This window comes from Onychomys torridus, chromosome X (genome assembly GCF_903995425.1).
Source record: "Onychomys torridus chromosome X, mOncTor1.1, whole genome shotgun sequence".
Taxonomy (NCBI): Eukaryota; Metazoa; Chordata; class Mammalia; order Rodentia; family Cricetidae; genus Onychomys; species Onychomys torridus.
In genome coordinates, this window is record NC_050466.1 from 94,234,940 (window position 1) to 94,523,297 (window position 288,358).

Genomic DNA, 288,358 nt, shown 5'->3' on the forward strand with positions numbered 1-288,358 from the left:
CATTTTAGTCGTTTCTGCATCCCTTCCTCATGGTTAGGACATTCCTGGGGCAAAACAAGCACTTGTGAAATCTTGAATAAACACTATTTAGTTGAAAGAATGAATAAGCAATTGAGTAAATGGGCAGAGCCATAGATGCCTCCTATAGCATATATCCATGTCTCTGTATATATGCATACATATGCTACAAATCCTAGGTGAGAAAGAACTTAATAATCTGGAAAGAACAGAATAATCTAGAGTGCTATGTCAAGTTCTAAGTGTACCTAAATAGGACTGTGACAAACGAGTGTGTCAAGGGAAAGATAAAGGATTCCCTCTCACTGTAAGTGTTTAAGCAGAGACTAGACAACCACTTGACAAGAATATTGTGTCTAGTGTACACAGGGTAAATACTAGATAAATGGTAGGATGTAGTATTAACTTACCACCTACTTATTCTGCAAGGCTCCCAGAAGTCTCCTGAACACCAATTTTGGTCCTAGAAAGAATACATAAGACTTAGAAGTGCTGCTCAATTGCTTTGCCAAGGAAAGCAGTGATGATCAGAGATCTCCAGCTTGGAGTTCATGAGATTTTTAATGGTTCAAAGAAGACCTCCTGGGCCTGAACTCCCCAAAATAATATGTCTGCATGTCTATAGTACAATGTGACTTAAAGAGCCTCATCTGAGCTCCAGATAAGTGGAGTTTACAGTGCCTGCTTCTCGTTTCTCTTCTTGGGTTGCCAACACGGCTAGACACAGCTCTGCCAATGTGCTCATCAGGCACTGTCACTGCCACACAACCTCCAGGGGACCAGCTATTTTCTGCCCAACAATCCTGGCTCCTGTGGTCTTCATTCCATCTGGCAGTCTGAAACACTCCTAGCTCTCCAACACCTTTACATTGGTTCAACATGCACCAAGCATCCTCAGTAAACACCTAGTACAGTTGTCTAAAGACAGAGTCCAGGGCCCTACGAAAGACTTCCTAAGTCAAAATGTCCACACTTTGCTCCTAGCCAAAAGGTGGAGAAAATATGTAAAGCACAATTTGCAAGTAAAATGATTTTTCTCCGTCAATAGTTGTCAGGATTTTGTCCTCAAAAACAAGCCCTTATACCCTCAAAAATTACTTGGAAAACTGGGAGCAGTGGTACATGCTCCTATTTGTATAAAATGATAAACCTACACATTAACATAAGTAATATTTAATAAAATGACTACATTTTCAACAATTCAATTAAGAGTGATAGTATTTTACATTTTCCACTCTTTGGTGTTTCTTTTATCAGGAGGTGTGTGTGTGTGTGTGTGTGTGTGTGTGTGTGTGTGTGTGTGTGTGTGTCAGAGGGCTACTTTGCAGGGGTGGGTCCATTTGCTCCTTTCATCTTGTTTAAGGCAGTGTCTCTCTTGTTTCTATTGCATCTTGTGCTCCCAGCTAGCTAGCTTCCAGTTAACTCTGTCTCTGCTTCCCATCTCACCACAGGAATACTGGAATTACAATGCACACCACCAAGATCAGGGGGTTTCTTACAATAATTCTTTGTATGGAACTTTGCTCATTAGGCCTGCTTAGCAATCGCTTTAACCTGCTGAGCCAGCTACCTCCTTGGGCTCACAACATACACACACACACACACACACACACACACACACACACACACACACACACAGAGGCATTTCAAGACACGGTTTCTCTGTGTAGCCCTGGCTGTCCTAGAACTCACTCTGTAGACCAGGCTTGACTCAAACTCACAGAGATCCACCTCCCTCTGCCTCCCAAGTGCTGGGATGAAAGGCATGCGCCACCACCACTTGATCACAACAGATATTTTAATGATTAATTTTTTAACATTGTGGTGATTGCTTTAGATGGCCCAGGTTAAACTCAGTGGGCCACTAAACAAAAAGGCATGACCATTGGAAAAGAAAGGAGTTTGACAGGGGAGGGGGGAAGATAAGAGAGGGTATGAGGTGAGAGGAACCAAAATGCATTATGTCTGGATGAAATTGTCAAAGAACAAATTAATTTTTAAAAAAGTAAGAAATAAGAGATGATTTGAGAGAAGCATCTTTTCTCCTTGGACATTTGATGGAATGTTCCATGTGTGACATAATCTGTAGAGAGAACTGAGTTGTGTGAGCTGTGTAAACCGAGGGACCCACAATTGTGTTCCCTTTCCCCCTGTCAAGGCTCAATTCTGCAGTGGTTTCAGCAGCAAATAACCAGTTCCCACTTTGACAAGAACTCACAGCATTACAAAAGTTTACAGAGCCCCTCTCTTCCATCATTTTTTCCAACTGAAAATTACAATGGCAGAATTGAACAGATGCTCGCTCGCATCTGCCCCTGCATTCAATGTGTTGCTATATGTTCTTTTGGCTGAAATATAGAGGAAACTCCAGCTAGTTTCAAAGATATGTAACTGGAAAAGAGAGGGCCTCACTGACCCCCAGGACTCCTTGGACAGTACTTTGAGAATCAGTGTTCTGTATGGTTAACACGTCCCCCAAGTGATTCTTATCATGAGAATGGGGCGTGAACATAGCATTGGTTCAGCTCCATTTGCCTCCAGCTCAGCTCCAGCCTGTTCTGCATCAAGTGCTCTTTGGTCTCTGTGGATGAGCCTCCCTCACGTTTCACAGAAGATGTGAGCCATCCAATGATAGCTTCCTATCACTGTGTGTGTGTGTGTGTGTGTGTGTGTGTGTGTGTGTGTGTGTGTGTTAATTTTGGTTTTATTTTTTTCTTTATTGAAAATTTCATTTTATTGTGATAAAATATACATAGCAAAACCTGCCATTTTAACCACATACACACAATGGCATTAATTACACTTTCAGTATTGTGCAACTGACACCACAATACTTCCAAACCTTTTCATCACTCCAAGCAAAAACTCTGAAACCATTGAGCAATATCTCCTCATTACCCCTTTTCCAAGCCAGCCCCTGGTAACCCCTAATCTACTTTCTGTCTCTATGGATTTTTTTCACTCTGGACATTTCATATAAATTGAATTTTACAATGTGCAATCTTTCATCACTGACTACTTCTCTGTAGTTCAATGTTTTGAAGTTACATTCATTTTGTAACATACATCTTTTTGTGTGTGTTTGTTTGTCTTTCGAGTTTCTCTGTGTAGTTTTGGTGCCTGTCCTGGATCTCATTCTGTAGACCAGGCTGGCCTCGAACTCACAGAGATCCACCTACCTCTCTCTGCCTCTTGAGTGCTAGGATTAAAGGTGTGTGCCACCACCGCCCGGCTGCATTCCTTTTTATGTTTGAATAGTATTCCTTTCTAAGAATATTCCATATTTTATCAGTTGCTAGGCATTTAGGTTGTTTCTACTTTTTGCATATGCTGAATAATGCTGCTATAAATATCCATATACAAATGTGTGGGGATGGTTTCATCCTCTTGGGCATATACCTCATAATGGTCTACTCCAAGAGGAACAGCTTTGCTTTGAAAGGCTGCTCCATTTTGTATTTATACCAATAATGCATGAGACTTCCAGTTCTTTCTTTTATTTTCTTTCACTGCTTAGATTTTTTTTTTTGAAACAAGGTCTCAATATATAGCCCAGGCTGGCCTTGAACTCACAGTCCTCCTGCCTCAACCTCCTAAATTCTGGGATTACGGGTTTATGCCAGCACACCCAGCTGGCCTCTAACATCTCTACATCCTAACCGCCACTTGATTCTCATCATTTTTTTTTTTTTTTTGGTTTTTCGAGACAGGGTTTCTCTGTGTAGCCTTGGCTGTCCTGGAACTCACTCTGCAGACCAAGCTGGCCTCAAACTCACAGAGATCTGCCTGGCTCTGCCTCCCCGGTGCTGGCATTAAAGGCGTGCGCCGCCACCACTGCCTGGTGCTTCTCATCATTCTTATAGTGATACTAATTAAGTATGAACTGGCATCTCATTATGATGTTTTGAATTAGTACTAGTTTTAACTGACAAATTGTAATTGCATATATTTATAGGATATAATCTAATAATTTGATACATATGTACCATGCTGAATGATTGACTAAGGCTAATCATCAACATATTAATTACCACACTTATTTTGCAGTGAGACTTGAACATATAATGTTTTGATTGTTTCTAGATGTATTAGTTTATTTTATGTGTACAAGTATTTTGTCTGCATATATGTATGTGCATCACATGTGTGCTTGGTGCCTAAGGAGATCAAAGGGGGTATAGAATCCCCTGGAGCTGGAGTCGTGGAGGGTTGTGAGCCACCCTGTGGGTGCTGGGCAGCACACTCAGCTTCTCAGCAAGCACAGTGAGTGTTCTTAACTGCTGTGCCATCTCTCCAACCCCAGGCATTGTTTTGAAATATTTATTATTGTTCATTATTATCATCGTACTGCACAACAAATTTTAAAAAGTCTACTTTAATGTTTGCATCCTTACATCAATTCCCATTCCCCTCCACCCCCCAATGACCATCATCCTAATGCTGTACCTTGAAGCTTGACTTTTTTCTGAGATGGTCTATATAAGCAAAACCAGGTGATATTTGCCTCTCTGTGTCTGCCTTATTGCACTTAGCATAAAGACTTACAAGTTCGTCATGTTGTCACAAACATCAAGATTTCTTTTTAAAGCCAGCTGTAGGGGCACATACCTTTAATCCTAACATTTAAGAGGCAGAGGCAGGCCGACATCTGTAAGAGTTTGAGACCAGCTTGATGAACATAGCTAGCTAGTTCTAGGCCAGTCAAGCTACACAGTGAGACCCTGTCTCAAAAACAACCAAACACCCCTACCCCCCCCCAAAAAAAAGGAGGGTTGGGGATTTAGCTCAGTGGTAGAGCACTTGCCTAGTAAGTGCAAAGCCCTGGGTTCGATCCCCAGCTCCAGAAAAAGAAAAAGAAAAGAAAAGAAAGAAAAAAAAGAGTGAGAGAATTTCTTTTTACAAACTAATATTCTTGGGGCTGGGAGTGTGGGTCAAGAAGTAGAATGTTTGCCTTCACATAAAAGCAGGCAAGGTGGTATAAGCATGGAATCACAGCACTTGGGAGATGGAGGCACGAAGACCACACTTTCAAGGGGATGCTTAGTGAGTAGACACAGTGTCTCGATAAACAAACAAACACTAGTATTCCAATGTGTTTATACCATGCTGTTTTTATTCGTTCAGCCTTTTCTGAGGGCGAATGTGGATCTTGGCTATTGTTACTAATGTTACAGTGTACTCACAGCTATGAGTCTTAATTTCCCTTCCTTTGGTTTCTTGATAGTAAGACTGTTGGCTCATAGGATATGGTTTTTGTCTATCTGTTTGTGAAAGGGCCTTGACAGATAGCCTAGGCTGGTCTCAAACTCACATTCTTCCTGCCTCAATTTTCTATATGCTGGGATTACAGATGTGCCACACACACAGCCAGTAATTCTATTTTAACTGTTGCTGTTGTTTTGAGACAGGGTCTTACTTTGTAGTCCTGGCTGGCCTGGCACTCAATGTGTAGACCAAGCTGGCCTCAGCCTCACAGAGATCTATGCCTGACTCTGCTTCCCAAGTGCTAGAATTAAAGGCTCTGTGTGGTGATATATTGGGTACCCTAATAAAATTGCTTGAAGACCAGAGGACAGAACAAGCGACTAGATTAAACATAGAGGCCAGGCAGTGGTGGCGCACACCTTTAATCCTAGCACTCGGGAAGCAGAGATCTGTCTGGATCTCTGTGAGTTCAAAGCCACCCTGGACTACATGAGATTGATTCAGTCTAGGAGAGAAACAGAGCCAGGCAGGGGTGGCACATGCCTTTAATGCCAGTACTTGTGAGTCACACGCCTTTAATCTGAGCACTTATTAGGACACAATATATCACCACAGCTCTGTTTTGAGGGTTCACCATACTGCTTTCTCTAGTGGCTATACTAACGTCCATTCCCACCAATAGTGTACCATGTGCAGTGATTCCCTTTCCTTTGCATCCTCACCAGCACTTAGTCTGGTGTATGTACATGTTTGTATGGGTGTGTGCCTGTGTATGCACATACATCAGGAGGCCGGGGATTGACTTTGGATGTCTTCCTCAGACACTCTCCATCTTACACCCACAGTGTGTCTCACCAAACCTCAATTCACCAATTAGGCTAGGCTGACTGGCCAATGAGCCCCTGGGAATCCTCCTGTCTCTGTCTCCCCAGTGTTGAGATTACTGGATGTGCTTACCCAATTTTTTATGTGGGTGCTCGAGAGCCATACTCAGTTTTTATGCTTGCACAAATAGCTGGGTCATCCCAGCCCACATCACTTGTGTTGGTATAGTTGCCTGGAAACATTGAGTCCAGGGGCCTAAGGGAGACTTCTTTTCAGAGCCATTGTGCTGTGGCCAGGTACAGTGTGGTTTTCAGGTTTGGGTTTGAATTCCCTGACAATTGGTGATGCTTAGCTCAGTGTTTTCCTCTACCTTCTGGCCATTGGCATGTGGTCTTCGGAGAAGCACCTGTCCATCTGCTCAACTCCGTTCCCCTTTGTTTTGCCTCATTTTGTTTGGAAATGCCAGAAATGGACCCCAAAGTGCTGTAATAGCCAAGCATTCTGTCCCTGGGCTACTCCCCAGCTCCCTTCGCTCATTTTTTAATTGAATTGTTTATTTTATTCCTATTGAGTTGTTTGAGTTCCTTACATGTTTTGGATATTAACCTTTTAGCAGAAAAATTGTTTGCAAATGTTTTCTCTTACTCCATATGGTTGTATTCATTCTTTCTTCCTTTCTCCTGTCCTTCCTTCCTTTGTTTACCTCTCCCCTTCCTTCACTACTCCCCACTTTCTTTTCTGGCCTTGAACTAGCTTTGTAGTTGAGGATGATCTTAAACTCCAATTGAATTTTAGTTTTGGAGGGAACAAACCTTTTCACCATGACATACCTGATCCAACTACTGGGATTACAGTTCGTTCTCTGTCTCTCTGTCTCTCTCTCTCCCTCCCTCCCTCTCCTTTTCTCTCCTTTTTTTAATCCTGTGCTTTGTGGATCATGTCCAAAGAACGCTTGCCCAGTTCAATATGGAACATTTCTCATATGTTATCTTCTAGTAATTTTACAGTTTCAAGTCATACATTTAATTTCTTAATCCGTTTTGAGTTGATTTTCACAGATGGTGTGAAATAAAGATCAAATTTCATTCTTTTGTATGTGGATATCCAGTTTCCCCAACACCATTTATGGAAGGGATTATCCTTTCTGCAATATGTATTCTTGGCAACTTTTCTGAAAACAAATTGACCATCAATCCATGAATTTATTCCTGGCCTTTCAAATCCTGTTCCAGTGGTCGATATGTCTATTTTTATGCCAGTACAATGCTGTTTCAATTACAATTTCCTTATAATATATTGAAATCATGGAGTATTACTTCTCCAACTTCGCTCTTTTTGTCAAAATTACTTTGGTTCAGGATCTGGAGAGGTAGTTCAGTGGTGGAGCACTTGATTAACACAAGCAAGGCACTGAGTTCTATCCCTAATACATCTATGTATCTATGTATCTATGTATCTATCTATCTATCATCTATCTACCTATCTATCTCTATATCTCATATCTATCTCTTTCTTTCTATCTATCTATCTATCATCTATCTACCTACCTTCCTACCACCAACCTATCTCTGTCTGCTATCTGAATTCTTTTGTGGTTCTGTGTACATTTAAGGGTTGCTTTTATTCTTTCTGTAAAATAAGAAAAAGAAAAGAAATGAAATTGGGGCCTACTATGGCCCTCATACTTTTAGCCTAACACTTGGGAGGCAGAAGCAGGTCGATCTCTGTGAGTTTGAGGCCAGCATGGTCAACATAGTGAGTTTCAGGACAGCCAGAACTACATAGTGAGACCCTTTCTAAAAACAAAAAAGTAGAATTGGAATTTTGGTAGGGGTTGTGTTGCATAAGTAGAACACTTTGAGTAATACAGGCAGCTTAACAGTATTAATTCTTCCAATATATATGGGCGTAATCCATATATATACACACTTTGTTGTATTTTCCTCATTTTTCATCAATGATTTAAATATGATCACACTCAACTACATTTCATTACTGTTATATGTTGAAATGTCTTCTGAAGTCTTTTTCTACGTTGCTATTAGGAAATGTTACTGATTTTTGTATGATTTTCAAAAACAAGTTTTCACTATGTAGCCCATGCTGGCCTCAAATTTGTGACCTACCTACCTATGGCTCTGGTGCTTTGATTGCAGGTGTGTGCCATCCCCACTCAGCTCTTGGTGCGTTTTAAGTGGTTTTGTCTTATGTTATTGAGTTTATTTATATAGTCTTGATTTTTGAGACAAGGCCTCATTATGTAGGCTAGACTGGCCTTGAGCTCACAATCCTCAGCATCTGGAGTACTAGGTGTAAACCGGTCTCCTATTCATGTAAGTCCAGTATTAGCTATATGATTTGTTCATATTTCTTCCACTCTTTAGTCTCTCTCCTTCCTTCCATCCTTCCTTTCCCTTCTTCCCTTTCCTTCTCTACCCATCCCATTATCAAATTCAAGGCTTTGCACTTGCCAGCAAGCACCCTGCCACTGAGCCAAATCTTCAACCCCATTACTTTCTCAGTAAGGTCAGTTTTGGAGGTGGGGGTTGAAACAGGACCTCATATTGCAGCACAGGCTTTCCTGGAACTTACCATGTAGACCAGGATAACCTCAGATTTGTGGCAATCTTCATGTCTCATCCACTCAAGAGTTAGGTTTACAGGTATGAGACATAATATCTGTCCTTAACAATGTCATATAGTGCACAAAAGTTTTAATTTTAATGAAGTCCAGTTTATTTTTCTTCTCTAATGGCTCATATTTTTGGTGTCATATATAAGAAACTATGACTTAACCCAAAGTCCTCTAGCTTTCTGGTTTTATAGCTTACATTTAGGTCATTGATCATTTTGGGTAGATGTTTGAATATAGTGTGAGGTGGAGCTCCAACTACATTCTTCTGTGTGTGTATATCCAGATACCCCTGCAGCAAGTGGTGAAAAGTTTCTCCCATTCATTAGTAGTGACATCCTTATAGACAAGATGAGGAGTGCTCAGTTGTAGAGTATTTGCCCAGCATGCCCAAGACTGTTAATGTGATCCCTAACTGTACACACAAAAGTCAACAGAACAGGGACTGGATTTAACTTGCTGCTCTTGCATGTATGCAAGTAATACACCCATATACATAAAATCCAATTAAATAAATATTTTACAAAGTCAATGGACCAAAGATATACACACTTGAGAGTGTGAAAATAAGTGTGTGTTATCTTTGCCCCCCCCACAATTGACATAAATGCCCCCCCTCTTAACAGCAATATCCCTTTCCTGTGCTTCTCCATGAAAGTGCTTCCTGCACTTACAGTATATCCATGTATCTCTCTAGTTGTGGTGGTTTCAATGAGAATGCCCCCCATAGACTCATATATTTGAGTGTTTAGTCACCAGGGAGTGGAACTGATTGAAAGGATTAGGAGATGTGGTCCTGTTGGAAGTGTGTCACTGGGAGTGGGCTTTGGGGTTTCTAAAGCCTATATCAGGCCGTGGCTCTCTGCCTACAGATTAGGATGTAGTGCTCAGCTCCTGCTCCAGGGTCTGCTTGCATGCTGCCATGCTCCCCACCATGATGCTAATGGACTAAGCCTCTGAAACTGTAAGCAAGGCCCCAGTTAAATATTTTCCTTTATAAGAGTTGTCTTGATTATGGTGTCTCTTCACAATAATAGAACAGTGACTAAGACACTGGTTATTACAGACCTTGCTCAATATGCTATCAAAGGATGAAACCACCAAGAAAATATTAAGAAGTCTGACACTTGTAAATATAAAAAGTAATAAAATAAAAGGTAAAAGAGGCATGGTGAGACATTTGCCACAAAATAAAAAAAATATTTTTTAACATGCAGAATATAGGACTCATACACATCTATAATAAAAACCAGTGTGGTCCCAATATAATATGAACAAAGCACATAAACAATTGACCATTTATTTTAAAAATATGCTTCAACCACAAAAGCAATTAATAAAATTTTAAAAAATGAAGCGAAGTTTGCCCATAAATATTAAAAAGTTTTGGTGTTCTCTTTTGGGAATTTTTTTTCAAGACAGTTTGGTTGTATAGCTCTGGCTGGCCTTGAACACCTGATCCTCCTGTCTCACCTCCCAAGTATTAGAATGGCAGGTATGTGGCTCAAACTTTTCATTCCTACAAGTTGTTTAATCTCAGGTATTTTGCCACAATGATAGAAGGTAGACTAATACAATGCTTGAACCAATGAGGATATGAAGAACTAGGAAAGCATAATCATATCTGGAATGAATACATATATTCATAAATATATGGAATCTTGGGACTGCAGATATAACCTAGTGGTAGAACATCTGCTTAGCATGCAAGAGACCCTGGGTTCAATCTCCAATACTACAGGAGAAAAAGAGCTTAAAAATGATCATGTCTGCATCCACTTCCATCAGTTATTGGATGAGAGTTCCAGCTCGACTGTTAGGGTGTTTGACCATCTGATCACCAGACTAGGTCAGATCAGGCTTTCCCTCGACCATTGCCAGCAGTCTACATAGGATGTATCATTGTGGATTTCTGGGGACCTGTCCAGCACTCTGCCTATTCCTGTTCTCATGTGGTCTTCATTTATCATGGTCTGTTATTCCTTGTTCTCCCTTTCTGTTCTTGATCCAGCTGGGATCTCCTGCTCCCCTAAGCTTTCTTTCCCTCAAACCTTGCCCTTCATTACTCCCACTGTCGTCCAGGTTGTTCATGTAGATCTCATCCATTTCTCTGTCATTGGATGATCCCTGTGTCTTTCCTAGGGTCCCGTTTTCTAGGTAGCCTCCCTGGAGTTGTGTAGCAGTCTAGTCATCTTTGTTTTACATCTAGTATCCTCCTATGAGTGAGTACATACCATGTTTGTCCTTCTGAGTCTGGGTTACCTCACTCAGGATGACTTTTTCTAAATCCATCCATTTGCCTGCAAACCTCATGATGTCATTATTTTTCTCTGCTGAGTAGTACTCCATTGTGTATATGTACCACATTTTCTTTATCCATTCTTCAGTTGAAGGGCATCTAGGTTGTTTCCAGGTTCTGGCTATTACAAACAATGCTGATGTGAACATAGCTGAGCAAATGCCTTTGTGGTATGATTGAGCATTCCTTGGGTATATGCCCAAAAGTGCTACAGCTGGGTCTTGGGGGAGATGGATTCCCAATTTTCTAAGGAAGCACCATATTGATTTCCAAAGTGGCTGTACACATTTGCATTCCCACCAGCAGTGGAGGAGAATTCCCCTTGCTCCACATCCTCTCCAGCATAAGCTGTCTTCTGTATTTTTGATCTTAGCCACTCTGACAGGTGTAAGGTGGTATCTCAGAGTCGTTTTGATTTGCATTTCTCAGCCAGGCCCCAGGTGGAGCTCCAGGTGTCCAATTGTCGAGAAAGAGGAGGGACTGCAAGAGTGTGAATTCTTGAGACCAAGATTGGAAAAAGCACAGGGACAAATAGCCAAACGAATGGAAGCACATGAATTATGAACCAAAGGCTGTGGAGCCCCCAGCTGGATCAGGCCCCCTGGATAAGGGAGACAATTGAATAGCTTGAACTGTTTGGGAGGCATCCAGGCTGTGGGACCAGGACCTGTCCTTAGTGCATGAGCTGGCTGTTTGGAACCTTGGGCTTATACAGGGACACTTTGCTCAGCCTGGAAGGAGGGGACTGGACCTGCCTGTACTGAATCCACCAGGTTGAAATGAATCCCCAGGGGAGTCTTGGCCCTGGAGGAGATGGAAATAGAGGGGAGGGGGTGGGGGCGGGAGGGGGGAGGACAGGAGAACCCATGGCTGATGTGTAATTTTTAAAATTTAAATTAAAAAAATGATCATGTCTTTAAACCAGTGAATCTACATCTAAGAATGCAGAGATTCATAAAGAATCTCATTGATGCATTGTGCATAAAACCCACACTAACTTTAAGTAACAGAAAAATAGCTCTAAGGTATAGTACATCATTATGACTAGTTATCATGCTGTTTCCTTAGTTATTTAGTTTTAGAGTTAAGTATCACCTATATGTTGGGGGTTGTACTCATATGCATGCAAGGGTGTGCTTGTGTGTGGGCATGTGAGTGTCATTCCCTGTTTTTTACTTGGCAAAACAGAAGTAAATCAGATGGAAATCATGTTGCTAATCAACTGACTTTGGGATGGCCCAGGATGGTCTAGCTTGTCTGGGTGGGTCTGTCTCCCTTTTACTTGTTTATTTTAATTGTAACAAAAATCTAACAGTGTTTTTGTCACCTGATAATAAAAATAATAAGGACCATCAAAATCATATGAATAAATGTTTTAGACTGTGCTATCAGCAGAAGAAACCTTAAAGAAAAAGACAACAACACTATATTACCTTCTCATCCTTTGGCATCCTTGATCATTTCTAGTTGGAAACTCTTTGTAGCAGAGAAGGTCTCCTTTTATCATTATCCGACCCAGTTGTTTCCTTGACTTTGTTTTAGAGTGACCCTCTTCTGTACCATCTAGTCCAAGGCTCATGGACCCATCCAAACCAATAATCTACCCCTCTATCCATATATCCACTTGTTCATAGAGCCACAGCTGAATGTGAGATCTACTTTGCAAGTGTCTGAAGGTGAGGTTGATGTTGTCCCATCACCTTCTTATCCTTCCAAGGTGGAACTCACAAAGGAGAAGCTACCTTGTTTTTTGAAACAAGGATCTGGGACTTGCCAATTAGGCTAGGCTGACTGGCCCTCAGACTCCTGGGATCTACCCGCATCCATGTCTCCAGTACTGGGATTATAAGTATGTACCACTCTGCCTGGTTTGTTATGTGGGTGCTATATATTGATTTCAATAAAGAAAAGAAAGATGAGGCTGAGTAGATAGCTCAGCCAGTAAAATATTTGCCTTGCAAGAATCCGAATAAAACAGCCAGGTATTATTGGCACAAGCCTTTAATCATGGCCATCAGAAGGCAGAGGCAGGAGGATCATGGCAAGCTCCTGGTTAGCTATGGCTACATTGTGAGACCTTGTCTTAAAATTTAAAAAAAAGGTACTACAAAGCCATGTGTGTTGGCCCATGCCTATAACCCTGCACCAAAGAGGCTAAGCAGGAGGACTGCCATGTTTGAGGCTAGCTTGAGCTACATAGGAAGTTCTAGAAAGACCTGACCAACATTGTAAGACCTTGTCTAAAACATGACAAAACAAAATGAGATTTACGAATATCTTAAATGACACTGGAATTAAATTATCCCAGGATAATTTAAAGGGCAAAGCAGGTTGGAAATTATATTGCACTATACTTTTAATCATGTCCATATATCATACGTGCAAACATATGAATAAGAAAAAGGAATAGTGGTAAATAGGACAAAGGTTGGTGGTTGTCTTCAATAAATCCTTATCTTCTTTTCTGCCTCCATTTTCAAGGGCTTTGTGTTATTAGGACCCATGAAAACAAGCTAGGCCACACACCTCCATCTCAGAGTCAATTGATTAGCAACCCAAGTGCCATACACAACCTGAATTTTCTGTTGCCTTACATTGTAGTAGTCAGAAAGTAGGCTTACATTGTAGATTCCCATTCTGCCTGTACCACCATTTAATTACACGTGCTGCACTGTGGCAGCTATTGGCATAAGTAGGGCTATGATCTTTTGTGCATAAAAGTGCAGCGTACCATTTCCTGGAAGAAGCCGATTCTTCTGAGTTCTGTTCTTTGCTGCCTGCATTTGTTTTACTGACTCCCTTACTTTCTTTTTCTTTTTGAGACAGTGTTTTCTCTGAGTAGCTTTGAAGGCTGTCCTGGATCTCACTCTGTATCCCAGGCTGACTTCGAACTCACAGAGATCTGCTTGCCTCTGCCTCCTGGGTGCTGGGATTAAAGGTGTGCACCACCACTGCCCAGTGACTCCCTTGTTCTTTTTTTTTTTAAATGAGACTGAACAAATTTTAATTAAAAATGATGATGAGAAATAGGCTTACAGTTATTTTCAGCAATGAAGCTGAAAGTTGGAAATGGTTGCTTTGGGTACAATGTACAAATTAGAGACTGGAAAACGCCTTCATTGCCCCATATTTACAAAACAACAGATAGGTATACATTCAAAAATTTAGTTCCTGAAAACAGTTTCTCCCCAGATTTTACAGTTGTCTTGTTAATGTTGATAGTATTTGTTAATACTTGTGTCTTCCTTCACAATATTGCTAGGAAGTTATCATGAATATCATGCCCATTTCACCTCAGTCACCTTGGTAAGCATCCTTGCTATATTATTTATGCATGCATTACTGTGCTGGATTTCAGGAAAGCTTTGAGAGAAATGATACTGCCCAGTTAGGTTCTTCATTGTGGTAAAGATGAACCACTTCTAAAAACACTGACAAACACTGATGCTCCAAATCATGTTGTGCACAAATAACAGTAATGTCGAATGTCTTCTACAATTTTTTCATGTGGTTTTGTTGCATGAGCTAATGCTCTCTGGAGAAAACCATTAGCCATAGTGGAAAGCCATAGAGGCTTTGCTGATGTTATTCCTGAATTGAATGACTCCCGTGTTCTTAGTCTCCACACATTCACATTCTAGATGCCACTCTGGCTGTCTTGGTTTGTGGTGTGGGAATGGAAGCCAGAGCACTGCCTGTGCCAGGCCACTGCTCACCCTCTGCTACAGTTGCAGTCCTCTACTTAGCTGCTTTCTTAATTGATAATTAAGAATTGATTGATTGATAATTAGCTTAATCATTTTGGTTTTTCAAGATAGTTTCTCTATGTAGCCCTGGCTGTCCTTGAACTTGATCTATACACCAGGCTGGCCTCAAACTCTGAGATCTGCCTGCCTCTGCCTCCCAAGTGCTGGGATTAAAGGTGCATGCCACCACTGCCCAACAATTTATTTTAAGCTTTAATAATTTTAACATTTATGGGGGGCTGTTTTGAGGTTCTCTCTTTTGTTCCATAGACCCAGCCAGTAGTCTTTTAAGAATACCCTTGGTGGCTGGAGAGATAGCTCAGAGGTTAAGAGCACTGGCTGCTCTTCCAGAGGTTCTGAGTTCAATTCCCAGCAACCACATGATGGTTCACAACCATTTATAATGAGATCTGGTGCCCTCTTCTGTCGTGCAGGCATACATACAGGCAGAATACTGTATACACAATAAATAAATGTTTTTTTTAAGAATACCCTTTATTTGTTTATGCTAATCTGAGCTGAAAATTTATTCCTTGCAGCTGAAATAAATCATTCATTTTTATTTGTTTAACAAGTTTTTACTTATGTGTTTGCGTGCTCAAGCATGCATGCATTTGTGTGCATGTGTCTGTCTATGTGAATGCAGGCCACAGTGTGTGCAGGTTCTCACAGGGGTCAGAAGAGGATGCTGGATATCTTTGAACTGGACTTAACAGGCAGTTGTAAGCTACCCAACATGAGGGCTTGGAACCAAACCCAGATCTCCTGTAAGAGCAATATGTACTCTTAACTACTGAGCCATCTCTCCAGTCTGTTTTTGAAACTAATTGTCCTGTTTCAGCCTACTCTCTACAGGAATTATGGGTCTCTCACAAGAGTGAACTTCACCAAAACTACACAGAGAAACCCTGTTTCGAAAAACCAAAAAAAAAAAAAAAAAAAAAAAAAAAAAAAAAGAAAGAAAAGAAAAGAAAAAAAAAGTCAACTTTATCAGGCAAAACCATGAATACTCAATTCTTCAGAATACTTAACCCTTTAGGCTTCTCAACTAGTGACTAATTGAGCTCCTGAGGAAGTATTAAACATGAGTTCAGACACTTGCCTGAGGCAGGAGGAAACATAAGACCTCTAAGTCCAAAACAATTATTTGTGACAAGTGGGCAAGGTTTTAGTCTTCCTACTTGCTATTTTAGATACCTATTTGGATCAAGGAAGGGAATGAAAAAGTATCATGTGCCCTGGGTGCTGCTTGTGAGGACACAACCTTGAAAACACTCATAGGGCCAGAGATTCTTGCTTTTAAAGCCTTGCTTTAGATAAAAGATCAAAATGGCCGTGGTGGTGGTGGCACTTGCCTTTAATCCCAGCACTTGGGAGGCAGAGGCAGGCAGATCACTGAGTCTGAGGCCAGCCTGTTGTATAGAGTGAGTTCCAGAACAGCCAGGGCTACACAAAGACACCCTGTCTAGGAAAAAAAGAAACCACAAAACAAGATCAAAATGGCGAAGGAGTATGGCTAGCTTTCAAAGGGCTGGGCTTCAGCAGAGTGCTGAAGAAACCTGCCTCTTCTAGTGAGCATGACACTGTATAGAGTTCTATTAGTTTAAACCTATTTCCTTACCTGTGAAACACGAAAAACAAAAATCAACTGAGCATGATGCCTGTGACATTCAAAGCATTCAAGAAAGCCTGTTTGCTATGTGAGAAAAGATTCTAAGGTATGAAATGACAGAATGAGGTGGGGGTGATGGTAGTGTATTAAAATTGTTTTGCAGTCTTTCAGTTCTTTGCAAATATGTAAGCTATCCATGGTCCTTACAGCACATGTGTATAACACAAGAATAGTGCTGTATATCCTAATAGCGATTGAAAAATAATTTTTAGATTTAGCTTATGTGTACAAGTGTTTCACCTTCACGTATGTATGTGCAGCACATGTACCTGGTGCCCACAGGGGTCAGAAGAGAGTATCGGATCACCCGGATCACCTGGAACTAGAGTTACAGAGATGGTTGTGAGCCACCGTAGAGATGCTGAGGATGTAACCCCGGTCCTCCGCAGGAGCAACAAGTGCTCTTAACCACTGAGCCAGCTCTGTTGGCTGGAAGAGATTGTTCTGAACATAGAGCCTTGTATTTTGTGCCTGTAACTACATCAATATTTCTCATTCTAAATAGAGGTTTCTGAAGTACTTGCTACAGGCACCTGGCCTGAGAAAGGCTGAGTGAATCCATCCTAGCCATTGGACCCAGAGATGCACAAAGCTCTCACAGCCCATCAGTTTAGCCCATGTCAAGAAAAACCTTTTAAACAAATTAAATATCCCTCTGAAACAAAATCCTGAGGCCAATGGGCTGGGCGCCCAATTAAAGGCTTAGGGGCTATTCCTGGGTCTTCCCTTTCATTCTGTGTCGTTTGCAGTTTGCCCGCCCCACCCCCTTTTTGATTCACATAGTCTTCCACTTCCCAGGAGCAGTGCTCATTTGAAATGTTAGTTCAGTGAAAATTACTCTGAAAATGCACCTAGTATTGCCGGACAGACTGAAAAAACAAAAACAACAACAACAACAACAAACAAGTGGAATTGAATGTTGTACCCGCATCTGAAGAGGACTGGAATAGGAAGAAGACACAGGCGCAGCCCAGGCCACACTCCCTTCTCTCCTTTGTTTTCCTACAGTCCTCCCATCTCCAGCACCCTTTGATTCTAGGAGGTCCCCTTTTAAGCATTATAAGGGGGCTGTATGTGTGGAGATTTGGGGGAATCCAGTGTGGAGAAGGGTAAAGATTGGAGACCCACACTTGGTTTGAGTTTAGGACATCCAGAAGGTGGGAAAAGAGGATGGAAACCCTAAAAGTGTTTCCTTTGCTGAATAGGATACACGCCAAGCAGCCCTGTCTCACTAAAGCCTTTGAAGCCCAACCTCTTCCAGCTGTATTGTTGTAAATCTAAGGGCTGGGGATGAACTAACAAGACCTCTGATGGCTCTAAAACACAGTTCCCGCCTCCTTTTCTTAAGTTTGGTTTTGTTTTCATTGACATTTACTCACAGGCTTCTACCTGCTTTCCTGCTGGCATGTGGGGACACGCAGCTACAGGGGGGGGAAAAAAAGGTATTTCATTCTTCGTGTTTGTCACACAATTGGACTATGAACTTCTACCTCAAAGGAAGGTACATGCTGTGTCAATGTAAATATCGCCTCCTCCCGCTCACTATAAACTTTATTCAGACTGGACCCTTTGGGCTGTTTTTTTTTTTTTTCTTTCCAGTTGTGAACAACAGAATGGGAAGTTACCAATTGTTTGCTTTAAAAACTGGCTTCGAAAAGGCTAGTTTATATTTGCCTCGATGTTTTCTTATACTCATTCCAACCACGCTGCTAGGGTCTAGGAATGAGCCCCTTGGAAACACATTTTTTGCATTTTCTGCAATGAGTTCCAGAGGCAGTAAGAGCCACACAGCTCTGGGCAAAAGATAAAGGAGGTTACAGCTAGTGGAAGCGGTAATTAGAGCCAATTACAACGGGACTTATCTGCTTTGTCATTAAAATGCCTGTCAGACCTCTCAGTTTTCTAAACAAGAGGAAAAGAAAAGGTATAGCTTAGTGGGGGAGAGGGTTAGCCACAGGGAAAGGATTGCTAACCCTGTTCTCAAACTCACCCGGTAACCTTAGACAAGCTCAGTCTTTTTGGCTTCACGGTGCTTTGCTCACAGTTAAACTCTTAACTCTGGGAGCTGAGAGGAACTTGGGAAATTAGATGGAAATCTTGTCTCCTAGCAGGTACCATAGCCCCACCTCCTTTCCAAATCAGACATGAAGGACTCAAAAGCCTTTAACTGGAATCTATCTTGTGCTTCTTATATGCCATGGATTTGTTATTAAAAGAATGTAATTATTTCCCTTGCAACTCTCACAGGCATTGTATAGGTCAACACACAGTAACTCCAAAGCACTTTGAAAATCTTCAGAGACCCTTATAAAAAATAAGACATTGCCACGAGACACTACCACTCTGAATCAGTCTCAATCAATCAGACTTTTTGATGGATTGGCTTGATGCAGGGCATGGCAGCTCCCACTTGTAAGCCCTTACTGTTTTGAGACCAGCCAGGAAGACCTGAGACACTGAGACCCTGTATCCAAAGACCAGAAGTGAATTGGCTTTGGAAAAGCTTACCTTCTGCAGAAGAACAAATATGTCACTAATGCACATATCACTTTGAAGGAATAACCAACAGTAAATGAAAACTGGAATCCTGACATCTGGTCTCCTGGGGACATAGGTAAAAGGAAGTAGTAGGTTTTTCTTACAAACACCATTTAAGTCTACTATCCTATACTATCCCTTAATGCTGGGTGTCGTTTTGTCCTCCAAATTATCTGTAGTCTGGTCACTGAATACAGAACTTATCTGTCTTCTAGTCTCCAATCTTTCTTCACTTTGCCTTCTAACCCATTCAAATTACCCCACCCTAAATCTCCATCTTTACCTGCTACTTTGAACACATCACCTGCTTTACAAACCCTAGTTGTCCTCAATATTAAATTACTCATTCAGAATCTCAAGGCCTTCAATTTACTTCAGGGTCTTTCTCCATCCTTCCTGACCTTTGTTCCCTTTCTTTCAATACTACACTTTCTCCTCATATTCCTGAAACAAAGCCCACCATCCCTCTATCTGATAAGCCATCTCTATTCACCCTTGTTGAAAGCCAACACCTATTTAGTATGAGGACTTATAGGGATGGAGCTGGCACACCAGGACAGGCAGAGGTCTCTTAGAAGTCAACTGATCTCTCAGAGATGACAGCCAAGCTCCCACCCTCTCCTGGTTCCTCTGCCAGAGAAGGGCAGTACAGGCACATCCCCAGAATGAATGTAAAGCATTGCCTTGCTGAACAGATTGTGATGTGCCCAGAGTATGCTCTCTTGACAAATATATGTACTGGCCACTAACACACAACCACCTTCTCCAGGGTGATTCCCTTACCTGACTAGTGTCAGGCAGGTAACTCAGGAGAGGGTTTTATGTATACCGAGAATATTGTGGCAGCGCATACCCTAGGGCTGTACACTCTTAGGGAGAGGTACTATTGCATTCTTAGACCCAACACTCATGATACTGAGCTTAATTACTTGGCAAATAAGCAAAGCTTTTTAGAACACTCATATACGTGCGCGTGCACGCCTGTGCATGCACACTCGAACACAGATGAAAGTATTTCTGTAACCTGATAACTCTTCTGGGATTGGCCCAGTCACAGACTTAGGGGGTGGAGGGCAATGGTGGATTTATTTCTCTAACAATAGATTTGAGACAGTCAAAAGTCACATGAGATGAGCCTGGTGATACTAAATTGGTCATGACCTGAATATAACTTGCAATGAAACAAACATGCAAAAGAACTAACCTATTTTCCTTGAAGAACTACAAACATGTGGTATCTTCTTCCAAGGAAATTCTGGTTACCAGGACAAGTAATTGCTTTTCAAGTTTTGTCTAGAAGAAACTGAGTTCATGCAAAAAAGGGAGGGAGGTGGGCAATGCTCAGGAAGTCTACAAACTGTCCCACTTCTTTGTTTGTTAGTTTTGTTTTGTTTTGTTTGAGACAGGGTTTCTCTGTAGCTTTGCGCCTGTCCTGGATCTCGCTCTGTAGCCCAGGCTGGCCTCGAACTCACAGAGATCCACCTGGCTCTGCCTCCCGAGTGCTGGGATTAAAGGAGTGCGCCACTACCTCCCAGCTGTTTCACTTCTTTTAGAACCAGGTATTATGGTTGGACTTCTGGGTAGTGCGCACCCAAAACAAGGGTGGGGAGTGTGGCCCTGTTTGACTTAAAAGAACGACATAGATGTTGGAAAGCAGGGAATGGGGCTGGATTACACAGAGACAACCAAAACTGAAACAACACACACACAAGGCTTCCTGGTATGTAAATTCTTTTTGAGGTTAGAGATCTCCTTTTACAGAATTTAGTATATAACAGATTCAAAATCCAAACTCCTTGACCTCCCAAATAGTAAACAACTAATGTGCAAAAGAACCACCATTAAACAGGACATCAAAAGCTATACATTTTCTATGAAACAATATGTGCACAGATTTTTTTTTCAAAGCTGTGAAAATGCAATAAAGAGCACAACACATTTTGGTCACTTTATTAAATGACATTAAATAGTTTTAAGTTTCAACTACTAAACAGCACTTTGAATGGTGAAAACACAGATAGTATATTGTCATACTTGAATGCTTTTCTTTTAAAAACACAATTCCAGTCCTTATATATATTACAAAAGAGCCTTAAAGGAAGAAGTGACATCTTCTCTACAGTACGTAAGATACGCAATACAGAACTGAAAAGCAGTCTAACAGGAACCAAGGCAAGTCTTCACAGCTGTGTGATTTCAGCAGCCAAAGCTGGATGATGGACTGAAACATTACTATACAACTGGGACAAACCATATACAATATCACAACTCTAGGCCCAAACGCTTTACACCAAAGAAATAAAACAGGTTACAAAATGTGGAGAATTTAGCAGGCAAAACTGTATTACAAGCAACATTTTAAATCGTCATTTTAAGCCATTGCAACTATTTAAAACATCTAAAACAAATATAAAAATGAGCTTTTTAGTATCTTATGTGATTTTTGTCTTTAAATATTCGTTAAAAGTTGATGTTATACTCAAAGTACATATATCATGTTGCTAAAATGTCAAGTGAGAAGAGTGTATGCAAAGTGGTCCAAGATTTATTTCAAACTCTCTGATTTCCAATTAGTCCTTCTAATTACTATTCTTCAAGTTATAGCTTAATTCATTGTGAAAACAGATTAGAAGGTTGCCTAAAGTTTTTCACATCTATGTCTTTGAGTAAATAATTAGACCATGTTGAAAATTCCCAGGTCTAGTACATCAGTTTTAAAGTATTCTGATAACAGTTGGCCAGAGCATACTGCTTTCAAATATTTATCTCATAAATCTTGCTTCTTTCATTTCTTCCAAAGTAAACACACATCTGCCCCCACCCCCCACCCCGCGCATTAAATAAACTTGATGAAATAGCTGGCACGATATCCAAATACATGGAGTTTACTAGTGTGTTTTATCACGGAAAGGTGGAGCCACCAAACCTCACATATTCTCCATCATGAATGCAGTGTGTGTGGATGTTTTAGCCACTAGTTCTTCCAAGATAAAAATGGAAATCTTTTATTATTCAAACAACTAAACCCATGTTCAATTGTAGCTCAATGTTCAGCTCATGTTTAATTCAATCAAGTCCAGAAATGCCTAGAACAAATACTCCACCCAGCTTGTCTTTATCTATTTCCACTTGTTACATCATCATTTCATAAATGGTATTGCCATGATGAGTTGACTCCCATCGTCAAACACAATCTTTTCACTGAAGAAACTCAAGCAATCAAATGGAGCATGAGTAAAATTACGTCACTTTCCATAAACCTGGATCTAGAAAAAGAAATAAAATTATTTTCTAGTAAAAAACGAAAAACCTTTAAGAATTGGGTGAATTAACTTTATGGAAAAAGAGAAAATCACCCCAGAGATCAAAACTGGAAAAAAATCAAACTTTACTACATTTACTACAATGTAAAGGAACTGGGGAAAAAGGAATACAGTGATGAGTAAAAAGAAGAGCAGAGAAGCCAGTGATCCTAATCTTTAAGAGGAATTATTTCACAATACTGACAAGTACTGGGGACTGTTAATGCACATCCCTCATGTGAACTTAAAGTCAGCAATGGTTCTGCCATTTTGATGTTGTTTATTAAACAGGGTGTGAGCTGAGCCGAAAACCACAACTTCAGCACTAAGTTCTTCAAATGCTCTAACTTGATTTTCTTCGTTTGCATCCCACTGCCAGCAACAGGATGAAGCACCAGCACTGGCACCATGGCTGACAGATGTGTTTCCACTAGTGCCAGGAGACAGGAAACCCATGTGCAGAAGACAATCCACAACCCTGATATCTTAGCAGTAATTATTTCAGCACATACAACTGAAAATAAAAAATGGCAGAAAGACTAAATAAGAAAAAGGAATTTCCTTGTCTTCGACTGTACTTAAGGCTGTTTATACAATGCTAAGATAACTGCAAGGCTCCTCCAACATTTAAAGTAGTAGTACTTAAGAATATTGCACACGCTTCTGTGTCTAAGATAATCCTTAGATCTAAGTTTTAATCACAGAGACAATATAGTAGGAGCCCAGTTTCAGACTTCAGTCAAAAGAACATTAAGACCATTTCAAGCACTCTAATCAAGAAATGGATTAAGTACAAAAGTATTTTTATAACTTGAGGAATCAACTCTAAGAACTCAGCTGTGTGTTTTTATATGTAAAGAGCGAATATATAAATCTTTATTAATTTCTAAATTCGTTAATTTTATGACAATTTTATGGTTGCTAAAAGCAGGCATAAAAATTTAGAGAGGAAATCTGTGGAGCTGTTACTGTTATGGAAGGATTTGTTTTCACTGAAAACAATTTGAAATATCTTCTGTACTCAATGTGTGTAAGAAGATTGTAGGTAACATCACTGACAAATGTCAGAGAGAAATGGTATGCCCTATTTAAAAAAATTTAAAACTAATATGGAAGATTGGCATTTAAGGGGTCCAAACTATTTATACAGTTGAGTTCTGTTAAGTCATTGATTCCTAAAAAAATAAAAGTTCTTTCTATGATTTTAATAATCCTTTAAATTTTTAGTGCAAAATCACATTGATTTCCCTGGGGAAGGTCCTGGATTTTTGCTTCTCATTGGGGGCGGTGCACGTTGTAAGGGTGGTGGCTGCATACCACCAGCCACTGACTGATACATTCCTCTCATATCAATCTGCTGGTAGTTAGAAGGAGTCATGATTAAATTTGGAGGCTTTGGCATCATGAGGTGACTCAGTGTTGCTTGCTGGTAAGTCATTTGTTGCTGCTGCTGCTGATTGTACTGCTGCTGGAGCCTTCTGTTCATAAGTATTCGCTGAACACAGCTGATTAACTGGAGAGAGAAAAGGGAGCTGTATATACACAAGTGGATGTCCCGCCTCAAAGAGGCAAGTATCAAATTTTAAGTTAAAATCAATTTGTTAAGGGAGTACCATACCAAAAGGAAAACACATTATTGTTATCACCATTACTAATTTGATGGTATTCACAAGACCATTACTGTAGAAACCAGTTAGTAACACCATTTAGGACTAAATTCTCTTAATGACTTGACTATTGTATTGCAAGCAGCATATAGGTTAGTTACCATAGTAACCTGTCCTGCACTGTGATTAGTCTCAAGTATTAGTTACAGAACTTTTTGTCAACTCCCCTTTCTTGGTCATTCTCTTAAATATTTTACATGATGACAGACAAACATTTCAGTGATGAAAACCAAGGGGAAAAGCATTTGCAGTAGGAATAATGCCTACCTGAAGGTCTCAAATTCCCTAAGATAATTGAAAACCACGATTTCACAGTGCTTTCTAAGTAAAACTCAAGCCACAGAAATCGATCCCCTGGTGTCAAGGCAGTGCTGGGAAAGATGATCAAGGATCATGGAATATGGTATCTTTTGGAAGAGTTAGGCAATTTAATAGGAGCTTATACATCATTCAGGACATCATTTCCATTCTCCCAATAAATACACTGAAATGTCTACTTTTAGAAGATATTCGAAAGTGACAGAAGAAGCAAAAGTCTTGAGACAGTTCTGGATGTCCAGAATAGATAAAAATAAAATGATAAGGAAATAGATCCTATAGAACATCCAAGAGACGAGACTGTGGTGCCACTCTCTCGGCCAAATATCTCTTAACACTACTGGTTTTTGGTTTTTGGCTTTTAAAGCAAAACTTGAGACTAATCAATGACCATTCATCCTGTATGGTTATTACAGTCATATCAAGTCATCAGAAACTGAAGAAAATCCAGGAGAGCCTAGAGGCAGAGTTCTTACCATCTGCTGTTTTGTCAATACATCATTGTAGATTGCTTCTCTGCGTTTCACATCAAGCTCCTGGCTGGCTTGTCTACTTAATGCTAGTGCTTGTACTTGGGCCTCAGAGAGATTCATATTTTCTTTCCACTAAAAGAAAGACATTTCTATTTACTCCTTAGACTGTACAACTGAAAGGAAATTATTAAGGTACTGAAATATGGTCAGAATATTTTAAGCCCCCCACCCCCATTCTCCTTCCTTTACTCATTCTCATTTTTCTCTTATACTAACATTTATGCAAAATGGATGAATTACAGTTTGAGACTGTTATACAGCTTACTGATACTTTACTATTTTGTATTTTGAATCATAAAAATTTTAAAGATTACATGATTTTTCCCACAGCAAGTAGAGAAGTGAATGAACGTTAAAACAAATGATGTGAGGTATACATAAATTGGAGGTTGATATAAGTCAATTATTAATTTGCTTACTACAGTTGAAATGATATCTTCAAGAGGCTGAATCCTCACTGCTGTCACACTGTTCGTTGCTTCTACAACTTTTTCTCTTCCTTGATTAATTAGGTCCTAAAAGGATGTAAGAAATAAGCTACATAGGGCAGAAAGACAGCCTAGCTTTAAAGCACACAGATCATTCCTCTTGCCAATTTGTAGCACTTGATTTAAAACCTAAACAATTGAAAAGAGCAGCAAAACTCAGCATCTATAAATGAAGGAAAATTCAATGATACAGAGGCAGGTGGATCTCTGTGAGTTCAAAGACAGCCTGGTGTACATGATTGAGTTCCAGGACAGTCAGGGCTCTGCAGAGAGACCCTGTCTCAAAACAAAACAAAACAAAACAAACAAACAAACAAAACCAACTCAATGATACAAGAGACATTTTAGGAAGATGAAAATTTGGGGTTTATTGAACCAGCTAATTTAAATAAACCCACTGAGTAAATTTTAAAAATGAAACCACAGATTAAATTATTAAACTGTTGGCACTTCCTATTTAATTCATATTTTATTCTGGTTTTAAATCACAAACGTCATAATGATGGACAGACAGTAGTGAACACCTAATGGCAACTCTACACTGCTTGTAAACTCATGTATGCATTTAACCTACTTTCAAACATTAAGTAATTTGTTTGTTTCACGTATTTCATAAGTGATCAAAGTGCTATTTCCCTAGCCATTCAGCTGCTCTATTGTTCCTTAATTAAAATAATTCAAACTACATTAATTCAAGGACCGATTCCTTTGTGCTCTGCACAAACTCCATTTTACTTTATTAGGTTGGTCAAAAAGGTCAATAAATAAAAGAAAAATTTCTTGGTCTACTCACAGTAATCTTTTAGAGAATGTGATATTCCTGCACTGGGAACCTGCAATAAGGCTGTTGAAACCGCCTTTAATTCACGTTAAACGACTTTGTCTTTCAAACTCACCTCCAGCTGTTGATTACTCATTGCTGACAGGGCTCCCAAATTAAAAGGAATATAAGGAGTTTGAGAGCTGAAAGTGACAGGGGGTAAATTGGTCCCAGTCGGTATGTTGAAACGCATGGTCAGTCCCTAAAAACAAACAAACAAAAAGTTGTGTATTTTCACATTATGGTTAAAAATGTGAAATTCTCCATCACCTACTGGTTTAGTAAAGAATCTACTTTCTCAGACCTAGGAAATTATTAACACTCTTCCACACATAAACAAGACACCCTTGTTACCCAAAACTAAGATCTTATTACATGGAAAGGGAACTCTGTGAATTCTGATGAGACTCCTAACATCATATTAATGGTAAAGAAGTTTGGTACAATAAGTTAGGAGTTTGAAAAGGATTCAGGTATTAGGATAAGATTTCCATGTTTAAGTGTGCTGCTGTTTAAAACAGACTTGAATTATTTTAAATAAAGTTGCAGCTGGAGACTGATGTACAGCTCTTAATTCAGCAAGGGCTAAAGCAGAAATGGAGTGTTGCTGGCATTTTAAAGTATAAATTGCTTTCTTCTCCTTACCTTACTATTGATCATAGCCTAACCCCATAAATTGAGACTCCTAACTAGGGAGCCTATGCCTGAGGACCAACTACATTAATGTGTCTTCCTTCAAATATGACTCTTTCTTCTTCATTGCTCCATCCAATGACTAACTTACAAAGTTTGGTTTGTTTCTAATTTGTTGCCCAGTCTTTAATTGTTGAGATCAAATAATCTTCCTGTCTCAGCCTTTCAATATCTAGGACCATGGGTACTGCACCTAGTTCCAAAAGAATTCTTTTATTAGCAGATCTTTATGCTACCAAACAATGAAGTTCACTGTGGCACACATGCAGATAATGGACTCTAATTGAGCTTCTCCTTTTCCCCAGCCCCACAGAAAAAGCACTCTGAACGCAATACCTTCTTTTCTGCTTCATATTCAGCCCAAGCTGCTTTTCTTTCTTCTTCAGTCAGCTCTTCTTCTTCTTTGTGGTCCAAAAGCGAGTCATGTTCGTGATATCCTACAATGTGTTCTTTATGTATCTGAAGAAGTTCTGCAAGTATGGTATCCTGTTTTGAGGGGTGAAATCATAATTATTTTCCCTCTTTGGATCCTACCTTCATAGTTCTAAACCGTTGAGAGTAGAAATTTGACTGCTTTTCACATTTCTAGCATATACTATCAATCACGGAGAAAACGGACCTCACATCAGAATTTCCTTCATAACTTAGCATATTTAAAGTTTTTTTTTTTTTTTTTAAAGATAGAGCTGATCTCAAACTTGCTATGTAGCAAAGGATGATCTTGAACTCTTGATCTTTCTGCCTCCAACTATAAAGTGCTAGGATTACAGGTATGCACCACCCTATCTGGCTACCTACAAATTTAAACCAATTAATTACAGCAGTGTCTTTAAAAATGGTGTCCTGAGCTTATTATTAGTATTATTATTTGTATGTGTGTGTACATGTACATATATGCTACAACATGCACCATAGCAGCAAGGGACTTTACCTACCAAGTCATTCTTGCCAGCCCTAAGACTGCCTTCTTTATTATTTGTGTATATGTGTGTGTGTGTGTGTGTGTGTGTGTGTGTGTGTGTGTGTGTCTGTTGAGTACAGTGCCCTCAAAGGCTAGTGGCATTAGATTCCTCTGAAGCTGGAGTTACAGGCAGTAATGAGCTGTGGACATGTGTGATGGAATCAAACTCCTTTGCAGGATAATATATGTTCTTAACTGTGGAGCCACCTCTCTAGCCCTAAGTTTGTCTTTGAACATTAAAAACTGAATGCTTGCAGGGCAGTGATGGCACACACCTTTCATCCCAGCACTTGGGAGGCTGAGGCAGGCAGATCTCTATGAGTTCGAGGCCAGCCTGGCCTACAAAAGTGAGTTCTCCTGAGTGCTGGGATTAAAGGCTTGTATCAGCACCACCCAGCTCCCAGACACAATTTAGCCTGAGGCAGAAAGATCACAAGTTTAAGGCCAACCTGTGCAATTCAGTGCATGACCCTGCTCAAAAACCTACCAAACCTAAATGTGGTACATGCCTGTAATCCCAGCATTGGTAGGAGAAAAAGGAAGAAAGCCTATTGCAATAAGCAATCAAACTTGAAAATATCCACAAGCTGTTAAAAAATCATCCATGAAAACATGGATATAAAGAAAACTTAATTCATTTACAAAAAGATTTTGTAAAGTTGTTAACAAGTGCTCCTTGGCTCTACTTTCTCAACTATGAATTTAAGTGCATAACAAATTACTGATCAAATGAGTGGGGGTGAGGTCATTCAGCAGCACTTAAGTCATGCATAAGTTGAAGCATAGACAAATTGTACACTTGCAAAAAAAACCGCCTCCACATATTTAGCCATACCTAGAAATATGATCCAAGAAAGGGAAGTCAAATGTCTGTTAAGCAACTCAAGATGAAAGGTTCAAATCATGAAACCCTAAGTCTTTTCCTGTACAATAGCAAATGTTGGCACTAATTCCATATAATGTGTTATATAGTCTCATACAAACAACCTTTTATTTTGCTACTGTAGCAAACACTTAAATAGTTACTTCCTTTCAAGAAGGAAAAAGAACTAACTTTTCCAAGATAAAGCTATAACTAGGACTTCATAATTCATTTTGACATGCAGCATGTGCTACCTCCTTTGCTAAAATGAGCAAGCTTTTAAAAGAACACACAAAACCCAGAGGTGCTATGAAAGGTACTGTCTGGTGTAGAAAGCTTCCATCCAAATCTTAGTTGCTGGCCTGTGTCCCATTAAATGGACTTACCATCACTTGCTCAAACTCCATAGCAGTTACTAGGACTAAGATCAGGCAAAGAGATGTGCCTGTCTTTATGAAAGCATCTATGAAAAGTTAGCATGACTCCCATGGCTACCCCAAGCACAATACAAACAAACCAGGTTAATACTCAGTTTTTAATTTATGTATTGTATTTTGTTTTCCTGAGATGGGATCTCAGACTGGCTTTGAGCTCCTAATCTTCTTGCCTCTACTTCACAAGTGCTGAGATTACTGACATGAACCACTATATTCAGATTTCTTTTTGAGAGAGTTTTACTCACGTATCATGAACTGGCCTTAAACTCCTGATCTTCCTGCCTCAGCCTCTTGGGTACCAGGATTACATTTCTCAATTACCACATCCAGTTTCTCATATATATTTTTTATTTTATATACATGTATAGGAGAAACACGTAAACTCATGGGTTGGTGCTGGTGCTGTCCATGGCTTCAGGCATGTGATGGCATCGGGGACTGTGTCTTGTATGGGCACTGCTATGCTGGTGCCTCTACCAGCTTCCTGCCACCATTGGCCACATGAACTCTGGTTGCTGCTGCTGCTCTCCCCACTGGTCATTCATTGACAGCAGCTCTCTGAGATCTGGCAAATGTGGTGCATTCATGCAACACAATGAATAGCAGGCCTAAATGGGAAGGCCTGGTCATAGAAAACTGCATTGGATTGGGATTCAAAGCCTAGGACAATTGTATGCCATCAGCAGCCTAGTCCCGACCTGACTCAAGCTGGAAGGGAGGCCATGAAAATAAGACCCAAGGCCCGTCAGTTTCATTACAAGAAATGGTCGTTATTTCTGGCCAAGTATCACAAAGTGGGATTTTTCTGTCCTGGGTTGGGGTTGCATCTTCAACTAAAACCAAAGGAAATGTTTTTTTGGGTTTTAAACATAATTTCCTCTACTTTTATTTTTTGGTGTGTGAGTGAGTGGATGTGCATGTATATGGTTGAGATGTGTGTATGTGTATGGCTGGGATATGATGTGCTTGTGAGTCAGTGTATGTATATGGTTGGGATGTGTGTGTATCTGTATGTGTGTGTGTATAGTTTATGTGCATAGTTGGGATGTGTGTGTACCTGTATGTGTGCGTGCATAGTATATGTGCATGCTTCCATGAATGCAGGCAGAGGCCAGAGGACATCCATTGTCCTATGGTATCACTCTTTACCTTGTTCCCTTGAGACAAGGTCTCCAACTGAACCTAGAGAGAAGCTGGTAGTGGATATATAGCTAGATATATATCCTCCTGTCTCCTTGGTTTCTAATATTTTTACAGGTGAACATGTCAAATAGAACTAGAATAGCTGTTCTCTTACAAGGCTCTATGGATAGTACCTATTTTACTTCTGCCTGGCAGTAAGTGATAACTGTAACCACAATAACTATCAGTATACTTCTCTGACAAAGCTACCTAATGTAGGGACCAAGAGAACTCTACACCACTGGATTTGGGGCTATACCACTGATAAATCTGGCTTTGAACAGAAGTTAAATATGGATTAAATACTATTTGCACACAGGTATAACAAGATGTTACAAGAATAGCAGAATAAATGAAAATACCCAACTTTTAAAATAATAAACACCATGTCAATTGGGTACCGTCTACTTCTCAATTATAACCCAATTCAGACATTACTTGTTTACTGTGAAGGAGAAGCCTTTCCAGAAATAAAATGTGTACATACACAGTAAAAATGCCTGAGACATCAGCAAGTTTTATCAGGTAAGTCCTTTGCATCCTATAATTTCAAAACCCAAACTTACTGACTTGAAATTAGGAGAAATTGAGGGCCAGGCAAGTGACTTTTTCAATTATACAAGGAACTAGCTAGGACTAGCAAGTGAATTTCCTAACTCTTATCCAGAAATTATTATTGTATCACACTGCAGAGAATGCTTATTTTCATGAGGCATGGCTCCTCCATTTCCTAGATTTACTTTTTTAGATAAAAAAAACATAATCACTTGAAGGACTCTGGGCAAGGGAGAAACATAATGAGGTCTTTCATTTTTCTTTACTTTTAACACTAGTAACTTTTTTGAGCTTTCTTTTCCTTAACAAGTATAATTTTTAAAGATTTATTTATTTTTACTTTATGTGTATGCGTGTTTTGCCTGTGGGCATGTGTGTGCATCATGCATGTGTTAGTACCCACAGAGGACAGAAGAGGGCCTGGATTATTAATTGGGACTGGAGTTACAGCTGGTTGTGAGCCAAGAAGTGGGGGTGCTGGAAACCCAGGTCCCTTGGAAGAAAAGCCAGTGTTCAACTGCTGAGCCATCTTTCCGCCTCAGTGGAAATTTGAGGCGGAAACTTGAAACATGATCACCTAATTAAGGGCAGGTAATAGTGACAATTCAGCCTCTGCCCAGGCAATAATGTTCCCTTTGATTCATAGCCAACTGAAATACTAGTAAGTCACGGGAAAAGTTCACATTACTTTGATTTCTACCATTAATAAATTTTGGAGCCTTACTAACATAATACCTTCCTCATTCTATCAAACCAAACCTCAAAACAAAACAGAAACTCTTTATATTGTTTCTAATGAATGTGATAGTCTCTGTTCAAATAAATTAATACTGAGAGCGAACTATATGACTGGGGGCAGCTATCAGTAACATGTTATGTATTCCTCCACATATTTATACATGCAGCACTGCATAAAAATAGTAATGTATTAGACTTAGTTGAAACATACTTTTCTCTGTTGCTATTTTTGCATGCACATCATTTTACACCAAATACAAACCATCATTTTTGAAGAGTGTACAGAGCTTACATTATTTTATCAGTGGTTCTCAACCTGTGGGTTGCAACCCTTTGACAAACCTCTATCTCCAAAAATATTTGCATTATGATTCATAACAATAGTAAAATTACAGTTATGAAGTAGCAATGAAAAGAATTTTATGGTTAAGGGTCACCACAACATGAGAAACTGTGTTAAAGGATCGTAGAATTAGGAAAGTTGAAAACCGCAGAAAAACTTCATCAACTATTCATTCCCTTAAGTAAAGTATTTTTTAAGACATTAAAATTTTTTTCCTGTTGATTATTATGACACCCACAATGAAATTAGTGAGAATATTTTAATAATTTCCTCATATATTGATTACACCCAAGCCCTTAAACAAATATACGAGCCACAATCACCATTTTAAGATTTTGGGGAGATGGCTCAAGTTGGTAAAGAACTTGCTTTGCAAGCATGAGAGTCTAAGTTTGTATCTCCAGAACATATATAAAAAGCTGGGCATGGCCGTACATGTCTGTAAACCCAGGGCTGAGGAGGAAGAGAGAGGAGAACTCTGAGGCTCACTGGCCAGCTAGCTTAGTCAAATCTATTAGCCCAAGATTCAGCAAGAGAGCCTGTCTCAAAAAAAATTAAAAAAAAAAAAAAATCAAGATGGAAAGTGTCACCTCTGGGCAGATGAACATTCACTCACACAAATTCATGCAAATACTACCCCCACTCTCTCTATTTTACAAATAAACAGACAATACACATAAATTAAGCCATTGTCTTAAAAAAATAAAGAAACTAATACAGTTCAGAAGCAGGAAAGCAGACAGCATTCCCACATCTTTGGCTTTTAAATTAATTGCAGCATTCAATCAGTATAAGAAATGAATGATGAGATTAAGAAGGGCAAAAAGTATTTGTAACAGGATCCTCAGATTACTTCTTCCAGAAAAACAGTTTTGCGAATCCAGAATAAACTATGAAATGTACAGTTCTCATCCCATGTAAGATACAATCAGTGGAAAGGTTTTTGTTTTCCCCTTTAAAGCAGCATTTATATTTGTTGCTATAGTAACACTATTATTGAAAACAATACTGGAACAGAATCTATAATCACCAAGCCAACAGTCATCAAAATGAGGTTTAAATTACATCCAAATGTGTACCTTTACTTTTCTTTGTTTAAACTTTATTTTTGCTTAAAAAGTTTTTTTTTCAAAGCCTACAAGCTGAAAAAAGCATGGTCTGTATTTCAGCTAACCACCTAAATTTTAAGGTTGAAAAATGTCTAGTTCAATTAATAAAACAAAATTAATGATAAATTAAAAGTTTAACTTAATTTATTTAGAAGTTTAAAGTATTTGGCAAGCTGACAAAAATTCCCATCTAATTAATTCTGAAATCCAACCTTGAAAATAAAATTGTTAAAAAATAATCAAGGCTTAGCCTGGGGGTAGGGTAGGAGGTTTGGCACATTTCAAAAATATTTTGCTTACTATCACTTTGAATTTGAGTTTTATAATATCTGGAAATAAAAGGTCACTAGAATACTTAACTGCCACATGACCCACTCAAAAGGCAATGAAAAAGTCTCTTTTATTCTCTTTTATTCCTTTAAGAAGTCTAGCATTTTAGTGAAGAAATTGAATAATCATGAGCCAGTTTCTTCCCCCAGACTGTAGTGGGAGAAAAATTGTAGTGTGTGCAATAAGTAACTAGAGAGCTTACTGAATGAATGTCATAGTCGACTTGTGTGTCTGGAGCACCTAACCTTTGCTAAAGAACATTAGGAATCGGCCTAGATTTCCAGACTATTAGTATGAATTAGTGACAACCAGAGACTTGTCACTTCCAGTGAAAGAAAAGGCACGTTTGCCAAGCTGGCATTAGCAGAAAGCAAAAACCATGTTTAATAAGAATGCGTTTTTCTTTAACATTTGAAGAGCTAGACATTATACTTAGTACTTAAATTTCAAAAATCGGTTATTGGATTACGATGATTAATTATATGTGCTACATGCCACTATGAGATGCAGACTGTCAATGTAGATTTCATATGACCACAGTTGTTCTAGAGACTACAGTTTTCCAAGCAGAACCTGAATTGGAAATTAATTTTCATCTCACACAATCTGTAGTTCACATGACCAAGTTGTGTGTTTTTGCAAACATTAGCACTCTCTAAGCCAAAATAGGTGTGTTATAACACATACAGAATAGGAATGAAAACATCAGAAGACAAGTCAATGATAAAAAGGATATAAGCATTGAAAAGCTATGAATAAGGGCATCCAGTAATTCTTATATTGAGCAAAGAAATCTCTCCTGCAATGTCTGTTCTTTTAAGGGTCCAAAACAATAAATGTAATGCAAAAGCATAGCTATGCAATCCAGTAGCTGAGTCTAGCAATTCCCTAAAAAGGGGCACAGCTTCAGCTCCTGCCACTCTCTTCCTCTAATGTGTTAGAAGCCCCAGATTTGAACTAGCCAACAGGAACAACTCTCGTGGCACAGACACTGTGCTATTGAAATCACTATGTCAATGAAGGGTTGACCCTTAGGAGTGGACAACTTGTCAGTTGTGTCCCCAACTCCCAGGAATGTAAAAGCAAAATGCTTCACAGGCTTTTTCCTTTAATAGACTATGACTCCACAACTAAACTGCTCAAAATACCAATACCAACATAAAATTATGTAGTCAACTTATTCTATAAAAGAAAACCTGTGTTAGTTTTCTGAATTTCACATGGAAGTTAAGACAGAATTTAAATGAAACATATACATGATCACATGAATGTAAACCATGGTGGTAGTTCTGAAGAACTAAAATTTTTGCTTGTTTGTTTTGTTTTTGTTTTTTGAGACAGGGTTTCTCTGTGTAGTCCTGGCCGTCCTGGAACTCAGTCTGTAGACCAGCCTGGTCTCAAACTCAGAGATCCACCTGCCTCTGCCTCCTGAGTGCTGGGAATAAGATGTGTGCCACTATCACCTGGCCAAGAACTGAAGTTTTAAATTTTAGTAGAAATGGTCATATGTAGCCTATGGCTCTAGTACTAGACAGTGCTGATCTAAGGTCACAAGTGCATTTCAATTCTAGTTTCCACCACTTAGTAGCTCTATGTCTGAGCACATTATTTCTCTTAAGTCTCAGTTTTGAAGTGTATAAAGTGAGCCTAGTCATATCCACTTTACAACATTACTACTGACAACACCACATAAGAAGATTGACACAGGGCCCATTTTACCACTGACTTTATTGTTGATATATGCAATGGTCTCAGACAGGATCATATATTATCCATCAGTAATATCAGAAAGAACTGAACCACTCTCTTCACCAAAGTAGTTTGTCCTGTTGGTAAGCTACTAGGAAAACTCCACTGGTATGATCAGTTTTACTAACACTATTTCCAAGAAAGTCATACACATAAAAAGCTAAAGAAAGAATAATCAAACTGTCTCAAGAATATGTATACACGGTTGGGGATTTAGCTCAGTGGTAGAGATCTTGCCTAGCAAGCGCAAGGCCCTGGGTTTGAACCTCAGCTCCCCGCCTCCCCAAAAAAAGAATATGTATACACACACACACACACACACACACACACACCAACTATATTTTATATATATATATATGTGTGTATATATATATATATATGGATAAAATTGATTTTAAAAATTAAGAAATTTTAAAAAAATTAAGAAATTTAGCTGGGGGCTATTGATGTGGCTCAGTGGCTAAGAGCATATTGCTCTTCCAGAGGACCCAAGTTTGATTCTCAGAATCTACATAGGATAGCTTACAACAACCTGGAACTCCAGCTTCAGGGGATAAGATGCCTCTGGCTTCCATGGACAGACAGACAGACACACACACACACACACACACACACACACACACACACACCTAGCTCTAAAATTAAATCATTTGAAAAAAAAAGAAATCTAGCTGATGATTAATAGACACATTATTTAAAATAAAAAATGATAAAACCTAAGCAATTTATATATGAGTATCAAAAATTCTAGAACTACAGGGAATTTTAGCTGTCAGTATTGCTCCCATTTTGCCAAAGACTGAAGAATGGAAAAAATGATGTTAAAATTGCACATGTTTATGTAGAGATCAAGGACCTGTTTTGCAACATCTCTTTCTGAATGCTAACGTTACCCTTACCACAAAAAGATAACACCACATACAGTCACATTAAGGATTCAGAGACATGATGTATTTTTATTAACTGATCTTTGAGTGCTAGATTCAACCCAGAGTGTCATGCATGCTAAATGCACACACCACCACAGTTATACCCATAACCCAAAATAATCTACTAAATGTTCCCCAGAAGTACTTCAGAGATATTAATCCTTTATCCTCAAACTTGCATTTGTCTTGTTCTGTTTCTTTTTGGGGGGATGGGCAGGGTGCCATCTCTTTTTATATAACCCACAAATTTTCTCCTTTTATTTTTCAGCATTGGGGATGGAACCTAGGGCCTTGCACATTCTGAGCGAGCACTCTACCATTGAGCTACAGCCCAAACACTCCATAAAATATTCTTGCTAAGAGTATCTGCAACAAATATACTCAAGCTTCCAGGTCTAATGCCTACGTTCCACTATGTGGAATATATATGAGATCTCCCTATTCTCTTTCTCTTGCACCCCACCCCAGGAAATAAACAAACACAGAATGGACAGAGGAGACTACACATAATTAAAGAGATTTTAAAGAAAGGTATAGCAAAAGTCTCAAGAGCCACATGTAGTATGTGCAACTTGAGTGTATCTCAATATTAACAAAGTAGTTACAAGACATTCAGAGACAACTGGCCACATATAAATAAATCCTTGGATACTGGATAATATTAGGGAATTAAGAAGTTATTCATTTTATAGTATGGGTATTAATGTCTTCATACTTTAGAGATGAGTGTTTAAGTCATCTATGCCCAGCACTTGATGTCAAGTGTCTTCCTGATTGCTTTCCACCATATTTCTGGAGAGCAGATCTCTCACTGAACTTGAGTTCATTGATCTGACTAGACTGGCTATCCAATGAGCTCCAGAGATCCCCATCTCCACCCTTCTCTGTGCTTAAGGATATGCACTGCCATGCCTAGCTTTTGCATGGGTGCTGTAGATCTGAACTCAGGTCTTTACACTTGCCGGGGAGGCACTTTAGAAACTGAGTCCTTTAACCCCTACCCCACTTTAAATCTTCACAAATCAGCCTGGTGGTGGTGGCACACACCTTTAATCCCAGCACTTTGGAGGCAGAGGCAGGTGGATTTCTGTGAGTTCGAGGCCAGCCTGGTCAACAGAGCAAGTTACAGGAAAGGCTCCAAAAGTACACAGAGAAACCCTGTCTAGAAAAAAAAACAACAAAAAATCCTTACAATGCTTGTGATGCAAAATTTTTCACTAAAATAGGTGAGGTTGCTATAGCAAAAATACTAACAATTGACAAAACTACATGATTGCTCTGTGGATATTATATTTTTTTCTGGCTTGAAAATTTCCATAAGTCAGGTGACTTCATGCATATCTTTAATCCTAGCACTTGGGATGCTGGGATAGGCAGGTCTTTGTGGGCTAAAGGCCAGCCTTGTCTACATAGCAAGTTCCCACTCTATACTTTCTTTGTAGTAAGGAAGCTAAAACACCTGACTGTCAAACAGAATATTGGGATAGCTTGATCTCTAAAAGAGTGAGTCAGTACACTTAGTCCATTGGATGTATTTTAGCATATCAAAAGAGTATAGTGTTCTAAATCTGAGATGAGAAGCCAAGTCAGTCCACTGTAGAATTTTTTAAGCTGAACAGAAGTGTATAGCAGCACTAGCCTAAGAAATTCACATGAAACACCCAATGTTCATATCTCTATAAAGCGTGTATTATTACACCCATGTTATAGGCCCACAGTACAGAAATGATCAGCACGGGCCTTGAACTTGTGATCATCCTGCCTCAGCCTCTCAAGGAGTTGGGATCACAAGCATGCATCACTAGGCTTAGGAAGTAGTAACTATTTGTAGTGGATCAAACTCTCCATAAGGAAACAATTTCAGAAGTCCAACTTAATCCTTCCCCAATGGAATCTTGCAAAAAACCCTGGCCAGCAAGGATACATTATATATGATGTAATTCCCAACGGCAATAATTTCTAAGGCAGTGTAGCTTGCCAAAGTTTGGGAATATGTTATCTTGGAGGTATCATTGGCACGATGGTCTCTATAACATAAAGACTTGGTGGCCTTGGCATCTTACTAGTTTTTCTTGTGTTTAAAAAAAGGGAGAAAGAAAAGGGGAAAAAAGACACAAAGCAGCACTATAAAGCACTAACAGCAAGTATATTTTGTGTGGCTTTTAGGAGGATATCAGTACTCTTTTACTTTAAAATATTACTTCAGAGGTAACTGAAAACTGACGTTCTCTATTAAGTAAGATATTATAAACAGAAACACAAATAAATACTACAGAAGCATCAGGTGGCTAAAAGATAATTCTTCTCCTATACTATCTAAAAAAGTGGGAAAGAAAACCATTAGCTATTAGAAATGGTATTTGGCAACTGCATGCTAACTTCATTGGAAGAAATTATCAGTATTTAGTAATTAATGTTATGCCAACTGATACAATTCATCTCTAAGAAAACTCAAGCCTCCAATACATATCTTCTACAGTGTAGCTAAGATTATTCCCTTTGGCCCCTAAAAGTTTTCATTCATGTCAAGCTTTAATCTTATAAGGATAAAGACCTTATGTGGTGCTTTTTTTTTTTTCAAGAATTCAAGTCTAGCTAGCCAAGAGGTGGTTACACATGCCTTTAATACTAGCACTCAGGAGGTACCGGCAGCCAGATCTCTGTGATTCAAGGCCAGCCTGGTCTACAGAGTAAATTTCAGGACAGGCTACAAAGCCACAGAGAAATTCTGTCTCGAAAAACCAAAAAAAAAAAAAAAAAAAGGTCTAAATTGCTTTCAGAAAAGAACTTAGCAAAATGGCAACATTATAACTACAAAATGAAAGCTAGGAGAGAACATTGGTGCAGTTACCACATGTGAGGCTGTGTGTGTGTCTACGTGTGTGATATCTGTCATTTCCTCAAACACAGTGAGGTTCCCACAGCATATGTGGCTTGCTGAAGACTATTCCCTAAGAGTCAGGTGTGACAATTCGTTTCTACCATCTTAGCACTACAGAAGCTAAGCTAGGAGGAATGGTATGGATTTAGGCCAGCCTAGGCTACACAGTAAGTTCCATGCCAGCCTCAAGTACACAGTGAGACTCTATGTCTCAAAACAAACACAGGGGCTAGTGAGATAGCTCAGTCAGGAAAGGTACCTGACATTCAATTCACGTGGAAACCCCACATAATGAAAGGAGAGAACCGACTCCTGTAAGATGTCCACTGCTATACTGTAAGATGCTTACTGTTATACTGTGTATCATGCCAGCCCCCACCAATAAACAAATTTTAGAAGTTAAAGGAAAAAAACAAGATTTAACTCCAAAACGATATTTAGCAGATAACCTGGAACAAGACCCAAACCAGTTGTTCCTTCTCCCTGGCATCAATTATCCCAACAAACACCAAATAAGAGACTTTAATAACGTACAAAGTAATGGTAGAACTAAAATAATTCCTCTTAAGCTTGTTGTATTTTCTGGTATTTTATTCTTACTCAGATAAATAATAAGCATTTTTGTACCAGTTAACGTATGTGTGAATAATACAAGACTTTGTTTTATTAAACAAAAAAGACTAAACTTGTAATAAAAGAGGGCTGGAGAGATGGCTCAGAGGTTAAGAGCTGCTCTTCCAGATCCAGAGGTCCTGAGTTCAATTCCCAGCAGCCACATGGTGGCTCTCAACCATCTACAATGAGATCTAGTGCCCTCTCCTGGTTTGCAGACAAATATGCAGGCAAAACACTATACATAATTAAATAAACCTTTTAAAAAAAGAGTAATAAAAGTGCCAGAGCAGTAAACAACAAAGGCATTAAACTCTATCTCAATTAGAAACTTGGCTTCTTAGAAGCCAGCAAAAACTGGGCTCATGTACTACCACGTGGTTCTTATGTTTCAAAAGTAAATGTATGCAAGCTTAGAGAAAGTTCCTGAAATAAGCTGATTAGTTATTCCATGCTTCACATCAATTTATTTTAATGGAGAATATTCTACTCTAATGTTAAGAATGACAAAGGCAAAACCTTATATTATCATGTGCTGGCTAATAAAACTGTACAATAACATCTCTGTTCAGTAAACTATGCTTTGAGGTATTAAAGCCTGAATAAAGGACTAAAGACTAGGAGAGAAAATTGTACACATGATCAGGGTGGAGAAAGCCAACCTAAAGCCTCACTTAGGGTACTTTAGCTAAAATCCCCATTTTGTCTTCCCTATAATTACCAACATGCAGTCCACATTTAAAGAGACATAAGTGGTACAGTGCTGAGAAAGAAAAGTGCAGAAACGTTTCTATGCCAGTTCTACTGGCTTTGGTTTTCTTAATAAAGGGTACGGAACTTAGGCTGTGTACACTGTACTTAAGAGGAACAAAACACCTACTTAGGCGTATTATGAAATGTGGCCCTGGCTAAGATTTTATCACTGAAGTCAATGCAATCTATAAGTTTATTGCCAGAAAAAGCACTTTCCCTAAGAAAATTTACATAAATGTTAAATATTTAAGAAACAAATAGTTGAGCCTCAGTCACCAATTCTATTATCACTAAGAGCCTGTTTTGGCCAATTTGTAAGTTTGGTGAAGGCTTACAATGACTGAAGAACTTTATAAAAGGATGGACTAAAGCTAGTATCCCAGTTGGTATTCTGTCAACTTGACTCAAGTTGAAGTTATCTGGGACAAGAAACCTTAATAGAGAAAATGCCTCTATTAGACTGCCTGCAGACAAGTCTGTAGGGCATTTTCTTGATTGATGATTGACATGGGAGGGACCAGCCCACTGTGGGTAGTATCATTCCTCAGCAGGTGGTCCAGCGGTGTGAAGGAAAGAAAACTAAGATCAGGGGGAGCAAGCTAGTAAACAGGACTTCTCCATGGTCTCTGTTTCAGTTTCTGCCTTGACTTCCCCTGATGATGTACTACTAAACCTGTAGTCCAAATAAACCCTATTCCTTCTCAAGTTGCTTTTGATCTTGGTGTTTATCAATGTAATAGAAACCCTAACTAAGAGAACTGGGTACTAGAATTCATACCTGTAACCCCAGTCTTTAGGATGCTGATGCAGGAGGACTGCTAGGTATTCAAGGACAGTTTGAGCTACATGGTATGTTCAAGGTGAGTTTAAGCTATACAGCAAGACCCTACATCAGAAAACCAAAAGAAGCCGGGCAGTGGTGGTGCATGCCTTTAATCCCAGCACTCGGGAGGCAGAGGCAGGAGGATCTCTGTGAGTTCGAGGCCAGCCTGGGCTACAGAGTTAGTTCTAGGAAAGGAGCAAAGCTACCCAGAGAAACCCTATCTCGGAAAACAAAACAAAACAAAACAACACACACACCCCCAAAAAAACCAAAAAAAACAAACCAAAAGATGAATATACAAATTTAGGAGATATGATTCAGAAAACCCTAAAATTAACTCACTAGAAGAAAATATTATCTATCATTGGCAACAACAATTAAGAATCTCGTGTACAGATTTAAGAATAAGTACCGTGGTATGGTGGTGAATGAAGCTGACTAACATGGCAGATTCAAGAAGGAACTGAAGGCACAATATAAAGGGCTGCTGAGAGGCTTAGCAGTAAAGCATGTGGAGAGCATATGCAAAGCCCTTCGTTCACCTCAGCAGCACAAAGACCCAAACAATCCCAGATACAAGGTAAAACTAATCACTTGTCTTCCTTTCCAAAATCTCCCTTGAGTGAGACTAAGCACCCAACCCTTGTAACCACACTTTTCAATGACAGTAGATCATTAGGAATGATGCAAGTCTGGCGACATGCTTCCAGAAAGTTTTTTACAAGACCACATCAAAGTGCCCAGTGTTACATTGCTCAGTTTAGCAGAGAACAATGGAAGAATGTAGTTCTTGCCTTTAAAGAGCCATAAAAATAAGAACCTAAACTACAGTCAGTGATTAATAAACTAAATCTAAGATATCATATCTAATTAGAAAGTTGAGAAGTAAGTACAATTAAACAATAACAGAAATGTAAGAACAAGAATTATGCAATAAAAAGGATGTGATAAGGCAGAAAGACATATAATCACATCAGGTAAATCAAAACTAAGTACTTTTAAGAAAAAACAAGATAAAAAGGCATGCTACTTAACTATTTAGGTAATACTTGTTGAGGAAAGGAATGGAGATTTATCATTTTTTCTACTTTCTTCTTTCAAAATAAATGAATAAATTTAAAAACATGAACAAAGAAGATACATCATTTTAGCAGTCTTAAAAATTAATAATAAAAACACAAACATGAAAAGCAAAACAAAGAAGGGGGAAATGTGAAAACAAAACAAAAGAGAGAGAAAGAACATAAAGCTGGGTGGGTAGGGAGGTGGGAGGAGCCGGGAGATGGGGGAAGGAGGAAAACATGATCAAAACATACTGTATGGAAGCCGGGCGGAGGTGGCACATGGTGGGCCTTTAATCCCAGCACTCAGGAGGCAGAGGCAGGCAGATCTTGGTCTACAAAGTGAGTTCCAGGGCAGCCAAGGCTACACTGAGAAACTCTATTTCAAAAAACCAATATATATCATATGAAATTATTATTAAAAATTAAATTGAATAAAAATTATAGATAAAAGGGACTATGGCCATAATTTTACTGTAATAATAGGAGTTAGCTTTGATATATCTTTAATAAAATTACATTAAAATGACAAAAATATGTCACTGCAAATGTCAAAATAAATACTATCAAAGTACTGGCATGATGAAATGAACTTATAAACATAACATTTATTGAGTAACTACACTGTACCCACCCTACTGTCATCACCTTGCTTTAGACTTATTACCTCATCTACATCATCTCAATTGTATCCTAACAAGTTTCTCAACATCCATTTTATTCTCTAGATCTTCAACACTCATATGCAAAAGTATTTTTCTAAGGAGAAATGATTCTGTTTAAAATTTAATAGATCCTACAGCCATAATATGATTCCTAATCTAAGTAATCTAAGTAATCATAATCCCATGATTACTAATCTAAGTAATCATAATCCAATCCACCCTGGGAGTATTTTTTCCTTCTCTTCTCAAACATACTTCTATACTGCCACTGTAACCTTATAGTATGATGATTTTATTTCTTCAGGCTCCATCACCTTGTACCATTTTATGCTTATTTCTTTTTCCTGTTCTCCCTGTGGTCTCAACAATGCCATAGCCACTCACTTCTATTTTCAACATTTCTTCAAGCCTTCTTCAAGCAAGTCCTCACCTTAACTTTCCCAAAGAACTGGATAGTCCTTTTATATGCCTATATAGATTTCTAATATATATAACCCAGAACATTTATTCTGTTCACTTAAGGCAAGATAAAAAGACTTATTACGTTTCTACTGAAGCCTAATACATAAAAGAATATCAAAGCAAAGGGGCTTGACTTGAAGGGGATAGGTGCTGGAGTTCCTGCTGTTTTGGTCTACCTAATCTCATTTAGTCACACAGTGCCAGCCCTGAATCATCTCTGAGCGATAGCAGACACAATTATGAAAACAAGTTGCAAGTTTTAGCTCCAACCTTATCGGCCATACAAACTCTCTAAGGCCCAGTTTCGTGAGATAATTAGTATGCATGAAATAAACATTTGTGAAACTTAAAGATCTGCATACATCTGAAGAATTTAAATTTTACAAGCCATAAGCTAAATGACTACATTATAGAATCTTAGTTTTAGCACATGAAATTATTGACTGTGAAAGCACTCTAAATTATAAAATCTTCATTTGTTAAAACAAAGCATCCTAAATCAGGTGTGGTAGCATACACCTTTAAACTCAGGAGGCTTAGGCAGACACATCTCTGAGTTAAAGGCCAGCCTGTCCTACATAACTAGTTTAAGTTAGCCAAGGCTACACAGGGAAACCTTGGGTCAAAACAAAACAAAACAAAAGCATCCTTTAAAATGCCACTGAATTTTCAGAATCACGGGGTCCTTTGCCATGTTTCTTGTACTTGGAAAGTTTGTAATTTTTAGGGGGAAGAGACAACGATAAAGTACAATATTTAGAGTAAAAACTCTTAGACTTACAGGGTAGGTCAATAGTACAGAGCTTGCCTAGCATGCCTAAGGTCATAGAGTTCAATGCCCAGCACAGAAAAAGAGAAAAACAGCTGTGTTGGTACTCAGCAGACCAGATCTGAAGGCCAGCATCAACACAAACTAGACGCATAATATACCTGGGTAAGTGGCCTTGATTTTTTTCCTTTGTATTTCTGGGTTCTGAACCTAGAACCTTGTGTATGCTAGGCGAGAACTATACCTCTGATCTATAGCTCTTCATTTTGCTTCCTCTTATTCTGAGACAAGGATCACTAAGTTGACGGTTCTGAGTAGTTGGAACTGCAGGCCTGTACCACCAGGCCTGGATTCCTCACCTTCAAAGTGAAAACAACACTATAGCTTTTCAGTTGCTGGGAGACACTCAGAACAAACTATTTAGAGAATACAACCCTTTGAGAAATCAATGCTTATTTTTCTTTACTGAAGAACTTTGAGAGGTTTGAAATACCTGTGTTACTATAGCCATCAATATTACCTTTCCTTCTCTGCTTTATGGCAAAGAGGTAAAGAACACAATAGCTTAAGTCTCTAAGTGAACAGGTCTAACTCTGACCATTCTGACTACTGAGCATAGTGCATATAGTTTGATTCTGGATGGCCCATTGTAGATGTAACCGTCTTGTTAAATAAGAAACACAGAACAATTGCAGGGTTGAAACACAGAGCCAATTGCAGAGTTAAAAGCCACGAGGTCAGAGCAATAGCTGAGAGCCTTACTCTTCACTGCTTCTGCTGTCCTTCCTCTCCGCAAGAGACCTACTTCCTGTGTCCCATCTTTTATATAGACTTTCTGTTCTGTTTTCTCATTGGTTGTAAACCCAGTCACATGACCTCCTCGTCACTGCCTGTTTGTACATACCTCCAGGTCTTCTATGGTTGGTATTGAGATTAAAGGCGTGTGTCTGCCATGTTGGCTGTGTCCTTGAACACACAGAGATCCGCCTAGCTCTGCCTCCCAAGTGCTGGGATTAAAGGTGTGCACCACCACCACCATCCAGCTTCTGCTCTGGCTTGCTCTGACCCCAAGGCAACTTTATTAACATACAAATAAAATCACACTTCAATACAAATAAAATATCACTATATTTCCCCTTTTCTATTTTAATAAAAAGGAAAAAAGTTATAACTAATATAAGAAAAACTATATACAAAAGTACAATAACTATATATACCATATATACAAACAATAAATACCTAAACAATGTCTAGTCCATTTGCATTTGACAACTTCAGAGAAAATAATTCCCATTATCTATCCTATTTTGGTAAGTCCAAAATGTACCTGATTCACTTTCTATCCTAACTTATATTACTAACAGAACTGTCTTATAACGTCTTTGTGTCCCCATAAGATACAGCGCCCCCCTCCAGCAGGAAGTAGTAAGAGAAACTACGCCCAAATTGCCAAAATTATCAAGCTGGCTTTGGAGATGGAATTGGCTCACTCCTTCTCTAAACACAGACATATTGCTAAAAGAAAAGGTTAAGAGATTTTTGTATCCCAAATCAGAAGAGCCCTCTGGTGTGGGACAGAAAAAAAACAATATTTTTATTTAAAGCAGGTTGATTATAAATGTGATCTCTTTCTAAAGAAGAAAAGGGGATATGATATAGAAATAATAGGATGCAAAGGTAGATTAAGGAACTTACTTCTAAAGAGCAACAACTTGTTTAAAATGTTTTACATTGGTATAGATTTTAGTCTATTGATACAAACTTAAAGTTAATTTTGTTATACTGTGTGTATATTTCTACTCTTGTTTAAGGTATTATGTTTATATAGCTCATTTAAAATTATAATGGATAATTAAAAATAGATTAATAATTAATCATCTATGATAATCATACTCGTAGCTATGTTAGTTAAGTCTTCTAGGTATACATAGAGAGATATTTCAGATAGACAGGTAATCTTCAAACACTTCAAAGATCTACAGAATATGGCATTTAAAATATTTTTAAAATTTAGACTTTCTGGACAATAAGACATGTCTGCTCCTGACAACACCGATTTACTTCAGAGAAGAGGATGGGCATTGAAGACACTTCATATCTTATCTTTACCTTGGCAAAAATAGCCATTTGGGCAAGAAACTGTTCTTGCCTGGACTGCTTGATTGACTGGACATGCAGGACCCATAGAAAGTTGACCACTGAACTTTGCTTGACAAAATGGTCCTTCAGGTACCTGCTTCACAGAGGAAACTGCCAGAAATTCTATAGGACACTGAGAGAAGTGACCAAGAGACTCTAGCCCTGTGGGCTGAAGACAATGCCCCAACTTTACAAAGGAACATTAGGTGACTGTCCAGGCTGCCAGCTGTCTCTGTCTACCCTGCAAGACTCCCAAAAGTTGCTTGCATCCTTCTCCCCGGTTCTCAGGTAATATTATATCCTTCTGAGGTCTTTGATGTGGTTGAAGACTAGATAGTTATAATTTCCTCAGTTATGATAAAAGATAAGTTAGATATAAAAACCTTAGACTCACAAATATAGGATAGATAAAATATTTTAATTTTGCCAAAACAGACTAGATATTTTAACTATAATTCTTGCTTGATAATTGTTTTGTTATATGTAATTTTATTATGTAAAAGTTAAAACCTTCCTTTTTTTAAAAAAAAAAAAGAAAGAAAGAAAAAGAGAAGTGCTGTGGATATCGCTCTGTATAAATAAAATGCTGTTTGGCCAGTGTCCAGGCAGGAAGTATAGGCAGGACAAGAGAGAAGAGAATTCTGGGAAGTGGAAAGGGGGGGGGGGGGGGGCTGCCGCCATGACTAGAAGGATGTAAGGTAATAGTAAGCCACAAACCACGTGGCAAAGTATAGATTAATAGAAATGGGTTAATTTTAAGATAGAAGAAGTAGATAACAAGAAGCCTGCCACAGCCATATAGTTTGTAAACAATATAAGTCTCTGTGTGCTTTTTTGGTTGGGTCTGAGTGACTGTGGGACTGGTGGATAAGAGAGATTTGTCCTGACTGTGGGCCAGGCAGGAAAACTCTAACTACAGCCCATAGCAATTAGACAGCATTTCTTTTCTACCAGATTTTTTTCATTTTCATTACATTTATTAATTGTACAAAATAATGGATTTCATGAAGACATTTCATACATGTATATATGATTTGATTATCTTCAACCCTCTATTATCATACCATGCCACTACCACCCATTTCTTCTTCTACACTTCCAAGCTCCCTTTCTACTTTCCTAGTCTACCTTTAATTATTATTGCTACATGATGCATAAATATAAATTTTACATATTATATGAAAAACAACCCACTGAGTTGATGTACAGTTCTCATATGTGTATGTTTTAGGGCTGACTATTTGGTGCTGGATAACCAATGAGAGGGTTTATCCCAGGGAAGATTTATTCTCTTTCTCTCTGTATTCACTAATGCCTAAAGCTCTTCATCTAGAGGTGGGCCTTGTACCTAAGGCTCAGGGAACATTGTGGGCAGAAAGAACAGGGTATTTGCTGAAAGACTGTCATCCATGTAGGATAGAGAAGTTGTGCCCACAAAGTCAGTATGGCAGCCTAAACAATGACAATACTAGTTGAAAACCTTTTAAGCACAGATGAAGTCTTGTTCTTCTCAGCATAGCCTAACAGTATACCTCTAAAGCCAGCAAATCAGGTTCATTCAATCAAACGAATTTCCTGTAACCAGAAGTTTAACATATAATAATAAACAAAATGTCCACTTTCTTTCAGTTTCTATACTTTGGTTTTTGATATGATATATAACCCAAGCTGGCCTCAAACTTAGGATCCTCCTGCCTCAGCCAACCCTGTAAGTGATATTACAAGGTGTGTGCTTATACCATACCTGGATATATAACACTCTACCCTTTATGTTGCAGGGTCTCATATAGATCAGGCTAGTCACAAATTTGCTATGTAGCATACGTTAACCTTGCACTCCTGATCCTCCTGCCTCTTTCTCCCAAATGATGGGATTAAAAGTGTGCATGCTTAACAATTTGCTGTTTTCTAACAGGAATGTTTATTTACTATTAGAAGTACTACTAATCATGAGCTATTTCTTATATGAGTTGAAATCTAACATTAAATGTAATTTTATAAAAGATGCTAATATATAAAATATTCTCAAATTGAAAAGGGGAACTTTATTATTTTACTTCTTCATTTAGTTTTTTCAAGACAGGGTTTCTCTGTCTAACAGTCCTGGCTCTCCTAGAACTCACTTTGTACACCAGGCTGGCCTTGAACTCAGAAAGATCTGCTTGCCTCTGCCTCCTAAGTGCTGGGATTAAAGGGATGCACCACTACAACCTGGCTATTTTTAAAACTATAAACATAAGTATAAATTCTTAAATGAACTTCTTAGATAAAAGTAATACAAAAGGTGTTGGAAACAAAACAAACACTATTTAGTACCTTTTTTAAAAAGTATAGCACAAACTTGAAAATATTTTCAAAATCTATCTAGTTGAAAAAAAACAACCTGTAAAAGAATATGTATACTATGATTACACTATGTTTTGTGCTATTAAATGTACAGAAGCAACTTGATTACTGCATAGAAAATATTCAGTCTATTTAAGAATATACAATCATGTGTGGCGGTACACACTTGTGATTCAGCACTCAGGAGGTAAAGGCAGAAAGATAGTTTGAGGCTATCCTGAGCCACATAGGAAGACCTTGCTTCAGAAATCCTAGGCGGTTTGGGGGTATAACTAAGTGGTACAGTGATTGCCTACCATGTGGCACACACCTTTAATCCCAGCACTCCGGAGGCAGAGGCAGGCGGATCTCTGTGAGTTCGAGGCCAGCTTGGTTTACAGAGTGAGTTTCAGGAAAGGCACAAAGCTACACAGAGAAACCCTGTCTCAAAAAGGAAAAATTCTCGCTCATACAATCCCTCCGAGGTAAGGCGGGGTGGGGAGTGGGGAGGTATCTGTGGCTGATATGTAGAATTGAATTAAATTATAAAATAGAAAAAAGTTGGGCTGGAGAGATGGCTCAGAGGTTAAGAGTACCAACTGCTCTTCCAGAGGTCCTGAGTTCAATTCCCAGCTCACAACTATCTGTAAAGAGATCTGGTGCCCTCTTCTGTATACATAATAAAATAAATAAATCTTTAAAAAAAAAAAAGAAAAAAGTTGCAAAAAAAAGACTTGGGTGTAGCCAACACACACACAGTGAAAAGGCCTAGGATCTCCAGAACTACAAATAAAACTCACACTCTGTAACATAATGAAGACAGATCATTTTTAATACAGTGTTTCCTAACATGAAAAATAAAATGGTACTTTTAAGTTTGCTAAAAGTAATGGAAAAATGGTTATTTTAAACACACAAGTGCCCTGAAAAGATTGTCCAAGAAATCTGAAGTTGTCACAAAAACAGGCTCTTTCAAGATAGACACAGTAGCTTAAGATTAATCACTGTACTTGGGATGTAGAGGCAACATGATTTCAGGACTTCAAAGTTATCCTTGGCTATATAGTAAGTTCAAGGCCAGAAAGGGTTATATAACAACAAAACAAAGTTGGGCAGTGGTGGCACACTCCTTTAATCCCAGGGAGGCAGAGGCAGGCAGATCTCTGTAAGGTCTACAGAGTGAGTTCCAGGACAGCCAGGGCTGTTACACAGAGAAACCATGTCTAAAAAAACCAACAACAAAACCAAAAATTATATGTGTGTATGTGTGTGTGTATAAAACAAGGGAGTCAGTAAAGCAAATGCAGGCAGCAAAGAACAGAACTCAGAAGAATCAGCTTCTTCCAAGAAAGGGCATGCTGTACTTATGCACAAAAGATCACAACCCCACTTACACCAATAGCTACCACAGTGCAGAACATGTAATTAAATGATGGTACAGGCAGAATAGGGTGTAGTGGGTAGCCATTCCAGCTTTGACCTGGAAGTTCCAAGCCCCACTGAGGCTTCGGTAACGGTCATGCCTACAAGGCGGGGCTGAGAGAGGTCTCTGAAGACCCGAATTCTAGATGTGCCAGCTCTCTTGGTTCCGGACTCTGGACGCTGGAGGTAGTCTGAGCAGAGTTCTCCAGACAACACCGCTGGACTGCACTACACCTTTCCCAGATCCTGCAACCTATCCCTTCATTTGTGAGTTATCCCACAAAATAAACCTCCCTTTTAACTACGTCGAGTTGCCTTAATAATTTCACCAATAGTAGGGATCTATGCTTTATGATACCCATTATGTTCAAATATATTACTTTACAAGGCAAGGAAGGAAAAAAGTTCTTTCCAAAATGCTGTGTCAGTAATTCAGGTTTTACTCAGAAAACTAACATACTTGCTTATATATACATACAACATTAAAAAAGATTGAAATCCCTGTAATCACAGTACTCAAGTGGCTGAGGCAGGAGTATAGCAAGTATGAAGACAACAATGAGATCCTGTCTCCAAAACAACAAATATTAAGTTTGATGATGATGATGATGGCGGTGTGTGTGTGTGTGTGTATATGTATGTATGTATGTAATTTCTCCAAAATGTTATGTTAGCATTAGAGACTTGCTTATAAAAAAGAAATTCCTTTCTAACCCCATTTGCTTTAATGGAATATGTACAACCATATGAAGAACTAATAAATGTTTTTACAAGTGACAGAAGTTACTCTGATGTAGTAATATGGAACCCAGGTATCTGTTTTCCTAATTCTCTTAATCAAGACAATAGGAAAAGGCACACATACAGCCTTTTAGAAAATTAGAATAGGATTAACTTATAAAATATTTATCTATATTAGAAAATACCCACAGGTTTTCTTTTATGAGCAACATTTTAATCATGAATGTTTCTCTTATGTTTTCTAAAGGGAAAAAATAAAATTAATAATAATCTCCATTTTATGTAGAAATACCTTTACTTGCTATATTACTACTGAGTAATATTTCCTTGTCCAAGAACAATGTGCCAGAAAATACATTTAGATAAAGCCATGATTTTACTACTTACCAGTTCTGATCTAGTTTCCCATAAAACAAGAGGTCAGTGAGATATTATCTTATTTGCTGATTTGTTTTGAAGAAAGGAAAAGACAGGGTGGTCTAGAACTCACTAAGTAAACCTTGGGCTCAAACACTCCATCCTCCTACCTCTGCCTCTCTAGTGTTAGGATTCCAGTTATGTACCAACATGCCTAGCTTACTGATATTTTTTAAAATAGATGGATAAAAGCTCATTCCTGTCTTTATAGGCATGTGATAGGGCATAGATAATATAAACATATATATAGTGAAGAAATGTGAATTACAGTACTAATTCAAGACATTACTGACCAACTGAAAAGAATTCTTTCACTAACCAAATGACATAAGATGTGAATACTTAAAAACTTTTAAGTACTATACAGACTAAGTCAACATCTTAGCAATTTATATCTACACCTCCATGATTTCTTTTGGCTAGCAAAAAGCTGTGCATAGCTAATATATTTAACTCAGGGAGTTTGCAGACATGGACAGTTACCCATGAAAGAAAGTTATCACTAGTATCAGTATCATAACCATACCCATCACTTCTAAAAGCTTTATCCCACTCTATTATTATCTTTTGATGATATCATTTAAGATCTACCCTGTTGGCAAAGGTTTAACTTAATACTCAGTATTTTAACAGTAGATACTATGATGTATAATACTTCCGAAGAACTAATTTATCTTGCCTAACTAAAGCTTCGTGTCCTTTGACCAAGACCTCCCTATTTCATCCATCCCCAGACTCTAACAACCACCACTTACTTCTCTTTGAGTCTATGTAACAGAACATTTTAGAATCCTCATATAAGGGGGATCATCTTATGTCTGGCTTATTTTACTTTACATAATGCCTTTTATATTGTTGTAAATAGGATTCCCTGTTACTGCTTTTCCAGGTTGGATAATATTTTATAGTAGATTTTTACCATTCATCTGCTGATAAAACATTTAGATTCCTTTCATGTCTTGGCTACTGTGACTACTGCTGCAATAATCACAAACATGGGATTTCAGATAGCTCAATATCCAAACTTGAATTCATACATATATATGACATTGTTGGAATATCTGGGAGTTGTATTTATGTTTCAAAAGGCCCTCCATACTGTTGAGTTGTGGCTGTACTAATTTACACTATTATCCAAAGTGCACAGGGTTCCTTCCCTTTATCCACATCCTCACCAATACTGACTAGTTTTTATTCTTTTGATTAATGGCCACCCTAACAGGTATGATGTAGTATCTCATCATGCTTTTGATTTACTGTTCCCTAAGGACTAGTGATGATGGACAATTTTTCATACACCTATTTGCTGATTCTAATTGCTCCATGACAGAAAAGAAGGGTAAAGAACAGACAGCTATCTTACTAGTACAGTTGTCAAATATACAGGCCCTCAATTTGAAGCTTAGGAAAATACAGTCCTAATGATTTCCATTCAGGTTTCTGTGCAGATTTCTTTCTAGGTGGGGGGAATGTTATTTGGCATAAAGCATGCTTTTCAGAAACACTATCTTCTTTGGGGTGTTGTATCGAGAAGCAATCAAGCATCCTTTCACTTATAATCATGTAGATAAAAGTGTACTAAATATAAATTTAGACTCTGAAAATCTGTGAAGTGCACACAGCCTCAATCAGAAGTCTCACTTTCACTCTAGTAGTGTAATTTCCTTGTTTCCTGTTGACATGTGGTTTGTTACTGAACCTAATAATCGGAATACACATACCTTTGGCAGCATGGGAGTATCCCTTTTCTTCTTCTTTTCGGAATTAGGGTCATCTAATAAGTCTGGCTCAAAAGTATAAAGTTCAGTAAGCTCATTCATGGTAAAATGACGTTCAACCTGCTGTTGATCAACAACTCGGAAAGATAGTGACTGCTTTGTTACCTGTCGATCATAAATCTTATCTTCCATGGTTCCCTTTGTTAGGAAAAAAAAGGAACAATACACAGATAAGGAAAATTTGGTCAATATGAAACTTACAGCTAAATCTAGTTACTGGTTAATATTCAATGCTAAAATTTCAAGGTCATATGTTGCCACAAAGAATCACTAACAGTGTTGCTTCATTCTACTCAAGAAAACTTAACATTTTAATTTGTCATCAAATTAAGAAAATTCGACTATGAAGACTTATTCTAAATTATCTGAGCAAACTGGATCTGTGTGCCACCTTGAGATAGTTCTATGCTTGGTGAAAGTCAAAGAGCAAGCAGATATCAGGATGAAGAGAAATAAAAGACACATGAAATTAGAATGAAAGAAAGCAGAATTTTAGTGTTATATATAGTAAGCTAACAAGGAGCAAAACTCCCTTTAGTTCAAACGTAGCTTTAATTCAGTATAAGCTAGTATATTAACATATACTATTCATTACTTATGAACTAAAATATAAAGAAGCTGTATATTTTAAGTAACAGGAAAGAATTTACACTAGCAAGCCACACTAAGGAAGATCAGGTAATGATCTGCCCCCCAGGCTGTAATTGAGAAAAGTCCTGATTTAGGTGCAGGTGGACAGTACATGTCCCACCTACATGTGCCAGTTAAAAGGGCAACGTGACCCTACAAACAGATATGACCTTGAAATGTACCTATCTCTACAATTTTGTTGGATTTTCTTAAATCTGAATCCTGAGGGGGTGTCGACGACTTTGTTTTTAAACAGGGGTTGCACTACATAACCGAGAATATCATTGCAAGTGCCGCCCTCCTGCCTACATGTCCTATATGCTGGGATCCCAGCTGCGCACCACCATACCTGGCTTCTGTCTCAGGCTAACTTGACACCGCTTTATTTTTAGAATATTTTCTAAGAGACCTATGTTGCGCATGTCTAAAGTAATATCACTTTCACCTGTCCATGATCTGTACCTCTAGAATATTATTAACTTCAACGTTTTAGTATGGAAAAATGCAAATGACAAACCTACCTGAGCTAAGAACCTATATACATAAACAGGCTTAGTTTGTCCAAAGCGATAAACTCTGAATATACTCTGGATGTCATAAGATGGATTCCAGGAAGCATCAAATATAATTACTCTATTAGCAGCTACTAGGTTAATTCCAAGAGATCCTGCTTTGGTGGAAATGATAAACAATCGCCCTCTAAAAATAAAATATAAAATAAATGCTTAGTTATGATGACTTTAATATTACAAAAGCACACACACATAGCATACTTTATCTACAGTGGTTTAAGTAAATCAGCTTCCCACAACAAAGAAAAAAATTGTAACTATATTATTAATATTAAATTACATTATTAATATTAAAACATCCAATAATTTGAAATAAAGATGACAAAGATTAAAAAGAGCTGGGGAAGGAATAGAATGTAATCAAAATAGTGTTTAAAATTGTTTTAAATAAACAATTATCAACATACATATTAGAATTTGTTCTGCATCATTTATTATTGGAGAAAAGCAAGTTTAAAAATCACATGAGGATTGTTTCTCAGCCTTGCAGCTAAAATCAAGTGTAGTGTCTGTTATCAGTTGAATATATGATGTATCCTCTATCCAAGGAGAGTATGTTACATGGATTTGGGGAGCTAAGAGATACAATAGGAGCAGTTTCTGTCCACTCCATGCATCAACCTGGTATTGCAGTTCCTCCAGGAACAGTGCACCATCTTTGGAGAACTTGAATGAATGAATAAACAAACAAGATTTTATAAAAACATGACAATACTAAGTTCTGAGAAGAATGTAGAACTCGAAGTGTCTTACATTGCTGAAATGAATACAAACAATACAGTCACTATGGAAAACTGACAATCTCATAGATAAACATAAAATTAGCCGAGGGTGGTGGTGCATGCTTTTAATCCCAGCACTGAGGAGGCAGAGGCAAGCAGATCTCTGAGTTGAAGGCTAGCCTGGTCTACAAAGCAAATTCTAGGACAACCAAGGCTGTTACACAGAGAAACCCTGTCTCAGAAAAACCGCAAAAACTTATCATACAATCAGCAATTACAGTCCTCAGACTGCATCACATCTAGGGAAACACCACTGATAACAAAAACTTGTATAGGAACATTCATAATACCTTTAATTCTAAAACCTGGGAACAATTTAAATGTCCCTGAGAAGGCAATGCTATACAAACTGTCTATGTCCCTACAAAGACCTAGAATTCAAAAATAAAAAGGAAATAAGCATAAATCACAAATACATTTTTGAGATAGAATCTTACAATGTTGCCCTGGCTGGCCTGCAATTTGCTATGTAGACCAGGCTGGCATTGAACTTACAAAGATCCACCTGTTTCTGCCTCCCTAATGCTGGAATTAAAGCATGTGCTACCATGTCCGGCCCAAATACATTTTAGTAAGAGAAAGAAGTGAGATTCATATGGCTACAATCGATAGGGTTCCACGAGCAAATTTTGGAGTAAAAGTTGTCATTGACCTGGTTTGGGTCTTGATTGCACCATTTATTAAAAATGAGAGGCTATATTAAAAATCTAATTTTACTGAACCTGAATTAAAAATATCTATACATACAGAAGAAGCTTCATACCTCACATTGGTTTCATCATTAAATTCTTCAGCCCACTTCTTCCTTGACTGTGCAGTCGTAGAACCATCCAAACGGTAATAGTCAATATTTCGAAGCCACTTCCCTTCACCTGAAAATGTAGTAAGAAAATTCAAAGAGAAATGGGATGTGTTACTCTGCTAATATTGCTAATGAAGATTTTCTTCCTTGAGTACGACTTGAAAGCAAGATGGCTGAATAACTAGACATCATCAAAAATCAAAATAGGGGTTAAAGATGTAGCTAAGTTGGCAGAGTACATGAAGCCCTGGATCCTCAGTATGAAATAAAACCAGATGTGGTACAGGTTATATGCACACAATTCCAGCACCACTTGGGAGGTAGAAGCAGGAGGATCAGAATATCAAGGCCAGGCTCAAATACAGATTGAATTTGAGACTGTATTTAGGAACAGAAACAAAGTAGGTTAACAGCTCAGTGCCTGCTTTGCAAATATGAGGATCTGAGTTCTGATCCCCAGCACCCAGGCAAAAGTTGAGTATAGTGGTGGGCACCTGATGCCATGGGCTCATTAGCTAGTCAGCCTGGCTGGAACTGGGAGTTCAATTCAGTGAGAGACCTTGTTTCAAAAAATAAGATAAAGACTGACTGAGGAAGATATCTGAGGTGACCTCTGGCCTCCACATACTCAGAGACACATGTGTACAGGCACACATACACACAAACAAAACAAGAAGGTGAGTTATATTATTGTAGAGTAAGTAGCTCAGCAGCACACTCTTTTCTAGCATGTACAAAGCCCTGAGGTTCCAACCTCAGGAAAGAAAACAGAAATGAATTCTATCAATGCTTTTTGTACAAAATATATCCTTCCCCCTTTTCAGTGTCGTATTGAGATAGGGTTTCACTCCATAGCCAAGGCTGCCAACTGAACACACGATCCTTCTTGTTTCTGCCTTCCTGCTACAGAACTACAGTACTCAGTCACTATATTCAGCAGAAAGATAGTCCTTTCTTTTCTTTTCTTTTTTTTTTTTTTTTGGTTGTTGTTGTTTTCCAGAGCTGAGGACCAAACCCAGGGCCTTGCTCTTGCTTGGCAAGTGCTCTACCACTGAGCTAAATCCCCAACCCCTAGTCCTTTCTTAAAGGAGGGAATAATTAAGAACATCATGAATAAATTCACCGCACTGGCCACAGTGGTTCATGCCTGTAATCCTAGTACCTTGCTCAAACAAAAGGTAGAAAATATCTGAGAAATGACAACCAAGGATGTCCTCTGCTTTCACTGGCCTGGAACTTTGCCCAACTGGTCAGTACCTAAAACTCTCAAGATTCTGGAGTTCTCTGAATTTTGGCATACTGCACGGATGGTTAGATAATAATTCCTAATCTGAATCTGATAATCTAAATCAAAATTCAGTGTTCCAAATTCCACTACTTAAAAACTTTAGATTTCCCGAACAATTCGCATTTTGATATAAGGGCTATAATGTGTATGATCAAGATCTATATCATGATTTACTGTGGTGTTCCTTAAATCTAAAGTACCTAGTACACAGTACCAATCCTAGCAGTAGTAATAGTCACTAGTATTTACAGCCAACGCTTGCCAAACACAACTTATAAAATTAGAAATAAAATGAGCTGGGCAGTGGTGACGCACACCTTTAATCCCAGCGCTCAGGAGGCAGAGGCAGGTGGATCTCTGTGAGTGTGAGGCCAGCCTGAGCTACAGAGTGAGTTCCAAGACAGTCAGGGTTACAAAGAGAAACCCCATCTCAAACCCCACAGCAAAAAAGGAAATAAACTGATAAGCATGTTTAAAAACAAAACAGGTCAACTTTACTAGTGGTTAGAAAAATATAAATTAGCCAAGTATGGTGGTACATATCATCCATCACCTGGGAGGCTGAAGCAAAAACTAACCAAACCAAACCAAACCAAGAAACCCCCCAAAACAAAGTCAGGGACTCTGAGTAAAAAGTGGTGATTTACAAACTGTCTCTGAAATATAAGAATCAGAGTAACTGCCAGGCAGTGGTGGCTCACACCTTTAAACCCAGCACTTGGGAGGCAGAGGCAGCCGGATCTCTGTGAGCTCAAAGCCAGCCTGGTCTAGAGAATGAGTTCCAGGACAGCCAGAGCTGCTACACAGAGAAATCCTGTCCGAAAAATGAAAAAAGAATCAGAGTAACCAAGGGCTTTATTCTGAAGAGAGAAGAGAGGAAAAGCATCGGGAACCATGAAAAAGTAGTCAGGGCAGCTGAAAAGCACAGAAAAACAGAAAGGCTACCGAGACAAACAAAGAAAGCAGCCCACAGCCTAAGCCCACAGCTCAGCCTCCAAAGTCTGCCTCCCTACTATGTGTTGGTACCAAAGAGGCTGATTTTTGTTTCTTGTGATCCTGGAGCTGAAACTTAGGGCTTTGTACATCTAAGTTCCATGCTCTTATCACTGAACTATATCTCCAGACTCTCCAATTGAGTTTAACAGAGAATTGCCCTATAGGACTACTCGGCAGCCTGGCTTCTAGTCAAAATATCACTATTTACAACAACCCAAAGGTGAGAACACACCCAATATCAACGAATGACTTTTCACAATGTGGAATTAGACAGATGGTGAGTTATTAGATCATAAACAAGTATAACCTAAACCACAAATAGACTAACATTGAAACTAGTTCACAAGTGAAAGAAGCCAGTAATGAAAGACTATGTATTAATTACTATGTTACAGATTTTCGTTAAATGGATTTTAGCAAATATTATCACAAAAGATTAACAATAAAATGAGATACATTAATATAACTCACTATAATAGTCATTTTACTATTTGTAACCCATAATGTCATGTTGCAAACCTCCAATACACACAAGAAAGATTTAAACAAACAAAACAAAACAAGCAAGCATAATAACCAATGCTAGACTTCCATAATACACAAAGTTGAGACAAGAAGGTCATGAATTTGGGGCCAGCCTAGCTAAACATCAAGACCCTGGGGTTTTTTTGTTTTGTTTTGGTTTTTTTGGAGCTGAGGATCGAACCCAGGGCCTTGTGTTTGCTAGGCATGAGCTCTACCACTGAGCTAAATCCCCAACCCCAAGACCCTGTTTTAAAAGAAGGGGTAAAAGGGGGAGAAGCAGAGATGAGAGATAAAGACTGACCAGCTGTCTGTGAATAAAGACAAGGAGAAAATACAGGTTAATTTAGGATGTCAGAGTTGTGAGACAGTGGATAGTTTGGTTTCCTTTATCCTTAAAATATTTATATATGCTCAAGTGAGTGTTTTAAAATGTATAATAATGCAGACTTGCTTATAACTCACCTTTATAAATAAGAGGTTTATCTTTGTCTTCTGTTTTCTCCCTACTAGCCAATTCAAGAAAATCTTCAATCAAGTCCAGAGATATGAGTGACTGGCTAAAAACAAGACTTAAAAAAAAAAATAGTGTTCATGGAGCAGAAGATCAATCCAGTAATTATTTTTCTTAATTAACCATGAATTTAACACAAAATTTTATAATTAAAATCAAAAAGCCTCAACAAGATATACTTCGAAGAAATTAAAAAGATGATTGTAAGATTTGTATGAATGTTAGGCACAGGACAAGCAAACAAAAAAACAACCAAAAAGGTAATTCAGCTCTAAATCACTGAAGGGCGGGAGAATATCAATGGGCAGGAGAATTATCAATGGGCAGGAGAATATCAATGGAACAGAGCCTACCTAGACACAGACATAGCAAGAGTTCGGTTGTCTCAGTTGTCTTCCCCAGAATCAAACACTTCACTGAAGCAATTAATTATGAACTAAAACTAAGTTCTTGATGGTTCCTATAAACAAGAATTTAAGTTCCTAGAAATGTTATTTGCTATTAATATAGAATTTGGACAATTCTGCTGGACAAGATGAGGTCAGCTGGAATCGATTAACAAGTAAGACTAGTCTAGGAATCACTGAGCTGAGTATCATGCAAACAAGAGTCATAAGGAACAAATGTCAATATACTAATATCTGTTTCCCAGTTGCAAATAACATAAAGAAAAGATGATCTGATTGATTAAAAAATGCTCATACCAAGCTATTTTGGTTTCCCCTAGTTTTATTAGCATTTCATATGAAAATGCAAAGAGCAATACAAGAGTGGCAAGATGGCTCAGAGGTTAAAATTGCTTGCCATCAGGCTGGACAAATTGAGTTGAATCCCTGGGTCCCACATGATGGAAGGAAAGAAGCAACTCACAAATTTTTCTTGTGCCTTCCTCACACGTGCCATGGCACAGGCAACACACACACACATGTAATTAGAAACTTTTAAAAGCAATACTCACAAAAACAGATCACTGGGGATAGATCAGCTTTATCTACTTCCTGGTACCTGTGAACAATGGCCATTTCACACTGTCTTTGCCAGGCTTATCCCTTTATGATGAATGGACTAAAAATTCATCTGAAACCATGAGCCAAAGCCAACTTTCCTCCTTTAAGTTGTTTCTATCAGTTATTTTGTTACAACAATGAAAGAGTGACTAAGACAGATGACATCCAAATAAAAAATTGGAGGTGCTAAGGGTCAAAACAAGTTGTCATCTACACACTAGGCAAGCACTCTACTACTAAGCTATAGATACCCCCAAGCTCTCACAATAATTTTAAACCACAGAAGTTGATAAAAGAAAAACAAACAGCAACAAAACATATCTGTAGTAAGAATCACTTCTCCGCTTGTACGAGCTCTAAACACAAGTATCTACTTCCTAGTTTTCATCTTTCATGAATAACTAACATGTTATTCAAACTTAGCATGGCCCAAAGAAAACTCTTTATTTCTTTTAATGCACTTGTTTACCCTTTAGCCCTCTCAATTTAGTAAATAACATCAAAATCCAGTCATTTAAGTTGCAGATCTAGTAGTCACTCTTTGATTATTTATTGCCTATTACATGATTATGTCATCAGTTATTAAAAATAAGAATCTACCAATTCCTATTGTTCCTAAACAAAACATTTCTCCAATTAATCCTAGTACCTAGGAGGCTAAGGCAGAAAGACTAATGAGTTTAGGACCGCCCTGAACTATCCAGTGACACCCTGAAACACTGAAGGAAAAACTTGATGATGTACTCAGAAACAGCCACTTATAAGGAAGGTGACTGTACTGGCATGGCCCTGTGATCATCAAAGAAATCACAACTTCACATGACAAGAAAACATCAGATTTGCTTAAATAAACTTTATAAACAATAGTAAGGGTACCAAAAAGTTCATTTGTATAATAGATATATGAAAATGCTTACACTTTATCCCCAATTTCTTCTGCCATTCGAAGAATTTCAAAAAGAAGTACCATTTTCCCAGAATGCTCTAAAACCTCAGCATCAGCATCTGTAACAAAATCTTTGTACCAATCTGGAGCTGGGCTACTTGGGTTAGAAGTGGAAGTAGTTTTACCTAAATAAAATAAATAGAACATAAGTAAGTATATTAATCAAGAAAAAAACTGAGTAAGACCAAAAGAAGCAAAACAAGCCAGAGTAAGAAAGGCAACAGACTGATGAATATTTAGGACAGGGACAGGCAGATGAACACAAATGCCATCCCAGGAGAAAAAGCTCTACACTGAGGGAAAGGCATAGAATGGACAGAGACGGAGGCTGAAAGAAATGCAAGGTGATAGCAAGCAAAAGATGGATTCTGAGAGAATGCAAGAAAACAGACACTACAAGCAGGACTTCGGAGCTCAGAAAGAGACCATAAGAGGTGGAAATCCCACAGACTATAAAAAAAGAAAACCCTGAAAATACACTCTAAGAGACATGGGAAGAGAAGGAGAGGGGGGGAGAGAGGGAGGGAGGAGGGGGGAGAGGGGAAGAGAGAGAGAGAGAGAGAGAGAGACAGAGACAGAGAGAGAAGAGAGAGAGATTGAGATTAAGGAAGATAACTTCTTCCCTGGGCTACTAACCCTGAAAACTCGCCCAATCACACTGAACCATTTTGTTCTTAGTTTTGTTTTGTTCTTTGTTTAAAAAAAATATTTGACACACACAAGAAACAAGAAGAAAGTACAGGAAATAATCTATTAGATAATTTAAACATAATTTGAATCAAAATAAAAAATAGAAGGTTAACAGGCTTCTAAACTTTCAATCTTGCTGCACTAAAAAGTATTGTAAATCTTAAATGTTATAAAAAGCATAGAATATAATGGACAGCTGTGCTTTCATATCTTGTCTTCATCAGTATTGTAACTCTGCATGATACAGATGAAGTCTAAAATATGGTCCACTTATTCCTGCTTTTTCTAAGACCTAAGTAAACCCTACTTTCTAGGTTCGTCATCTCTATTGTACTGCAAGTATACCCTAAACTGTGCACCATCTTGGTCTTTTAAGCCGTGCATAAATAGTACCATATTGCTTACATCATTCTGCAACTTGATTTTTTGTTTGTTTGTTTGTTTTTTTTTTGAGGGAGGGGGACTGGGTTTCTCTGTGTAGCTTTGGTGCCTTTCCTGGAACTCACCCTGTGGGCCAGGCTGTCCTCGAACTCACAGAGATCTGCTTGCCTCTGCTTCCCGGGTGCTGGGATGAAAGGTGTGCACCACCACTGCCAACTCATTCTGCAAATTATTGTTCAGTGTGGTTTTTCACTCAAAATGTGATTATTTACGTTTGTCATTTAGCTTTTTTATTCAGTCATGCTAACTGCCATGTAGTATGTAAACCACATGATTATGTCATCAGTTATTAACTTTCTGTTTGTACGATAAAATGATGTTTCTCTATGAATCATCAAAAGGGAATGTTCAATGCTTGTTGCTATATTTTCTCAAGTACCATGCATTTTTATCTGAGTTTTAAATTTTATAACACAAAGTTACAGGATGATTTCTACAACAGTTCAACATACCTATTTTATAGTCTTTATCCAATATTTACATAATCTTATTTTCTTGAGACTCTGATCATGTGGTTTGTTTTGTGAGCTAACTTCCCTCAGGCTGTTTATTAGTAATTTTTGTCACTAAGTTTTCCTAAGGTTAATTGCCCCAGCCAGCGGGATTTCAACCGGGGGGGGGGGGGGGGGGGGGGGGGGGGGCGCGGCGGCACCTGTGGGAGAGAATGAAATGAAAGGGAAGGGCGACACAAGAGAGGACAGCAAGACAGTATTCTGATCAAGCTGCCAATCTTTATTTCTCTCCACATGGCTTATATAGCATAAGAGGGGAAGGAGCAGGAAGGAGGGAAAGGGAAAAGGGAAAGGAGTGTAGAACATGGAAGGGGTGCAAGACGTGTGAGGCAGATCGTGTAACTGCAAGATGTCGGCTAAGGTCACTGGTCAGGGGCAGTTTATTCTGTTGCTAGGCTACCTGACCCTGGAATGCTCTTTATGTTCGGTTGTCATGGCACCTGACTGTGGGATATTCTCTTATCTTTGGGGGCCTCTGGTTACTGCTCTTGGAAGGGGCTTATGACTGGTTCTCTGGTCTAGCTAGTACTTTCCATGGTTCATGTTTGGTTCCTGACATCTTGGTCCCTAACAGTTAATATTTCGGCTATTCTATAATTAATTTTCTTTTTAAAGTTTCAAAATTTTATTTATTATTATTGTGTATGGGAGGGAGGGCATGTGGAGGTCAGAGGCCACTCTCTCCTTCCACAAATCTGTGGGCTTGTGTAACATATGCCCATTGACCCATCTTGCCAACCATTTTGTAAACTTATTTCTATTTGCCTCTACCAATTCCATATATGTACCCTTTGAATACTGACCACTCTTCACCTCTAACTTCCTACCAGTTCTGCCCACCATGTAACCTCCCTTAAAAATCTCTCTTATACATGTGTGTGTTATTTTCTTCTGTGACCCACAAGATTAACCAGGGCCATCTGTGTAAATGTGGGTTCAGAGCTATCAATTCAAGGGTGGTGGGAATGGGGAGGGGAAGTATACAATTAAAGACAGTCACATCCCCCTTCTTAGAATCTAACGATTGCCAATAGTTCAGAGATAAGGGGGTGACCCCATGATCCCTGTCTGATTTCCCTGACTGAATGTTGATAGGGCTGGTCTGGTGTGGGCTGAACACAGGTTACTACAGTTCATATGAGTCCATGGTTACGGTAGCAATAGAGTCTCATTAATAGTGTTTCATCGCCCCTCGTCTTTAGCTTTCAACTCTTACATCAGTCCAGGTCCCTCTTATGCCATGCATTCATGACTTCTTTTCTGCATCTAAGGCAGTCACGAGTCTCTGTATCCACGACTGTTCATTGTAGAAGAGGTCTAATTTTTCACTACCACTTCATCTTCATTGTAGCTGTAATCTGTGAACATGTATGTCTGAGGTGAAGGCACATTTCTGCAGATTGAAATCTATACTTGCTACTGTAGGTTACCCCCAAAGGATCACTAACACAGAGTTGCTTGTTTCATTTTGTTTTGTTTCTGGACGGGGTTTCATGTACCCCAAACTTGCGTTGAGTTTACTATATAGCCAAAGCTAGGATTACAGGCATGTACCACCATACATGGCTTTCAGGCCTATGTTGTAAACTTAATAAAACAATTTTATGAACCAAAAGCCAAAGCTGAAACATACAAACTTCCTATAAATTCTCATATTAACTGGCAGGGTTTTGTTTGTGGGGCGGGGGTGGGGGACAGTATAACATTTGATAGCAAATCTGTACCCTTAGTGATTCAGCTTTGAGAGAGTAATCTAAGACCAACACAGTATAGAAGGCTAAAACCCTGTATTCTGTCTCTGAGTAGGAAAAAAGAGCAACAACAACAGCAGCAAAAACCCCAAAGCTGCTAGTCTCCAGACTAGAATATTGCCAAGGCTTCTAGTCTACATGTTCTTGAACTTGTTTTTGAGGTTTAACAAGAGCCTCTTTTTATCTGGCCCCTGGTGGTTCCATTACCTTTATAAAACTCATTGTGCATTTGCACTAAAACCACAATAAACTATTATTTAGGAATGTCATAAACTTGTAAGACCTCATCTGAATGTCTTTTGTTTGTTTTCAACAAGGTCTTATTCTGTAGACTAGCCTGACCTCAAACTCACTACATAGCCAAGGCTAGAGTAAAACCATAGTATATACTATCCCTCTTGCCTCTGGAATATTTTATAGGATATTCTCCTCCTCCTCTCTTGGTGAAATTCTAGTCACACCTTACTATACTTTTCATCTCAGAAAGGTTTCCCTGAAATTATTGGTCCTTGCTTATATGGGAACATGAATGGTAAACAGTCCTCTTCACTGACATGAAAACATTGCTTGGTGACCACAACTCATCACACACAGGCAATTTGGGGGGAAAAAAACCCAATGTGGCTTATTCTGAACACTCTGTAGGAGTCTAGAATTTGGAATGAGCCAGGCACATAGTAACCAGCCCACAATAAAACTCAGGCAAGGAATCTCTAATGAGCTTCTCCAGTAAACAACACTTTGTACACGTGGTAATTGAATGCTAGAGAAGTGCATTCTAGAAGATTCCAAGAGGAGTATGCTCGTTTGAAAGAAAATGGCCCCCAAAGGGAGTGGCACTATTAGGAGGTGTGGCCTTGTTGGAGGAAGTGTGTCACTGTGGAGGCAGGCTTTGAGGTTTCTTTTGCCTAACTTCCCTTAGTGTGACAGCCAGTCAACTTCCTGTTGCCTGCAAGATGTAGCACTCTGAGCTGTTCCAGCACCTTGTCTGCCTGCACACCATCATGCTCCCTGTCATAATGATAATGGACTGAACCTCTGAAACTAAGCAAGCTATACCAACTAAATGTTTTCTTTGGAAGAGTTGCCGAGGTCATGGTATCTCTTCACAGCAACCGAAATCCAAACTAAGACAGGGAGTAACTTTTAGAAGTTTCCTTTGAATATTACTCCATGAGCCTTTTCTCTTTGTTGACTTTGTGTATAATAAACTATAGTTTTGAATATGACTATACCCTGGATCCTCCGATTCTTTCTAGTCAATCAATGAGCCTTGAGGACCCTGGAACATAACTTATTAAACAAATGTTAACTAAACACCTTTTTATAATCGGTCACCTAGCAAACAGCCATTGCTTCTGGAGCATAGTGCATTAAACTAATTTAATATGAAATCATCAGAACAGAAAAATGCCAGCAGAAAGTAAAAATGTGAGGATACATAAGAAGTGACAGAGCGCAGAATAAGTTATAATTCGCATGCAAACACCACAGGTTCCACTCTTGTGTGTGTTCAGCTGGGGATCAAACCCAGGGCATCCTGAATACTAAATATGTGACCTACCATTGAGCTATGACTTTAGCCCTCCATTTTAATTCTGATCCTTCTAAATATAATAATAGCTTATAATAACTAAAAGAATCAAATGTGGGGCTAGGGATGTATCTTAGCTGGCAGGATGCTTTTCTAGCATACATGAACCCCTGGTTTCCCTGGTATCATGAGCCTAGCACTGTGGAGGTAGAAACAGAATATCAGAAGTTCAAGGTCCTATTCAGTTACATATCAATAACCTGGAATACATGAGAGTCTTTCTTTAAAATAAATAATCAGAAAACTATGGGATATTCCAACTAATATATATTCTAGCCAGGCATGGTAGACCATGTCTCTGATCCCAGTAATAGTAATAAGGAAGGCTTATCTCAAGTTCCAGGCAAGTCTATGTTACTTAGCAAGTTCCAAGCCAGCATAGACTACACAGAAACTGTGTCTCAAAAACAAGCAAACAAATCCTTAGAAATGCATGAAATTAAAACTTGTAAACAAATAATTTATGCTGATTTTTCTTATTTCATCAGCCACATAATTAAGTCTTAACTTCTGTTATAATTTCGTGCTATGTAGAGATGCATAACATATTATCAGCAACTGAATGAATGAATGAATCTATTTTATATACATTCTAAACCCCACAAGAATATTAGAAGGCACAAAATGTGATAAATTAAAAAGCAGTACACTCATTTGAAACTTCTTGATGCCTACTAAACACATATTTAAATAAATGGACTACTGTTGCATTTGGAGTAACCATACACTGTACATTTTAAAGGAAAAACTTATTAACATGTTGGCAAAACACCTATACACATAAAAAAAGTAACAAAGGGAGGAAGTGAGAGGGTAGAGCCAGAAAATGAAGGTGTGTGGGGAGAGCAAAAGCAGCAGCAGCAGCATGGTGCTGGGGACTGGAACATGGTTTGCCCTCACTGAAACTCTAGTTAAATTTTGATCCCCAAAAGATGGTTAGGTTGTTAAGGAGGATAAATAAACCAGAATTAATAGTGCACACTATAAAACTCAGGAGCCTAAGGCAGGAAAATCATGAGTTTGAGGCCAGGAAAACCCTATCACAAACAAAAGAGGGGGTCTTCTTGTGAGAATGATTGAAAATTCCTTGTGTTCTGTTTGTTTCTTGAGTGCCCATTTGTCCTCTTATTTTCTACAGGGTGAACAGCACAAGGCCCTCACACTACATACAGCCAAGCCCCAACAGAACTTTCCCTTTATAGACTAAACAATCAGTTGGACTAAGATAGTCATTGTTAAATGAAGATCATTTAAATCTAAAACACAAAATCGTATTTTACCATCTATTCTAGAGAATGCTTCTGATAAAATATGTACATATACAAGCTACAAAATATAAACTATATCTACATGTAAGTAACTTATACATTCTTCCAAACAAACATTAAAAACAAAAGCCCTAGGCTAGCAGTCAGTCAAAACTTGTCTTTTAGAACTCACAACTTTTTCTGTCTGCTTTCAAGGATACAACTACTGCGTTCTGCACCTTACCCTAGTGCTTTCCAAGCCCTTCACACTAGGGCACCTCTAAAAAACTGAAGTCGTTTCAGAAAGCACACCAGAAATAAATGGAAGCAGGTAGACATTCCCAGAAGCAACCCAGCTACACATACCACTTGTACTTCTTGGTGGTAAAAGGAATGTTGGCCAACTTTTAAAATTAATTGTTTATTCCTTGAGAATTTCGTACCTGCATCTAATCTACCCCCACTGTCTCCCTTCAATTCCTCCCCACTCCTCTGACTTTCACGTTCCTCATTTACACCACTGAACAAGTCTTTCTCTCTTCGTCCATAACAGAAAGAAGAAATTCAGTAAGAATATTTCAATACAATTATTTCCAGGAAGAGACAGATCGAGAGACTACAGAGCTCTAAGTAGGAAGGGGAAAGAAGAGAGCACAGTAGGAGGTAGCAGAGGCTTTTCAATGCCTTTGTAACTCTCTAATCCCAGCTTCTGTTGTTTTAATTCTACTTGGAAGATGAATGCTGATAAAGCTGCTTTAATGGATGGAGTAGCCAAAGAGAAGAAGAAAGAGGGAAATTTTGTAGTTTAAATCTCATGACTCCCCTGATTTGGAGAATCCAGGGTTTGTGCTTAGGCTGCCACCTGTCTATTCCACAGAGGTACTGAAAAGAGAAGCGTTTATAGAGGAGTCACTACGTTAGTCAGCTGCAGACCTTCACTCAAATCAAGCTTATCTGATCACAAGATCATTCAGCTGTCACCCACACTACTACCCTCCTCACAGATGCTTAACTGTTGGGCTCTACAACCTCCCAATGCCAAATATTTAGAGCCATTGACAAGTGTGATATTGGAAATAGTCTAATATTTAGTCCCAGCTTTAAAGCTCCTAAACACAAAGTCAGCTCATACAGAGAGCATAGAAAGGCTAAGCACTAACTCTGCAGCATCTATAAAGAGGAGAAAAACTGAAACCACTGGACAGTAAACTTGAAGACTTTTACTTAGAAAGAGAGAAACAGCACATGTTAAAAGGCAAACCAAAGCAGGTAACTACAGATTATGAAGAATTTGAAAGGAGAAGAACATATATGATTAAAATTCAATCTAAAGTATACAATTCAGTACCTGAAATGCTTCCAGTTTTCCTATAGCTAAGTGGAAATCCTAGGGAGGCCACGAGATTAGAAATATTCTGGCCTAAATTACAGTTCTACCATTCATTTATAAAACTAAATTTACCAACTACATTGCAATATCACTTAAGAACTGCTAGCTACACCCAGAATCAGAATAATTGAGTACAGATTTATATATTAAAGTAAACAACTAGTTTTCTTTCCTCAAAAACCAGACAGAACAAAATGACGTGCCTACAATTAAACACTACTTGGACATTTGTTACAATTCTGTATCCTCTTTCATTCTGGGCTCTTAATAACCTAAGAAAAAAACATTCCTTTGCATAAACTCATTAAGCTAACAAAAGACAGAAAAAGCACTATCAACCTAAGATGTTCTATTTCAAGATTCCACAATAAAAGTAGCATCCATCAATCACACTCACTTTCTTCTAGCTTCATGGAACCTGAAGGGGTGTTTCCTGTTTCATCCAGGTTTCCTTCTCCACCTCCTCTGGATCTGGAATTCCAGACTTTGATGACTTCCACATCATTGTCACTACCACTTCCACTTGAGCTACTATCCTTTTTCCCTTTTTTACCCTTTGTTTTCTTCTTTCTAAAAAAAGGAAAAAAAGAAAAAGAAAGAAAGAAAATTCCTTGTTAGGAAAACATTTTAAGGCTATGAAGCCAATTCCTAGAAGACAACCCACAAGTACAGGTTTTTGAATGTACCAGCATAGGTAATAAAGTACTCAATTTACTTTGCATACTCATCTGAGCTTAAGCTCATGGAGGTTTCATCAGAATCTGAAGCTATAAATTCATCCATACTATCTTCATCAAAATAACCCTAGACAAAAAAAGACATATGTTTTAGTAGCCCATTTCAACATATACTAGAAATTCAAACACTTCATTTCACGTCAATTAACTGATATAAATAAATAAGGACTAAGGAACTATTGACGACTGGAAGAAACAATGGCTATTTAACAGGATTATAGAACAGGAGGTCCTGTATGGGAAGAAGGAAAAAACAGTAGAAACATGAAGAAAACCAAAGTCTGCTGTGCTGTAGCAAAGTTATTTTCTTGGTTCAGATAAATTACTATGGTTATACGAGATATTAACATTAGGAGAAACTGAACTAAAAGTATAAAGGAACTCCTTGAGCCATTTTCCTATTATAAATGTGTGTCACCATACCCAGCAAGAGATCGATTGTTTATTTTTGTGGAAATAGGGTCTCTTGTACTATAGACTGGCTATAAACTCCCTATATAGCCAAGGATGACTCCAAAATTCAGATCCTTCTACTTCCACTCTCAAGTGTTGGAATTATAGATGCATGCCACTTTGCCTGGTTTCTGTGTTACTAGAGATCGAACCCAGGGTATCATGCATGCTAAATACTCTACCTATTGAGCTACATTCCCAGCCCAAGTTTTGTCATTGGGGATCAAAACTAAGGGCCCTGTGCTTACTAGACCAGCATTCAGTTAGTGAGATATGCCTCTACCCCTCTAAAAAAGTTCAAAGGGTTCAATACAAGAACATTTAGGACTGGGGATATAGTCTCCTTGGGTTCAAATTCGAACCCATAAACATTTAATGATTGATCCTCTAAGTATAATGAATTCAAGACAGCAGAAATAAGCTAGGCATGGTAGCCACGAGATGGAGGCTAAAGTGGGCTACACATTAGTTTCAGGTTATCCAGGCATATAGAATAAGACCCCCTTCTCAATGACAACAAAAAGACATGTAAATGAACTAAAAAGAAGCTGAATTAATGAAATGGTGTTGGCAAATATTACTTTAAGGCGTGTTACTTTTGTTTATGTTGCATTTGTTTACCTCTGTGAAGCTGTGCTACTGTGCCTGTCTAAAACACCTGATGGTCTGATAAAGAACTGTATGGCCAATAGCAAGGCAGGAGAAAGGATAGGTGGGGCTGGCAGGCAGAGAGAATAAATGGAAGGAGAAATCTGGGAGGAGAAGAAGAAAGAGCAAGAGAAGGAGAGGAGGAGGAGGACATCAGGGGCCAGCCACCCAGCTACACAGCCACAGAGTAAGAGTAGTACAAAAATAAATCCCAAAGGCAAATGTAGGTGGAAATAAAGAAATTTAAGTTAAGAAAAGCTGGCAAGAAACAAGCCAATCTAAGGCTGGGCATTCATAATTAAGAATAAGCCTTCATGTGTATATTTATTTAGCAGCTGGGTGACAAGCCCCTCAAAAGAGAAAAAAAACCAACAAAATAGAAAGTTGCTTCACGTATAGAGACTATAAAAAATAACGTTTAAACAATTTGAGGAACCTCATTTACCTTATTTTCTTTGCTAATGTAGTCCAGCTGCAAACACCAGGGATGAGTCCAGATTCTACTTAGCATCTGAAAATCCTGAAAGAGCTTTGCGCCTGCCTTTCCTCTTCCGCCTTCAGTGCTATTGCCTACGCCTGACAAAGAAACCGCAGTTGAAGACACAAAGAATTCTCCATTTCCACCATGGTGATTCCATACTGGATTATCCACAGCACACACCCTTTTCTAAGTGTCAAAAGGCTTATAAAATCTTATTTCATACTATTAATATTTTGAAACACATTAAGTAAATAAGATTGTAGGAGAAACCCTCTACAGAAACGACTACAATATGAAAGAAGAACTATGTGGTAAGGAGATATATATATATATGATTTGGTTTCTTTTGAGACAGAACCTAATATAGTACAAGAGGACTTCAAATTCCTGATGCTCTGGTTTCCACCACCAAGTGCTGAGAATGCAGGTGCACACTACTAGACTCAGCAATTCTGAAAAGTAAACATGGGTACTTGGAATGTAATTGGCCCCCAAAAGCTCACAGGGAATGGCACTCTTGGGAGTGGTGGTTTTGGTGGAGTAGGTGTGGCCTTAGAGGAAGTATGTCACTGTGGAGGCAGGTTTTGAGGTCTCATACATGCTCAAGCCACATCCAGTATGTCACTTTACTTCCTGGATCAAGATGTAGCTCTCAGCTCCTTCTCTAGCACCATGTCTGCCTGTCCACCACCATATCCCACCATGATGATAATGGACTGAACCTCTCAAACTGTAGGCCACCCGATTAAATGTTTTCCTTTATAAGAGTTGTCATGGTCATGGTGTCTCTTCACAGCAATAGAAACCCTAACTAAGACAGAAGTGATAAAATACAGCAAGTAAAATATCTAAATTTTTGAAATAATGACAACTATAAATATCAGTAGCAAAAGTAGGTAAAATAATTTCTGATTTTAGTCACAACAGTCATAATTACTAATACAAACTATAATCTGTTACCAATCCCATAATGGGGGGCACACTGTAATTTTAATTAAAGGTCACTAAAAATACAGACTTCTTCCTTGGATTTTTGAAATCTCCTAAATTGTATCCATGGTCTCTTTATCTATTACAGGGAGATAAGCCTTGCTCCATCCAGATAGACCTCCAGTAATTCTTTCCAACTATGATGACTAAAATGGCTACTTTCAAAAATTACGCTTTTGATATACAAAATATAAATAAGAGAAGGGGAGGAGAATATGCTAGGCAAAGACAGATAAGTAATAGTGATCTTACTGCTATGGGAGGAAAAACCAAAGACTTGAAATCCACAGAAATACAGAATAATTGCCAGAAGCAAGGGAGTGGAGAAAATGAAGAGATGGAAGGCAATAGGTACAAAACTTCAGTCACATATGATAAATACTATACAGACATAGTATGGTTAATAATATACCATAAATCACTAAGAGTGATTTTAAGCATTTTTACCATACACAAAATATATGAGAAAAGAATAGGCATACTTGATCAGCTATATTAATTTTCTTGCTATGTAGATGTACACATTAAAACATACTGTACACCTTAAATACACACAAAAATATTCTGTGTCATTTTGTCCTTTAAACTTACTGAGGCTTGTCTTGATCTCTATATAGTCTATCTTGGTCACTGTTGCACATGCACTTGAATGGATGTTCTGTGGATGCTGGACAGCGTTCAATAAGGGTGCCTTAAGTCTAGTTCAAATGTTGTTCAAGTCATTGAAGTCCACTGATGATCTGCCTAGCTGTTTAGCCATCGCTAAAAGCCTTTTGTGTTCCTTAGCTATTATTGGCCAAAGAAGAAAAATATGAAGGCTATTAAAAATTGGAAAACTTGAGGCCAATGAGAGGCTGGGAAAGGCACCAACACGTTACGACAGCATGATCTCCAGGACCCACATATGGTAGGAGAGAACTGAGCTTTACAGGCTGTGGTCTAAACTCTACAGGAGTACCATGGTCCAAATGTGTACACATACACACACAAAAATAAATAAATAAATAAATGTGCACACCTTTAGTCACAGTACCCAGGAAGCAGAAGCAAGTACATATCTACGAGTGTGAGGCCAATCTGGTTTACATGTAGGTTTCAGGCTAGCAAGAGAATCTGAAAACAGAACTGAAAAAGAATGTGGTAGCACAAGCCTATGATCTTAGGATTTGATATGCAGAGGCAAGAGGACCATACATTTAAACAGTTCTGGCTACATAGAACATTTGAAGCCAGCTTGGGTGGTAGTGGAATATTAGTACTTGGGAGGAAGAAGCTGGCTCATCTCTGTGAGTTTGAGGCCAGTCTGGTCTACAGAGCTAGTTCCAGGACAGCCAGAGCTGTTACACAGAAACCCTGTCTTGAAAAACCAAAAAAAAATATGGAAACACCTTACAGGAGCTAGTTCTACAGTTAGTTTATCTCAAAATGTGTACTAATAAAATAATGCCCTTTAAACATAAAAATCAGATTTTATAGCCTCTAATATTTATTAAGAGTTAATTAGTGGTAATCAAGACAATTTTTATTATAATAAACACTTAGGTTGACATCACACACCTAATATGAAGTGCCCAAGAGAATTCCATATAATCAACAATAACTGAAAAGAATATCTGATATTAAATTATCTCATCAATGCAGGCCCATAAAAGTGAAGAAAGTGGCTTACTTTGCATGTGTAAACATGTTTTACATCAGTTGAAATGGAAACCTGTAATTCCATCATTTTCTAATTGGCTTCACTATTCAGGCATTACACACAGCACTGCCGAACTGTCCTCTAAAGGAGTTGTGCTTAATAAATACTGTGATGTGCTTACTCTGATATGTGATGAAAGGAAATGATTACAGATACTACAGAGATCTTGTTCACATTACCCTACAGTTCAACACAAGCTGTGTGTAATTTAAGAGTTTAAAAAGCCTCTAGTATAAACTGTATTAGAATGAGATCACAGAATAATAAAATCTTCATGCTGTTCACTTGAAAAAGAGAAAAATTCTGGAGGAAAACTAACCCTTAATCTAAACCTTTATATCAAAGGAATATCAGGAACTATGGTCAAAAGGGCTTCAGGATACATGGCAACAAGGAAGTATGCCTAAAATCCATCAGAAATGTGAAAAAAAAGATGAAAGAATTATTGGGGCTTAGAAACTGGAATGATCAAATCAACTAAAGCAAATACAGTTTAAAGAAATGCTACAGAAAATCTTGAAATTATATAATACATAGGAAATCATAAAGAATAAATAAACAACAATAACTAAATATAACTTTGGAAAATAAGTCACTGCATTTTTCTTTCAAAGACTTATTAAAATAGCAAAGTATGATGCATGCCTTTACTTCCAGTACTCAAAGAGCAGAAAGGAGAGGATCACGAGTTCAAGGTCATCCTGAGATATATAGCAATATATTCTATATATATTAATTATAAAATTTACAAATGAAAAGTAAAAAATCCAGTGACTTTTACACTAGTCACAAATATGTGCAACTACTGTCACAATTCAGAGAATTTGGGTTGCTGGAGCCTTGGTTGTTCTTTTTGCAGTGCTGGGTATTGATCCTAGAGTTTCACACTTGCTAGCTAAGCACCTTACCTTTGAGCTGTCTTAATCCCATAATTGAGCTTGAAATGCTTTCACCACCACCACAAAACTCTGCACTACTTAGCCTCCATCTCCCCATTCCCTCCTTTCCACAGCCCTTAGTCACAATCTAATGGATCTGCAGATTTTTCGAACACTCGATATGTCGTATCAGCAGAATCAGAAACATGTAGTCATTTATGTATGGCTTCTTTTCATGTTTGCAGATACTAGCATGTACCAGCAAACTCTTTCCTTATTGCCAATAATACCCATTACATGTATTCATGTTTCATCATCTATTCATTTTGTTAACAAACATGAATTGTTTCTGCACTTTGGCTATTTATGAAAAATGTTGCCATCAACATTGAAATTAAAATTTCATTTCAATTGTGTATACATCTAGGAGTAGAACCAGTATGCAATTCCTCTACATTTTGGCCACTTTTTACTTTCCTTTTATCATACCTATTCTAGTTCATGTAAAGTTCATCCATCACTGTACACCTAACCTTGCATTCATTTCCTGAGTAATATTTATGAGTAAATGTCATTTGTTTATATTCTTTGGAGAAATGTCTTCTCAATTCCTTAACACCCACTTAGACTTTCAGGAAGGGGAAATTTGACATACTTTCACTATATAATCCAGGCTGGCCTGAAGTTCATGATCCTCTCCTATCCAAGCCTACCCAGTATTAGGATTGTATGTGTGTATTACTACCACACCCAGCAGGGATGTCCATTTATGGCTGAGTGGCAAAAGTCACTTATAGGGGTTCTACCTTATTAGATAGGCTTCACATATATTATCTCTTATCACAAGTTGTCTTTCATCTGTGGTGGGTATTGTGTTCCCTGAAATATTGTGTGTTCCCCGAAATAAACATATCTGGGGTCAGAGAACAGACAGCCACTAGAACAGAGCAAGAAATGGTGGCTAGAAAATGGGAAGAGTAAGCCATAACAGAAGTTGGGAAGTGGTGGTACACACCTTTAATCCCAGCACTTGGGAGGCAGAGCCAGGTAGATCTCTGTGAGTTCAAGGCCACTTTAGAAACAGCTAAGCATGGTGACCCACGCCTTTAATCCCAGAAACCCAACCTTTAACCCTAGGGAGTGGGGGCAGAAAGAGAAAGGTATATAAGGCGTGAGGGCCAGGAACTAAGGGTTAAGCATTTAGTTAGTTAAGCATTTGGCTGGAGAAGTATTCGGGTTTTGGAGCAACACAGTTCAGCTGCGAGCCATTGGGGTGAGGATTCAGAAGCTTCCAGCCTGAGGAAACAGGATCACCTGAGGAACTAGCAAGGTGAGATAGCTGTGGCTTGTTCTGCTTCTCTGATCTTCCAGCATTCACCCCAATAACTGGCCTCGGGTTTTTGTTCTTATTAATAAGAACGCTTTAAGATTCATGTTACATTCATCTTTTTTTAAATTGAGACAGAGCTTTACTGTGTAGCATAGGCTGGTGGAGAACTTGCTACAATGCCGAGGCTGCAATCAAACCTGAGATCCTCCTGCTGCAGCCTCATGAGCACCTGGATCACAGGCCATGTGTCACCAGACCAGGTTAGTTTTAGTTCTTAAATATAGGTCTTCGCTCTTTTTGTTAATGAACTGAATGAGATAGTACATGGCTGTGTATGTCATCCTCATTGGGAGTATGAGATGAGATTGCTGGCTTGAGCCCAAGAGTACATACAGGACAGCCTAGTGAACACAATAAGACCCTATCCAAAAGGGGGAAAGATGAATGGGAGAAGAAGGGAAGACATGAAAGGGAGGCAGGAGAGGTTAAGAAAAAGGGAGGACAGAGAAGGCGGTTCATGTTCAGTTTTGTTTGTTTCTTAGTTTTTTGAGACAGGGCTTCTCCATGTAGTCCTGGTTGTCCTGAAACTCATTTTGTAGACCAGGCTGGCCTCGACCTCACAGACATCCACTTGCCTCTGCCTCCAAGTGCTTGCATTAAAGGCTGTGCCACCATGCCCAGTCAGATATGTTTTTTTTCTTTTAGATGAGACATTTACTAGGTTTTCTTACTCCGTGAAGCCTGCCCCATCTCTCCCTTTCCTTCTTCCTATCTTTTCTTTTCCTTTCTCCTTGCATACTCCCTCAACTTGGTCTCACAATGTAGCTAGCTATCCTAGAATTCACAAAGACATGCCTGCTACCATTCTTAGCTAAGCATCTCTCTTAGAACATCCATGGGTCTCCTGTATCTCAGGAAGGCTTCAAATCCGTATGTATCAGAGAACGGCCTTGAATTCTCAATCCTGCTGCCGCCACCTCCTAAACACAGGGATTACAGGTAAGTGCCACCAAGTCTGGTTTCTTTTTTTTTAAACGATAACTGAATGCAGGTGGGTGGAAGGGCAACTTTTCTTCTATATTTACTCTTCCTGTATGCACTCTTCAGTAGGGGCCGATGAGGAGAAACCTAACTCCAAACCAGAGATTAGGTTTTCTTATGTAAAGCAGCATAACATCAAGTACACTGGGTAGGACACATAGATGAAAAAAAAACCCAATACCTGTGCATTCTAGTTTTTAAAGGGATACTGAGAAGACTGAACTAATGGTACTTCAGTCAACATTTAGGCATTTCTCTGGGTTTTTTAATTATAACATGGAGAGCATTATATGCTTTGCTTTGTATTTGGCCTTCAAACTCTGTGATCTTGGTAACTAAGACACAATTTCATGGATTTAATTTATATACCTTTCAATACAAATGTAGTTGGATATTTTAAAAACTACTCTGAAATTTTTTGTTTTCTTTTACATATTTATGCCACATGCATAATTCTACTGAACTATCAGGGTTTTTTGTTTCATTGTTTGTTGTTGTTTGTTTTGTTTTTCAAGACAGGGCTTCTCCGTGTAGCCCTGGCTGTCCTGGAATTAATTCACTCTATACACCAGGCTGGCCTCAAAGATTCTCCTGCCTCTGCCTCCCAAGTGCTAGGACTAACAGCGTGTGTCACCACACCTGCCTGAACTACTAGCTCTTAACAAATTAAAGGCTTTACTCACATATTCACAGAAACTTGTGGGGATTTTCTTGTATATTTTTGGGGGAGCTGAAAATGAAGCTGAAGTTCCTATGTATGCAAGCCAGGGGTACTTCCACTAAACATTTACTGCTTTAAGTTTATCCCTTGAACTTAGCTTAATAGTCATTTTGATTATAAATATTGTAATTTTAAGCATACTTATTTCATTCAAATATAAAACTAAAATGAAAAACCAAATAAAAATTTTAAAAATGGCAAAATTACTAAGACTACATTCTTCAGACCAAGAACATATGCATAGAGAAGATGAAAACCACTGAGTGTATTTGTTACCTGTTAAGTGATCTAAGTAGTACTGGTAGAGCTTGCACTGAATAGCAGTCATTCTCACAGCTAATACATACTCATGTTTTGGAGGCAAGAACTTTGTTAATGCTGTATAGTCTTTCCTCTGCAATTAACAAGAAGACAGAATGAAAATCAGTTATCTAAACATCTAAAATTTGCTTGAAGAGCTGTCATATGTTAGAATCGACAGACACATATATAATATTTTCTTAAAGATATTTACCCACTCGAATCATAACAGGAAGCACACATGACTATATTCAATGTATTTCATGCCTAGATAATACGATACAGTGGTTAAAGAAAAAATACTGCAACAAGCTCATCACATGCGATCATTTGACAAAATTCAACTTTTAAAGAGGATTTTCTCTGTACTTAAAAAAAATGTACAAGCTGCTGGCAGTGGCGCAGGCCTTGAATCCCAGCACTCGGGAGGCAGAGGCAGGCAGATCTCCTTGAGTTCGAGGCCAGCCTGGTCTACAGAGTGAGATCCAGGACAGGCACCAAAACTACACAGAGAAATCCAGTTTCAGGAAAAAAAAAAAAAAGAAAGAAAGAAAAAGAAAAAGTACAAGTAGGAGAAGTTATGTGGTAAGTAATACTGTCAAAAATGACTTGCTTTTCACATAAATCATAGGAATCAAAAGTGTCACACAGGCACAGTGTTGTCACACACCTTTAATTCCAGCACTCAGGAGACAAAGCAGGTGGATATTTGAGTTCGAGGCCAGCCTGGCTTACAAAGCAAGTTCCAGGACAACCAAGGCTGTTACTCAGAGAAACCCTGTCTCAAAAAAATATAAAACAGCTGGGCGGTGGTAGTGCACACCTTTAATCCCAGCACTTGGGAGGCAGAGGCAGGCGGATCTCTGTGAGTTTGAGGCCAGCCTGGGCTACCAAGTGAGTTCCAGGAAAGGCACAAAGCTACACAGAGAAACCCTGTCTCGAAAAACATATATATATATATATATATATATATATATATATATAAAAAAGTGTCACGTAGCCAAGTGTTGAGGCACATGCCTGTGATCCTAACACTTGAGCTGCTGAGGCAAGAGGATCAAGGGTTCTAAGCCAGCCTAGGTAACATAAAGAAAACCCATTTCAAAGCAGGAAAAAGAAAAAAAAGGAAAAACACACACATACACACATAAAACCCAAATTCTAAGGCAATCAGAGTTGTGTGTCAAACAGTAACACATAACTTCTGAAGCAATGTTTGCCCCTCTGAGAAAATAAGCCATGTACAAAAAACACCAATGAAATCATTTTACTATAGGGACAGAAAAAAATACTAATAATTGCTAAATACAAATAACTGCTTAAAACAAAACAAAAGCAACCAAAAAAACCTTACTACCTGGGTAGTAATAGCAATAAAGTACTGCTGGGGTGTGGTGGAGGCATGCCTTTAAGCCCAGCACTCAGGAGGCAGAAGCAGGTGGATCTGTGAGTTCACCGCCAACCTGGGATACAGAGCAAGATCCAGGACAGGCACCAAAATGAGACAGAGAAACCCTGTCTCAAAAAGACAAAAAACAAACAAAAAAACCAAGTACTTAATAGTACATGTAGCCAACCTGATCAACTATGACTGTTTTCTATGATAGCATTATAGCCATCTAAAAGATAGCCTATGTCACTGTGGAACATTTTTGTAGCTACCTTTCATGTTTAGTGTCCTAAGAGAGAATGTAGATCTTAAAATCTCTGAATTGATAGCTAGATATTTACCTATCTATAAACATCGATTCACCAACAGTTTTATTTAAATAACACTATTAACCTATTCAGTATATACCTGAAAGTAATAAAACTGGTGTGTGCATGTGTATGTGCAATGTATTTGTGAATGGATGTATAAATGAAGTATGAATGATGTGTGTGCCACAGCATATATGCCCAGAGGACAACTCTGTGGAGCAGATTTTCTCTTTCCACCTTTCCATGAATTACAGGGATTAAACTGTAAGGTGGTTACCAAGCTTGTGCAATAAGCACTTTCATCCACTAAGCCATCTTGCCAGCCCCTAAAATGGTGTATTAAGGATTACTTTAAAATCAGCTCCACTCTTAATTCATACTAGCCTCTACTACAGCTATTTTAATAATAAAGTTCTGAACACCATGTCATAGCACATGTAAGAATTTCTTAATCATAACGGCTATGTTTCTTCCGAAATCCCTTTTCTTAGGGCAACGAATTTAAACATGAACATAGCAAAATATGAGGCAAGAGCATTAATCAACTATGTTCTTAAACTGTTGAAACATTACAGATATAATTTTCAAACTGAAACAGAAACAGAAACAAAACAAGCTTAAACTGCGAAAATGCTTTGGGGTTGCGATGCCATTGTTTGGAACACGTCCGTACCTGAACACACCCGGCTAGCATCTCATAGAGAATATGGGCACGTTTCTTCATCACTCTCACGTCTACCATGGTAGAATCTGCACACTGACCATTTTGGATTGGATTTATAAATCGATTCCTGAACTCCTTGATGGATCCAAGCAAATTTTCCTTGATAAAGTTAACCATGCAATGATCTAAGAGACAAGACATTGATTCATTAATAACATTAATGATAGAAAGACCCAGAAAAACCCAATATATTGCTCATGCAAAAAGCTCATCTCATAAAAGGAAGAGAAATGGGAAGCAAGAGGGGAGGGGGGAAAAGCCTCGTTTAGGAAAAAACCTGGTTCTAAGTGTGGTCTAGAACTAGATAAATCATATGAGAAACTTTCACAAACCCATAAATCCTAGCCCTAAAAAGTGGTTGATTCTAATTACTATTCTTGACGTGCAAAAAAAAAAAAAAAAGCCAACAAGTGTATATAACCCTAATGACGATTGTATGGTCAGTGAGGGCATCTTATAAAGAAAATATAAATACCAAGTAAAAATAATAAAAGTAGGTAATAAGCTATTGTGGCTAAATTATGCAGCTAATTCAGTTTTTGATTCAGCCATCAATTACCCAATATTAAATAGCACCACAATGTCAAATAGCATTTCTATAAAAAGGAGAATAGAAGAACAATGGGGGAAAATGAACAAACAAATCAAAAAGCCTGACAAAATGTGGAACTCTTTAATGGCAATTGCAATTTGCTAAGGAAGCTCTTGTTCCATCGCATAAAAATGAAGGAAATTCACAAGGCAACTTTCTGTTTATTTCAGTTCTGTCTTCAGCCTGAACAAATGCTAATCTGACACAGATTTGGCAGACTTCCCCTTTTCTCATCTACATCTTCCAAAAATGTTCACAATTGGCCTTTCTTTTTATATTTTTTGCACGGGGAGACAATGTCTCACTGTGTAGTTTTGGCTAGTCTTGAACTCACAAAGATAAACCTCCTTAGTGACGGGATCAGAGATGTATACTACCACACCCCCAGCCTGTTTGTTTCCTTACTAGTACTTCCTTGTAAGACATGGTGAATAACCACATGCACATGGTGTATATATGAAAGCAATTGCTGAAGAATTCTGATACTTTTGAAGTATTTGAATTGTCTTAGTCATCAGCATATGTCTTGACAGTGGTCTGCTACTCATATTGATATAGCATTTCATTCTACAAGCATGTTGTTCTTTTACAGAAGAATCAACTACAGATCATGGTTAGGGAATACAACAACAGAAGAAAGGAAAATGACAAAGTTGCAAAACTTTAAGAGTCAATAGCAGCATTCTACAGCATGACCTAGATTAACTCACACTCAATTAGGTTATTCTGAAGTGGTGTTCCTGTTAAAATAATCCTCCTCCTCGATCGTATAGAGTTCATCGCTTTTGAAACAGCAGATGCTTCATTTTTTAGAATATGGCCTTCATCACAAACAACAAAATCAGGACCTATAAAAATATACACAAAACAATGCTTAATTCAAATACAATGAAACTAAAAATTGTTGTCTATGGAAGTATCTATGGTTAATCATTTTACACTGCTGATCTTGAAAGGTAAAGCAAAATCATTACAAGCACAATCATATTTTATGTGCCACTGTGCATGGTTGAAATGGCACTAATTCATATTAATCAAATCCCCACAGCCAAATATTAAAGAGCTACTATAAATAGTATTTAAGGTCTATAAACCTTGAAGAATAAAGCTTAAAGATTGTACCAAGAGAGCCAGGTGGCGGCAGCATATATCTTTAATCCCAGCACTCACTCAGGAAGCAGATGCAGGACGATCTGTGAGTTCGAGGCCAGCCTGGTCTACAAAGTGAGTTCCGGGACAGCCAAGGCCACACAGAGAAACCTTGCCCCCCACCCGAAAACAACAACAACAACAACAACAAAAAACAACCAAACAAACAAAAAGACAGAGAAATATTAGTGAAGGTTATCCCTAACAGATTTGGGTATTCATTTTGCAGGATGACCAAAAAAAAGCTTTCGGGACTAAGATACATTAGAATGCTTTTAAGCATTCTAACAATTAGAATTAAATATCTTCAAAGATAATATTTTGGCACTAGATTACATTAAAATTATCACCAAGAATAAAGAATAACTTATATACATGAAAAGACAACTATCAAACCCTGTAAGAAATAATATAGGGCTGAAAGAAGAGCTGGCACAGTAGTTATAAGAACTTGCTGGTCTTCCAGAGGAACTGGGTTCCACCTACAGCACCCACATCGTGGCTCAGAACCATCCTTAACTCCATTTCCAAGGGATCTGACACACTCTTCTGGCCTCCACAAGCAACAGGCATGAACCTGGTGCACAAAAATACGTGCAGGCAAAACACCCAAACACATAAGTAAGAATAAATATTTTAAAAAGGAAATGATATAACGACTCACAAGAAGCCACACATAATTTGCAGCATGTTTCAAATAATTAACCACTAATTGCTGGAACCATTTTAATTAATAAAGTTAAGCAGGTTGTTAAACTGGTATGGACAGGGAGAGAAACTGCCTTCTAACAAAACCATACTATTTAAAAGTGACTCTCAAAAATATGTTATAGCCTTATTATTCATTCATGCATGCATGTTCTACATTTTAATTTCTAGGAATTGATCTGAAATATATACTTGTAGAAGTGCTCAAAATACATACAAAAAAAAAAAAAAAGAATGCTTTTGCACCACTTGTGTGGGGAGGAATTAGAAACAACCTGAAAGCTATCAAAGGAGGTCTACCAAAGAGTGAGTTCACCTGTGGCTTAATGTAGTAATTTAGCGATGTTCAGACCTCAAAAGACATGCTAAATAACAGTTCGATAGAAACTAATAAATTAACAGTTCAATAGAAATGTCCCTCACTTGACAAGCTAATTTCTGATAAACACATCTTAAGTTGAAAATTCACTTAATAAACTTAACCTACTAAATTCTTTATAAACCTACTGAATATCATAGCTTAACAACAAAAGTTATTATATAATATTGGTTGCTTAGTCTTGCAACATGAATGAATGAAAGTTACACATTGCACTTTTTAGAGGACTTCTTTTTCTGAGTCAGAATCTCCTACATACCAGGCTGGCTTGGAATCCACTATGGACAAAAAATAATAATTTTGATTTCTAGTTCTCCTACTTCCACCTTCCAAGTGCTGGGATTACAGGTGTGTGCCAATGGACCCCATGTTAAAGCTTGCACTTGAAGGCAATATCCTTCTGAGCATCACCAGCTCAGAAACATTAAAATTCTAAATTTGAAGTATAGTTACTACCAAATACAGATAGCCTTCATATAATCATAAAGCCAAAAAAAAATCTGAAAGTGAACCAAACAGAATCCATCATAAGTCTAGAGTTGTTTACATCATGAAATGCATTTCCATTTAAATAACTACCTCAAGTGCATCAGAGGGCATCTATACAAATACTTCACTGCTTAAATGCTACACACACACACACACACACACACACACACACACACACACACACACACACAGAGGTGGGGGTATATATCTTGCCCAAGGAAAAGTCTTACAATGTCTGGCATGATAAGAGTATTTTATCTAGAAACTTCAGGATATCCAAATAGTCTATGCTAATAATGTGGTTTATGGTAAGGGGGCTAAGAAACTTTTAGATATCCACAGGAACTGGAGATTTAGATCATATGAAGAGGTAGTTAAGAGACCTAAATAATAACCAAGTCCAAAGTGAGCCAGCAGGCTGTCAACAGTCCATGCACATAGTTAAGACATCATTACTGGTAAAAGCCAGCTCTCACTGTTTGACTGTACTAGAAGATCACCACTTGCCATACCCCAGAAACTCCTGGATCCTGCTCTGTGTGTCTTTTCCTGTTGTTACTCAAAGTTGTATTAATTCAGTATAAGAAGCCATAAACGCGGGTTGGGGATTTAGCTGAGGATCGAACCCTGGGCCTTGCGCTTGCTAGGCAAGCGCTCTACCACTGAGCTAAATCCCCAGCCCCGGAAAATATATTTCAATAACAATTAAGGGCAAAATAGAAGTAGCATTCTATAGTGTTATAATTAATGATTCTTTTTCAGTGTGTTACAATGCCACCTATTGATATTTTTATTTTTTTATTATATTTGTTTTAATTTTACATATCAGCCATAGGTTCCCCTGTACTCCCCACTCCTGCCCCTGCCCCTACCTTAGCACTAGCCCCTCCCCTCCATTCCCATCTCCTCCAGGGCCAGTATTTTTAAAAATCAAAGTTAGGGCTATGGATGTAGCACAGTAATAAGTCCCTAGGTTCAATCCTCACCATGAGCAGTATTTAAATGTAGAAGCAGCTGTATAGCAATTCAAAGCTGGAGAAGCTGAGCTCTGGATGCACTATTAACTACCAACTCTGGTAAACCCAAACAGCTGCCATGCTAGTATATGCTCCCCAGATTTTGACCTGACAGCCTGCTTCTCCCACTTTACAAACTACACCCTAAGACTATAATACCTCAAAACTGCTTTTCTGGCCCTCACATCTAGCTCTTAGCCTAGGCCTGAATTAGGATAATTCTTCTATGTTAAACAAACCCAAATTTTCAAATACTCAGCGGCACTATGAATCTTTGGTGCCACCAATTTGCATCAAACCATAGAAACCACTTGGAGGGAAAAAAGAAATTACTATTTTACATATCTCTTTAAATAAATTTAAAGCCTAAGAGATTCTGAGACTGATGGAAAGAGAATTTACATACAAAAGTTATGTAAATATCGGACCTTTAGTTTTATCACATTCCTTTTGGTATATGTTTTACATGGTGTGAGACACTCATTGTAATACAAATAGTTTGAGACAACAAAGTATCTCTAATCTTAAGAGAACTGTGACAGGTACAGGAGGAGGATCAAGCATTCAAGGCCTGCCTGGACTACATAGAAACACCCTGTAACAAACAAAACACAATTTAACAAAAACACTAACAGAAAAATCAAAAAATTGTTGAAGTCATAATGAGGATAACCTAGGCATTTAAATTTAAAAATTCACTAACAAGGGGACTGGAGAGGTGGCTAAGAACATTTTTTACTTTTTTTGCAAAGGACCTAGGTTCAGTTCCTAGCACCCATATGATAGTCCATCTGTAATTCCAGTTCTGGGAGATCTAACATTCTCTTCAGGCTTCTTCAGGTGCCACACACACGTGATACAGAGATATACATGCAGGCAAAACAGTTATACACATAAACATTTAAAAAATGACTTAAAAATTAAAGTGGATAAATACATTTTAAAAATAAGATCAGCTAAAACTACATTTAGAATTGTATTACAGATTTACCAGAACCTACAGATGTAGGTTTAGGCTACATCAAGAAAAACCTATTAATTTCAGATCAAGCTGGATATTGTACACCTACCATGGCTGAACTGATGCCTGGAATGTTCTCTGTGAAGGTGAACAGTAATACTTAACACCAAAGAAGGCTTAAAATTGAAGACATTTATTTACACAGTCCTCTTCCGCTTCATGCTCCTAAGAGCTCCTACTTGCCCTCTGATTTGCTACTAGCCTCTCATAAGATTGCCATTGACCTTTTTTATTTTGGTTTTATTGGAATCTGTCTCTTGACCTCCACTAAGTCTTGTTTCTAAATCTTTGGAGTACCTCCTCTTAGTTCCCTCTTCTTACCTAAAACTGGACCAACTTCATTGGTGGCTAAGAAAGCGAAAATTCATGAAGTAGAAGCAAAGGCAGAAAGTGCTCATGAGGTAAGAATTGGTAAACTGCTAGCCAAGATGGACCCACTAACTAGAAGCCAAAAAGAATGTTCAAGAACCTCAAAAAGTACGGCTGTAGTAGAGAAAGCAGAAGTAGACTGGAATTCTATGACAGCTTCCAGTTTCTAAGAGCACTCAGACCACTTTTAAAATCAAAGGGGAGGCAGACAAATGACTCAGAAGGTCAAAGTGCTCATGTCTTGCTGCAAATGCCTGAGCTCTATCCCAGGAACCCACAGTGGTGAAACAGAGTGCCAAAAGTTGTGTTCTGACCTCTCTACATGCACACGATGGCACACGTATGTTTACATTCATTCACTCTTTACTGTATTCTCCATTTATCTCTCATAATAAGGCAAAATTTAAAAATAAAACAAATCATGGCATCTTGAACTGATTCTGGAATCCATGATTCCAGAGACTGAACTCAGATCATCAGGCACGCACAGTAACAGCTTTTACATACTAAGCTATCTTAGTACATGCCCCTTCCTGTTTGAGATGGACATATGATCTTCCTGCCTCCATTTCAGAAGTGCTAGGATTACAGAAATGATTTGCCATACCCAGCATATAAATCTTACTTCAAAATTGAATTTCGGACTGGGGCTGTGACCTAACATGCATGAACCTTGGGTTAGTACCACACATCACCACATAAACCAGGTGTCATGCCAATAATTCCATCACTCAGGAAGTGGAGGCAGGAGGATAACAAGGTAAAGATGATCCTCTGCCAGTCAGGGACACGAGACCCTGTCAAAAGGCAGGCTATGAATATAGGCACATGCCACCATGCCTGATTTTTAAAACTATTGTTTAAAACCATTTGCAAGATACATTGTGAACAAAATCTGCTGAAATGATCTCTAATTCAATAGCTTACAATTCTAATAATACACCAACCACAGATGCCCAAACACTGAAATTCTGAACAGCTAAAAGCATTAACAGTGATTTTATGTTACTTAACTTATATTTAGTATTAACAACAAAAATAAAACATAAAGGACAAAGAACACAAGTACCAGCTACTTAGTAAGTATTCAATTAATAACTCTTAAAGATGAACACAGATTTTTAAACTGGCTTTGTCATATCAGTGCTGATAGTACCTTACCTGGGTCAACTAAAGCTTTATTAAATATTTCTTTAAGTTTCCGACTCTTCACATTCCTTCCTTGAGCAAGATTTCTGTACATTTCGTATCCTATGATCATAACACCACCATCTTCTTGCCATCTCTGTAACATATAACTTCTCTCCTGAGGACGTTTCACAGTTGCTAATTCAGAGACCTTTAAAAATAAAGGTTTAACAGATGTTATTGAAACAAAAGAATTCTAAACACTGCCACTGAAATATGCATTAGTAAATAATCTTCTTTCCATATATGAATCTCATGCTATTCTTTCTATAGGAAATATTACTAAGTGTTACCTCAAGCTTTTCATCATCATTTAAGCCCTCCTGCCACTTCTCAAATTCATTCATCCAATTCAAAGCAGTGTTTAGAGGACAAACCACTAAAGCCGTACTGAAATCCAATTTATCACACAAGAGAACTGTGTGAAGGAAACTGACCACCTACAAGACAGTAAAGAAAGTTACCATTCTCATTTAAATATCCACCAAAAAAAAAAAATCAAGCAATCACAACGTAATAGCTTTTCTTTCAATAATAAACCACCCAACAAAGCAAGGTCATAATTTTCAAACCCATACAAGGCACAGGTAAAGAAATATAACATGAACTCTGCCCCAGTTGCTGGCCAGCAGGCAGGTATCCTGGCAAGAAGGCACCCCCCTCACCAAGACCCCCAGCAGACCTTCCAATCTACACGCCCTGCCCCTATATCCATCCACCTGAGACCCCAGCCACTTCCTGAGGCTTGAAAACCAACCCCCCCAGCTCTCACTGGACCTAGAGGTGAGGTCATACCCAGTGAGTCCTGCCCCTAGGACACATCCTTGGGCCCCAGCCATTCCCTGGAAACACCCCCCCTAACTCTGTCCCAGTTGCAGGCCAGCAGGCAGGGCCGCTGCTGGAAGCCCCCCTCACCAAAACCCCACAGGGGACCCGGCAATCTACATGCTCTGTCCCCCATACCCATCCACCCAAGACCCCAGGCACTTCCTGAGGCTCAGAAACCAAACTGACAGCTCTCTTTGCACAAAGAGCTGTCATTGGACCAACAGCAACCTCAGGAGACAGGGAATCTACCAGCCCTCATTAGACTAAGAGTGATTTCCTGAAATACAGAATCTGTCAGCTCAGACTGGACCAAGAGCTATGATAAGGCCAAGAGCAGCTCCATGAGTCACAGAATCAACTAGCTTGTGTTGACCCAGGAGAAGCTCCCTCAGACACAGGATTTGACTGCTCCAATTAGAACAAGAGATGGCTCAGAGGTTAAGAGCACTGACTGCTCTTCCAGAGGTCCTGAGTTCAATTCCCAGCAACCACATGGTGGCTCACAGCCATCTATAATGAGATCTGGCGCCCTCTTCTGGCCTGTAGTCATACATGCTGTATACATAATAAATAAATAAATCTTTAAAAAACAACAACAACAAAAGATTGCACCTAGAGGAGAGGAGCCCCCTGAGACACAGACAAATTAAGCACAGCGTGGACCAATTAAATCCAATATGCCTGGTTTTCTTTTGCTCTGTGGCCTTAGCCTCAGTACACTCTTGATAATCAGTCAAGATGGGAGGGAACTCTTGGAAGTCAACATCCTCCGTGATCTTGAGAATTTCTGCTGGCATTCGGACAAGTGGTCTCAACTCCCTTACATGCAGGGCTCTGGAGTTCTATGCTCCTGCCCCTCTCTCTGCGCTCAGTGATCACTGGCCCACTCAGACACAGGCACCTCTTATACCCATCAGAGGAGGAGATGGGCAGATGTCAAGGCAGAAGTACATACAACAAAATAAAGAGCAATACAGCATCACCAGAACCTAGCCCTTCTCCAACAGCTAGACCTGAACATCACAGAATGGAAGAAGCAGAAGAAAACAACCTTAAGAATAGCATCATGAAGATGCTAGGGGCCTTTCAAGAAAAAAATGAAAAATGAAATTGAGGAAAAGATAAACAAAAAAGTGCAGGAAATCAATAAAGAAATTGAGAAAAAGACAAAAACTGAAAGAAATCTATAAAGAAATAGAGGAAAAGACCAATAAAATAATTGGAAAAAAATCAATAAATCCCTTAAAGAAAATCATGAAAAAGCAATTAAATAGGTGAGGGAAACAGTCCAAGACCTGAAGAGGGAAATAGAAATAATGAAGAAGATACAAACACAGGGAATGCTGGAAATAGAAAATCTGAGTAAACAAACAGGAACTTCAGGTGCAAGCATAACCAAGAGAATACAAGAGATAAAAGAGAGGATCTCTGGTGTAGAGGATACAATAGAGGAAATGGATTCGTCAGTAAAAGAAAATACCAAAGCCAAAAAAGTCATAATACAAAATGTCCAAGAAATCTGGGACACCATGAAAAGACCAAATGTAAGAATAATAGGGATAGAGGAAGAGAAGAATACCAACTCAAAAGCACAGAAAATATATTTAACAAGATCATAGAAGAAATTTTCCCAACTTAAGAGAAGGAAATACCTATGAAGATACAAGAAGCCTATAGAACATCAAAAAGATTAGACACCCAAAAAAAGTCCGCTCGCCACATAATAATTAAAGGACTAAACGTACAGAATAAAGAAAGAATATTAAGGGCAGCCAAGGAAAAAGGCCAAGTGACTTATAAAGGCAAACCCATCAGAACAACACCCGATTTCTCAATGGAGACTTTGAAAGCCAGAAGGACCCGGACAGATATAATGCAGACACTAAGAGACCATGGATGCCAGCCTAGATTAATATACCCAGCGAAACTTTCAATCATCATAGATGGAGTGAACAAGACCTTCCAAGACAAAACAAGATTTAAACAAAACTTATCCACAAACCCAGCCCTACAGAAAGCGCTAGAAGGAAAATTCCAACCTAAGGAAGGCAGATACACCCATGAAAACACAGGCAATAGATAAGCCCACAGCAGTGAACCCCAAAGAAGAGAAGTACACACACACTACCACCAAACCATAACAGGAATGAACAATCACTGGTCATTAATACCCCAAAATATCAATGGACTTAATTCACCTATAAAAAGACACAGACTAACAGAATGGACACGAAAGCAGGACCCATCTTTCTGCTGCATACAAGAAACACACCTCAAATTCAAAGATAGGCACTACCTCAGAATAAAAGACTGGGAAAAGACTTTCCAATTAAATGGTCTTAAGAAGAAAGCTAGTGTAGCTATGCTAATATCCAGCAAAATAGGCTTCAAACTAAAATCAATCAAAAGAGATGATGAAAACATTACATACTCATCACAGGAAACTTCACCAAGATGAAGTTTCAATTCTGAACATTTATGCCCCAAAGACAAGGGCACCCACATATGTAAAAGAAACATCACTAAAGCTTAAATCACACATAAAATCCCACACATTAGTAGTGGGAGACTTCAACAACCCACTCTTACCACTGGACAGATCTGCCAAATCGAAACTTAACAGAGAAATGAGGGACTTAATTGATGTTATGACTCACATGGACTTAATCGATATCTACAGAACATTCCATCCTAACAAAAAAGAATATACATTCTTCTCAGCACCATGTGGAACCTTCTCTAAAATCGACCACATACTTGGCCACAAAGCAAATCTCAACAGATTAAAAAAAAATTGGAATAATCTCCTGTATCTATCAGACCAACATGATTTAAAGTTACATTTCAACAACAACAAAAATTACAGAAAACCTACAATCCCATGGAAACTGAATAATGCTCAATGGAATCACCAATGGGTCAAGGAAGAAATAAGAAAGAAATTAAAGACTTCCTAGAGATCAATGAAAATGAATATACCACATACCCACACTTATGGGACACTATGAAAGCAGTGCTAAGAAAAAAACTCATAGCACTAAATGCCCACATAGAAGTTAGAGAAATCTCATATTAGTGATTTAATAGCACACCTGGAAGCTCTAGAACACAAAGAAGCAAAGTCACCCAGGAAGAATAGACACCAGAAAACAATCAAATTGAGAGCTGAAATCAATAAAATAGAAACAAAGAGAACAATACAAAGAATCAATGAAACAAAGAGTTGGTTCTTTGAGAAAATCAACAAGATAGACAAGCTCTTATCCAAACTAATCAAAAGCAGACAGAGAGCATCCAAATTAGCAAAATCAGAAATGAAAAGGGGGACATAACAACAGACAATGAGGAAATCCAGAGAATCATCAGGTCATACTTCAAAAACCTCTACTCCACAAAAGTAAAAAAACTAAAAGAAATGGATAATTTTGTGGATAGGTACCACATACTAAGTTAAATCAAGAACAGATAAGCAATTTAAATAGACCAATAACCCCTAAGGAAATAGAAACGTTCATTAAAAGTCTCCCAACCAAAAAAAGCCCAGGACCAGATGGCTTCAGTGCAGAATTCTACCAGATCTTCAAAGAAGAGATAATACCAATACTCTTTACATTGTTCCACACAACAGAAACAGAAGGAACATTACCAAACTCCTTCTATAAGGCTACAATTATTCTGATTCCCAAGCCAAACAAAGATGCAACACAGAAAGAGAATTACAGACCAATCTCCCTCATGAACATGGATGCAAAAATACTGGCAAACAAACTCCAAGAACACATCAAAACAATTATCCACCATGATCAAGTAGGCTTCATCCCAGAGATGCAAGGTTGGTTCAACATACAAAAATCTGACAATGTAATACACCATAAAAACAAACGGAAAGAAAAAAAAAAAACAGATGATCATCTCACTAGATGCTGAAAAGGCCTTTGACAAAAAAAAACAAAAAAACAAAAAAAAAACACTACTCCTTCATGATAAAGGTCTTGGAGAGATCTGGAATACAGGGAACATACCTAAACATAATAAAGGCAATCTACAGCAAGCCAACAGCCAACATCAAAGTAAATGGAGAGAAACTCAAAGCGATTCCACTAAAATTAGGAACAAGGCAAGGCGGTCTGCTGTCGCCATACTTATTCAATATCGTACTTGAAGTTCTAGTCAGAGCAATAAAGACAACATAAGGAAATCAAGGGGATACAAACTGGAAAAGAAGTCATCAAGCTTTCACTCTTTTTGTTTGTTTGTTTTTTCGAGACAGGGTTTCTCTGTGTAGCTTTATGCTTTTCCTGGAGCACGCTCTACTGTAGACCACGCTGGCCTCGAACTCACAAAGATGTACCTGCCTCTGCCTCCTGAGTGCTGGGATTAAAGGCATGCACCACCATCACCCAGGAAGCTTTCACTATTTGCAGATGATATGATAGTATACATAAATGACCCTAAAAATTCGACCGAGGAACTCATACAGTTGATGAATATCTTCAGCAATGTAGCAGGATACAAGAGTAACTCAAAAAAATCAGTAGCCCTCCTATATACAAATGACAAACCGGCTGACAAAGAAATCAGAGAAACATCACCCTTTACAATAGCCACAAATAATATAAAATACCTTGGAGTAACTCTAATTAAGCAAGTGAAAGACCTGTATGACAAGAACTATAAGTCCCTGAAGAAAGAAACTGAAGATGTCAGAAAATGGAAAGATCTGTTGAAACTGAGAAGCTATTGTAGGGAAATGGACAAGGTCCATAAGACAAAACAACAGCCTATAGAATGGGAAAAGATCTTCACCAACTCCAGAAAGAGGGCTGATATCCAGAATATATAAAGAACTCAAAAAATTAGACATCAAAATACCTAACAGTCCAATAAAAAAAATAGGCTATAGAACTAAACAGAGAATTCTCAAGAAGAATCTCAAATGGCCAAAAGACATTTAAGGAATCGCTCAACGTCCTTAATTATCAGGGAAATGCAAATCAAGACAACTCTGAGATACCATCTTAGACCCATCAGAATGGCTAAGATCAAAAACACTGAAGACAGCTTATGTTGGAGAGGATGTGGAGCAAGGGGAATACTCCTCCACTGTTGGTGGGAATGCCAACTTGTACAGCCACTCTGGAAATCAATATGGCGGTTTCTTAGAAAATTGGGAATCCATCTCCCTTAAGACCCAGCTATACCAATCCTGGGCATATTCCCAAGGAATGCTCAATCATGCCACAAGGACACATGCTCAACTATGTTCATATCAGCACTGTTTGTAATAGCCAGAACCTGGAAACAACCTAGATGCCCTTCAACTGAAGAAAGGATAAAAAAAATGTGGTTCATATACACAATGGAGTACTACTCAGCAGAGAAAAACAATGGCATCATGAGGTTTGCAGGAAAATGAATAGAACTAGAAAATATCATGCTGAGTGAGATAACCCAAACCCAGAAAGACAAACATGGTATGTACTCACTCATAAGTGGATACTAGATGTAAAGCAAAGGATAACCAAACTGCAGCCCACAACCACAGGGAGGCTACCTAGTAAAGAGGACCCTAAGAAAGACACAGGGAACACCCAATGACAGAGAAATGGATGAGGTCTACATGAACAAACTAGGGGTGGGGGAGTAATGGAGGGCAAGGGTCAGGGGGAAAGAGAGCTTAGGGGAGCGGGAGATCCCAGCTGGATCAGGAGCAGAGTGGGAGAAGGAGAGGGAGATACCATGATGAATGAAGACCCCAGGGGAATAGGAAGAAGCAGAGTGTTAGAGAGAAGTCCCCAGAAATCCACAAAGATACCTCCACTCTATACTACTGGCAATGGTTGAGAGAGTGATTGAGCTGACCTACTCTGATGATCAGATGGCCGAACGCCCTAACTGTCATGACAGAATTCTCATCTTGTGACTGATGGAAACAGATGCAGGGATCCACAACCAAGCCCCAGGAGCTTCAGGAGTCCAATCGGCAAGAGAGAAGAGGGATTATATGAGCAAGAGATATTGAGACCATGATTGGAAAAGGCACAGGGACAAACAGCCAAACTAGTAGAAACACATGAACTGTGAACCAATGGCTAAGGCTAAGCCCCCATGGAACTGGACTGGGCCCTCTGGATAAGTGAGACAATTGAATGGCTTGAACTCTTTAGGAGGCCCCAAGGCAATGTGACCGGGACCTGTCCTTGGTACATGAGCTGGCTTTTTGGAGCCTAGGGCCTATGCTGAGACACTTTGCTCAGCCTTGGTGCAGGGAGGACAGGATTGGACCTGCCTTGGCTGAATGTACCAGGCTCTGCTGAATCCCCAAGGGAGACCTTGCCTTGGAGGGGGTGGGGGGGAATGCTGAGGGGTGGGAGGAGGGAGGACAGGGAAATCCATGGATATGTAACACATAAAATTAAAATAAAAAGAAATGTAACATTAAAGCCAGTCCTAGAAATGAAGCAATTTTAATAGTGAAAAAGACTTTAAATTCTTATTACTCTCACAAACTATTGAAAGCTGAATAAGAGGACCACGCCTTTAATCCCAGTACTTGGGAGACAGAGGCAGACGGATCTCTATGACTTTGAGGCCAGCCTGGTCTACAAAGCAAGTTCCAGAACAGTCAGGACTGTTACACACAGAAACCCAATCTTGAAAAACCAGAAAGAAAAAAAAAGTTGAATAAGAAGTAAATTTCATCTTCTGTCCTTGAAACTATAGGCAATCACATCTGCAGCCACACTGCCTCAACTCCATTAATCAGCAACTTTGCAAACATCACTTTTTTTGTGGTGATATCAGGAATACTTGAGGTTTCTGTTACCTTTTTATTTTATTTAAGATTATAAAATAATTGTATCATTTACTCTTTCCCTTTCCTCCAAACCTTCGAATATACCCCTCCTTACTCTCTAATCCATGGCCTCTTTTTTTGGTTAATTGTTGCTATATACATTTATGTATATGCATATACAAACACCACCTCTTTAAACAAACTTTCCCTAACTCTTCATCCTCCCCTTTTAACACAGTATCAGAAGTACTGCAGTAGCTCTACAACTTGCCTAAAACACAGCAGACTCAAAAGTACACACTAATATTTGTGCAAAAACAGACAGGTTTATTTCCTATAGCTCTTACCTGCAAGGTTTTACCAAGGCCCATGCAGTGGGCAAGAATACACCCTGAACCTGGAGATTTCTTTGTCTTTTTCACAGACTCACAACAGCAATCCCACATAAACTGAACACCTAAGAATGAGAAACCAAAACTTGTTAGAAACAGCAGGCTTTGGGTTTTTGTTTATTTCAGATTTACTTTATGTGCATGAATTTATACCATATGAGTGCTGGGAATCGAACCAAGTTTCCCCACAAGAGCAACAAGTACTCTTAGCTACTGAGCCATCTCTCCAGCACCCAAGAAACAACATTCAAAAAGCAATTGGTGCTAAAGAAATTCTTAACACAAATAGAACTGTCTTTTTTTTTCTGCTAAAGTAAAACAGAATTAAAACACAAGCAGACAAAAGGGGGATGTCTATTCAATTACCCTAAACACTAGGTTTCTCTATACCTTAGGATAGCCCAAAGAGGCAGAAGAATACTAGAGAATAGATACTTTAACCAAAGAGGGCACAGCTTCCTATCAAATAAACTTTCAGGCTTACTGAGAAATAATTATTTGTCCAAAAGTAGAAACTGAGCAATAAATGAGGCTAGTAATCCAAGAAGTAGAAACTGTTGAATTTCCCTTATGGACCACTAAACATCTACATCTAAAACTAACTTAGTAGTTCTATACTAACACGGCAGAGAATAGAAACAGTTGAAAAACTCACTGATACTAATGTTCGAAAATCCATTAAACACTTACATAAAAATGTTGAAATGGCATTTCCCAAAGAAAGCTTTTGATTAACTGTGCTTCTTCCTAACTGCTCTAGCTAAGCATGAAGTACCTTAACAGTGCTTGCTATATAATTTCCCACTTGTAAGTAACACTTCTTGCCTATTTAAAACATTATGCTTGCAGTCATCAAAACTTGTTCTTCCTTACTTCCTTGTGAGATCAGTAACAGCTGGAATCATATTACTGCTCAACAATGTATCTCCAGTGATTAGCAAAATGCTAGGCAAACAGAAGAAAACGAAAGAAAAGTAAAATTTAGCTAAAAGTGATTGAATCATTTAGTAGCTTCTTACCATCTACTTGGTGGGGTTTCAATTTTATAACCATGTTTCTATGAACCTGCACTAAAGGTTCTTTGGTTTCTTCATCTTCATCTAAAACCAATTTGGTTGTTATTGGACACTTGGTAGGTGAAGCATCCTCAATTTCTATCACCTATAAAAAAAAAGGGAGTTGTTGATAGGTAAGCTCACATAAATGTTTCAAGCAATGGTGGAGTATCAATCTTTTGTTTTGTTTTTTTGTTTTTTGAGACAGGGTTTCTCTGTGTAACCGCACTAGTTATTCTAGAACTTGCTTTGTAGCCCAGGCTGGCCTGGAACTCAGAGATCCCGCCTGTCTGTGCCTCCCAAGTGCTGGGATTAAAGGCATGTGCTACCGCCACCGCCACCGCCACCACTGCCTGGCCTAATATCAATCTTAACAAAATGGATTTTCCAAAATACATACACACATATGCCCACAGAACACATCTAATATGAGAATGTATAGGTTTATGTTTATGTTTCCCAGAGAAAAAATATCATATAGGCTTGAAATCAATATAGCAATGTCAGGAATTACTTTAATATCTTTCACTCAAAATACTGCAATACAGTTATAATAAGTAGAACTTTGAGTAAATAGCTCTCTGTCAGTGAAGTACAGAGTTCAATCCCCAAAATGCATGGAAGGAAAGAGGGAGGGAGGACAGGGGAGGGGGAAAGAAGTAGTAGAGGAGAAAAGAAGGCAAGAAGGAAAGATGCAAGCTAGCCCTTGTGGTGGTAGAGAAAGGCAGATTCCTATCACTCAGTAGCCAGCCAGAATAATGTGCCTGACCAAGTCCAAGTCACTGAGAATCCCTATCTCAAAAAGTAAGGTTGATGGTTCCTGAGGAATGACACTCAAGGCTAACTCTGGCCTCTATATAAACAAGCACAAGGGTGTGTACACACATATTTTTGGTTAACCCTAACTTACACATTACAGAAGGAACTAAGGAACAGATTTAGACCTAGAAAATTATAGCATATGGTCTGAAACAAAACAAATGATATTTTTACCAAAAGAAATGTTTACGTGAATAGATTTATTGTTCCATGCAAAAAACAGAAAAAAAAAAGATACTTGATTTAAAAAACTGTAGGGGCGGGGCACACATGATAAGATAGAGCTTACCATGTGCAAGGCCCTAGGTTCAAATCCTTTTTTCCCCCCCAAGACAGGGTTCCTCTGTGTAGCTTTGTGCCTTTCATGGATCACACTCGATAGACCAGGCTGGCCTCAAACTTACAAAGATCTGCCTGCCTCGAGTGCTGGGATTAAAGATGTGCACCACCACTGCCCAGCTAAGAGTAGTATACACTTTTATTTTCCCGAGACAGGGTTTCTCTGTAGCTTTGGAGCCTGTCCTGGATCTCTCTCTCTAGACCAGGCTGGCCTCAATCTCATGGAGATCCACCTGTCTCTGCCTCCCGAATGCTGGGATTAAAGGTGGGCGACACCACCACCACCACCACCACCCGAATTCCCTAACATAGAAAGAAAAAAACCAAAAAACTTTTTAAGTGCCAAGCATAGGGGTAAAATCTATACTCTCACCCCTTTGGAAGTAAAGACAGGAAAATCAGGAGTTCAAGGACAGCCTAAGCTACATATTGAGTTCATGACCAAACTGTGCTCCATGAGACCCTGTCTCTAGAAAAAATTTAAAATAAAATAAAATCTTGAAGTTTCAGTGCACCTCTCTCCCATTCCTGAACACTGAGATTACAAGCATTTACTATGACATCTAGTCTAGAAATTATTTTGAAGGAAACATAAACTATGAAATTTTGTGCATAAAAAAGTTGTCATGGTCTCTTTAAAAGGGTGATCTTTTGGGTTGGGGATTTAGCTCGGTGGTAGAGTGCTTGCCTAGTAAGTGCAAGGCCCTGGGTTAGGTCCTCAGCTCTGGAAAAAAGGGGTGATCTTTTGAAAACCACAATAATGTTATCACATCTGAAAACTGAAAATTAAATCACAGTTTGTAATAAATTATATGGATACTGAATTTACATGAAATTTTAAGTGATAAACCGATCAAGAATAATACTGGGTGACATTATAGTTGAGCACAGGCATTTAGGTCCAAATTCCATTTCATTATGCTATGTAAATTTTCTTAGCTTAAATTTCTATACTTGAAAATCGGAAAGTGTTTCAAGAGTCCTCAGGGGTTCTGTAGAGATAAGCAGCATATATTAAGAATTTAGTACATAATGAGTATTTATCAGTTATTATGTCCAAGCATTGATGATGTCATGACATAGCACAAGGAAAAGCCACTAGAAAAAAAAAATCAAATTTCTTAAATGCCTTGGCCTGTTTGCAAGAAATGGTGGGCAGAATTTTAAAATGGTACCAAGATTCTTGCCTCTTTTTATAAAGATCCTGTACAATCTTAACTCATTGACTGTGATTGAGAACCATAAATACTAATCATCATCCGAGTCAGTTAATCAAAACATTTTCTCCTAAGTGGGCCTGACCTAATCAAAGTTAGCCATTTAAAAGACAGAAATGCTCTCCTATAGGCCACAAAACAGAAATAAAATGCCATGTAGTGGCTTTATTCTAGTAGATAAGGGTCTAAACATTGTGTTAACAAGTTAAGCTGAGAAAATAACACAAACTCTTAGATGCCAAGTATAGCCCTGGTAATTTCTAAAACTTAGTGAAACACTGAACAGAGGATTCAGCAGTCATACCCAGCTAAGTCCCAAATTCTTTAATAATGGTAAAATAATGCATTTATCTTCTTCAAAGAGGTTAAGTGTGTGCTAACTTTTTCATGTAGGAAGAAAAGCCCTTGATGTCTACAACCTCCTCCTGGGCAGATTGGACACCACTTAGATCAGTATGTAAAGTACCAGGGAATGTGAGTACTCCCCTCTACCATAAATCTCAATGCTTTGCATGCTTCTCCCAGGCTCTGGTACAAACAGGGAACACAGTACAAAGAAGGAGCACTTATTACCTTGGACCTTTGCCAGCCCTACTTGCATGTAGGAGCTGGTCACTGGAGTAAGAACTTAGCCCACAGTAGTACAGCTCACTGTGGCCATGAGCAGCATCTGCTGTTTAAAGATGGGAAGTTCTTTTCCTTCATATAGGCGGCTTTTTTTGCTCATTTTCCTACCTCTTTTTAAATGAAATATATTTGTTATTATTTTTGCATTAATTTTTACCTTCATTACTTACTCTAAATCATTATTTTGGCTATTTTTCTTCTTGTGGTTCTTGGTGGTTTAGTAGCTGGCTTGAACTAATTTTAAATGTATTCCTATGTCTGGTTTAATTTGTGTTGCCTTTACACTAGATTCTGAGTGTTAGGAAAGAATGACCTCACCAGAGAAGGCCACTCACAAAGACCCCCATAAAAAGCCAACAAGTGTATACATCCCAGGAGATGTAGAAGTCACAACACAGAAAAACAAGAATCATGAAAATGCAAAGCAATGCAACTTAAAAATCCTGAACCGGGCGGTGGTGGCGCACATCTTTAATCCCAGCACTCAAGAGGCAGGCGGATCTCTGTGAGTTCGAGGCCAGCCTGCTCTCCAAATCGAGTTCCAGGAAAAGGCGCAAAGCTACACAGAGAAACCCTGTCTCAAAAACACCGAAAAAAAAAAAAGAAAAAGAAAAAAAGAAAAAAAATCCTATTACTTAAAGGAATAAAGTATAATAGGATCTTATAAGAATGTTTAAAAGATCCTTATCTCTTTAATGGTATAGTCTCAACTACTGATAGATGATGATACCATTCTGGGATCTATTCCAAATTAATCAAAAACTAGGTAAATATATGAAACAAATCTTGTACTGTTAGTAATGGATGAAGCTGGAATAATGGATACAAGAAGGATTAAAGTATTATTCTCCATATGTGTATTTGACACTATTTTCACTATAAAATTCATTCAAAAACAGAAATCCTGAGGCTGGAGAGATGGCTCAGAGGATAGCAGCACATAATGCATAGGACAAGCATTCAGGTCCTAGCACTCATGTCTGGCAGCTCTTCTGCCTATATATAACCCCAATTCCAACAGATCTGACACCATCCTCAGGCCTTCATGGGCAACCACGCACACATATGAAATGAATCCACATGCAAATATACACATAAACACATAATTTATAATAACCATCTTTTAAAAAAAGAAATATTTCATAAATATAAAAGAAATCCATTTAGACCTTGCACAAGCCTAACAACTGAGTTAGAACTCACATAAAGACAAAAGGAGAGAACCAACCACAAAGTACCCTCTGATACACACATGTGCATCACGGCTTATATGTACCCCACCACACAATTTTAGAAAGTAAAAAGAAATTTTAAAAAAGAAATCATGCTGGGTCATGGTGGCGCAACCCTTTAATACCAGTACTCAGGAGGCAGAGGCAGGAGGATCTCTGTGAGTTCCAGGTCAGCCTGGTCTGCAAAGCAAGTTCTGGGAAAGGCGCAAAGCTACACAGAGAAACCCTGTCTCGAAAAACCAAAAAGAAAAAAAGGGGGAAAAAAATCATCTTCCTAACTACCTATATGATAATCATACAAGAATCTGAAGCGTTTCCAAGTACCTAATCATGCAAACATAGCCTAATAAGTAGAGCATGCTGTCACTGGAGTAAAAGATTTTACCTAGAAGTCTACAATTTATTGAAATGGTCAACTTTTGAAATCCTGTATGCATCTATGACATGTGTCTATGAAAGTTTATATATATATCAATCAGAAATAAGTAGGCTACCTCTCTTAATTTCTCTCTCTCACGTTCCCTCTCTGCAATACGTTTTCGTCTCTCTTCCTCTTCTTTAAGGGCATTCTGGGTTTCTGTTCTTAGTTTATCATCTTTAAGAATCTTCCGAATTTTCTTTCTGCCTTTTCCAGGTGACTTAGAATCATCATTTTCATCCTCTTCCTCCTCATCCTCCTCCTCATCATCATCATCTTCTTTTCTTTCTTCTTCAGAATGGCTCTGTAGAATTTAAATACAGAGACAAACAGTAAAAATGTTCTCAGTCACTTCACGTTATACTATGTAATGTGCCAACAAGGGGTAGAATTACAACTTTTAAAATTATATCTTGTAATAAACAACAGTTGAATAAAGCTTCAATTGAACCTGGACAAAGGAAAAAAATCAGGGCAAAAGAATGAAATAGGCATTTATTTTAAAACATATACACAAAAGGCTGGGTGTAGTGGCACATGCCTTTAATACGAGCACACAGGAAGCAGAGGCAGGCATATCTCTGAGTTCGAGGCCAGCCTGGTCTACAGAGTGAGTTCCAGGATAGACTCCAAAGCTCCACAGAAAAATCCTCTCAGAAAAAAAACAAAAAAAGAACTTATACACAAATTCCTAACAAGAACATGGAAAGATGTCCAAACAGAAACATAAGAGAAAAATAAAATTTAAAGCCATAGTAAGATACCCTTTAAAGCACAATGAAATTGTTGTTATTGGATAACAGCAAATATAAGAAACTAAATGTTGGTGAACATGAAGTGGCACAGTACTTTTAAGAATGCAAAATGATGTAACCAGTAGAGAAAAAGTATGTGGAAATCCTTTAAGAAGTGAAGCATATAATTACTGTATGACCCAGCAATTACAACTTGTATACATACCAAAAACAACTAATCGCAGGAGTAAAAACAAACATTTGCAGTCATATTCAAAATCACCTGACTCAAAGCAATTAAAAGAAGAAAATAAGCAATGTCCATTAAAAGATGAATGAATAATCAAAGTATGATAAACATATGCAAGAGTTTATCTAGATGTAAAAATGAAATGCTGATATAAACTATAACGTGAATTAAACTTAAAAAAATTTATTAATGAAATAAGCTAGGAAGAGAAGCACAAATATTTTATGTACAGGGTACTTTGAAATGTCAGTTGAATAAATTAGAGTGTACCAGGAGCTAAAGATTAGACAGAAAAATGATAAAGTTCAGTGGGTCTTGGGCTGAAGAGATGGCTCAGTGGTTAAGAGGGCTTGCTGTTCTTCCAGAGGACCTGAGTTCAGTTCCCAGCACCCACATCCATTGTCTCATAATGGCTCCAGAGGATCCGTTGTCATCTTGTGGACTCTTTGGATACCTGCACACATGTGGCATTAAATTCACATACACAAGACACACAGATACATGCACACACATAATATAAAAAATGTTTTAATCTTTTGATAAGTTCAGTGGGCCAGGAATTATTAGTTGAGAACACAATTAAGGCTGTTGAATACTATATTTTACTGTTTTCAAGTCAATTTTTCAAAAAGTGAGCCCTTCTGGAGGAGGACATTGTCTCAAGTGTAGTGCACTCACCCAATATGCATGAGGCCCTATATTCAATACCCAGCAGCACACATAAAAAAGACCCTCTCAGGGCGCAAACCTGTCTTGTCAGCACCCAGGAAGTTGAGACAGGAGGATCAGGAATTCAAAGCCAGCCTCAGCTACAGAGGTAGCTCAAGGCCAGGCTGGGCTACACAAACCCTATCTCAAAAGAGGAAACCAAGATCAGAATACATTGTGAGGGGGGAAAATTCTATTTTGAATTTAAAAAAGGAAAAAAGAGCCAGGTGATGGTGGTGCACACCTTTAATCCCAGCACTCAGGAGGCAGAGGCAGATGGATCTCTGTGAGGTCAGGGCCAGCCTGGTCTACAGATTGAGCTAGAACAGGCTCCAAAACTACACAGTGAAACCCTGTGTCAAAAAAAAAAAAAAAGAATGAAGGTATTCATGTAAAGTTCATAATTTTCCAGTATATAAAAGTTACATTTGGGGTTCGGGAATTTAGCTCAGTGGTAGAGTGCTTGCCTAGCAAGCGCAAGGCCCTGGGTTCGATCCTCAGCAACACATTAAAAACAAAAGTTACATTTCAATTATATTGTAATCTTTTAAATGTGAATACAAAAACATGTTAAGACTAAAAGACTTTCTTGCTGAAGGGGGGAAAATCAAAAAAGAAAAAAAAGATCCTTCCAACAAGGGGAAATTTTAAAGAAGAAAATAAAATGCAAGTACTGAATGAAATTCAAACAGAAAATAGTGAATTCACTATAAAGTATAATATAGTGTATGAATTATAATTCAAACAAAAAATAAATGCCATTATTGCCTTATTTTCACTGGATGAATCCTCTTGAACCTTAATCCGTCGTCTTTTCTTTTTCTGCTTATAACTCCGCTGATTTTCTTCCAATTCTGCTTTCTTTGCAGACCTGAAGAAAATTTTAAATGTAAAATAAAATAAAATGCTTCCTGATGAGTTATGTACACCTTTGGAAATACCATGCCAGGATCATGTGTACGCTGCACACATACTACACCACTGAGCCACATACACAGACCATGGTATTACTTTAGTAATAATAAAAGATACATAGCACAAAATTTGCTATCTTAACCATTGTTGAATGTATAGTTTAATAGTGTTAATGACACTGACTTTTTGGAGAAGCACTGCTCAACTGTATGGTATATGCATGGCATGCATAAGACCATGGGATTTCAGTCCCAGCAATACAAAATCAAGCAATTAAAAAAAAGTAATGACGCTCAGCAGTAGTAGTAGACGCCTTTAATCCCAGCACTTAGGAAGCAGAGGCAGGCGGATTTCATTGAGTTCAAGGGCAGCCTGATCTACAAAGCAAGTTCCAGGATAGTGAGGACTGTTACAGAGAGAAACTCTGTGTCAAAACAAAAACAAAAAGTAATTGGGGCTAGGACTGCAGTTCAGGTAACAGATATAGTGCTTACCTACATGGCACAAAGCCCTAGGTCTAACCCCTACCACAGAGTAAGTGGGCATGGTAGGAAACACCAGCCATCTCGGCACCCAAGAGGTGAAAATAAGAGTAATGACAGCACAAGGTCATCCAAAACTACACAGTAAATAAAGGACAGCAGCCCGGGCTATATAAGACTGCCGCCGCCACCGCCGCCACAGCCACCACCACCACCACCACCACCACCACCACCCACCCTACCCCCTCAACAAAAGGAAGAAAGGAAGGACAGAAAGAGAAGACGATCTGGGCCTGTACCTCAATGGGTAGAGTCTTTGCCCAGAAAACACAAAGCCCTGGCATCAATCACCAGCACTATATATACAAAATAGATAAAATTATTTGTTTTCTTAATTTTTATTAGCAAATAATCATTTGCGCAATGTGAAGGGTTTCATAAACACTTTTTTTTTTTTGGTTTTTGGTTTTTCAAGACAGGGTTTCTCTGGGTAGCTTTGCACCTTTCCTGGAACTCACTCTGTAGTCTAGACTGGCCTCGAACTCACAGAGATCTGCCTGCCTCTGCCTCCTGAGTGCTGGGATTAAAGGCGTGCGCCACCACAGCCCAGCTCATAAACACATTTTCATACAAGTGTATCATGTACTTTGACCAAATTTACTCCATATTCCTCTTCTCCCGACTTCCTCTTCATTCGGGTGTGTGTGTGTGTGTGTGTGTGTGTGTGTGTGTGTGTGTGTGTGTGTGTGAGAGCGCGAGAGCGCAAGTGCACACCCATGGCACATGGGTGCCAGTTATGAGAACTTGTAGGCATCGGTTCTCTCTTTCCATCAATTGAGTTCTGAGGATCAGGCTTATCAGCAAGCATCTTTACCTGTTGGGCTTTCTCACTGGCCTCTCTCTGTTAAAAAATTAACTTCAAATCAAAATATTATATATTATCTTAACTTTATTTGCAATCATAGTCATTTTTCAAGTGATTTGAAAGTATAGTCATTTGGGTTAATTACTAGCATTTTATATTTTTTTATTTATTTTTGCAGAGGGATGGGGGGCCACAGCACATATGCAGAGAAACTTAGAACAGCTTCCTTCCATCATGTGGGTCCTAGGAACAAGCTCAAGACATTAGACTCAGCAATGGGCACCTTTACTCACTTGGTCATCTCATCAGCCCAATTTCTAACATTCTTTGAAAATAAAGCAAATCAAACACACAAACGAAAAGCCTATGTAATACTGACCTTGTTCTAGGCCGTTGTTCATCCTCAGATTCACTGACTTCTTCACTAACTCCTGATTCTTGAAAGTCAGTGTCTTCTGAATCCTCACTGCTCACTTGAATTTAGAAAAAAATAAATAAATTACTAAATATTTTTCAAAAGAAATAAGATCCACTTAGTAACTTCACATTAAAACACTAGAGACTAACCGGGCCATCGTGGCGCACGCCTCTAATCCCACCACTCGGGGGGCAGAGCCAGGCAGATCTCTGTGAGTTCGAGGCCAGCCTGGTCTACAAACCTGGGGGGGGACGACACTAGAGACTTATACAAAGACCATCGAGAGTGTGCGTGTGCTTGCGTGCTTGCATGCTTGCGTGCGTGCGTGCGTATGAATATATATTACATAAGCCAACCGTGATGACACGCCTTTAATCCTAGCACTTGGGAGACAGAGGCAGTTGGGTTTCTGTGAGTTCAAGGCTAGCCTGGTCAACATAGGACGTTCCAAGACATCCAGGACTACATAGTAAAACCCTGTCTCAAAATAACAGATATAACATTTAATGACCCAAATGGTACAGGCTGAAAACCTTAATCAGAAGGTTGAAATGCTCCAAAATCTGAAGCCTATGAATATCAACATATTCCAAGAGTAAAAACATCTAAAGTCATGTGCTAAGTTGCTGTCAAAATGCAGGTGCACTAGAAATACTGCTTATGTACATAACGTATAGATGACACACAAATGAAGTTTGTGTTTTGACAAGGACCCTTTTCCCAAAGAGATCTCATTATTTACATATTAATATTTCGAAAAAGGGAAAAAAACAGTAAATGAAAACATTTCTGGTACTAAGCATAGCAGATAAGGTATATTAAATTTATATTTATAAATGTGAAATTTCTTCTAGATTAATTATAAAACTATATTTCTACATTAAAATGCAGATGTTTGGTAGTATATGGATTAAAAATTGAGACTTAGCCATACATATGTAAGCAATAACCAAAGGTAAATTAATGAAGGTCTGGCTACAAGCAAAGAACGCTGCTCAAGATAAAATGATTACTCTCTGCCAATGAGGATGATTAAAAATCATGTGAAGGACACAGAGAGCAATGACCTAAGGACTCAAAAAGAGACACTAGAGCATACAGATAGGTCATTTAAATCAAGACCTATATAATGACATCTATAGTAGGAGGAAGACCTAAGACATGGGTCATTTTCTTCCTTTGTCTGCTTATATTGGTTAGTATTTTGTTTGTTATTATTTTCTGTCAGCTTGACATAAGTGAGAGACACTTGAAAAGAGGGAACCTCAACTGAGAAAATGTCCCCATTAGACAGATCGGCTTGTGGGTAAGACAGTAAGGCATTTTTATTTGTTTTTCTATTATCAGCTTGATACAGTACAGATTCTTATCCTAACAGTGAAATGTTTCACTGAGGCTTGCCCAGTTTTTGATTAAAACCAAAACTTACTATCAGCCACAGTCATCCTAGGGTCCCCCCTGCTATGTAGCCTCCCTGGTTCTGTGGGTTGCAGTCTGATTGTTCTTTGCTTTACACTAGTATCTGCTTTTAAATGAGTACATACCATGTTTGTCCTTCTGGGTTTGGGCTACCTCACTCAGGATGATTTTTTTCTAGTTCCATCCATTGACCTGAAAATTTCACGCTGTCATTGTTTTTCTCTTCTGAGTAGTACTCCATTGTGTATATGTACCACATTTTCTTAATCCATTCTTCAGTTGACGTGCATCAAGGTTGTTTCCAGGTTCTGGCTATTACAAATTCTGCTTCTATGAACACAGTTGAGCATGTATCTTCGTTGGTATGATTGAGCATTCCTTGGGTATATGCCCAAGAGTGGTATGACTGGGTCTTGAGGTAGACTGATTCCCAATTTTCTGAGAAACTGCCATACTGATTTCCACAATGGTTGTACAAGTTTGCACTCCCACCAACAGTGGAAGAGAGTTCCACTTGCTCCACATCCTCTGCAACATTGACTGTCCTTAGTGTTTTTGATCTTAGCCATTCTGACAGGTGTAAGGTGGTATCTCAGAGTTGTCTTGATTTGCATTTCTCTGATGATTAAGGATGTTGAGCAATTCCTTAAATGTCTTTCAGCCATTTGTGATTCTTCTTTTGAGAATTCTCTGTTTAGCTCTTTAGCCCATTTTTTAATTGGGTTCAGTATTTTTGGGTTTTTTTTGTTGTTGTTGTTATTGTTGTTTTGTTTTTTGTTTTTGTTTTTGTTTTGTTTTCCATGTAGCTTTGGATCTGTCCTGGATCTCACTCTGTAGACCAGGCTGGCCTCAAATTCAGAGATCCGCCTGGCTCTGCCTCCCGAGTGCTGGGATTAAAGGCGTGCATCACCACAGCCCAGCTAGTTTCCAGAGTTTTTTATGTACTTTAGATATCAGTCCTCTGTCAGATGTGGGGTTGGTGAAGGTCTTTTCCATTCTGTAGGCTGTCTTTTTGTCTTATTGACCGTGTCTTTTGCTCTACAAAAGCTTCTCAGTTTCAGGAAGTCCCATTTATTAATTGTTGCTCTCAGTGTCTGTGGTACTATTGTTATATTTAGGAAGTGGTCTCCTGTGCCAATCAATGTGTTCAAGACTGCTTCCAACTTTCTCTTCTATCAAGTTCTGTGTAACTGGATTTATGTTGAGGTCTTTGATCCACTTGCACTTGAGTTTTGTGCATGGTGACAGATAAGGATCTATTTGTGATCTTTTACATATTGACATCCAGTTATGCCAGCACCATTTGTTGAATATGCTTTCTTTTTTCCATTGTATAGTTTTGGCTTCTTTGTCAAATATCAGGTGTTTGTACGTATGTGGATTAATGTCAGGGTTTTCAATTCAATTCCATTGGCCCGCATGTCAGTTTTTATACCAGTACCAGGCTGTTTTTATTACTATAGCTCTATAGTAGAGCTTTGAGGTCAGGGATGGTGATGCCTCCAGAGGTTGCCTTAATTATACAGGATTCTTTTAGCTATCCCAGGTCTTTTGTTTTTCCATATGAAGTTGAGTATTGTTCTTTCCAGGTCTGTGAAGAATTGTATTGGGATTTTGATGGGGATTGCATTGACTCTGTAGATTGCTTTTGGTAAGATGGCTGTTTTTACTATGTTAATCCTACCTATCCATGAGCATGGGAGGTCTTTCCATTTTCTGATATCTTCTTCAATTTCTTTCTTTAGAGCCTTAAAGTTCTTATCAAAAAGGTCCTTCACTTGTTTAGTTAGTGTTAACCCAAGGTATTTTATATTATTTGTGGATATTGTAAAGGGTGATGTTTCTCTGACTTTTTTTTCAGCAAGCCTTTTAATCATTTGTATATTGGAGGGCTACTGATTTTTTTGAGTTGATCTTATATCCTACCATTTTACTGAAGGAGTTTATCAGCTGTAGGAGTTCCCTTGTATTTGGAGCATAAATGTTCAGAACTGAAACTTCATCTTGGTGGATTTTTCCTGTGATAAAAATGTAATGCCCATCCCGATCTCTTTTAATTGATTTTAGTTTGAAGTCTATTTTATTAGTTATTAGGATAGCTACACCAGCTTGCTTCTTAAGTCCATTTAATTGGAAAGACTTTTCCCAGCCCTTTACTCTGAGGTAGTGTCTGTCTTTGAAGTTAAGGTGTATTTCTTGTATGCAGCAGAAGGATGGATCCTGTTAGCCTGTGTCTTTTTTTGTTTGTTTGTTTGCTTTTTGAGATAAGGTTTCTCTGTGTAGCTTTGCTGCCTGTCCTTTGCTGCCTGTCCTGGATCTCACTCTGTAGCCCAGTCTGGCCTCAAACTCACAGACATCCGCTTGGCTCTGCCTCCCCAGTGCTGGGATTAAAGGAGTGCACCACTGCCCAGCTAGCCTGTGTCTGTTTATAGGTGAGTTGAGGCCATTGATATTGATGGATATTAATGACCAGTGATTGTTAATTCCTGGTTTTTGGTTTTTTTTTTTTTTTTTTGTGGTCATGTTGTGTTTCCCTTCTTTAGTATTTGGTATATTGCCTGAGTTTTCATGGGTGTGTTTAGCTTCTTAAGGTTGGATTTTTCCTTCTAGTACTTTCTGTAGGGTTGGATTTGTGGATAGGTATTGTTTAAATCTGGTTTTATTATGGAATATTTTTTTACTTTGTCTATGGTGACTGAGAGTTTTGCTGGGTATAATAGTCTGGGCTGATATCCGTGGTCTCTTAGTGTCTACATAACATTTGTCCACGACCTTCTAGCTTTCATAGTCTCTATTGAGAAGTCTGGTGTTATTCTGATGGGTCTGCCTTTATATGTTACTTGGTCTTTTTCCTTTGAGGCTCTTAATATTTTTTCTTTGTTCTGTATGTTTAGTGTTTTGATTATTATGTGGGGACTTTTTTTTTGGATCCAGCCTATTTGGTGTTCTGTATGCTTCTTGTATCTTCATAGGTATTTTTTTCTTTGGATTAGGAAAGTTTTCTTCTATGATCTTATTGAATATATTTTCTGTGTCTTTGAGTTGGTATTCTCCTTTTATCCCTATTATTATTTTTTTTAAGATGGGTTTTCTTAAACCACATGTCTGGTTTTTTTTTTTTTCTTAAAGGTTTATTTATTTATTATGTATACAGTACGTATGACTGCAGGCCAGAAGAGGGCACCAGATCTCATTACAGATGGTTGTGAGCCACCATGTGGTTGCTGGGAATTGAACTCAGGACCTCTGGATAAAGCAGTCAGTGTTCTTAATCTCTGAGCCATCTCTCCAGCCCTGCTTAGGTTTGGTCTTTTCATGGTGTCCCAAATTTCTTGGACATTTTGTGGTACGACCTTTTTGTCTTCAGTGTTTTCTTTGACTGACGAATCTCTTTTCTCTGTTGTGTCTTCAATGTCAGAGATTCTCTGTTCCATCTCTTGCATTCAGTTGGTTATACTTGCTTCTGTAGTTCCTGTTCATTTACTCAGAATTTCTATTTCCAGCATTCCCTCAGATTGTGTTTTCTTTATCGTCTCAAGTTGAATTTTCAAATCTTGAACTGTTTCCTTCATCTGTTTAATTACTTTTTCTTGGCTTTCTTTGATTTCTTCCAATTTTTTGTTTGTTTTGTTTTTCTTTCATTTCTTTAAGGGAATTTTTTATTTCCTCTTTAAGGTAGTTTTTCATTTCCTCTTTAAGGGCCTCTATCATCTTCTTAAAAGTCATTTTCACGATTGATTTCTTCTGCTTCTTCTGCCTTGGTATGTTCAGGTCTTGCAGGTGTAGAATAATCATTAAGTTCTGATGTTGTTATATAGGTCTTTATGTTGTTGCCTGTGTTTTTGCGCTGACATCTACTCATCTTTTCCTCTGCTCGGTGTAGGCGGTCTCTGTGTCTGAAGGCGCCACTCTTGTTCTAATTGTTAGTCTTGGTCCACTAGGAGTTCTTGGTCAAATTGATGCTGTTGGGCTCTGTTTCTCTGGGAGCAGCTTAGTCCAATCAGTGTTAGTGGGTTCTGTCTCAGGGAGTTGTTCCCAATTGGTGCAGGGTGTACTTATGGCTCCAGTGGTTGTTGGGTTCGTAGGGGTTGGTTTTTGGGTTTTTTTGTTTGTTTGTTTGTTGTTTTTATTTTGGTTTGGTTTGGGATTTTTTGGTGGGGGAGCAGGGAAAGATAGCTGTCTGGTCCCTGGGACGACGATGGCTGGGACCTAGGGGCTAGAGACCTGATCTGCCAGTCCAGAGATGGGGGCTTACCTGTTCCCAGTCGGTGTAGGGTAGGCTTATGATTCTGGTGATCTGGTTCGGTGGCTGGGTAGCGCCTTTTGTGTTCTCAGGTCGTGTTTTGCTCATTCATGAACTCCTCAGCTGATCTTGTTTCCTCAGACTGCAGACGGTAGGCTTCTGAAACCTCTGTGAAGTGGATCTCTGCTAAGCAAGTTGTTCAGTAGGGCAATCTCACCAATACCTCCAAGTTGTTGGGTTTCAAAACATCAGCAGCTGGGCCCTGGGTTGGCCTCAGGCAGAATGTTCGGATCCATTTTTTTCTGTTTGGTTTTTGTGACAGGGGCTCAATAAACAAGCTGCTCTCGAACTCTCCAGGATACTGGGATTGTGTGCACAGCTGCTTTAGCTGTTGTTCGGAATTTTCTTGATTAATGATTGATGTGTGTTAGGGGTAGGGTACAGCCCTGGGCAGTTGATCCCATTGTAAAGCAGAATGAGCAAGCCTTGAGTAGTAAGTCAGTAAGCAACATTTCTCTATGGCCTCTGCCCTCACCAGTTTCCAGCCATGATGGAAGTGACCTGAGAGTTCTAAGATGAAATAAACTTCCCTTCCAAACTTGATTTTGGTCATGGAATTTACCACAGCATTAGAAACCTTAAGATACTTCTGGTTTTGAGTGTAAGACAGGATGAATTCCAAAACTACAGAGACTGTTAATGGCAAAACTGTCAGAGTTTTCTAGTAATGCACTAGGATCAAACATGAGATCAGATATGTACAGATACTCTCTTAGGAGATTAAGTGTCTGAACAGATATGCTCAAATTTCAATACTAGAACTTATTCACAAAACCAGTATTTTCTTTACATTCAGAATAACAATGTCTTACCCTTCCTTCTATTTCTTCCTTTGGCTTCTTTGTGTTCTTTAGACTTTGTCTTTTTTTCTTCTCCAGATTCTCCATCACTCTCAGTCAGTTTGTACCTCAAAAGTCTATGTCTGTACCTTGGCTTCTTAGATTCTTCAGAATCAGAATCAGACTCAGAATTAACTTGATCTGGAGCTTTGAAATAAAGAAAATATATTAATAAAGCCCTCTTCACCAGACATTCTTTCAAATTTTTTAAAACTATTATCTATTCATAATTACCATAATTTATGGAAAGGCTACTTAGTATCAATGAGCTGTCCACCTTAGTATCATTGGTGATAATGGGTATCACTCATCGACCTCGGTTACTGAATATGAACTAATAACCATCAGCAATGTGTATCATTTTAAAGTATAAAATATTTTGCTTACTTGTTTACTGACAATAAGTGAAACAACTAGCATAACTACCACAATTATCCTAAGGCATGCAAATGAACTGTGATGATAAAATTGTAAATATCTTTTAAAAGCTCAAATGCATTAACTGAGACTAAGTGGATAAGGAATGAAACTTCTTTGGAGAGCTCACCCTCATCTCCTGGGGTTTCTTCACCTTGTTTTCCAACTCTTTTTCTCTCTCCTTCTGGTTCATCATCTGAAGACCCATCCTCATCAGAAGAAAGGTTGGCTTTAATTTCTTCTAAAAGCATCTTCTTGGCAATTCTTTAGAGTAAAAAAATAAAAATAAAAGGCTGTATTTTGGGATGGGGTGAAGTATACCAAATTTTAAAAAAAAAATTCTCTGCATCAAAATAAGAATAAACAGTGCCAAACAGACTTTATACTGCAAGTGTGAGACTGGCAAAAACCATGTTTTAACAAAAGTTCTCAATGACCACTTGAAAATGTTCACTGTACTGATCATTCCTCAAGTCCATACAATTCTTTAATATACTGAAAACCCTCGGGGGACATAGTCTAGTTGATGCTGCCATCTTCTAATAACTACTATGTCAACTAGGCTAACAACAGTAAAATGCACTTATCCAGACAATGGAAACCCAAGAGAAATCTCCACATAAGAGGTCTTATTCAATAGGAGAACAAATTCCCAGAAAAGCAATATACAACAAGCCACTCTAATACGAGATAACATGCCAACTATTGGATACTATGTTTGGACTTTAATTACATTTTTCTTCATAAAAAGGTTAACCAAAGTAATGCCACAAATATGAAGTATTGAAGCAACCATTAGTAATAGTCAAACTAGGGCAGAGAAGGAACATCAGTGCTACTTATTACATGGTGAAAGAACACAAATTATCAAAAATGAATTTTAAGTTTCAGGAAAAATATAGTACAATAGCTTAGCATATACAATTTCTCAAGATGCTTTTCAAGACAAATTTGCTAATAGAAAAACTGACTGCTTAAGGAAAACACACATTTTACTAATATCCTGAAAATATACTCCTAAGAAATTTCCAAATTTGCACTAAAGGAAATTATCTGAAAGTGTAAAATAAAATCAATAATGAAGTTTTTGTACGAGGCATGATTATGGATTATTCTAGGTATCCTTTTGCCATACACTCATAAATCAAAGTAATTAATAAAAGAAAACCTTATAGAACGGTTCACAAAGAAGGGGGCAAGGTCCTAAGAGCTTGTCATGATTCAAAGTTTATAAAATAAACATCTACTCAGCAATAAAGACTGACAGATTCAGTTAAGATGGTATTGTTGAGACTATAGAACCTTTGATGGGTTTTGTTTCTTTGGTTTTTGGAGACAGGGTATCACTCTGTAACTGGAGGTGGCCTTGAACTCACAGAAGCTTGCCTCTGCCTCCCAAGTGCTGGGATTAAAGGTATATGCCACCAGACCTGGCCACCTCTGCTGTTTCTTGATTTGAAACCCTCCTTTACCTTGTTTAGCATTCAGTTTCATTTCAGTCAAGAATGCACACTATAGTAAGAAGTAGTAGTATATGTTAAGGCTTCAATTCTGACAGATATGTTCTTTTCTTTAAATATGGAACACTTCACGAATTTGCATGTCATCCTTGTGTAGGGGCCATGCTAATCTTCTCTGTATCGTTCCAAGTTTAGTCTATGTGCTGCCGAAGCGAGCTCCAGATATGTTTACTGCCACTTACATTCAAAGACACAGAGCAAACACACCTACCAGGCTAAAGCAAAACAGGGAATCTTTTCACAAATGTCTATTATATGCCATTGTACTAAGTCCTTCACACAGACGGATCAGAAGACGTCATTGAAAATCAGCAGTAGATGAAGGAAGCCATGGATGACTGAATTTTTTGGTCATTTCTGCTCTGATTTTATTTCGTTTAAGTATAGATTAAATCATCTCAAATTACTTCAATAAAGTTGAGGAAGCAAGCCCACTCTTATACATGTATATCAGTGGTTCTGGCTTGTAATGCATATAGGAAACATTTTACAAACAGTAGACTAATTAAGGGCTGCAATATTTTATTTTGCCAAGAAAAAAATAATAAATATCATTTACTCTCAGTTTTTTTTAAGATTTTATTTATTGTATATACAGTGTTCTGTCTGCATGCATGCTAGAAGAGGGAGGGCACCAGATCTCATTATTGATGGTTGTGAGCCACCATGTGGGTTCTGAGAATTGAACTCAGGACCTCTGGAAGAGCAGCCAGTGCTCTCAACCCCTGAGCCATCTCATCAGTTTATAAAATAATGAGTATCTGGTATATCTTCCTCAAATTAGTAAGCCACTACCGAATAAAGGAAAGGTTTTTTTTTTTTTAACTGAAAGGATCTTGACAAAAAAGTTTTCCTAAAATCATCCTAAATACATCCTGTATCAGTACTTCCCATCAACTAGGAAAATTTTTCTCAAATTAAACTAGGTTATGTATTGTTTAAATGTTTCTATGTGTATAAAACCTGTACATAAAGTGTTGTTGCATATTAGATTAGAAACAGACAACTATATTTCACTAGAAGCTACAAGAAGATTTATAAAATCATTTGGGTTAAGACAATGCATTCTGAATCTATTTACTCTAAATGTTAATGGAATAACCTGACTTTAGTTTGTGACCACAAATTCAAAAGGCCTTAAAAGTTCATGCTAACTATAAAAACCTTGTTAATTGTAAGCAACCACATAATTTTTCCTCTTTCAAATTCTAGATTCTTAAGACTATGTCTAAATATAAATCTACCTAATTTATTTAAGATTCTAGATTGTCAAATAACTAAAAAATATTAATGTGAATGATGATACAATATATTAAATAATAAATTATGCAATAAATCACAGAAAATGACAACAGAGCTACACATTAAAGAATTACAACTTGCCAACAACCTTCAGTAATGCTATAATATGGGAAATAATTATGGTCACTTTAGAAGCAGATAAACCACAAATTTCAGAGAGTGGTCATTTTTCTCCCAAACTACTAGTTAAATAGAGTAATGGAGACTCCTTAAGTTTTATAAGACTAAGACATTTTAAAACTGCACTTGAACATTATTTTACCAAAGTAAAATCTTATTTACAGCCAAGGATACTATTAAAGTTGAATCATTCCACACAAATTATAGCTGATGGGGAACTGGAGAGGTGTTAAAAAAGGTTAAGCACACATACTGCTCTTCCACCTAGAACAGGAGTTTAGCATCATCAGGAGGCGCACAACTATCTGTAACTCCAATCAACATCCCTGGCCTCTATGGGCACCTGCACTCATGTGCATATACCCACACATAGTCATACATGAATAAAAATAACTTTAAAAAGCAAAATCAATAATGACTGATGATTCAAGACTGATATATCAAATGACTGCTATATTCCTAATCTATAGTACATCCTGCTATATCCCAAAATTGTAATTTAAAGGGCCTAAGGGCTGAGGCCAACCTTCAACATGAGTAGTCAGTAAGCATGTTGAGGTGAGATGTGTACCACCTACAAAGCCCACTGTGAGACACTTAAAGGGAAACTCCACTACCTTAACTCTGGAGTCACAGGCCACAGAGACTTCAAAGACATCATCACTTGAGAACCAGCTGAGGCTGGCAAAGCATCATTTTGGAGGCCTCGGCTGGAATCATGCTGATATGCATGTGATGGATGTATAGTCATGATCCCTAGTTGATAGTGTTTGCTCTGAAGCTTCCTTTCTTGAGGCTTTCCAGGATGTCTCTGGGAAACTTATCTAGGCAACAAGGTACTGCCCCTGGAATCTCAATGATCAAAATTATATCTTGGGACAGGTTGAACATCCAAAACAGTCAGGACTCTTATCAGAAACATTATAGGCACAGGCTGTACCACTCTGTGGCAGCAAACCTGGGCAGAGCCTAAGGTAATAAGAGCTTCCATTTTCCTAAAAGGGAGGGAATGGAAAGGGGAAAAAGCAAAACAATATGGGAGGGAAGGTAAAACCCCACCAATAATAATCAGGCTGACACATGAGAGAATAGGACCCCCAAATCCATACAACTAAATCTTCTCAATTACACAACGAATACTAAGATAATGCTTTACTATACTTCATCTACTAAAAGCAAAAAAAAAAAAAAGGAAAAAAGCTGTTAGAAATCATTGTCCTATCTGGAAAAGAAATAAGTAATAAAGCTTCATTAAAGTGCTCAAACAGGAAAGCAAAGGAAACTGCCTCTTGCTGGTATGTAAATCGAAACAATGGTATGTAAATTCGAAACAATGAATTTCTTTATAAGGAACTATCATTGGGAAGCATCTCCTGTACCAGAGCACTTTAGAAAAAGCCATAACAAAAGTAACACAAAATGTTAGAGCCAAAAGTCAGGAACATACATTCCAGTGAGAGACAACAAATGATATAACCAAATAAACAAAGCTAGTTAGTGTGACAAACCAAAAGGAGAGACTAAGACCCTACATCACAAGCAGCATTAGTGTGCCAAGGGTATACTCTCAACATATTAACTACTTCTGTGCTAATGTGTGCCTGGACAAACACAAAGTCAATCGAAAAGACAAATGTGTGTGTGTGTGTGTGTGTGTGTGTGTGTGTGTGTGTTACAAAAACACAAACATATATATGTATATATATGCATTTCACAGACATTCAATTTTTATGTCTTTTACACATCAAAGAATCAAAGTTTTGATTTTTTTTTTAAAAGAAGAGAGCTAAACATCTATATACCAGTATGTTTTTATCTCTAAAATAGAGTGACAAAACATCAGGTAATTCATCCTACAACTACTATTTTATTAGTTAAGAGGCTCTAAAAACAGGTTTAAGGAAACTCTCAAATTAAAATTATATGTTTGAAAAGGTAATGTATTGTTTATCCCTATATGAAATTAACAAAATTTATTAAGAATTGTTTTTCTACGTTGTGCATAAAGTATAACAATAGACTATATAGTTAAAAATAAAATCATTGGTTTAAATGCATTTTATTTAGACAACATAGTTTCTTTCTAAGTACATGTAACTCAAAAACATCACATTGTAAAAACAATTCAAGGACAGAAAGCTAAGGATTGTTTACAATTTTCAGTGAGAAAAGAATGGTGAACACATATCCTTCTGGCAGAGTACAAGGCATTATTTTAATCAATGTCATTTACTTCAAAGATTAAAATTAAAATTTTTAGATAAAAAATTATATGATTATTATAGAAATTTTCAAATTTTATACTAACATTATTTTAAGGAAGTTCAAAACTCCTTGATATGAAGTTTTCTATCAAAAAGGTAACTAAGGCATGATGATCTATACCCACAAATGAAAGAATTCAGAGGAATTCAATAAATAATCAAAAGATAAACAACAGTTCTATCCAATCACTTCTTTAACCACATGTCCTAAAATCGTCTATAATCAGTAACAAGCAGCCCTGTTTTCTTTTTGCTGGAAGTATCAGGAAAAGTAATATAAAAATATATTCTTAACCAATCATGACAAGCAAAGTAAAAGCTATGTAAAATTAAGCCCAAGGTGATGGTGCACGGCTTTTATCCTGCATTCCAGCAGCAGAGAAAGGTGGATCATCTGTAAGTTCAAGGCCAGCCTGATCTAAACAATGAGTTCTAGGTCTACAAAAACTGTCTAAAAAAACAAAATAACCTATAGTTACTAATATTTTATACATGAGCTATTCTGCTTAAACCACATTGCATTAGAGAATGAGTATTTCAGGTAGGCATGATATGCATGCCTTTAATCCAGCACTTGGGAGGCAGAGTTTTAGGCCAGCAGGTCTACAAATCCAGTTCCAGGACAACCAAGGCTACACAGAAAAAAAAGCCACAAGAAAAAAGTCTAGAGTTTGCAAATTTGTAAAAAGAATAGATAAAGACATATATATAGGAGAGGGTCATCTAGAAATGTACTTCAAATGAAAGTTGTATTAAGGGGCTTGTTTCCCTAATTCTACCAAAATCAGGTAAGTAACCATCAAATAGCTTCATTATATGATAATCAATGACTTTAATTCCAGTGCTCAGAAGGCAAAGACAGGCAGATCTCTCTGAGTTTGAGGCCAGCCTGGGCTACAGAGCGAGATCCAGGACAGGCACCAAAACTACACAGAGAAACCTTGACTGGAAAAGCAAAAACAAAAATAAAAACAAAAACAAACAAAAAACCAAACATACAATGAAAAAATGTTTGGTCAAGAAGTCCCCAAACTGAAAACATAAAGGTATCACAATGTATGTATACATTGAACGTTCCTAATCCCAAAAGTTTGATATGCTCTGAAATCCTTTGGATTTAGAGACCTCAGACATTTAAATGGTAAAGTCTTAGTAAGAAAAAAAGATCTTAAATACTCCAAAATCTGAAAACTTTTGCTCCCAAGAAATTTATCAATTAATGATGTGTCTTTTCAAAGCAAGAACCAATTTTAAACTAAACTAAACCCAGGTGGTAGTGGTATATGCCTTTAATCTCAGCACTTGGGAGGAGGCAGAGGTAGGTGGATCTCAGTGAGTTCAAGACCAGCCTGGTCTACAAAGCAAGTTCCATTACACAAAGAAACCTGTCTTGAAAAACAAAACAACACACTAAGTATTTAAAAGGCAAAAGAAACCTTACTGTAATGTCTGTCAAGCAGTGGGACATGGTAGGCAGCACACACCCTTAATCCCAGTGTTTGGGTAGCAAAGGCAGGCAGTTCCAGCCTGGGCTATATAGTGAGACTCTGTCTCCTCCCCCCCACCCAACCCCCCCAAAAACCAACAAGGCATTTGGCATTATTATAATATCTTTTTTAAAAGTACGTAAAACCTAAGGTGGAAAATCTGAGGTAAATTCTCAGTTGCATGAATTTAAGATCAAAAATTTAAGATTACTTGTAAAAAAATATTGTAAAAAAAATAAAAATAAAAGAATAATCAGAAAAATGATAGCTGTCTGCTTTGATCAAACTATATCTGGTCAACTAAATAGAAAATTACATATAGGACAATTCTAACTCACAGTGGTATACATTTACATTCAAATGTTAAACTAACAGAAAGTTATTTATTTATAATAAAATATTGGAAATGAGAATTTTTAATGATCTCAAAAGCCTATTTTTTATTTTCTTACCATCATGGCTTTAAAACAGAAAAAGTAAATAAAATCAATTGTTTATTAAGCCTTTATAAGCATATGTGTTTTAGAAATTTAAAGTACTAACTTCCTTAATTTCAGGAATGAGAAAATTTCTTTGATTTACAAACTAGTCCATATAACTTTATTCTAACAAAGTCTTATAAACTCTTATGAAAGATACATCATAATTAAAATTAAATACTTGAACAAGAAAAAAAGTTTTACATAAATTTATTGCATTCAAAATTAAGCATTTGAAACAATATACTATTTATCTCTTCATAAACACCAACAGTGGACATGAATTACAATACTACCAAAAAAGCAAAGCACATAAAACTTATACACAATTATATAATTGTGTACAAATTTACAATTATAATATGCTATCTATCAAGATACCTCTTGCTCAAAAATATGAAATTGAAAAAAATGCCAAGATTTAATCATGACCTGAAGACAAATTTTTAAATGTTTCTTAGTGCATGTTCAAATACGTTAAAATACTTAAGACTGTACAAAAACAGTGCAAAGAAGTACTTATATTCCCATCAGGAATAGCAGTATATAGCTATATTAAGATGCTTCTTTGAGCCCAGCAGTGGTGTCGCACTCCTGTAATCCCAGCACTCGGGAGGCAGAGGCAGGTGGATCTCTCTGAGTTCGAGGCCAGCCTGGTCTACAGAGCTAGTCCAGGACAGGCTCCAAAACTACAGAGAAACCCTGTCTCAAAAAACCAAAAAGATGCTTCTTTGGTATAGTGGGTATTAAACAAGTTATAAATGTGTATTTTATAAAAGCACATTAAAATGAGTATAAAGACAATTCCTCTCCAAAGGAAACCAGGAGAGTTGTATTTTTTTTTAAATCACAAATACAAGAAGGAATTAAAGATACTTTCCAATAAAATAGTTGTCAGTTACAGAAAGGTAAATCAGAGAATTTTAGAAGTGAAAATGTTACTTAATTTTTGATAAGCTATAACAAAAATACTTTAATAACATTCTTAATGGCTAAATATAAAAGTTCATCTCTCATAGTTAAAAAAGAAGTACTAATAATTAACTTCTAGTAAGAAAGAAGTACTAATAACTAGTAGTAACATCTGAGGACTTGTGATTTCTAGGAAAGCAGCAGCATATGTAAGTGCAAACTGTCTAAAGACAATCAAGTCCGAAATGCTTTCATGATCTAGCAATAATGGTATACTAGAAAATCCCTGACAAAAACACTGTATGCCTTCATCACTCCAATGTGGAGCTCCTCCATATTATCCCATCAAATAACTGGACAGACATTTGTAAGAGAAAAAGTAAATAGGAAAGCAGAGGCTGAGTCATTGAGTTAACAACAGAGCTCCATCTAAGTGGAAAAGTACGTCTAATCTTTCACCCTAATTAAAGTATTCTGTCTACTAACAGGATGCCAATGGCTGAAACAAAAACCTATCTGCATCAGAAGACATAAACCAGGGCTAAAGTAACAGATGCTCTTAAAGCACTTGGTTCTTTTCTCACAAAATTATGACAGCAAGTACATATTTTCAGTTTCTTGATACTGGAGCTTTCTATTGGGAATAAATGGTCATTTCGGTGCTCTTTAATAAAATCATCTCTACACTATTACAATAGAGGAAACACTATCCATTTTTCAATGTTAGAATAAAAAATTATGGCAAAAGAAGTTAAAATCACCAGGCCAAAATCACACAATTATTAAAAGGTTAGAAGTCATCCATTCACTATACATACTCATACTATCTTCTCATTGAAGATTGACTATTATAACAAAGATAGGAAATGTTTATAATGTATGTAGAACAACTGTGTTGACTACGGTTAATTAGTTAGTGTCTGTTTTCTTTACTCACTGCTGTGACAGGGTTGTCTTTTTTTCCTTCTTTCAGCCATCCCTTACATAAGTACAGGTAACTGTATAGGCTTCAATGTTTACATTTAAACCAATTATTTAAGTCTCTGTGACAATAATGTCATACTATCTACTTGCATTTTACTTGGGGAAAGGAGCTAAAATATGAATCGGACTAGATAACTACTCATCAACCAATACTTAGTTTGAAAGAAATTACCTAATCTTAAATATATGATTCATTTTTCATTCTTCACAGATCCACCATGTTGAATGACAAAACAATAATCAAATATAGACATGTCTGTTGTTGCCATTTATTATAATTCACTTGCATCAAAAATTAATCTGTCAAAATTGAAAGCCTCAAAAAATTATCACAGCTTACATGGAAACATACAATGAACAGTTCTTTACTTATAACACACCCTATGCTAGGTGTGGTAATATTGGTATTCACTTTCTCTTAAGGTTTCGAGCTGTAGCCCATTTTCTAGCCTTTCTTTCATACTTGCAGAAGACTGTGCATGAGTCTTTCTAAGGCAGGGAGTCCTGGGTTTTACAACCTGCTTGCTGTTGTGTTGTTACTGTTTGTGCCCATGCGTAGGGTGTGTTATAATCTTAAGTTCTGACAGATGGAATCATACCTATTCTCAGGATCATTGTCATCGTCATCATCATCCACTGTGGCAGGCGCTGATTTAGGTAAGGCTTCATCTCCTTTGGGGAAAAAGTATACTTAAAATTAGCTTTGAATTCTCTATACAAGTAAAACTGTGTGAAATAAAACTGAAATTCAACAACGCTAGAGCAAACTGGTAGATTCTCTACAAAACGGGCAAAATCTAAAAGTAAGTACAAGGAATGTTGATTAAAAAGCATACAAGGACTTTATAAAGGATCTTGTATGTCTAAAGGTTCCTTTCAAAGCACAAAAATTTTATTTAAAAGGCAGCCTTTTTAGAAATGATTATTAGTTGCAATCATTACCGGCAGTTTCTTGTTACAGTAATTATATTAATCTACTGAAAGTTTAAAGCTAACAAGGTCCATTTTATCTGGTATCGCTGAAGAATAACAAAACTTCTAATTTGGTAGTGCCAAGTAATTAAAAAACACAATTTGAATCCATATAAAACGTACAAATTGAAGTACCAAGAAAGACATTCAAATGCACTAAGACTTATTTCATTTTTAAAGTTCTATTCTTTTCATTTAAAACCTAAGGAGATGGCTGAGGTTGTTGTTCCGTGGTAGAACACTACTCTAATATTCACAAGGTCCCAGATTCCATCCCCAACATAGCAAAAAGAGAAAAAAGGCAGGTGGACTAGAATTTGTGTGTGTGTCACTGTACAAAAAATTTTACCTTAAAAGAACAAATTAAATATTAAACTCTAGCTAATATTATGCATTCCAAAGCACTTAGGGTTACTTATGCTGATGTTCACTGTGAATTCTGAAATGTACGGAAGATGTAAAAGACATTACAAAGAGTGGGGAAAGTTCACAATAAATACCAATCTCAAATTAAGGAAATTAATTAGTAATGGAATAGCCAGGTAGGGTGGCTCATACTTGTAATCTTAGCACTAGACAGGCAGAAGCAGAGGATCATAAATTTGAGGCCAGCTTGGGCTATCAGCACTTGAGAAGTTAAAACCAACCTGGTAAGTTCCAGGCCAGCTAGGGTTACACAGTGAGACCTGTCTCAAAAAAGAAAAAGAAAAAACAAAAACACCGAAGGGGCTGGAGAGATGGCTCAGTGGTTAAGAGTACTTGCTGCTCTTTACCAGGATTGGAGTTCAGTTCCTAGCACCCTTACCAGGCAGTTCACAACTCTGCCTGTTAGTTCCAGATCCAGGCGATTCGACATCCCTTCTGATCTCTGTGGGCACTCACAAAAATGCATAGACACACAAACATACACATAAATAATAATGTTTTTAAAACATACAGAAATCAAAATAAATCTTCAGTTTCAATGGATTTGGCACTATATTAGTTACACAGTAAAGGGAGTATCTGAGACCCTTTTCTCTTTTTCTTTGCCATTTTTCCACAACGTAATGGTAGGGGGAAATGGAGGAAAATATAAAGAACACAGAGTTTGGGCTGAGGAATGTAGCTCAGAGGCACAGTATTTGCTTAGTGTATGCAAGGAACCAAAACCTAACATGGAGGAAGGGATGGATGGATACCTACAGATTCAGGATAGAAATATGCAATGCAGAAAGGCAAAAAGAACTCTCAGGCTAACCCAGTAAAACATCCCACTTGAACAGAACAATACTGAAACAACGTATAACTAGCTATATTACCTTCATTCCCTCTTTTGTAGAGACAGGGTCTCACTATTTAGCCCTGCTTGATCAATAATTTGCAATGTCACCTATAACAACTTCAGATCACTTGCAGTGATTCTACCTCTGCCTCTGGGTTGCTGGCATTATAAACCATTACCATCATGCCAGCTGATGTAAGCCCCTTTACTGTCTAAATGGTGACGTAAACTTCAAAGTCAAGTTCAAATACCACAGATTCGTCTAAATTTTTCCATAAAATATTCAATAGCTCATTTACCACTACAGCTCCCACTGTGGCTTTCTCAATTTTATTTTTGTTTGTTCTTTAAGAGTCAAGGTATCATTCTTTTTTGTTCTGTTTTGTTTTGTATTTCAAGACAGGGTTTCTTTGTGTAGTGCTGGCTATCCTGGAACTAACTGACTTTGTAGACCAGGCTGGCCTCATACTCATACAATTTGTCAAATCTTAATGGACTGGACATTGTTAATATATATAATGGCATTTTTGTCTGAGTCTGTCAAATGTTAATGGACTAGACATTGTTAATGCAATTCTTCACTGTATATATTGTATGTACTTATTGGATATAGTTTTTCTTGTATTAGTTTTAAGCTTTTTTTTTTTTTTTTTTTTTTTTTTTTTTGGTTTTTCGAGACAGGGTTTCTCTGTGTAGCTTTGTGCCTTTCCTGAAACTCGCCTGGTAGACCAGGCTGGCCTCGAACTCACAGAGATCCGCTTTTAAGCTTTTTAAATTTTTAGACAAAAAAGGGGAAAATATGGTGATATTGTGTCCCCCAATATATTGTGCACCTTAATAAACTTATCTGGGGTCAGAGAACAGAACAGCTGCTACCTACAGAGACAGAAAATGGTGGCACACACACCTTTAATCCTAGCATTCTGGAGGCTGAGATCCATTTGGATCTCTGCGAGTTCAAAGCCACACTGGAAACAGCCAGGCTTGGTGACACACGCCTTTAATCCCAGGAAGTGATGATAGAAAGCTATTTAAGGCATGAGGACCAGGAATTAGAGCCTGTTTAAGCTCTTAGGCTTTTAGCAGCTGAGATCCATTTGGATGAGGACTCAGAGGCTTCCAGTTTGAAGAAACAGGATCAGCTGAGAAGTTGGTGAGGTGAGGTTAGCTGTGGCCTGTTTTCTTTCTCTGATCTTTCAGCATTCACCCCAATACCTGGCACCAGGTTTGGGGTTTGTATTTATTAATAAAACCTTTTAAGAGTTGGGCGGTGGTGGCGCACGCCTGCAATCCCAGCACTCGGGAGGCAGAGGCAGGTGTATCTTTGTGAGTTCGAGGCCAGCCCGGTCTACAAAGTGAGTTCCAGGACAGTCTCCAAAGCTACAGACAAGCCCTGTCTCAAAAAACAAAAAGAAAAAGAAAAAAAAATTAAGAGGCTGGTTCAATTCCTAGCACCCACATGGCAGCTCACAACTGTCTGTAACTCCAGTTCCAGGGCATCTGACACCTTCACAAAATAAAGTTAAAATAAATAATTTTTTAAATTAAATGTTAAATACTCCTTTTCACTGGGAGATAGTTAATCGAAGTACTTGGGAGGCGGATCTCTGTGAGTTCAAGGCCAGCCTGGGCTACGAAGACACTTCCAGGAAAAAGGTGCAAAGCTACAGAGAAACCCTGTCTCGAAAAAACAAAAAAACAAAAACAAAAAACAAACAAAAGAAAAGAACAAGTTGGGGCTGGAGAGATGGCTCAGAGGTTAAGAGCACTGGCTGTTCTTCCAGAAGTCATGAATTCAATTCCCAGCACCCACATGGTGGCTTACAACCATCTAGAATGAGATCTGGCGCCCTCTTCTGGCGTGCAAACACACAAACAGGCAGAACATTGTATACATTAGATAGATAGATAGATAGATAGATAGATAGATAGATAGATAGACAGACAGACAGACAGACAGACAGATAAGAACTAGTTGACCGAAATCTGATTCATCAGCGTGGGTAATGTGGGGATTTTTCTTTTTTCCTTTATTTTGATAGTGTTTTTAAAACAGAAATATCTTTTCATACCATTAAATACTAGCTGATGAGTAAAGAAATTACAATAAAGTGAATTTCAATTGTTTAGGTGTTCAGTGTTAAAGCATTAGTCTAGTGTACACAAAGGCCTGGGAATAATCACCATCTAAAATCAAAACAAATTATTTCAGAGAGCCAGATGTGATGATTCAGAACAATTGGATGCTGACAAGCCTCAGCTAACTTGGTTAGACTGAGTTCAAGACCAGCTTTGTATATATGAGCCCATCTTTTTTTTAAAAAAACAGGGTTTCTCTGTGTAACAGCCCTGGCTGTCCTGGAATTCACTCTGTAGCCCAGGCTGGCCTCAAACTCAAAGATCCCCCTGGCTCTGCCTCCGAGTGCTGGGATTAAAGGTGTGCACCACCACTGCCCGGCATATGAGCCTATCTTTAAAAAAAAATATTTCAAGGAATTTGATGAAACATAAAATTATGCTTGCTTTGATTTAACAAAACAAAGTCTCATAGCAAAGAGAGTCAAAACTTCTATATTCCATGCTATACTAGTATCAAGCACTCACCACCAGTGCATGAATAAATACCTACTAAACTACTGACATTATAACCAGCCTGGCAGAATAAAGATGGAGACACTTGTGCCGCTTAAACTAACTACTGAACAATAGATCCCAAGAAATGGAAAAGGAATTTCCAATTTCCTAAGACGTCTCATTCGAGGAGAAGAAAAAAACTAGTATCCTAGAGCTAGTCACAGGGAGAACGTATGTCTAGAAAAAGAGGTTCCACAGGTCTATCAACTTGTCACAGTACCTTATATGTGCTCACTTCAGCAGCACATATATTAAAATTGGAATGATATAGAGAATTAGCATTGGCCCTGCTCAAGATAGATACACACACACACACACACACACACACACACACACACACACACACACACAAATTGTTCCATATTTTAAAAAGAACAAAAACAAAACAAACAAAAAAACACTTCCTTGTAGGAGACGACTGGCTGAAGCCTAACTGATGAGTCTGCAGTAGGTGAAACTACACCTTGACCAAGACTCCTTAGATATGCCTGGCCCTCTACAAACTTTAATCTCAACTTAACACTTGAAACATGGGGGCTGGGGAGGCCACTGGATCTCTCTATCCTTCTTCCTAATATGAGCACCGTGAATAAATCTATTTTGACTTTTGACTATAAATTATACTGCTTTAGTAGGCCTGTGGGAAACAGCAGACAGCAAGACTGAGCTTCTTGGCATATGGACTGTAACTCCAGGTTTAGTAACAGCATCAACTTCATTACCTTTCTTAAATTACTGTACATTATTCCAAAGACACACAATGAATACTAACAAAAGAATTGTGCTGTTTATCCAGGTGTGTAGTTAGAGTTTTCCTGCCTGGCCCACAGTCAGGACAAATCTAACTTCTAAAGAGCAACAACTTGTTTAAAATGTTTTACATTGGTATAGATTTTGGTCTTTCGATACAAACTTAAAGTTAATTTTGTTATACTGTGTGTATATTTCTACTCTTATTTAAGGTATTATGTTTATATAGCTCATTTTAAAATGTAATGGATAATTAAAAATAGATTAATAATTAGTCATCTATGATAATCATACTCGTAGCCATGTTAGTTAAGTCTTCTAGGTATACATAGAGAGATATTTCAGATAGACAGGTAATCTTCAAATACTTCAAAGACCTACAGAATATGGCATTTAAAATATTTTTAAAATTTAGACTTTCTGGACAGTGAGACATGTCTGCTCCTGGCAGCACCGGATTTACTTCAGAGAGGAGGATGGGCATTGAAGACACTTCATATCTTATCTTTACCTTGGCAAAAATAGCCATTTGGGCAAGAAACTGTTCTTGCCTGGACTGCTTGATCGACTGGACATGCAGGACCCATAGGAAGGTGACCACTGAACTTTGCTTGACAAAATGGTCCTTCAGGTACCTGCTTCGCAGAGGAAACTGCCAGACATTCTACAGGACACTGAAAAAAGTGACCAAGAGACTCTAGCCCTATGGGCTGAAGACAAATGCCCTAACTTTACAAAGGAACATTAGGTGACTGTCCAGGCTGCCAGCTGTCTCTGTCTACCCTACAAGATTCCCAAAAAATGCTTGCATCCTTCTCCCAGTTCTCAGGTAATATTATATCCTTCTGAGGTCTTTGATATGGTTGAAGACTAGATAGTTATAATTTTCTCAGTTATGATAAAAGATAAGTTAGATATAAAACCTTGGACTCACAAATATAAGATAGATAGGATATCCTTTTTAATACTATAACTGTAATTCTTGCTTGATAATTGTTTTATTATCTGAAATTTTACTATATAAAAGTTAAAACCTTGCTTTTAAAAAAAAAAAAGAAAGAAAGAAAAGGGGAAGTGCTATGGGATGCTCTGTATGTCAAATGTGTTGCTCCAATTCGTTAAAATAAATGAAATTCTGATTGGCCAGTGGCCAGGCAGGAAGTATAGGCGGGACAAGAGAGGAGAAAATTCTGGGAGGTGAAAGGCTGGAGAGAGACGCTGCCAGCCACCGCCATGACAAGATGTAAGGTACTGGTGAGCCACAAGCCACGTGGCAAAGTATAGATTAATAGAAATGGGTTAATTTAAGACAGAAGAAGTAGATAACAAAAAGCCTGCCACGGCCATACAGTTTATAAGTAATATAAGTCTCTGTGTGCTTACTTGGTCAGGTCTCAGTGACTGTGAGAATGGTGGGTGAGAGAGATTTGTCCTGACTGTGGACCAGGCAGGAAAACTCTAACTACACAGGTGTGCTTGATAAATACTGACAATACCTGAAATGTCCTGCAATGATGCCATAGAAGTAAATAGAGAAGTAGCTACGGTAAATGTCTAAATCAATTTTAACTGGACTTTTCCTCAACAGAAACTCTGAGTCTCAGCATAGAGAAAAGTAAACAATATGGTTCTCACAGAGGGGCAGATTACAAAGTCTAAAGTTGGAATTTATTCTTGCGTACCTGAAGATTGACAAAAGCCAGTGTGTGAAGGCAGCACTAGATTTTCAGTCACAGGCTTGATTTTCTGTTCATCGCTGCTCTCTTCGCCTGCAGAATTCTGATCGTCATCTCCTATATCAGAAGATGAAGAGCTAATGTCTGCTTGCTTCCTTTTAGCACTCGTTCGTAAGGAGTTTCTTCTTTTCACCTTGGCATTGCCTGTCTTCTTTTTAGCTGAAGTTCTTTGTTTCTTCCGCTTTTTAGTATCTTCTGAACTTCCCTCAGCATCAGAAGAAGATGAACCACTCTGTATTTCCTTAGTATTTCTCTTTGAATTTAAACTTCTTCTTTCTCTCAATTCAGTTCTTTTCGGTCTCTTATCAGTGGAGTCACAGCACTCTCCTTTCAAGGAGTATTTCTCAGTATCCGACGATGAACACTCTGGCCTCTTCCCTGATCTCTTCGCAGGCAAACTGGATTTCTTCTTCTCTCTCTGAGACACTCTATTCCTGCTCTTTTTATCTTCTGAAGAGTCACAACTGTCTCCTTTCCCTGGCAACTTATCCACGCCATCAGATGCCTCCTCCTTCTTTTTGGATGACCTCTCTTTCAATTTCCTGCCTTTCTTTTCTGCATCTGCACTGTCATTCTTGTTTTGCTTGGGGCCTTTAGGAAAATGACCCATTTCTTCTCCCTCAGGCAATTTCTCAGTCCCATCAGAAGACGACTCATACTGTTGCTCTGTCTTAATTGTTTCTTCCATCATGTCTGTACTTTTCTTTCCTCTTGCTCCAGTTTCCTGTCTGCTCTGCTTCCCCTCACCTTCAGAAGATTCCTCACTCTGTTCTTTCTTTGGCAATCTATCAGTAATGTCCAAGGAAGCACGCCGTACTTTCCTACATGGTCTGGCTCTCAGGTATTTACTCTTTATTTTTGCTTTAGAAACTCTTTTGTCATCCGAATTCACATCCTCCTCTCCTCCTGAAGGCTTTTCCGCACCATCGGAGGAAACACTTGGCTGTTGCCTCATACAGAGCACCTCTCTGGATTCCACTGTCCTCTTGCCTTTCTCAAAGGAGCCTCCCACTGCAGACAAACTATCTCCCTGTCTGCCTTCAGCATCACCAGCGGCACCAGACAAGCCCTCTTTTACAGTCCCCACTCTGTCCTGCCCTTCATTACCCACTGCTTTTTGGCTCTGTTTCTCATCTTCAGAAAAGTCACGTTCTTTTTTATCTGCAACACTTTTTTTAGTTACTCTGGCAGCCCCAATTTTGCTCATGGCTTTTATCTCTCTCTCTACCTCTGAGTCATAGTTAGAGGACTCTGAGTAGTTTTGGCGTTTCTTTTTAGAGATAATAGAGGTTTCAGTTGGCTTTCCTTTTTTAATGTCAAAATCTGACCCAGAAGTAGAGTTTTTCCGTTTCCTTTTTCCATTATCATCTTTCCCTGTTTCAACTTTATGATTCAGCTGTGTGTCGTTAATGTCAGTGTCTGAAGAGGAACTGTGACTCATCTGGCTTATCTCTTTAAGGACTGCTAGCATTTCATCGGAATCTGAATTCTGATCCACAATCCCCGGTCGCTTAGCTTTGGGAAACTTATGAGCTTTAGAGTTCTCGGCAGCACCATCAGAAAAATTTCGCTTATCCTTTTTTCTTCCTGGAACTGACAGCTTTTGTTTTTCTTTAATAGTTTCATTGCTTTCTTCATCTGAATTTGATATTGCACGATTAGTCTCTGTTTGTCTCCTCAATGGTGTAGTTTTTACACGTGGGGACCTTCGAAGATCAGATTCTTCTAAAAGTAATGCAACATCATTTTCAACTGAACGTTCATTATCACTATTTTCCTCTTCCAGTCCACGTTTCTCTGAGTTGGGGGTCACCCCAGAACTTTTACGGCCATCCTTCTCTTGTGAAACTTCCTGACAGTCAGCACTTTTAATTGGGGAATTAGAAAGGGAAACAGGGGTGAGTTTAACATATAGCTCTTTTCTTACTCTGACTGCCGTTTTTGACTTAATACTTCCTCTGCTGTCTTTTGAAGTGTTAAGTTTTAGAGATGAGCTCTCCAGTTCTGGCTCGGTCCCACTGTTACCATCGCCTTGATAATCAGCTGAACACTGAACTTCCATAGCATTCTCAAGGCTGTCAAAAATGTCTTCAGGAACTGAGGAAGGAACAGACACAATATCCATGTCTAAGTCTTCAGAAGTGTTAGGAGGTTCATACTGAGGTCCATCTTTCCTACCCGAACCCTTCTGTTCACCACCAGTACTTTTATTTGCTTTGTGCTCTTCTCCTGGGATGGGCTCACTGTCTTTCACCTTTATTGATGATCTAGCATCTAACTTTAAAAAATCCTTCTTTTCTGCAGTACAGGATTTCTCTCCCTTCCGTCCTTTCGTTTCGGGCTTTGCATCTGTGATGTTAAGCTCTTTGGTATTTTTCTCTTGGTGTACAGCATCCAAAGCTTGGATCTCTAAATTCAAATCTTCTTCCAATGAAAGATGAGCCTTCTTGATATCAGCCAACACAGATTTAAAAGCCTTAAGCTGACGTAACTTCACAGCAGAACTCATTTCTGAATTATCCGCTGCCTGCTTCAGAAACTTGATGTAACTGGAGTTCATGTTGGATGTAGTCTCAATCAGTTTTTTTGTCTTCTTAATCATTTCTTTAGGCACAGCTAGTGCTGAGTAAGTGCAGGTTACAGAAGCGGAACATGAAACATCTAATCTCTTTTCTTCGCCGTTACAACTGGAACTAGTCTTCTTTGGAGACAACTTGGATGTTTGGTCACACCCTTTACTAGTCTTTTCACTGTCAACTTTTACCTTCTTCTTATTTTGTTGCAACAACTGTTCCAAATTCTCAAATACGCTGTTACATGCAGTGACCAAGTCCAAGAGAGGCTCAGGGTGACAAATGTAGCAATACCACTGATTGTTCTCATCCAGTATTGTGGACAACTCCTTCCGACCAAGGTTGCGCAGGATGCATTTCTTACAGAAGGCATTATGGCAGAAGTCGCAACAAATCAAGTTCCCACCTTCTGCACACCATCTGAAATGGGCCAAGGATTCAAATGTTATTGCCAAGGAAACGGGCTGTAGTGTCTTTACTGATTTTCCATCAGCATTCTCAGTGCTAATTTACATCACTTGCTTACTTTCATCAGAAATGTAAAACTAGCTGGGCGGCAGTGGCGCACGCCTGTAATCCCAGCACTTGGGAGGCAGAGCCAGGCGGATCTCTGTGAGTTCAAGGCCAGCCTGGTCTACAGAGTGAGTTCTAGGACAGGCTCCAAAGCTACACAGAGAAACCCTGTCTTGAAAAAACAACAAACAACAAAAAGACTATAAAACTAGACAAACAAAGGTTTATGAGGAAGGACAACCAACAACTAAACACAGCAATGAAAACACAAAAGATGGATCTAGGGCTGAACAGATGGCTCAGGAGTGAAGAGAACAAAGTTGAGTTCCCAGTGAGTACCGATGTCACACAGCTCACAACTGCCTGGACCTTCAGCTCTACAAAGATTCAACTCGTCCGGTTTCCAAGGGTGCCTACACATACTTGCAGATAATCACACACAGACACACACATATACAGGCACATGAATGAAAAATATTTTTTTTAATATTTTAAAAGATGCATTAACAAGCCAGGAGTGGTGGTGCATGCCTTTAATGACAGCACTAGAGGCAAGCTGATCTCTGTGAGTTCAAGGAAAGCCTGGTCTACAAAGTAAGTTCCAGAACAGCCAGGGCTGTAACTCAGAGAAACCTTGTCTTTGGGCATAGGGGGCACAAATCTAACAAAGTTGATAATCATCCCAAAGTAGACAATCATTAATGTTAAATGAAGAATTTATTACCTACCTACATTGTTCATCCATTCCATCTGAGTCACGGCTAATATCATCACTCATATAATACTTAAAGCAGTTCTAGTGAAAGAGGAGAGGAGGGGAAATTTATTCAAAACACGCAAGTCATAAATGTTACTCTGAAGTCATTAAAAATGTGAAGGGGGCATGTATGGTTTAGATGATGAAAGCAAAAACACTGTCATACCCAACATTATTTTTTAAACATATGACTATCTGAAGAAACTGTTTCCTTGAAATGGATTTCTCTTGTCATCACAAACACTAGTCTTTACATAAAAGTATATTAAAGATTCTATTTAGTAAACATTTCTAACCTCATACAACTAGCTATCAAAGTTCTATATAAAAAAAACATGTTTTTGCTACTTAAAATGTTGAGTGGTCAGCATACACAAACAGTTACTATGTTTACAAGTAAACAATTAACAACCTGCATTATCTTTCAATCTCTAAATATTGCTGAGAGTGGTGGCACATACCTTTATTTCAAGCATGGGAAGCAGAGGCAGGAAGATCTCTGAGTTCAAGGCCAGCTTAATCTTTAATCTTCAGAGTGAGTTCCAGGACAGCCAGGGCTACACAAAGAACCCCTGTCTTGAAAAACAAAACAAACAAAAACAAACAAACAAATAAATCTCAAAATATCTACCATGCAAGGTAGAAGATATGATGGGGAAGTCTGAAGTTCATTAACAGGTAAATAATATCTAATACCTAATGTGAATGTCTAAGAAGCAAAGCAATTAATCAAATCCAAGTCTGATTAAACCTACTTCCTTTCCAGTGAACAGAGAAAGGGAAATTTTTTATGTCATTGGTGAAATGATCAGTGCTCAACACACAGACCCCATCAGAAACTGGAAAACAGCAGTCAGTTGGGTAAGGGAGGAAATGTTGAACCCAGTGAACAAAGATTTGGCTGTCAGAACTTAAAACTGAACAACAGGTACTCAAGAAAAGAATGACAAATACTGTAAGGAACAAAATTAAGCCTAGTAGTTGTAGTTGTGGAGGTCAGGATCTATCAAAAATTCATGCCAGGAAAGATCTAGCATACCAAGGAAAATATGACCCGCTTCTCCACTTCAAAGAAGGCTGCTTTTTTTTTTTTTTTTTTTTTTTTTTTTGGAGACAGAGTCTCAACTGTGGACCTTCTGCCTGGCATGGAACTCACTATTTAAACGAGTCTGTTCTGGAATCCACAGAGATCCACTTGCCTGTGCCTCCTAAGTGTTGGGATTAAGGTGTGCAACACCACCACTCCTGGCTGAAGGTAGTAGCTTTTTATTAGGAAACAAGTTAACGCAAAATAACTCTTAATGCAGTATGAGCTGGAGATCCTGAAACCTTGGTATCATAGATATTTGAAATTAAATCCAGTGTGCTTGGCCAGGCATGGCAGCATTCACCTTTAATCCCAGAACTCAGGAGGCAGAGGCAGGCAGGTCTCTGTGAGTTCGAGGCCAGCCTGGTAAACAAAAGGAGTTCCAGGACAGCCAGGGCTACACAACCTTGTCTCAAAAAAAAAAAAAAAAAAAAGGTAAATACATAAATAAATCGGGGTGTTCCTAATTTAAAGAAAAAGTACACAAAAGACTCTTAAAGGTATAATAAACACATATGAAACACTTTAAAACCTTGTATTTCCTAGTCATATTAAAAATGTTCGACATTTTGAGGCCAGCCTGGACTACCAAGTGAGTTCCAGGAAAGGCGCAAAGCTACACAGAGAAACCCTGTCTCAAAATACCAAAAAAAAAATGTTTGACTTGGAGATTTAGAGAAGTAGAATATTCAAGATAGAAAGTTATGCTGAGTGGCAGTGGTGGCGCAGGACTTTAATCCCACCAATCTCTGAGTTCGAGGCCAGCCTGGTCTACAGAGTGAGTTCCAGGACAGGCACCAAAACTACACAGAAAAACCATGTTTCGGGGAAAAAAAAGACAGAATGAAAGAGGGGGAGGGAGAGGGGAAAGAGGGAGAGGAGAGAGAGAGAGAGAGAGAGAGAGAGAGAGAGAGAGAGAGAGAGAGAGAGAAGGAAAGGAGGGGAGGGGAGGGGAGGGGAGGGGAGGGGAGGGGAGGGGAGGGGAGGGGAGGGGAGGGGAGGAGAGGAGAGGAGAGGAGAGGAGAGGAGAGGAGAGGAGAGGAGAGGAGAGGAGAGGAGAGGAGAGGAGAGGAGAGGAAAGAAGTTATAAACCACGTATGCACTCACAGGGAACTGAGGTTTTGAAAGACATCTGGCTCCTCCCTTCACTTCCCATCCTCTGAATACCATGCTACCCATCTAGAAGATGCTACATTAATCCCATTAGAAGCAATTTAATTCTTACTCATATTTTAAGTATCAACTTGCATCTCCCAAGTTCTAATGACACAAGCTTCCTTTCTATATGCCCCATAATCACAGTATCTTTCACATAATGGCCATTTTCAGGATGTTCCTTCTACACATCTGTATTCCTCCCACATTGTGAGCGCTCCAAAAGGCAAAGCCTTATCACCAAATCTTTACATACCTTACAAATAAGGACTTTCAGTGAAGGGTGTCTATAAATGGAATCTTTTTGAAAATGGTTGACCTGTTGTCCACAAGCTGTACAGCTCACGATCCCATGAAGTCCATCTTCTAGGAAGAAAGAGTAATCATTACTCAAATATTTACACTCACAGAAAAAGAGATATTTGCCTTAGCCAGAATTTTACAATCATTATTAGAAATAATGTAGCTCACAGTCCTTAGGAAAATGGCATTTTGGACACAGGTTAAAAAGGTTAATTTCACTGATCTTTTAAAAGACCATAACAAACTTGACAGATTCTGAGACATGAATGCTAACTATATTCATCATACAGATGTAAAACCCACTTATTACAAGTTGAAATAACCTAGAGATATCATAAAGAAATCCTTAAAATGAGGTTAAAAGCTCTTTGTTTTTTGAGACAGGTTCTTGCTATGTAGCCCTGACTGGTCTCATTCTTGCAATGTAGCCCATGCTGGTCTGGAACTCACAGCAACCCTCCTATCAGTCTCCCCAATGCTGGGATTATAGGCATACACCACCACACACAGATTCAACCTCTTTCATTTGCTAATGAATGCCTTGTAAGCAAATTCAGTGTCCATTCTTAGGGAATGAGTAAGTGGCAATGCTGGAACATTCTTTTTCAATTCTACAGTTAAGTTAGACAAACCGTAAAGGTTTGGCTTCTTACATATAATTGTTTACACAGATCCTACAAATACGGTACATAAAAAGTGAGTAATTTATGGTGTCACCAATTTCCAAATTTACTTCAACATTACCAATCACCAATTACCTTCCTTCTTACTTGACAGCCTGTTCCTTATCAATAATGTTTACTATTTGCAAATATGACATTGTAACAAATGCAAATAAGAATCTTGTTAGCAAGCAGAATGTCTGAGAAGGTGGGAGAGATGACCTCTCCTTTATATTTACTGCAGGAGAACAAGATGAAGACAACTTCTTCAAGAAAAACTAAGCAGAAAACCTCACCTGCCTCGTTCTTTTAAATTTTCTATTATTATTTATGTGTATGGAAGTATGCCTGCACTATATCTGTTTCTCTCAGAAGCCAAAAGAGGGAATCAATCACTTGGAACTAGAGTTAAAGATGGCTGTGAACCACCTGGATGCTGGGAACTGAACTCAGGACCTCTAGAAGAGCAGCCAGTGCTCTTAACCTCTGAGCCATCTCTCCAGCCCCTCCTACTTTACTCTTAATCCCTAGTTATGCCAATGGAGTTCTTCTCATTCTGAGAACATCAAACCAGCGGAGGAATCTTAAAAAACAACAACACAGTCACAGACCTGGAATCCCAGCAACTTGGGAGGCTGAGACAAAAGGCTCAATCACCTGAGCCCAGGAGTTTGAGTTTAACCTGAGCTACATAGTGATACCCTGTCTCAAGAAAGAAAGAAAGAAACAGAAAGAGAGAAAGAAAGAGAGACAGAGAAACAGAGAGACAGAGAGAGGGACAGAGAGACAGAGAAAGTTAAGAGAAACAGAGAGAGAGACAGACAACAGAAAGTAATTCCTACCTCTAAACACTCAAAGGGACAACTTTTTACAGCTGATGGTGATATGCAATCAAGACCTTGATCCAGATCACATAGTAGGAGTATCCTTCAAAGAAAATCAGTGCCAATGTGTACATTCAACATGAAAAGAATGCAACTGGAGGGAAGCAACTGTCTCCCCATCAAAGACAAAACACCTGGTATATTTCTCACCATTTAACTTTGTATTTTGTATTTTTGTTAGTTTTAAGGTCCAAGGCACCATGGCCACAAATAATAGTATATCTTTATTTGTAGGTATTTTTAAAAAATTAAAGTATAAGACACAATCACACTTTTTCATAAGAAGAAAATCTGAAGGCTTGCTATATAAGCTTTTACACATGAAATCAGTGTCCTGTGTCAATGTTTTTCATCTTAGATACTTGTAGTCTGATATGTTTTTAAAAGAACTAACAGTGTACTTGTTCATGTTAAATACTAATTAAGATAACTGAAAGCTGTAGTTAGAATATTCATCCAAGGTTAGATTCTATTCATTAAACATCCATGTCCTTTGGTGTACACATTACACATCTTTTTTGTTAACATGGTGACCTTCAGAAGATTTTTTTTCCTAACATGTGCAAAAGGAATCATAGATGAGACTAGCTACCGCTTCTTATTTGGGACATAGATGGCAGTCCGTTATACTAGTACAACATTGGAAAGCATGAAACTAAACCCATGCATTTACTGCCATGGATACATTTACAAAGCATATAAAGAGCATACTATTACATTTTTTAAAAATGAAAAATGGTTTTGACTCACATACTGATACAGCTAACCATGCACATACATGCACATGCATAAAACTTTAATAAGAGAATCATTACCTGTGGGGTAGGAAGGAGGGAAAATGGAGGAAAGTAGGACTGAATCAATATTTTACTTAAGTGAGATCTGAAGCAAATATGGTAAAATGTTGAAATGGTACTTTGCTCATGTACTTGTTTCTGTACATGTAGGTTTCAAGTTTTAATTCCTAGTTATAAAGTATGTTACAGATTGTAACTGTGCAAATGGAAGAGGCATTTTCATTTATTAGCTCAATATGTTTTAGTGGTTTTAAAGAAAATAAAATTCTTTTTTCCATGTAGAAAAATTGTGCAATATATGTTTTAAACAATTTAACTGGGCAAAGTATATCAAAACAGGCTAAGACTGTTTACATTCCTTAAATGTTCTTTTGCTTTGTTATTGTGCCATAATTTTATTCTAAATTAATTTATTATTATGTATACAAAGTATACATTCCTCACAGTATTCCAAACTCAAGTTCCATTTTAAAACTAATCTGCCATCCTTTATCTCAAACCACTAGTTTATTCACACATTTACATTAGTAATCCTAAAATTATATTTCCTGTGAGATTCCTGACAGCTTAGACATGAAAATCACTGAGATGAAAATAAACATGAAATATTTAGGCACTACCATACTACTACAAACATACATACATAGCCCCTTAAGCATGATATAAATATTCAAAAGAGCATCCAATAATATTCCAGCAACACGTCTGCTAAATCCAAGTACCAGCAGCGTATCAAAATGGCACTAGGAATTCCCTCCCAAGCAACAGTGGCTGCTCCTTTTATTCTGCCTTCAAGCTGCACCACATTTCAGCAGCCTCTTCCTAAGACATCATCCGGACATGAGTCTTCATACAATGCTGGACACAGTCATTTGACTTCACTATGGGACCCATGATCACAAGAAATCAATGATACTGCTCCTTACCATTACTTTTCATGTGCTTGTTAAGGCTTAAGAATAGTACCTTAGCTTTGATAACCTATGTTGTGGAAATGGTAGCTTCTCTACTATGAATTGGAAGAATCTCAGAAAATCATATCCCCCCCGCAAAAGGGGTTGAACACCCTCTTGTGGACAAAAGACTAAACAACATTCTCTTGATTTTCACCTGCGACCTAACAAAATATTTAAGTACAGAAAATATTTTATTAGTTCTATCAAGATAATACCTTTAAAATAAAAATCTAAAAATTTCTTCAAGAATCTCAGTATAGTTTTGCAATTATGTATTATGAACAATATTAAATAGACACTTCCATAACACTAACTTGGAAATGTACTGTCATGTTCTACTTTTGAGATTCATTCCTCTCATAATTACAGATTTTGACTGTTATTCTGCCCAAAAAGTATATATAGGCACTATTTAAAAATTACACACAAAAGTCGGGACACAAGCTTAACTGTAATAGATTTCTAAGTAAATTCTCCTAATGCTCTCTTTCTGGCCGTGTATATGAGGGAAGACAAAGGGCGAGGCAGCAATTGACAGACAGATGGAAGGAGGTACATTAACTCTACTCCCATCCCTTCTACTTACTGCTGCAATGCAACAGTAGTGTCCATGAATAACAAACTGAGGCACAATATTGACCTCATCCAGAAATTCTAGCTTGCCATGAATAAGGGGATTGGTATTTTTAATAAGTACTCCAAGTAATACCTAATGCCATGCTCTATTGCTGTACATAGCATTGCTCTGAGTATGATGTATAAAGTTACATGGAAGCCACAGGCATATTTTTTGCACAACTCTGAAATTGCTTCCACTGGAGGGCAATCTCATGCTATTCTGGCTGACACGTTATGCGGCTGAACCAGTATGTGGAGAGGAAATGCTAAGCTTCTTGCAACAACTTAAGAGCCACTGAAGGCAAAGGTGTTTTTGAAAAATGGACTTTAACCTTTTCTGCTTCAGAGTGCAAAGAGAAACAGAAGTTATTTTTAAGTAGTGCTTTTAATAAACGATGGGCAGAAAAGTGGAGGTATTTTGAGTAAGCATATCAGATTCTCCAATGTGGTCATAGACAGCAATTTAAACTCGTTTCATTTTCACTTGTATTTACCTCCGCGTTTTTTGAGATTTTCAGTTTTCATTTTACTTCTGCTTCTAAATTCAGGCCCTTTAAAATCATCTTTGTCTTCATTCAGCACTGGCTCTGGTTGTACAATCACTGTACCTAGAATGATTTCATTTAAAAAACCAATTACACATATTAAATGTGCAAGTGAAGTGCAAGACTTCAGTTCAGATAAAGCCAACACTGCTGGTACATAGTTTGCTTCTGTCAAGCTTTTAGTACTTGTATAAGGAGCACAGGGTAGTAGTAAAAGGGCCAGGTGTCAACAATCAAATGACTTGTTGCAGTTTAGAGATCATCAAAAGAGGAGGGGGAGTATTATGAACTAAGAGAAATGTGTCAATCAGATAGAAAGCCTTAGCCCAGCTCAAAATGTTTATAGTGCCTATCACAAAAGCTGTTATGAAATGAACATTCATGCTAAGTTCTTTAAAAAGTCTAAAGTAATTGGCAGAAGCAGGGAGACATCCTATTTTTCTCACAGTCCAAATTAGAAAAGAAATTATTAAAGATTTTAAGAGTTCTTTTACATTGCTTTGGTGGGAGGGGCTTGTGGGGGTGGGAAACAGTGAAGTTCATTCTATTGATGCTGTACCTAGGCTACACAATTTCCCCAATAGTTGTACATCAAAGCTTCCTTAGCTTTCAAAGTTCTTCAAGCGCTTTAAACTGAAGGTTGCTTTAAGACACTTGAGCTAAAGTAGTCTACTAATAAACTGAAGAAAAAGATCATCTGTTGGTGTCTATGAAAATGTTTGAAGGATTATCCTTCCATCAACTCTACAATTTCCAAAATGAGAAAAGAACAAATCAAACTAGCATCATAAAGGGGTCCAGGGCTCAACCTTTACTTACATTACTGGGCTTAGTACTACCGTGGCCATTATTGGCAACAATTAAGAAAGTCAAAACAGGGAGCTGTTAGAGTTCCCTCTTAAACACAGGAATATGTAACTCAGCAAGCAGATTTTGGCAAATTATTGGCATCTATTTGATAAATGAATATTTAAGTCCAGGGGGTGAATAAATTAAAATAAAAAAACCCTGGGAGGCACAGAGGATTGAAGAGTTTACAGAATGTGGTAAATTTAAATATCTCCAAGACTGTTAGTTGTAAATAACAGTCATTTCATGTATAACCCATCAGAGAAGAGTTCGCAAGATTTCAAAGTAATCAAGTGTTACTTCCAGAAGGTTATTCTAAACGGAAGCAAAGCAGTGACAGAAAGAATGCCCACTAGCACTAGATTAAAGCAGGCCTGGGCTGAAACCTGCACTTCTCAGCCCAATGTAGAAAAAATCCCATGAGCTCTGAATGTGATCCTAAACTTCTAACAGCATAGAAGCACTAACTTCTGGATAGCACATTGTTTAGGACAGAAGGTCTCAACCTATCAGTCATGACCACTTGAAGTGGGGGGGCGTTGAACGACCCTTTCAAGGGAGGTTCCACCTAAGACCATAGGAAAACAGATATTTACATTATGATTCATGACAATAGCAAAATTGCAGTTATGAAAAAGCAACGATAATAATTTTATGGTTGGGGGGTCACCAACAACATGAAGAATTGTACTAAAGGGTTGTAGCATTAGGAAGGTTAAGAACCACTGGTTTAGAGGATTAAATTCACTGACTTCGGTATATTTAATACAGTACTGTAACAATGAAAATAGTCACCCAGATGTAAGCTTAGGAAACAGTTCCTTGTTGGAGTATAAAATTAAGCTTAGCTCAGTACAACCTCCGACTACAGTAGCATTAAAAGAAAGGTTTGGATTCCTAGTTCTTAGAACAAAGCACTCCAGTGACACTCAACAAGAATCAAAGTGAGTAACTGCCATTAGGACCCGAACTCCCACATTAGTTGTTTCTACTGACAGCCACCAAACAAATGAGTAAGATTGCTAGATAATTTGCAAAAACCAGGTAAATGATAGTCACCAACAATTTCTTCTTTTTTCATTTTATAATTCCTAATTATCCTAACTTACCCTAGTTAAGTGAAGCCCTAACTCTCATACTCACATTCAACAAACGTCCATAATTGAAAAGTCATAAGCATGAATATGAACAGAGAATTAGGTTTAGTAAATACTGCTATAAAAGATATGCTGAGACTAGAACATATTATTTAACAAAGGAAAAATAAAACTCTAAGAGTTGACAATTTGGAACACCATAAACATCACCTTCATCATTCTCTAGTCAGCTAATCACACAGCTCTCAGTCTTGAACAATGTAGAGTCCAAGACTTCCATTTGGCAGTTTTTCTCTCCAATCTAATCCATAATGTTTCATAAGTACGACTACAACACTCAAAAGGTCTGTGACAAGGCTTGTTTAGAGGATTCCTTCAAGAGATATACCCAAATCTATAGAATAGCTAACATATTTAGGAAGGGATGTCAAAACACAGTACGACAGGGTATAAGACAGTGATACTTGCATAGCATGCAAAAGGCTCTGGGAATGGTGAAATCACTAAGACTGAAGTGGACTATAAAACGCTTCTGTCTTCAGGAGTGACCATTACATTTGTAAATAAACAAGAACACTGACATGTAGTAAGTCAAAACTTAGGATCTTAAACCTTTAAACCTACTTCCATATCCAAATGGAATTTGCAAAGTTTTTCATCCCCTTATTACAAACCCAAAGGAAAGGAAAAATGTTTGATTTTATTCTTTTCAAAACTAACTGAATTATCTCATTTTCAATCTAAATGACATATATTTCCATTTCCAAACTAATACATTTCCAGACCACTATCAATGTATAACAATGGTCATCTTAAAATACATTTCAATTTAACTTCATGTGAAAAGTTAATACACATTACCTTTTGGCAAGCTTTGCATAGTAATATTTTCTGAATTCTCATTAGCAGCTTTTTCATTTACATTCTCATCCATGGGTTTTTCATCATCAGACTCTACGTATTTTGTCACAATTGAAGGTTTCCTATGAAAGAGTTAAGTTCATAGAATTATGGGCATTTCTGACAGTTGGCACAACATACCAAGACCATGACTAACATGTTTCGATATAATAGTAGCTCCCCAAGCAAGGATGCCATCAGAGTCACTGGTGGAGACAAGTTCCTCTTTAGCATACCACTGAAGATCGTGACTGAATACACACATATTCTGGTAACAAGTGGATTTTTAAAGAAATTATTTTTACATCACTACTTTAGAGAATAAATCAACAATAAGTAAACTGTGTTTAATAAGAGACAGTTCTACTGCATATGGAATGGCAAAATCAAGTAGTATCACACTGAAAATTTCTAAGAAGGGCTGCTCACCCATGGGTCTTAGATATACCTGGAAATAAATCCTATCCTTATGAATAGTTTGGCAATTCAAAAGAAAAAAGACATCTTAACACTCTTTGAACTTCTTATAATGTACAAATATAATGTCTCTTTCCCATACTAAACAACATCACATAACTTTTTTTAAAATTTACTTTAAGTGCTATTGTTTTTGGGTTGTTTTTTTTTTCCAAGACAGGGTTTCTCTGTGTAGCTTTGCGCCTTTTCTGGAACTCACTCTGTAGCACAGGCTGGCCTCCAACTCACAGAGATCCGGCTGCCTCTGCCTCCCGGGTGCTGGGAGTAAAAGTGTGCACCACCACAACCTGACCATCACATAACTCTTAAAAACCCATATTGTTGCAAAAGAAAGTCAACATTTCTCTTCTTTGTAAAGCACTGTATATTGAAAGGGTCACTAATACATAAATCATTCTCTAAAATTCCCTTTGGACTGAAACAGATCTAACGAAATTTATTGCATTAGAGTACTCATCTCTAAGCATTTCAATTTGTAGAGAATGGTTTATTTAAAAGGCCGGGAGGCGTGCACGCCTTTAATCCCAGCACTCAGGAGGCAAAGCCAGGTGGATCTCTGTGAGTTCAAGGCCAGCCTGGCTACAGAGCGAGATCCAGGACAGGCTCCAAAACTACACGGAGAAACCCTGTCTTGAAAAAGAAAAAAAAATAGCACTTAAAGTAAGTTCAGAAAAAAAAAGAAAAGATAGAAAACATTTTATTCATTTTAACATCCAACTCACCTCTTTGACCGTGAAGATCCTGAAGATCTGGATTTTTCTGAGGTGCTAGTTCCCTAAACATGAAAGGGAAAAACACAAAGGTGAGGAAACTCTCCCAGCAACAACATCAATATAATCAATTATCTTCCTGTAGGAAGAGCTTTCTTACAGTAATATAACAATATTTTGTATGTCCAAAATCTTTCTTTCAAAGAACTTCAGAAACAAATTCTGAGGTTGAGAATGTACCTCAGTGGTAAAGCTGCAAAGTTTTAGGTTTAGCACCAACACCAACAGCCCCTACCCCAGCTTACCCTGCCCACAACAAAACCCACTAATTCTCATTACTCTCGGGTTTCCTTGACTAAAGACTACATTTGTCTCTCTTTTTTAAAGGGGTAAGGGTACTAGAGCTTTTAGCCCAAGCCCCCTAGCATGTGCCATTTATTAAGCCATTTATTAAGATGTTTTATTCTTTGAAAATTTCACACATTTAATAACATGTACTTCACAGCAACTGTGGTCCCTCACCTGCACAAGATCAAGGCAACAAGTTGAACTTCTAGCACTGATAGGGAGGGACTGCAGAGGCATCACCTTTAGCATGTGCTCTAATACTAAACTACACCCCAGCTCTTCCATTTTCTTTTTATCGATGCTGAGTTTTATTTGCTTTTTGTTTTTGTTTTGTTTTTTTACACAGGGTCTCACTATGTAGCCCCAGATGGCCTGGAACTTGCTATGCAGACCAGGCTGGTCTCCAACACAGAGACCCACCTGCCTCTCCTGAGGACTGAGGCTGCCATCATGCCTGATCCTTCTGGGGGTTTTTGTTTGTGTTTTTGTGGTACTGGGCTGTATGAGTATGTGTGTGTTTATATGTGTATGTTGCTATGAAAGCATTCTACCACTGAGCTAATTCTCTGGAAATAATTACAATTACCAGCTAATGCTATGGGAAAGAATACAGTGTTTACCATGATCTGCATCTCATCTAACAAATATAAAACAAAGGAGCAGAAGTAATCAGATTTAAGTAATCAGATTTATGAGGAGTTTTTAAGGATTAACAAAAGGTACCATTCTTCTTGAACACACAAAATACTTTCTCTAAAATGCAAGCCTGCATGAAAGATGAAGGGCCTCCATGTGTGTTATTCAGATAATGTTTAGGAACTCTGAGCATCATGTTTTGAAAAATTTTACAATCAGCAGGGCATGGTAGAACATGCCTATAGTTTCACCTTCAGGAAGCAGAGACGAGTGGATCTCTATGAGTTCCAGGACAGCCAGGGCTACACAGAGAGATCCTGCCTCAGAAAAACAAATTTCAAAGTTCTAGAGCCATTTCCACAATGTGTACCTCAAGCTGATAAACTATAATGACAGTTAAATATCTTACCAATATAGCAAGCCTTTTCTGACCTCAAGTAAACTGCTAAAGTGAACTGTATGATAAAAATGAACACCTTATCAAACTTGACAACAACCAAATTAAAATATCATAATGATAACCTTACATGTTAGTATATATTAAAACTGGAAGCACAAAAGACAAATATGCTGATTATTAATAATCTTTAATTCCAATTCACTTACCTCTTCCTTGTTATTATCCATCATATCAGAGTTAATTACAGAACCACTGATTTTATCTAAAAAAAGACAGAAAACAAGAAATAAGGAATGTTTACCATGTCTTTAATGTATTATCAAACACCACCAAAAGTGGCAGGGTAGCACAAGCCTATAATCCAAGCATTCAGGGGGCAACAAATCTGAGGCCAAATGGCTTACACAGCAAGCTCAAGATCAGTCAGAATTACACAGAAAGACCATGTCTCAAAAAAAATAATAAAGTAATTTTAAAAAATCATAAATAGCAGAATACTAACACCTACAATCTCCCAAACCCATTTGAAGCTATGAAACACAGTGATATTGATAATACTAAAAGTTTTTTATTTTTTTTGAGACAGAGTTTCTATATGTAGCTCTGGCTGTCCTGGAACTCACTCTGTAGACAAGGCTGGCCTCACAGATATCCCCAGCCTCTGCTTCTACCTGTAAGTATAACATGACTACTAACAAGCTGTATTTCATCTCATTATAGAATGCTGGCAACAGGCTGCAGAGATGGCAAGAACATTCACTGTTCTTAAAAGAGGACCCAGGTGGGATTCCCAGCACCTACATGTCAGCTCACAACCATCTGTAGCTACAGTGCCAGGTAATCGGGTGCCTGTGGGCAATGAGCAGGCAAGTCATGTACAGCCATATATGGCAAAATACCCATACACATAAATAAAATACTGCAGGGCCAAGCAGTGGTGGCACACGCCTTTAATCCCGGCCCTTGGGAGGCAGAGACAGGCGGATCTCTTTGAGTTTGAGGCTAGCCTGGTCTACAATGTGAGTTTCATACAGCCGAGATTGTTACACAGAGAAACCCTGTCTTGAAAAAACAAAAACAAAAACAAAACAAAAAAAAAGCCAAAAACCAAAAAAATTAAATGCTGGAGACATAAGATTAAATTAAAACCAAAGTAAACAGAAGAAAAGAATACAAGTTAATGAAACCAGGAACAGAAAAGAAAATTTAAGACACCAAGAAGTAATTGTTAAATAAATAAATAAATGGAGCTTTTTCATTTTCTCTTTCCACTCTCTTCCCTCCGCGCGGTCTCTCTGTTTCTCTGGTCCTTTCTCTCTCTCTCTCCCTTTCTCCCTCTCTCTCTCCCTCTCTCCCAATAAAGCTCTAAAAAGGTAAATAAATAAATAAATTAAATAAATAAATGAATGAATGAATGAAATAAACCTTAGGCTAGACTAAGAAATAAAAGAGAAAATTATTTTTGCAAACCTTAACAAAATAAAAAGAATATAAAGGAATTGTATGAGCCATACACCAAAAACTATAGAGAAATGTAACAGGCAAACAAACTAATGAAATAGGCTCCTGAAAAATTAAGACAATGTAGAAGAGATCAGTCATCAAAAACAAAACAAAAAAGCCCAGATGTTTTAACCAATAGTTTTAACAAACATGTCAAACAGGGTGTTAATGCTTTATGAATTCCTCTAAAAAATAGGAGAGAATACTTCTCGACTCATTTTATGAGGTCGTTGTTACCCTGGTATCAAATCAAAGTAAGATATCACAAAAGAGGAAACAACAGATTATTACTTATGAGAAGTGATGTAAAATTTTTCATCAGAATACTAGAAAACTCCACATAAGAAGACAAACTATAGGGCTGGGGATGGGGCTCAACTGATAGGCAGAGTAGAGTACCTGACAAGCAGGAATAAAGCCCTGATAAACAAGACATGGTGATACATGTCTGTAATTCCAGCACTGAAAAGACAGAGGCAAGAGAATTTGGGGGTGTAACACAAGCTCTAACAGCAGCACTTGGGAGCCTGGCAGAGGGGGATCTCTGTAAGTTCAAGGTTAGCTTAGTGTGCACAGTAAGACAGTCTTATGTAGAAGATCCCAAAGGATCTATAAAAACATAGAGAAAGAATTACTAGAATAAGTAACTTCAACAAGCTTACAGAATACAAATTCCACACAGAAATGTCAAGTGAGTTCCCAAACATTTCAAAACAAGATTTTTATGTGTAAACTAAACAGAGAATGTCATACTTGGGAGACCAGAGGTTCAATAGCCCGTGCAGCACAGCCAGATGCCCGACCTTACCTGCAGGTAGGGGTGGGGGGCTAAGAGAGATGGCTCAGCAGTTAAACACATTTGTTGCTTTTCAAGAGGACCTGGGTTTGATTTCTAGCACCCACATGGTGGTTTCACAACCATCTGTATCTCCAGTTCCAAGAGATCTAATACTCTCTTCTGACTTCCATGGGCACCAGGCATGCAAGTGGTGCACATATATACGTGCACAGACAACATTCATATTTTTAAAAATTAAACCTAATTTAGAAAAAAAAGTAAAACCCTGATATATTTATAGGTAAAAAATATAACAAAAATATTTATAACATTAGTATCCTGATAACAGAAAACTGCGAGGCTAAGAATGTCTCAGCTGTCTATTAATTAAACATTCCTACTCTTTGGGATTTTTTTAAAGAGACACCCTGTGCAGCCATCTTCTTTCCTCAGTCAAGCATACAGCACACATCTGTAGTTCAACACATGGAAAAATGGAGATGAGTCCAGGGTCACCCTTCACTACACAGGAAGTTCAAGCCTGAGCTATAAGAGACCCATTCTCAAGAATAAAAATCAATCAAACAAAAAGAACTTCCTCCTCTGCCTCCCAAGAGCTTTTGATTTCACCCCCCACCGCTCGTGGCTGGCTACCCTCTGCCAACATCATTCCCCACCCTCCTAGGCTGGGTCTTGAGTCCAGGGCAAGCACTCCACCCTAAGCCATACTGCCACCTTCATTCTTATTCTGTAGATGTAAACTATCCAGTTATCCAGTTGTCTTTTGAAGAACAAATATGATGACCAAGTTGCTCTGTACAGTTTTTAGTATTTATTACAAGGAGAATAAATACTATTAATCTACCATCAAATTCACCACCATCTCTAGTGTCCTGTCAAATATTATTTTGTTGTTCTTCAGCTACAGAATCTCAAACTGGTTTTCTTCTTACAGTTTTTCTCTTATTGGGCTTCCTTATCAGTCCGTTCTTCACAAGTATACCTGCCTTTTGATAGGTGAACATAGTTACAGTACTTGTCTATTCATTTCCACATGGAAGTTCTAATGACCCCCTTTCCTTGCATGAATGAGTGACATTTCCTCTTTTGGTCTATCTAGCATCTGAAATTGGATACTGGACACTGTGAAATAGTCAAGAGACTTCTGCTATGTTCCTATGTGGCAGAAAACAGTGAACTCACCTGAAATCGAACTCTAACCTATACAAAGAAAGCAGCAGAGTTTTTGTTCTGTCCTTTTACGGTCCGGTCCCATGCCCACTGCCTAGAACCCAGGATACACTTAGGCAATTCAGTCAGAAGACTGTATGGGTTGGTCTTTTTTTTTTTTTTTCCCTGCTTTAGGGTTTTATTTTCTCCAAAAATCTGAACTCCCATTTGGTAGCTCTAACCAAGATGAGATCTCCTAGTTCACTTTATAACTACTTATAGTCTTCAAGTTTTTCCTTGACACTGCATCCAATTAGACCACCAGTTTAGGGGACTTTTTGATTTTTTAAAGGTTTATTGTGTATAGTGTTCTGCCTGCATGTACACCTGCATGCCAGAAGAGGGCACCAGATCTCAATATAGATGGTTGGGAGCCACCATGGGGCTGCTGGGAATTGTCAGGTCCTCTAGAAGAGCAGCCAGGGGGCCACCTTTCCAGCCCCAGACCACTGGTTTTTATTTAAATCTTAACAGCTACAAAAAGCTAACTGGGCCTTTCCTGAGGCAAAGAGGGTTTAACAAAGGGGTATTTTGGCCAGTGTCATTTCCTCCTCCTAGGCTTTGACTCTCCTTCCATTATTGCCACTTCTTATCTAAGTCCTTATCTGTGCTGCCCACAGTACATACAGTATTGCATATTTGTGCACAATAGGATTCATTCAGATATGGCCACACTCTGCCACTAGGAGAAGTAAACTTGTTTGGTCCCTCCCCCACCAACCAACACCTTTGGGGTTTTGTTCGTTTGTTTCTTGAGACAGGGTTTCTCTGTGTAGCGTTGTGCCTTTCCTGGAACTGGCTCTGTAGACCAGGCTGGCCTCGAACTCACAGAGATCCGCCTGCCTCTGCCTCTGCCTCCCGAGTGCTGAGATAGAAGAAGGCATGCGCCACCATCGCCTGGCATAAGAAGTCGACTCTTACTATGCCCAACTCAAGCACCTAATGAACACAGGACTCTGGCAATAAACTTCATTCTAAAAATAAGTAATTATCTGGGTACTGTAGTTCACGTCTATAATTAGAGACCCTCCCTGTCTCCAAAATATATCAATTAAATGAATAAAGAGTTCAGCATGGTGGTTCATGCCTATAATCCCAGCATTCTAGGAAACTGTAGCAGAAGACTGCTTACTAATTCAAAACCAGCCTGCGCTAGGGGAGAATTTGTCTCAATAAAAAGCTAGAGTGGTGGTCCATGCCTTTAATCCTAGCACTCTTTAGGTAGAGGCAGAAGATCTTAGTTCAAGGGCAGCCTGGTCTACACAGTAAGTTCATACAACAACAAGGACTATCTTCAAATAAAACTGGATGGATGGACAATTTCAAACAAGTACTAAACTTAGAGTACATTTCTTTTCTGTGGTTAGCAACTATAATCAAACTGTGGGATTGTACAAAGAAGACTAGGCCAATGACTGCTAAAACTGAAGATGGGAGGAGCCCAATTTCTTTCTGCTCCAGAAGAAAAGCTCTAACTACAAAAGGAGAAGACTGGGGAAGTGTGGCGTCCAATTACGAGTGCTGCCGTCAACTCCTAAACATTGAACACACATACACTAGCTTTCCCTGTAGAAGCAAGCAAGGCCTTCTTCCTGGTGACAATGACCACAAAAGGCACAGCTTGCGGGGACAAAAAACAAAGATGCATCCACGCACCCAGGAAATGCTCAGCACTTGTTTAAAGAAAAAGTCAATGGAAGCATCCAGACAGCATGAAATTTGTACAATTCAAGTGTCAAAAGAAGGGAGAAAAAATAAAACAAAACAAAAAACAAGGATTGGTAACATAGCTCAATGGGCAAAGGCACTTGCTGCCAAGCCTGACAACCTAAGTTCAATCCCTGAGGTACCATGTACTAGAAAAAGAAAGTTGTTCTCTGACCTCGACAGGTATGCTGTGGCACATAAGTGTATACATACTCATGCACATAGGCATACAAAAACTAAATAAATGTAATCAAGTATTTTAAATAAATGATAGTAACAATATTCATAGGAAATAGAGAATTAGTATATATAATAAATGCATAGATAATAAATCATTAAAGCCCTCCATTAGTAATATTGTAATTAATAATGCAACAATAAATTATCAGGCAACAAACAGACCTTGTGATACACAGTCTTTGTAGGAATGGCCAACAAGATTCCACAACCTCGGGGCTGGAGAGATGGCTCAGAGGTTAAGAGCACTGTCTGTTCTTGCAGAGGTCCTGAGTTCAATTCCCAGCAACCACATGGTGGCTCACAACCATCTGTAATGAGATTTGGCGCCCTCTTCTGGCCTGTAGGCAGAACACTGTCTACATAATAAATAAATAAATCTTTAAAAAGATTCCACAACCTCAGTTCCCTGAATCTGTAATTAGGCTTCTCTGCCACAGCTGTGTTTGTAAGTTGGTACAGTTAACCTCAAACATGAGAGATTGTCAGGAATAACAATAATAATAATCACGAGAGACCTTTGAAACAGAAAATTTCAGACCACGTGGTCATGGTAGCACCCAGCCTGAGTTCTAGGACAGTCTGGTTGGTCTACCTAGCAGGTTCTAGGCCAGCTAGGGTTACATGGCAAAAGCCTGTCTTTTAAGAATCTAGCTGTTAGCAAAAAGCAAGAGAATCAACAAACAAAAGAGGGAGAAAGAGTGAAGGCATGACAAAGAAACCATGTGCTGTGCTAGTGTTGCCGAAAGAAGAGGCTACGTGACAGGCAATGCAGACAGGTCAAAGGAGCCTCCAGGAAAGACGCTGGCCAACAGGAAGGGAAAATAGGGAGTCTCATTTTTATGACCACAGGGAATTGAATTCTGCCAAAACCTTAAAGGACTCTGGGAACGGGATCTTCCACAGAGCTACCATATGTGCTACTGACACCCTGACTTTGCCTTGTGATAGCCCAAGGAAAGCTAAGCAAAGTCCACCAGATTTCTGATCTGAGATGACAAATATGAGTTGTCTGAGCCACCTAACATATCATTTGGAAAACACATTAAGTTAAAATCTGATGACAGAATAATCTCAAAATTTACCTTATCTCATTATTAGTTATGAAAGAATAAATCCTAACTTTATAGTAATCAACCAAGCACAAATACAACCAATACAAACAAATAATCCAACAACATCATTCATAAAGGGACAAACGAAACCACTTGCCTTGTGATAAAATTCACAGGAGCATATTCTCCTAGTTAGATTTTTTTTTTTTTTTGGTCAACTTGACACACAAGCCACAGTCATCTGGGAAGAGGACTATAGTATTACTGCTGGTCCTTTGGAAATAACATTTTTCTTCTGGAAACATTACGAGACTTCTGAGAATTTTGCTCTTTAAAAAAGTTTGATTGTGGGCTGATGGCCCATGCCTTTAGTCTCAAAGCTCAAGAGGCAAATGAGTTCAAAGCCAGCCTAGTCTACATAGCAAACACCAAACCAGCCAGAATTCAGAGTTGTGCAATGAGACGCTGTTTCATAAAAACATATAAGGGGGTGGGGAGAGTGGCACACACCTTGTCTGGAGGCAGAGGCAAGAAGATCTCTCTGAGTTTGAGGTCAGCCTAGTCTACAAAGCAAATACCAGGACAGCCAAGAATATACAAAGAAACCCTGTCTCGAAAAACCTGGAAAGATGTGCTTAAAAATAGTCTGATAAAGACTAGCTATAGCTGGGCAGTGGGGGCACACACCTTTAATCCCAGCACTCAGGAGGCAGAGGCAGGTGGATCTCTGTGACTTCGAGGCCAGACTGGTCTACAGAGCTAGTCCAGGACAAGCACCAAAACTACACAGAGAAACCCTGTCTCAAAAATAACAAATAAATAAATAAATAACAAAAGAAAAAAAAAGGACTAGCTATAGTTTCCCTTTTTAAAAAAATTCTTTGTGGAGTGGGGATGTGGATACATATGCCATGGAACACATATACATGTAGGTCAGAGGGCAACTCTGTGGAACTGGTTTTCTCCCTCCAACGTCATGTGAGTTCCAGGGATCAAACTTGGACTATCAGACTTTCGCAGCAATAGCTTTTATTCATTCAGCAATCTGGCTTGCCCTAGTGTAGGAATTCCTGTGTTTCTCTGAATCCTATAGAACCTCTTAAATCTGTGGCTTGACAGTCTCAGTTTTTAGAAAATGCTTAGCCAGTGACTTGCAACACTCTTAACTGCACATATAGTTGACCTTTTCACTATGATCTTATGTTATTTTCTATGTTGTATATATGTATATACATGAATGAGCTTTTGTGTTGTGCTTACTATAAGTAATTTTACCTAAGCCAGTAATCATGATAGGATATAGTTTATTTTTTAGTTTTATGTGCAAATGGTATTTTGCCTGCATCCATATCTGTGTGAGGGTGTCAGAACCCCTGGAGCTAGAGTTATGGACAGTGGTGAGCTGTCATATGGGTGCTGGGAATTGAACCTGGGTCCTTCACAAGAGCAGTCAGTCAATGCTTCCAACTGCTGAGCCATCCCTCCAGCCCTAGATATAGGCTACTTTTTTCCCTTATTTTTTTTTTTTTTCGGAGCTGAGGACCGAACCCAGGGCCTCAAGCGCTCTACCACTGAGCTAAATCCCCAACCCCTTGGATATAGGCTATTTTTAAAGTAGTTTAGTATGGTAATCTCAGCATTTAGGAGGCTTAGGCAGGATGACCACAAGTTTAAAGATAGCCCGGGATATATAGCAACATCCTATCTCAAAAACATTTATTAGTGGATCTCCATGAGTTTGAGGCCAGCCTGGTCTTCTACAGATTGAGTTCCAGGACAGGCTCCAAAGCTACACAGAGAAACTCTGTCTCAAAAAATAAAAAAAGAAAAAACAAATTCTTAGCCAGGTGATGGTAGCACACGCCTTTAATCCCAGCACTCAGGAGGCAGAGGCAGGTGGATCTCTGTGAGTTTGAGGCCAGCCTGGTCTATGGAGTGAGTTCCAGAACAGCCAGAGCTACACAGAGAAAACCTGTCTCAGAAAAAAAATCCTTAAAAGGAGTAAAGAGAACAAATGTCAACTTATTTTATAAAAATAAATTCACTGAATCCATTTCGGTGTTTTGTTGTTGTTGTTGTTGTTGTTGTTGTTGTTGTTGTTGTTTTGGAAACAATAAAAAAATATGAGTCTGACTGTAACCAGGCTGGACTGAAACTTACTGTTGTCGCGCCCGCCTCGACCAGCAAGGAAGACGCGACACCAGGATCCTTCTCATTACAGTTTAATCAGACCTTTGATTAGTTACATTGTGTCTCTCTCGCTGGGGCAAGCCTCTCCCAGCACCTAAGTAGGGCTGGGCAACCAACCCCAGGCAGCCACGTGGGCACTGTCCACAGGTTCACGCATATGCCAGCAACACACGAATCCAGCCACAGCCAAATAAGGAACTGTTTACCATAAAGAGTGTTTGCCATCGGGAAGGCAGAGGGTAGAAGCCAGAGCCATCTTTAGGGTGCGGCTACCCGCGGCTCTCTACATACTGTGTAATCCATACTTGCCTTGAAGCCTACTTGCCTACTGAGTACTGAAATTTTAGGTGTGGCATACCATTTCAAACTTCATTAAGTGGTATTATTAAACAGCACAATGATTTAAATTCTCATACACAAGTAACTATTATAATAAACTATTCCTATACTTCAGTAGGGATACAGTTATACAGAGCACTTGCCTAGCATGCTTAATGCCCCCTGAGTTCCACCACCTGAAACCTACATAGCTCATCTCTCTCCTAATACTTATCTACTCATGACCTCCTCCACCAGCAACTTCCATTATATATAAAACACATTCTAAATACCATCAGTTTACAAATTCACACTTTTCTTTCCAAAGTTAAAATCTTACAGAAGATACTAGCAAACATATCCAATAAGGACTTCTACAAATTTGCAAGTCAATTTTTCTACAAATTAAGCAGATACTCCACACAAAAAATAAATAAATGTTGGGCTGGAGGGGTGACTCAGCAACTAAGAATGCTTACTGCTCTTGCAGAGGACTCAAGAGTCGGTTCCCAGCACGCTCATCAAGTGGCTCACAACCACCTATAACTCCAGGTCCAGGGAATCTGGAATTATATTACAGAGAAATCCAGTCCTCTGTAGACACCTGCATACATTTGGTGCACAAAAATATAAACTCATGCAGCCTCACACACATCATAGACATAAATAAAAATATAAGGAACTATTTAAAATACATGAATAGAAATAACTGAAAAAGGACTAGATATATCAAAGTCCTCTTTGACTTACCTGTGCTTTGGTTCATTACAAGTCGTGGAGAAGAACACGTTTCCTCAGATTCTTCTGATGAATGTGCTAGGAAGTCATGAAGCTTCTGCACCAATGTATTCAACTTGCTTTCACTATCAAAACAAAAATTTAACAACATCCTTATAATAAACATAAATCTCTAACAGTGAAGCTTAATCTATAGTCTTATGAGAATATACATGCTCAAAGTCAAAAAAATTAAGGTTAACAAATTTTATTTTGCTGAGGATATAAAAATATGAATAACAGCCAGGCAATGGTGGCACATGCCTTTAATCCCAGCACTCGGGAGGCAGAGAGAGGTGGATCTCTGTGAGTTCTAGGCCAGCCTGGTCTACAAAGTGATTTCTAGGACAGCCAAGGCAACACAGAGAAACCCTGAATTGAAAATAAACAAACAAACAAAATAATACAATCTACCCATACAACCATGGACAGGCTAATAAATATCACTTAAGGAAAAATGCTCATACTATTCATTAAACATTTCCAAACTACCAAAATCTTTCAATGTGCTTAATATGGTATGTTTAGTATAAATTACAGTTTAAAATAATTGAACACAAAATAAAGCTTAGCACAGGGCACTGGGAATGGAGATCAGCATCAAAAATATTTACCTTGCATGCACACGGCCTCAAGTTTAATTCTCAGCACTTCCAAAAATAACAAAGAACAAAAACCTATCACTTATTTTTTTAAGAAAACGCAAACTTACAACCTCAAATGACTTTTAAAAGAAAAATTGAGGTGATAAAAGGCAAAATGATATTCACGTTTAAATTTTATGCACCTTTTGCTAGGCAGAGTACACACCTTTGATCCCAGCACTCAGAAAGCAGAGGCAGGTGGATCTCTTGAGTTTGAGGCTAGCCTGGACTACAATGAAAGTTCCAGGATAGCCAGAACTACATTGAGAAATCCTATCTAGAAAAACAAACAAATAGGCTGGAGTGATGGCTCAGCGGTTAAGAGCACTGGCTGCTCTTCCAAAGGTTCTGAGTTCAAGTCCCAGCACCCACATGGTGACTCACAACCTTCTGCAATGAGACCTGGTGCTCTCTTCTGGCCTGCAGGCATACAGACAGACAGAACATTGTATACCTAATAAATGAATAAATCTTAAAAAAGAAAAGAAAAACAAACAAAAATTCATCTACCTTTATTTCACAATGTCCAGCTAGCCCTTGTAAATATTTTCTCATTATCATTAATAACTTCAGTAATTATTTTCTCATCCATAGGCTATATCTGTAAAGGCCTCTAAAACCAAAACACTGGTGGATCACCTTTTCAAGAAAGCTTAACAGACCAACATGCAAAATATGTAAGATTTTTCTGCCTTTACACAAGAAAATCGGCAAGAGAATCGGCAATTTACCAAGCCTATTTCCTTATTACCTTGACTGTCTCATTAGTTTTTAATTAGTCTACCTTCTGCTTGGTATAGAATAGTTGTATGCTAGGATGAAAAAAATTACAGAACAAGACTTAAAAGAATGAAGACTTTTAAGCAACCAATAACTAATCATTTACACCATAAACGGTTAAGCTGTTTAATGACTGAATAGTGTTCCCTTACATGGTGGCAAACACCTTTAATCCCAGCACTCCAGAGACAGAGGTAGGCAGATTGCTGTGAGTTCAGGGCCAGCCTGATCTACAAAGTGAGTTCTAGGACAGCCAGAGCTACACAAAACAAACAAACAAATGAGAGAAATAAACTGATAAGGAGTTCAAAGCTTAAAGGCAGAAGTTAAACATTTAATCTTTTAAAAATGAAGATTTTCAAGGCTGGAGAGATGATTCAGCGATGAAAAGCACTTGTACAATCATAAGGACCAGAGTCCATATCCCAGCACCCATATTAACAAGCAACTGCAGCCCCAAGGGAGCCAGCAACAGATGAGGTCTGGTAACATCCGGCCTAGAAAACACAAGCTCCGGGTTCAGAGAAGTCCTGCCTCAAAGGAATAGAAAAGGATATCAATAACCTTTTCTGGCCTCTGTGTGCACACAGGCACGAACATCAAAGACAAATAATAGACATTCACAATACACAAATCTTTTTAAAGGAAGATTTTACAAACTTAAAAGCAAGACAGAAAATAAATCCTGACTTCATCAAACTTCAAAACAATTGTGTCAAGAGATACCATCAAGAAAAGAGAAAGACTAAAGCAGAAATTAATGAATTGAAGGGGCTGAAGAAATGGCTCACACTGCTTTTTCAGAGGACCAAATTCAGCTCTCAACACCCACATTAAAACAGCAAAACTGCCTCTAAATCCCACACTCATGTGCATATACATACATACATACATACATACATACATACATACATACATGCATACATACACACACATTAAAAGAGGGTTGGAAGAACAATTCAGTCTTTAAGGGCACTGGCTGTTCTTCCAGAACACCTGGATAAAATTCCCAGCATTCACATCATAAACACCAGTAACTCCAGTTTCAGGAAATCCAATGCCCTCTCCTGGCTTCTGTAAGCACCATGCAAATATGTGATGCATATACATATATATCCAGGCAAATACTCATAAACATTAAAATAAAAACTGGAAATAAGTAAATATCCTTTTTAACAAGAGAAATTAATGAATGGAGATTAAAAAACCAATACAAAGAATCATGAAACAAAGATCTAGGGGAAGGGGCTGTACTCAGCTTGACTAGCACACACAAATTCATAGCTTTGATCCCCAGAAACAGATAAACTAGGAATGGTAATATGTGCCTATAATCCCATTCCTCTGGCACTAGAGGCAAGAGCAACAGAAATTTAAGATCATCCTTAGCTGCATAGCAAGTATGAGGCAAGCCTGGGACACTGAGACCCTGACTCAATAAAAAAAATTAATGAGCCAGCAGTGGTGGCGCATGCCTTTAATCCCAGCACTTGGGAGGCAGAGGCAGGCAGATCTCTAGGCCAGCCTGGTCTACAGAGCAAGTTCTAGCATAGGCACCAAAGCTACACAGAGAAACCCTGTCTCGAAAACCCAAAAAATAATAATTAATGAAAAAAATAATAATAGAAAGTTGAGGCTGGAAATCAACCTTTGATGTACAATCTGTCCTGCCTATGGGAAGGGGGAGGTACCTGGCTAAGGGTGGTGCCAAGATTGTGAGAGAGGCCAACCAATGACTGGTCCAGCCTTAGACCCATACCATGAGAGTGAGCCCATCCCTGACATTGCCAGAAATGCCAGGACCCAGATGGGGTAAGAAAATAAATCAACGTAATGATGCCTAACAATATTGGATACAGTAACTGACAGAAACAGATGCAGAGACCAACATCAGCCAAGCATTCGGCAGAGCTAGGGAAATCCTGCTGAAGAAAGGAAGGATTATATGAACGTGTGTGTGTGTGTGTGTGTGTGTGTGTGTGTGTGTGTGTGTGAAGGAAATCACAAGGGAACCCACAGAAATAACTAACTTGGGCTCAAAGGAGCCACATAGTCTGGAGCCTATATGGAACCACCCTAGGCCCTCTACGTGTGTGGCAGTTGTGTAGCTTGGTCTACTTGTGGGCCTCCTGGCAGTGGGAGCAGTTTCAGAAGCTTTGGCTGCCTCTTGGGACCCTACTCCTCATACTGGTTCGCGTGGCCCAGCCTTAATACAAGGGGAGGAGCTTAGTCCTACCTCTCAACGTGACATGCCATGCTTTGTTGACACCCAACAGAAACAGGGAGCAGATGGGGGGGGCAGAAGGGAGGTGGGGGAGAAAATAGGAGGAGGGACGGGAAAATGCATTCAGATGTAAAATAAATGAATAAATTTAATTGATAAAAAAATGAAAAAAAGTTTAGGCTGGAGAAATGGCTCGGTGGTAAATAGGATTGGCTGTTCTTCCAGAGGACCCAGGTTCAATCCTCCAGTTCCAAGGGATCCTACATGCTCTTCTGGCCTCCCCAGACATCAGGCATATATGTGGTACACAAACATATATGCAGACAAACTGCACATAAACATAAACACAAAAAAAACCACCAGAAATTATTCCATAGAAAGGTAAAAATCAGGCTGGCGAGATGGTTTAGTGGTTAAGAGCACTGACTGCTCTTCCAGAGGTCCTGAGTTCGATTCCCAGCAACCACATGGTGGCTCACAGCCATCTCTAATGAGATCTGGTGCCCTCTTCTGACATGCAGGTGTATGTATAGATAGAGCACCATATATATAATGCTATGGATATCGCTCTGTGGAAATAAAGTTCTGATTGGCCAGTGGCCAGGAAGGAAGCCATGTGGCAAAGTATAGATTAATAGAAATGGGTTAATTTAAGATAGAAAAAGTAGGTAACAAGAAGCCTGCCATGGCCATACAGTTTGTAAACAATGTAAGTTTCTGTGTGTTTACTTGGTTGGATCCGAGCATCTATGGGCCTGGTGAGTGAAAGAGATTTTTCCTGACTCTGGGCCAGGCAGGAAAACTCTAGCTACAATATAAAATAAATAAATCTTAAAAACAAAAAAAAAATTAAAGAAAGATAAAAATCAACAAACCCATAGACAAAGTAAACAAAAGACTGAAATTAGAAATTAAATTCAGAGGAAGCTTAGGAAATATTTTGAAAATTTACATTCCAAATAGATGGGAAACCTAGAAGTAATGAATAGATTCCTAGACACATATGGCTACCAAAATTAAATCAAGAAAACACAATTTAAAGAGCAAGTGAGATTGAAGCAGTAATAGTCTCCAACAAAGCCTAGACATGGCCAGAAAGCTTTACTGACAAATTCTACTAGACTTCTAAAGTAAAGCTAACCTCGCTGCTTCTCAAACGACCCCATAAGAGTAAAAATGAAAGAAGCAAGCAGGATGGTTTAATAGGCAAAGGGACTTGGGGCAAAGGAGAACCCACATGACTGAAGAAGAGAGCCAATGTTCAAAAAGTATCCTCTAAACTCCATACATACTAGGGGACACCCATGAGGACACACACACGGGGGGAGGGGGGAGCAGGAGGGAAGAGGGGGAGCACTCATCCAAGTGTGCTCACTAAATGAATATATTTTTATATTATTATTACTTTAGTATTATATGTGGATGGGTATTTTTTCCTTTACATATGTCTGTGCACACATGTGCCCGGGGCCCACAGAGGCCAGAAGAGGGCATTGGATCCCCAGGAACTGGAGTTGCATATGGTTGTGCGCTGTCATGTGAGGGAATGAAACCCAGGTCCTCTACAAGCCATCAGTGCTCTAAACCACTGAACCATCTCTCCAGCCCCAAATATATTTTTAAACCCCCCTTCTGGGATGAAAAGGTGCAGGTAAAGGTGTTTGCCACCAAGCCTAAGGAGCTGAGGTCCATCCCCAACAGAGAAAAGGCTCCTAAGAGTTGTCCTCTGATCTCTACGTGTGCTCTCTGGTACACACACACAAATGAGGGAATAAACAAGTAAGTATAAAAATAGGTTGAGACTAAGGAGATGGCTCAGGGTTAAGAGTACCTGCTGTTCTTCCAGAGGATCCCATTTCAGCTCCAAGCATCCACATCAGGCAGCTGGTTTCTAGGGTACTAACACACACACATGTGGCATACATTCTCATTCTCTCTCTCTCTCTCTCTCTCTCTCTCTCTCTCTCTCTCACTCACACTCACACACACACACACACACACACAAATCTTCAAATTTTTTATTTGAAAAACTGGCAAATAACTTTAATATAAAGTTCTCCAAAGAAAATGTACAAATGGAAATGCAAATCAAAACCACATAAGAAACCATTCAAAGCCAGGCAGTGGTGGTGCATGCCTTTAAATCCCAGCACTTGGGAGGCAGACAGGCAAATCTCTGTGAGTTCAAGGACAGTCAGAGCTATACACAGAAACCCTGTCTTGAAAAAAACCAAAAAACAAAAAAAGAAAACCAAACAAAAACAAAAAACAAACCATTTGATACTCAATAAAATGGATAAAATAACTTTTAAAACAAAAACATTTCTGGCAAGGCTACAGAAAATTAGAGTCCATATACATTGCCTGTAAATAGGACTGGGGAATGTAGCTCAGTTGGTAAAGTGCTTGCCCAGCAAGTTTGAGACCCAGATTTGGATCCTGAGCACAACACAAATTGGGCAAAGTGATCCTAGCACTAGTGTAGGCAGGAGGATCATGAGCTCAAGGAACTCCCTGTTAAATAAGGAGTTCAAGGCCAGCCTGGGCTATGAGATCTCATCCCAAAACCCAAAAAGGAATGAATAATGGTACGGGCACTGTGGAAAAAACTGGCCTGCTACATGCAAGGCCCTGGGTTTGTTCTGCAGTACTGAAAAAGATTAAGCACAGGGTAACAAAATGAGCCAGAAATTCTACTTCCAGAAATACACCCAAGAGAAATGAAACCACATGCTAATCCTTCAAAAAAATATAAGTGACTGTTCATAGTAACATGACTCATAATTTAAAAAAAAATAAAGTACCCAAATATACATCAACAGATAAATGGATAAATAAAATGTGATATCATCCATGGAATACTATACTCCAATAAACAGAATGAAATACTAATGTATGTTAAACAAGGATGACCATTGCAGGTGGCAATGCTAAAGAACACATTGATAATATTGAATTTCTCTATTTATATATCCAAAATGGGCAAGTCCAGAGACAGAAGTAAATTACCAACTGCTAGGGGATGGAAACAGGGAAATTAGAAGATATAGGGAATCCCTTTTATGATGATAAAAAATATCGCAGAGGCTAAGGATATAGCTTAGTTGGTAGACTGCTTGCCTAGCATGCACAAAGCCATACCTAGTACCACATAAGGCCATAAAACTGGATATGGTGGTACACTCAGAAGCTAGAAGCAAGACCAGAAGTTCAAAATCATTCTTAGCTACATGGTGAGTTTAAGACCACCCTGGGATACAGGAAAATGTATCTCAAAAATAAATAAATTCCTAAAGCTAGATTGCAAAGCATTTTGAGTTTAAACACTAAAATTTTTAATTTTTAAATAACTAAGAAACAAAACTGTGTATACATTCCCCAAAAAATCCACAATCAAAATTTAAGAAGAAGAAAGCTAGCATGAAAATTTACATAAAGAAATAAACATTTGGGCTGGAGAGATGGCTCAGTGGTTAAGAGCACTGACTGCTCTTCCAGAGGTCCTGAGTTCAATTCTCAGCAACCACGTGGTGGTGGCACAACCATCTATAGTGGGATATGGTGCCCTCTTCTAGAATAAAGGTATACAAGCAGTGTTGTTGTTTGGTTTTACTTTTTTTTTTTTTTAGCTGAGGATCGAACCCAGGGCCTTGTGATTGCTAGGCAAGCACTCTACCACTGAGCTAAATCCCCAACTCTGGTTTTACTCTTTTAGGGGGCCTGCCACCCAGCAGCTCCCAAATAAATTACTCATGGAGACTTATTCTTACTCATAAATGCCCAGTCTTAGCTTGGCTTGTTTTTAGCCAGTTTTTCTTAACGTGAAATTATCCCATCTACCTTTTGCCTCTGGGCTTTTCCTTTTATATCCCTGTATATCTTTCTTTGTTTCTTACTCCATGGCTTGCTGTGTAGCTGGATGGCTGGCCCCTCATTCACTGGCTACTTCATTTTTCTGTCCCAGATTTCTCCTTCTATATATTCTCTCTGCCTGCCCCAGCCCTGCATATCCTTTCTCCTGCCTTGCTACTGGCCGTTCAGTTCTTTATTATACTATCAGGTGTTTTAGACAGGCACAGTAACACAACTACTGTTGTAGCCCACTAGGTTTCCTAGTGGCTGTACCCAGCAGGACTGCCTAAGAGGTTGATTGGACCACGGGCCTGGCTACCAAGTGACTGTAACTAGCAAGGGGAGGTCTTTTGCTCCACCCCTTGGCATTGTTATAAATACTTTTGGAATAAAGTTCTGGGCCTGTGGATAAGGATCCAGGCCCACCAGAGCCTATCCTGTGTTTCTCTCCCCTCTATTTCTAACTAAGTATCTTATCCCTCATTTCTCAAGAGTCCCTGGGGTAGTGGTGGGAGCTGGTCTCCCACAGATGGCGCCTGAACAGAGACAAAGAAAAGATAAAAAAGAAAAAAACATAACCCTAGAAGTTAAAGAAAGGATTGAAGGGGGCACTGTGAGTGTAGGCATGCCAATAAGGAATTGAAAAATTAAGGCATTGGTATTTTATTCTCGGGTGTATAGGTTAGGCAGTGAAGGAAATACCTCAAGGCATTAGATTTCTCTATATATAGGTCTCTCTCTCTTTTCTATCTATAAAAATTAAGGAAGGTAGAAAGGGTGATACAGCGCAGAAGAAATTTAGAATATAGAAGAGAAAAGGCTTAGAGTAAAGTAGGATAAGATAAGCCTAACTTTGGGGCTATGAACGCAAACTGGGGGGGGGGGGGGGGAATCTATCTTCTTTGAGCTTTCCGGGCAGAGAAAAGCTCTTCTTGGAGCTTATCGGGTAGAAAAGGAATTCCTATGGAAGCTTTTGGCCTGGGGACAGCTAAAATGCTTTTAAAAAAAAAAAAAAAAAAAAAAAAAGCAGCAGAGGAAAGAAATTTCCCCTACAGGGGTGCGGACGGAGTAAGCAATGCAACATCTTACCCTCAGAATTCGTTTCCTCGTGTCCGTGAAGCCAAAGTGTAGAGAACATAAGTTTTGGGGAAGCGTGGTAATCTTTGGGAAAAATTTACTCTCTAAAAGGCCTTTCAGAATGAACTTTCTCAGTTTCTTTTTCTGTAAAGAAAAAATTAGTTTCACCTGGATGGGAAAATCCCAAGGCAAGGGCCTGGATGAGGCAGGGAAGTCAAACTGTGGCTGCATTAGCAGCTGTGCTTTGCAGCAGAGACACTATCTGGGGAAGGAGCAGGGCTGGACAGGACAGTGAGCTATCCAAGAGAGCAGCTTTCTTTTCTACCAGAGAAAGGACCTTTCTGAAACAAATGCTTTCGGTTTGCCTCACCAACCCCGTGATGTCCTAAGGGTTTTGCCTCAGTCAATAAACCGCAGCCTGAATGTGGAGACAAACAGAACTGGGTCAGGTGAAAGATCTAATTAGAGAGATATACCTGTTAAACAATGGCACAGGCATCCTAAAGCAAGCTTAAGAAAAAAAAATCTCCCGCTACAAAAACAAAAACAAAAAAACCAAAAACAAAAAACAAAAAACACACGAAACCCGGTAAAGGGAACCGGAACCGGAAAGTTTGCTAGCGTACCCGACAGGCTTTCTGGGAAATGTAGTATCAATGCAAGTTTGACAGGAATTTCACCCTCAGCCTGAAGTGAGGTTTTCCATAGAACAAACTCAAAGTTCTGCTGTAACAGAAACGTTTGTCTGAATTATGGCACAGGGAAGCTGTTCTGAATTTGGGTAATGAGACAGCCTCTAGTTAGAAACTGTCTGCAGCTGGGCAATTTCTGCTGGGTTCCAGAACGGCTGAGAGCTAGGCAGCGTAGCATGAAAGGTGACTTTGGGGAGTAGCGTTTGTTCCAAAAATGTTACAGTTCTCTAGCAACAAATGTTACAACTCCATAGCAACAGTACTCACTAAATCCCAGCATTCAAAGAACCATTGCCAAATAGACGCTTGTTTCAAACTTTCAAGAACTTTCAGAATATCAAAGCTACCTATAATCTCTGAACTTTAAAAGTAATTTGCGTACTTCCTGTTTTGTTAAGAGTCTAATTAGTTCTAGTGATAATAATTAAGAGTAAGAAATAGAAAATTATTCTGTCTTGTTAAAAGATGTTAAATCTCTTCTAGGTATTAAGAAATCTTTAGATGTTTGCTAAATTAGATATCTAATAGATTTACAGAATTTCCTTAAGACATGTAGTAATAAGCCTGTAATTGGCAAAAATGGCCATGATATTTGCTAAGGTACTCCTATAAATATTTGCTAAGCTTATCCTATAGAATGATAAGAAATAAGTATATTTACTAAGGTAGTCCTATAGAATATAAGTAAAACTTAGGTAAGGTTTATAAAGTAGACCTATAGATAAAGTTGTCCTATAGAGTATAGATTTAAATAGGTCACAGATTTTAGTCAAAAAAATGTAGCTTTAGAATATATAGGCTTTAGGTCTAAGGATATGAAGAGTAGGTTTTCCCAACCTAGAAAAACAATATCCATAGCAGACTTGGCAGTTTCAGAAACCACCAATAATAATAAGCAGCAGGTCCAGAGACTGCCAGCTTCAGAAAGGTGCAGCAGAAAGTAATGTCCACTGCTGAGACTTGTGGGGCTGTCATAGCTTCTCAGGCAGCAAATGCCAACAGCCAGCGAAAGCAGAGCCAGCACTAGTGGCAAGGGTCTGCAGGCTTGTCTCCTGAGTACTGGTATTAAAGGCATGTATATAGGTGCTTTGTCTGCATGTATGCAGACCAGAAAAGGGCATCAGGTTGTGAGCTGCCATGTGAGTGCTAGGAATTGAACTCAGGACCTCTGGAAGAGTAGCCAGTGCTCTTAACCACTGAGCCATCTCTACAGACCCTAAAAGGGTATTTTTATTATCACCTCTTCACCACAAGCTGTATATAACATTTAAAATATCAATGTTTACATAAAACAAAACCTGCCTTTCTTCTGCTTGCTATAAATTAGGCAAACACACCATGATCAAAACAAAATTAAACTGATAGGATGTGGCTTTAAGACTAGATGCTCAAGAAGATTCTTCAGAGATCTGGATCCGTGCTTGTCCTATTTCATACTATAACCACATGACCACTTTCAAAGGCTTATAATCAAGCACAGCACCAAAGTGTCCAACCAGAAGAAGGACAGCCTGCTCTCATCTTGTAAGAATATAGCTGGGGCTGGAGATATGGGTCAGTGATTTAAAAGTGTGTGCCTGTACTAATTTTGCAGAGGACTCAAGAATTCAGTTTCTAGCAGCCACTCCAGGTGGCTCACACCTGCTTGTATTTCCAGTTCCGGGGTATCTGGCAACCCCTTCTGTTCTGAGAGCATCTGCACTCTTTTATACACATACACATACATACACATACACATACACACACACACACACACACACACACACACACACACACACACACACACACACTCTCTCTCTCTCTCTCTCTCTCTCACACACACACACACACACACACACACACACACACATAAAAATAAATCATGGGGAGGAAATGTAGTCAAGAGTCATAGGTCCACCTAGAGAGCCATCAATAATGAAAGAGAAGCCCAAACCTCTTCATAAAGAGTTAGAACTCATTAAAAAACAACAGAATATGGGGCTGGAGAAATTACTTAGTTCCCAGCATCCATGTAAGGTAACTCACAACCTTTCCAACTTCAAGGGATCAAACATCTTCAATTCCAGCACTTGAGAGACAGAGGTGGGTGGATCTCTGGGTAGGAGACCAATCTGATCTAAACAGTGAGTTTCAAACCAGTGAAGGTTACAAAGTGACATACGGGAGCCCCTCTAAACCTAGTCTACCTCAAACTAACTTAACTTTTTGTATTTTACTCTTGCCAGTACACTGGCTAAAATGGTTTTTACTTTTGTTTTGTTTGTTTGTTTGAGACAGGGTTTCACTGTACAGCCCCGGGTTTTCCTGGACCTCGCTCTGTAGACCAGGCTGGCCTCGAACTCACAGAGATATATCTGCCTCTGCCTCTCCAGTGCTGGAATTAAAGGCGTGAGCCACTACCACCCCAATAAAATGGCTTTTGATGAGATCATTCCTGAACTTAATTCAGCAAATGAAAAGTCCTACAAACACAGCAGCCTCACCATGCAGTCACTTAATGACAACATTATACATGCTGTAAAAGTGTATCAGAAGACTGTGAGGCTACAGAAGGACTGAACATTAAATGCATGCAACATATCAATGCTCTTCCCTTCAAGAATCCTATTTACACATCTCCATTCCTTCTGCCTGGATTTCCTATAGCACAGAAAGTCATTCATGTATATGGAATTGGTTGCATATACTCTTTCCCATTGCAGCTTTGGAAGAACTCTATTCCTCAGTTTGTAGTGTCACAGCCTTCCTGGTGTGCAGTTAGTGTCATTGAAAGGAATTAACAGCTTCCATTTCAAATAAACATGAGTAATTATCAGACACTTTATGTAGAGTACTAAAAATGAATCTGGCATTTAAGCAATATGAAACAGTCCCATAAATGATGGTGGTGATGTATTACTGTGAAGATGTGACAATGTGGTTAACTACCATTTAAAGCATGCTTCGTGAAATGTTTGGTTGGTTTGGGTTTTTCAAGGTAGGGTTTCATTTTGTAGCCCTAACTGTTCTGGAACTAGCTCTGTATACCAGGCTGACCTCTAACTCAGAGATTCACCTTCCTGTGCCTCCCAAGTGCTGGGATTAAAGGTGTGTGCCATCAAACCCAGCTCTATATGACTTGACTTTGCATCTGCTCCCTTACTTTATTTGGGGGGGTAACTTTCAGAAAGCAACGTTTCCAGTCTCTTACTGTGTTCCTTTTTATTAGAAATCAAGAAGCATTAGATTGTTCCAGCATGGAGGCACATGCCTTTTAATAGCACTTGGGAGGCTGGCATATCTTATGAGTTCGGGACCAGCCTAGTCCACAAAGCAAGTTCCAGGACAGACAAAGCTACAAAGAGAAACCCTGTCTTGCGGAAAAAATAAAAGGAAAAAGGAAAAACCCAACTCCACATGGTAGAGTTTTCTTCTGAACACTACACTGGTGCACTGTGGCATGCACATCCACACCACATCGTAAAAGTAAAAACCTTTTAAAGGCAAATGGGAAGGGTAAGAGTACCATTTCTCCTTCTACCTGTTTCTGCTTTCATTGCTGGAACTTTTATTGTCTTCTTTAACTCACCTCATTTTCTTGAAAAAGTTCATGTATAATTCTAAAACTAAGATAAAAGCTGAAAGCATCATTGAACATATTTCCCCAAAATTTTCATGATGATCTACTACCACTCAAGAAATATAGACCAGAAAAGGGAAGCAGATGTGCCAATGCAGTACAATAGCACAAGACTGTAATATGATCCTAGCTTGGCCAGTCTGAGTCTAAGGCCAACCTGAGCTAGATAACAATACCTGTCTCAAACCGCCACCCTCATAAAAAAGGAAATTACTCACATCTACATGCGTTTCTAGTTTCAAAATCATCATGTCGAGATAAAAACAGTGATTGCATTTGCCCAGCCCCATACCCTCACTTTAAACAACAATTGACAATCAGCTTTTCACCAATCCAATAGATTCGTGCCTTGCTTTATTGAAAAATTCAATACTCACTGGATTTGGAACAGTTGATCTTACTTGTCAACTTTATTACTGGATTGAGAAGTGCCTAGAAGATTAGCAAAGCACATTTCTGGGTTGTGTGAAGGTAACTGCAGAGAGAGGATTAACAAAGTGAACAGTTACTCAGAATGTGCTCAGGCCATCCCAGATGTTGAAGACCTAAATATAATAAAAGGATATTTTAAAATGAGTGTCCCCGGGCGGTGGTGGTACATGCCTTTGATTCCAGCACTTGGGAGGTTCGAGGACAGCCTGGTCTACAAAGTAAGCTCCAAGACGCCAAAGCTGCATAGAGAATTCCTGTCCCAAATAAATAAATAAATAAATAGTGAAAAAAAAAAGAAGAGTGTCCCAAAGCAAAAGCATTTTCTTTCTATTTCTGAAGCTGCTTTGCTGCCCTACACCTTCATCATCCCAGCAAACTAAAAACTCTGAAGTCATGAACCCAAAGAAATCTTTCAATGAAATGAAAAGCTCACTAGTATAGAAGTTCTAAAAAAAAATCTTGCAGGGCGGTGGTGGCGCATGCCTTTAATCTCAGCACTCAGGAGGCAGAGCCAGCTGGATCTCTGTGAGTTCGAGGCCAGCCTGGTCTACAGCGTGAAATCCAGGACAGGCACCAAAACTACAGATAAAACATGTCTTGAAAAACCAAAAAAAAATTAAAATAATAATGAAAAAAAATCTCCTAAGACATGTCCCTATCTACATTTCATCAAGGCTGCCAGGTACTAAATGTGCAAGTCCAGAAAATATGCCATGCCCAAGGAAGTGAGAAGAGGGCATTGATCCCCTGGAACTGGAGTTATAGATAGTTGTGAGCCACCACCTCGGTCCTCTGCAAGAGAAACAAGTGTTCTTAACCACCAGGCCATCCCTCCAGCCTGTCTATAATTTTCAAAACTGTATTTATTTTATGTGTATGTATTCAGGAGCTCATGGGGGTCAGAAGAGGCATCAGAACCCCTAGAACCACAGTTACAAGCTGTGAGCTGACGTGTGAGTGCTGGGAAGTGAATATGGGTCCTCTGCAAGAGCTCTTAAGCACTAAATCATTTCTCCAGCCACACCTACACTCATCTGTAGTTTTGGGGTTTTTTTGGGGGGGTTGTTATTGTTGTTGGTTTTAGTTTTTTGGGTTTTTTTTTTAATTACTAAATAAAGCAAAACTCCGCAAAGATTTTCTCTATGCCACTGAGTTCCAACCACTGGAAAAGCAGCTGTTAAGAATAAATGCTGGCCGGGCAATGGTGGCGCATGCACGCCTTTAATCCCAGCACTCGGGAGGCAGAGGCAGGAAAATCTCTGTGAGTTTCAAAGCCAACCTGGTCTATAAAGTAGATGGCACCACAACCAAGGCTACACAAAGAAACCCTGGAGGGGAGGAGTAAAGGTTGGAGAATGTTCTTCACAAACATGCCAAATTTCAATTTCTATGTTTATTTTATATATACTGACCAGATTTTAAAACCCAATCGGGGCTGGAGAGATGGCTCAGTGGTTAAGAGCACTGACTGGGGGCTGGAGAGATGGCTCAGAGGTTAAGAGTGCCGACTGCTCTTCCAAAGGTCCTGAGTTCAATTGCCATCACCCACAGGGTGGCTCACAACCATCTCTATGGTATCTGATACCCCTTTCAGGTATGCAGGTGTACATGCAGAGCACTCATACATAAAAAATTACCTAAATTTTTTTTTTTTAAAAGAACCTTTCCAAGACAAAGTAGGACAGTCCTTCAGAATATCCTGCTTCACAGATAAGTCTGTCAGATATGCCAGGCCTGTAGGCCTAAGATGGATGTCCCAACGTTGCAGAGAAACTTCAGGTGACTGTCCAGGCAGCCAGGTGTTTTTGTCATTTCTTACATTTTTTAGAAGTAGCTTGTTTGCACTTCCTGCTTACTCAGTTATTATTATTTCCTTCTCGGGTCTCTGAGGGAGTTGAAGATTGGATCGTTATTATAGTTTTCCTTGTTAACAAATTCAGAAAAGAAACTCACTAAAGAAGTATAAAGTATTTAAGTTTGAAAGATATCAAAAGATAGTTTTCAGTTGGTAAACAACTAGGATTGGGCTGGAGAGATTGCTCATTGGTTAAGAGCACTGGCTGTTCTTCCAGAGGACCCAGGTTCAATTCCCAGCACCCACATGTCAGCTCCCAACTGTCTGTAGCTATTGTTCCAGGGGATCCAACACTCATTCAGACATGAATGCAGACAAAACACCAATGCACATAAAATAAAATTAAATAAAACCTTAAAAAAAACAAGTTAGGATAGAACATGAATTAACTACAACATTTTGGACTCAACAAAATAGAATAAATAATGGAATCTTTTCTCTGAATCTATCAAATGATTATGAACTGGACATTGTTAATATAATTCTTGACTTATTGTATATACTTACTATACTTATTGTATATAGTTTCTTATATTTGTTACAACCTTTTATTATTTTAGACAAAAATGGGGAAATGTGGTGATATATTGTGTACCCTAATGAAATTTGCCTGAAGATCGGAAACAGAACAAGCCACTCGATTAAACATAGATGCCAGGCAGTGGTGACACACACCTTTAATCCCGGCACTTGAGATCTCATGCCTTTGCTTGAGAAGCACACACACCTTTAATCCCAGCACTAATAAGAAAGTTATGGCTGGGTGGAGAAAGGTATATAAGGTGTGAGGAGACAGGAACTGAAGGAGGCCTGGAGGTAAGGCTTGTTCCCTTGTCTCTGATCTTTCAGCATCTACCCCAGTATCTGGCTCTGGGTTTTTGGATTAAAAGACCTATTAGGTTACAGAATCTTATTGCAGGAAAGTAAGACTTAGAGAGACCCTTATTTGAAACATGCAATAAGAGAATTATAGTTTCCACTTATAACTACTAATATAGAGATATAATCAGGATGTGCAACTCCAATCAAATCCAATCCTACAGTGCACCCTTTAGGGAAACTCAAAAGAGTTACTAATAAAAGCTAATGAGTAATAGAGCTGTGGGTGTAGCTCAGTGTTAGAGTACTTGTGTAACACATGCAAAGCCCTAGGCTCAATCCACTAACCCCACAAAAAAAAAAATTTTCTTAAAGTGTGAAAAGGCAGTTGTTCTAATAGATAATACTCAAAACTAAATACTTAAAAGGACTAAAGATACAGTAAGAGAAGCACACAGCTAGTTAATACAGCATGCTGTTTCCAAAGTGTTTAGGGGATTTTTTTGTTTTATTTTGTGGTGATGGTGGTGGTGGTATTGTCATCACTGTTTGAGACACAGTGCTGTGTACCCCAGGCTGGTCTCAAACTCAACTATGTAGGTGAAGACAACCCAGACCCCTATCCCTGCCTTGCCTACTGTTTCCAAATTTTTTAAAACCTTGATTTTTATTGTCTTTACTAGTGTCTTCTTTAAATTCTCAGATTTTGTATGTATTTCTACTATATACACACATACATCCATATAGACATACAAGTATTTTGTCTGAAGTGTGCATGCCTGAAGCCCAGAGAAGCCAGAAGGTGCTGGATACCCTGGAACTGGAGTTTTAGATGGTTGTAAAGCCACAATGTAGATGCTAGGAACCAAACTTGGGTCCTCTACAAGAACAGCAAGTGCTCTTAACTTCTGAGCCAGCTCTCCAGACTATTTGATTTTAATGTTTATAAACACATAACTTCATACTAAGTCTCTAGCTTTATTTTTCATGCCAAGGCTACTGTGCCTACTACACTATGCAATAAATACAGCAATAACAAGACAGGGCTCTAACAATGAAAGATAAAATCATCTAATTCCTGCACTAGGGATGAAACTCAGTTTCCAAAGAGCATGTGTGAAGCCCCAAGCTTAATCCTCAGCACCACAAAAAGAATTAATTAGAACCTATAGGTGTTTTGCCTGTATGCATGTCTATACCAGGTGTGTGCCTAGTACTAAGAGGCCATAAGGGGACATTTGGATCCCCCGGAACTATGTTATGTGTTGCCATGTGGGCTCTTGCCGATTTTATTTTGGGCTGGAGCTTGACCTTATATCCTTTATCACTGAGAACATTCCAACCATGAGTTAATAATAAAAAATAAAAAGATTATTATCTTTTGCCCTATTATTATCTACTGCTCTATGCAAAATGTTGCTTTATTTTTTGGGTGCTCTTATTTGTCCTGAAAAACTTGTAGAACACTTTTTCAGTTCTTAGCCTTTTGTGAGGAGTAGGTTCTAATTCATTCTTCAAGGGAGAGAGAGTGAAGGGGAAAAACTGGACAAACTGGGAATTGTTAGCTTATCTTAGTTCCATCAGATCAAAGCAACGTGCAGGGACACACACACAAACCCTAGAGACAAGCAAATACAAAGAGCCATTGTTTACCTGAAACAGACACTTCAACAGTCTGACAAGCGGCTGGAAGCCAAGGATGGACTGAGTTAACAACTTTGTGGCAGGGCTGAAGAGATAGCTCAGCGGTTAAGAGTACTGGCTGTTCTTCCAGAGGACATGGGTTCAATTCCCAGCACCTAAATGGTAGCTCGGAACTGTCTGTAACTTCAGCTCCGGAGGATCCGACACCCTCACAGAGATATATGTGCAAGCAAAACACTAATGCACATAAAATATATCACAGAAAAAAAAAACGTAAAATAAAATAACCACTGTGGCTTCAGTTTTAAAGAACACCCATACTTTGTTGAGTTTTACTTCCAGGAAACACCCTCAGGTTTTTAGGAAGATCTCATTGAAAAGATTTGAAAAATGATCCTGAGCGTGGACAGGGGAAAGTAACCATATCAAAATATGTCCAGAGCATTATCTACACTCTTGGAGGAAAGGCACTAAAATAACCCTAGACCTTTCTGTTCTACCTAAGTGGATATGAAACTCAGGAAACCAGAAATGCTCTGGAGAGAACACTTAGGCCTTAAGAGCACTGGCTACTCTTCAAGAGAGCACTCATTTAGTAACAGTCTGTTACTCCAGCTCCAGGGGACCCAATGCCCCTTTCTGGCCTCTTCAAGCTCTACTCACACACAGGCAAAACACCTATACAGATCATTTTTTAAAATAAGAAATAAAATAAACCAGAAACTTGGGACAGCACTAAAAAGCAGAGGTTTCAGCTACCACTATAGTCCCAGCACTTCCAGGGCCACAGAAAAAAGATTACCAGGAATTCAAGACCAGCCTGGGCTACAGAATGAGACTCTATTTCAAAAGAAACAGATTGAATTGTGAAGGACTCCCTAACTCCTACTTTATATCAAGGAGACTCTAGTATAATAATGGCAAATTAAAACTAAGATATCTCTAAGACACTGTTTAGGGAGGAATTCATAGGAAAACCAACAAGAGGAAGGAATATATTTTTTAAAGAAAGTAGAAGAAACTTTAAGTCTGGAAATGTGGTACAGTGCTTGCTTAGCATATCCAAGGTCCTGGGTTTGGTTCTGAGCAGGAGGAGAGGGAGAAGGAAAAATGAGATTTAAGCCTGGTGCCTACCATCTCCGTCAAACTCAGCCTTAATCCTAGCCAGTTTAACATGAACTCTCACACTAGAGATGTAGCACCTGTGCAGCAGAGAAGGCTGACTCATCACCGTTGATGCCCAAACCACCAAAAACTCATACTAAAATCCTGGGGGTTACCTCAGTTTCTGTTTCTAGATACAGCATGCCTAACTTCCAACAACAAAAACAAGGCATGCTACAGGGTAAAGACAAACAAAACCACAGTCTAAAGAGACAAAGTAAGCATCAAGACCGACTCAGATATGATGGAGAATTGGAAATTATCAGATTGAAGATATAAAATAACTATGACTAATACAAATATTGTACTTTTAAAAAGTTAGCAAAAGGCAAAATGAGAAAGGTAATATAAGCAGTATGAACAAGAATTTCTAGCTGGGTAGTGGTGGCACACATCTTTAATCCCAGCACTCAGAAGGCAGAGGCAAGGGATCTCTGAATTCCAGGCTAGCCTGGTCTACAGAGGAAGTTCCAGAACAGCCAGGGCTACACAGTGAAACCTTGTACCAAAAAACTAAAACACAAAAATTCCGGGCAGAAGCAGTGTGTTGCAAAGACTGATTGACTGATTAGAACTTCAGTGATTCAGAGGCTGGAATGTTGCAGGTCCAGAGTCTCATTACAATTTATCTTGGGTTGTGGGGACTGAAGAGGTAGCTCAGCGGTTAAGAGCACTGGCTGCTTTTCCAGAGGACCCGGGTTCAATTCCCAACAACCACGTGGCAGTTCACAACTGTCGGTAACTCCAATGTCCAGGGATCTGGTGCCCTTACAAAGACATACATCCAAGCAAAATGCTAATGCACGCAAAAATAAATAAATCTTTTTTTTTTTTTAAAGAAGAAAGAAAGAAAGAAAAGAGAAAAAAAAGAAGATCTATCTTGGGCTATATTTATACACCCTTAAGAGCTATTCCTCTCTGTATGGGACCTAACGTCTTATAACTGAGGAAAAAAGTAACTTTCAAAATATATTAACAAGACCCTATTCCCCACCAAAGAACAATGCTAGTTATAAATATATCCTGTAAAGCAAGCAATAACAAAAAAAAAAAAGTTTCAAAGAGCCAGTGAGATAGTTCTTGTAAAGGTGCTTACCACCAATCTCCAGGACTCACTTGGTATAGGGAGAAAACCAACCCCATCCCCACAGCTTGTACACACATGTAATGAAGCATGTGTGCATACATATTCATGCACAGATAAATAAATGCAATTTAAGTTATTTTAAAAAAAAGTTCTTCGGGGCCAGGCATAGTGGCTCGCGCGCCTTTAATCCCAGCACTCAGGAGGCAGAGGCAGGCAGATCTCTGTGAGTTCGAGGCCAGCCTGGTCTACAGAGTGAGTTCCAAGACAGCCAAGACTGTTACCCAGAGAAACCCTGTCTTGAAAAACCAAGAGAGAAAGAGGGGGGAGGTAATCTTTGAAGTTAAAAGAACCAGAGGGAGGTAAAAAAAAAAACACTAAACTGGCAGGGAAACTTTCCACTTACCCCCAGAATGCCTGGTAAAGGACACAGTCCTAGTCCTACTATTCATCAACCAGGGCCTCACTGCGATTCTGCCCCACCTCAGCCCCTACTTAAGTAAGCCATCATAAATTGACCAGGCCACACCTGATTAACATACCTCATGTGCCCAGCTACCTCTTGAAACCCTAAGGCTCCAGATTAGTGTAGCTGGAATAAACTGATCAATATAAGGATGAATCCCACAAACATACCATGAAAAAAAGTATCAAGGAAAAATAGAACAGAGGCTACCAAGGGCCTTAGGGAGGGTGGGTTCAGAAATTACTGCTTAATAGGCACTGTTCCAAATAATGTTTCAATTTTCAAAAAAAATTCAAAATGTTTTATTTTTGGTTTTTTGATAGGGTTTTTTTGTTTGTTTGTTTGTTTTTGTTTCTTTTTTTGAGACAGGGTTTCTCTGTGGAGCCCTGTCCTAAAACTCACTCTGTAGACCAGCCTGCCTCTGCCTCCTGAGTGTGCTTCAAAGTGTGGTCAAAGGTATGTTTCACCACTGCCCAGCTTCAATTTTCAAAAAAAAAAACTTCCTGCAAATTCATGGTAACAGTGATATAACTTTGGAACATATTTAATGCCACAAATTACACACTTTAAAAAAGTGTTTGAAGTAAGTCAGACATGGTGGTGCATTTCATTAATCCCAGCAATTGGAAGACAGATACAAGTAGTCGCTGGAGGTTTGAGGCTTAGCCTAGCCTATATAGTGAGTCCGAGGCAACCATTGCTGCATAGGGAGAGTCTGTCTCAAAAGAGAATGATTAAAATAAAATGGGACATGGTGGTATATACCTGTAATCCCAACTTGAGAGACAGAGGCAGGATCAGAAGCTTAAGGTAATCCATGGCTACATATCAACCAACCTCCACGCCAGCCAAGCTACAAGAGACCCCCATCTCAAAAAAAAAAAAAAAAAAGGAAAAGGAAAAAACACAGGTTAAGGTGGCTGGCCAACTCTGGTGGCTCACACCTGCAATCTCAGCACTTGGGAGAGTAATGAAGATTGCTGGAAATTCAAGTCCACTTAGGCACTTCCAAGGGAGCCAAGACTAGGCAATGAGAATGTCTCAAAAAATGTTAATGGTTAAAATGGTCAAATCTGCTTTGTGTATTATATAATAATAAAGTAGGTAGAAAAACGTAAGAAGTATAACAAATATCTGAGTGAAAAACTGATTCTCAAATTTACTGAAAAGAGTATGAATATGCACTTGCCCCTATAATTAAAAGAATCAAGGCCAGCCTGGGCTACAGAACTAGTCCAGGACAGGCTCCAAAGCTACAGAGAAACCCTGCTCTGCAGTACCAGTTCCAACGGGAACAATTTTTGCCCCAGAATACCTGTGAAAACGTCTGGAGACTGCTTAAAGCAACGAGTTTAAAGAGTGACTTTATTGGTTTATGTATTTATTATTCATTCCTGTGTGTGTGTGTGTGTGTGTGTGTGTGTGTGTGTGTGTGTGTGTGTTTGGAGGTGAGAAGACAATTTGAGGAACTAGTTCTTTTCTACCTTTACATGGACTCTAGGGAATGAGCTGGGGCACCAGGCTTGCACGGCAAGTACCTTTACTTACTAAGCCATCTTGTCAGCATAGTTTCTAGGTTTAATACACATGTTTGGCATTTTTTTTTCACATTTTATTTATTGTGTGTAACCACGCATATGGAGGTCAGAAGACAACTTGTTGGGATTGGTTCTCTCTTTCCACCATGTGGGTCCTGAGGACTGAACTCAGGTCCTTGAACTTGGCAGCAGGCCCCTTAACCTACTGAGACATCTCTCAGCCCCCTCCCCAGATTCTTTCTTTTAATCTATGCATTTGGGTAGAGATTTCTAGACAAGGTCGAACTTAGTTCCTCGGGCTAAACAAGAACTCCTGATCCTCTTGCTAGTTTCATGAATGCTGAGATTAGACATGGGTCACCATGCCCAGCACCTACATTGTTTCCAGTGCATGTATGATGAACAAAAACACATTAAAAAGCTTTTTCTTTCTCCTATAAGCATCCATCACAATTCATCATTTTTACAAGAGAGAAAGGTTGAAGGGTCAAATGGCAAAAATAAGAAAAGCAAATTATAATGCAAGGATTAATTTTTCTATAAACTGTCTTGAAATGGGTAACAAAAAATGGTATACTGGTATGACTTACACAGGCTTGGGCCATATATTGATGTTTTATTGTTTTCTATCATGTTTTATTTTTAATCCTTATTTGCAAGCAAAACATCTATTCAGATTTTTTCAAACAAATAAATTATATATGCATACACACACACATACAACTTCCTCAAGGTCAGCAAGATAGTTCAATAACTAAAAGCACTTGCCACCAAGCCTGACTGTTCCCAGGAATCACATACTAAAAGGGGAAAACAGACTCCTGCAAGTTTTCGTCTGATGTCCACGTGCATATCAGGAAATTATACACAAACGCACAAGTAAGTGTAAAAAACTTTTTCTTCCGGTGCTGGCTTTGGCAGCTGATATGCTGAAATTGGAACAATGCACAGAAGATTACCATGACCTACACAAAGATGACCCACAAATTCATGAAGTGGTCTACACTTCTTAAAAAGAAAGAGCCTTGGGAGGCAGAGGCAGGCGGATCTCTGTGAGTTCAAGGCCAGCCTGGTTTACAGCGTGAGAGTTCCAGGACAGGCTCCAAAAGAAACCCAGCCTCGAAAAACCAAAGAAAGAAAAAGAAAAAGAGCAACAGATGAGATGGTAGGTCAAGGTGCTGGATGCCAAGCCTGACAACCCTGAGTTTGCTCCTGGGACCCAAATGGTGGAAGGAAAGAACGGACTTTCAGAAGTTGTCCTCTGACCTCCACACACTCACTGTGGCACACACATATTCATACACATACAGACAAAAAATAAATACACGTTGAAAAAAATTGTTTTTAAAACGAAATAGAAAAGTCCCAGCACTTGAGAGGCAGAAATAGGAGAGCTGAAAGTTCAAGACAAGCAGGTTTACCTGGTGAGCTCCAGACCAGCTAAGGTTAAATAGTGAGATCCTGTCTTGAAAAAACAAAAATAGCCGGGCAGTGGTGGCGCGCCTTTAATCCCAGCACTCGGGAGGCCGAGCCAGGACAGGCACCAAAACTATACAGAGAAACCCTGTCTCGAAAAATCAAAAAAATTAAAATAATAAAAATTAATAAAAAATTAATTTAAAAAAATCTCCTAAGACATGTCCCTATCCAAGCATTATGAAGGCTGTCAGGTACTAACTGTGCAAGTCTACACAGAGAAACCCTGTCCTGAAAAACCATAAAAACAAAAAACAAAAACAAAACCAGGGATGAGGATGAATGCTTACCTAGTAGCATGCACCAGGCCTTAGGTTCTACCCCTAGTACTGCATAAAGTCAGCAGGAGTGGTGATACATAACTCTAATGTCAACACAAGGAACATGGAGGAGGGTCCTGAGACCCTCACCTGAGTACCCAGTCACACAATACCACCTGTTAAATGCAATTCTGCCCTAACTGCACATAGCCTCTTGGAGGGGCTTGAATATATATGCCTAGGAAGGCTAGGAGTGAGCTCCCATCATTTCTGTGGCAATGGGAAAGCTATCATCTCTGTGGGGCAAACACTTCCCAGTGTAACTTTCCATGGGGGTGCACCCACACTCCTATAAGTAACCCCTCAACCTATGCTCTTGAAGTAAGCCCAATAAATGTACGGTTGCCCAATTGAACTCTGGTGGAACGTGGGTTGGTTTGTCTTGGAACCTGAGAGGGAGTAGACTTGTTTACATCTCCTCCAGGGAAGGAATTTTTAGCAATATTGGTGGTCAGGCTTGCTCAGCAAGCACATTACCATTGGGGCCCCAAACCCAGTGAGTTGAAATCTGTACTACTGGTTCAAGTCCTACTTCAGGTTTAGACTTCTATTAAGACTTTAAGTTATCTTCTTAAGTCTAATGCTCACCATACATACACTTTTTTTTCAGCACTGGGGGCTGAACTGAGTTGGCAAACATTCTATCATTGAACCACAGACCTAATCCTTTTTCAACTTACTCTAGCTAAATTTCCCAGGCTGGCCTCAATTTGAAATCCTCACACCACAGTGTCCCAAATCACTGAGGGTTTACAGGTATTTAATGCCATGCATAGATTCCCCACAGTTTTCAACATTTCACTATTTCATTATGATTTATGATTCCGGGTCCCATGGCTTTCCACTGCCAGGGAAACAGCAGATCAAGGACAGTCAGCCCAATACTCTTAAGAATAACCTGTTCCTAATACCAGCCCTCCTATTGCTAGGGTGAGCACATACTGAGCACTGAGCACTGGCATGCAGTATGCTGTTTTCTTTGTGTCACCTCAGCCTTACATTATGCCCATTGAACAATTGTAGTGAAAACCCGAGGGCCATCAAGATGCCTCAGCAGTAAAGATACCTACAGTCAAGTCAAGGCTGTTCTCTGACCTCCACATGTGCATCATGACATGTGAACACAAATCTGAATGCTAAATTTTTAAAAAATGCAAAAGAAGAAACTGAATTGCAGGCAGACCAGGTAATTTGGGCAAACTAGTTCTGTGTACCTTTTTTAATATTTTATTTTCACTGCTGGGATTAAACACACCATTGCCCTCACAGGCTAGGCAAATGTTCCACTTCCAAAGTACCTTAGTTTGTTTTTTCTTTTAAACTTTGTGTTCCATTTTGAATTTTTTGGTTTGCCTTTAAAAAAAAAAAACAACAGAAAACAAAACAAAACCTCAACAATAGTACTACTATTAGGAAGTATCTCATTGGGTTTGTGTTCCTTCAGTGAGTGGCTATGTTTGGCCTTAAATGAAGGCCTTCTATGACAGCACTGTGCCCCCTTCCCTGGTGTGTCCCTGGAAAGAGGGAGGACATCACATCGGTCTCCAGTTTTTGGATCTCCAGATGGTAAGTAAGTGAACAATCTGGAAGGGAGTAATGCCTGCTGAACTGCATGTAGGTGCTCTGTCATCTAATCTCTTACATGTAACTAAAAATGAGGCCCCTTTTTCATGCATTGTAGGCTACTTTTTTTGTTTGCTTGTTTTTTGAGACAGGGTTTCTCTATGCTCCCCTGGCTGTCATGGAACTCTCTCTGTAGACCAGGCTGGGCCTTGAACTCACAGAGATACGCCTGCCTCTGCCTTCTGAGTGCTGGGATTAAAGGAGTGTGCCACCAACAACCACCCAGTGCATTGTAGGTTACCTTTAGGCACAGATGCTCATAGTAAGATTTTTTTTTTCTACTGAAACTTAAATATTTCACCTTTGCACCCTACAACTTGCTAACCCTCTACTTAATCCTAACAGTCTCTTTATCCTGCTTTAATTGAAACTGTTTTTTAGATTTACTTATGTGTATCAGTGTTTTGCCTGCATATATTTCTATACGTGATATGTGTCCCTGGTACCCTAGGCAGTCAGAAGAGGACATCAGATCCCCTGAAACTGTAGTTACAAGATGGATGTAACCATGTGGTTGCTGGTAATTAAACTAGGATAACTACTAAGCCGTCTTTCCAGCCCCTTAAATTGAAAATGTTAAGCAGGCTATTCCAAGAAGCAATAAATATGCCTTTTGTGGTTTTACACATCTGTATTACATAGTAGATAGTCTTAGGAGTGGAATTGTTTGGAGGAGCTGGTATTGTAAAAGGAGAGCTGCTACTACTACTGGCTAAATGAAGTTGTGCCTCAAAGGGGCACTCTCATTCCCTGGCAACCTTAAAGCCCTTACATTTTTGCTTTTCCATTCTCCACATGACTATTCCATATAATTTTCTCTCCAACCTCTTACAATTCCAGTTCCCTGATCACTCACTCTTAACTGGCTCTACCTAGGTGTTCCCTTTCTTATTAAAAGCTACTCCCCTTTCTATGTGGGTTCTTAGTTACATCCTTCTTTCACCTCCAAAGGGGCTTTTTACTAAGACAGGGTTTCTCTGTGTAATAGCCCTAGCTGCCCTGGAACTCACTTTGTAGACCAGACTGGCCTTGAACTCAGAGATCTGCCTGCCTCTGCCTCCCAAGTAGTAGGATAAAAGTCATGCACCACCATGCCCGGCCAAAGGGGCCTTCTGGAGCAAGGCATGCTAATCACACTTATAATTTCAGTACTTGGGAGGCGAAGACAAGAGAATGAGTTCAAAGCCAATCATGGCTACAGAACAAGGTCGAGGCCAGCCTGGGCTACATAAGTCCCTGTCCCAAAAAAAGAGGGAGCTTGTTTTCTGGGCTAGTGATAGAAGGCTCAGGCTTCCATCCCTAACACTGCAAGGAAAAAACCAGCCCAACAGGCTTTCTGCACTTAGAATTCAACACAAACTCCTCATGCTGACACCAGTAAATCTGAGAAAATTAAGGGGTCCCTCTATTCCCTATTTCTCTGGGCTTCCCTTCACAGCTTGGGTGTGAGTGTATGTATGTATTTTAAAACAAGGTCTGGATATGTTAACCCCAGCCTCCCTTAATCTCAGATCCTCTTGCCTCGGCCTTCAGAGCAGATGGAATTACAGATGTGCATCTGGCAAAACTTATTAAATCAACAAATACTGCATCTGTTTTCCTCACTTCCCAGTCACCCTTCAAACTGTTCCAATCCTAGTCCACAGCTATAACCCTGCTTCAAAGAAACAATACAAGTGAGAGGTCTCAGCAGATAAAGGCATTTGCCACCAAACCTAAAGAGCTGAGGTCAATCTTCATGCCCCACATGATAGAAGACTACTCAAATTGGCCTCTGTTCACCCTTCACCATAGACACATGTGTCTACATACACATAAACACAAAATAAAAAATAAATGTGTGGTGGTTTGAAAGAAAATAGCTCTCAAAGGGAGTGGTACTATTAGGAGGTGCAGCTTTCATGGAGTAGATATGGCTTTGTTGAAGGAAATGTGTCACTGTGGAGGCAGGCTTTGAGGTCTCGTTCAGCCCAGTGTCTCAGACCACTTCCTGTTGCTTGTAAGTCAAGATGTAAAAACTCTCAGCAACTTCTCTATAACCGTATCTGCCTGCATGCTGCCTTGCTTCCTGCCATGAAGATAACGGGCTAAACCTCTAACTGTAACAAAGCCACCACAAGTCAATGTTTCTCTTTATGAGTTGCCATGGTCATGGTATCTCTTCACAGCAATAGAAACTCCAAGACAAAATGTAACAGAATTTTAAGAATTAAATACATAGGAATAAATCTAATCAGAGGTTCAAACTTGTATGATGAAAACTAAAATCAGTGCTGACAGAAATTAAGGAAACCTAAATAAATGGAAGGATATCCCACATTCAAATGGAAATATTTCATTAACAACACTACTCAGTCAGGGAAGGTGTCGTGCACCTTTAATCCCGGCACTTGGGAGGCAGAGGCAGGTGTATTTCTCTGAGTACCAGGCCAGCCTGGGCTACACAGCAATCTCCAGGACAGCCATGGCTACAGTGAGACCTTGTCACCACCACTTCCAAAAAAAAACCCACGAACAAACAGAGCAATACTCCCAAAAGCAATTTACAGATTGAGGGTAACTGCTATCAAACCTACCTATTAGCCTTTACTGCAGAAATGGAAATGTCAACACAAAACTCACATGGAAATTCAAGGTTTCTAAGGAGTGAAACCAATTGTGAAAAGTAGTAATAAAGCTGAGAAGCCAGGTGTGCTGACACATCTGCAATCCCAGCACTCAGAGGACAGAAGCAAATGGATTGCTGCAAGTTCAAGGCTAGCCTGGCCTACACAGCTAATTCTAGGCTACATAGTAAGACAGCCTCAGGGAAAGAAAAAGAATAGATTGAGTCTAGGCATGACAGCACATGGTAGTGCACAAGCCTGAGGCATAAGGTATAAGGAGACTAGATCAAAAAATTCAAACCCAAGGCAGGCAGTGATGGCTCATGTCCTTATTTGCAACGCCAAGGAGGCAGAGACAGACTCTCCGTGAGTTCCAGGCCAGCCTGGTCTACAAACTGAGTTCCAGGACAGCTAGAGCTGCTACACAGAGAAACCCTGTGGGGGGTGGAGGGGTGGATGGAATCAAGCCCAGCTTGAATACATGTCTTAGTTAGGGTTTCTATTGCTGCTGACCAAAAGACAAGTTGGGGAGGAAGGGGTTTATTTAGTTTACACTTCCAGATTGTTGTTCCATCATGGAAGGAAGTCAGGACAGGAACTCAAACAGGACAGAAACCTGGAGGCAGGAGCTGATGAGAGGCCATGGAGGAGTGATGCTTACTGGCTTGCTCCTCATGATTTACTCAGCCTGCTCTCTTATAGAACCCAGGACCACCAGCCCAGGGATGGCCCCACCCACCATGGGCTGGGCCCTCCCCCAATGATCATTAATTGAGAAAATGCCTTACAGTTGGATTGCATGGAGGCATTTCTTCAACTGAAGCTCCATCCTCTCTGATGACTCTAGCTTGTGTCAAGTTGACACACAAAAACAGCCATTATAATTACATGTAACCTGAAATGACTCAGAAAAATAACAGAAGAGAGGCAAGATTGTTCAATGAGTTTCCATGGAACCCATGTAAAAGCACGAGAAAACTGACTCCACCAAGTTGGCCTCTGACCTCCCTAGGAATGCAGTAGCATGTGCTCCAACCCCAACACACAGAGAAAGATGTACACATATATACACACACTGCACACATGCACAATAAATACCGCGTGAGTTCCAGGATGGCCAAGAACACAGAGAAACTCTGTCTGGGGTGGGGGAATTCTTTAAAGGGCTAGAAAGATGTCTCAGTAGTTAAAACAACTAGCTGCTTTTCCAGAGAGTCTAGTCCATGGTGGCTTACAGCCATTTTAACTCCAGTTCCAGGAAATCTGATACCCTCTTCTGGCCACCATGGGCACTGCATGGTTCTCACACATACATGCAAGCTAATATTCATACACATAAAATCAAAATACAAAAAAATATATAATAAAATATTGCAGCTGAGTGCTGGTGGCTCACGCCTTTAATCCCAGGACTTGGGAGGCAGAGGCAGGCAGATCTCTGTAAGTTCCACACCAGCCTGGTCTACAAATCAAGTTCCCAGGCAGCCAGAGATGTTACACAGGGAAAAACTCTGTCTGGAAAAACTAAAAACAAAAAACTTGCATGAAGTCAACAAAATATTGACCATGAACTCTTGATCTTCTATGACCCAAGAGCTTGGGTTACAGGAACGTGCCACCAACCCAGGCTAAAACACTCATTTTAAGTAAATATATTTTTATCTACAGATGAATATTAAAATATCTTTTGATAACACCAAAAACATGTTCCAGCTAGAGAGCTGAATTACTAACCAAAATATATAGTACAGGTTTCATATTAATTTTGACTATCTACAATAATTTCATTATGACATTTCCTATATACATATTTTTATCATATTCATCTCCACTACCCATCCTGTTCCCTTTCAGTTCCCACTGATACCCTTCATCTGCCAAACTAGCCCCTTTGATACTTTCCAGTCTCCCCTCCTTTCTCCCGCTCTCTCCTCCCAAGAAGTTTCATTAGAGTTACTTACAGGGTGCCAGGTGGAGGATTATTTATAGGAGCATGGGCACCTGGCCAATGGCTACACACCACTGAAGAAGTCTCTCTCCCTTCTCTCAGTGACAGTTAATTGGCTATAGACAAGAGGTGGTGCCAATGAGCTCATCTCCCCTAGCAATCATTTTCATGGAGGCCTAAGCATCCCCCTAACCCCCAACCCCCCCCCCGCCGCAAAAAAAAAAAATGTTGATAGGTCAAATCTTACACAGAGGTCTTGTGTCAGTAATCAATCATAACTGCTATGGAATCAAGTATGCAACAGCAGAGCCAGAGAAAGTCTTAGAGGTTAAGAGCACTTGCCACCCTTGCAGAGGACAAGAGTCATTCCCAGAAACAATGTTGGGCATCTTATATCCTCTCCTGTTACTCCAACTCCAGGGAATCCAATGCCCTCTTCTGGTCTCCACAGGCACCCACAAAAGTGTACATACACACAGAGATGTTGTAGCCCACTAGGTTTCCTAGTGGCTGTACCCAGCAGGACTGCCTAAGAGGTTGATTGGACCACAGGCCTGAGTACCAGGTGTTTGTAAGGGTCTACACTTGACTGTAACTAGCAAGGGGGAGGTTGCTCCACCCCTTGGCATTGTTATAAATAGACCTTTGGAATAAAGTTCTGGGCCGATGGATAAGGATCCAGGCCCACCTGAGCCTATCCTGTGTTTCTCTCCCCTCTATTTCTAAGTATCTTATCCCTCATTTCTCAAGAGTCCCTGGGGTAGTGGGCTAGTCCCCCACTGATGGGGCCTGAACAGGGACAAAGAAAAAGATAAAAAAGAAAAAAACAACCCTAGGACTTGGTGAAAGGACTGAAGGGGTGTCGTGAGTGTAGGCATGCCAATAAGGAACTGAAAAATGAAGGCAATGGTATTTTATTCTTGGGTGTATAGGTTAGGTGGTGAAATACCACAAGGCTGCAGCAGTGTATTTCTCTCTATATAGGCTGGCTCTCCCTCCCTCCCTTCCTCCCTCACTCCCTCCCCCCTCGCTGAGCTATAAAAAAATCAGGAAGATAGAATGTAGCAATAGAGTTCAGGAAGAAATTCAGAGTTAGGTAGGAAATAGAAATATAATGTAGGAATATTAGGAAGAAAATTTAGCATAAAGATAAGCAACTAGACAAACTATGGGACTAGGAAAGCAAACTTGGGGGAAAATCTATCTTCTTGGAGCTATCCGGGCAGAGAAAAGCTCTTCTTGGAGCTTATCGGGTAGAAGAGATTCCTACGGAAGCTTTTGGCCTGGGGACAGCTAAAATGCTACGTCCAAGGAGCAGAAGGAAGAAATTTCCCCTGCAGCAGCTGCAGGCAGAAGAAAACCCCTCTGCTCCACCAGCAATGCAACATCTTACCCTCAGAATTCCTTTCCTCCTGGCCATGAAGCCAAAGTGTAGAGAACGGAATTAGTGGGAAAACTTGCTTGTCTTTCTTTCTCTTGGGAAAAACTTAATCTCTCTCTCTAAACTAAAAAGCTTTTCAAAACTTTCTCAGTTTCATTTCTGAAAGAAAAAAATTAGTTTCACCTGGATGGGAAAGTCCCCTGAGGCAAGGGCCTGATAAGAAAATGCAGGTGCAGAGAAGGCAGGGAAGCCAAGCTGCGGCTGCATAGCTGCGGCTGCACTGCTGCATCAAAGACACTATCTGGGGAAGGAGCAGGTCTGGACAGGACAGGGAACTATCCAGGGGAGAAGTTTTCTATCAGAGAAAGGACCTTTCTGAAACAAATGCTTTCGGTTTGCCTCACTGACCTGGAGTGAAACCCTAAGGGTTTTGCCTCAGTCAATAAGCCGAAGCCTCTCAGCTTATGGACAAAACCCGCTCAGGAACTGGGTCAGATAAAAGATCTAATTAGAGAAGTATATCCATTAAACAATGGCACAGACATTCTAAAGCAAGCTTAGGAAAGAAAACTCTCCCATTGCAAAAAAAAAAAAAAAAGAAAGAAAAGAAAGAAAAAAAGGAAATCCTGCAAAGGGAATTGGAAAGTTTGTAGTGTATGGAAAGACTTTCTGGGAAATGTAATATCAATGCAGGTTTGAAACAGTGCCTTATATGGTCTAATAGCTGCACCAGGATTTTTGCTAAGAGCTTTATGGTAGTTCAATACGGGAATTTCACCCTCAGCCTAAGACTGGGCTTTATGGTAGCTCTTCTGCTGTAACAGAAAAGTTTGTCTGAATTATGACATAGAGAAGCTGTTACTGAATTTGGGTAAAGGGACAGCCTCTAGTTAGAAACTGTTTACCACGGAGTGCATCTCCGCTGGTTCCGGAGAGAGCTTGGTGGGAAAGATGACTTTGAAGAGTAGCATTTGTTCTGAAAATGTTACATTTCCCTAGCAACAAATGTTACAACTCCATAGCAATAGAACTCATTAAATCCCAGCATTCAAAGAGCCATTGACAAATCTTCCTTCAAACTCTCAAAAACTTTTAGAATAATATCAAAGCTGACTATGAACTCTGAACTTCACTATAAACTCTGAACTTTAGAAATGATTTGCGTACTTCTGGTCTTGTTAATAGTTTAGCTAAAAAATCTTTTCTAGATGTTAAAAAATATCTTATAGATGTTTGCTTTAGTATTAAATTAGTTCTGTTATATGTAAAGTGATAATAGTTAGGAAATCTCTCCTAGATATCTTTTCTAAATCTCTTCTAGGTATTAAGAAATCTTTAGGGCTGGAGAGACGGCTCAGAGGTTAAGAGCACAGGCTGCTCTTCCAGAGGTCCTGAGTTCAATTCCCAGCACCCACATGGTGGCTCACAACCATCCATAATGAGATCTGGTGTCCTCTTCTAGCCTGCAGTCATACATGCTGTATACATAGTAAATAAATAAATCTTAAAAAAAAAGAAATCTTTAGGTGTTTGAATAGATCTATAGAATTTCTTTAAGACATGTAGTAATAAATGGCCATGTTAGTTGTAAATGCAAGTTTAAATGAGATAAGAGGTATATTTACTAAGGTAGTCCTATAGAATGTAAGTAAGACTTAGGTAAGGTTTATAAAGTAGACGTATACAATGTAAATTTAAATAAGAAATGTAAAGGCTTGAGTAGGACTCAGTTAGGGGTTGTAGAGTAGAATGTAAGTGCTGGGCGGTGGTGGTGCACGCCTTTAATCCCAGCACTCAGGAGCCAGAGGCAGGCGGATCTCTGTGAGTTCGTAGGCCAGCCTGGTCTACAGAGTGAGTTAGGAAAGGCGCAAAGCTACACAGAGAAACCCTGTCTCAAAAAAACAAACAAAAAACACAAAATAATTATTATGTTAAGTTTAATGCAGTTGCATCAAGAGTTTTTTCTTTTAAAATATAAAGAAGAGGGACTTGTTATAGCCCACTAGGTTTCCTAGTAGCTATACCTACCTAGGAAGACCGCCTAAGAGGTTGATTGGACCACAGGCCTGGGTACCAAGTGACTGTAACTAGTAAGGGGGAGGGTCTTTTGCTCCACCCCTTGGCATTGTTATAAATTGACCTTTGGAATAAAGGTCTGGGCCAGTGGATAAGGATCCAGGCCCACCCGAGTCTATCCTGTGTTTTCTCTCTGTTTCTCTCCCTCTCTATTTCTAACTAAGTCTCTTATCCCTCATTTCTCAAGAGTCCCTGGAGTAAATAATGGTGGGGGCTGGTCTCCCACACAGATATGTACAAACATATAAATAAAAATAAATATCTTTCTGAAAGTATAACAGTAATAACATGTTCTGAAGACAGTATTCTATCTCACTCCACTTCTTCCAGCTTTTTTTAAGTTTTATGTGTATGAGTGTATATGTAAACATACTCTATAGAAGAACAGGGAGTCATCTCTCGAGCCCTTATTTCTAGTGCTTACATTCTGTCCACCCCCTGTTCTGTGATGTTCTGTGATATACAAGTCCCATGTAGGCTGGCCATTCAACATTCACCATTATAAATGGTCTTTGAGTCTTTTTAGTTACCATCACCCATGGGGGGGATGTTCTGGCATGAGCATTAATCTGTGGGTATTAAGCATAATTATTCAGGTGGCAATTTATAAAAGCACAATGTAAACTCTGTGAAGCAGTACTCCTATCCTTTGTTGTCAGTGTAAATACCACAGAACCAGAACTGTATAATTCTGGCAATAATAATCAGTGATAATAGAAGAAATTATTAAACCTGACACTAATCTGCTTTATAGTCATTAATTTCCTTGATTTTCACAAAACTCCTAAAATATCTGATAAATCAATACCTTTTACAGGATAACAATTAGAGTAAATCTAATAATGTAACAAGTGAGTTCCCAAAATTACTGGTACTGAGATGGCTCATCAGGTTTAATCCCAGGAATCCATATAAAGATGGAAGGAACTCATTGCCAAGCCTGACTGACAATGAGCATTCAATGCCCAGGGACCCACAGGACAGAAGGAGAAACCCTGTATGTACTAGCTGTCCTCTGAACTCCACATGTAGGCCCCCTATACTCACACTAAAAAAGTAAATAAATAACTATAACAGAAAGTTTTTCATCAAGGCCAGGGAGTAGCCTCAGTGGATAAAGGATTTGCTACACAAGATAGAACCAGAGATCAGGTTCCAGAACCCACATTAAAAAGCTTGGCAGGTGTGGCAGCTGCTTGTAATTCCAGTGTTCACATGGGAGACCAGGATATCTCTGAGGGAAACTGGTTACCTAGAGTAGCCAGAAATCTGAGAACTCGGGGTTCAACAAGAGACCCTGACTCAATAATTACAGTGGAGAGAGATTGAGTAAGACACATAAACATCAACTTCAGGCCTCCAAATGTACAAACGTGTGCATATGTGAACACACACAGGGATACACACACACATATATAAATATATATGCAAAATAAAAATCACTGGACAAGCAGGATGTGGTGATGTAGGCCCATAATCCCAGAACTTGGGAGACTTGAGCTATTAATAATATACAGCAAATTAGAGGCAAACCTAGTCCACAAGACACTCTATCTTAAAAAATCATAATAACCACTAGAGGATGTTTTCTTCATTGGTGTAGCCACTAATAAGGTGACTGTGTACCAGTAAAGAGTTCCCATCCAACTGCCAGGTGCGGCACAAACCTTTAATCCCAGCACTTGGGAGGCAGAGGCAGGCAAAGCTGTGAGGTAGAGGCCAGCTTGGTCTATACAGCAAGTTCCAAGCCAGCCAGGATTACACAGTGAGATCCTGTCTCAAAAATAAAATAAAATAAAATCAGCAGACCATGCAAATTTGCGGGATCAACATCAGAACTCAGAGGGAAACAATGAGATGTCAGGTGTGGTAGAACATGCCTGTAATCTTAGCACTCACAAGAAACTAATGGAAGAGGATCAGGGCAAGTTTAAGGCCAGAACAGGCTTTGCAAGGTGAGGCTCAGACCTCCTTGTTCTACAGAGTAAGACTGTCTCAAAACAAATATTTGCAGCTTGTGAATTATTGTGAAATGGTAGAAGACTATGGTAGGCTATGGAAATTGAATGGAAAACTGTTAACAGATGCAGTTAGGTGTGGCTCCTAACATGGTGAACCGAGGTAGCCGATAAATGTTTGGCATGAATACATGTTTATTCATGTATTTTTATGCAACTCTACTCAGCTGGGTGTGGTTTTCCTACACTTACCTAGTGCAGAAATCAACAAACGCCTTCTATAAAGGCCAGAGAATACTTCCTTTAGGCTTTGTAGACCATAATGAGCAACCATTCAACTCTACAACTACAAAATGGAGTTGCTACAAACTCACCAGGTGGCATAAACAAACAGGCTTGGGTGTATTCCAATAGAACATTACAAAAAAAGGGCTACAAATTGGTAACTAGAACAGTTTGCTAACCTCTGACTCTGCAGAGGAAATCCTGCATAAGCCAAGTGTTAAATTCTGCCTTATGTTCAAATTGTTCTTTGATGTATCAATCTTTTGAAGCAAGCTAGAGGCCTGTTTTCAAAACAAGCATCAAAATTTAATTTGGAACCTATCAAATAAATGAAAACATGTTCTGCTTTTTTATTTATTTATTTATTTGAGAATCTCTTATGGTTCCAATAAAACTCGAGATTCGAAGGCTAGGATGAAAACCTGAGAGCTCAGAAAGTAGCAACTGGCTAAAACTTTCTCTTAGCTCAGAAAGTAGCAACTGGATAAAACTTTCTCTTAGCTCAGAAAGTAGCAACTGGATAAAACTTTCTCTTAGCTGTTAGCAGCTGTGAACTGAGATCATCAGACCCATTCACAAGTGTAAAGAGCATTTGTAAACTAACCAAGCCACAAAACTAACAGACTGTACAACAGTTAAACAATACCCCACCCCACCCCCACCCCGGACTCCACGAGTTAAAATAAGTCTAAGCTTACCTTCTTCCAAAAGGAAAATGCTAAAATATATAGTTGTTTTGCTTTTGTTTTTTGTTTGTTTTGTTTTGTTTTGGCTTTCTCAAACTGCCATTTCTCATATCTAGAATCCTCTGAGTCTTGTCAAAATTGTGCCCATCCTCTAAGGACTAGATTGAAGTATCTACTGCATCTACTTTTTTTTTTTCCGAGACAGGGTTTCTCTGTGCAGCTTTGCACCTTTCCTGGATCTCACTCTGTAGACCAGGCTGGCCTCGAACTCACAAAGATCCACCTGGCTCTGCCTCCCGAGTGCTAGGATTAAAGGCATGCGCCACCACTGTCCGGCAGCATCTACATTTCTTAGTGTCCATCAGAAATGCCTTCGAATCACGTTGGTGTAGTGATGTACACCTATAATCCAGCACTCAAATTAGAAGCCAGCCTGGGCTACAAAGTAAGACTGTTCCAGAAGAAGAGAAAGAGGGAGGTCAATAGGCAGAGGTAGCAGTAGCAGAAGAAAAGATGCAGGGAGTCAACGTCTTTCTCAGGCTTGAAGTGTTAATCTAGATCGGGTACATACTTCGTTAGCATGCTGAAGATATCCACAGCACTACCAAAAAGGAGGGGGGAGCTTCCTACTCCCACAGTAACTTGCACTGTACCTTATGCAGCATTTTATCACTTTTTTAACTTGCTCCAAGTATTTGTGTACATGTCTTCTTACTTCTACTATGTGTAAAATAAGACAATTTCTAACCATACTAATCTTTCCACCTAGATTGCCCTCTCACAGTCAAATCTTACATGCCAACACATTCAAAACTCAAATCAAAAAGCTAGGGTTGTGGCCCATGCCTGGAATCCATCAGGACTTAAAAGCTGGCCTCTGCTGTATACATTCAAGGCCAGTCTGGATTAAGATTCTGTCTCATAAGATTCAATGGCAATTCCATCTAGTGTGTAAAACTTTACTAGACCTCTCCAAAGTCTGCATTCCCTCCATTTCTGATCCTAGCACAGCCAATAAATACAGTGTCACTCTTTTAGTGACACTCTGGAACTGCTTCCTTACTCACCTATCTCTCTCTTAATTAAGAATTCCTACCAGGGCATCAAGTCTTTTGTTTGCTTGTTTGTTTGTTTACTTACGTATTTATTTATTTGGGGAGGCAGTTTGTGCTATAGCACACGTAGAGTCTTGTGTTTCAGGAGTAGAACACAGGCTTGGCCATAAGCACCTTCAGCTGCTCAGCCAGCTTGCTGAATCGGGGTGGAGGGTGAGGGGTTGGAAGTGGGGAGGTGGGGTCATGGGAAGAAACACAGAAAACTGTATTACACATACAGTGTCCAGCCTTGCTCCTCACTGACACTCAAATATTAGATTAACTGGCAAAGTATTTTCCCAAAATATAGTGTAGGCTATTGATACGCCAACACTACTGACATACCAATAATACCCTAAACAACAATTAGGAGGAACAAAAAAGAGATGGCTGGACTACAGATACCAGGAACAGGAATAGCTATTTTAAGCCAAAACTGAGAGACTTTCTCCGAGGCAGGATGTGAAAATAGTAGCTACAGGGCAAATCTCAAACAACCTTTTCCTGGGTGACAATCTTTCCCCAGGCAGAAAGAACAACTGCCTATGGTAATAAAGGTCTTTTCAGGGGTATCATTTCAATCACAAAAGGACAAAAATACACTAGATAGAAAGTAGAACAAAATCTAGAGCCAAAATTAGCAACCTTCCAGTAAAACAGTTCTTCTTAGCAAAATGGTTCTTCTCAGTAAATGATTGCACATGTATGTATACATGATACATAGCACATAAGTGACAGAACATCTGCATACAATCTAAGTTTCAGAGCAAAAAAGATGCCATGTACATTGAATAAACAAACTTCCTCCTCATCACGATGTTCCTTTCTATACCCCCAGAAGCAAAGTAAAGCAAATCTTAGAAAGCAGAGACGTTTCAAAAATTGGAATACCGACTACAAATTAATTCTACTAATATCAAAACATAGTCTTGGAAATGAAATTTATCTATCAAGCTCATACAATCATGAGAAGACGTAGCTATGTGACTAGAAAGGACAGTCAGGCTTGGGTCACTTCACAGCAGTCCTCAAACTATTAAGACTTAGGTTCTCTTTACAATTAACATTAACAAGGATCCCAAAGATCTTACTAATAAGTACTGTTGTTATGCTGAACAGAGAGGCAAAAGCCTATGCTCCTACCACTTGTGAGGATGAGACAGGAGTATCATGAGTTGGAGGCAAACCTGGACAGCACAATAGTTTCAAAGCAGGCATGGGCTATACATCCATACCATGTCTCAAAAAAATACTACCTTACATGCCTACATCCGTTCAGAAATATTCTTTTCTTCTGTTTTGCTTTTTGAGACAGATTCTTCACATGTTGCACAGGTTTGTCTAGAACTCATAATCTTCCTGTCTCAACCCTGAAGTAACTGGGATTACAGTTAGGCACCAGCACCCCAGCCAGAAATACTCCTTCATGTTTGTTTGTACTACACGCACTTATTTAAAGAGACTTACAATATATAACTGACAACTCAATGGCAAACTACAACAAAGATTGCCAAAACCCAGCCTAATCAAAATCAAGGTCGAAGTTGGTGAGGTAAAGAATGCCTATAATTTGCCAGTAGTGGTGCCTGCCTTTAATCCCAGCACCCAAGAGGCAGAGGTAGGCAGATCTCTGAGTTCGAGGCCAGCTGGGTCTACAAAGCAAGTTCCAGGACAGCTACTTTGTGAGATCCTGTCGCAAAAACAAACAAAAAGAATTCCTAAAATCATAGCACTTAGGAGGTGAGCACAAGGAATCTGATGTCAGCCTAGGCTACATGAAACCAAAGTCTGAAAAATTAGGGTCACAAATTTTTTGTAGTGCTAGAGATTGAACCCCCAGAGCCTCTTCACTCACACCATGCGACGGCTTTACCACTGGCCTATCTTTACTGGCCTCTTTTTACTTTTTCATTTTGAGGCAGGGTCTCACTCAGTTGCAGAGATTGGCTCTGAATTCATGCTGTAGCCCTGACTAGCCTTGAATTTGCAATCTTCCTACCTCAGCTTCCCCAGTAGGCAGGATTACAGGCCTGTGTACCCAGGCCTAACCCCAGTCTTTCTTTTCACCCCAAACCAGAACATAATCAAGTAACTGGTATTTTAATGCTTGCAAAATCCTTCCCAAGTTTGCAAAAGTGCACCTACACACATACTCACACACACAGGCCTGGCTTAATGTTTTCCACATTGTTGAAATAAAATATTTGCCCAGCTAACATATATAACAAACTGGGTTACTATCCAATTGCTTGATAACTATAACCTTACCAGACACTTTCTAAGACATTAACATCTCTCAAATCAGACACAACTTCTACTTTAAGACTAGCCTACGTGGGCTGGAGAGATGGCTCAGAGGTTAAGAGCACTGACTGCTCTTCCAGAGGTCCTGAGTTCAATTCCCAGCAACCACATGGTGGCTCACAACCATCTGTAATGACATTTGGCACCCTCTTCTGTATACATAATAAATAAATCTTAAAAAAAAAAAAAGACTAGCCAACATGGTGGCATACACCTTTAATCCCAACACTTGGAAAGCAGAGCAGATCTCTGAGTTTGAAACCAGCCTGGTCTACATAACAAGTTCCAAGACAGCCAGAGTTACACAGTGAGACCTTGTCTAAAATGGGGGTTGAGGGTAGAGAGATGGCTCATTGGTTAAAAGCATCATATTGCTCTTCCAGAAGATCTGAGTTCAAATCCCAGCACCCACATCAGGTGGCTCACAGCCACTTGTAACTCCAGTTCCAGGGAGATCCAAAACCTCTGGCCTATGCAGCAAACACTCGTGAGCACATACCCACTTTCTCACACATACATCCACATTATTAAAATAATAAATAAATAAATAAATAAATAAATAAATAAATAAATAAATAAAAACAAAAGGTTAGGTCTTGTGGCCCACAGCTACCACCTCCTTCTACCACTGCTGGGGCTGCTTTTGTGTTATTTCAGTGTGGACCTGGGCCTCTTTTGAGGCACCTCTCACCGTGGCAGATGAGAAAAAAAAATCAAAGGAGTCCAAGCCTGAGAACAACGATCATATTAATGTGAAGCAGGTCTGGGGCAGGGTGGTTCTGTGGTGCGGTGAAAGATTAAGAGGCCTACCCCGCTCGGTAAACTAATAAAAACCCATTATGAACAGCAGGGTTTGTTAATGAGGCAGATCAGGTTCAGGTCTGATGGACAGTCGACCAATGAAACAGACACACCTGCACAGTTGGAAATGGAGGCCAAACATAGGACTGATGCACTCCAGCGACAGACAGCTGGCTACTTAAAGGAGACTTCTACTTTACTCCAGAATATAGTGTTCTTTAAAAAGCCAAAAGTGGGTCCCACCACATGCTGACAGCAGAGTGTTCTCTAGTCTTGCATCCCTTCCCCAGTCCTGTGTTGTCCATGGAGAACTGGTGCATATGCACAAGCATCCTGTGCTGCCGCTTCTCTTTTCCAACCCAACTGTCATGGTCTGTTTGGGTGATATCAAATGGGAATGGTCTGGGGAAGGTACTAACTGGTTCTGGGAAAACATCCTCTTTCTCCATTAGCAGCACGCTCATTCGGCTCTTTATAGTCTGGTAGGTTACTTTGCTCTTGTTTAACATATGAACCCAACACCATGAAACTCCTTGTATACCTTGTTGGAGCAGAGAATTTTAATGTTTTTCTTTATCATTATAAAACCAAGGACAAACTGACAACTTTTTTGTATGTAACTGTTACATGTACGGCAATCTGAATTTCAGTAGTGGTAAATTACTCGTGAAAAAAAAAAAAAAAAAGACAGTTTTCTCTTCAAGTCAAGCAATACCAGCTGGGGATGTAAGTGGTAGAGTACTTGCCTAGCATACGAAAGGCCCTGGGCTGGGTCCCCAAGACTGGGTGGAGGTTATAACACATTATCAGCTGTCGGCATTTCAGCTGGCATGAGGATTAGAATGACAAGTTCTATCAAATCTCTGTACCACCAATTCTCTCAATACCAAGATCTCAACACCAATATAAGTTTATTAGTTGATCAGATGCTCCTTTTCCATAATCCCATGTTTTAAAATAAAACAGCTGGGTGGGTGGGGGCGCATGCCTTTAATCCCAGCACTCGGGAGGCAGAGACAGGCAGATCTCTGAGTTCCAGGCCAGCCTAGGCTAGAGTGAGTTCCAGGAAAGGCACAAATCTACAGAGTGAAACCCTGTCTCAAAAAGAAAATTAATTAATTAATTAATAATTAGATTAGATTAACTAAAAAATAAAATAAAACAGCTGCTGGGTGTGGTGGTACACACTTTTAATCCTAGCACTCAGGAGGCAGAGGCTTCTCTGTGTATCCCTGGCTATCCTGGAACTCACTCTGTAGCCCAGGCTGGCCTTGAATTTACAGAGGTCCACCTACCTCTGCCTCCCGAGTGCTGGGATTAAAGGCCTGCGTCACCACTGGGCGGCCACAAAGACAATTTTAAATTCAAGGAATTCAATCCCAGCACTTGGGAGGCTGAAGGAGGAAACTGGCCATTAATAACAAGCCACCCTAGACTACCACCTGAGTTCAAAGCTTTGGGCCACTTACTGAGACCTTGTCTCAACTAAAAATAAAACAGAACATGAGCTGAGTTAAGACTGGGTAGAATTCCCAGCTCCACTAATTACAAGTTGTAAAACTTCAATCAAGTTGTCTCCATTTCCTCACCAGCAAAATGGGGAAGATGAAGTTGTATTCTGAAAATTAATCTCAACTGTACAAGCTGGGTCTTGTATGCTTCAGCACTTAAGAGCTCCTGTAGAAAACCAGAGTTTGGATGCTGGCACCCATTGTCAGGTGGTTCACAACTGCCTGTAATTCCAGCTTAAAGGGACCCAATATCCTCTTTTCTGGCCCGTGCTTGAGTAAGAATGGCCCACATAACTCATATATTTGAATGTTTAGTCATCAGGAAGTGACACTACTTGAGAAGCAGTAGGTGTGGCCTTGCTGGAGGTTTGAAAAGCCCATGTCAGGCCCAGTTTCTATTTGCCCCTCCACCTCCCCTCCCCCACCTCTGCTACTGGGTCTAGCACCATGAGTACTGACATGCTCCCACCATGATGGACTAACCCTCTGAAACTGTAAAAAAGCCCCCCAGTTAAAGAGTTGCTGTAGTCATGGTGTCTCTTCACAGCAATAGAACAGTGTTGGCACTGGCCACTCTTCCAGAGGACCCAGGTTCAATTCCCAGCACCCACATAGCAGCTTACAACTGTCTGTAAGTCCAGTTCCAGGGGATCTGACACCCACACACAGATACACATATAAGCAAAACACCAATTCACATGAAATAAAAATAAATAAATTTCAAAAAGAATAAGTTAGCACCAGGGACTGAGGTTTTGCCGTAACAGGCCCAACCATCCTGTTGGAGGAATACGGAAGACTTTGGACTAAAAAATCAGTTGGAAACTTTTAGAAGGGCTTAATGGGCCACTCGGAGCTTGGAAGACAATGCTCAGGGAGATTTGAACTGGGAGGGCCCAGCTCAAGAGGTTTCAGAGAAGAATATTAGTAAGTGGCCTAGAGACCAATTTTGTGACATTTTGGCAAAGAATGTGGGTACTTTTTGCCCTTGTCCAAAAAATCCGCCTGAAGATAAACTGAAGAGTTTTAGATTAATGTCATTAGCAGAAGAGATTTCCATTGACCATACTGACCTAGTGTGGCTTATTAGTAATCACTCTTAGGCATAAAGGAGCAAGCTGGACAAAAAGAAACACAAAATGGACAGTTTAAGGGGAAAGCGGGGCACCAGGAAGTGTAATGAGGTAAGTGCTCAAAGAGATAAAAAGCGGAAAGGAGTGGTGCTAAAGAACTAAAGGAGCGGTGACCTCAGGGCAAGACCCCACCTAGCTAAGCTTCAGACCTGTGAAAAGGAGTTAAAGAAAAACTTAGGACAGTGAAGGAACCATCGAAAACAGAAAGCTGATGAACATGGAATTGAAGGAGGGGATCGAGTTCCAGCCCCATCAAGCAGCAGAACATGGCAGCTTTGGCCACATGGTTCTGGCTTAAGAGCCAAGGATACAAGAAAGAGGTTACGGAATCTCCCTTCACAACTATGGAAAGCCAGAGGCGAGGAAGGAGATGTCCCTGCATGGAGGAGGTCTAGAGAGGCCATTGCCTGAAGCTGTGAAGGTGAAGCCTCAATGACCTTGGAGACCCCAAGATGATGGAGATGCCAGAGCTGGGAGATCCCTGCAGAGAAAAGCTGCTAACAGGGAGTGGAACCAGCCCAAGACAGAGAAGTGTGTTGCAGTCAACAAAGCTGAAAGGAGTTAGAGATTCCGGAAGAGTGCTCCTCACCACGATGATAATGAACTAAACCTCTGAAACTGTAAGCAAGCTCCCAATCAAACGTTTCCATCAGAGTTGCCATGGTCATGGTGTCTCTTCACAGTAACAGAACACACACACACACACACACACACACACACACAAACACATAAATTAAAATAAGATACAACTTTAAAATAGAAACGTATCACGGCCTGCCATGATGGCTCAGGGGATAAAGGTGTTTGCTGCCAAGACTGAGGACCTGAGTTCTATCCCCTGCATCTACATGGTAGAAGGGGAGAATGCTCTCTGACTCCTGTAGGTCTCACACATACACGTACACTAAATAAATGTATCTTTAAAATTTGTTAATTATGCAAGGACAACAAGTACTCAATTTTAGTTATTATTATCACCACCAGGATCTAAAAAACCCTCAAGACTAGCATAAATAAATAAATAAATAAATAAATAAATAAATAAATACAGCCCCAGCATAATGCATAATTTCTTTATCCTAAAGAAAGGGAGAAGAGCTTCCTGAGGTGGTTGTGTCAAATACTCTGTAGTAGTCCCAGATACTGGAAAAAGCGTGCCTAGGAATTAAAGACCAGCCTGGTCAATACAGTGCCAAAAAAAATGCACAAAGAGGCCTGGGAGGTGCAGCTCACTAGGAGAGCAATAGGTCAGCATGCACAAGGCTCTAGTTCATTCCCCAGCACTGCAAAGAGGAGGTGATAGCTCAGTTGGTAGCATGCTTACTGAGCATGCACAAAAGTCCTGGGTTCAATCCCCTAACCCAGCAAAACCCAGGATAGTGACATGTAATGCCAGCTCTAGGAAGTTTATGATCATCCTTCACTACACAGTTCAAAGCCAGTTTTGTTTACATGAGATCCTGTCTCAAAAAAAAAAAAAGGAAAGAAAAGAAAAGAGAAAAGGAGAAAATATTATTTTTTTTTCCTTTTGATTCAGTCTGGACTTGAACTTCTGAGATCCAAGATTGTTTTGCCTCATCCTCTTGAACCATAGAGGCTACAGGCAACACCTATGTTTTCTGTTCCGGAATTTTTAGTTTTGAGTCAGGCTGGCTTCAGATCCTTGAGTCTCCTGCTTCACCCTCCATAATGGCAAAACTATGGTTTTAAATACAGACAACTAAGTAAGAAACTAAGTAAAATCTAGAAATCACATAGAACTGTAAGGTACACCATTTGGATACATAAGCGCGAATGCCTGATAATAACCAGCCAATATTTCCCAATGCCTCATAAAAAAAGATTTGTTTTACTTGAGCCAATTAACACAAACTCATAAAGCAAGGCAATAATCGCTACACAACTAAGGGCCTGTATTTTAAGAACTAAAGTATATTTTCCCTAAGTAAAGAGAGCATCTATGCGCTGTTTGTTAATGTAGAAAATAGGCTGGTAGCCTCGTTCTCAAATTCTACAATCTAAAGTGCTCTAAAAACACGCTGTCCTAGTAGAAACTCAAAGGCACATTTTGCCAACTACAAATGCAATTATGATCCACGCTACCTGTAATTTTATTTTGCCACTGGGCACCAAGCACGCATCTCATCTGAGTAGAAAAAAATCACTTAATTCACTCTTAGGATGCAAAGTCAAATATCAAACTGCCCACAAAACAAGGCATCTACATAAAAGCGGTATACATTTCAGATTAACTACTCAAAACTGTCAAGAAGCAAATCAGAGACGCGTGAAAAACAGCCTGAATCTAATAAACGTTTGACTGGTAAGATATGGCCTGCCGGCCACAGCTACCTTTGCAATAAATCTTACTTCTGGTGAATCCCCGTTAACCGGCTCCCCATCCCTCGTGGAAAAAAATAAATAAAAACATGATTTAACTACTTCTCGAAATCTGCCCCAAACGCGGAGAAAACAATTGATGTCCCACTAAAAACCGGACTTGGCCAAAAGTAGTATGCCAGGGTTTCAGAAAGCAAAAGCATTAGCCTGCCCCCCTCCTCCGCCGCCGCCCGGGGGGGGGGGGGGAATCCCAGGATACCCTCCAGGATTTGGAGTGAGAAAGAAGCTAAATACCTTACGAGACACCGTTTTTTGCACCACCACCACCCCACCCCGAAAGCTCTTCTCCTAGAGCTGCGGGGAGCCAAGGATTTCCCGTGGCAACCGCCTTTCGAGAAAGCTAGTCCCAGAATCTCACTTCCTCCCGCCGCCCCTCCCCCCCCCCCCCCCCCCCCTCCTTCCCCACGCAGTCGCTAGGCCCAAAGATTAGGAAGAATGACCACAAGCGCCCAGCGCCCGCGACTCCCCGGCCTCAACGCTGCAGACACGGAGGCGTGAGCCGAGCAGAGGCTCCCGACTCCGAGGCGGCGGGAGGTGGAGAAAGCAAGGCGCACCGCAGGCCGCCCCCGACACACACCCCTAGCCCCGTAGGGGCTCCCCACCGCACTCCCCCAGCCCCGCTCACCTAGAGGGAAAACGTTGCCGCTGACCGCGAAGCCGCGCGCGGGCCTAGGGCACCTAGCGCACGTCTTTGCAAACACCCCACTCGAGGGGAAGGCTCCCGGGAGCAGACCGCCGGGGCCCGTGACAAGGGCTTGCGTTTTACCTCATGGGCTCAGCGGTCATGTTTTTGGCTCGAACGCCTGCTTGGCTTCGGCAACCCTTGGGTACCGTTCCTCGTTCCCCAGCGCCCGATCCCGAACGAAAAGTACTGGACTCTTAGTAGTCACCGCAGCAGGTGCTGGATCCTCCCCGCAGCTCAAAGGCCGCTACCGCTGTCGCCGCCGCAGGAGCCGCGGAAACAAAGCGACGCCGCCGCGGACGCCATTTTGTTGGGCCGAGGCTCGAGCAGGAGAATTGGCGCGTCCTCCCTCTTCCTCTTTCCGTCAACTATTGGCTACCTCTGCCAGAGCTCAGTGTCTTATTGGCTACGGGAATTCACCTTCTTTGGGGGCCTGTTGCTAAGGCGGTCGACGTCATTTGATCCCCTCCACCTTTTCATAGTGGGGTTCAGTTCATTCCCAGCTGACCTCAAAGTACCAGGGATGTATCTTGACTTTATCCTGAAAACGCTCCTTTGGTCCATCCTCTTTACCTCCATCTAATTGACGAAACAGCACCCCATTTACGTTTATTGAGAATTTACTATATGTCGACCTCTATACAGATTCTTTATCTGAATTATCTCATTCAATGCTTGCACCCCCCTAAGTAGGCGGACCTAACATTTTCTGGGTGAGGAAACCAAAGCACAAATTCCACATTCAACCAAACACTCGATCTGGAGGAAAAAAAAAAAAAAAGACATACGCTCTGTACTGTTTTGAACACAAGGCTTTGTGCATGCTAAGTAAATACTGTATCAATGAGCTACATCCTCAACCCCATGCTCTTAATCATTACTCTATAAGCGATCCAAAATATATTTTCTTTCCTTTATTTTGTAATACCCTCGATTACTCTCCTATATGTTTTATGTATAATATTAACTTGCTGACATCCTTACACATAATATGCATTTTTACCTTTTGGGGGAAGGGAGAGAGAAAGGATCTCACTATGCAGTCCTGGCTAGGCTGCAGATCACAATGTAGACGAGGTTGATCTCAAACTTGCAATGACCTTGCTGCTTCCCAAGTGCTTAGAAGACAGATGTGCCCATCACATTTATGGATACTTACAGATACTTACATGTATATGATCAGCAAGACACTGGTATACAATTCTTTTGATACTGAACAAACTTGAAACTGTTACACACAGATTGGCCATTACTTCAATCTAATGTGATTGGGGGTATAGCTCACAAGCCAACCTATCTAAATCTTTTTTCTGCTCATTTCATTCTTCATTCATAATCTCTGCAAATCATAAATCAGTTTTCTAAATTAGCAGTTTCCAATTTTGTGCCCACATTTATTCTGCAACACATGTTCATTCTATTTATTTTGTTTGTTCTATTTATTTTTCGTGAAATATCCAACAGCTTCAGTCATGCTTAGATGTCAGGGTTGCAGTTTTGTACTAGAATGGCTAGAGAAAGCCTCTTTTCAAATAATGCATTCTGATAATCAGACTAGCATAATTGTGTTTTTCAAATTTTGAGCCAGGGTTTTAATGTGTATCGCTGGCTGTCCTGGAACTCTCTGTAGATCAGGCTGTCCTCAAACTCACAGAGATCTGCCTGCCTCTGTCTCTGATGTGCTAGAATTAAAGGCATCCACCACTACACCTAGCTGACTAGTATAACTTTTTCAAGATTTGTTTTATTTTGCATGTATGTTTGACTGCCTGGATATGTCTATATGCACAAGTCCTCACATTCTAGAAGAGGGTGTTGGATCTCCTGGAACTGGAATTACAATCAACTGTGAACTGCCTGATGTGGGTTCTGGGAACAGCAAGTGCTCCTAACTACTAAAACTCTCCCACCTCTAGTATAATTTTTTGATGAACAGAAATGTATGACATTTCAAATCATTTTTTTAGCTGAGAATCAAACCCAAGGCCTTTGCTCTACCACTGAGCTAGATCCCCAACCCAACATTTCAAATCATTTTGAAAAGTTCAAAGATCCCCTACCAACTGTAGAAATCAACCTGTTGTTGAACAGTTTTCTCTTTTTGTGTTTAATGCATTAAACATCACTTAAACACAATTTATAGGAGTCTTGTTCTTCCTCCTTTCGAAATAAAGTTAACCTGAGAGATCCATTTAATCACAACAGATATGCTTGCTATCTAACAGACACAACTATGGAAAAAATATAAATAATCTGAATTCATTTTGTGTTTGTTTCTTTTTGGTTTTGTTGTTGTTGTTGTTTTGTTTTGTTTTGTTTTTCCTTTTGTTGGTTGGTTTTGGTTTGGTTTTAGTTTTTCAGTTTTTGGATTTTTGAGACAGGGTTTCCTCTGTGTAGTTTTGGTGCCTATCCTGGATCACTCTCTATAGAGGAGGCTGGCCTTGAACTCACAGAGATCCATCTGGCTCTGCCTCTCGAGTGCTGGGATTAAAGGCGTGCGCTACCACTGCCCGGCTATGTTTATGAATCTTAAGAAAGATATTATCTTTGCTCTTAAAGAATGGCTAACAATGTCAGGTGGTGGTGGCGCACACCTGTAATCCCAGCACTCAGGAGGCAGATGCAGGTGGATCTCTGTGAGTTCAAGGCCAGCCTGGGCTACAGAGTGAGTTCCAGGACAGGCTCCAAAGCTACAGAGAAACCCTGTCTCAAAAAATAAAAAAAAAAAGAAAAAGAAGAATGGCTATCAAATATTATTGAAATAATAGTAAATATAATCATATTCAGTCATGATAATCTATAGTTTTCCAACCACAGTGTTTTAAGGAAAAAATTGTCAGTGTACAACTCCTGGATAACTGTCTTCAAATGGCCACAGAAAGCAGCACACAAATCTTCCTTGTATGCTTATCCATAAATATGGAACTTGTCAGTTTTTGTTTGTTTGGGGGAAAAGACAGAATAAATTACCTGTGAGACAGAAAATGAAATAAACAAATAGTTAGGTATTCATAGTTTTTAATAAGTACCTTCAAAAACCCTATTCCATGTGAAATATACTGTTTTTAACCTAGAAATTTAACTTCTAGAAAGTCTCCAGGACACAGTCTGTCTTACTCACTGTTCCAATTGCTGTGGAGAGACACCCTGACCAAGGCAACTATTATAACAAAAAGCATTTAATTGGAGGCTTGCTTACAGTTTCTGACATTTAGTCCATTATCATCATGGCAGGGAGCATGACAGCATGCAGACAGACATTGGAGCAGTGGCTGAGAACTACATCCTAATCCATAGGCAGAGAGAGAGAGAGAGAGAGAGAAGATGACACTGTGCCTGCCTTGGGCTTTTGAGACCTCAAAACCCAGTAACACACTTCCTCCAACAAAGTCACACCTACTCCAACAAGACCACATCTACCCAGTCCTTGTAATCCATTCATGTGATACCACTCCCTGGTGATGAAACACTCAAATATATGAGCCTATGGGGGTCATTTTTATTCAAACAACCACATTGCACTCTTTGTCCCAATAGGCCTGTAGCCATATCATAAGGCAAAATGCATTCAGTCCAACTTCAAAAGTCTCCATAGTCTATCACAGTCTCAACACTGCTTAAAAGTCCAAAGTCTCTTCTGAGACTCAAGGCAATTTCTCTCTCTCTCTCTCTCTCTCTCTCTCTCTCTCTCTCTCTCTCCCTCTCCCTCTCTCTCTCTTAAGGGTTTCTTTGTGTACACTTGAATATCCTGGAACTCACTCCTGAGATCAGGCTGGCCTCGAACTCAGAGATCTCAAGTGCTGGTATTAAAGGCATGTACCACCACTGCCTGGCTCATGGCAATCTCTTAACTGGCCACCTATAAAATCAAAATCAAAAAGCAGATCACATGCTTCCAACATACTATGACACAAAATATACAGTACCATTCCAAAATGAAGAAACATAGTCAGGAAATACTGAACCAAAGCAAGATAGAAAACCAACTGAGCAAACTCCAAACACTGCATCTCCATGTTTGATGTCAAAATGCTCTTCAGATCTCCAACTCCTTTCAGCTTTGTTGACTGCAACACACTTCTCTGTCTTGGGCTGGTTCCACTCCCTGTCAGCAGCTTTCCTCAGCAGGGATCTCCCAGCTCTGGCATCTCCATCATCTTGGGGTCTCCAAGGCAATCCAGGCTTCATCTTCACAGCTTCATGCAATGACCTCTCTAGGCCTCCATTAAGGCACACCCCTGACATAAACCTGGCCTCAGTGGCTTACCTTAGTCATAGAGGGAGATTCCTCAACCCCTTCCTTGTATCCTTGACTCTAAGGCCAGAACCACATGGCTGAAGCTGACAACTTGTTGGGAGTGGAACATACTCCTTTTCATTATAGGTATACATAAGAGTGATTAGGAAGGCTGGAGAGATTCCAGAGGACCTGGGTTCAATTCCCAGCACCCACAAGGCAGCTAACAACTTTCTGTAACTCCAAGATCTGCCACCCTCACACAGACATACATGCAGGCAAAAACCAATGCACATAGGATAAAAGTAAATAAATTATAAAAAAAAAAGAGTAATTCTGATAACAACACTAGGTCAATATGGGTCAATACTAGGCTGTCTTGAAATCTCTTCTGTCAATGGCATTAATCTAAAGCTCTTCATTTCATCCTCAGGCAGATTTTTAGGACAAAGGTAAAAAGCACCCACATTCTTTGCCAAAAGGTCCCAAGAACACTAATTAAACTCAGTGAGTACCTGGGTGTAAAGCTTTAATTCCAGCACTAGAGGAGAAAAGGAGGTGGGTGGATCTCTTTGAGTTCAAGGTCAGCCTGATCTTCACAGTGTGTTCCAGGACAGCCAGAAGTATATAATAGAGATCCTGTCTCAAGGAAATGTGAGAGGGAACACTTAGGAGGGCAGTTGAGTGGGAGATGAATGAGAGCAAAGTGTACTAACACGTATGAAGATGCCATGGTGACATCCATTTGTTAGACTGTATGCTAACCTAAAAAAATTAACACAAAAGGGAAAGAAAGAAAAATGATCATTAAAATATTTAAGAGAAAAAAAGCTTGAAAGGCACAACTAAAAACTATAAAAGTTAAAAGATCGTGTTGAGTATCTCAGTGGTAGAATATTTACTTAACCTGTGACATGTCCTGGATCCCATCCCCAACACCACAAAATAAGAAGAAATGTAAAAGGAAAGGTTAGGAGGCTGGAGAGATGGTTCGGTGGTTCCAGGTGTGTACTGCCAAGAACCTGAGTTCATTTTCCAGCAGTCACTCAGGCAATTAACAGCTGCCCATAGCCCCAGCTCCAAAGGAATCAAACTTCTCTGCTTTCCATGTTCATCTGCACTAGTGTACACACTGTGCACACTGTACACACTGTACATACACACACACTTCAAAATAAAATATAGTCAGGCATGGAGGTGCACACCTTTAATCTCCACACTCAGGAGGTAGACACAGGTGGATCTCTGTGAGATCGAGGCCACCCTAGTCTACAGTTAGTTACAGACAGCCAAGGCTGCAAAGAAAGACCCAGTTACAAAAACTCTGTCTCCGTGTGTGCACACACACATGCTCACCTGCGTGCACACACGTATAGTTTTTTTTAAAGGATAGCTTAGCTATCTTCAGATGAAATGTCTCAGTGATTTTTTTTCTGCACTATGCTTTTCTATTACCTCCAAATTTCCCTGTAATGAGAATATATTACAAAGGTGATGGGGGAAATTAATTTTAATTGCTGAAGGTAACAAAAGGATTATCCATTTTCTAGTGACAAATATGAACGAAGCGATTATACCAACATAAACCTCAGCTCATTATCTTAACAGATGTTCTCATAAAATTCTAATACTAGTGAGGCCCACATACTAGTGAGGGTGTATATCATAGATCATGTGGCAGAGATTCTTCACTCCAAGGAGACCAGGAAGCAGAGAGATCAGATGCCTTGCTCATTGGCTAGCTTTCCCCCCTTCTCCTTTTGTCTGGACTTGTAGCTCATGGGGCGGTGCCATTGCTCACATTCAGGCAGAGCTTTTTCTCTCAGTTAACTGCCTCTGGAAATGCCCTGCTAATCTCCCCTCAATCTAATCAAGTCAGGAATCGAGGTTTACCATTACAATGTTCTATGTGTACTTGGAAGAGGATGTTCCTTCTGCACTCAGAGGATGGAACAATCTATAAATGTCAGATCCATTTGGTTAATGATGCTGTACAAGGCTTTTGTACCTTAGTTAATCTTCTGTATAGTTATTGTATCTGCTGTTGAGAGGGGAAGGTTTTCTATTATCTTTATTTACTTCTGCCTTCTTTTCTGTTTTATTTTGGTTAATGTATGTTGACTTCCCATTGTAGGTTGTGTAGTAGTTCAAAATTGTTGTATTTACACATTTCATTATAAAATGTGCCCCTTTGTCTTTTTGTTCTTGTAACGAAGTCTCTGTTTTCTAATATTAACATAACCACTCCAGCTCTCTTTACTAGTCATCTATTATTTACTGTCAACTTGTCTTCTTTTAGGAATAGCATCTGTGTCATTTGTAGATAGAAATAGAAAAGATTTGAAAACAAAAATGCAGTGTGCTAATCTGGTTTTGTTGTGTTTGGGGTTTGATTTTTGTTTGGTTTTGTTTGGTACTTTGTTGAGTTGGGTTGGATATTCACGGGGAAGGAGGATTGAAACAGAGTCTTATACAGCCCAGCAAGGTAGCTGAGGATCACTCTGAACTTCTGATCTTCCTATCTTTATCTCCCACGTGCTGGAATTACTAGTATGGACCACTACTGGTTTATGCAGTATTGAGAGCCTAATACATTTGAGACAAGAATTCTACCAACTGGGCTGTATGCCCAGTTCCACATATTTTGATGTAACATTTTAATACTTTTGTTGATTTTTATTTTTTATTTTGTAAAATAACAAAAAAATTAACGTAGAAAATAATGGTTTTACTGGGTGTGGCAACGTATACTAGTATATGCTGAGGCAGAATTCTCACAAGTTTAAGACTAGCCTGGGCTATCTATCAAGTTTCAGGGCAGCCAGTGTTACATAATGTGGCTCTATCGCAAAAAAAAAAGGGGGGGTTTCATTATGATACTTTTTACATATATATGTACACATACACACACACACACACACACACTCTCTCTCTCATTGGGGAAAAAAACGACACACACACACAAATAACAATAACAACAAAAGAAGAAACTGGCTGTCATGTAGTCTTGAACTCCTCATCAGAAAATCAAAGCCATCTTCAGCTACATAGCTAAGCCAGTCTGTGCTACATAAGATTCTGTTTCAAATTAAAAAAAAATAGTGAAAAAATATGCTGTTCAATTACCATTTACTTGGGAATTTCCCAAATTCCCTTCAGATACTGATAGTTTCAGTTAGCTGTGCTTGGAGGACACGACTTCAGTCCTTTTTCTTTATTGAGCCTTGTTCATGATCATTGTGTGAGAGGCTTTTCTTACAGAAACACCACACACACACACACACACACACACACACACACACACACACACACACACACACACACACACACGATCCCCTGAAAAAGAACCCATGACAAACCCAAGTACTGATTACATCAATGTCCAACTTGGTGAGGCAGAGTTTTTATTGGGTTTGCTAACAGAGTATGGGTGAGGGGTTGTTTTCATAAGCAGGGATGACTCAAAGGCCATTGCATCATGAAAAACTTCACTCCGATGCAAAGGACTCTGGAAATCTGGATCCCTGCGGATGGCTCTCTGCAGAACTTCAGGAGGCTAAGGCTCCAAGAATCTCTCCGGAGCTCAGGCTCCTCCCTAAGCAGATGTTTACTCCCATTATAAAGCTAGGGGGAAGTCCTAGAGTATCTTCCTGCTTTTTTCAGCCATGTGACCTTTTGTTTACCTCTTTAGTCTCAGGAGCCTCTCCCTCCTACAGAGCGAGTTTCAATTCCCAGGAAACAGCCTTAAAACAGTGACCTAAATTATGGTAGAGTCTAGATTGTTCCATGTGCACACGGAAAACCATGAATTTATTTATTAAATATAAGAAACATTAGATATTAATCTTTTCTACCAAACACATTAAGAAAATTGGTGTTTTAAGACAAGGAATGAAAATGTTTTTACAGTTCTTTTTTTATCTTCCTCACCTTTATGCAAATGTTTTAATCCTTCAAATACTTTAAGAAAACTTGTAAAAGACACACTTCTACAGCTAAAATCACATATTGACCCTCACACAGTGATATAGTGGGATTCTTCAATACCCCAGTTTAGAAAATAGATGGATCATCTAGACAAAAAAGAAACTGGGTAACACTGGAGTTAAATAAATCAGTTTATCTAACAGACATCTACAGAAAGTTCCACCCAAACACAAAAGAATATATTTTCTTCTCAGCATCTCATGGAACTTTCTCCAAAGTTGACCACATACTTGGATACAAAGCAAGTCTCAAGAGGTATAAGAAAATTGAACTAACACCCTGCATCCTGGATTAAAGCTGAATATCAACAACAACAGCAATAGCAGAAAGTATACAAACTCATAGAAACTGAAAACTTACCATTAACAAACAATGGCTCAATGTAGAAATCAAGAAGGAAATGAAGAACTTTTTAGAAACAAATGAAAATGAACACATACCCAAACCTGGGGAACACAATAAAGGCAGCTCTGAGTGGCAAGTTCATCGCACTCAGTGCCTACAACGACAACAATAACAAAACTGCAGAGATCTCATATTAGCAACATAGCCACACACCTGAAAGTTCTAGAAGAGGAAGAAATAACACCAAACAAGAGTGAACATAAAGAAATAATCAGAGCTGAAATCAATGAAATAGAAACAAACAAACAAAAAAGCAAACTGTCAATGAAGAGTTGGTTCTTTGAGAAAAATCAGTAAGATTGACCAAACCCTTGGCCAAATTAACCAAAAGATGGAGAGATCCAAACTGATAAAATTAGAGATGAAAAGGAGAACATTACAACAGACATCAAGGAAATCCAGACAATCATAAAGATATACTTTAAAACCTGTACCCCTTGGTTTGGGGATTTAGCTCAGTGGTAGAGTGTTTGCCTAGCAAGTGCAAGGCCCTGGGTTTGATCCTCAGCTCCACAAAAAAAAAAAAAAAAAAAAAAAAAAAAAAAAAAAAAAAAAAGCTGTACTCCATCAAACTGAAAAACCTAAAATAAGTGGATAAATTCCTTGATATATATGATCTATGAAAGTTAAATCAAGATCAAGTAAGTAATTTAAACTGACCTATAACCCTTAGTGAAATAGAAACAGAATTTAAGCACACTACCAAGGAAGTATTAATGCTAATATTCCTCAAAGTATTCTGCGAACTAGAAACTGGAGAAACATTTCCTAATCTTTTGACAAGGCCACAATTATCTTTACACCTAAATCACACAAAGACCCAACAAAAAAAGAAAATTATAAACCCATATCCTTTGTGAACATAGATGCAAAAATTCCCAATAAAATACTTGCACATTGAATATAAGAACACTTCAAAAAGATTATCTATGCCAGGCGGCAGTGGTGCATGCCTTGAATCCCAGCACTCAGGAGGCAGACCCAGGAGGATCTCAGTGAGTTTCAGGCCAGAGGCAGAGGCAGAGGCAGAAGCAGAAGCAGAGGAAGATGCAGAGGGGCGTTCATAATAAAGACCGGAAGCTGAGCTTTTATCCACTGAAAAGTTGGTGAGAACATGGAGATTAAGAGCTTGGAGCAGGGACACTTTTAATCCCAGCACTCATGGAAGGAGTCCTCTCAGTGGGACGTGACCAGAACAGACTGAACATTCTGGCTGAGGCTAACCCAGGTCCCAGCTGCCAATCCTGTGAAACCCAACAACTTGAAGGTGTTGGTGAGATTGCCCTACTGAACAACCTGCTCAGCTGAGATCCATTCGGGAGAGGTTTCAGAAACCTACAGTCTGCAGTCTGAGGAAACAAGATCAGCTGAGGAGTTGACTAACGAGCAAAACGCGACCTGAGAACACAAAAGAATGCACCACCTAGCCACCGAACCAGATCACCAGAATCATAAGCCTATCCTACACTGACTGGGAACAGGTAAGCCCCCATCTCCAGACTGGCAGATCAGGTCTCTAGCCCCTAAGGCCCAGCCATCGGAGTCCCAGGGACCAGACAGCTAGTATTCCCTGCTTCCCCACCAAAACAAAAACAAAAAACAAAAATCAACCCCTATGAACCCAAAAATCAATAGCCTTCCTGTATACAAATGAAATGCTAAAAAGAAATCATGGAAACAATAAATTTCACAGTAGCCTCAAAAAAAAATACATTGGGATAATTCTAACCAAGCAAGTGAAAGACTTGTATAATAAACACTTAAAAAAAAAAAAACATTGAACCAAGCATAGTGGTGCACGCCTTTAATCCCAGCACTCAGAAGGCAGAGGCAGGTGGATCTCTGTGAGTTCGAGGCCAACCTGGTCTATAAAACAAGTTCCAGAACAATCATTGCTACACTGAGAAACCCCTGTCTTAAAAACCAAAAAAAAAAAAAAAAAAAGAAGGATCTCCCATGTTCATGGATAGGTAAGATTAGTATTGTCAAAATGGCCATCCTACCAAAGGCAATCTATAGACTTAAAGTGATAAATCCATGGAGTCTACTTTAGGGAAATTTATTAAGGTAAATTGAAGAAATACACTCACGAATACAGAACGGAATAGGACAGCAGAAGTTCTTCCTCTTATCTGACCAGGAGGAAATCCACCTGCAGGCTGCAGGGAGAAGGGACATAAGAACCTTCTCCCTCTCCTTTTAAGAGGTCGTGTACAAGGGCAAGAAGTACTGCTTCCTTCGAGCCCTATAACCCAAGGTCATGGATGGAGCAAATACCACTACATTTCCCCTTTTTGTCTAAATAAGAAGGTTCTAAACTTAATGCAAACTATGTACAATAAGAATGATTATTGGGGTTGGGGACTTAGCTCAGTGGTAGAGTGCTTGCCTAGCAAGTGTAAGGCCCTGGGTTCGATCCTCAGCTCTGAATAAACAAAAAAAAAAAGAAAAGAAAAGAAAAAGAAAAAAGGAAAAAAAAGAATGATTATCAAGTATTGTCAAGGAAACAAAGGGTAATAACATAAACAAAAATGGAACTACAGCTAACAAGAACAACATCAAACAAGAATCATATGCTAAATGTCCAGAAATGTCCAGACATAGGTAAATGGCAAATTACTGACATTACTCCAAAATATGTCCTATCTTGAAGATTCTAAATCTAGTACTAATATGTTCTAGCTAAGATATGAAAAGATTGTAACTGTAACTATCTAGTCTTCAACTCCATCAAAGGCCTGAGAAGGAATATAATAATACCTGAGAAAATGGAAAATGCAAGCAAGCGATTTCCGAAATTCTTTTGAGAATAGACAGAGACAGCTGGCAGCCTAGATAGTCACCTAAAGTTTCTCAGCATTGTTGGATCATCCAATTTGGCTACAGGCCTAGAATATCTGACCATTTTCAGAAGCGGGAATTTTGAAAGATCATCTTACCTGTCTTGGCAGAGTTCAGTAGTCGCTTTTCCTGTGTCCTGCTCATCCGGAAAGGACAGCGTTCATACTGTCAGCAGTGGAGGTGAGGGCAGTTCTTTGTCCAGCAGGCCACTTCGTGTGCCAAGAAGACAAACTTCCAAACAGAAATGTCTTAGAAGCCCAACATTCTCTGGTGATCAGATCAGTGCTGCCAGGAGCAGTTGTGTCTCACATCAACAGAATTCTAACTTAGCAAAACATTTAAATACCATATTCTCTATGTCTATGAAGTGTTTGAAGACTACCTATTCATCTGACATATGTTTCTATAAATCTGGACAACCTAACTAACTATAGAAATGACAAGCAGGGGTGACTATAAATCTGTAAGTCTTATCTACCTAAATAATCTAAGGACTAAGGCTTCACATTAACAAGGTAAAGAGTCTGTAAAGAAATGTACAGTATAAGGACAATGACCTCAAAATTATGATAATACACAAAATATCATAAATAGAAGTAGAAATATATAGTGCAAAATGCAATATGACAACAATATCTTTAATATGTATCAATAGAACATGCAGTATGACAAATATAATTTTACATTTGTATCAATATTTCAAACAGGAGTAGGAATATGTAGGAATACAACAAATATAGTTTTATATTTGTATCAATACACAACTTAACTATTTTTTTTAGCTGAGGATCGAACCCAGGGCCTTGTGCTTTCTAGACAAGTGCTCTACCACTGAGCTAAATCCCCAACCCTACACAACTTATCTTAAGTAGGAACATAAGAATAGTTTACATTTGTGTCAATATACAAGAATCCATATCAGTATAAATTTTCCAAGACCGATAGTTTGCTAAATCAGTTTACTAGTAGATACAATAATCTATCTTAGTTTACTATACCTATCCATTCCCCTTTTTCCTTTTTTTTTTTTTTGGTTTTTTGAGACAGGGTTTCTCTCTGCCTCCCAGTGCTGGGATTAAAGGTGTGTGCCACCACTGCCCACTCCCCTTTTTCTTTTCTAAAGGAGAATACTGAGTCTAAATTTTATTGTTCCATCTCCAACCCTATAACCATCCATCCATAACCCTGAGAAAAATGAAACCTTTGGGAGAGGGGCATCATTTTCTTAGGATTGCTTTCTGCTGTTTAGGGGGCAACAGTATCTCTGTGGGGTCCTGTAAGAAAGTTTAGATAGTTAGGTCTCAATAGGGCTAGCCATAGAGTCTGCAGCCAGTCTCAGAGTAGTGGATAAGATTGTCTGAGATTCTGGATAGAAGTGTAGTATGATGGACCATCTGATCTTAGACCTATCCTGAAGAGTTTTCAGTCCAAGGCTGATCATTGAGTAATGTTCTTAGGTACCATGGCATCTTTCTGGACCAAGTAGAGTCATTGTTGTGGGGCCCCATCTTCCTTCTGGAGACTTCAAAGATTGCTATTGGGAAGACTTATTTTTCACTATGGAAAACTTGAACATTATTAATATCAAAATGGAAAGTTTGGATTTATGCTGGATCAAGAAGGGATTCCCAGAATACAAAGACAAGCGTGGAAAAAAATAGAATCTTGACAACAATGGTCCCTAGATTATTGGTTTTCTTCTGTCTCACACCAGTTGGCTCTTCCATATGAGACAGAACCTACTAATTTTTCTTTTAGCAATATGCTTGGGTTTAGAGAAGGAGAGAGGCACATTCCAACTTCAAAGCCAGCCTGATTTATAATTGAATCAGAACTACAACTGTTCTATAGTTAAAGAGATACAGAAGTTAGGCATTGAGATATTACCCTGTAGAGTATATTGGTACCTATAGGTTCTTCCATTCTGCTATAAATGTCTGGGTGTCCAAGGCCTTATGATTTCTTGAAGATGAGTATTCCTATTATCCTATAAAGACAAAAAGCAGAACCCTGCCCTGATCCTTGTTTATTGAGTTTTTCTTACAACTTGTAGAGTTGTGACATTGGTGGATAAGCTGTTACCTCTCCTCATCAAGGGGTTTCTCCTGTTCAAAGCAATTTTTATTAATTTTGTTGGTATCCATAGCTTTTCTTCTCCTGCAGAAACAAAAGCAGAACCCTTTCCCCAATGTAGGATGTATCCTGGTTTCCATTCCAAGGTCAAAACATCTTTGAAGTAAACCGGTCAGTTTATTTCAGGAGTTTTGTCTGTCGTCCAGTGTCTCTCCGAAGCTGTTGTTCCTTTCTCATGAGCATTGAGAAAATTCAAGGTTAATAAAGCACTATACAATCTATTTCTAGGAGTCATTGTTACCTGTTGCTGTTTATTTAGCATATCCTTTAAAGTTCAATTGGATCTTTCTATGACTGCTTGGCCTGTGGGATTGTGTGGTATACCTGTAACATGCTTTATTTTGTAATAAGCAAAAAACTGTCTCATTTTATTTGAGACATATGCTGGGCACTGTCAGTTTTAAATTTGTACAGGTATTCTCATGATGGCCATAAGAGTACACTTTTAATAGGAGTGTAATCACAGAGTCAGCCTTCTCAGAACTCATAGAAGTTGTCCATTAAAATCCTGAGTAGGTGTCAATGGTATGGTATACATATTTTAATCTTCCAAATTCTGCAAAATGAAATACATCCATCTGCCAAATTTAATTACATAGACTCAATGCAATATCTATGAGAACCTGAACATAATTTTTCATGAAAATTGAAAAGATAGCCAGGCAGTGATGGCACATATCTTTAATACTAGCACTTGGGAGGCAGAGGCAGGTAGATCTCTATGAGTTCGAGGCCAGCCTGGTCTACAAAGTGAGTCCCAGTACAGCCAGGGCTACACAGAGAAACCCTGTCTCAAACCCCTTCTCCCCCCAAAATTGGAAAGACAATTTTCAATTTCATTTGGAAACATGCACAAGAATTGCTGTAGGTATCACCATCCCAGATTTCAAGTCATACTACAGAGTTATAGTGTTGGGCCATGGATGCGAGACCCCGAGGAGACCATCAGAAACATGAACCCACCAAAATACAAAAGCAAGGTTTATTGAAGCAGTTTAAGCCACACCCAAGGCAGGGGCCTCGTCAAGCCATCCAATATAGTAGAGGCTGGAGGAGGTGCCCACCCCTCTGCAAACTCAGTTTTTAAAGGCAAAAACCACATGGCTACATCAGGTAGGGGTGCTAGTATGGGTACAATTCTGATTGGCTCAAGTTTTAGGGGCTTTCCAGAATTTCTGTGTTACCTTACTTTGTAGTTTTGACTGGTTGTTTGTTAAACTGTATAGACTATCTCTGGCATTGGGGCATTCTGTGGTTAATCAATTGCTACCAGATAGCCCTTCAAACATCTTGACTTTGTACTTTTGACCATCTTCAGCATTGGGGCATTCTATGGTTAATCAGTTGCTACCAGATGGCTCTTCAAACAACCTGACTTTGTCTTGGGACCTATGTCAGCAGCTCTTAGAATTTTGAAACTCAGGCCTGTTTCAAGCTGGGATGAGGGGCTTGCTTGAAATGGGGGTGCTTTGGTTCTTCACTTCCCCCTTCTCATGTGTCTAATGGGACCCAATCATGGGTTCCTAATGGCCAGCTCGTAGGTGTCCCTGGTCTCCATGAGCATGTATTTTTTGTGTTTTTTGTACCATGAATTGTACCCAGCCTCTGTCTTATGTACTGGAGCAGTTGGTTGAGGATAGAGGGCCCGAGGGTTAGTATCAGAAGCAAGAATATGAATGGGCCTATAAGGGTGGAAATTAAAGTAGTTAATCAGCTGTTGAACCAGGACTTGAACCATCCCTGGCTGGTCTCTTGGTGGCACTTTCTCTATGCCAGGGAGTTTCCTTTTGACCCAGCATTTCAGCCTTATTCTGGACAGGGAACATGGGACAACATATTCTCTTTTGGAACTGCTTCAAGCTGGTAACGGGGCACAATTGTCAGGGCCCCCAAAATGCTGAAAGGCTATTCAAAGGCTGGGCAATGGGGCATTTGTAAGCATGTGACTATCTGACCATGTACAGACAGGAAACAATCATGTCAGCTGGGCTAGTCCATGTCAGCTTTTACCAAGTCCAAGTTCACAGTCATCAGGAGCAATGTAGTCAGCAACTAAAGCCTGGAGGAGTCTGCCAGCCAAGTGAAAAATCTGTTGAGACAAACTTAAACTAGGAACAGAAATTAAAATTTATGAACATATTTGGAACCCTTAGGCCAATATCTTTAGTAATTGAGAAAATCAGGAGTTTCAAGACCAGGAGAGAGGAAAAATACCGTCCTTAGGAATAAGCTGCACTTATCTGGGATCCTTCTGACCTCTGTGAAGTGGATCCAAGTTTTATGACTCTTTTAATCCTCTGAGGTCTACACGAACTATCTTACAAAATGACATAAAAGTTTTAGATACATTAGTATTACCAATCTGTACTGAAATCCATATTGTAGACAAGGCAGGTAATGGGTATCTGTAAAACAGCAGAAGTAAACTCATATCTTTGAGTCCCAACAAGAACTATAGATTTGGGTTAAATCATGTGCATTTTCCTTCTGTCCAGAGAGCCAAGTATAAATTGGACAGAGATTTTTGGCCTGATGAGAAGCACTTCTAAGTTTATATTTATATCTAGATGACTTCTACAATAAATCTAAAATGCTGAGCTTGTGACTGAACAGTAAGTAGTCATTGCTCTACCAGCTTATCAGGACTCTATTAAATGTTAAGCTCTGAACTGTTATATCATAGAACAGGAGAGCAATCTGAAACATGTTTTATCTTTATATCTTGTATTTATATCTTAATTTTTTTTAAATCCTTAAAGCTTAGAAGCTTTTATATCCTCAGGCCCTTTTTAGACTCATATTTGAACCTTTATGACTTATTTAACTTTTTATATTTTATTTATTTATTTATTTATTTGTTTGTTTGTTTATTTATTTTTTGCCAGAGCTGAGGACCAAACCCAGGGCCTTGCGCTTGCTAGGCAAGCACTCTACCACTGAGCTAAATCCCTAACCCCAACTTTTTATATTTTAAAAGTGAGCTAACAAGCTGGCTATTCCCTTGCAGAAGGATCTGGTTGTCTGATGCTGCCAAGCTGACAATGTTATAGCTAGCCTAGCCATCAGTACTATCAGAGAGCTGAGAAGGATAAACTACATCTGATTGTAGACCAAGCAGCTTTCAATTCTATAAATGACAGGGACCAATCCCTACCCAGGTCTCCACAGCATTGGAGGCACCAGTCAGAACAGCATCAATCTTCTTCTACCATTAGACCCCCTAAGGCAGAGGGTTTTTTTCCTGTGGAAGAGGGACACACATGGGAAGACTGATCTTAATTTATCCAAGCAAAAGGGTGCAATCAATTCCAGTGTCCTGCTGTTTGTCCACAGTCTGGGCTGGGTCCTGGTGGCAGGTGTTGCATTGGGGCAACTTGCCCTGTTGTCATTGTTGCCATAATTCAGGCAGAGATGTTGTGGTGCCTCATACATAACATTCTTTGGAGACTTTGGGTCATTGCTAGGATCTGGAAGTCTGTCTGATATTAGCTTTTATATCAACATTTAAATGCCATATACTGCAGATCTCTGAAGTATAAGGGCTTTCCAGGTATATCTGAATAGACAGACAAACTTTGTTTCTAGTTACTTGTTTCAAGATCTACTCTGAAAACATACAAGAGACTGAGTAAAGCTGTAATCCCTATAATCAATTACATCAGTACTTAGCATGACTACAATTTTAAAAGCTTGATTATTTATGACTATCTACTTATTCTCTAATAGTCTACAATAAGTAACCTTAAAAACAATGATTCTGGGCTGGAGAGATGGCTCAGTGGTTAAGAGCACCAACTGCTCTTCCAGAGGTCCTGAGTTCAATTCCCAGCAACCACATGGTGGCTCACAACCACTTGCAATTAGATCTGGTGCCCTCTTCTGGCCTGATAAGACACATGCAGGCAGAACACTGTATACATAATAAATAAATAAACCTTTAAAAAAGTATGATTCTAAATTGGCTATGGGTTCAGTACAGAAAGCAAAACAAAACATCAATATAAAACATACATATGCATCAGTTTATCCAAATAGCTTAAGCTTAACAAGCTTAGCAAATACAAGGAGGCTAGACAACATTCTTAAGCCTGAATGTACCTTAGGCAAGGAGAAACATGGTTCTCTGAGTCTCCGAGTCACTGGTTCTCAACTTTTTCAATGTTATTTTATAATTGCAGTTTTGCCATTGTTGAATCTCAATGCAAACATCTGACATACAGGTAGTCCTAGGCCACCCTTGCAGCTGGAGTTTTCTCCAGTCCTGCCCAGCCCCATGGACCCTACAACCGCTTATAAAATAATCACTCAGAAGCTCATATTAATTAAACTGCTCAGCCATTAGCTCGGGCCTACCACTATCTAGCTCTTATACTTAAACTCAGCCCATTTCTGTTAATCTACATGTCACCACATGTTCCATGGCTTTACCTACTGTCTTTACATGCTGCTCTCTGGATGGCATCCTGGTGCCTCCTCCTCTCAGCCTTCCACTTCCCAGACCTCTCTTCTCTCTTTGTTCTGCCTATACTTCCTGCCTGGCTATTGGCCAATTAGTGTTTTATTTATCAATCAATCATCCATAGCACTTCCCCTTTTCTTTTTTCAAAAAGGAAGGTTTTAACTTTAACATAGTAAAATTATATATAACAAAACAATTATCAAGCAAGAATTACAGTTACAATATCTAGTCTATTTATAATATCTAGTCAATTTGTATTTGACAAAATTAAATAGGATATCCTATCTATCTTATATTTGTGAGTCTAAGGTTTCATATCTAACTTATCTCTTATCATAACTAAGGAAATTATAACTATCTATTCTTCAATTACATCAAAGACCTCAGAAGAATATAATATTACCTGAGAAATGGGAGAAGGATGCAAGCAACTTTCAGGAGTCCTGCGAGAGTAGACAGGGGCAGCTGGCAGCCTGGACAGTCATCCAAAGTTCCTTTGTAAAGTTGGGGCATCTGTCTTCAGCCCAGGCCTAGAGTCTCTCAGTCACTTCTCTCTGTGTCCTGTAGAATGTCTGGCAGTTTCCTCTGCAAAGCAGGAACCTGAAGGACCATTTTGCCAAGCAAAGTTCAGTGGTCACCTTCCTATGTGTCCTGCATATCCAGTGGATATATTTTTTAAGCAATCTAGGCAAGAACAGTTTCTTGCCCAAATGGCTATTTTTGCCAAGAAGATAAACTCCATATAGAGTGTCTTTGATACCCATCCTCCTCTCTAGCTCTTACACTTAAACTCAGCCCATTTCTGTTAATCTACATGTCACCACATGTTCCATGGCTTTACCTGCTGTCTTTACATGCTGCTCCCTGAATGGCAGGCTGGTGCCTCCTCCTCTCAGCCTTCCATTTCCAAGACTTCTCTCTCTTTGTCCCTTCTATACTTCCTGCCTGGATACTGGCCAATCAGCATTTTATTTATCAACCAATCATCCACAGCACACCCCTATAAAAAGATTTTTTTTTTAACTCCGGAAGGGTGAAGACTCAAGGTATCAGAAGCTATTTCAAGCCCTTTGTCAGACTGCATAGGTCATTGTCTTGCTGCATCACAAGAAATGAACATCCCAGTTTCTGGTTAGCATTTGGTGCTTATGGCTGTTGAAAGACCCCCCACCAAAGGCCCAGATACAGTTCCCCCCAAAACCCAGAAGATCTGAGGGAAGAGAAATCTTAAAATAAACAGAACTTAGTCAGTTCCCTCTTCCTGTAGAGGTGAAGTCAGGTGTTTTCAAAAGAACAAAGTCAGGATTTCTGGTGGTGACCAATTAACCACGAGATGTCCCTCTCTGGAGATAACATGACTGGACCCCAGAGATGGGTTGTAAAACTCCTGACAATGCAAACAGATAAGCTGAAATAAGACAAAGTCCAGGCCTGGGAAAAACTGGACCAATCAAAGATGGACCCGTACTAACCCCCTCCCCTCTAAGAAATTTTGTGGGTTTTGCCTACAAAAACTGAGCTTGCAGAGAGGTGGAAGCTTCCTCCAGCCTCCACTGTGTTGAATCTGCTGGACAAAGTCCCTGCCTAGGCTTATATTGCTTTTGGATATCCAGAATTAAACCTTGCTTTTACATTCCGGCATGCTCGTCTTTGGTGGTCTCTCTGGGGGTCACGATCTGGGCACAACAGCTGTAACTATAATTTTTAGCCTTTTATTCTAAGTCCAAATATTAACAACATAGAGCCTTTTATAAGCTGAAAATGTCCCATAGCCTTATAAACTTAAATATTTTAAAAACTGTCTTAAAAAAATTAAGATCTCTCAAATGTCTTTCTGCAATATCAAAAATAAAATACCTTCTTTTATTTTAAGAGGGAGAAAACATAGTATCACCACAATCTGTATAAAGTAAAACCAAGTTCCAAAATACAAACAATCGCAAAGTTTAATATCTGGGGGAATTCATTTGTAATTCCTTTGGTGTTTTTACTTAGAGGCTTGGATGATTTCTTTGACCCTACCCTTGGCAACACATAAGTAGACTGCCTGCTCCTTTTTATTGTGGCTGGTGCTTCCAGATTATCACTTGACACTGGCATTTCCAAAACTGCTAATTGTATTTAGACTCTTTTTGGAACTCTAGCCCTGCCATACATTTGCAAACCTCAGCTGTTCCCTATGATCCTTTTATGTCTTTAAAACCATTATCATTTCATTACACAGGTAAATCTTAAATTACAAAGTTTAGCTGCCAGAGCAAGGTATATTCCTGTGTATAAAAGCATTGGCATTTAGCTTTAATATTTATTAAATATCTTATTTATTAAACATATGTTGTCATCTATTTAATTTTTTTTTAAAGTTTTTGGTTTTGTTTTTGTCTTTTTTTTTAAAGATTTATTTATTGTGTATTCAGTGTTCTGCCTGCATGCCAGATCTCATTACAGATGGTTGGGAGCCACCATGTGGTTGCTGGGAATTGAACTCAGGACCTCTGAGACAGTGCTCTTAACTGCTGAGCCATCTCTCCAGCCCTTAAATTTTTTAAAAGTTTGGTGTTGAACACTTGGTAAAGATATAAGTACTTAGGTGTAAATCTCTTAAGTTAGTTTTTGTTAACTTGAATGGATTTTTATAACCTTAGTAAAAGATGGTTGTTAGCCACATGGCTGCCCATGAAGTCACCAGCCAAGATGGAGGAAGCCACGTGGTTGCTGTTTAAAACATGTTTTTTAAACAATAATTACTTGCACACATACGCACAGTTGGATCCAAGTTTCACACATATACACACAGTTAAAGCTTGCTTATATATAGTTAAATCCAAGTTACATACCTGTCCACATATATACATAAGCAGTTTGCAGAATCATTAGCCATTTTAAAAATGAAAACCATCCAAAATTAACTGTTAAAATCAGTATTTGCAGGTATAAGAAACCATAACCAAGCCATTCCTTTGATCCCTCAGCAATTTACTCCAGACAAATTCTGTCTTTTTTTTTAAACATAGAAACTCTTACCAAAGTCTTTCTTACGATTTCCCTTGGTAATCTAGAATGTATTATAAAGCCACAATATTTTAAACAAGAACAGAAATACATGCATATACCATAACAAGAAAAACTCTAAATTTGCATCAGCATTGTACCACAGACAAGAAACTGTTGGTTAGCCTTATAACATAGCCTCGGTAGCTTAGCAACCATAAGCAGTGACATTCCATTCCATTCTCAGGTTTTAGCCCCAGGGCAATTCTTAGAGGGAGCCCCACCCAACAGCACAGGAGAGGAAGAGGGCAGGGAAGGCAAGCACCTTGGGGGAAAAAAGATCACTGTTAACCACAGATTTTCAAGTTCACGCAAGTGGTGGTCTGGAAGGGACTTCCTGTCCCCAGCTGTACCCACAGACCTGCAGGCCACTCCTTAGCTGTGACCCTGGAGGGGCAGTTAGTTCTCCATTAGCCCCATCCCAGTTCAGGCACACTCTGAGCTCCTTGAGTCCCCTGCGGGTTCCTGCCAGCTCTGCTAGAGGGCTCTCCACAAGGGAGCCCAGCCAGAACCTGCTGGCCATGTCTGGGCCCCAATGTGCTCACAACCATCCTAGCATCCACTCAGTGGTGTCCTGAGCTGCGCAGCTGCTGCCTGCCAGACTTATTGCTGTGAGTTCCTGCCAGCTGCCTGAACTCTGGTCAGAGAGCAAGAAAGCAATGGGGGAATTCTGTTAGTCTGTCCCAGTTTAACCAAAGGGACCTCTGTCTCTTTTGTTGGCCATCCGGCCCATGAGTCGCAATACACACACAAGCCCAGGCATAAAACATACATACATGTGGCCACATTTCTCATACACTTACGCATTCATATAGGTAGGACATTCCAACAGAAAAGCAAGCAAAATTTTTTACAACGTAAGACAAGACAACAAAACAGCTCTCCTGGTGCCTGCAGACAAAATCCCCTTGTGTCAGGGTCTGCAGTGTGTTAGCAAACGAATGATGAGCAGAAATATAACAAATCACACTGATGAACAAGACAGTCAGACAAAAAGGAAGAACAAGGGCCCTTTACAGAATTCCGCAGCTGACAGGTGGTCCAGGCAGCCCTGGCATCCAGAGAGGGAGCCTCAATTATGCCAAAGACGGTACAGGTGAGACTGGGACAAGTCTACAGAGTCTCCCAATCCCCAGAGTTTTCAGATACACAGACGGGACCCTCGTGGTCCCTGGCAAAGTGGCCTCAGCCTTGAGACCCCTGCCTGGACCAGGAGAGGTGACGTCTCCTGACTCCTCCGGGTTCACTTTTACAGCGCCTCCGCCAAAACAGAACCTCTCAGAAATGGCTCAGACAGCTGCCAGCAGCCATTAGAAAGAAGAAACAGCAAACAGAAACAACAAACAGGCAAGACACACAGACTCACCTGATCAGCCGGTGTAAACCTTCGGGTTTCAGGGTCTCTGGGGTCCCCCCAAATCCCGGACAAGCCCACAAATGTTATGCCCTGGGCACGAGACCCCTGAAGAGACCACCAGAGACACGAACTCACGAAAACGCAAAAGCAAGGTTTATTGAAGCAGTTTAAGCCACACCCAAGGCAGGGGCCTCGTCAAGCCATCCAATATAGTAGAGGCTGGAGGAGGTGCCCGCCCCTCTGCAAGCTCAGTTTTTAAAGGCAAAAACCACATGGCTACATCAGGTAGGGGTGCTAGTATGGGTACAATTCTGATTGGCTCAAGTTTTAGGGGCTTTCCAGAATTTCTGTGTTACCTTACTTTGTAGTTTTGACTGGTTGTTTGTTAAACTGTATAGACTATCTCTGGCATTGGGGCATTCTGTGGTTAATCAGTTGCTACCAGATAGCCCTTCAAACATCCTGACTTTGTACTTTTGACCATCTTCAGCATTGGGGCATTCTATGGTTAATCAGTTGCTACCAGATGGCTCTTCAAACAACCTGACTTTGTCTTGGGACCTATGTCAGCAGCTCTTAGAATTTTGAAACTCAGGCCTGTTTCAAGCTGGGATGAGGGGCTTGCTTGAAATGGGGGTGCTTTGGTTCTTCAATAGTAATAAAAATAGTATGGTATTGGCATAAAAACAGACACATTCATTGATCAATGGGATTGAATTAAGACCTAGACATAAATCCACACACTTATGGACACCTGATTTTTGACAAAGAAGCCAAAAATCAATACTGGAGAAAAGATAGCATCTTCAGCAAATGATACTGGTCAAACTGGATGGCTACATGTTACACTTCTTTAAGTGTTTCTTATGAACTTGGGTGTGTTTGTGTTTGGTGCGTAACCGTTTCCAATTGCAATGTCCTTTTAGTGAATTTTCCTTTAACATTTATATACTATCCTCCCTATCTCTTCTATTTAGTTTTGTTTTAAAGTCTATATTGTCAGATATTAACATGGCTACACAGGTTTTCTTCTTGGATTAATTTGCTGGAAATACTCTTTTCCAGTGAAGTCTATCCTTGATGTTGAAGTGTGTTTCTTGGCTACAGCAGAAGAATGGATCCTGTTTTCTTATCTAATTTGTTAGTCTGTGTCTTTTTATTTGGAGATTGAGATCATTTATGTTGAAGAGTGTTTACTGATTCTTGTCATTCTGTTGTTATTGTGTGTGTGTGTGTGTGTGTGTGTGTGTGTGTGTGTGTGTGGTTTAATCTCTTCTTTTAAATTGCTGTTCTGGGATTACTTATTCTTTGTGTTTCCTTTGGTATGGTTATCCTCTTCAGACTGAAGTTTTCCTTCTAGCACCTTCTGTAGACCTGAATTTGTGGATGGATGTTACTTATATTTGGTTTTATTACTGATGGTAGTGCATGCCTTTAATCCCAGCACTTGGGAGGGAGAGGCAGGTGGATTTCCAAGTTCAAGGCCAGCCTGGTCTACAGAGTGAGTTCCAGGACAGCAAGAGCTACACAGAGAAACCCTGTCTAGAAAACAAAACAAAATAACAACAACAACAAAAATGATTTCTCATGGAATATCTTAGTTTTTCCATTTATGGCAATTGAAAGTCTTGCTAGGTATTGTAATCTGGGATGGCATCTGTGCTCTCCTTAAGAGTCTGTAGAACACTGTCCTGGGCCTTCTGGCTTTTAGAGTCTCCAGTGAGAAGTCAGGTGTTATTCTAATGGATATGCCTTTTTGTGGTACTTGCTCTTTTCCCTTGCAGCTTTTAATATTCTTTCTTTGTTCTGTATGCTCAGTGTTTTGATTATTACATGCTAATGGGAATTTTTTTCTGGTCTGGTCTATTTGATGTTCTGTATGCTTCTTATACCATGATGGCGTCTCCTTCTTGAAGTTAGGGAAATTTTCTTCTATAATTTTGTTGAAAATATTTTCTATGCCTTTGACCTGGGTGTCTTCTCCTTCATCTACTCTAATTATTTGTAGATTCAGTCTTTCCATAATATCCCAGATTTCCTGGATGTTTTGTAACAGGAGTTTTTAGGATTTAACATTTTTTTAACTGAGGTTTCCATTTTTTTTCCTACCTTGTTTTCAACACCTGAGATTCTCACTTCCGTGTCTTGTAATCTGTTAGTGAGGCTCTCCTCAACTCATAATTACCTAAGAATGTCATAATTGTTCCTTCATTTTTTTTTTTGTGTTGGGCTAGCTTTGTTTTGTTGTTGTTGTTGTTTTGTGGGACTAAGGATTAAACCTGGGACTTCATGCATGATAGGCATATGTTCTACTACTAAGCTATGTTACCAGCCTCTCCTTTTCCTCTTTTAGGATGAAATGTTATGCTACATGTAGAATTCTTCGATGATACTTCTTTTTCTTTTAGTACTTTGTGTGTATGTGTGTGTGTGTGTGTGTGTGTGTGTGTGTGTGTGTGTGTGTGTTACTGGGAAACAAGCTAGAAGGCTTGTGTGTGTGCTAAGCAATTAATCTGAGATACAAGGCCAGTCATCTTTCAGCAAATAAATATTGAGAGACAGTCTCCTGTAGTCAAAGACCATCTTGAATTCCTGACCTTCCTGCCTCCACCTCTGATGTGCGGTGATTACAACCTTCACTATTATGTCCAGCACTGTCCTATTTCTTTCTACCTTCTAAAATTTTCCTTTTACATGTACTGCATGTTTAGTTAGATCCCACAGGTCTCCATTTTCTTCATTTTTGCTGATTTTCAGATTGGATTTGTGTGTGCCTGTGTGGTGCTGAGGATCAAACCCCAGGCCTCTCCCACACGCTACACAAGCACGCTACCACTAAGCTAAGCTACATTTCTAGCCTTGACTAGATCATTTCAAGTTATTTATATGCATCTTTGCTATTTCATTCTTCTGCCTGCCAAATATGCTATTTTTTTATTTTTGAGAGAAGGCCTTCTTATATGGTTAAGGTAATCCTGATTAGAATTTATCTGCTGGAATCATGAGCATGTGCTACTGTATCTCCCAATATGCTTTGGACAGACTCTAGTATGTTTTATATTCCTATATTTTTCAGCTCCAGAAATTTTGTTGCTGCTGCTATTTTGATAAAGGGTTCTTATGCAGCTAATGTTGCCCTTGAACTCACATATGTAGCCAAGATTGGCTCTGAACTCCTGATGCATGCAGGGAAAACATTCATAAATAAAAATAAAAACATAAAGTGAAATATGTAAGTCTAATCTTAAAAACAGCATTTATTTATTTATTTGTTTGTTTATTTATTTATTTTATATGTATGCATGTGTGCCTGACTATAAGTATGTTCACTACAGGCATGCTTAAGAAAGACAGCAGAGGGTATTAGGTGCCCTGGAAGTGGAGTTATAAGCAATTGTAAATCCGCTCATATGGGTACTGGGAAATGAACCTGGGTCTTTGGGAAGAGCAGGAAGTGATCTTAACCACAGAGCCATCTCGTTCAGCCCTTATTTTATTATAATTATTTCTGTGTATGTGTGCATATATTTGTTTGTGTGTATATATGAGTGGAGAATTATCAGAGGCCAAAAGCTATCAGATCCCCCTGGAGCTGGAGTTACAGGCAGTTGTGAGGTCCTCTGAAAGAACAGCAAATGATTTTTAACACTGAACCATCTCTCCAGACCCTTGCTTTTGTTTTTGAGAAAGTCATACTGTAGCCAAGATTGGCCTAGAACTCACTATGCAGCCCAGGCTGTCCTCAAACTCACAGAAATCTGCCTGCCTCTGCCTCCTGAGTGCTGGGGTTAAAGGTGTGTGCCACTATGCCCAGCTTGACATATTTTCTATATTACCCTTTTTAAAAGATTTACTTATTTATTTATTATGTATACAGTGTTCTGCCTGCATGTATGCCTGCACACTAGAAGATGGCACTAGATCTCCTTATAGATGGTTGTGAACCATCATGTGGTTTCTGGGAATTGAACTCAGGACCTCTGGAAGAGCAGCCACTGCTCTTAACTCTGAGCCATCTCTCCAGCCCCTCTGTATAACTTTTTGAGACAAGATCTCACTAAAATCTTAGTCCTTTTGCCCCTGCCTCCCAAATGCTGAGATTACAGGCCTGTACCATGCCAAACTACTGAAGACATTTCTGTTGGTTTCTGTTTGTTTGAAACAGGATCTCCTGTATTCGGGCTGGCCTCAGACTCACTATGTAATTAAGGATAGTCTTTACTCACTCACCATTCAGACTGGCCTCAAACTCTGGATCTTCCTATCTCAGCTTCTTGAGTACTAGTATTAAAGGCCTACACCACCACTCCCAGCTTTCCTAAATATAATTTAAATAATTGATTTCAAGTATTTTGATGGGGCCAATGAGATGGCTCAGCATATCAAGCCTAACAGCCTAGGTCTATACCTGGACTCACATGGTACAATGAGAAAGCCAACTCCTTCAAGTCCTTTGGCTTCTATGCTTGTGCATATGTGTGCCCCTGTACATACATATACACATCCATGTACACAAACAAATAAATGTAATATTTTTATAAGTTCCTGCCTTAGTGTCCTCAATACTGGAACAGTTTGCATATACCACCCACCATATCTTGATTTTTTTTTAATGTTTTTCAGTATTAGCTATTGAACTCAGGACCTTACTCATGTTTGGTCAAGTGTTAATCAATTGAACTATATCCCTAGGCCACTTTTTGCTTTTTATTTTGAAACAGGGTCTCTCTAAGCTGCTCAGGCTGGTCTTGAACTTTAGGTACTCTTGTCTCAGCCTTCTAAGTAGCTGGACACCAGGCCTGGATCTTCATTTACTTCCATCTGATACATAAAACATTAAAATTGCATATGTTAATGAGTACCATGTTATGTTTTGATTTACGAAAGCATTGCACATTCCACATTCAGTCAAGCAGAGCCCTGGCTAGCCTGGAACTATGTAGACCACACTTGTCTCAAACCCACAGAGACATATACCTGCCTATGTCTTTGGAGTACTGGGATTAAAGGCATGCACTACCTTACCCAGTCAATTTCTTTTTAAAAAAGTATTTATTAGTTTCTTGTGTGTGCATGTGTGTGTATGATTGGGGAAGGGTACACATGTGCCACAGCACAAATGTGGTGGTCAGAAGACAACTTTGTGACATCAGTTTTTTCCTTCTATTTTTACATGCATTCCAGGAATCAAATTGAGGTCGCCAGCCTTACAAATAAAGCTCTTTTAATGACTGAGTCATCTCACTGACTCCAGAACAGAACTTCTTTGATTGATGGGCCTTTCTCCAAGCATACATCATCATTACTTTCCCCAGCCTCTGGAAACTCATTCTATGTTCATTTGCTGTGAGATTAACCTTTGTTGAACCCATGTGTGTGTGATGTCATGTAGAACTTGTCTTTTTGTACCTGGTTTCTTTTTTTTAGCATAAGGATTCCCAGTTCCATCTACAGTCTTCCATAAGACAGAATTTCATTCTTTTTTGTGGCTAATTAAATATTCAATTGTGGGGGTTGGGAGGATGGCTCAGTGGGTAGAGCGCTTGCTGTGCAAGCATAGGGACCAGAGTTTGAATCCCTAGCACCCACATAAGAGCCAGGTGGGCATGACGACTCAACCTGACCGTGCAAGTATCTCTGTGGTTTGCTGACTTAAATTCCTTTGAATATGTACCCAGGAATGGTAGCCTGGATTATATGGTAGTTATATTTTAGGGTTTTGTTTTTTTAGGAAACTCCTTCCAGCATTTGTTGTAACTTGTTTTCTTCACAACAGCCTAGAAAGTTGAAGGCAGGGTTGGGGATTTAGCTCAGTGGTAGAGTGCTTGCCTAGCAAGTGCAAGGCCCTGGGTTTGATCCTCAGCTCAAAAAAAAAGAAAAAAAAAAAAAGAAAAGTTGAAGGCAGAATCCACACAATGTGATTCAACACAATGTAATAAAAACCATGTTACAGCTGGTGGGGGTGGCATACACCTTTAATCCCAGCACTCAGGAGGCAGAGGCAGGCAGATCTGTGAGTTCAAGGTCAGCCTGGTCTACAGAGTGAGTTCCAGGACAGGCACCATAACTACACAGAGAAACCCTGTCTCGAAAAACCAAAACCAATACCAAAACAAAATACACATACAGTTGGCATGTGTCTGTAGTCTCAGTACTGGGAGGAGAGAGATATAAATCATGCTAGCCAGTCAGACTAGCTGTGACAGTGAGTCCCATGTTCAGTGAGAGACTATCTCAGAATAATAAGGTGGAAAGTGATAGAGGAAGATGTACTAATGTCAACTCCTGGGTTCCCTACATGCTCATTCAAAATCAAGCACACCTAACGCATGCCTATGAACACACACACACACACTCACACTCACATATATACCAGAGGGAGGAAGAAGAAGAAAGTCTGTTTGTTTGTTTGTTTGTTTTGAGACATTGTTTCTCTATGTAGTTTTAGTGCCTGTCCTGGATCTTGCTCTGTAGACCAGGCTGGCCTCGAACTCACAGAGATCCACCTGCCTCTGTCTCCCGAGTGCTGGGAATAAAGGTGTGCACCACCACTGCCCAGCAAGAAGAGTCTTGAAAGAGGTGTTGGGCTCCATAAGCTTGTCTCTGGTCCAAAATGCCTTATCCAAAGTTACCAGTTATGGTCAGGCACTGCAATATTCTGTTTGGCCCTGGGCCAGACTTCTAGGCAGTCATTCCAGGAGGTACACTGATCTATCTCTGTGTCAGTCTGTAGGCTGCATCTGTGACGTCTTGCGTATGTACTAGGCATTCTGTTTCTTCTAGCCATAGGGTCTTACCATCCTTTCTCTCCATTGTTGTCTGACAAACTTTTTCTGGAGAGACTTAACACACATGTCTATTCACCACAGATAGAGAACCCATGAAACAATGAAGGACAGATGGCATTAAAGTCCAACTTGGTGAACCAATGAGTTTTATTGGGGCACTTACAGAAATATGGGCGAGAGATTACTTACAGGAACAGAGAAACCCACCCAATCTTGGGTGATAATTCACAACAACTGGGAACCTAAAGCACGCTGCAGACAGCTCAACAGGTTGGAGAATGTCCTTTCCAGATGGCTCAGTTGGTCTAAACCTCTTCCAGGGAACTTGGCTGCTCTCTGCCTTTTTTTCAAGCCACTTGGCGCCTCTCTGCTTCTCTCAGGCTGCTTGGCTGGTCTCAGAGTCTTCGTTGCAGCTTGGCTTGTTTGGTCTGGGCTTCTTTTCAAGCTGCTTGGCTAATCTCTGCTTCTTTCAAGCAGCTTGACTTGTCTGAGAGTGACTCTTAGCATTCTTTATTATTAAACTCTTGGGTTTAGATTTAGGGACTTCCATTTTGAGTTGTTTTCATCCTGTTCCAAGAAGCTTCTCTGAAGGATACAATGTTTCTACCATAGAGGGGCCTAAGGAAACTGGTCAGTTTCAGGGACTTCCTGAAGCCATTTTGAGTTGTTTGCATCCTGTTTTAAGAAGCTTCTCAGCAAGGCCCTGGGTTCGATCCTCAGCTTAAAAAAAAAAAAAAAGAAGCTTCTCTTGGAATTGGGGATTTAGCTTAGTGGTAGAACGCTTGTCTAGCAAGCACAAGGCCCTGGGTTCAGTCCTCAGCTGGGGGGGGGGACTATGAAGGATACAATGTTTCTACCATGAGAAGAAACTGCTGCTACACAACACTCCACCAGTTAAAGAATTAAAAGACAGCCAGTGATGGTGCATGCCTTTAATCCCAGGGAGGGAGAGCCAGGTGGATCTCTGTGAGTTCGAGGCCAGCCTGGTCTACCAAGTGAGTTCCTGGAAAGGCACAAAGCTACACAGAGAAACCCTGTCTCGAAAAAAAACAACAACAACAAAAAAATTAAAAGACAGGAAGACAGCTGTACACAAAGTGAACATGCAGACTTCTCAGGTAGAGAAGCACCCTCCCACCCTAACTCCTGCACTGTTGTGCCGACTGCTGACTTTAAGGTGATCTAGGTTTTTATTGTGTTTGTTCTGGTAATTTCCCCTCCTCTTCTCTTTTGGTCCTAAGGTGTCAGTGTGTCTATTTGGGTACAGGAATTGGTTCCTTATTTCTATACATGGATGCAGAAGTAGCTGTTGCTTGGCAGTCACCATTGGTATACTCCTGAACCCCTCTCCTTTTTTTTTAAGCGTTGTAGTAACTGAGACAGAGAAGTAATAGGAGAGGAGACACTTAAGGCAGAGAAGGGAAAATGGAGACAGATCGCCTTTCCCCTTTTTCCCCTTCGTCCTGAGGAGCACACAGCCTGAATCCCAGTTCTGGTTCCAAGGCAAAGTCCTGTGTTCACTTTTCTACCTGCTCCTCAGGTGGCAGTCTTGTGACCACCTGTGCCAGTGGAGGTTCAGGACGGATGGTGGCTGTTCTCTGTTGCCTAGCCTGACACAATTCAGTTACCAGTGTTTGGGATCAGATGTTCCCAGGTTCTTTTTTTTTTTTTTTTTTTTTTTTTTGGGGGGGCGTGTTCAAGACAGGGTTTCTCTGTGTAGTTTTGGTGCCTGTCCTGGATCTCACTTTGTAGACCAGACTGGCCTTGAACTCACAGAAATCCGCCTGGCTATGCCTCCCAAATTCTGGGATTAAAGGCATGGGCCACCACCTCCCGGCTTCTCCTCCTCCTTCCTTCCTTCTCCTCCTCCTTCCTTCCTTCTCCTCCTCCTTCCTTCTCCTCCTCCTCCTCCTTCCTTCTCCTTCTTCTTCTCCTCTTCCTCCTTTTTTTTAAAGATTTATTTGTTTATTATGTATACAACATTCTGCTTCCATGTATCCTTGCACACCAGAAGTGGGCACCAGATCTCATTATAGATGGCTGTGAGCCACCATGTGAGTGTCGGGAATTGAACTCAAGACCTCAGGAAGAATAGTCAGTGCTCTTAACTTCTGAGCCATTGTGATTGTGGGAGCCGGTTTTCAGGTTCCTTGTGGCTTTACCCAGCAGGTCTGCATAGAGAGGATGATTAGGACCACGGGTCTGAGTGCAGGTGTCTGAGATGGTCTGCACTTGGCTGTGTGTATGGGGGGGTGTTGGGGGAGTTGGGGGGTGTTGGGGTGTGTGTGTCTTTTGTTCCACCCCTTGGCATCTCTATGTCTCTATAAATACCCTGGGGCAGAGACAGTCAAGGCCTGTTGTAATAGGTTCCAGGCCCTCTAGAGGCTATCCTGTATTTTCTATCTGTTTATCTCCACAATCTCAATCCTTCTATCTGATATTTCCTGCTGCTCACACTCAAGAAAACTCTGGGAGCCAGGTGGTGGCGGTGCACGCCTTTAATCCCAGCACTCCGGAGGCAGATGTCAGTGAGTTCAAGGCCAGCCTGTCCTACAGAGCGAGATCCGCAAAGCTACACAGAGAAACCCTGTCTCAAAAAAAACCAAACAAACAAAAAATTCTATCTTCTATCTCTTTCTGAATTTCTCTCTGTGAAAAATAAGTATAAGGTATAGTGTAGTAATATAGTGTAGGAAAAACTTAGAAGTGTAAGATCGTGTAGAAAAAATTTAAGATAAGGCAACTAGACAGAAAAACTCTTCAATTTTCTAATTTTGGGGGCTATGAACACAAACTGGAGGAAAAAATCTTTCTTTGAGCTTTAAGGGTAGTAAACAAGCTCTTCTTTGAGGTTATTGGGAAGAAAAAAAGTTTCCTATGGAAGCTTTTGGCCTAGGGACAGCTGAAATGCTAAGTCTAAGCGGCAGGAGAAAGTGATTTCTCCCTGAGGCAAAAATGTGGGTGTAAGAAGCTAAAATGTTTAAAGTTCAGAAGTTTTGGGGAAAGTTGGTCTTTCTCTCTTGGGGGGAAAAAATCTTTCTCTTAAACTAAAAATCTTTTCTTGGAAAATTTTTTGGGGAAATAAAATCTCTAAAAGGCCTTAATCTTTTTCTCTCAAACTAAAAGCTCTCTTAAACAACTTAAAAACTGAAGCCTTTAGCTTTCTCTCTCGGAAGGACAAATTAGAATCACCTGGAGATATTAGAATGAGAATCACCTGTGACTAGTTCTAAGGGAAAACAACAAACCTCTTCAGACAGCTAAACCTCTCCAAGTTCTTTCAAGCTTAAAGATGCTCCCTGCAATGCAGGAGGTAGGGATAAGTTTCTAAAAACCTCTACCAAGCTCTGTCTCTTGAAGCTAGTAAAAGACAGTGGGTCAGAGTCCCCTGAGGGAAATGCTGGGAGAGAGTGGGTGAAGAGCTACAGAGCCCAAAGGGCAGGAAATTTTACCTGAGAAAAGCAAACAAGCCAAGCTTTTCAGTTCCAGCCGAGCTGAGGCATCAAGGGTTGTGTTTCTGAGTGAGCATCTATGAAAAGGTGCTCCTAATCATCCTAAAGCAAAGATTCCCCTGAAGCAATGCAAACTGTTAGCATTGTATCCTCACTTCACCACAACCCCAGAGGCGACTGGCCAGCATCTCCTAGTTGGAGTGCATTTCAGGGATACTAGGGTTCCTACAATTGTAAACTTCCTGGAGCACAGAGCTGAGGCAGGAAGGTGCAGGACCCAGGGGAAGATTGCTAATGAACAACCAAAGCTAAAGCCCGTGGGAACAGCACAGTTGTCCACTTTCCTACAAGTCCTGGGTTGATAGGTCCACAGCTGCAAAAGAAATCTGAGAAAAGCTTTCCTACCAGAGTAAGGACCTTTCTGGGCAAGCAGGAAAGCCAAACTGTCTGCAGTTGGTCTGCCAAGCCAGGTCACAACAGAGACAGCATCTTTCGGCAAAAAGCTTTGTTTTAACTGACTCCAGTGAGATCAGGGGGTGTACCCCGAGGGGTGATTGCCTCAGGCATAAGCTCTGTCCTTGAGCACCCAAACAAACCCAACCCACTGGGGGACTGGGCCAGGTGAAAAGGGAGATACACCTGTCCTAATGCGAGCATAGAGAAGGCAAAAACCCTCCCTTGCTAAGCTTGATTTATGAATGCAAACCTCACAGACCCCGAAAACAGAAACGGACAAAAAGCCCCTACTGTCAGTAACAGGAAAAGCCGCCACTTTAGTGTCAAACTGTTTCTAGGACAGAGGGGATAAACTGAGACCAAACTGGGAACTGTCTGGGAGAAAGACTCTCTGAAGAAACGGAGAAAGGACAGATTCCTCTCCTCAAAAACGCATGACCCGAGAAAGCTGCTAGTTTTTGAGGCAAATTCGGGAGCAGAAAAAAGGCCCTACCTCCAAAGGCAGCTAGCAGAGGAACAGAGCCACAGCCTTAGGTATCTGAAGCTCTGCATCTGGGGGGAAAGGAACAAGCAAAATGAGAATAAAATCAGTGGGAGAAAATCTCTCTGAAGGAGCTATGGAAAAGCTCTGTTATACATGTTTTTGTGTCTTACTGACTGGCTAAGGCAAACAAGCCCTGAGGAAAGTTGCTTTCAGGAATGCCGGCCTCAATGCATGCTAAGGAGGCAGGTGCGGTTCTGATCCGGGGCCAGTGTCAAATAAAGGAGAAACACCTGTTAAAGCCAGCTGAGGACAGGACAGGTATCTCCCAATGTCCCGTAATTAAAAACTTAAAACGCTTGGTTCAAATCAAAAGCAAAAACTTCTAAAGTAAGCCCAGTAAACTCAACCAGTTGACTCAAACCCGAAAAGAACTATGGGAAATGGAGTCCAAAAGCGCATAACAACGGACTGATATAAGAGAAATGAATTCTGGGAAAGGTAGTTTTCCCCTAAAGATGGCGATAGTGCCTGGGAGAACTTTTCAGCTCAAAAAGACATTCGTATTAACTTAAAATACAGCTTTTAAAAGAATGAGGAGGAAAATCGTCTAAGAGTCTACGTGTCAGTTCCAATGAAAAACTGAAAGGATACAGAACTAGGAGCTTCGCGGTTTGGGACTCCATTGGTAAAATGCCTTATTTACCGTAATAGCTGTGCAACGATTTTTACGGTAATTGGGTGACAAAAAGCTACCTTTAAGAGCAAACAAACCACTTTAAAATCCGTGAGAAAGCAGTCTATAAACTGAACATTGTTTTAGATACGAAGAAACTTATGGGAAAATAAAAAAGTTCTTTGCATTTTGAACAAACAACCTGCAATGAATGATTCCTTTGCAAATCTAATAAGGAAACAAAAAAAAACAAAACCCAAAAAACAAAAAACAAACAAACAAACAAAAAAACAAAAACAGGCATTCAAAAAATAAATGACTGCTTTATAGATGGGAAACAAACTTCAGAAAATCTGTCTTAAAAATTAGTTGCTTCACCTGGAAGTTCCTTATTTAAAAAAAAAGATGCTAAATATCACAGCTGCTAACAATAACAGCATCAGGATTAAAGCTAATGAAGTGAAATGATAAAAATACTCTCCCAGTAAGCTAATGAAGGATATGTTTCATGAAAGAACATCTATGTTCACTCCTTTGAATAGTATCAGTTTTGGTGAAAATATTGGGCTAATAAAAATCTATCAGGCCGGGTGGTGGTGGCACATGCCTGCAATCCCAGCACTTGGGAGGCAGAGGCAGGTGGATCTCTGTGAGTTCAAGATCAGCCTGGTTTACAGAGCTAGTCCAGGACAGGATCCAAAGCTATAGAGAAACCCTGTCTCGAAAAACCAAAAAGAAGAAGGAGAAGGAGAAGGAGGAGAATAAAAAGAAAGAAAGGAAGGAAGGAAGGAAGGAAGGAAGGAAGGAAGGAAGGAAGAAAGAAAGAAAGAAAGAAAGAAAGAAAGAAAAGAAAGAAAAGAAAGAAAAGAAAAAATCTATCAGAATGGGTTGGGGATTTAACTCAGTGGTATAGAGCTTGCCTAGCAAGCACAAGGCCCTGGGTTCGGTCCTCAGCTCCGGAAAAAAAAAATCTATCAGAAACATCAGCATTGTTAAAGAACCCATGGAAAATACAGCTTTAAAATATTAAGAAGGGGGAAAATTGTATCAGAGTTTGAGTGTGAAAAGCAAGTAAATCAATTTTCCTGATTTTGAGGTTCCATCTTGCAGGCTGGGGATAGTAGGAGAATAAAGAGGCTTCCAGACTGCTGAGGAGTTTGAGACAATTGTAACTAAGTTTCAGCAGTGTTTTCAGACCTGCTGAAAGCTGCAGGTCTGGAACTACAATCCAATTTAGACAACTATCTTCTCTTGTTGGGAAATTGACTGTTATGAAATGACTAGCTAAGCAATTCAGAAACAGAATATTCCTTACAAGGTTCTTCTCTTTTCTTTCCTTTTGGGTTTGCTGTAAATGGAGATAGCTCTTAATAGAGTTGTTATAAAACATCTGAAATGCATAGCAACAGAAGTCACTAAATCCCAGAGTTAAGAGAGAGCCATTAAAGAATTACACTCTTGTTTCAATATATCAAGAACTTTTAGAATATCAAAGTTGACAATAAGGTCTGAACTTAAGAAATGTACATACTTCCTGTCTAGTTAAGATAATCTTTCTATTAGAGATAGTGATAATTAAGAGTAAGAAGTATAATATTGTTGTCTTGTTCAGAAACATATCTTAGCATAAGTTAGATATATGCTAAGAAATAAAGATCTAAGTTAAAATAAGAAGTAAGAATATAAGCTTGCAAGAAATATAAGTAAAAGATGCTAGCTGTAAATCTAAGGTACTCTTAAGACATGTAGTAATAAGCTTATAAGAAGTAAAGATGCTAGTTGTAAATGTAAGTTTCAATAAGAATATGAGAAGTAAATAAGTAAAGATGTGAAAGAATATAAAAAGTAAATAAGATGCTAGTTGTAAAAGATGAAAATAAGAAGTAAATAAGAAATATATCTGTTAAAGCATTTCTATACTTTCCTTAAGGAGTATAAATAAGTAGATGTTAATATGTTATATGAGTTTGTAAAAAAAAGTGTAAATGTTGAATGTCAGTCTAAATGTTTTGCAAGATATGTTATATGTGAGTTTATAAAAAATTGTAAATGTTAAGTGTGAGTCTATGCTTAATGTATATGGTGAAAAAACCTGAAGATTTTGTAGACTTCCCATCTGAAGCCTTTCATCTTACCTCCATCCCAGAAAAATCTCTCTTCATACACAGTCACACAGACAGGGTCTTGCTTTCTCAAGTTCCAGAGAACCCCAGGATCCACTGCCTTGTCACCAATTCCAGAAGAAAGAAGTATCACCCCACAATCTATTCCTTTGTGGTTCCCTCTCATAATTAACTACTCAGCTAATTGTTACAGGGCCACTATAGAGCTGGGGGAAGAGGACCATCAGATACATCCAGGTGGTAAGGAACAGTAACAGTCCAGAGGTATTTACACCGCAGACCCAAAAGCATCTGGTCTCAACAATTGATCACCTGTGTCTCCTAGATACTAAATTAATAAAAGAAACAGGTGGGCTGGGGATGCTGTGGATGTGTTGCTCTGATTGATTGATAAATAAAACACTGATTCGCCAGTAGCCAGGCAGGAAGTAGAGTATAGGCAGGATAAGCAGAGAAGAGAATTCTGGGAACAGGAAGGCTGAGTCAGGAGTCACCAGCCAGAGACAGAGGAAGCATGATGTGAAAGTACTGGTAGCCACAAGCCACATGGCAACTTATAGATTAATAGAAATGAGTTAATTTAAGATATAAGAACTGGATAGCAAGAAGTCTGCCATGGCCAAACAGTTTATAAGTAATATAAGTCTCTGTGTGCTTACTTGGGTCAGAGCAGCTGCGGGCCCGAGTGGGACAGAAGAAAACTCCAGTTACACAGGTGCCTTAAAATAATCTGTCTCAGATAAGGCTTATCTCAGGTAAATGATGCTCCAAATCTCTCTCTCTCTCTCTCTCTCTCTCTCTCACACACACACACACACACACACACACACACACACACACACACAAAACACTAACCAATATAGCAGAGTACTAAACACTGCAATATCATGGTCAGCAGCCCAAGAATCAAGCTCCAGAACCAGCTTGAATCCATCTGGACAGGTTGGATCTGCTTCAGATAAGTATAACCCAAACTTTCCTGGTCCTGGGAACCCCTCCCTCACCCTGGGACCCCCCCAAAGGAAAAAATATAATTCTTTTTTTTCTAAGCTTTTCTCTGTCTTACCAGCACCCTCTCAGACACAAGCAGCCAGAGTCTCAGAGGTATGTTTCCAGGGTGATTCTAAATTATAATCAATATTTTAATGGTCAGCTAGTGATTGACAGATTATTTTGAACACTTGGAGAAAGAGAGAGAGAAAGGGAGGAAGAAAAAGGAAAAGATAAGAAGGAAGACAGGAAGGAAGGAAGGAAGGAAAGAAAGAAAGAAAGAAAGGAGGGAGGGAGGGAGGGAGGAAGGAGGAGAGAAAGAGGAAAGATCTTTTCAAATTTGCTCTGTCATGGGGAACTCTCATCATTTTTCTGTTTGCAGCCTTTTCTTGGCATCTGTTTCCTTCTTCCAGTAAGCATAAAGATTGGCTGGGAATGAAAACTCAGGGAACTCTCCAGTCTTTCTAGAGAAGTTCTGGGTATATAAAGCCCTTGTTCCCCACTGAAAATCTCTTCTCTGCTCCTCCTCCCAGGCTCTTCATGCATTTTGTATCTGCCTCAACTGTACTGTTTTGCTGTTTTGTTCTACACAACAGTGGCTTATAAATAGGTTTTCTGTGTTTTTTGTTGTTGTTGGTGGTGGTTTTTTTGTTTTTGTTTTTTTCAAGACAGGGTTTCTCTGTTTCTCTGTGTAACAGCCCTGGCTGTCCTGGAACTCACTCTATAGACCAGGCTGGCTTTGAACTCATAGAGATCCACCTGCCTCTGCCTCCTGAGTGCTGGGATTAAAGGTATGTGCCACCACTGCCCACCTTGTCTTGACCATCTTTTATTACACCCATTCCTAATATTGTCTTTTTTTTCACTTAAAGACAGAATGTCACTATGTAATTCAGGTTGACACGTAACTATTTAGTGTATGCTTGCCTCCAATTCTTGGGAATCCTTTGGCCTCAGCTACCCTATCGTTAAGATTACAAGTGTTACCACTTTCACCAAAAGACAGATCTACCAGACTGAAACTCAACAAAGAAATAAAGGGCCTAACTGATGTTATGACTCAAATGAACTTAATATCTACAGAACATTCCATCCTAACACAAAAGGATATACCTTCTTCTCAGCACTCCATGGAACCTTCTCCAAAATCGACCACATACTTGGTCACAAAGCAAATCTCAACAGATACAAAACAATTGGAATAACCTCCTGTATCTTATCAGACCGCCATGCCTTAAAGTTAGATTACAACAACAACAAAAATTATAGAAAGCCTACAATCTCATGGAAACTGAATCATGCTCACCTGAAACACCAATGGGTCAAGGAAGAAATAAATAATTTAAAGATTTCCTAGAATTCAATGAAAATGAAAATCCAACATACCAAAACTTATGGGACACTATGAAAGTATTGCTAAGAGGAAAATTCATAGCTCTAAATGAACACATAAAGAAGATGGAGAAAGCTCATACCAATGAATTAATAGCACAACTGAAAGCTCTAGAACAAAAGGAAACAAACTCACCCAGGAGGAATAGATGCTGGGAAAAAAATCAAATTGAGGGCTGAAATCAATGAAATAGAAACCAAGAGAACAATTCAAAAAAAAATCAATGAAACAAAGAGTTGGTTCTTAGAAAAAAATCAACAAGATAGACAAACCCCTAGCCAAATTAACCAAAAGGCAAAGAGAGAGCACCCAAATTAACAAAATCAGAAACGAAAAGGGGGACATAACAACAGACAACAAGGAAATCCAGAGAATCATCAGGTCATACTTCAAAAACCTGTACTCCACAAAATTGGAAAATCTGGAAGAAATGCACAATTTTCTGGATAGATACCACATACCAAAGTTAAACCAAGACCAGATAAACTATTTAAATAGACTAATAAACCCTAAAGAAATAGAAACAGTCATTAAAAGTCTCTCAACAGCCACCATCAAATTAAATGGAGAGAAACTCAAAGCGATTCCACTAAGATCAGGAACAAGACAAGGCTGTCCACTCTCCCCATATTTATTCAATATAGTACTTGAAGTTCTAGCTAGAGCAATAAGACAACAAGAGATCAAGGGGATACAAATTGGAAAGGAAGAAGTCAAACTTTCACTATTTGCAGACAATATGATAGTATATATAAGTAACCCCAAAAATTCTACCAGGGAACACCTACAGCTGATAAACTCCTTCAGTAAGGTGGAAGGATACAAGATCAACTAAAAAAAAATCATAGCCCTCCTATACACAAATAATAAAAGGGCTGAGAAAGAAGTCAGAGAAACATCACCCTTTACAATAGCCACAAATAATATAAAATACCTTGAGATAACACTAAACAAGTGAAGGACCTTTTTGATAAGAACTTTAAATCTCTAAAGAAAGAAATTGAAGAAAATATCAGAAAATGGAAGGATCTCCCATGCTCATGGATAGGTAGGATTAAAACAGTAAAAATGACAGTCTTACCAAAAGCAATCTACAGATTCAATCAAAATCCCAACACAATTCTTCACAGACTTGGAAAGAAAAATACCCACCTTCATATGAAAAAACATAAGACCCTGGATAGCTAAAAGAATCTTGTATAATAAAGCAACCTCTGGAGGCATTACCGTCCCTGACCTCAAAGCTGTACTATAGAGCTATAGTAATAAAAACAGCCTGGTACTGGCATAAAAACCAACATGTGGACCAATGGAATTGAATTGAAGACCCTGACATTAATTCATGCACATATGAACAAAGAAGCCAAAACTGTACAATGGAAAAAAGAAAGCATATTCAACAAATGCTGCTGGCATAACCAGATGTCAATATGTAAAAGATTACAAATAGGGTTGGGGATTTAGCTCAGTGGTAGAGCACTTGCTTAGCAAGCGCAAGGCCCTGGGTTCGATTCTCAGCTCAAAAAAAAAAAAAGATTACAAATAGATCCATATCTATCACCATGCACAAAACTCAAGTCCAAGTAGATCAAAGACCTCATCATAAATCCAGTTACACTAAACTTAATAGAAGAGAAAGTAGGAAGTAGTCTTGAACGCATTGGCACTGGAGATCACTTCCTAAATATAACACCAAAAGCACAGACACTGAGCACAACAATTAATAAATGAGACCTCTTGAAACTGAGAAGCTTTTGCAGGGCAAAAGACACAGTCAATAAAAACAAACGACAGCCTACAGAATGGGAAAAGATCTTCACCAACCCCACATCTGACAGAGGACTGATCTCCACAATATATAAAGAACTCAAGAAACTAGGCATCAAATATTGAACAATCTAATTTAAAAATGGGCTAAAGAGCTAAACAGAGAATTCTCAAAAGAAGAATCACAAATGGCTGAAAGACATTTAAAGAAATGCTCAACATCCTTAATTATTAGAGAAATGCAAATCAAAACGACTCTGAGATACCACCTTACACCTGATAGAATGGGTATGATCAAAAACATGAATGACAGTCAATGTTGGAGAGGATGCAGAGCAAAGGGAACACTCCTCCACTGTTGGTAGGAATGCAAACTTGTACAACCACCGTGGAAATCAGTATGGCACTTTCTCAGAAAACTGGGAATCGAACTACCTCAAGACCCAGCCATACCACTCTATGGCATATGCCCAAGGAATGCTCAATCATACCACAAAGATACATGTTCAACTATGTTCATAGCAGCACTATTTGTAATAGCCAGAACCTGTATACAACCTAGACACCCGTCAACTGAAGAATGGATTAAGAAAATGTGGTACATATACACAATGGAGTACTACTCAGCAGTAAAAAACAATGACAGCATAAAATTTGCAGGCAAATGGATGGAACTAGAAAAAGTCATCTTGAGTGAGGTAGCTCAAACCCAGAAGGACAAGCATGGTATGTACTCACTCATAAGTGGACTCTAGACATAAAGCAAAGAACAATCAGACTGCAACCCACAGAACCATGGAGGCTATATAGCATGGGGGACCCTAAGATGACTGTGGCTTATAATAAGTTTTGGTTTTACTCAATTACTGAGCAAGCCTCAATGAAACATTTCACTATTAAGATAAGAATTTATACTATATCAAGCTGATAATAGAAAAATTAATTAATTTAAAAAATACAAAATAAAAGTAAATAAACAAAAAAACCCAAAATTTGAACTATTAAAAAAAAACACATTTCGCTAAAGTAAAAAGGGGGGAGCTAGGGGCTCATCATTCCTCTCCACATTCTATTCTTTCCCTTGTTTTATATATTTTAAATTTGTTATTGGTGGATTCTGCTGGAGTATCTGCTGCAGATAAGCACTGAAGGGCTCCTGTTGCAAATCACCCTCTGGTGCAATGGAAGGATCTTTCTACTGGCACTTGGAGGACACCCAATCTTGTGTTGGTGTGGGCCCAGGGTTCTGTTTGTGTCTTTCCACAGGACAATGAGGTTCCTCTTTGGGTTCCTGAGCACTGTGTGCACCCTGTGGCTGCTGCTGAATCCCAACATGGCAGAGACCTATCGGGCCTTCGTGGAAAAACTCTCCCCTTCTGATGCCAATGGGGATTGAAAGCCCAATATGGCCAGCTTTGGCAAGCCTAGGAACTGTAGCCATACGCTTGGATTCTCCAGAAAGTAATGTATGGTAACTGCTTTTTCAAGTATGTTTGAGAATGTGTCACCCAGACACCTTGGAGATTAAGGATAACCCTGAAGGTCACTGACCTCGATTTGTTAACAGTAGCATGCCAGCTAAGCATTTTCATTCTCACAACCCTCTTCAAGCTGGTGTAGTACCTACTTTTCAGGAGTGGCCCTGTGCAACATTTATTGGCCTCCTGAAATTCATTTAGCTCCCTTTGAAGATACCTTATAATTTGTGAGCCTGAAGGTAGCCATTAGGAGACCATTAGTTCTACTCCTTGTGAGCTGCCTGTTTTTTCTTTATGGTTCTTAGTTGCTCTTTTGCAGAGCTACCAGCTTAAGTCGTGCTGGGATCAAGAAAAATGGGCCTTGTTGGTTCGTGTTCCTGGAGTTGTGTCCATGCCAGTGGATGCCCACACGCTCCAGAAGAGAATTTGACATCGCTGCTGCCATTGTCGCTGTTACAACAGTGACGACCACTGCTACTACTGTTTCTGGGATTGCCGTTTCATAATTGGTTACTACAGCTAGCACAGTGGAGACCCTGGCAGAAAAAGTAGCTACTACAGTTAATATTTCATTCTATTGGGCATGATAAATTTAATTCAATAGTTATATACATTTCGATTGGCTTTGAAAGTTATAAATTTATAAACTCAAGTTCCATTTGCTTTTGGGATACCATCTTACAAGGACTCCAATTTGCAGTAGGGCTCGTTGAAGAAGGGAATGGCTCAGTTGCCTTTAGCCTATTGGCTATGGCTTGTTTAGGACTTCAGTTGGTCTTTTCTGTGTCGAACACACAGATTGCAAGCCCAGTGCCACTTTGAGATCTTTGGCAACAGTTAACTCTGCAGCTCACACAAGGTTGAGCCTGTATGATGATGAGTATTCAGAGACGGGTAATACCTAGGGCTGCTCACCAACCTAAGACAGAGTGCCTGTGTGGCCTGGACAGGTGTCTCCATGACAGGTAAGGTGACCTGCTGAAGTCCCATGCAACCTAAGTCAGAAGCCCATTTTTTAGTAAAGGGGGGGGGACCTGTAGGGCCCTGGCCCCCATTTGGGTAGCTGTTGCTTTGCTTGCTGACCTTGACCTTGATGTCCTCCCTATGCTAATTCCCTGCTAGATTCCACCCTCCTGAATGATTAAGGGAAGTTCCTTGTTTGTGTATCTTGCATATTGGATGTTAACAGCTTAGATGCAAGATTGTAAAATATCAGTAGTGAACGTCTGCCATCTGGGGTTCTCCCATTGTGCTGTAAGCCTGTATTTAAAGCCTCCTCCATCCTTCAATTAACAGCATTTGACATTAAATAAAAAGATTACAAAGGTTGGGCTGGAGAGATGGCTCAGAGTTTAAGAGCACTGACTGCTCTTCGAGATGTCCTGAGTTCAAGTCCCAGTACCCAGATGGTGGCTCACAACCATCTATAATGAGATTTGGCGCTCTCTTCTGGCCCGTAGGCATACATGCAGGCAGAACACTGTATACATAATAAATAAATAAATCTTTTAAAAAAAATATTACAAGTGTTAATGACTATGTCCAGACTTAAAACTATCTTATAAGGTTGATAAGATTAAGCTGGGCGGTGGTGGCACACATCTTTAATCCAAGCACTTGGGAGGCAGAGCCAGGCAGATCTCTGGGAGTTTGAGGCCTGCATGGTCTACAGAGCAAGATCCAGGACAGGCACCAAAACTACACAAAGAAACCCTGTGTCAAAACAACCAAAAAAAAAAAAAAGATTTATAAGATTAATGTATAAGAAGGATTCTTATTATAAGGATTCTCTAGCCCAGGCTGGCCTCAAACTTGATATGTAGCTGAGGATTGTTGTAGAATGTTATTTTAAGGTGTGTTACTTTTATGTTACATTTGTTTTTGTTTTTGTTTTTTTCAAGACAAAAACTTTTTTTTTTGTTGAACCTGTGTTACTTTGCTCTTTAAAATGCCTAACAGGTGTAATAAAGAACTGAGTGGCCAATAGCAAGGCAGGAGAGGGGGCCTCTCAGGCCGAGAGAATATATACAAGGAGAAATCTGGGAAAAGAGAGAAGAAGCCATGGAATAAGAAACAAAGAAAGGTATGCAGGAATATAAAAGGAAAAGCCAGAGGCAAAAGATAGACGGGATAATTTAAGAAAAACTGGCCAGAACTAAGCCAACCTAAGGCTGGGCATTCATAATTAAGACTAAGCCTCTGTGATTCATTTGGGAGCTGGATGGTACCCCCCCCCCCCCCGGACAACTACAGAGGATAACCTTGAAATTCTGAGCTTCCTTGCCTCCACTTCCCAGGTTTGTGCTGCCCTGCCCAATTTCTGCTGGGCACTGAACCCAAGGTGGCATGCATACTGGGTAACACTCTACTGACTGAGCCATATCCCCAGTCTCCTATAAAGGAATTCCAGTTCTCTTTCTTTTTCAGAGTTGTTAGGACATCTAGTATGAACGTCAAAGCAAAATTATAATGTTAGTGTTTTGGTATTTATTTGTCTTACTAGGAAAAAAACCAGTTTTGTAAAAACTGGATATTCACATGTAAGAGAATGAAATTACATACATATCATCCACCCTGCACAAAAATCAGCTCAAGGGCTAGCAAGATGGCTCAGTGGGTAAAGGCACTTGGCACCAAGCCTGAATTCGCTTGAAATTGATCCTTGGAACCCACAGGGTGGTTTTAAGGGAAAAACTAACTTCTGTAATTTGTTATTTGGTCTCCACTTGAGTATTGTGGTGCATGCATCTACATACACACACACAAACACATACACTCACCTCACTCATGCTCAATAAATAAATGTAATACATATAAATTCAGACTGCATCAAAGACTTGAGTATAAGACCTGAAACTTTGAAAATGCTAGAGGAAAATACTTCAAGATAAGGCATAGTGGAGCTCACACCTGGAATCTAGCATCTGGGAGGCAGGGGCAGAAGGACTGCTGAAAGTTTAAGGCCAACCTGTTCTAATAGAATTCTAGGCCAGTCAGGGCTACATAGTGAGACTCTGTCTCAAAAAAAAAGATACAGCACCCACATAGTGGCTCACAACCATCTGTGACTCCAGTCCTAGAGGATCTGAACTCTCTTCTGGCCTCTTTAGGAACCAGGCATGCATGCAAAACACTCATACATGTAAAATAACATTATTTTTGTAAATTTTATTTACATTTATTTATTTATTCTGGAGGGGGAACATGTCAGTGTCAGAGGACAACTTGTGGGGTTTGGTTCTCTCCTTTCACAGTGGTTCCTGGGGCTTAAACTCAGGTCATTGGACTTGGCAGCAAGTACTTTCACATGTTGAGCTGGCCATATCAGTAGCCCTAAATGTTTTTCAAAAAATAATCTTTGGCACAGCAGAGGAATTAATCAGCAGAGTGAAGTGTTAGCAAGTACATATTAAATAGATAAATATCTAAGATATATACACACACAAAAGAAGTGCAAATGGTTATTGGATACTGCAAAAGTGTTCAGCATCCTTTACTGTCCTGAAAATGAAGACTATTGAGATTCCATTTCATCTCACAATAGCTTTCATCAAGAAATCAAAAGATGGGACTGGAGAGAATGCTCCGAGGTTAGGAGCACTAACTGCTCTTCCAAAGGTCCTGAGTTCAGTTTCTGACAACCACATGGTGGCTAACAACCTTCTATAATGAGACCTGGCGCCCTCTTCTGGCCTGCAGGTGTATATGCAGGCAGAACACTATATATAATGAATTAATCTTAAAAAAAAGAAAGAAAAAAAATTAAAAGACAACAAATACAAGCCAGGCGGCAGTGGTGCACACCTTTAATCCCAGCACTGGGAGGCAGAGGCAGAGGCAGGTGGATCTTTGTGAGTTTGAGGCCAGCCTGGGCTACCAAGTGAGTTCCAGGAAAGGCACAAAGCTACACAGGGAAACCCTGTCTCGAAAAACAAAACAAAAAGCAAACAAACAAAAAAACAAACAACAACAACAACAAAAAAGACAACAGATACTGATGAGGATTCAAGGAAAGGGACACTGTTATTAACTGCTGGTTGGAATGTAAATTCATGCAGCCACACAATGGAGTTTTATTCAGCCACAAAGAAAAGTGGAGTAATATTTGTAGGAAATGAATGGAAGCAAAAATCATTAGGTAGAGCTGGGTGGTGGTGGTGCACGCCTTTAACCCCAGCACTCGGGAGGCAGAGGCAGATGGATCTCTGTGAGTTTGAAGCCAGCCTGGCCTACGGAGCAAGATCCAGGACAGGCTCCAAAACTACACAGAGAAACCCTGTCTCAAACAACAACAACAACAACAAATTATTAAGTAAAATAAGCAAAATTTAAAAAGACAAATACCTGGGGCTGGAGATGTGGCTCAGAGTGCTTGACTAACATACACAAATCCATGGGTTCAATTCCCAGTACCGCACAAAACCAGGGCGTTGTCTAAGGAAAAACACAACTCTTACCTCAAAAGATATATAAGATAGTTTGTTTTGGATCGAAATATGAGTCACCATGGCCTGGGAACATGGATTTAGGTTACTCAAACTCCATAGTCCAATGCAGGAATTGCTTCATGAAGCTTTTTTAGTAACAAAACAAAAACTCACAAAAGAAGCACTTTGAAAATTCATTGGTTGAAACATTAGGTGGGCAATGTTAAAGCAAAGCAGGTTAAGTCTCTGCTGTAGAGTCCAAATGCTACTGTGGGATACGCTCAGCTTTTGCATGATGGAAGCTAGGGATGAAGGAAATAAATGGCTAGGAAGAGGGCTAAAGACAAACCATGATCATTTGGCTCTGGACTTGGAACATTACAAACTCTCCACAATCACTAAGTCCTATTCAGTTTATCCAACATGCAGAAGGCTCAGCAGCAGGTGCAGCTTCTTTCCAAGGACTTTCACTTACAGATTTGTAATCTCAGCACTTTGGAGGTAAAGTCAGTGTAAGCAGACATTTCCTGTCCTGACCACCCAGTCCCAAATAACTGACTCAGAGGCTGATTATTACTTATAAATGCTCAACTGATAGCTCAGGCTTGTTACTAGCTAATTCTTACACTTAATTTAACCTGTATTTCTATTTATGCTTTGCCATGTGGCTCATGGCTTGTTACCTCATTTTAACATGTCCTGCTTGCTCAGTGGCTGGCTGTCATCTCTCCTGACTCCACCCTCCTTCTTCCCATCATCCTCAGTTTGGCTTTCCTACCTAACTTGCTGCCCAGCTACTGGCCTGACAGCTTTTTATTAACTAATGAGAGTGGTAAATATTCATAGTATAGAAAACTGTTGTTTCACAGCAGTTCAGGGTCATCTATGGCTACATACATATTGAGTTTGAGTTTGAGGCCAGTCTGGGTGACATGAGATCCTGTCTCAAACAAACAATAAAGAAAGACATACTTCATATTTTCTCTCATATTCAAAAATTAGATTTAAAAATGTGTGTGTGTGTGTGTGTGTGTGTGTGTGTGTGTGTTTGTGTGTGATGAAACTAGAAAAGGGGATCATGAGAAGGGTGAGAACATGGCATGTATGGTGAGAGGGTAATGAAATATATGTGATATGAAAGCTGCAAAGAGAACTATTTAGGGAGAGGGAACCAGCCAGAATGTGGGCAGAGGGCATGGGGGAGGGATACGAATTTTTAAAATGTGCATATTTTCATATGTATGAAAAGATATAATGGAACCCATTAATTTAAATTTAATGAGCATATGTCTTAGTTGTTTTTTTTTTTTTTTTTTTTTTTTGCTGTGAAGAGAAACCATGACCATGGCAATTTTTTAAAGATTTATTTATATTATTATGTATATGGTGTTCTGTTTGCACAGCAGAAGAGGGCACCAGATCTCATTACAGATGGTTGTGAGCCACCATGTGGTTGCTGGAATTGAACTCAGGAACTCCAGAAGAGCAGCCAGTGCTCTTAACCTCTGAGCTATCTCTCCAGCCCTGACAAATTTTATAAAGTAAACATTTAATTGGGGTGGCTTGCTTATAGTTTCACAGGTTCAGTCCATTATCATCATGAGAATGCTATATTTTGCAGGCAACAGGAAATTGACTGATAGTCACACTGAGGGGAGCTTGAGCAAAAGAGACCTCAAAGCATGACCCCACAGTGACACACTTCCTTCTACAAGGCCACATCTCCTAATAGTGCCACTCCCTTTGGGGGCCATTTTCTTTCAAAACCTGGCCCCCAAAGGCTCATAGATATATCATAATGCAAAATGCATTTAGTCCAAATTCAAAAGACCCCATAGTTGCCAGGCAATGGTGGTGCACGTCTTTAAACCCAGCATTCGGAGGCAGAGGCACATGGATCTCTGTGAGTTTGAGGCCAGCTTGATGTACAGATGGAGTTCTAGGTCAGCCAAGGCTGTTACACAGAGAAACCCTGCATCAAACAACAACAACAATAACAACAACAGCAACAAAAGTCCCCATAGTCTATCACAGTCTCAATAATGTTTAAAAGCCCAAAGTTTAAAGTCTTTTCTTAAATTCATGAAATCTCTTAACTGTAATCCCCTATAAAATCAAAATCAAAAAAGCAGATCACATACTTCCAACATATAATGACACAGGATATACATTACCACTTCAGAATGTGGGGAAGGGAGCATATCAAGGAATTACTGGACGAAAGCAAGACAGAAAACCAGCTGGGCAAATTCCAAACTCTAAATCTTCATGTCTGATGGCAAAACACTCTTCAGATCTCCAACTCCTTTCAGCTTTGTTGACTGCAACACACTTCTCTCTCCTGGGCAGATTCCACTCCCTGTTAGCAGGTTGCCTTGGCAGGTATCCCATGACTCTGGCATCTCCAACATCTTGGGTTCTCCAAGGCAATTCAGGTTTCAATTTCACAGCTTCATGCAATGACCTCTCTACTAGGCCTCCATTCTGGGATACCCCCGACACATACCTGGACTCAGCAGATTTATTACATAACTTCTTTCTTCTGTCTTTAACTCTAAAGCCAGAACCTGTCACATGGATATTAGTGGTAATGTTGTGGTTGAAGCTGCCAAGTTCTGCTGCTTACTGGTGCTGGAACATGGCTCCCTTGTTCAATTACATCTTTGCCAGGTTTCTGTCTTTCATTGCCTAAGTTTGGCTGTCCTGAAACTTGCTCTGTAGACCAGGCTGGCCTCAAACTCAAAGATCCACCAGCCTCTGCTTTCCCAATGCTGAGATTAAAGGTGTGTTCCACTACACCTGGCTCTAAGCTTTTCTTCAGTTCCTTTTCACAAATTGGAAAATTAGCCAGGTGGGATCTTGCTCTGAGATCATCACTCCCTTTATTCCATTTCTTATTCTATTTATCTCCCTGAACATAAGACTTAGTTCCATTCCATGCCCTTTTTCTTCTCATTTTTCCTTGCTCAGCTTGCTCCTTTCATTATATATCATAACTAGAGTTACCACTAATATCCACACGACAGAGCCTATACTTCGCTATTTCTTCTGCCAATGGAATTAATCCAAAACTCTTCACTTTAGCCTCAGGCAGTCTCTCTGGACAGGGGCAAAAGGCAGCCACTTTCTTCACCAAAATATCACAAGAATGAATTCTAGGCAACATACTGAAATTCTCCTCTGAAACCTCTTGATACAGCCCTGGACAGTTCATCAAATCACCCTCAGCACCACAGTCTTCCACATTCCTACTAGTCTGACCCATTAAGCAGTGCTTAAAGCATTCCACTGCTTTCTTAAGCCAAAGTATCAAAGTACATATTCCTCCAAACAATATCATGGTCAGGTCTATCACAGCAATATCCCAGTTCCTGGTATCAACTTTTGTCTTAGTTTGGGTTTTTATTGCTGTGAAGAGACACCTTGACCACAAAACTTTTATAAAGAAAACATTTAATTGTGGTGCTTTGCTTACAGTTTCAGAAGTTCAGTACATTATCATCATGATAGAGAGCATGGGTGTGCAGGCAGATGTGGTGCTGGAGCTGAGAGTGTACATCTTGCAAGCAACAGGAAGTCAACTGACTGTCACACAGAGGGAAGCTTGAGCAAAACAGGCCTTAAATCCAGCCCCCACAGTGACACACTTCCTCCAACAAGGCCACACCTCCTAAGAGTGCCATTTGAAGGCCATTTTCTTTCAAACCAGTACAGCATACTTACCTGGCAGGGGAGATACCATGACCAAGAAGGTAATTTTCCCAGGTTGAGGCTTATCCATTGCACTCTGGATGTGCTGACCTCTGTGATTTCCACAAATTCAGGAAACTCAACTGCATGATTTGTGGTAGTTGGGGGCTGTATTCTTTTTTTCTCCTATTTTAAAAGAAAAAAATCAATGGAAAAAAGATGTACTCCCACAACTTGAGAGGTGGAGGCAGGAGAATCAGGAGCTCCAGGTCATCTTCAGTTACATAGCTGGTTAGAAGCTTTTGTTGGATCCTAATGGCTCCCTCAGAGGACGCGGTGAGAAGGCATGGCATCAACAGCACACACACTGGGTGTCAGTTAAGGCAAATAATGAACTCATTTATTCAATAACAGGGAAAGCCTTATATACCCTCCTCCCAGCACCCAGTCTGCATGGTCATCCCTCATTGGCTAAGAATGATCAGGAACTCTGACAGCACCTGTTGTAGGCCCTCAGGCAGACTCTAGGTTGGCTCATAAGGAAGTACGCTATGTGCATGCCTTGGCAACTGGTCTGAGTCAATTTCCTCGATCCTATGTGCCTCTCCTACTACAGGAAGCCAGCCTGGGCTACAAGAGCTCTTGTCTCAAAAAACAACAAAACAAAAGGAGGAATGGTCAGGTCTGTGAGAACTATGCCCTACCTAGGAGTGGAAAAATAGGAAGGGAAGACGATGAATTCTAACCTGGGGAAAAGGAAAAAGATCTTTCTGGAGCCCTAGAACTGGCCCAAGAAATCTGATACAATCCTACTTCTATTCAAATCATGTTATCTCTTCTTTCTCTTTCCCTAAAGTATTCCCTATCACAATTCCATCTAGACTCATAGATCTTTGGAATTCCATGGATATCCAGATTAATTCTAAAAGAAATGCCATGACAAATATAAAATGTTCTGAGTTACTTGGAACTTAGGAACTGATAAATTAGTTCTAAACTAATAAATTCAGAACAAAACCAATATAGTTTTATATACAACTGCTAAAAAACTGATAACTTGGGAACTGATTAATAAAACAATATAAATTGTAGATGGGGGGATACAGAAGATGAGCCTGTATTTAGCATGTGTGACCTTGGGTTCAATCCCTATCACCATCACAAACAAAAAAATATATTTTGGACAACTTTTCAAATAAGGAAAATAAGAGGTAACAGCATTTGTACTGGTTGTTTGTTTGGTTTTGGTTTTCCTTTATTTTTGTCAGCATAATATAAGCTAGAATCATCTATGGAGAGAAACCTTAATTGAGAAAGTGCTTCCATTATGTTAGCTTGAAGGTGAGTCTGTGGGGCATTTTCTTTCTCTTTTTTTCCTTTCTCCTTTTTCAAAAAGTAAACTTTATTGGGCTGGAGAGATGGCTTAGCAGTTAAGAGCACTGGATGCTCTTCCTGAGGACCTGGGTTCAATTCCCAGCAACCACATGGTGGCTCACAATTGCCTGTAACTCCAGTTTCAGGGGATTCAATACCTTCACACAGACATACATGCACACAAAAACACAAATGCACAGGAAATAAGAAATAGATAAATTAGAGCTGAGTGGTGGTGGTGCACACCTTTAATCCCAGTGCTCAGGAAGCACAGCTAGGTAGATCTCTGTGAGTTCAAGGCCAGCCTGGTCTACAGAGCAAGTTCCAGGAAAGGAGCAAAGCTACACAGAGAAACTCTGTCTCAAAAAAACAAACAAAGATAAATTATTAAAAACTTTATTATAACAACTTGCAAATACACTTGATCTTAAGCAAAAGGCTGAGAAGTGATAACTTGCAAGTAAATAAAAACATCACTCACTAAAATTAAATAGACTCAAAGGCTAGACAACTCACTATAGTTAGAATAGACATTCAGAATAAAAGCTGTGGCACTCCACATGAAATTTTACACTTTTATTAGCTTCATTATTGAAGAAATCCTACAATCTCATGGAAATTGAACAATGCCCAACTGAATCAACAATGGGTCAAGGAAGAAATAAAGAAATTAAAGATTTCCTAGAATTCAATGAAAATGAATGTACAACATACCCAAACTTATGAGACACTATGAAAGCAGTGCTAAGAGGGAAATTCATAGCACTAAAAGCCCACATAAAGAAGTTGGAGAAATCTCACATTAGTGACTTAACAGCACAAGTGAAAGCTCTAGAACAAGAAGAAGCAAAGTCTCCCAGGAAGAACAGATGCCAGGAAACAATCAAATTGAGAGCTGACATCAATGAAATAGAAATAAAGAGAACAATACAAAGAATCAATGAAATAAAGAGTTAGTTCTTTGAGAAAATCAACAAGACAGATAAGCCCTTATCCAAATTGACCAAAAAGCAGAGAGAGAGCATCCAAATTAACAAAATCAGAAATGAAAAGGGGGACATAACAACAGACAATGAGGAAATCCAGAGAATCATCAGGTCATACTTCAAAAACCTCTACTCCACAAAACTGGATGATTTTCTGGATAGGTACCCAATACCAAAAGTAAATCAAGACCAGATAAACTATTTATATAGACCAATAACCCCTAAGGAAACAGAAACAGTCATTAAAAGTCTCTCAACCAAAAAAAAAAAAAAAAAGCCAGATGGTTTCTACCAGATTTTCAAAGAAGAACTAATAACAATACTCTTCAAATTGTTCCACACCATAGCAACAGAAGGAACATTACCAAATTCTTTTTATGAGGCTACAGTTACTCTGATACCCAAACCACACAAAGATGCAACAAAGAAAGAGAACTACAGACCTATCTGCCTCATGAACATTGATGCAAAAATACTCAATAAAATACAGGCAAAATGAATCCAAGAACACATCAAAAAATTATTCACCATGACCAAGTAGGCTTCATCCCAGGGATGCAAGGATAGTTCAATATGAAAAATCTGTCAATGTAATACACCATATAAAGAAACTGAAAGAAAAAACAACAACATGACCATCTCATTAGATGCTGAAAAAGCCCTTGACAAAATCTAACACCCCTTCATGATAAAGGGTCTATAGAGATCAGGAATACAAGGAACATACCTAAACACAATAAAGGCAATCTACAGCAAGCCAACAGCCACTATCAAATTAAATGGAGAGAAACTCAAAACGATTCCACTAAAGTCAGAGACAAGGTTGCCCACTCTTCCCATACTTATTCAATATAGTACTTGAAGTTCTAGCTAGAGCAATAAGACAACAAAAGGAGATCAAGGGGATACAAATTGGAAAGGAAGAAATCAAACTTTCACTATTTGCAGACGATATGATAGTATATATAAGTAACCCCAAAAATTCTACCAGGTAACTCGTACAGCTGATAAACTCTTTCAGTAATGTGGCAGGATACAAGATTAACTCAAAAAAATCAGTAGCCCTCCTATATACAAATGAAAATGGGGCTGAGAAAGAAATCAGAGAAACATCACCCTTAACAATAGCCACAAATAATATAAAATACCTTGGAGTAACTCTAACTAAGCAAGTGGAAGACCTGTATGATAAAAACTTCAAGTCTCAGAATTGGAGATTTAGCTTAGTGGTAGAGCGCTTGCCTAGCAAGCGCAAGGCCCTAGGTTTGGTTCTCAGTTCCAGAAAAGAAGAAAAAAACAAAACAAAAAACTTCAGGTCTTTGAAGAAAGAAATTGAAGAAGATATCAGAAAATGGAAAGATCTCCTATGCTCATGGATAGGTAGAATCAACATAGTAAAAATGGCAATCTTACCAAAAGCAATCTACAGATTCAATGCACTCCCCATCAAAATCCCAACACATTTATTCACACAGACTTGGAAAGAACAATACTTAACTTTATATGGAAAAACAAAAAAACCTAAGATAGCTAAAAGAATCCTGTATAATAAAGCAACCTCCAGAGGCATCATGATCCCTGACCTCAAGCTCTACTATAGAGCTACTGTAATAAAAACAGCTTGGTACTGGCATAAAAACTGACATGTGGACCAATGGAATCGAATTGAAGATCCTGACATTAATCCACACACCTATGAACATATGATTTTTAACAAAGAAGCCAAAACTGTACCATGGAAAAAAGAATCTTTAACAAATGGTGCTGGCATAACTGGATGTCAACATGCAGAAGATTGCAAATAGATTCATATCTGTCGCCATGCACAAAACTCAAGTCCAAGTGGATTGAAGACCTCAACATAAATCTAGTTACACTGAACCTGATAGAAGAGAAAGTAGGAAGTACTCTTGAACACATTTGCACCGAAAATCAATTTCAAATTTATAACACCAGTAGCACAGACACTGAGAGAAACAATCAATCAATGGGACCTCCTGAAACTGAGAAGCTTTTGTAGAGCAAAGGGCATGGTCAATAAGACCAAACAACAGCCTACAAAATGGGAAAAGATCTTCCCCAACCCCACATCAGACAGAGGGCTGATATCCAGAATATATAAAGAACTCAAGAAATTAGACATCAAAATGCCCAACAGTCCAATTAAGAAATGGGCTATAGAACTAAACAGAGAATTCTCCACAGAGGAAGTTCAAATGGCTGATAGACATTTAAGTAATTGCTCAACATCCTTAGTCATCAGGAAAATGCAAATCAAAACAACTCTGAGATGCCACCTTACACCTGTCAGAATGGCTAAGATCAAAAGCACAGAAGACAGCTTATGCTGGAGAGGATGTGGAGCAAGGGGAACACTCCTCCACTGTTGGTGGGAATGCAAACTTGTACAGCCACTCTGGAAATCAGTATGGCGGTTTCTCACAAAATTGGGAATAAGTCTTCCTCAAGACCCAGTTATACCACTCTTGGGCATATACCCAAGGAATGCTTAATCTTACCACCACAAGGACACATGCTCAACTATGTTCATATCAGCATTATTCATAATAGCAAGAACCTAGAAACAACCTAGATGCCCTTCAACTGAAGAATGGATAAAGAAAATATGACACATATACACAGTGGAGTACTACTCAGCAGTAAAAAACAATGATATCATGAAATTTGCAGACAAATGGATGGAACTAAAAAATACCATCTTGAGTGAGGTAACCCAGACTCAGAAGGACAAACATAATATATACTCACTCATAAGTGGATACTAAATGGGAGGGAAGGGATGGCCAGACTGCAACAGGGAAAGACCCTAGGAGGGACACATGCATGATCCTGTGAAGGAGAAGTGGATGAAATCTACATGAGTGGACTGGGTGTGTGGGGGGGTGGCAGAGGGTGAAGAGTGGGGCATGAGAGCATAGGGAAATGGGAGGGTCAAGCTGGAACAGGGACAGAGTGGGAGGGCAGGGAGGGAGATACCATGATAGATGAAGACATCATGGGAATAGGAAGAGGCAGGGTGCTGGGGAGGCTCTCAGAAATCCACAAAGTTGACCCCACCTTGGTCTGCTGGCAGTGGTCCAGAGGGTGCCTGGACCTGTCTACTCTGGTGACTAGATTAGCAAATAACCTAGCTGTCATCATAGAGCCTTTGTCCAGTGACTGATGGAGGCAGATGCAGAGATCCACAGCCAGGCACCAGGCTGAGCTCTGGGAATCCAACTGATGAGAGTGAGGGGGAATCTGCAGGCGAGGGACGTCAAGATCATGATGGGAGGACATGCAGAGATGACCGGCCACACTAGTGGAAACCCATGAACTGTGGACTGGTGGCTGTGGAGCCCCCATGGGACTGGTCTAAGCCCCCTGGATATGGAAGACAGTTATTTGGCTCGAAATGTTTGGGGGGCACCCAAGCAGGGGGATTGGCATCTGTCCCTGGTCTATGGGCAGGTGGTGCCTGTGGTATGATTCCTTGCACAGCCTTGGTGCAGTGGGGAGGGGCTTGGACCTGCCTAGGCTCATGTGCTGGGCTCTGCTGACTCCCCATGGGAGACCTCAATTTGGGGAATGTGGGGATGTGGGGTGGCTTGGGAAAAAGGGATGGGAGGTGGGAGGAGGGAGGAGGGGAGATCTGTGGATGGTATGTGGAGTGAGTAGAAAATTTCTGAATAAAGAAGAATGAAAAAAAAAAAAGAAAAAGAAAAACAATTGAGTACCAGTAGCCCAGCTAGCTTCAATTCTTTTAACCTTAAGTATTGGGAGATGTGTTCACAGGGTTTAGAGTGCATCACAGCTGAAACAAAGCTTTGAAAATAACTTAAACTTAGACTACAATGTCTTTTGTCAAATAGCTTTGGGGTGAAAAACCCAAGATGATAATCTAAAGTTTTAGAAAGTCACATAGTTGCCGGGCGGTGGTGGCGCATGCCTTTAATCCCAGAACTTGGGAGGCAGAGCCAAGCGGATCTCTGTGAATTCGAGGCTGGCCTAGGTTACCAAGTGAGTTCCAGGAAAGGCGCAAAGCTACACAGAGAAGCCGTCTCAAAAAACAAAAACAAAAACAAAAAGAAAAAAAAAAGAAAAAAGAAAGGCACATAGTTGAATATGGAACTCTTTAAGGTCATGGAACGAGAACAAAGCAGCTCAGTTATCATTAGCTGATGTGTCTTTCTTGCTAGGATTGGTTGGTGACAAAATGATTAATTCCTTATAACCATTTTTGCCCTCCCGATACAAAAAAAAAAAATATTGATGAGTGGGTATGTACACTAAAGATTTAAGGTTAGTGCTGACTGAATCTTTTGTACACATAAAAGTTTATAGTTGTGATTTCTTTAAGATTGCTTATAAGATTACCTTTCAAGATAAGTAACAATGTAATTGGCCTTTTCTTTGTAACTGAAAAATGCAGCCTACCAGTAAAAGACCTGACTGAGAAGAGTATCTTGCTTACCCACACGGTTAATCTATAACAAGTTGCTTGGGTATGAATGTATGTAGGTTCTTGTGACAATTTGTTTTTCACCTGTAATAAGTAAAATGTTTAATCATGTAAGGGATATGGAAAACATGCTGTTTTTTATTTGTATTCATTGTAATCATACATTTGAAAAAAAAAATGTAACCACATTGTAATTTTTGTTTTGCCTGAAAGATTTTGCTGGGGTAAAAAGCTGTAAGGGAAACAATAGAGACAGAGGTAAACAGAATTAAAATGGGCTAATAAGGAAAACATCAAGAATGAGAGTTAAATTGAGTTGGAAGGAAAACATCAGGGATGAGTGAGTTAGAAGGAACTAGAAGGGAAACATCAAGAATGAGAGAAGGAAATCACCTGAAGAATAAAGAATAGAGAATGCAAAAGAATAAAGAAAAGATCTGAAGGAAACTATCAAGAGAGAGTGTGAGTGTCTTTTTCCCTGACCCTCTCAGATAGAAAAGTCTTCGTTCATGCCAACTCTGTGGATTCCTTTCGACCCCTGCGCTGCTGGAAGCTGGTCTCCTGGCAGCAATGGTACTCACATGTACATTTGTTTACACATGGACATGTAATATACGCTAGATTCTACATATGAGAGAGAACATGGGTTTTTTTTCATATTGAGATTGTGTGACCTTGTTTAATATTATAGATTCGAAATCCATCCATTTTCCTGCAAATTTTCAACTTCATTTTGCTTTACAGCTAAGTATTTTATATATATATGGACAACTAGATTGATTTTCAATTATTTGCTGTAATGAATAAAGCAGCAACAAACACAGGGGTACAAATGTTTCTATGGTAGAGTACAGAGTTCTCTGGGTATATGCTCAGAAGCAAAATAGCTCGGTCATACAGTAGTTCTATTTTCATTTATTTACTTTTGTTGATATAGGGTTTCACTGTGTAGCCTTGGCTGTCCTATAACTCACTCTGTAGACCAGGCTGTCCTCAAACTCAAGGAGATCTGCCTGCCTCTGCCTCCTGAGTACTGGGATTAAAGTTGTATGCTATCACTGCCTGGCTTAGTAGTTCTATTTTTTATTTTTATTTTTTGACACAATGTCAAACTGTGTACTCTATTGATTTGTAGATCAGGCTGGCCTTAAATTCAGAGATCCACTTGCCTCTGCCTCCTGAATGCTGGGATTGAAGATGCGTACCACCATGCTAGGCTATTTTTTTTATTTTTTTTATTTTTTGAAGCGGAGGATCAAACCCAGGGCATTGCGCTTGCTATGTCAGCGCTCTACCACTGAGCTAAATCCCCAACCCCTTAATTTTTAAAAAAGATTTATTTATTATGTATAATGTTCCGCCTGCAGGCCAAAAGAGGGCAACAGATCTCATTATATATGGTTGTGAGCCACCATGTGGTTGCTGGGAATTAACCTCTGAGCCATCTCTCCAGGCCCCTATTTTTTAATTTTTAAAGAAATCTTGAGGCTTGGCGGTGGTGGCGCTTGCCTTTAATCCCAGCACTCAGGAGGCAGAGGCAGGCAGATCTCTGTGAGTTCGAGGCCAGCCTGGTCTACAGAGCAAGTTCCAGGAGAGGCGCAAAGCTACACAGAGAAATCCTGTCTCGAAAAAACTGATTTCCACAATGATTGTATTAATTTGCACCCGCCAATAGTGAATAAGGTTCTCCACATCTTCTCCAACATTTATCGTTAGATTTATTGATGACAGTCATTTTGACTGGGGTGAGGAACTTTATCAAAGTAGTTTTAATTTGCATTTCATTGAAGACTAGAAATATTAAATTGAATACGTTTTTAAAATTATTTTTATTTTATGTACATTGGTATTTTGCCTGCTTGTATGTCTGTGTGAGGGAGTTGGATTCCCCCGAACTGGAGTTACAGACAAATGTGAGCTGCCATGTGGGTGCTGGGAATTGAACCTGGGTCCTCTGGACAATCAGCAAGTGCTCTTAACCACTGAGCCATCTCTCTAGCCCCAGATTGAACACCTTTAAAAATAGTTATTGGCCATTTGTGCTTTTTTTTTTTAAACTGTCTATTCAGTTATTTGTCCACTTACTGATCGGCAATTTTATTTCCTTGGTATTTAATTTCTCTCAAATATCTTACTGTTTCTAAGATTAGTTTTTGTTTTGGTCACAAAAGGACCCTGGTTCCTGTGGAAATGGAATTACAGATGGCTGGGAGCAAACTGCAGCAGAGGCTAACCTTGAATCCCTGATTCTCCAGCTTCTCTCAGCCTTCCAAGTGCTTGGACTACAGGTGTTATGGCACCATGCTAATTTACAGTGGCATTTTAACTCTTCAATTTCATGAAGGAAAAAGAGAACAGTGGGCTTAAGGGACACTTCTGCACAAAGTTCAGAAACATCTCTAGGTTATTACTTCTTTGGCTTCCTTTCCTGGCAAAAGTCCACCTCCTCACCTACATTCTACTTTTACAGACAAAAGAGTGTCAATCAAAACTCCCTCCTTTAGGGCACCTGCATGATTCAGGCTCTCTAGAGAAATGCCTTTTTCATTAGGACTTCTTCCAGAAATCTGGATGTCAAGGAAGCAATCAAGGTGGACTATGGTCTCCAGAGAGCAATTTGCATCTGCAAGTGAAATATAATCCATAGGGTATATTCAGCAAAATGGGAAATCTGTAAGCATTTCCTTGGCATAACCTTCAATAAATTGCTTCATTTTTCTAGGGCAGGTATTCTTCAGCAGAGCAAATGAAAGTACTAATTTAAGCATACTTAATGTCCTTTTGGCTTTGGCTTTCAATACTATCTTAAATTAGTACCTTCTCTTTTGACACAGTATTTCACTATGTAGCCCCGGCTGTCCTGGAACTCACTCTGTAGACCAAGATGGCCTTAAACTCAGATATCCACCTGCCTGTCTCTTGAGTCTTGGGATTAAAGGTATGTGCTACCATGACTAGAAAATGTGCACTTTTATGAGATGTTTTGAATTTAAGATCCTCTGCCCCAATCTCCCAAGGCTGTGATTACAGGCCTCTGTGCTGAGTTCTAGGAGATGTGTATCTCTTTCTTTTAGGCAGGGGTTGAGACTTGGTTAGCCTGAACTCTTAAGTAGACCAGCTGACAGAGATCTGCCTGCCTCCATCTCTCAATGCTGGGATTAAAGGCACATGTCATCACACCTAGGAGAAGAGAGTATCTTAATCTAGAGGTGATTAAGGAAACTGTTCTATGAAATGCACTGTTGTAGGACAGTTAAGAAATTTAGGCAAATTTAATTATATATTTAAGGTGGAACATTCTAATTAAGAACCCCCTCACACACACACCCTTTTGAGACAGGGTTTCTCTGTGTAGCCCTGGATGTCCTGGAACTTGCTCTGTAGACCAGGCTGGCCTCAGATTCACAGAGATCCACCTGTCTCTGCCTCCCGAGTGCTGGGATTAAAGGCGTGCACAACTATACCCAGTTTAAGGATCCCCTTTTGCTATTTCAAATTGACTCCTCTGTAGAGAGGTGCCATGGTTTGAGTGGGAAATGCCTTGATAGGCTCATTTATTTGGTCTCTATCCAGTGGTAGTATGAGGATGTGGAAGCTTTAAAAGGTAGAGTCTTGCTAGAGGTCATCATTGGGGGCAGGCTTCGACGTTATGTAACCTGCCTCTCCTCCTGCTTCCAGACTGCCTGTGGGCTTCATGCTCCAGCTTCCATGTCTTCTCAGCAATCCACTCCCCTGGAAGTGGGAGCTAAAATGAACCCTTTCTCCCTCAGGCGCTCTAGTCAGGGTATTGTCTAACAGTAACAGAAAAGAAACGAATACAACAGAGAATCAAACACCTGTAATTTAGATTGCAAAAGTTTATTGATAGGAAGCAGTAAGCCAGACATTTGCTTATCTTTGCCATAATAATGTATCATTTTTTGACAGTATATTAAAAATACGTAATGAATTATATTTAAACCAGTACTAGAAAAGTAAATTAAGAATCTACTTAAGGCACTTCAGATAAAAGCTAAATTTAAAATTTCCCCAAAAGTAACACTATTTTAAGCGAGAAAATCTGCTTTCCACAGATTTTAGCCAGAGTATGCCTTTCTTCGTGCTGAAGAATGTTGCTCTGTTTAAGAGCAGAGATAGAACACTGACCACGGAAGATGAGCTGGAGCTACAGAGACACAGTGGGAGTACCGCCCAGTCCAACCTTACAAGTCAGGGCGGTGGCACACAAGTCTCCACAGCCTAAGTGCATTTGGCGGAGACAAGTACAAGAGTAGCAGAATCCCTCAACTTATAAGGAACAGTCAACTGTATCCTCTTATTCATCAAATTTGTACAATGACAACAAAAACCCATGTAAATCTTCTGGGCCAATTATGTCTTCTTCCCACAAACCTCTATTATATGACAAGGGAGGGCTATTACATGATAGCAGGAAACAGTCACAGTATCTTTCGTTTTTGTCTTTGGGATAGGGTATCATGTAGCTCGGGCTGGCCTTAAACTCACAATGTACCCAAGGATGAGCTTGAACTTCTGATCTCCCTGTTTGTCTCCTGAGTGCCCTGGGATTACACACGTGCACCAGCAATCTGGGTTCTGTGATATAGTGGCTCGAACCCAGGGCTTCCTGTATGGCAAGCAAACACTGCATCAATGGAAGCATATACCCATCGCTGTATCTTTTAAATTCAGTATTTCTAATATTCTTTACATTTTTTTTAGTTATAATTCTCATTTTATGTGGTGCTGGGGATTGAACCCAGGGTCTCACACATGCTAGCCAAGTGCTCTACCACTGAAATATAGTCCAACCCCACATGCTCATAAAAGTGGCATTTCCATTTACTCTTCACAACTCTGGTGGAGGCCAGAGTTAGACATATTATAACCATGATTTAAATATTCCTCATGGAAATTTAGTTAGCTCATATGATTATATCTGCTATCAGAGAAAAAGACAAAATTCAAACACAATCCCTTCACAATTGTATTATAGGTATATTTTTGAAATGGGGTGTTGATATGATGCTAGACTGTCTCTCAGATTCTGAGACTGAAGGGATCCCACTTCAGCCACCAGGGCAGCTAAGAGCTGAGACATGTGCATACCCTGACTTTTTGTATCTCTAAAACGATAGCAGAAAGCAGACCAGGGTCAGTGGTAGTGCATGCCTATAATCCAGCACTTGGGATGCTGAGACATGTGGATCAATGTGAGCTGGAGGTGAGTTGGGTCTCCATAAGGGAGTTCAAGACTAGCCAGTGCTATTTCTCAAAAAGGCAAAAACAAACAAAAAGGACCAGGTTTCAAGAAACATTTCTTTTAGAAAACAAACACACAAATGAAAACAAAAGCCAGAGCAGGCTTCAAGGAATAATTATTTAAAAAAACAGCCCAGGTTTCAAGGAACATTCTTTAAAAACAAACAGAATTCACAGACCAGGTTTCAAGAAATAGTTCCTTTTTCTTGTGGCACTGAGGATTGAACCCAGAGTATTACTCATGCTAGGCGAGCACTCTGCTGAGCTACAACCTCAGCTGGAAAACATGTCATTTCTCTTTCTTTTCTTTTCTTTTCTTTCTTTCTTTCTTTCTTTTTTTTTTTTTTTTTTGAGACAGGGTCTCACTATGTAGTTCAGGCTGGCCACAAATTCACAAAGATCAGCCTATGTCTGCCCACAAGCCTGGCAAAACATTTCATTTCTATCCATAGGCAGCAAATCAATATTTCATGATTTTCTTTTCTCTTTCTAAGAGAGTCCTTTCCATGAACACAACTCAGCTTATTTTTCTGTTAGATAAAAATGATATCAACGACAATGTCTAACTAACTTACACAAACATTTGAGACCACTTATAAGTTATACTGATTTTAGCAACAAATTATTATTATTAGAGAAGGGCCTTTAAATAAAACTAGAAACATAATGAATCAGAAATCTTTCCATATACAAGGTAGTTATAGCACATTCATGCAGAAATCATAGGCTTGTAGTTAGAGGTACTTCTTAATGTATAAAAGAGGCATATGTAGCTCTGATTTCAGTAGGAAAGATACAGGAAGAAGACAGATTTAACTTTCCAAAGGCTACATGGTCCGTTTTCAGAAGTTTACATAGTGCATATGATACCTTGGCCCCAAAGGAAAGATGTAGATCTCATATACCTGCCCAGAGAGAACTAATGATGGCCTCCAGATGCAGTTGTTTCTAACAGGCAGAGGTGGAAATTCCTGCTCAGAACCTTCCATCCCCACCTTGGAGAAGATCAGATCAGATGACCACCAACGTTAACTAAAGTAGTTTCAAGTTTTGCTCTAAGTAAAATGAAGTAGTAGTTTTAAATTTTTATAAAGTACTTAATTCTACAAAAATCAAATGTTTCATAAGTTCATAGGGGAGGGAAAGTTAAGAGAAGAATAATTCCAAATACTTCATGATCTTATAATTGCTTGTTAAGGCACTACACATCTTTGGTTAAATGATTAACTATTTCAATCACTTGACAAAAAAGAGGTAATATAAAATACATGAGTTGCATTCTTCTTTTCCATTATTCTTCTTTTCCATTATTACCACAAAGTTTATGTGTCTCTGTAATCCTCTTTAACTCATCAGAAAGCTGAAACAAAATATATAACAATATATTAGTCTCTGATAGAAAACTTCTTGTATGTTGATTTTAATATACATACCATGACCTGAGTATCAATAACAAAAAGAGAAACACTGAAAGACCCCATAGTTTTTTTGGGGTTTTTTCTTTTTCCTTTTTTTTTTTGAGACAGTGTCTCAGATAGTCCATGTTGGCCTCAAACTCATTATATAGCCAAAGATCTGATCCTGCCTCTGCCTCTGAGTGCTGGGATTATAGGTCTGCAATAACCATACTTGGCTCAGTATTCATAGTGGTATACCATAGGATGATGTATTAAAACAGAAATTATAGAAGCTGGAGTGGTGCCTCAGCAGTTAAAAGCACTTACAGCTTTTACAGAAGATTCATGTTCAATTCCCAGCACCCACATGGCAACTCACAACTTCTGGTAACTCCAGTTCCAGGGGCCCCAAAACCCTTCACTGACCTCTGTGGGCACCAGGCATGCACGTGCTACACACACATATATACATGCAGGTAAAACACTCATATAGATAGAAATAAATCTTTAAAAAATAAAATTATCGGGGCTGGAGAGATGGCTCAGAGGTTAAGAGCACTGACTGCTCTTCCAGAGGTCCCGAGTTCAATTCTCAGCAACCACATGGTGGCTCACAACCATCTGTAAGAGATCTGCTGCTCTCTTCTGGCCTGCAGGCATATATGCTATATATATATATTTTTTTTAATTAAATAAATAAATAAATCTTTAAAAAAAACAAAATTATGTTAACCAGTACTCAGATTATAGAACTAACACAGTCCAGCCACCATTTCAGTTCCCTGTAACAGCAAAACCAAGAACCTAAAATATAACAATTTCCTCCCCTAGCAACAGCAATCTCTATGAACATTTCAAACTATGTAGCTGTTTCTTTTTCTGACTTTTTTAAAGACTTATTTTTATTAATTTTAATTACGTTAGGAATGTGTCTGCATGTGAGTATGTGTGAATGAGTGCAAGTGCCCTCAGAAGCTAGAGGCATTGGATACCCTCGAGTTGGAGTTACAGATGGCTGTGAGCTACCTTACACAACATGGGTGTCAGGAAGCACCTATAATTCCAGCTCCAGAAAACATGACATCACTTCTTAAAACACACACAGACACACAAAACAAAATAAACAAAAAAACCAAGGAGTCAGTGATTAAGAGTGCTTGCTGCTCTTCTAGAGGACCTGAGTTCAGTTTCTAGTACCCACATCTTATAACTCTAATCCCAGCTCCAGGGGAAATGATGTCCTCTTCTGGCCTCTGCACACATGTAGTGTATATATTCTCTCTCACACACAAATAAAAAAATAAAATATTTCTTTAAAACTCACAAACAAAACTGGGTGATAGTGGTGCACACCTTTGATCCCAGCACTTGGGAGGCAGAGGTAGTCGGATCTCTGTGAGTTTGAGGCCAGCCTGGTCTACAAAGTAAGTAAGTTCCAGGACAGCTAGAGTATTATACAGAGAAACTCTGTCTCGAAAAACCAAAAAACAAAAAGAAAAAGAAAAACAAAACAGCAACCCCCCCAAAAAAAACCCAAAAAACAAAAACAAAAAAACCCTTACAAACAAAACTCCTTATAACCCCACAAAAGAAATCACCAGACAGCTGGGCATGGTGATTCATAACCTTTAAGCCCAGCACTGGGGGGCAAACACAGGCATCTCTCTATCTACATAGTGAGGCCCCATCTCAAAAAGAGAGGGGGGGTGGGAGGGAGGGGGAAGAGAGAGAGAGAGAGAGAGAGAGACAGACAGACAGACAGAGACAGAGAGAGGGAGGGAGGGAGGGAGGGAGGGAGGGAGGGAGGGAGGGAGGGGGAGAGGGAGGGAGGGAGGGAGGGAGGGAGGGAGAGAGAGAGAGAGAGAACGATACCATCATACAGACCAGGCCAGGGGAGGTACCTGCCCCTAGTACCAGCACTTGGGATGCAGAAGCACTGCTGCCAAGTTCATAGGCAGTCTGGTCTACAAAATGAGTTACAAGCCAGTGAGGGATACACAAAAACCTACCACCAACACACAAAACACACTCTTAAATAAAAAGACCCCCTCCAAAAGGCTCAGTATGGCAGTGTATAGCTGTAATTCCAGAACTTAAGTGATAAAGACAAGAGGATCAGGAGTTGAAGGCTAGCCTGGGGTAGGTGAGATCCTGTTGCAAACAAAAACAAAAACAAAACAGAAAAAAAGTAGAAGACAAGAGACTTTTCAAAATGGAATAAAAAGTTAAGCATGGCCAGGCAGTGGTGGCGCACACCTTTAATCCCAGCACTCGGGAGGCGGAGGCAGGCAGATCTCTGAGTTCGAGGCCAGCCTGGGCTACCAAGTGAGTTCCAGGAAAGGTGCAAAGCTACACAGAGAAACCCTGTCTTGAAAAACTAAAAAAAGAAAAAAAAAGCTAAGCAATAAAATATTGCAGGCTATGCAGTGGTGACACATGCCTTTAGTCCCAGCCCTTGGAACGCAGAGGCAAGAGGATCTCTGTGAGTTCAAGGCCAGCCTGGGGTACAGAGTGAGTTCCAGGACAGCCAAGGCTGTTACACAGAGAAACTCTGTCTTGAAGAAAAGAAAAAAAACAAAACAAAAAAATCAAAATATTATAAAGCAATACTAACTCTAAGTATTTTAAGTATAGTTAAAATAAGAATATACCTGTATGGATAGCCATGGTATTTTGATCGAAAGATAGAGAGCATCCAACTGAAGAATAACACAACAAGTCCAATTCCAGCCACACACATCACTGTGAGAAAAAAAAAGAGTAAAATCAGGTTGTACCTACTAAATCACCAGCACAGTTTAGGCTTCATACTTCCAGCTCACATCTTTTTAATCTTGCACAGTTTGCACTGCTCATAAGCTTACTCCACTACATTGCAATAGTCTATTTATGTACCTGTGCAATTTAATCCTATGAAACAATACATTTCTTTAAATGTATCACACTCGCACTCGCTAGGCATGAATCCCAGGATTCATGAGGCAGAAGCAGAGGCAGCAGGATTGCAGCAAATATAAGGCCAGGTCAGTCTATAAAGCAAGTTCCAGGCTAACCAGGGCTGCAGAGCAAAACCCTGCCTTGAGAGATTAAAAAGATAAATTAATTAAATAAAAGCATCAAGGGTTGGGGATTTAGCTCAGTGGTAGAGCGCTTGCCTAGCAAGTGCAAGGCCCGGAGTTCGATCCTCAGCTTAAAAAAAAAAAAAAAAAAAGCATCACAGCTTGATGCTAAAATATTGTCTTATGTCTGTAATCTCAGCATTTGGGAAGAGGAGGTGTGAATATCAGGTGTTTAAGACCAGCTTAGACTACATAGTAAGTGTGAGATCAGCTTGGTCTATGTGAGATCATCTCCAAAAGACAAAAAAGGTCAAGCATGGAGCTGGAGAAATGGCTCAGCAGTCAGCAGTATGGGCTGCTCTTGTAGAGGACACAAGTTTACCTCCAAGCACTCCTATCACGCAGTTCACAATCACCTGTAACCCCCAATTCCAGGAGGGATCCAATACCTCTGGCCTCCAAGGGCACCTATACTCACATGCGCATACCCACACAGACAAACACAGACAGACATATAATTAAGCATTATAAAAAGAAATCTTAAAGAAAGGCCATGTGTGACGGAGCACACATGTAATTCAATACTCAGGAGGTAAAGTATAGAACCAGCAGTTCAAGGCCAGCTTGATCTACATGGGGAGTTCAGATGCAAGCATGCTCTTTCTACATAGCAAATTCCAAGCCAGTCAGGGCTATATAGTGAGACTATCATAAAAAAAAAAAAGATGCCAGGCAGTGGTGGTACACCTACAATTCAATGAAAATGAATACACAACATATCCAAACTTATGGGACACAAGGAAAGCAGTGCTAAGGAGAAAGTTCATAGCACCAAGTGCCTACATAAAGAAACTGGAGAGATCTCATACATACTAGCAACTTGACATCACGCCTGAAAGCTCTAGAATAAAAAGAAGCAAGCACACCCAAAAGAGGTAGACTGCAGGAAACAATCAAACTGAGGGCTGAAATCCACTAATAGACACAAGGAGCACAATACAAAGAATCAATGAAACAAAGACTCAGTTCTTTGAGAAAATGAACAAGATAGACAAGCCCTTATCCAAATTAACGAAAAGGCAGAGAGACAATGTCTAAATAAACAAAAACAGAAATGAAAAGGCAGACATAACAACAGACACAGAGGAAATCATAAGACGTCCAGAGAATTATGAGGATGCACGTTTAAAAATCTGTACACCACCCCCACCAAAAAAAGAAAGAAAAGGCTGGGGTGGAGTGGTGCTGGCACATGCTTTTAATCCTAGAACCCAGGAAGCAGAGGCAGGTGGATCTCTGTGACTTCCAGGATAGACTAGTCTACAGATTAAGTTTAAGGACATCGATGGCAACACAATGAAACCCTGTATTGAAAAACCAAACCAAACAAACAATAAAAAACTGGTACTCCACCAAATTGGAAAATCGAAATGGATAATTTTCTCAATCGGCACCACTTACAAAGTTAAATCAAGATCAGATGAACAATTGAAATAGACCTATAACCCCTACTGAAATAGAAGCAGTCATTTCATGTCTCCCAACATAAAAAATCCAGGGCCAGGTGGTTTTAGGGCAGAATTCTACCAGACTTTCAAAGAAGAGCTAATACCAATATTCCTTAAATTATTCCACAAAAGAGAAACAGGATCATTGCCCAATTCATTTTATGAGGCCACAGTCACCCTGATACCCAAACCACACAAAGACTCAACAAAAAAGAGAATTACAGTCCAATTTCCCTCATAAACATCAATGCAAAAATACTCAATAAAATACTGCAAACCAAATTGAAGAACACATCAAAAAGATCACCCACAATGATCAAGTGGGCTTCATCCCAGAGATGCAGGGATGGTTCAACATACAAAAATCTGTCAATGTAATCCATCACATAAACAAATTGAAAGAAAATAACCCCACATTTTCTTCTCATTAGATAGGTTGAAATAGCCTTTGACAAAATCCAACACCCCTTCATAAGTTTTGAAGAGAGTAGGGATACAAGGAACATACCTAAATGTTGTGGAATAATCCCTTTGTACACTGTGAAGATATGTCACTGTGATTGGTTTAATAAACAAGCTGACTGGCCAATAGCTGAACAGGATAAAGTTAGGCAGGAGAGCCAGAATTCTGGGAAGAGGAAGGGCAGAGTAGGAGAGTTGCTGGTAAATGCAGAGAAGCAAGATGAGAATATCATACTGAGAAAAGGTACCAAGCCACATGGCTCAAAGCCAGCTTGGTCTACAAACAAGTTCCAGGACAGCCAGGGATCTCTTAGAGAAACCCTGTCTTGAACCCCTCCCCCCAAAAAAACCAAACAAAATCCCAAACCAAAACAAAAACTTCAAGTCTTTGAAGAAAGAAATAGAAGAAGATATCAAGAAGATGGAAAGACCTCTCATGTTCATGGATCAGTAGGATCAACATAGTTAAAATAGCTATCCTACTAAAAACCACCAAAAAAGCCCAGGATAGATAAAAGCAATCTTGAACAATAAAAGAACTGCTGGAGGTATCACCATCCCTGGTTTCAAGATCTACTACAGAACTATAGTAAAAACAACAACAACAACAACAACAACAAACCCTACATGGTATTGGCAGAAAAACAGACATACTGATCAATGGAAATGAATCAAAGATCCAGACATAAATCCATACACCTATGGATACCTGATTTTTGACATTTTCTTTTCTTTTTTTTTTTTTTTTTTTTTTGGTTTTTCGAGACAGGGTTTCTCTGTGTAGCTTTGCGCCTTTCCTGGAACTCGCTTTGGAGACCAGGCTGGCCTCGAACTCACAGAGATCTGCCTGCCTCTGCCTCCTGAGTGCTGGGATTAAAGGTGTGCGCCACCACTGCCTGGTTTCTGATTTTTGATAAAGGAACCAAAATTATACAATGGAAAAAAAAAGAAAGCTCCTTCAACAAATGGTGCTGGTTAAACTGAATGTCTGCATGTAGATAATGCAAATAGATCCACATTTATCATGCTTCACAAAACTCAAGTCCAAGTGGACCAAAGACCTCAACATAAAACTAGACACACTGATCCTGACAGAAGAGAAAGTGGGGAACAGCCTTGAAAACACAGACACAGGAGACAGCTTCTTGAACAGAACACCAACTGACATTAACAATTAATAAATGGGACTTCATAAAACTGAAAACTTCTGTAAGGCAAAGGATATCATCAAGGGGCCAAATCAGCAGCCTATAGAATGGGAAAAGATTTTCACCAATGCCATACCAGGTAGAGGGTAATATCCAAAATATATAAAGAACTCAAGAAACTAGATATCAAGAAAAGGAATAATCCAATTTTAAAAATGGGGTACAGTTCTTAACTGAGAAGTCTCAATAGAGGAAAAGAAAATGGCTGAGAAACAAAATAATACTCAATATCCTTAGCCATCAGGCAGGGAAATGCAAATCAAAACTACTTTGAGATTCCATCTTACACCTGTCAGAAATGCTAAGATCAAACACAAGTGACTGCTCATCCTGGCCAAGGATGTGGAGCAAGGGGAACACTCCTCCATTGCTGGTGGGATACAAATATGTACAACTACTATGGAAATCAATATGGCGGTTTTCTCAGAAAATTGGGAATCAGTCTACCTCAAGACCCAGCTATACCACTCTTACTCAAAGAAAGCTCCATCCAACCATAAGGACAACTGCTCAACTATGTTCAAAACAGCTTTATAATAGCCAGAAACTGCAAACAACCAAGATGTTCCTCAACTGAGGAGTAGATGAATTGGATGTGGTACAGTTAAACAATGGAGCATTACTCAGCTATTAAAAAAGTATGAAATTTGCAAGGAAATGAAAAAAACAGAAACAGAAAAAAATCAGCTGGGTGGTGGTAGCATACACTTTGGGAGGCAGAGACAGGAGGATCTCTGTGAGTTTGAGGCTAGCCTGGTCTACAGAGCGAGTTCCAGGGCAGCTAAAGCTATAGAGAAACCTTGTCTAAAAAAACAAACAAACAAAAATAGAAAAAATTACCTGAGTGAGGTAATCCAGATCCTGAAAGACAAGCATGGTATGCACTCACTTTTAAGTGGATGCTAGCTGCTAAGTAAATGAAAATCATGCTTCAATCTACAGACCCAGAAATGCTAAGTAACAAGTAAGGCTCTAAAGGGGGACACATGGATGTCTCTGGGAAGGGGAAATAGAAATATCGGGTGGACTGGGGGTAGGAGGTGAGGGGAACAGGAGGGATCGTGTGTGTGTGTGTGTGTGTGTGTGTGTGTGTGTGTGTGCGTGAGAGAGAGAGAGAGAGAGAGAGAGAGAGAGAGAGAGATAGATAGATAGATAGATAGATAGATAGATATGGGGAAATCCAGTCCAGGAGAAACTTCAAGGATTCTACAAGAATGACCTTTAGGAGGACTTGTAATAATGGAGGATTCAAAGCTTGATCTGGCCATCCCCTGTAACCAGGCAAGGTGGGACTGGGACAATATCCCAGCCACAAAACTTTCTATCCCACCTGTAAGACGTACTCAGGCAATGGAGGCACAGAACTTGTGGGAGTGGCCAACCAGTGACTTGTCTAATTTGAGGTCCACATCCTGAGATGGAGCCCATGCCTACTGCCTGTATGACTAGGAACCAGAGGCTAGATAGCTGAGAGATCTATTTTAGAAAAAATAAAATAAAATGATCCCTAACAATATCCTTATATATTCATATATCAGTGCCTAGCCCAATCATCATCAAAAAGGGTACCACTGGAAGCTGATAGGAGCACATGTAGAAATCCACAGCCAAACATCAGGCAGAGAGTAAGCCCAAATTGGAGATCTCCTGTGTTCCTCTTCTTCAAGCTTGGGAAACCCCAAAGAAGAGGGGGAGGAAGAAATGTAGGAGCCAGAGGGGTCAAGGAGAACATGGCCTACAGACTTCAACTGAACAGGAATCATAGGGGCTCACAGAACCTGAGGTGACAATCAGGGAGCCTGCATGGTTCAGAACTAGGTCCTCTGCATATATATTATGTTTGTTAGCTTGGTGCTTTCGTGGGACTTCTTACAGTGGGGGTGGGGTTGTCTCATCCAGCCTTAATATGAGAGTTTGTGCTTATTCTTATTGTATCTTGCTGTGTTTGGTGGATATTCTTGGGGAGCTTGCTCTTTTCTGCCTCTTTTTTTTTCTTTTTGTTTTTTTTCAAGACAGGGTTTCTTTGTAGCTTTTTTGGAGGTTGTCTTGGAACTTGCTCTGTAGCCCAGGCTGGCCTCGAACTCACAGAGATCCACCTGCCTCTGCCTCCCGAGTGCTGGGATTGCAGGCATGCGCCACCACTGCCTGGCCTTGCTCTTTTCTGAAGGGAAACAGAGGAGAGTGGATATGGGGGAAGGGGAGGTTGGAGAGGTAATAGGAGGAATGGAGGAAGGGGAAACTGCAATTGTGATGTATTAAAAACAAAAAATTAAAAAACAACAACAACAAATCACAATTGGGCCATCAAGAAAAGTAAAAAAAGGTGCTTGCTGCCAAGCCTGACTAACTGAATTTGATCCCCAGGACCCACATAGCAGGAGAAAATGAATTCCTACAAGTTATCCTTTCACTTCAACATGCATGTTGTAGTATGCTCACACACATTCACATGCATGCATGCATGCACACAAGCACACAAGAAATAATATAAATGCAAATACTTAAAATTAAAAAATCAGACATATATGATATATTAAATGGTTAATAAATATATATTCTTCTTGTAACGTGAAGGATTTATTTTTATAATATTTTGAGACAAGGTCTCACTATGTAGCAGTGAATGGCCTGGAAGTAGCTTTGTAGACCAAACTGGCCTCAAACTCACAGAGATGCACCTGCCTCCTGAGCGCTGGGATTACAAGTATTCACCACCATGCTTGGCAAAAGTATCTGTCAAATTAGAAGTCTAATATATTCATCTCTTTACAGAAAATATTAGATATGAATGATTTTTATATTTTAACAAAATTCCAGAAATTATGCTAACAAGAAATTATATTGTAGGCATCTTCCAATGTGTGAATATTTGTTTGAGGGAGGGTCTGATGCAATCTGAGGTGGCCTCAAACGCACTATGTAGCAAAGGATGGCCTTGAACTCCTTATTCCTTGTGCTTCCACCTCTCAAGCACTTGAATTACAAGTGTGTCACCTTGTACAGAGTTTTTGTTTTTGAGACAGAGTTTTGCTACCTATTAAAGGAAAGCCTGACCTGGCAGCAATCGTCTTGTCTCAGTCTGGCGTGCTGGGATTATAAACTATACCACCATACTCAACAATATGCAAATGTTTTAAAGCATAAAAAATAGATGTTTCCAGGGATTCAAGTTTTAGAATTACAGGTGTGTGCTTACACTCTCCACCTAATTTTTGTTTGTTTGTTTATTTTGTTTGAAGGAAAGGTCTTCAACATAGCCCTGTCTGTCCTGGAACTTGCTATGTTCACCAGTCTGGCCTCAAACTTGCAACAATCTTATTTCTGCCTCCCAAGGGTTTAATTGTTAAAGTGAGTATAAGATTCAAACACACAGGGGCTGGGAATTTAGCTCAGTGGTAGAGTGTTTGCCTAGCAAGCTCAAAGCCCTGGGTTTGGTCCTCAGCTCCGACAAAAAATACAAAAAAAAAAAAAAAAGACTTTGGACAATGTTTTTGCCGGGTGGCAGTGGTGGCGGCGCACACCTTTAATCCCAGCACTCGGGAGGCAGAGGCAGGCTGATCTCTGTGAGTTCAAAGCCAGCCTGGGATACCAAGTGAGTTCCAGGAAAGGCGCAAAGCTACACAGAGAAACCCTGAATCGAAGAAAAAAAAAAAAAAAAAAAAGATTCAAACACACACACACTCACACACACACACTCACACACAGTCCTTTTGTACTCTTGGTGGCCTTGTCTGTGTAGGACAAGCACCCTACCACAGAGCTATATCCCCAGGCCTGCCCAGTTTTTTCTGTTGTTTTGTTTTGGATATTGGGGATTGAATCTAGAGCCTAGTATATGCTAGACAAGGACTCTACCACAGTTATATGACCAGTGTTCTTTTGACTGTTTTATTTTAAGACTGAGTCTTGCAGTCTGGCTTCCATCTCATTTTATAGAGCAGTTAGGCCTTGAACTTGTGATCCTCCTACCTCACCCTCCTGAATGTATGGAATTATGAGCCAGTACCATCAAGTCTGGTTCCCACATACAGTTTTTTAAATGGTTTTTACAGTTAGGGCTGGAGAAGTGGCTTAGTTGGTAAAGTACTTGCCTAGCACCAAAGTACACAACCAGACACAATGGCATTATCTTTAATCTTAATACTTAGAAGGTGGAAATAGGAGGATCAGAAATGCAATGTTAGCCAAGTTTGAAACTGATCTAGGCTATATGAGATGCTGTCTCAAAAAAATCAAGATGCTCTTGTGTTTTTTGCTTTGTTTTGGTTCTGGTTTTGCAAGACAAGGTTTCTCTGTGTACCCGTGGCTGTCCTGGAACTTGCTCTGCAGACTAGGCTGGCCTCGAACTCAGAGATTCGCCTGCCTTTGCCTCCCGAGTGCTGGAATTAAAAGTGTGCATCACCACTGCCTGGCTAAGGTGTTCTTATGAGTGGAAAGAGATCATGAATATGGAAGAGGCTGCATAGCAGAGCTTATCTCAAAACAAACAAAAATATTAACCAAAAAAGTGGAAAGAAATAGATTATATTAAAATTATTAGTTGTTTTTGGTGGAATAATACAGAAAACTCTTCTTAGAAGTTTCAATTTCTTTTTCATATTTTCTATAAAGGGAAAATTAATTAGCGAGGGTTGTTTTTTTCTACATTAAAGGCAGAATTGGAACACCGTGCCCTGTGACTTACTCCTTCGCTTCCCAATGTCCATGTCAGATGTAGCAGCTTCACATAAAAGCACCATGCCTAAGGTAACTCCACCATCTTAGAAAAACTGTTTAAGGAGAATTCAAGTAGCCACAAAAGACATACCATTTTCCTATTCCCAATTTCTTATGAAGAAAATTAAGATGAATATATAAACCTTCAAGTCTTAATTTTAAAACAGTAACCAAAACTAATACTCTTATATTATACAATATTATTTACTATAAAGATTTAATTAAAAAGTAAGGTTGAGTCGGGTGTAGGTGGTGCACGCCTTTAATCCCAGCACTTGGGAGGCAGAGGCAGGTGGATCTCTGTGAGTTTGAGGCCAGCCTGGTCTACAGAGCAAGATCCAGGATAGGCTCCAAAACTATACAGAGAAACCCTGTCTCGAAAAACAAAACAAACAAACAAACAACCCCCCCCCCAAAAAAATGAAAAAAAAAAATCCTGCCTATGGCAGTGGTGATGCATGCCTTTAATCCCAGCACTCAGGAGGATCTCTGTGAGTTGGAGGCCAGCCTGGTCTACAGAGCGAGTTCCAGTATAGTCAGAGCTACACAGTGAAACTCTGTCTGGAAAAATCAAAACAAAAGAAAAGCAGCAACAACAACAAAAAAACCCAAATCCCACCTATATATAAAATGAGCTTTTGGAGCTGGAGAGATGGCTCAGTGGCTAAGAGCACTTGCTGCTCTTCCAGAGGTCCTGAGTTCAATTCCCAGCAACTACATGCTGACTCACAACTGTTTATAATGGGATCTGATGCCCTTTTCTGGCATTCAGGCATACATGCAGACAGAACACTCATACATGAGAGAGAGAGAGAGAGAGAGAGAGAGAGAGAGAATATAAAATGAGCTTTTTTGGATATCATACCTTGAAATAAACTGCCTGAACACAGCGATTTTCCAACTTTATACACTACAAAATACTATGGAGTCACTGTTAGCACTTCAGCATCTCTGAAAAGGACATACTTGGAACCCACGCCATTTAAGATAATAGCAATTCACTTTTAATGGAAAATAATCTCAAAAACTTCTGCAGATTTTCAACAATTAGTATTCAGAGTACAAATTATGACTCAGCTATGCATTGTCTTATTCTAATGAAAAAGGAAAATCCCTCAAGTGGCATGACCTTATACTTATTCATTGTAGTAACAGTAGCGGTATTAATCAAAATGGAAATACTGCTACAAATAGTAAGCACATCACATAGTTGAATAATGAAACAGTATCAATGTTAAAAAACAAAACCAGTCTGTTCAAGCAGAACAGAGAACATCACCTGTACTTTACATTCCTAAGTTAATTGTGGCATGATGCACAGTGTATGCTGCTGCATTCAGGTGTAATGAAGTGCTCAGAGAGAAACAGGTGTTCTGATGAGGCACTATACCTGACAATATCCATCTCTACCGTCTTCTGCTCTCTCTTAAGTAGCCTCTTGTGAGGAGGCCTGTTCATTTGCCATGGCAATAATTAATGGATTGCTGTATATATGGGCGTGTGTGACACACGTGCACCTGTCTGCACGTGTATCACAGCAGGTGTGTAAAGGTTGACAACTGGCAGAAACTGGTTCTTTCCTCCACCATGTTGGTCCTGGAGAACCAACTCAGGTTGCCAGGGTGGGCAGTAGGCAAGCTCTTTACCGCTTGGGCCTTCTCTCCAGCCCAATGCTGGGTTTGTTTTTGTTTTCAAGTTAAGGTACTCAGCCAAGTCTTCTCCCATAGTTTTCCTTTTTCTTACTGTGGCTCTTTATATCTAGGTTTTCTCTGAAGGATGCCAGGAATTGAACTCAGGTTCTTATACATGCTAGGAAAGTGCTAAACCATGGAAGTATATCTCAGCCCCAATTATGCCTTTAGCCTATTAAAATAATGTTGCATTATATTTATTTATTTATATTTCTTATTTCTTCGACACAGGGTTTCTCTGTGGAGCTTTGTGCCTTTCCTGGAACTCACTCTGTAGACCAGGCTGGCCTCAAACTCAGAGATCCTCCAGCTTCTGCCTCGAGTGCTGGGATTAAAGGTGTGCCACCACACCTGGCTTAATGTTTCATTTTAAATATTACCTACGCCTCATCTTTCTTCTAAATCCATACATCAATGAGCTAATCAACCTGACTTGTCAGACTGAATATTTGCCTCTCTTTAGTCTGTAACTTATTGGGTCAAGAAGGAAGACATAAGCAATAGAATTTCCAAAGGGTAATATGCCTATACTAGGACAGCAGCTCCAACCAAATATGTACAGAGAACATAAGATTGTAAGAAAATAGGCAAATTAAAATCCAACAATAAAGACTTATCATAAAAGGATACTGAACAGAAGAACAATGTGAGTTTCAGCTACAAACTGGGCCTGGCTGCTTCCATGGATATAGTTCTGGGAGAGGAAGACAAAATGGAATCCTTAAATTATACATTGAATTGTAGTGTCCTAACTCTAAAATATGGTATGTTAAGCCTTATGAAATTATCAATTCACTTGCTGTATGTAAGCATGTACCATACTTTGTTAGGCTATTAAAAGCTATTTCTATATCATTTATTTACTTCTTTCTTTGTATTTGTACTATGTATACTATATATAAAAATTAATAACAAAAATGTAGAGAAAAACAGTGGGTTTTTTTGTTTTGTTTTGGGTTTTTTTTGAGACAGGGCTTCTCTGTGTTGTTTTGGTGCCTGTCCTGGATCTTACTCTGTAAACCAGGCTGGCCTAGAACTCACAGAGATCCACCTGCCTCTGCCTCCCTGAGTGCTGAGATTAAAGGTGTGTGCCACCACTGCCCAGCTGGATTTTGTTCATTGATACAAATTTAAAGTTAATGTTTAAGAGCATAAAACTATGAGGTAAAACAATGTATACATGACAACAGGGACCACATTTTTTCTAATCAATCACCAAATCTGATAGTATCTACACAGTGCCTAAAAATAATAGATGCTCAAATGCTTGAATAATTCTTATATTTAGTTTGAGACTGACTTTCTTTCTTAGCCATCCTATTCAAAAGAACTCAACAAATGGAATAAAGAACATCCCACTTGGAATACTGTGTGCTCTAATTGTAAATGGAGTTCCTTAACAGAGATTAAAGAATCAAAACTCTATATAATTCCTGTATTATGCTGACTCTGGCCTCACATGGTAATCGCAATTACATTAACTTTGGTATAAAATGCAAGGAAATTCCCAACTTCTCTTACCACATGTCCTGTATGGGGATTCTTATGAGCATATGGTGGTCCTCTTATATGGTTCCACATTTGACCAGATGTCATAGCAAGCACAAAACACTAGGAAAAAAAAATGGAATATTCATGGTCCAGCTAGCCCAATCGACTAGATAAGTAGGTACATGAAATGCTTATCCATTTAGGAAACATGAGACATTTTTCCTTTTCAAATTAATATTCTCCCCCCCCCTCTCTTCCCTTGAGACAAGGTTTCTCTGTGTAGTTTTGGTGCCTGTCCTGGAAGTCACCTTGTAGCGCAGGCTGGCCTCAAACTCAGAGATCCGCCTGGCTCTGCCTCCTGAGTGCTGGGATTCAAGGCGTGCGCCACCACTGCCAGGCAACACTATATAAAATTTTAGGACCAGAGAGATGGCTTTGCATATAAAGGTATTTGCCACAAATGCCTGAAAATGTATTTGATCTCCAGGACCCACATGATGGAGGGTGATAAATGAACGTGGGGACTTTAGAATTTGTACTAAATGCATTTTGTATTATGATATGGCCATAAGTCTATGGGGGGTCTGAGAGTGGAATGTGGTGGTTTTGAATGAGAATGAACCCCTGTGGTGGTTTCAATGAAAATGGCCCCCACAGGTTCATAGGAAGTTGATAGGGGAACTGTCTTTCTGTATGCTGCAAATATGTGTTCTCTGATTGGTTGATAAAGGTCTATGGCAAGGCAGCTTAGAGGCAGGTGGGAAATTCAAAGAGACAGGAAGAAGGCAGGGAGAGATGCCAGCAAGCCACCTAAGGAACATCATGTAATGGGATGCAGGTAAAGCCATGGAACATGTAGGGATACATAGATTAATAGTTATGGGCTAATTTAAGATATAAGAGCTAGCTAGCAAAAGGCTTGAGCCATGGCCATGCAGTTATAATTAATATAAGCCTCTGTGTGTTTACTTGGGGGACACAAGTGGGAGAGATTTGTCCCAACCGCCAGCAGGCCAGGACTCAGAAAAATCTTCCAGCTACAGGGAGTGTCACTATTTGAAGGGATTAGGACATGTGGCCTTATTGGAATTGGTGTGGCCTTGTTGGAGGAAGTGTGTCACTTGGGGTAGGCTTTGAGGTTTCAGAAGCCCAAGCCAGGCCTGGTAGCTCTCTCTTCCTAATGCCTGTGTGCCACTATGCTTCTTGCCATGTTGATAATGGACTGAACCTCTGAACTGCAAGCCAGCCCCATTTAAATGCTTTTCATTATAAGAGTTGCTGTGGGGGCTGGAGAGGTGACTCAGAGGCTAAGAGCGCTGACTGCTTTTCCAGAGGTCCTGAGTTCAATTCCCAGCACCCACATGGTGGCTCACAACCATCTGTAATGAGATCTGGTACCTTCTGTGTACATAATAAATAAATAAATAAATAAATCTTTAAATAAAGAGTTGCTGTGGTCTACTGCTTCAAAGCAATAGAACACTGACTAAAACAGACCCTAAGCTCTTATGTTTGAATGGTTGGTATCCAGTAGATAGAACTGCCGGGGAAGGATTTGGAGGTGTGGCCTTTTTGGAGGAGGGTGAGCTTTGAGGTTTAAAAGAGTTGTGCCATTCCCAGTGTACTTTATGCCTCAATTGTGGATCGAGATGTGGGCTTTCAGCTGTTCCTTCAGTCCACCATTATCAACTGTAGTCCTGCTTTCTTTTACTTTGTTTTTCCAAGACAGGGTTTCTCTGTGTGGTTTTGGTGCCTGTGCTGCCCTGACTAGGTGCTTTGTCACAGCAACAGAAAAGCAATCAAAACAGTGACCTAAGTTCAATTTCCAGGATCCAATTCAAAAATGCTGAGGGCATGTGGCTGGAGAGATGGCTCAGCACTTAAGACCATTTGTTTCTCTTGCAAAGTAGTGGAGTGTGGCTCCCAGAACCTCCACCAGACGGTTCACGACAGACACCCTATTAATTCAAGGGATCCTGTGCCCTCTTCTGGCCTCCAGCCAACCTCGCTCAAATCAGTGAGACACCTTCTGAAAACAACAACAACCCCCCAAAGTAGATAGATCCTGAGGAATAACACCTGGGGTTCACCTCTGGCCTCCACACACACCTCTACACACAAGCACCAACATGCACATTCACCAAAACAAAAATGGGGCTAAGGAGACAGCTCAGTGGGTAAATTGCTTGCTATGAAAAGAAGAGGACCTGAGTCTAAATCCCCAGCCCCCAAAGCCTGGCATGGCTGTACATCCTGGAGTCCTTGTGTTGAGAAACAGAAACAGGCAGATCCCGAGAGCTTTTTAGCCAGCTGGCCTAGCCCAAATGGGAAGCTTTCAGGTTCAGTGCAAGATCCAGTCTAAAAAAATAAGGTGGGGGCTGGAGAGATGGCTCAGCAGTTAAGAGTACTAACTGCTCTTCCAAAGGTCCTGAGTTCAATACCCAGCAACCACATGGTGGCTCACAACCATCTGTAATGACATCTGGTGCCCTCTTCTGGCCCGCAGGCATACACGCAGGCAGAACATTGTATACATAATAAATAAATAAATCTTAAAAAAAATTAAGGTAGAACCAGGCGATGGTGACACACACCTTTAATCTCAGCACTCGGAGGGGGAGGCAGAGGCAGAGGCAGGCAGATCTCTGTGAGTTTGAGGCCTGTTGTAGAATATTATATTAAGGTGTGTTACTTTTGTTTACATTGCATTTGTTGCATGAAGTTGTGTTACTGTGCCCGTCTAAATACCTGATGGTTTAATAAAGAGCTGAATGGTCAATAGCAAGGCAGGAGAACAGATAGGTGGGGCAGGCAGGCAGAGAGAATATACAGAGGGAAAAGAAAAGAAGTAGCCAGCCACCCAGCAATGGAGTAAGAGTAAGATTTGCAGAAATAAGAGAATAAGAAAAGGCCAGAAGCAAAAGGTAGATGGGCTAATTTAAAGGTAAGAAAAATGGATAGCAACAAGCCAAGACAAGGCTGGGTGTTTATAAGTAACAATAAGTCTCTCTGTGTGATTTGAGAGCTGGATGAAGGGCCCCCAAAGAACCAAAATAGGCCAGCCTGGTCTACAGTGTGAGTTCCACGACAGCCAGGGCTACACAGAGAAACCCTGTCTCAGGGGGATTTAAAAAAAAGGGCAGAGAATAATAGAGAATGACTCTGGTCATCCTCCTCTGGCCTATGCATGTGAGTTGTATGTATGTACACAAACATATGCACACACACCCTCCTCTGGCCTATGTATGTGCATGCGCGCGCGCACGCACGCGCGCGCACACACACACACACACACACACACACACCAAAAAAGCTATTTTTCACATAGATGAAAGCTAATAGAACCCAAGAAAAAATTCTGGGTGCAGTATGTGCTTGTAAATTCGGCTTTAGGGATATGGGGACAGGAGGATCTCTGGGGGTCACTGGTGAACTCTGGATTCACAGAGACCCCCCCCATCTCAAAAAAAAAAGTAAGTTGAAGAGGTGACTGAGGAAGATACCCAATGTCAATCTGTGGACTACACACAAAATAAAGAAAGAAAGAAAAGAAAAAGGTAAAGAATATAGATTAGGTTCTTTTTCAATCAATTTTTCTTCTTCAGTTCACTTACCAAAGCTGCAAAAGCCCATCCAGTTTTATTGAAGAGGAATTCCATATTGCTTCTTCGCAGATACACAAGTCCACCAATAACAGCCAGAAGCAATCCCAGCATTAGGGGTCCAGCATAATTTGGAGGTCTAATTACTCTAATCTAATGGAAAGAAGATAGGAAAACATTCTAAAACATAAAACTTATTTTCTATTAATAATAATAAAATGAGGGGCTGGAGAGATGGCTCAGAGGTTAAGAGCACTGGCTGTTCTTCCAGAGGTCCTGAGTTCAATTCCCAGCAATCACATGGTGGCTCACAACCATCTACAATGAGAGATCTGGTGCCCTCTTCTGGCCTGCAGGCTGAACAATCACTGTATACATAATAAATAAATAAATCTTTTAAAAAAATGAATGAATGAATAAAATGAGAGCACTCAAAAATGCATTTTCAGGAAAAAATACTATTTTTTTTTTACCATTTTACTCCAATCATACAGTCTAAACTATATCCTAGAAACATGTTATAGGCATAGTATTATTTCAGTTAATCAAGACACAATACCTTTTAGATTAAGAAATGTTTGCCAACTACACACATTTAAGATCAGGAAAATGGTTTTTAGTCTAAACTCAACAGGCTAAGACAAGGTATTTTGAAATTTTGCTTTTTATCAAGACGATGCTGTCAAATCCTACTTATGAAAAAATGGTCAAATTATTCCATCTCAGTGACATGAAGACAAAACCAGCTATGATCCCCGTTTAGATTCAAAGACAGTAAAAAATAACATTTTGTAAGAAAGAAACTTACATTGACATCCGTTCTGTCAGCGATCCACCGGGCAATCTGCTCAGCTGAAAACCCTCGCACCTGCAACTCATATGTATCGGCCCTTTTGGGTTTTCCTTTTGGAGGAAAGTTGATGAAAGTTGGAGCTGAATTCATGTTTAGCTGAATAAAGAATAGCCCATAGAAACATAAGTTACCAAGAAAATAATCTTTTTTTTTTTTTTTTTTTTGAGCTGAGGATCGAACCCAGGGCCTTGCGCTTGCTAGGCAAGTGCTCTACCACTGAGCTTAATCCCCAACCCCAGAAAATAATCATAATGGCAAAAAATAATTTTAAAATTTAGACCTTTTTTCAGACAGGGTTTTGCTGTGTCATCCAGGCTGGCCTTGAACTTGCAATAACCCTCCTGTCTCTGCTTCCTGAGTGCTAGATTAAAAACATGCACCACCATGCCTGGTAAAAATTTAGGATTTTTGCTGGGGGGGGGTGGTGGTGCACGCCTTTAATCCCAGCACTTGGGAGGCAGAGCCAGGCGGATTACTGTGAGTTCGAGGCCAGCCTGGTCTTCAAAGTGAGTTCCAGGAAAGGTACAAAGCCACACAGAGAAACTGTCTCGAAAAACCAAAACAAAAATTTAGGATTTTCACACATATGAAGATCATGATCATACAGGTGAAATTTGTCTTAAGGAGAGTTGTGGAGCAGGCTTTCAAACACAAGGCTACCTTTGACTGTAACAATTACACTTTATTATCCACATAGAAATTTCTAGGTAACATACAATTTTCTCAACTTGAATAGGAAATTTCCCATACCAGTTATTTTAGATTGTTCAGAGAATCTATTAAAAAAGTTAAGTATACATTCATGACACCTAAAATTATTTTATATAGCTATAACAACCTCATGTTAGTAAAATGGAAAGAGTTCAGGTTAAGGACTGTTTGAGGAATAAACTGAATTCAGGACAAGCTTGAACAACTTAGTGAGACCCTGTCTTGAAATAAAACATCAGACATGGGGTCATACACCTGTAACCCCAGCACTGGGGAGACAGACGCAGGTAGATCCTTGTGAGTTGAAGATCAGTCTGGTCTACACAGCGAGTTCCAGGACAGCCACCTCCCAACTGCTAGGAGTATCGACACAAGTTACTGTCTCTGGCTTGTTCTTTATATATTTACAATAAAAATATGTATAAGTGGCATTCCTTATACACCCTTCTGCCAAATAATAATAATCTGGAAGACAAGGCTGCATTCTGTTGCAGAGATGATCTTGGATTGACCATCTTGATGAACCAGAACTGAGACAATCATCAGATGACACCTTGACCTGGCTGTTTAGTTACATACACTTCTTTCCCTGTGCCCCAATTCTTCTGTTTCCACTAGTACCAGTCGTGGGTGTCACTAATTATCTGTTCTTCCCACATCAAACAAATTGCTCTCTGCTTTACACACACACACACACACACACACACACACAATTTTTGTGTTTAAGTGTGTATGTGTGTAAGTTGTTAGGTAGGGTAATGAACACCTATAGTCCCAACACGTGAGAGATGGAGGAAGAAGAATTGGAAGTTTGTATCCAGCCTATGTTACACAGACCATGCCACACAACAACAAACTTAAAAGTGTTACTTGCTTACTGCCCATTTTACTTAGTAGGTTGGTATTGGCTACTACTTTTGATTAGTCAAATTTTGCTTTTAGTTCACTAACTACTCTACCTTTTACATTAAAGTATTCCTATTTAACTTAACAATATTTTTAGATTTATTTATTCTATGTGTATGAGTATTTTGCTTGCATGTATGAATGTGTACTACATGCATGCCTGGTGCCCGTAGAAGATAGAAGGTTATCAGATCCCTTGGAACTGGAGTTATGGATGGTTTTGAACTGCCATGTGGGTTCTGGAAACCAAACCCAGGTCCTCTGCAAGAGGAACAAGTGCTCTTAGCTAAGTAGCCATCCCTCCTGCCCTGCTATTTAACTTTTTGTAATCACCAAAATGGCTTTTTGCTTTATCCATACTTTATTCCTGTATAAAAGAAGAAACCAAACATCTTACCATTTGAAATACATCAGAACCTTCATCAAAATCCACCATGGCAAAAAATATCCTGTTTGTAAATGCACTGGAGTACCGCCAAGAGTTGGCCAGAATCTGGAATTCTTCATCAGCTTGCCTGAATGGAATCAGATTGGTGGGGAATAAAACAAAAAATATACGAAACAATTTAAAAATCAACCCGGCTTATCAGCAGTAAAACAAAACCTAATTAAGTAATAGCGATTTTTGTTGTTTTTTCAAGATAGGATTTCACTGTCCTGGAACTCACTCTGTAGACAAGGCTGGCCTCGAACTCAGAAATTCACCTGCCTCTGCCTCCTCCTAAGTCCTGGGATTAAAGGCATGTACCACCACTGCCAAGCATAATGGCAATTTTTAGTAAAAGAAATATTGAAAATTATTGGTAAGCCAGGTGGTGGTGGCAGCGCATGCCTTTAATCCCAGAACTCAGAGGCAGAGGCAGGCAGATCTCTGAGTTTAAGGCCAGTCTGATCTACAGATTGAGATCCAGGACAGCCAGGGCTGTTACACAGTTAGAAACCCTGTCTTGAAAAAAAAAGTTATTGGCAAGTAAGTCAGGTATAAGGTTAAAACACACTTTGTCTACGTATAAAAGGAGTCTTATATCTAAGTGTTGGAGATCTCATTAGAAATTAGTAATTACATTTCATGCTATATACCTTTATATGGTTTATTTTTGAATCCCAAAATAATCTTTTCTTTTTTTTAGGTTCATTTATTTATTTAATGTGCACTGGTGTTTTGCCTGCATGTATGTATGTCTGTGTGAGGGAATTAGATCCCTTGGAACTGGAATTACAGACAGCTGTGAGCTGCCATGTGGTGCTGGGAATTTAACTACTAAGCCATCTCTCCAGCCCCCAAAACAATTTTAAAAAAATTTCTTTTTGGGTTGGGGATTTAGCTCAGTGGTAGAGCACTTGCTTAGCATGTGCAAGGCCCTGGGTTCAATCCTCAGCTCAAAAAAAATTCTTTTTGAGCTGGAGAGATGTCTCAGTGGTTAACAGACAGCACTGTCTGTTCTTACAGAGGTCCTGAGTTCAATTCCCAGTAACCACAGGGTGGCTCCCAACCATCTGTAATGAGATCTGGCGCCCTCTTCTGGCATTCAGGGAGAACACTATATACATAATAAATAAATCTAAGAAAAATTCTTTTCAAGATGGGGTCTTACTATGTAGTCCTGGCTATTCTGGAACTTACTCTGTAGACCAGGCTGGCCTTGAATTTACAGAGATCTGCCTGTTTCTGTCTCCCGAGTGCTGGGATTAAAGGCGTGCACCACCACAGCCAGGTTGCAAAATATTTTAGGTAGTCACTGAAAAAACAAATCGAGCTATTATCTTCTATAAGTTGTGGGGGATTTCCCCTTTAATGTTTTTTTTTTCCTTGAGACAGGGTTTCTTTGTATAGCTCTGGCTGTCCTGGGACTAAAGGATTCATTTTTATGTAACTGTGTGAGGATGCCAGTGCTCAGAGGCCAGAGGCATCAGATCCACCTGAAACTGGAGTTACAGGTCGGTTGTGAGCTGCCCAACATGGGTTCCTGGAACTGAAATTGGGTCCTCTGCAAGAGCAATACTGGGCTCTAATGGCTGTGTTCTCTCTCCAGCCTACATGCTGCTTTTACTTTTGTTTTTTGTTTTGAAAACAGGGTCTTGCTAAGTTGCTCAGCTCACACTACTGGTCTCAAATGCTCCTTCTGCTTCACATAACTCAGCAGGAAGGATTATAGGCATACATACACAGTGTCCACATAATTTTTGGTTTTGGTGCTGAGGATGGAAGCCAGGGTCCCACACATTCTAGGCAGGAATCTTAACACTGATCTAAACGTGAAACGGTCACAATTTTGAGACCTTCAATTATCAGGCGAAGAAGATCTAACAGCCTATCTAAAAAAATCTGAGTATGTGGCCAGATAGACACTGTGGCCCAGGCTTGTAATACAGCGCTCAGAAGGCAAAGCTTGGAGGGAGGACCGCTACAGTTAAAAGCCTGTCTGCTGTTATGGCAAGTTTCGGGACAGCCAGGTCTACGGTGAGACCCTGTCTCCAATTTTACAAAATCAAATAAAATCTGGAGGCGTCGGAGATGACTCAGTCAGTCAAGTGCTTGCCTTGAAAGTATAAGGACATGAGTTCATTTCCCAGAAGCCATGTTTAAAAAGCAAGGGTGTGTTCTTGTAACTGCAGTACTTGGGAAGCAGAGACAAGTGGATCCCTTGGGCTGGCTGGTTAGCTAGCCCAGCCTAACCAGTGTGCTCCAGGCAAAGGAGAGACCCTGCTTCAAAGGAGGTAGACAGCATTTCTGAAGATGACACCTAGAAAACACTCTAGCCTCTACACTCCGGTGCACACATATGAACACAAGTACAAACCCTCACACATACTCTGAAGCACATATGCTATTTGGTAAGTAAAAGTATAATCAGATGAATTATTATGGTAAGTGACAAGAAAAGTCTAGGAACTTGAGATGAACTGAAACCTTGAGTTATCCTTGAATTTTCCTTTTATGTTTTCATTTAAAGATCTGTTTATTTGTATGTTTTGTCCATATATATCTTTATCTTACTTTTTCAATCCTTTGGGGTTAAGTCTAAGTAACATGAATGCAAAAACCTAACTATTTATCAAAGAAAGTTTGGGGTTCTAGTGTTGCTGTTTTATTTTTTTAATTCTTATTCTGCTGGCAAATATTTTTTTTTTTTGTTTTTCAAGACAGGGTTTCTCTGAGTAACAGCTCTGGCTGTCCTGGAACTCACTTTGTAAACCAGGATGGCCTGGATTCACCTGCCTCTGCCTCTCAAGTGCTAGGATTAAAGGGGTGTGCCACTACCACACAACTAGAAAACATTTTTTCCATCTGTGATAAACTTTTAACTCCATCCTCTTCTGTTTTGTATGTATTTTAGTGCTGGACATTAAACCTAGAGCCTATTTCAATCAGACATGCACAAATCTATTCTCTAGCTACATTTTGTATATTTTGTTCAGTATCCCAAACATTCTTCAACTGAACAAAAGCAAATCTTCCTGAGTGTCAGAAATATAACATAAACTCTCAAAAGGAAAAAAAAAACTGTGAAATTGAAAGCACTTATAAACCCTTTCTTTTGGAGTACTGGGGACTGAACCCAGGACTTCTAATGCTAGCCGAGTGTTCTACCCTGATATCCTGAGCTAGATCCTCAGTCTGAAAGTACTCATAACATGGGGCTGAGAT

The 288,358-nt window shown here is 39.5% G+C and overlaps 2 protein-coding genes, 4 non-coding genes and 1 pseudogene across 12 annotated transcripts in view; 4 read left to right on the forward strand and 3 right to left on the reverse strand.

The window, feature by feature from the left end:
• Window positions 1-20,852: 20,852 nt before the first annotated feature.
• On the reverse strand, window positions 20,853-201,190 carry Atrx (ATRX chromatin remodeler). 6 transcript variants are annotated; one of them, XM_036175693.1, is made up of 36 exons: window positions 200,915-201,189; window positions 167,922-168,019; window positions 154,630-154,742; window positions 145,068-145,123; window positions 143,490-143,542; window positions 142,252-142,373; window positions 139,394-139,507; window positions 134,936-135,045; window positions 132,409-132,476; window positions 128,541-131,587; window positions 121,838-121,910; window positions 112,301-112,434; window positions 111,727-111,900; window positions 105,154-105,247; window positions 103,281-103,383; window positions 100,897-101,124; window positions 96,133-96,274; window positions 95,069-95,178; window positions 87,391-87,537; window positions 87,071-87,248; window positions 81,489-81,626; window positions 80,136-80,311; window positions 77,738-77,855; window positions 70,767-70,897; window positions 69,199-69,287; window positions 68,881-69,053; window positions 60,830-60,983; window positions 58,857-58,963; window positions 55,547-55,655; window positions 53,951-54,128; window positions 52,743-52,937; window positions 27,093-27,242; window positions 26,140-26,265; window positions 25,175-25,270; window positions 24,699-24,827; window positions 20,853-23,750 (listed from the first exon to the last, which is right to left on the reverse strand). In XM_036175693.1, exons 3-36 carry the CDS (start codon window positions 154,643-154,645, stop codon window positions 23,472-23,474), a joined length of 7,317 nt encoding a protein of 2,438 aa, XP_036031586.1. In that variant the 5' UTR covers window positions 154,646-154,742; window positions 167,922-168,019; window positions 200,915-201,189; the 3' UTR covers window positions 20,853-23,471. The 6 variants fall into 6 exon arrangements, with proteins under 6 accessions (XP_036031586.1, XP_036031585.1, XP_036031583.1 ...); XM_036175692.1 differs by having other exon boundaries at window positions 200,774-201,189; XM_036175690.1 differs by lacking the exon at window positions 167,922-168,019 and having other exon boundaries at window positions 134,936-135,042; window positions 200,915-201,190.
• Window positions 54,472-54,659, forward strand: LOC118574945. Its single transcript, XR_004943813.1, has one exon. It is a non-coding gene; the product is annotated as a U2 spliceosomal RNA (small nuclear RNA).
• LOC118574961 lies at window positions 113,743-113,849 on the reverse strand. Its single transcript, XR_004943824.1, has one exon. It is a non-coding gene; the product is annotated as a U6 spliceosomal RNA (small nuclear RNA).
• Window positions 126,336-126,441, forward strand: LOC118574885. Its single transcript, XR_004943768.1, has one exon. It is a non-coding gene; the product is annotated as a U6 spliceosomal RNA (small nuclear RNA).
• LOC118574871 lies at window positions 177,456-177,556 on the forward strand (annotated as a pseudogene).
• A 49,856-nt stretch (window positions 201,191-251,046) lies between the features above and the next one.
• Window positions 251,047-251,210, forward strand: LOC118574930. Its single transcript, XR_004943804.1, has one exon. It is a non-coding gene; the product is annotated as a U1 spliceosomal RNA (small nuclear RNA).
• A 12,015-nt stretch (window positions 251,211-263,225) lies between these two features.
• Window positions 263,226-288,358, reverse strand: part of Magt1 (magnesium transporter 1) — a 54,464-nt gene continuing 29,331 nt past the window's right edge. Inside the window, exons 3-10 of one of the 2 annotated variants that reach the window (XM_036175344.1) lie at window positions 285,107-285,224; window positions 283,048-283,188; window positions 282,252-282,392; window positions 278,668-278,757; window positions 277,777-277,840; window positions 275,424-275,498; window positions 267,154-267,244; window positions 263,226-264,465 (exon numbers count right to left, since the gene is read on the reverse strand). In XM_036175344.1, coding sequence (XP_036031237.1) covers window positions 264,450-264,465; window positions 267,154-267,244; window positions 275,424-275,498; window positions 277,777-277,840; window positions 278,668-278,757; window positions 282,252-282,392; window positions 283,048-283,188; window positions 285,107-285,224 — 736 coding nt within the window. In that variant the 3' untranslated portion in view covers window positions 263,226-264,449. The remainder of the gene's footprint in view (window positions 264,466-267,153; window positions 267,245-275,423; window positions 275,499-277,776; window positions 277,841-278,667; window positions 278,758-282,251; window positions 282,393-283,047; window positions 283,189-285,106; window positions 285,225-288,358) is intronic. The other variant, XM_036175345.1, reaches the window with a different exon arrangement.

Excerpts from the sequence above, each read along its gene's own strand:
- Atrx (XM_036175689.1), bottom strand. The coding sequence starts at position 200,934 with ATGACCGCTGAGCCCATGAG. Across the intron at positions 87,249-87,390 it reads ATGATGATGAAAAGCTTGAG|GTCTCTGAATTAGCAACTGT; the intron begins GTAACACTTAGT and ends TTATTTTTAAAG. Across the intron at positions 26,266-27,092 it reads AATATGAAGCAGAAAAGAAG|GGACTGACCATGCGTTTCAA; the intron begins GTATTGCGTTCA and ends GTTTGTTTTTAG.